The sequence below is a fragment of the Macaca nemestrina genome, chromosome 11 (assembly GCF_043159975.1).
Source record: "Macaca nemestrina isolate mMacNem1 chromosome 11, mMacNem.hap1, whole genome shotgun sequence".
Classification (NCBI taxonomy): domain Eukaryota; kingdom Metazoa; phylum Chordata; class Mammalia; order Primates; family Cercopithecidae; genus Macaca; species Macaca nemestrina.
The window spans coordinates 98,270,493-98,558,850 of record NC_092135.1 but is presented as its reverse complement, the minus strand read 5'-3'; the positions used below and the strand labels follow the sequence as shown (position 1 = coordinate 98,558,850).

General features: G+C 40.4%; 4 protein-coding genes and 3 long non-coding RNA genes across 12 annotated transcripts in view; 3 read left to right on the top strand and 4 right to left on the bottom strand.

The window, feature by feature from the left end:
• LOC105468286 (aldehyde oxidase 4-like) overlaps nucleotides 1-27,450 on the bottom strand; it is a 76,574-nt gene extending 49,124 nt beyond the window's left edge. The window contains exons 1-11 of the mRNA XM_071073156.1: nucleotides 27,287-27,450; nucleotides 24,788-24,845; nucleotides 21,025-21,121; nucleotides 18,235-18,343; nucleotides 14,498-14,624; nucleotides 11,985-12,046; nucleotides 8,014-8,097; nucleotides 7,341-7,421; nucleotides 4,623-4,767; nucleotides 4,274-4,366; nucleotides 1,316-1,467 (exon numbers count right to left, since the gene is read on the bottom strand). Coding sequence (XP_070929257.1) covers nucleotides 1,316-1,467; nucleotides 4,274-4,366; nucleotides 4,623-4,767; nucleotides 7,341-7,421; nucleotides 8,014-8,097; nucleotides 11,985-12,046; nucleotides 14,498-14,624; nucleotides 18,235-18,343; nucleotides 21,025-21,121; nucleotides 24,788-24,845; nucleotides 27,287-27,343 — 1,065 coding nt within the window. The 5' untranslated portion in view covers nucleotides 27,344-27,450. The remainder of the gene's footprint in view (nucleotides 1-1,315; nucleotides 1,468-4,273; nucleotides 4,367-4,622; nucleotides 4,768-7,340; nucleotides 7,422-8,013; nucleotides 8,098-11,984; nucleotides 12,047-14,497; nucleotides 14,625-18,234; nucleotides 18,344-21,024; nucleotides 21,122-24,787; nucleotides 24,846-27,286) is intronic.
• A 4,588-nt stretch (nucleotides 27,451-32,038) lies between these two features.
• LOC105468121 (uncharacterized) lies at nucleotides 32,039-42,285 on the bottom strand. Its single transcript, XM_071073154.1, has 3 exons — nucleotides 41,022-42,285; nucleotides 34,498-34,583; nucleotides 32,039-33,389 (listed from the first exon to the last, which is right to left on the bottom strand). The coding sequence occupies exon 1, from the start codon at nucleotides 42,283-42,285 to the stop codon at nucleotides 41,623-41,625; it is 663 nt and encodes a 220-aa protein (XP_070929255.1). The 3' UTR covers nucleotides 32,039-33,389; nucleotides 34,498-34,583; nucleotides 41,022-41,622.
• A 90-nt stretch (nucleotides 42,286-42,375) lies between these two features.
• On the top strand, nucleotides 42,376-44,419 carry LOC139357185 (uncharacterized). Its single transcript, XR_011609971.1, has 3 exons — nucleotides 42,376-42,513; nucleotides 42,797-42,870; nucleotides 44,186-44,419. It is a non-coding gene; the product is annotated as an uncharacterized lncRNA (long non-coding RNA).
• Nucleotides 44,420-49,021: 4,602 nt separating this feature from the next.
• LOC105468123 (uncharacterized) lies at nucleotides 49,022-109,588 on the top strand. Of its 3 annotated transcripts, XR_011609973.1 has the most exons (6): nucleotides 62,875-63,011; nucleotides 89,436-89,641; nucleotides 98,309-98,395; nucleotides 104,731-104,859; nucleotides 105,586-105,699; nucleotides 106,611-109,588. It is a non-coding gene; the product is annotated as an uncharacterized lncRNA (long non-coding RNA). The 3 variants fall into 3 exon arrangements; XR_011609972.1 differs by lacking the exon at nucleotides 62,875-63,011 and adding an exon at nucleotides 49,022-49,218 and having other exon boundaries at nucleotides 105,586-109,588; XR_979299.2 differs by having other exon boundaries at nucleotides 105,586-109,588.
• Nucleotides 81,963-88,736, top strand: LOC139357186 (uncharacterized). The gene is made up of 3 exons (XR_011609974.1): nucleotides 81,963-82,083; nucleotides 82,859-83,038; nucleotides 88,527-88,736. It is a non-coding gene; the product is annotated as an uncharacterized lncRNA (long non-coding RNA).
• A 33,069-nt stretch (nucleotides 109,589-142,657) lies between the features above and the next one.
• LOC105468125 (aldehyde oxidase 1) lies at nucleotides 142,658-230,574 on the bottom strand. Its single transcript, XM_011718136.2, has 35 exons — nucleotides 230,434-230,574; nucleotides 223,334-223,391; nucleotides 221,178-221,274; nucleotides 217,329-217,437; nucleotides 215,068-215,194; nucleotides 212,467-212,528; nucleotides 211,458-211,547; nucleotides 210,721-210,801; nucleotides 210,007-210,151; nucleotides 209,226-209,318; nucleotides 205,712-205,863; nucleotides 205,420-205,513; nucleotides 203,336-203,445; nucleotides 202,082-202,266; nucleotides 201,103-201,265; nucleotides 199,013-199,105; nucleotides 194,202-194,371; nucleotides 193,776-193,902; nucleotides 191,028-191,150; nucleotides 187,583-187,679; nucleotides 179,964-180,088; nucleotides 177,864-177,997; nucleotides 176,621-176,708; nucleotides 173,783-173,869; nucleotides 171,875-172,066; nucleotides 163,422-163,649; nucleotides 157,360-157,455; nucleotides 155,067-155,195; nucleotides 154,306-154,380; nucleotides 152,718-152,770; nucleotides 151,420-151,534; nucleotides 147,388-147,453; nucleotides 145,351-145,539; nucleotides 144,410-144,577; nucleotides 142,658-143,523 (listed from the first exon to the last, which is right to left on the bottom strand). The coding sequence occupies exons 1-35, from the start codon at nucleotides 230,476-230,478 to the stop codon at nucleotides 143,473-143,475; spliced, it is 4,017 nt and encodes a 1,338-aa protein (XP_011716438.2). The 5' UTR covers nucleotides 230,479-230,574; the 3' UTR covers nucleotides 142,658-143,472.
• A 2,182-nt stretch (nucleotides 230,575-232,756) lies between these two features.
• LOC105468126 (shugoshin 2) lies at nucleotides 232,757-287,361 on the bottom strand. 4 transcript variants are annotated; one of them, XM_011718139.2, is made up of 9 exons: nucleotides 285,433-287,361; nucleotides 282,365-282,499; nucleotides 280,337-280,512; nucleotides 279,365-279,442; nucleotides 272,804-272,889; nucleotides 246,717-246,946; nucleotides 242,674-245,580; nucleotides 241,123-241,273; nucleotides 232,757-233,092 (listed from the first exon to the last, which is right to left on the bottom strand). In XM_011718139.2, exons 2-9 carry the CDS (start codon nucleotides 282,495-282,497, stop codon nucleotides 233,077-233,079), a joined length of 3,777 nt encoding a protein of 1,258 aa, XP_011716441.2. In that variant the 5' UTR covers nucleotides 282,498-282,499; nucleotides 285,433-287,361; the 3' UTR covers nucleotides 232,757-233,076. The 4 variants fall into 4 exon arrangements, with proteins under 4 accessions (XP_011716441.2, XP_011716440.2, XP_011716442.2 ...); XM_011718138.2 differs by having other exon boundaries at nucleotides 285,920-287,360; XM_011718140.3 differs by lacking the exon at nucleotides 285,433-287,361 and adding an exon at nucleotides 284,961-285,394.
• Nucleotides 287,362-288,358: the final 997 nt, after the last annotated feature.

Here is a 288,358-nt window from a genome sequence, read left to right as displayed (position 1 = left end):
TATGTGAAATGAGGAATGATTCAAACTAATCATTTTAAAGTCTTAAGTAATAAGAAAGCTCCATAAAGCTAAACAACTGGGGGATATCCAAGAATGGACATGTGGGATACACATGTTTAGAAATTCACCTTGGTGCAAAGGCCTAAGAGGAGAACCAGCCATACAAGAGTATTTTGGAAATGCAGGCTTGTGTTTACTACACCTTGGGTAAGACATGTTTCATGGAATTTTAGAGCTGGACATAGAGATAGTCTATTTGGTTGAATCTTAGAGATAGTCTATTTGGTTAAATAGAGACCTTAGAGATTGTCTATTTGGACCTTAGAGATGGTCTGTTTGGTTGAATCTTAATTTTTGGTGTGACTTTTTTTATCCTAAATTTTGGTGTGATGTTTTTTGTCTATAGTTTTTACTTTTATTTAAAAATTTTAGATTGACAATAATTATATATATTTATGGGGTGCAATGTGCCATTATGATTTATGTATACATAGCGGAACGATTAGATCAAGCTAATTAAAGTATCTATCACCTCGTGTATTCATCATTTCTTTTTTTTTTTTTTTTTTTTGAGACGGAGTCTCGCTGTGTCTCCCAGGCTGGAGTGCAGTGGCGTGATCTCCGCTCACTGCAAGCTCCGCCTCCCGGGTTCACGCCATTCTCCCGCCTCAGCCTCCCAAGTAGCTGAGACTACAGGCGCCCGCCACCACGCCCGGCTAGTTTTTTGTATTTTTAGTAGAGACGGGGTTTCATCATGTTAGCCAGGATAGTCTCGATCTCCTGACCTCGTGATCCACCCGCCTCGGCCTCCCAAAGTGCTGGGATTACAGGCTTGAGCCATCGGGCCCGGCCTATTCATCATTTCTTTGTGGTGAGAATATTTAAAATCTACTCTTGTAGCAATTTTGAAATATACATTATTACTAATTATAATCATCATGTTGGGCAACAGATCACTAAAGCTTATTTCTCCTGTCTAAATGAAATTCTGTGCCCCTTGACTGACATCTCCCCTTACACTGGGCCTTAATTTTTCAAATGAAGAAACAGCAGCTTACAGAGGTCAAGTGGCTTCTCCAGAATCTTGTGGCTCTAGCACCATAATTTTGCTGTACCATGTGTTACGCACTTTGCACACACACATACACACTCAACGTGATGTCTTCATCTTGGGCATATGCATGCTCATACTCATATTGTACAGACTTGTTCAACATTGACTTGACATTCCTCTTCAGAGGAATGTTTGTTAAACTGAACAGAACTGTATGACTGTCTATAACCGTGACTTATCTCATAGAACAACAGAACATACGGCCATATTCCTAATCTGGGCTCCTGCAAGTGTCCTCAGATGCTTCAGCAGAGCTCGATAGGTCTTAGTCTTCTCCTTCGGTTGCTCCGAAACGATAAAATGTAAGGCATCATTCAACTGGGCTAGGCTGTATCCCGCACCGATTGTCACCCCTGAAAACACGGTAGTGAGATGTCAGCTTAAAGGAACTGTAACCAGAAGGGGTTGCATGTAAATGGTCTTTTAAATATATCTCCTCTTTTCCTATTTACTTAGAATGACAAGACCCAAAGATAATTAAAGATATTTCTAGCAGCTTGCTTTATTCCCAAGTATTTAGTACCAAATCCTTTTCCCCAGTCATGTATACAGTCATGTATGCCATACATTTTAGCACATATCAACCACAGTTATCTGAAATTTATTACTTTCTTTATTTCCAATTTAGTTTTCCTGAATAAATTGATCCAATATGAAAATTCCTGCCATGGTCCTACAAGATGTTTTAAAGGTCATCAAGCCTAAGTGAATTGATCCAATATGAAAATTCCTTCCATGGTCCTACAAGATGTTTTAAAGGTCATCAAGCCTAAGTGGGAGCTGACCTGCACAATGTGTGTGGCCCATCAGCCCGTCTTCCCCAGCCATCTCTTCCTATTGCTCTCTTATGAAAAAGATGACAATAATAGATACCTTCCTGTGCCTTGGGTCAGAGTTTTGTTTGTGGGTATGCTTACAGAGTATGATTTGAGTAGTGATGTCATCTACTCCATGTATTCTCAATGGGGGCAGTACTGTTGCCAGGCTGGAGTGCAGTGGGACGATCACAATTCACTGCAACCTTCAACTACCAGGCTTAAGCAATCCTCCTGGCATAGCTGGGAGTATAGATGCAAGCCAGGCTTGGCTAATTTTTACATTTTTTTGTAAAGACGGGATCTCACTATGTTTCCCAGTCTGGTCTAAAACTCATGCGCACAAGTAATCCACCTATCTCAGTCTCCCAAAGTGTTGGGATTATAGGCATAAGCCACCGTGCCCAGCCCAAAATCTCACTCTTCTTATATATAAAGCACCTATTTGCATTCAACACCCTTGACATAACTAACTCCGTCTTAGAAGAAGGCTCCATTTTGTATTTCATAAAGCACTTTGCCAACAAGGATAAGATGTTTTGTTTAGTGAACAAATAAAAAAATAAAGACTACGTCCAACCAGATAAGGACACAAACAAGCACACTCTTCCACTATCCGTTCTTGCCAGAACACTCTGTGACTATAAAAGATTTGGCTTTCAGTAGCTTGAAATGGCAGTTGTAACTGATATCAGCTTGCAGTCACTCACTGTAAAAACTCAGCGTCTGCCCTGAAGGCACCTCAGACTCTTTCCTGCAAGACCAACGGGCTGCCTAGCCCAGAGAATGACTCCTTTTGTTTTCTTCCCTTCCCCTGCACTGGTTCATTAGCCCTTTCTTCTATCTTTTTCCTCTTGATGCTAAATGTTACTTCACTGTGGAATGTTTAACTTACAACATCTACATATAGACTAAGTATTATTTTGTATGGTTTGCAATATTGACTGTCTTGGGGAGTGGCTTGAGCCTGTGTGCCCACAGCTCTGACTACTGAGTGAACGGGAGGTACTAAGGAGAACTGCCTCCTTGGGAACTCCGTGTAGCCAGTGGCTTTCATGATTGAAATAGCACCAACAAAAGCCTGACTCTGTGGAAAGACACAAATATGCATGGACCTGGCTACCTGTAACCTAAGGACATGTACATAAACAGATACACAGTTTACCTGTGGTATTAAAATTTCAGGGAGGGATGATTCGGGAAACAAAGCCTATGGCTCCTTACAGGGGTGACAATGAAGAAAAGGTTGAGAAACGCTGATCTAGTTGTACAGGCTCCACCTCCCCTGTCCTTCTAAAAATAATGAAACCTAAAATGACTAACTAAATACATTTATTTAAAACAACTTTTAAAATAACTAAAAATAACTAAATACCATCCCCCCCCCCGCCATCCTCCCAACCCTCTCCCATACCTGGCTGGCCTCCCCTTGCTCTGTCTCTTCCTATGAGTCTGTTAATACAGACTTTCTAATGGGTAAAAAAATGAACAAGCGGACTGACTGCAGCTTGGCAGGTCAGAGGGGATAGCAAGACATTATCCACTTGATTTCCATTTTCTTATTGAGAGAGTCCTATTTTATTGGAGTTTTAGCTCCTATAGCCTGTTCTCCATTTAAAGGTTTAGTGTGGGTAGCAGATGGTGGGATATGTTTTTCAGACAGCCTTATTCAGTGCATGGTGTGGAAGGAGTGAGGGGACCTAGGATTTAGTCCTGACTTGGCCATATGTTAGCTGTGTGATGCTGGGGGAAGCTACCTAAGCCCTTTGATTCTGTATCTTTGGTAGGATAATGGAAATTCCAAGGCTACTTGCTTTGTCCATGTCCCAGGTTTATCATGAGGATCAAGACATAAGAGATATGAAACCACTTGGTAAGCTGTGAAAAGAGTATAAAAATAAATAAGGCTGTTGTTCACAGTTATATTTCAAATCTTGTGGCCCAGACTTTTTGTGTGTGAGTGTGTGAGTGAGTGTGTGTAGGTGTGGGAATAGCTTTGACAAACTTGTGAATGAGGGAGTAATGTGTGGCAAGAACCTTTGCTACTGGCTAGCAAATGTCTTCAATTTTCTATTTGTTCAACCCCTCCACACCTGGCCGAGCTATGTGGCGTCTTCCCACCACTGTGGCTCCTATGACATATAGTACTCAGTGATGCAGCTGAATGGGTCAGTTTGGAAAAGATCATAGAGGACACAGAGTAGGTGCTCAATAAATAGCTTTGACTGAATAAATGAGGTCAGATATTCTATGAATTGCTCAAATTTGCCCAATGCATGTAATCCATTACCAACAGCCCACCAACACCAAAGATTACATCTTATTTGAAAAAGAAGGTGCTTACCATCATCTGTGGTGTTCACAAAATGTAGTTCTGGAAGCCCAAGTGGAGATATAAAAACTGGATGGAATTCATTTTTGAATTTAATGCTGGGTCCTGAAGGGAAAAGTATTTAAAGTAATTAGAAATGCTTGAAAAGGAAGACAATGGATGCCAATAGAGGTCGTTTACTGATAAGCCAGAGGGCAAATTGTGACTTAAATGATTCATTTGCAAAAGAAGATCCAAAGCGTTATAAAGGACCATAAATATCATTAATAAAAATGAATTGCATTTATGAACAGTTTAAAAAGAAACACAAATATTTGAGCTACTTAGTCTAGACTGAAGAACATGGGTTACAACCACCTACCCAATTCTGTGTTTCCCATGACAAGCGGGGCTTTGGGGAAATTGGCTTTCAGCTCCAGAAGGTCGTTCAGGGTTGCAGGGGTGATCCATGTGGTTCTCTCCCCTTGGAAGGTTAGCCTTCTCTTGTTTGGATCTTCTGCCATTCTCTGTAGAGAAGCAAAGCCAATTTGTTTTCAAGTAAGGCTCTTGAACAACAAGCTGTGAGTGTATCTGCTGCTCTGGGCATCCAAGCAGGCTGCTGGTCATTTTAGCTTTCTGAAGAATCCCAGCTTCTAGGGATCAGGAAAGGGTGGTCTGTTTGAAATTACCCAGATTAATAAGATCTGTGTGGGTACCACTGAATAAGCATCATGACAGGTGTCTATTGATGACTGGATATAGAATAAACTCTGTCTGTGAAGTGAGCATGTAAAGAGGAAGCAGCATGGTACCGTGAAAGTGGCTTAGTCATGAGTTAAATCACAGGCTTCTGGTTCTAGTTCTACTCTAACAGTGACTCAGAGTGGACTCATCTTTGGGGATTAAGGGGATTAGGTGTTTTTTTTTTGTTTTTTTTTTGTTTTTGTAGGACAAAACTGCTTATAGGCAAAATTAACCTTAAAAAATCCTTTAATCTTTCACCAGGAATAGTGCAAATGGAATGTGTATATATGTGTGTGTTGTGTGTGTGTATACCTATATACATGTATACACACATATATACAAGTATACATATGTACACATATATACATATATGCATGTATAAGTATATACATATGTGTATACATATGTACACATACATATTTAGATATGAAGGTACTTCATAAAGTTTGTGGAGAAATGGAATTAAAAAATAAAAATAATAAACTTTATTTCTCAACATAATCTCCATCACAAGACACTTTTGTAAGTGATGATACCAACCATTTAGTCCATCTCTCAAGAACTGAGGTTCTTGGAAATAATCATGCTAATGCAATCTGTTTATATTATTAATTGAAGAAAAATGGGTGCCTCTTACAGATTTTTTTTTTAAAGATTAGGAAACATAAAGAAATCAGAAGGAGCCAAATCAACACTGTAAGAGGGATATCTAATGACTTTCTTTCAAAACTCTCCCCACAATGTCCTTGTCTGATGAGAGGAATGAGCAGGAGCATTGCTGTGGTGTAGAAGGGCTCTCCGGGGAAGCTTTCCTGGGCATTTTCCTGCTAAAGCTTGACAAAAATCTTGTAGGAGGATGCAAAACACCCTCCTAATAAGCAGATGTTAGCATTCTTTGGCCCTCCAGAAAGTCAACAAGCAAAATGCCTTGTGCATCCCAAAAAACTGTTGCCAGGACCTTTGCTCTTGACTGGTCCCCTTGTGCTTTGACTGGGCCACTTACACCTCTTGATAGCCATTGCTTTGATCAGGTTTTGTCTTTGGGATCATACTGGTAAAGCCACATTTCATTTCCTGTTACAATTCTTTGAGGAACTGCTTCAGGATCTTGATCCCACTGGTTTAAAATTTCCATTGAAAGTTCTGCTCTTGTCTGCAGCTGATCTGGGCTTAGTGGTTTTGGTACCCATTGAGTGGAAAGTTTGCTCAACTTTAATTTTTCTGGATTGTGTAAACTGGGCTATCTATGGTGTTGGCCATGTGAGATGTCTATGGTGCTGGCTATTGTTTGTGCTGTTAATTACCAGTCCTCTTCAATTAGGGCATGGACAAGATGAATTTTTTTTTTGAAAATTGATGTGGGTAGTGTGCTGCTACAGCTTCAACATCATCTCATCCTTTCTTAAAACAAGTTACCCATTTGTAATCTGTTGATTTATATGAGGGTATTGTCCTCATAAACTTTATGTAAAGCATTGATGACTTCACCATTTTCCACCTAAGCTTCACCCTAAATTTGATGTTTGGTCTTGCTTCAATTTTAGCAGAATTCATGTTACTTGGGCTCTTTTTAAACAGATATGATATTCTTTTTAGTGCCTCAGACTAGATCCTATTCAGCTGTGTTATAACAAGTTAGTATGAGTTTACTTTGGTGAAAAAAATGTTGAAATCCATGTACAGTTTTTTCATAATGTGAATTTTTCATGAACTTGTTGAAGACCCCTCATATATACATATGTATACATCTATATCTGTATCTATAATTTAAAAATACCAGACTTACACCTGGGGTGTCCAAGTTCTCACACTATGCATGGTATATGGGGATTGAAACCTTCTGAGAAGCTAGTAGAATCCCATCTCTCATCTCATACTCTCTCCAAGGCATAGTCATGGAATGGAATGGTGGGCATACCACAGTACTTACATTATTTTCTCTCCCTCTCTTTCCACTGAGTGGAAACCACAGAGGTTAATTGTATGAATAGTGTGATGCCATTATTCTAAGTATCATTTGATTTTTACTTCACCAACCTTCCAAAGTGCCTGTAAGATATCTTACAGTGTCACTGTGTGACCTTGAGAAAGTCACCTACCCTTTAACCTCAGGATCTTCAGCAGAGGGGGTTGAACCAAAGCATCTCTGAGGTCCTGGCAGCGCCATTCTTCTAAGCGGCCAGCTTTAAATTATTTATAGGAGAACTGAACAAGTTTCTAAAAATAGGTTATTGCTCCATTGTCGCGTTGGACACACTTCCAAATTTCAATGTCTAAAACTGGGTAATTCTATAGTGTAATACAAAAAGGCATATACAACACCATGTTATGAGACAACAAAAGTAAAGTATCTTACTATGAGTTCAGGAGGGAAGATAGGCTCCTGGGATGGATCCAAGGGCTGGAATTCGTCTTCATCGTACAGTTTGGTGCACATCTCAACAAACAAAACAAAATACAAATGGAACTTTAGAGTTACTGAGAGGTACAGGAACTGTGAGACTTCAGAGTGAGGGCCTCTACCTCTGACACCCCCAACACAAAATGGAGGAGCCAGAACCATAGGTCGTTCCTGAATGAAATTTTTTCACCCTCAGAGGACCGTGGGTTGGTTTCCCCTGAAGATTAACTGGATTCTGATTTTCCTCCTCTGGTGCCAGGAATTGGCAAAGGTTTTAAACTCCTGTGCTGGGTCTCAGATATTGGTGGATTTCATCTGCCACAAGCATGAAAGTGCACCATTGCTTAGACCCTTAGTGCTTGTTGATTTGGGGTGTGTGTGGGGAAGTGACTGGCAAACTCAGATGAAGCCACAAAAAGTTGTACTGAAGGAAAACAGCCTTCTGTGGTGACTAGTCTTACGGGAGTCATGGGTTGGCCAATTTCGGGAGCTCTTTAAGATATTTATGCCTTGTATTCACTTAGTTTGTACTTTATTCACTGAAAAGAATAGAAGCCTTGAATGAATTTGGATTTATGTGGGTATTTCTCAGTCAATCCCAAGGGAGGTGGAAAAACCAGATACTTACTTTTTCCCATCTATTCACCAAAGACCCATCTTCTTGATCCATGCAACATTTTCCTGATCCTTTCAGTTCACAAACAGTTGATTCCTTAGGAGGTAAAGCAGTTTAAATAAAATTCATTGGTTGATTCTTTGAACACCTACTTGAGTACCTGATGGAGAAAGTAACAAGCTATACTGTCACTTAACAATTAGAAAAAATTATAGGGAATGTGCCACCAAGCTCATGATAGAGTCTTGTAAATGGTGTCACTCAAGTCTCAGGGGAAGACAAAAGGGGTTTGAGGTGGGTGGGTGGGGTCAGCCAGCTAAGGCTTCCTACTAGAAGTGAGATATATGGAATAGAGCTGTAATATGGTAACTGAAAAACCCAAACGCTGAGTGCAGTGGCGTGTGCCTATAATTCCAGCAACCCAGGAGGCTGAGACAGGAGGATTACTTGAGCGTGGGAGTTTGAGGCTCTGGTGAGCTATGATCACGCCAGTCAATAGCCCCTGTACTCCACCCTGGGTGACATAGCAAGGCCCCATCTCTAAAAAAAAACCTCCCAAAACCAATCTACCCCCAAAACCCAAAGAGATTGCTCTTCTTTATCTTACTGGTGATAAAGCATGTATCTTTAATAGAGTCCCAGGAAGAAAAACTGCCTTTAAGACTTTCTATCCACACTTATAAATAACTGAAAACCTGAGTTCATTTGGGTATTAGAGTCATTCTGAATTATTTGGATGATTCAAGTCCCAAACCATTTAACCTTAATTTTCAAGACAGTCATGCAGACCCATAGTAGTATTTTCAGCCTGAATTCATTTGCCAGTTACAACTATCAGATTGTTTATTTATTTATTGAGACAAGGTCTGAGTCTGTTGCCCAGGCTGGAGTGCAGTGGCATGATCTCAGCTCACTGCAGCTTCGACCTCATGGGCTCAAGCAATCCTCCCACCTCAGCCTCCGGAGCAGCTGGGATTACAGGTGCGCACCACCATGCCTGGCTAATTTTTGTATTTTTTGTAGAGACAGGATTAAACCATCTTGGCCAGGCTGGTCTCAAACTCGCAGGCTCAGTGATCTGCCAGCCTTGGCCTCTCAAAGTGATGGGATTACAGGTGTGAGCCACCGCGCCCAGCCAGACTAATTATTCTTGTTTGCCCTGTTCAATATGCAAACAAGTTGTCTAATGATCTGTGATGATTTGGAGACACCGTGCTTCTTACATGGCATCAGGGAGACCTGGGTTCTAGCTCCTGCTTTAACACATACAAGCTGGGTTGAGCTTGTTAAATTAGGATAGTAAGACCCATCCTAATCAGGTTTGTTAGATTTAAATATGAGAAAAGTTTGACACAGTGTGTGACACATAAGAACTGCTGCAAAAGCAGCAGCTGACATCTTTAGTTGAAAAATAATTTTTTCTTTCTTTTTGTTTTTTTTAGATAGAGTCTCGCTCTGTCGTGCCAGGCTGGAGTGCAGTGGCACGATCTTGGCTCACTGTAACTTCTGTCTCCTGGGTTAAAGTGATTCTCCTGTCTCAGCCTCCTGAGTAGCTGGGACTAGAGGTGTGCCTCACCATGGCTGGCTAATTTTTGCATTTTTTGGTAGAGACGGGGTTTTACCATGTTGACCAGGCTGGTCTCAAATTCCTGGCCTCAAGTGATTCACCCACCTCAGCCTCCCAAAGTGCTGGGATTACAGGCGTAAGCCACCATGCCCAGCCTGAAAGGTAATTTTCTACAAAGTTAAGAAGGGATTTGGATTTTGTGACAATGCTGTGCAAATCATATGAAGAAGTTGCTATTTTTTGTAGGTCAAAATGGTGAAATATTGGCTATTCATATGTTTTAAAATAAATAGTATCTTGCCCAGGATTTAAAATAAACTAGCCTGTAGTTTGTAAAATTTCTTGAAATTCTTCTTTGCTGGCATAAAAAGTACATTTTTTTTTTCAAAGACTTCATAGTACTTGGAATGGCCTGGTGCACCTAGAATTGTTTTTGTTTAACAAAAATTATATCAAATTAATTTCCTAACTGAAACCTTCTCAAAAGTATGTCTTGGTTAAGTGCAGTGGCTCACGCCTGTAATCTCAGCACTTTGCAATGTTGAGGTGGGTGGATGGCTTGAGCCCAGGAGTTCAGGATCAGCCTGGGAAACAGAGAGAGAGACCCAGTCTCAAAAAAAAAAAAAAAAAAAAAAGAAAGAAAGAAAGTATGACTCTGTCTCCTTTTACATGAATTTTTTTTTTTTCCCACCTTCTTTTGTCCTATTTTGTTCCTCAATCTCTGAACTTTGCAGGTGACTTGGATTCCTTTCTCGCTGCACTCTTCACTGTCTGGTGGTTATGATTCTTGGCAATTCCTTTCTGGGAAGTTATCTTTCTGTCCCTACATATGCCACACTGGTCTGGGTTGTCACTCCTCATGCGTGGGGTACTGCACTAGTCCATGCCCTCACTTCCCAGCACATCTCCCTAGGCTTATCCTTCCTGTTAGCAGGTGCCAAGAATTCTCCTCCTGAAATACTGTTGTCATTGTGTTACTCCTGGTTTGCAAACAGACAGTGACTACATGTTGTTTATCAGCTTTAAGGCTACATTTATTTTCCTTTCTGTTTTTTTTTTTTTGAGATGGGTCTCACTCTGTCGTCCAGGCTGGAGTGCAGTCGTGCCATCTTGGCTCACTGCAACCTCCACTTCCTAGGTTCAAGAGATTCTCCCACCTCAGTCTCCTGAGTAGCTGGGACTACAGGTGGGCACCACCACACCCAGCTAATTTTTGTATTTTTTGGTGGAGGCGGGATTTCACCATGTTGGCCAGGCTGGTCTCGAACTGATGTAAAGTGATCCGCTTGCCTCAGCCTCCCAAAGTGCTGAGATTACAGGCAGGAGCCACCACGCCCAGCCAAGGCTAAAGTTCTTAGCTTCAAGCAGTATCTTCTTTCTCTCCAATGCTTCCGTTGCATCTTTCTCTCTCTTTCTCTTTCCCTTCCTCTCTCTCTCTCTCTCTCTCTCTCTCTCTCTCTCTCTCTTTCTTTCTCTTTCTGACAGAGTTATACTCCTTTGCCCAGGCTGGAGTGAAGTGGCACGATCTCAGCTCACTGCAACCTCTGCCCTCAGGGTTCAAGCAATTCTCCTGCCTCAGCCTCCCGAGTAACTGGGATTACAGGCATGCGCCACCACACCCAGCTAATTGTGCTTTTAGTAGAGAAGGGGTTTTACCATGTTGGCCAGGCTGGTCTTGAACTCCTGACCTCAGGTAATCCACCCACCTTGGCCTCCCAACATGCTAGAATTATAGGTGTGAGCCACGGTGCCCGGACAGTTGCATCAATTTCTTATCGGAACCTTGGTTAGCTTTCTTTTTCCTACTTTCATACATTTTATTAGTTGGAATTTTCTACGGACCTTTCGTCAGCCATTCATTTCTATTACTTCCTTTAGGACCTAGCTCAAATTCTCCAATAAGTCCCCTCTATCTCTCTTCTTCTCATTCATTAATTCTATTTCATCAATTCTATTTAATCCAGGTTCCTGTGTGTATGTCTCCCTCAATGAATCTTAGGCTCCTAAAGAAGGTAAAGTTGACTCTCTCTCTCTTCTTCTCATTCATTAATTCTATTTAATCCAGGTTCCTTTGAAATTTATGTATATAATATATAGGATACATTGAACTTTTAAAATCTTGCTTTGAAATTACACTTTTATTGTTTCTGTTTCATTTTCTTCAATCGAGTATTCATTTCTTGAAGTCATGGGCAATATACTATACTTCTTAGGAAAGCGCCAAATTTGGGGCTATAAACAAGATAGATGCTAAGAGTTGATTAAAGAAAATACCAACAATGGGCATTTAAGCAATTTCAGTGATTAGAAAGTTCAATGTTGGGCTATTTCAGAAATTATTGAATGAAATAGATTATTTTATACAAAGGTTCATTAATATATTAAGGCAATAGAATGAAATTTTTTTAAAACTTACCACACAGAAAGTTTTTCCACTTTCTACAATTGGTCGGTATCCAGTGCAGTGGCACAAATTACCTGATTAAGAAGGAATCACGTTTCAATGAATAACAGAGGAATATATTGCATATCTGTCCTTAATATTTTCAGAAAAATAACTATGCTAGTAATTAGATTCTTTTTTATTCCCTAAACCCAGCCAGTTGGTTCTTTGGAACAAATGTTTCCCCTGGAGATATTCTTCAAAAATAGACCTTGTGATTACATTTTCTTTCTTAAATACCACAAAGCTTTTTTTCCTTCTTGTCTTATTTCCAGCGCAGTGGCATACCTGCCACCCTATAACATCACATACTTACCACCCTATAACTCGTATACTTGCCACCCTCATAACATCTCATGTGTGGCACTTAGTCAAGCCTTTCTCATGGAGTCTTTTCTCTGTCAAGTGCTTTCTTTCTTTTTTCTTTTCACTCTTGTTGCCCAAGCTGGAGTGCAATGGCGCAATCTTGGCTCACTGCAACCTCTGCCTCCCGGGTTCAAGTGATTCTCCTGCCTCAGCCTCCCGGGTAGCTGAGATTACAGGCATGTGCTACCACGTCTGGCTAATTTTTTGTATTTTTAGTAGAAACGAGGTTTCACCATGTTAGCCAGGATGGTCTCGAATGCCTGACCTCAGGTGATCCACCCGCCTCAGCACCCCAAAGTGTTGGGATTATAGGTGTGAGCCACTGCGCCCAGCTCAAGTCCTTTCTTAGGGGAAGAGGGACTGGAAACATTCTTCAAGACGTCCATTCCCCTTCTCCATGGGGTCTGCTCTAAACCCCAGGCCAGAGCTGTACCATTTACTGTCTGGATCTTTCTGTAGACCTAGCATCCCCTATGCTTGAGGAGTAGGGTCATTTATGTGTGTATGTCTCTCTCAATGAATCTTAAGCTCCTAAAGAAGGTAAAGTTGACTTAGATGTCTTTGAACCTCTCTAGAACAGCACAGTTGGTGTTCAGTAAGTACCTGGTATTGTTTTAACCGGTCAACAATTCCAACATATGGTGGAAAGGGTGAGGGAAATCACTGTCTTTAAAAAAAAAGTCTTCATATTTTGCAGCCAGTAAGAATGATATAAATGAAGAAGTTTTAATAACATTGGAAAATACTTATACTATTAAATTGTACATATAATTTAAAAATGTATATATAATGGTCACAAGTGTTTAAAATAAGCAACAAAACCGATATATAAAAAAGACTGAAAACACAGACGTATTTGACAGTGGTTGTGTCTTGGTGGCAGAATTAGGAGTGAGTTTTTCCTTGTTTTTTAATTTTTTGGACATTTTGAGTAATATGAGTATATTATTTTTATACCAAAAAGTAAATATAAAATTACGTTCAATTACAGATTAAACATTTTAGAAACAATGTGAGGACTGGGCATGTTTAAACATCTATAAGTAAAGTGTTGTAGAACCTGATGCAGTGAGTCATATGAAACCTGAGTAACAGGTATACTCCTTTCTTTTCATTATAATGAGAATAATTTAGGAAGAAACTGCATATACAAGAATGCCTGCAGACACCATAATCTGTTTCTTCATTTTGCTAAGAAGAAAAAATACAGAAGGCCGTGAACTTAGAATTCTTCATTAGAGTAGAAGGATGGAGCTACAATGCCTAGAAGATAACTACATGACATGAACTAGAAGTATTTAAGAGGCAGTGAATACCTTCTTGCTGATAAACTGTAAGCAAACATTAAAGGCTGGTGTGAGCCAGCACTAGGGTGCTTTGTTTAGTTTTAGTTTTTAGCCACATAGTCAGTGTCCAGTCTATAAGCCCTACTAAAGGCCCACTAAAGGAAAGCTAATTACACACATTACAGGAATTCTTCTGATTCTGAGAAAAAAAAATTCAAAAATTCTCTTCTATTCCCTTAGTCTTGAAAAGACAAGATTAAATGAAACAATGATTTGAACCAGTTAATCATTTGAGAAGTTATGTGCTTATATTAATTACAGGTCTTTGAACTTTATTTTACATTATTGTTTTTCTTAAAATATGAACATGAAGATTATCAGTGAATCTAACATTTATAACTCTAGCATTGCACCATTGCACTTCAGCCTGGGCAACAAGAGCAAAACTCTGTCTCAAACAAACAAACAAACAAACAGAAAAACAGTAACATTCTATTCTTCCACACTATCCAAATTTCCATATTTGGAAAATATTGTGTTAAAAGTATTAGAAACAGCCCATTTCAATGCCTTTGCGGAGTTACAAAGGGCTTTACTAGAGGAAAAAGTTTTGTGAGGAAACCAGTATCACCCCAATTTCTGGCATCACTGTTGCTAAGGCAAAGTAGAAAAGACTCGCGTCAAGACAGTTCCTACAGAGGCCTACCTGTTGGCCAGGTGCCTGGAACCCCAAAGCTGTGCTGCAACTTCTCTCCATGGCCTGGGACACCTTTCTTTAGTTACTTGGGCACTTTCTAACCTGGGCTCTGCCTGCAGAGGTTCAAGAACGCTCACCTCCCAGAGCTTTGGTGATCTGCTCAGGGGCTGGCTCCGGGTGATTCCTCAGCAGTGTGTAGATGGACATCACCATCCCTGGGCTGCAGAATCCACACTGCGTGCCATGACACTTGGCAAGTCTTTCCTGGGAGACAATGTACATCATTCATGCTTTAGACCTCTTGCTTCTCTACCTTGAACAACAATAAGCAGTGGAGCTTATATATTTAGCTTTCCAGAAACAACTTCAGGGTAAAAGATGAAAGGTGTATCCTGGAAGAAAAATACTTTTATTTCTTGGAACCATATGCATATTATTTTTGTCCTCAAGAACAGCCTAGTGGCAGGTATTAATTAAGTCACTTTACTCTTTGGATCCTCGTTTCTTTATCTGTGAAGTAGGAAGTATAATTTAGGGGAAGAAGTAAAACGCTCTGAAGCCATGTTCATGTGAGTTTTAGTCCTTACTTCAACTCATTCATTGTGTGACCTTGAGTGATTTACTTGACTTTTCTTCATTTTTAAAATTAGGATAATAATGGTATCTACTTTATAGGATGGTTATAGGAATAAATGAATGAAGGTGTACAAATCATTTAATGTAGTCTCTGGCAAGTCATTTTTATACCTTTCTCCATGTATATGATAGAAGTTGTTATTAATTAAATACCACAATCAATATGAATGCTTTGAGAATGGTGAAGTGCTATTTAGCAGCATGCTAGTCACATAATTTATGCACACATAACTTTATACACTCAAATATAATGACAGAACATACAAAACAACGAAAAAGGAGAGTGAGAAATGGCAATGTACTTTGTCTACTCTATACAGAGACCCTATGCCACGAAGATACAGATGTGAGCCACGGCTCTGGGGGTCCCTCTGTGTCAGTCCTATGCCTCTCAGCGTGCTCAGCTGGCCGGCTTGAGTGTGATTCAAATGTTTTCAAATACACATTTTCCAAACAGCATGGCTCCTAAAATGAAAGCCAAAGACTTCACCTGTGGCTCAAAGGAAAGGACAGCCATTGTTCAAATGTGAGAGGAAAGTATGGCTGTGTTGGACTTATTGCTAGATGGCAAGTTTCTTGACAAGAATCTTGACAAGATTCAGATGTGGCATGTTAATGTGCTGTAAATATGCTGGGGAATATTTAACAGCTGGCTCTTCTGAAGGAAAAAGAAGTCCTGATTTGTATTTTCTGTCAATTTTTGTAGTACAAATATTTCCACTATGGCTGATATTATTTTATAAATTATTTAATTGTAAGTTTATATAGTTTAATTGTTAATAATGGTTGTGTTCCAAGACTGGCTTGCAAAATTCCTGAAAATTTATCATTGGTTTTCATGAGCCAGTACGAGCAAAATTTATTACTGGTTTTTATGAGCCAGTACAAGCTTGCTGCAGGGTACTACTTAACAAATCTATCATCTATACTATCGAGATTTGAGAGAAAGAAATCTGACTAGTACAGCATAAAGTGCTTATATGACTGTTAAGGGGATGAGTCAAGTGTGGGATAAGATCTTAACGAGAAAGAAAGTCATTAAGTTTATGGCTGAAAGACACCTATTATTATGACTATTCATTTATTCTGATAACCATCCTCTAAAGTAGATACCATTATTACCCTAATTTTGAAGATGAAGAAAAGTCAAGAAAATCACCCAAGGTCACACAATTAATTAGTTACAGTAAGGACCAAAACTCACATGAACATGGCTTCAGAATATTTTACTTGTTCCTCTAAATTACACTTTCTAGTTCACAGATAAAGAAAACAGGATTTAGAGAGTAAAATGACTTAATTAATACCTTCTGTTAAGAAAGGAGAACGCTCATACACTGTTGGTGGGAATCTCAGTACAACCAGTGCGGAGAACTGTTTGGAGGTTCCTCAAACAACTAAAAATAGAGCTACCATATGATCCAGCAATCCCACTGCTAGGGATATACCCAAAAGAAAGGAAATCAGTATATCAAAGAGATATCTTCACTCCTATGTTCACTGCAGCACTATTTACAATAGCTAAGGTATGGAATCAATCTATTAATAAGTGTCCACCAACACATAAATGGTGTTAAATTGAACTAAATATGGCCTGAGAAATGTCCATACTTCCATATTTGAGTTCTTGTGGAGGAACAGTAACCTAACTTAGCAATAGACAAGACTGAAAACCTAACTTAGAAGTATGCTACTGCAACAGTAGCTGAGTCCCAGCCAATCTCAGCCACGCTTCAACCACTCATACACTGCTGACTGTTCAAACTGTGTTCAAAAAGCCAACCTGTAACCAACCCAGCTGAATCCAGCTGTTTCTGTAGCTCACTTCCATTGCTGCACATCACTTTCCTTTTTTTGTCTATAAATTTGCTCTGACCACAAGGCATCCCTAGAGTCTCTCTAAATCTGCTGTGACTCTGGAGGCTGCCCAATTTGCGAATCATTTTTTTTCCTTGTTCAGTTAAACTCTGGTAAATTTAATTTGTCTGAAGTTTTCTTTTAACACTGGAAAAAGAAAATGCTGTACATATACACAATGGAATATCATTCAGCTGTAAAAAGTAATGAGATCCTGTCATTTGCAAAAACGTGGATGGAACAGGAGGATGTTTTGTTAAGTGAAATAAGCCAGGCACAGAAAGATAAATATCACATGCTTTTGCTCATATGTGGGAGCTAAAAAAAAAATTGGACTCATGGAGATAAAGAGTAAAACGATGGTTACCAGAAGCTGGGAAGGGTAGTGGAGAGGGGGATATAAAGAAGGAGTCCAAAGTACAGTTAGATAGAAGGAATAAGGTCTAGTGTTTGGTAGCACAATAGGGTGACTACAGTTAACAATATTTTATTGTGTATTTCAAAAGAACAAAGAGAGTATGATTAGAATGTTCCTAACACAAATACATGATAAATGTTTGAGGTGATGGACACCATTTACTCTGATTTGATCATTACATATTGTACATGCTTGTATGAAAATATCACATATACCCCATAAACATGTACAACTTTTATGTATCCATAATAATTTTTTAAAAAAGAATTCTAATTTTAAAAATACCTTCTACTGTTAACAAGTGCCCATCAAAGGTAAGACATTGTCATCGTAGAAAGCTCTTGAAAGGAGAGCTTTGTGTTCTAACCACAGTCTTCCAAGAGAAGGAATCTCATGGGAAAATATGGCTGTTTATAATTAATTTTTCTATACATTGCCTTTAAAACTCAACCTTTGCAGAAGTTCCTATTCTAGTATATAGCAATTGCATTACCATTTCTTTTAAAAGTTTTCGAAGTTTTAGTAAACGCTTCGTTATTTTAGTTGTGTTTCATTGTAACATATTGTATGTTTACTTGTCAGACATCTGGAGAGCACTTGGGGAGTATTTGTACACATAACTGGCTTCTCCATCAGAATTTAGTAATTTTGAAATGGAGTGGACAACTAGTTTTTTTCCATAAACTTCTGATTTGTTGTCTCATTTTCTTCTCTTGTCAAACTGGATTGTTCTTTTTTCACTTTAGGGCAAGGATAGGGCTGAGAAAGTCTTGGGTTTAAGATATATTAAAATCAATGAAAGGATCTTGACAAGATCTCTGAAAAGATCTGTAGCTATGGAGCACTGAGTCTTACAAAATGAGAATTTAAAAGCATAAGGGAGTTCAAAGGTGGTGACCTAAATGGAGTACATTAGACTACGTGGGATGCCATCAGTTGGTCCAGACTGCATTCTGCTCTTACCTGCACAGGGTGAATCCTGGTTTTGATGCTTCCCACACCTTCCACGGTGGTGACTGCAGCTCCATACAGAGAACAGATGGGTACCAGGCACGCCGTTGCTGGATAATGACTGTGATGGGATTAGGTAAAGAGAACACATTGGAATCATGGGGAGTGGGTAACAGCTCGGGAGTTATTTCAGTCCAGGAGAGTCAGGAGACTGTATTTCCCTGAGAATAAGAGCAGGCTAGATAGAAAACCATAAATTTGTGGATGTGCCCAAGAAAAAACTTAGGTGTGACTGGTGCAGAATGGCAGAAAGAAATGGAAGAAAAGAATAATGAAGACCTTGTGTAGGACCTTCAAGACACCCTCATTCTCCATTTTTTTTTTCTCATTCCAGGGAAAGGAAGCCTTTTATTCACCATAAAAATAATCTACTGACTTAGTAAACCACAGTGGGGTAGCTTAGCCCTGTTGTTCTTAACCATGGAAAGCTCTAAAAACTGTAGATATTCTGATTGTACCCTAGTCCAATTAAACAGAACTTCTGGTGAGGGATCAATTAATCACTGTTTAAAGCTCTTCAGATGATTCCAACTGAGGAATGGCCAAGTATGAAAGTCACTGTTTTGTGCCTTGCCTTGACCATCTCTCCCATCCTGGCGCCTGTGTTAATGGCATGGCAGATTGGCTAGTACCAGATTCCCATCTCCCTGCTTAGGAATGGAGTCCAGGCTTCATTAGTTAAATTTAGCGTCTTCATTCCCACTCAGGCTAAGTCCCAGCCTCTTTTCAGGTATGGGAAATTGCCCCTTTCCCAGGGAATGTTTCCTTTCTTTCCCTACCCAGGCTGGGAGCATGAATGCTACTCTTCTGAAGAAAAGATAGAGTGTTGATCGTGGTTTCCCCAGCCCTTCCAATCAACAAAGCTGTTTGGAAGCCACCCAGCCAACTAGCTAGGGACCCTGGAAGAGTGCTTAGTGCACAGAACGAGGGTGGGCCCCAGGTACCTCATGCAACAGATACATCTTTGTTTTTCATGTCCTCTGCTTCCCTCCCTGTTAAGATCTGTTTCCTTTTGATCTCGCCTCCCTCTGCCTTTTCTCTCAATGACTCTTCCCATGCTCATTGCTCTCCTCAGTCTTGCCCTTATACCTCATGCAGGGAATAGAGGCATGAGCTCCCTCCACCCCTAGCCTGTGGCCACTCATATCTGCAATCAGTCTCACCTCCACAAGGCCCAGAGTGTACAGAACCCTTCCTCTTCCCTTTCCCCCGATCTCTGGATCCCATCTACTCTTGGCGCCACATAGATTTGCCCCATCATCAATGGTCCTCCTACCCTCTTCCTGTCTAGGCTTCTCATTTCCCCAAATTCCCTGCCTTTAGAAATAAATTCAAATGTTTTCTATGCTAAAAAAAAATCCAAAACCTGTGTGCCCTCCAACATTGGCCCAAATTTCTTTCCTTTCTTGGTCATTTCTTCAAGAGCTGTCTACGGCTTCCTTGCCTTCCAGTCACATCTATACCAACTGTACCTTCCCTTCCAGCTCCACCATTCAGTTGTCATTGCTCTGGGAGCAATCCAATGTCCCGGGACCACTCCTAGTGTTTCATACTAGTGACCATCTCTGTCTTTTTGGAGCTTTCTCCTCTTAATGTTCCTCCTTCAACTCTGGCTACTTCTTATTGGTCTCCTTTGTGAGGCCTTCTTTCTTTGCCCATTTTTCTTTTTGTTGTTCTATAGTATCCTACTCTTATATGCTCTCCCACAGTTCCTGTTACCTTCCAGGTGGCCTGGGCTGAAAACCTGTCTTTGCCATTACCTGGCCTGTGAAACCTTGAGCAAGTTATTTAACTCTCTTTGTCTTAGTTTCCTCTTTTTTTTTTTTTTTAGTGTGAGTGATCATAACACCCGTCTCAAAGTTGTTTTGAGGTCTAAATATGATAACATATGTGAGCTTCTTTGAAAAGTGCCTGGTACACCATAAGCATTCAATACATATTGAAGTTATAAATAACTTCCAATAAGTCATAGCTCCAGATGAGATCTCTTCTCTAAGTAACAGACCTGTCTATCTTGGTGCCTGTTGGACAATCCCTTGTAGGTGTCCCATAATTACTCTACAGCTAAACTTACCGCTTTCCCCTCCCTGCTCCTCCTCTTCCAAATTCCCTAATTTGTGAATGGCACCATCTAGGCACCTAAGGCAAAAACTTGGGACTCATGCTAGACAACTCCTTCATCACCACATTCAATCAGTGAGCAAAACTACATTTTTAGGTCAAGGAGATGCTGACTCAATCATGCAGCATGATTTAAGGTCTCATTCAGCCTTTCCAGGCAAGCAACTCTTCTTAGTATATGTTGCATACCTGAATCTTCCACCAGGACTACAACTGGCTTGGGTTGAGGTTAAGATTTAATCTTCATCTTGGAAACTGCTGACCATGAAGAGAGAATACAGGATCAAGATGTTCCTGGTAATTTCTTTGTGTTAAGATATTCTTGCCTAATCTTACCCTGAAATCTCCCTACTCAGAAGCAAATTAAATGTTTTTACAGCAATAAAGAGCAGAGCCTGATAGACAGGCACACAAGGTAGATACATTCTGATGGGAAGAACGTCTGTGGAAAGATCTGGAGTTTGGGAAGTTATAGGGAGAGCAGGCCTAGAGGCAGCATAAGTGCATTAGCCACCTGGAGAGAGGAGGGGCGCAAGGCACATTGACAAGAAAAGTGGCAGTTCCACACCCTTCCCAGGCATGCCCAGAGCAGGCAGGGGCCGATGCCAACCCAAAGGATACTGGATCGCCTTGGTCGTGGAGTTGTATCTTGACACCATTACTGTACAGGCACCGCAGCCTCCTCCTCCACAGGAATATTTAGTGCCTGTAAGACGAACTCAAAGGAAGGGAGTCAAGGAAAAGGGGGGGCCCAGACTGCTTTGATTTCTACATTTTCCTCCTTGCATACTTACAACAAGCAACATGTTTTCTTGAGTCTTGTACCAAGTTGGCCACAGTTTCTTGCTTAGAGAGATTGTTCAGTTTTTCCTTATGAATGAGCTCACTGATGAAAGGTAAGAAGAAATCCTTGCAGGCCTCCTCTGCCTTGTCTGAAAACCTCGGGTCCAGATGCATTTCTGAATTTAAAATCGTTCAGATTTTAGAAAGGTAATAATATAGCACTCCCAGCTGGTCTAGGGCAGCACCTTGTAATCAAACATATTGATGTCTCCTCAGTGAAACATGTGCACAGTCACATTAAGTAGGATACGGGAAAACTACATAGAGCCTCATGCCAGTTAGGTTGAGGTTTGCATCCAAATGAGTTGTGAAAAAACCTGCTGAATTCTGAGTTGTGGACAATGGATTCTGAACCCATGTAACATTATTGCTGTAGAGGTGGTGGGATGTGGTTTGTGTGCAGAACTTAGAAAAATTTCCCCTGTGAGGCTTAACTTTTCCTAGTACTGCAATGTAATGCTATTATATTTTTATGGGACTAGACATTATTAATTTAATAACCATGGCTCCTGAACCAGTTATGTCAACAATCACTATGTATCTTTTTTCCTGTAAGGTGTTTGCATACAAAGGGAGAACAAATACTATATGTAAATCCCCTGCTTTAGGTTCTATAAACATATACTGGAATTCGCTTGAAACCTTCTCTGGGTGAAGTTTAAAAAGCATTTTATGGGTGGAGGTTATCATTGGCTTGGGTAGAGGTTAAGATTCACTTTCATCTTGGAAATGGCTGCCCATGAAGAGGTAATACAGGGTCAGGATACTCCTGGTAGCTGCAGCAAGGAGTTGAGAAATTTTCTGCAAGGGCTGCACATCCCTGTCCTCTGTTCTTTTGTCCCCAACTTGAGCCAGCGATGTCACCTCTGGGCTCTGGACTGCTCTGGCAAGTCCTGCTTTTTACCTGCAGTTAGGAGGTTAAAAGTAATGTGGGTCATACCTCAGTTAAAGGGCCTACTGACTAGGGTGTGGAACGCAAAGAAATTCTTTATTTCTCCTTTTGGTGTCCCGAAATTTCCAATCAAAGAACCCCGGTGCTATCTGGCTCAAAGATGGAGGTCACTTCTCCCTTGATCAGACCTTCAAACAGCTTTGTGAAGCTGTGTTCTCCCCTGGACCCAAAACAGCTAGTTTGATGCCCCCTCCCTCCACCCTCAATAGAAGTGCATGACTCAGTGACTTCTATCTTCTGTTGACTCATCCTAGGTAAGCTTGCTAGACAATGTATAGGATGCTCAATGACATTTTAATTTCAGATAAACAATGAATAATATTTAAGGATAAGCATTTCCCCTGCATTCAAATTCAAATCTAACTGGGTGTACTGTATGTTTACATGCTGACTCTGGCAACTCTCCTTAGGTCAAAGACAACCCATACATCAGAAATTTGTTTGTTTGTTTTGTTTTGTTTTTGTTTTTGTTTTTGAGATGGAGTCCCACTCTGTTGCCCAGGCTGGAGTGTAGTGGCACAATCTCGGCTCACTGCAACCTCTGCCTCCAGGGTTCAAGAGATTCTCCAGCCTCAGCCTCCTTAGTAGCTGGGACTATAGCCATGCGCCACCACACCTGGCTAAGTTTTTGTATTTTTAGTAGAGACGGGGTTTGGCCATGTTGGTCAGGCTGGTCTCGAACTCCTGGCCTCAACTGATCTACCCGTCTTGGCCTCCCAAAGAGCAGGGTTTATAAGTGTGAACCACTGTGCCTGGCCAGGAATGTGTTTCTTGATCCTTCATGTAGGAGAACTTTCTTAGTGCCCCCAAGATTCACAGCCCCACAGTATATGTAGAAGTTGTCCTGAGACTAAACGGGGCAGCCAACGCGTGCAGCAGAACCTGGATTTACAATGGAATCTGGTCATTCATCACTGAGTTCTTTATCCACCAATATTCATTCCTCATATACTAGCCATTCATCCAAACCACCCACTAGAGAAACAAGTTAAAAATAATATCCCTGACCCCAGCCCGGAACTATTGACTCTAATCAAAAGTTGGAGGCTGGAAGTGCCAGGTGAGTCTTGTTTGCCCAGAACTACTTATTTATATTAGGCACCAGAAAGAAAGGTAGATAGGGGGTACGGGAAAGATGGGGAAATGGGAGGCTGAGGGTTGGTTTTGCCTGAAGCTGGTTCTGGCCACGTTTACTCGGGAGTCTGTGAAATTTCAGCTCGCTCCCAATATAGATGAATGTCTTCATTTTACAATGTCTAGAGAAAGCATGGTGAAGAATGTAGTGGATTTAGGAATGATATGAAAGGGGAGTGGCAGAGCTGGCTGACTATTGAGCTGTTGAGGCTGGGTATATGGGAAACAGGAGGAGCAGGGAGTGGGGATTCAGCCTGTCTGGAATGTGAGTGGATTGGGACATTAGGAGGCTGTCCCTTACAGAGTAGTAAAATGATAGGGTAGGAAATGGGACTACAAGGAGTTAAGTCGTGAGAGATGAAGTCTGGAAAGAAAATGAAGCATCAGGTACAAACCATTTCTTAAATAAGTTTGGCAAGGAAAGAATAGAGAGCAATGAAATAGTGTTTTTAGATGTTTATGTTGGGAGACAAAAGGATAGAGAGAGGGGATAATACTCTCTTGTTCACCACTGGATCCCTAGAGCCTAACACAGAGCATGGCACTTTGTAGGTGCTCAATAAGTATGTATTACTAACTTATTATTTTGAAATAACTTTAGTCTCACAGGGAGTTGCAAAAATAGTACCAGCTGTCCTATATACCCATCCTCCGGCTTCCCCCAGCTGATAAAATCCCACAGAGCTACAGCACAACATCAAAACCAGGAAATTGACACTGGTACAATCCTGATAACTAGATTATAGAACTTATTCAAATTTCACCTCTCATATAGCACTCACGTGTGTATGTGTTGTGTGTAGTTCTGCATGATGTTGTCTCATAGACAGATTCGTATAACCACAACCACTCCCTCCTACTCCTTTATAGTTGTACCCAAACTCCAGAATTCTTCAGGAAGAAGCATTCACCAAAGTTCTGTTGCAGGTCTTGGAAGAATGGGGAGTGAAGACCAGTGGTGGAGAGCTGGGAGTATATTAGCTACACTTTGGAATTTTGAAATATATTTATAAAAGTTTGTTTCCTCTGATGAGGTTTATGAAATGAGATGGGACCAGTCAGTGAAACGTCTTTGTGGGACGCTATTGTCAGTGACATGCACCCCTGAACATTTGGCTGGACAAAAGCTTGGCTAGACATTTTTTATATTAACACCTCTGAATAGGAAGCTGTCATCAGGGTGACCTCGGGGCTCAAAGGCCATAAAGCTCTTTCCAAAGTGAGGACACTCATGGTTCACTGGATGATTTTTTGGGGTTTTGTCCAAGTAAAAAATACAACAAATAACAAATGAATCTATCACATTTAGATGCATTCTCTGCACTCCAGCTAGACTGTACAAATGGAACACGAGGCTGTTTATTTAGACCAAACACAGGCAACTTCCTAGATAAGTCTCAGCATGTTCCCTCTTACTGCCCAGTCCAGACAGACTACAGTAAAATAAAAGGATACGTCTTTTCCTCACATAGAACAGTAGATTTACTTCAGGATCAGCATTCCTCTCTATCACCTACATTGTGAAATGAGATCAGAGAGTTTATGAGGATAATATCAACAAGTTCGGGCAATTCGGTCCATTGTTTCGGAGTCATGTTTTTGATAGGATGCTCAATGACATTTTAATTTCAGATAAACAATGAATAATATTTAAGTATAAGCATTTCCCCTGCATTCAAATTCAAATCTAACTAGGTGTACTGTATGTTTATATGCTGACTCTGGCAACTCTACTTAGGTCAAAGATAACCCATACATCAGAAATTTGTTTGTTTGTTTGTTTTTGTTTTGTTTTTGTTTTAGAGACGGAGTCCCACTCTGTCACCCAGGCTGGAGTGTAGTGGCACTTTACGATAGGTGGTGACTTTACAGGAAAAAAATAACAACAACAACAAAAAACCTTTTGTTAACACGTGGAAGTAGAATTTTGAAGAAATAGTGGAATATTATTCCAATGTCTCTGAATTTTCTAATATATATGACAATTATAAATTCCAGATTGGTTTTCCTCCGTGGCTTTGAGTCCATTTGTATCTGGACCCAAATGGGAACAGATGCACAGAGACACTGAGTTTCTAAAAGGACTCAGATAACTCATGGCCACAGAAAGTCATCAAAAAGGAGAGCCGGAGATTTCTAAAATACAGGGTTTTGCTTCCCTGCCTCTGCCACTAATTGAGCATGTCCCAGGGAGCCATTCCTGTTTCCCCAGTGAGGTGGGAGTGCCAGTGCAGGGGATATGAACTGCGGCTCTGCCCCTCACATCTTGCTCCAGGCTACTCTGGCCAATGGATTACAGTGGGCACATCTGCCCTCCTTGGCCCTGGAGGAATGCAGGCAGTTCTCGTGTTGGGTATAAGCACAAGAACTTAGGGAAGCGATTACAGAAACTTGCCTGGAAGGGTAGCAACACTGAACCCAGAGAAAGAGGACATCATTCTTTTTATTTTTACCATCTCAGAAAAAGGCAACAAACCACATTATTTCTTCATACATTGCCTCCTATTTCCAAGTTTCCTTTCAAGTCCTCAGAAGATTTACTCAGTCAGAGATGAGCTCAGCAACCTTCTGCTCTAAATCTTGTGTGTGTAAGGGACTAAGTACAGTGGCACCGCAGACGCAAATCAAAGCTTTATAGTTGTATTTTCTCTAACACCACAATTGTGTGGCAGTGGAAATTATTTCAAGGTTGGAACAAGACAGAGGGTAGGGGTTGAAGATAAGCATGCCGGGTCTACTATGCCTTCATCTTGCCCCCACCACACTGGGGGAGCATGGCCTGATGACACTATGCTGTGTATAAAGACATCCGTTTATCCGATACAATGTTCCAGGTATGGAATTACTGCAAATTGTCACTCAGCAATTATTTTTCTGATGTTCCAGTTGGCTTCAGGTCACTCAGGATCACTAACCTCATGCTTTCTTTGTTCTATCCTTTCTCTTTCATTTTTTCGTTTATTAGTTCATAGGCTTCCTAAACACGACTGTTTTTTGCTATTTGACAGGCAAAATTCCCAATGGTACAATCTTGGCTCACTGCAACCTCCGCCTCCTGGGTTCAAGTGATTCTCCTGCCTCAGCCTCGAGAGTAGCTGGGATTGCCAGCTAATTTTGTTTGTTTTTTTTTTGTATTTTTAGTAGAGACAGGGTTTCACCATATTGGCCAGGCTGGTCTCAAACTCCTGACCTCAAGTGATCCGACTTCCTCGGCCTCCCAAACTGCTGGAACTACAGGCGTGAGCCACCATGCCCGGCCCATTACAACAAATTACTTTCTAAAATAACTTTCTACTTTTATTATTTCTCTAGTTTTCTTCTAATTGTCTCAAACAATTAGATATGCATCCTGACTTTAAAGCACCTCAAACTTTTCATTTACTCATTATAGCACCGAGTTGAGAACATCTGGCACAAGCTAAGCATTCACATTGCCACCTCTCTTATTGGTGGGGAAATTACTGACTTTTGGTATTGCCCAGGCCAGGGGTGCACTGACCTCTAGATGAATCAATCAGCCTGTGGGAATGTATTAAGGCAAAACAAAATCATCTGAGAGTTCTTTGCCATTATCATTCTCAATGTCATATATACCTTCTATGAAAACAGGGCTGGTGAACTCAGGTAGAGCTAATATCCAAATGAAGAGGGGATAACAGTTTTTCACAACTGTGCCCTGAGGCTCAGCTGTCAGATATCACTCCCACTATAACAAGTAAAAGAGTTCTTTTTGGATTCAAAAGAAAAATTAAAAGCAAACACAAGCCCCCACACTTTAATAATTTTGCACCGAAACTTAAACTAACAACCTATGTTCAAATTCATACCACTATATATAACTGGAAAATAACAGAAGAGAAAGATTAAAGAAATAAGAAGTGGCATCACAGTGAAAAAAGCTTGACTTTCAACCCCGATACATGAAAATTTATAATAATCATGTCAAAAACTTACCTTCCTTCCGTTCACGAAAAAAATCAGCTCATCAGAATGGGGAAGGGAAGGCATCATGCCACACACACACACACACACACAGCCTTCACTGGGATAGAGTGTGTTTGTTTTCTGTTCTTTTAAAGAGCAGATATGTTAGAGTAATTACTTGGATGCCTGTCGGCCCCAAGGAAGCCCAAACTGACAGTGGCAGCCTGATGTGGGTGGTTTATAGCTGCACTGCCAGACCAGGAATACCAACCAGGGCTCCCCCCGCCCAGCCCACAAACATTTTCAGCAGCTCTGGGCAGCACCGTGTCTTTCTCTTTCATGAACGAGTCAAACCAGCATCTTCACGTGTTTCCTTTGGAGTCTAGGACCGGTTTCCCCAGGAGAATGTCTACAAAGCCAAAGACTAGTAAATAAAAGTAACTTTTTTAAAATTAAAAAAATAGTTGTCGGAGACAGGGTAAGGTGATGCAAGGTGACTTGAGAGACTGGTTTAATTTTAGGTAGTCAGTATGGGCATGCACTCGGGCTGAGTCCTAAAGGACAAGCTCACCAAGAGAAGGCATGGGATAAGAGCAGCAAGTACAGTGGCCCCCAGGAGGAAAGGAGCTTGGTGTGTCAGAAAGGAGGTCAGCACAGCTGAGTGTGGGGAGTTGGGGAAGGTGTGTTGACAGAAAGTCAGAGACGTTTTGGTGGCCAGGACAAGGGTCTTGGAGGGATCTAGTGGGAAGGGAAGCTATCAGAGAGTTTTGAGCTAGGATGCAACATGATGCTATTTACAGTAGAGCATTCCATTGTACAGAGAATGTACTATTGCTGGTAGGAGGGCAGTTGCAGGTTAGATCTGAAGCCATTTTTGTGTACCCTGGGCTAGAGGTAATGGTGGCTTGGACTAGGGTATAGGATGGTGGCATCAGAGATGGAGAAAAGGTGAAAGTCGTGGCATAAATTTTGGAGGTAGATCCAACTGGACCGGTTGATAGATTAGATGGGAGGGGTAAAGGAAAGAGACGACTCAAGGATGAATCCTAGATTTGTTGATTGAACAACAGGGTGAAAGTTGGTGCCTTTTGCTGGGATGAGAAGACTGGGTGAATTGAAAGTTCTCTCTTGGACCTTTTTGACTTCCAAGTGCACGTGTCAGTCAGACATAGGAATCAGGAGGTCAGGGGAGGGGTCCACACTGGAGATGCCAATTTGAGGGTCACCAGCTTGTAGAAGATGTAAGCAAACACTCCATGGGAATTGTAAAGTACTAGAAAAGAGTCATGTTCCTGTTGTGTCAGGACAATTTGAACTATGAGCTGATGTGCTTTCCTCATGCAATTTATTTTCTTGCTTTTCATGTATCAGTGAGGACTCCCTGCCTTCAGAGTCGAGCTCTTATCACAGGAATGCAAAAACAAACAAACACACAAACAAAAACCCCCCAAAAAACAAAAATCAACAACAACAACAAACCCCCAGAAACAAAAACAACAAAAACAAATAAACTAGGTAACGTTCAGGTGGAGTATTTCAAAACAGTCCTTTGAAACTCTTGGCAGAGATGCCAGGAACAAAGATAGGTAATAGAGCAGACAGGGATGCCTAAGGTGAGTGTCAGTCCCAATGCTATTGTTCTTCTAAGCTGCTACAAGAACTTTGAGTTTCCTCTCAGTTGAGGAGGACTGAGTTTCTGCTGCCAGGTGGATCGGGCTTGAGATACAATCTAAATGTATACGTGTGTGTGCACATGCATGTGTGAGTGTGTGTAACTGTGGGTAATAGCTAACCTTTATTCAGTACTTAAGTATATGCCAGGCAAAACGTCTCCCTGCATTAGTTTATTTAATCTTCATCACAATCTTTGAGATAGGAATACAATCCCTACTTTACAAATGAGGGATCAGAGGCACCCAGTGATTTAGTCACATGTTTTGCACACCTGAGTCTGTGCCCTATGAAAGTCCTATTTGTCCTCAACCACCTGGTGAGATATCGAATAATTCTGTTTTCCTGGAATGCTGGAATAGTCTACCCTAAGAGAGTAATAGTTTCCACTGCGTGTGAAATTATTGCAGCTTTTAAATGTTAGGGCAATTTATCCATCAAGTTTTCAAAAATTGTAGAGCCTGACCCTAGATAACCTTCATCACTAGCTGTGTTGGCTTCATTTTGCCACTGATGGGACATGCTTCACAGGAAGACCCAGCACGACCCTCCAGAGATGTGTTGACAGTTCTGAGTCCAGGCTATTTTGACATCTTTTTCAAGCAGATGGAGCTACAGTGTCTCCCTGGTGAACAGAAATATGCATGTATGGAACACCAACTGCTCTGGAGCCCTGCAGCTCTTTGTTCAAGCTTGTAATGATACAGTGATGACCTGTCACTCTTAGCCTGTGAGAATCAGCAACTATACCTTCAAGTTAGATATTTCTTGAGCTCCTGCATTATCAGCAGGCTTGGATCTGTTTCCCCAAAGGTGTAAAACTACAGACTTCTCATTGTCTGAGTGGGGAAGCCTCATCCTCCCTGGAAACGCAGGTCGTGTTGGGAGATTCATGCCCTTGCAGGGCTGGAGACCTGATCCTAAGGCCATGCTGTTGAGTCTAAAAGCACCAGCTGTTTAAATACGCACTTACCACTTGTCCCTGCATGACAAATAGAACATCCTCCAGATTTGAATAAGGTTCCTTGAGACATATCGTCTAAAATGTACTGCCTTCCTCAAATATTTCCATGCCTTTTCCATGCCTTTGTATTACAGATTGCATACTTTGCAGTCTGTACTTAATTCTGGTGTTTCTCAATTCTGGTTCATCTGCAAGAAAGGAACCCTCTGTTCTGCCACTAAGTGCCTGGAGAATTCTGTACCCCAGGAACTGAAAGAAACTTCCATGTGGAGGGCTGGATGACATTACCCTTTGATCTCCTTTCATTCAGGAATGGGGTCTCCCTGCAGCAGTTCTCCATGATGTGTCAGACTGAGAAACAGCACCAGCCCCTCTAGCACTGCACCCACTCGCCTGTGTTCACTGCCTCTCCTAGCAGCTTCCTGACAAACTGGTCTCAGCAAAGGGCCTTTCTAGAAGTACATTCTGTGTTGGCATTGTAACAAAATGACTTATTTTTTAAAGGGCTTTTAGCTTTTGCAGTTGTGACAGGGCAGAAACTGACAAGAGGTGTTCTCAGCCTTCCCTCTTCCCCTCTCCCTCAGAGAAAGTATGTTTTCCTCTCTAGACTGCTCTCTGTGTCTTGTTGAGAGCAAGCTGGGGAATGGGTAGAGAGGAAACAAAAGGAAGACAGACATTCTGGGGAAGACAGTCAGAGAAGCGATACTGGGGTCAGAATTTGGAGGGTTTTGGAGAAAGCCATTGTGGGCTTGAGGGAAGTAGGAGGAAACATCCTTTTCTAGAAGTATTGTGACAAGTTATACATTAGATTTCAATTAAGGTTCAAGAGATACAAAGGTTGTGTTAAAACATACTAAATATGGCCTAAGAAGGACTCCTTACTTCTATATTTGAATCCTTGTGGGTGAACTGTAATCTAGCTTACCAGTCAGACAAAATTGAAATCCTAAACAGTATGCACCTGTAACAATGGCTGAGTGCTGGCCAATCCCAGTGGCCATACTTCAACCACTCACAGACTGCTGAATGTTCAAAACGCATTCAAATAAGGCAAACGCTGAGCTGTAACCAATCCCACTGTTTCTGTATCAAACTTCCAATTCCTGTATGTCACTTTACCTTTTTTGTCTATAAATTTGTTCTGACCACGAGGCACCCGTGGAGTCTCTGTGAATCTGCTGTGATTCTGTGGGCTGCCCAATTTGCCCCCAGTCATTCGTTGCTCAATTAAACTCCTTTAAATTTAATTTGGCTTAAGTGTTTATCAGTTGGAAAACATTCACATTATTTTAGGTTACCAGACTGATTCTCTTAGTGCAGCTTGGTACACGGATCTGTGGGAACACGAATCTGTTGGTACATGCATCTGGTCACCTACGGCCAGAACATTTATTGGGATGCTAGTGTACTCAGAGGGACAACCAGCTATGTTTCCATGGGTAGAGACCTTCTAAGAGTAATGGCATGTTTAAATCCCCCTCTCCTCCCTGGGGACTCACCTGCCTGGGATTCCTGGAGTCTGCCCTCTGCAGGGCTGACATATCAACTTTCAGGGCCCACAAATTTAGATTTTCTCCTAAAATCAGAAGAAAACAATGAATATAAACTAGCCTGGGTGAGATATATATATAATGTATATCATATATATGGTTATACATATTTTATATATATATATATATAAAACCAATGCAGTAGTAACATTTGTGTGTTTTAGCAGACCTACTTAGTATCCATAATATTGTGTTTATAGAGGAAGGGGCCCACAAAGTCAAAAGCGCTGAGGACCCAAGAAGGTCGCAACTCTACCTCTGTCTTGTCCTTTGATTGGGCCAGATCCTGCACTGCCTCCGAGGGCAACAGGGCTGACTACAGTCAGGGAAAGCTGAACTCAGCAGTGAAATATTTGAAGCATTGTTTGCCAGCAGAAGTCAAAGTCGTCAATATTACTTTCAATAACATTGCTGCAGTGATTTGCTGTCTCCCTAATTCCTCTATCTATTGCTCCACTGTCCTGAATTCAGGGGGCCCCTCAGCCTCCAGCATCACATTCTCAGCTACTTATTTCAGTGGGTCAAACCCACTCATTCTTTTCACAAACTTCATAATGGCTAAATCGCATTCTTGATAGTTTTTGATTAAACAAAATGTAATCCAAAAAATGTTTTATTGCTTGAGGAACTTTACTTCAGTGATCTCGTCTGTGGTTTTGGTGCCATTTTGTAGAATGGGGAAGTCCCCCTCACCAAGACAGACATGACCTTTTCAGGATCTAGTATTAGCAAAGGGGTCTCTGTATTTGGTTGTGTTCGCCATGACCGTGACTCTGATGGCCAGGCTGAAAGCCTCCCTGATAGACTTCTCTTTTCCTTTCTAGACCCACAGACTCGTTTTCCACACTGCAATTGGGATGATCCATTAAAAATATAAATTGGAATATGTCGCTTGTGTGCCTAAATCCCTTCCATGACTTAGCCTGTGTTTGGGAAAAAATGAAGATGCTAACATTGCCCACACAATCCTTGGGGGTCCAGCTCTTCCCTTATATCCCATAGTGTCCCCACCACCCCAGCTCTCCATCTCACTGAGGATGCTCCAAGTATAGGCCTCTCCCAGTCTCTGGACCACACCCCACAGTTCCCATCCCCAAGCCTCAGCATGCTGTTCCAGGTATTGTCTACTGCAGCTCTTCTCCTGGTGAATACCCCCTGATCCTTCAGGGCATGGCATTACTGTTGCTCTCTCAAAGAAGTTGTCTCTGACTCCTAAATCCAAAAGTCCTCTGACATTATCCTTACTGACCCCTTCTTTTTCTTCTACACACTTATCAAATCTTGCAATGACATTTGTGTGATTACTTGTATAATGTCAGTCTTTCCTATTGGATCGTAAACTCCATGAGGGCAGGGTCCGTCCAAGTCTGGGTCACTGTTTCTTCAATGTCAAGCACCAGACTGATTTCACTATGACTTTATAAAGAACACGAGGATTTTTTAAAAAGAATAACTAAAGCCATACTGTAATGGAGCCTTTATAACTAAAGATTTTGGAGTGTTTTGCCCTCAATTTCTTGTTCTTCCTCATTAAAGAACTAATACGTTTTAAACCTCAGCATTGTGGCTGAGAGAACAGTCTGCATTCTTCCTGGACTCCCTCTTCTGGGTGGTCCACATTGTTCAGAGTCCCTGTTGAGCCCCATACTTTATTTCAGGGCTCTTAATGCTCATCGCAGACAGGTCTGTGCTGCAGTTTATGCACTTGCTGAAGAAAAAGTCTCCATGTAGGAAATCCCCATCAACTAATTTCTATGAAAGTCTTGGCTTCTCTCCAATTTGCTTTGCAAATTTTTGAACAGCTGCTTTACTTTCTGATGCAAATGACTGAGAGATGCTGCAGCTCTTTCCAACTTGAGCACCTCTATCTGTGTTCTCTCGGGTAGCTGCATTCTCTCTGTGGGGCCAGCACTGTCTGTGACTGGGCATTGGTGAGGACGCCTCCATTCTGGAATAACAAGAAGAAGAGTTACATTGAGTGCTTACTTTGTACCAGGCACTCTTCTAAACCATGGGTTCATTTACTCTCCAAAAACAAAACAAAACAAAACAAAAACTAACAAGGCAGGTACTATTACAACCCCCACTTAGAGGTCAAAAAACAAAACAAAACAAAACCGACGCATGGGGAGTATAAGAAACTTGCCCAAGATCATACTCTAGCCATAGAGTCAGGATTCAAACTCAGGCAGCCTGGCTCTAGTGACCTAGCTGCTAAGTACTATGTGCCAGGACCACTCTGGAGACTTGTGAATGCCATGACATTTCTGGGCAGCTTAATTAATTAAACGCCCCATTGAAAAAAAGGGCTAATGAGTGGCTCAGGATATGCATCTCCTCCCCTACTCTCCTGGCAAGTGTGGTATTGCAGGTAGATGGTGGGTTTATGGAATTTTCTTCTGGTTCAGAAGTAACTGCTACCTTGGCTATTTACTCTTTCTCAGGTGGGAGTAGCTGCTTTCTGCTCAGCAACAAGGGAACTGGCATACATGTATGGGCTGTAAATAAGTGAGATGTTTGGAAGTTGACTCTTTGTATTTATCATATGACATAGCAGTGTTCATAATAGGAAGTCAGAAATGAATGTTGAATGAAGAAAATAGTATGAGTGGAACAGTTCCTGGGCTCCTGGCACATTTCAATGTTAAAATCCATTCCTCCTATTTAATAGAAAATAGCAAAATAATTAAATTCACCCAATAAATGAAAAGGAAAAAGATGTTATTAGGTCTAACACTTGGGCCATTAGAGTAGAATCAAGAGTAGATCTAGAAAGACATTTCTTGGCCCTCGCAACCAAGGAGCTGCTGGTTTTCCCTGAGGATTCTCTTTCATTTCTTTCAATATCCTTGTGTCCCTCCCTCCCCACATCTTTCTGGACTCCTAACACTGCCTCATATCATGTGTCCTACTCAACAATCCGACCCTGCTGTCGAGCCCATACTGACCAACCCAGTCCTTTGCTCTGTCCAGCCCCTTGGGTCCTTTCACTTCTTCTCATTCATGCCTTGTTTTCACTATTTTCTTAACTCTTTAATGCTCTGTCTCATGCTTACATTTTTTCCCACTTTGTTCCAGGTTTCTCAAATTTTCTCCTTGTTTTCCCCTTTAAACAATCATTTGTGATCACAGTGGAATCCAACTGGAAAATAATGACAAAAAGACAAAAACATGTAAGCATAGGTAAGTTTTAAAATAAAATTCTAAACACTTAGGCTCAAAGAAGGAATAAAAACAGAAAATATAGATTATAGAAAAATAACGATGACAAGATTGCACATCAAAATCTATGAAATACAACTAAAGCCATATACATGGGAAAATTTTATAGCTTTAGATGTTTTTATTAAATTAGAATGATTGAAAAGAACTAAACTTTCAATTTAAAAAGGTAGAAAAAGGCCCAGCAAGGTGGCTCATGCCTGTAATCCCAGCACTTTGGGAGGCAGAGGTGAGAAAACTGCTTGAGGCCAGGAGTTCGAGACTAGCCTGGGCGATATAGTGAGACCCCCCCCCATTGCTACAAAAAAGGTAGAAAAAGAAAACTCAATCAAGAGAAATGAGGAATAGGTATATAAGAAAGATAAAAGTAGAAAAATATTTAGAAAATGGGAAAAGAATAGAATTGATAAATATGACTAACATTTTTTCTTGGAAAGTTTAATAATATCAATATCTAACAAATCTAAAATGAGAAAATTCAAATAAACAAAATTGGGAATAGGTACTAGGATATAACCATTATGTTTTACTTGATGCTTATACATTTGCATTGCTTATACTACCAAAAATTTGTAATAGGATGAAAGTACTTCAACGGAAAAAAATTGGAGATATAGATACCACGGAAAGCAATTTAGTCATTAAAAATAATGATTTCCATGCACAAGATGTGAAGGGCTCAGGATTACACACTCTTAGGGGGATTCCTAGGTGTTCTCTCCCTGGTCTTCCTGTGTTCAGGCCCCTCCTGTTGGCCCATCTTCGGTGGATTTTCTTACAGTCCTCTCTGATGGTGTCATTGGTCTCCTTGACAGCGGGAATAGTTCTTTCATTATTAGACCCAGCAAATCTGCTACTTGAATCTCTTAACCACTTGGCACTCGGTTTAATAATGTTTGTTTCTGTGTGGTGTATATATATGTGCATGTTCATGAACTACAAGACATAGTTTCTGCCCTCAAGAAATTGACAACTGCATACAATGATCCAATAAAAGTTACAAAGCAACATTAAATACACAGGGGCAAACTTTCAGGGCTGCTACGAGACTCAGGGAAGTGGAGGACATGAAAATGTTTTGTAAACTGGAAGCTGGCATGCAAATATTGGTTATTATTGTGTTGGTATTTTCATTGCTGTAGTTCCAATAAAAACTCCCGAAACTGTCTAGAATATAAATTGCTTCCCTAATTTCCTACTCCTGTTTAGCCTGCCACCTTTCACGTCATTCATTTGAACCCCACACAAGCTGCTCCTGAACTAAAAATGGTGAATGCAAACGGAGGAAAGCCTCAAAAGAAAAAGGCGAGAGGGAATGAGTGGGAATTCAAAAATGTATTAAGTCAAGTGGCCTTATGGTGATGCCATGTACAAAATCAGCTTGTTGAAAATCAGGGCCACTAAAAAGTTTGCATATATAAAAATTGGACAAAAGGAAGCCTGTTGTTCAACTTTTGAATATTTATGTTACAATATGCTGGACTGGGCCGGGCGCGGTGGCTCACCCCTGTAATCCCAGCACTTTGGGAGACTGAGACTGAGGTGGGCGGATCATGAAGTCAGGAGATCAAGACCATCCTGGCTAACATGGTGAAACCCCGCCTCACTAAAAAATACAAAAAATTAGCCGGGTGTGGTGTCGGGCACCTGTAGTCCCAGCTACTCGGGAGGCTGAGGCAGGAGAATGGCGTGAACCCGGCAGGCGGAGCTTGCAGTGAGCAGAGATCGTGCCACTGCACTCCAGCCTGGGCAACAGAGCGAAACTCCGTCTCAAAAAAAAAAAAAAAAAAAAAAGAATATGCTGGACTGAACAATTTTGAAAATAATTCGAATGCGAAAAGTATTGACCATTTATGCCTTTTGAACATAACCGGTAGGTATACTGACTGCAGACATTTGGCCATTCTCATCTTAACACAATATAGATGGTCTCCAGTTTATGATGGTTCGATTTTTTGACTTTATGATGATGCCTTCAGCTGTGTACAATAGCAATGAGTATCCATAAAACCATCCTGTTTTTCTCTTTGAGTATGGCAGTCAAAAAATTACAAAATATTCAATACTTTTTTATAAAAGATACTTTGTGTTAAATGGTTTTGCCCAGCTATAGGCTAATGCAAATGTTCTGAGCGTGTTTAAGGTAGGCTAGGCTAAGCAATGATGTTTGGTAGGTTACATATATTAAATGCATTTTCGACTTACGATATTTCCAATTTAAATAGGTTTATTGGGACATAAGCCCATGGTAAATTCAGGAGCATCTGTAGATCTATTTTGGGTAATCAAATACAACCAATCTGGCTGGGCGTGGTGGCTCACGCCTGTAATCCCAGCACTTTGGGAGGCCGAGGTGGGTGGATCACTTGAGGCCAGGAGTTCAAGACCAGCCTGCCTAATATGGTGAAACCCCATCTCTACTAAAAATATAAAAATTAGCCAAGCGTTATGGCACATGACTGTAGTCCCAGCTACTCGGGAGGCTGAGGCAGGGGAATAGTTTGAACTCAGGAGGTGGAGGTTGCAGTGAGCCGAGATGGTGCCACTGCACTCCAGCCTGGGTGACACAGCGAGACCCTGTCTCAAAAACAAACAATCTTCACTTTTGAGTATAAACATAGGGAAGAAAAAAAATCAATGAATAGAATTCGTCTAAACATTGCTTTGTTGGTGTTATGGTGGCAAATATTTCCATCGTTTTATGGAATTATTTCCACAATTTCCTTAAATTCTTCTTCTATAAATCATCTTAGGAGGTGACTTTACTTTATTCAACATTTCATGGAGTGAATAACAATTCCTTGATAGCTGAGAGCCTTAGAAAGTCCAGTGAATTGCCTACAGACCTGTGCATTAAAAAAAGTGAATATTCATTTCATAGTAACTGTGGATTATCACTTGTTATACCTCAGTATTTAATACAGACAAATGATGAAAACTCAGTAAGAATAATTTTTAGGCATAGCATCTTAAATAAAAAATTTCACAATTTCTTGAGTAAACAACCACAAAATCCTTTCTGTTCACTCATTGTTTCTCATAATAGAAACATTATGGTCTAGGCTTTCATTTTCTTGATAAAAATAGCATAGAAGTACTGCACACAATTGAGAAATGCTATATTGATTATACTGAATTAAACACTATATTTTTGTTGAAGCTCTAGAAACATAATTGCTTATGTATACTTGAAGGTATAAGATATTTTGTGAATATGAAATAACATTTAAGAATTGTCCCTAATTTTCTAAACATTTTAGTTACGAATGTTTGTACTAGTGACCGACTGTCTTTAAATCCATTAGAAAATCAACTTCTGTTCATGAACTTTGTACAGTAGGCAACAGGGATGGACCATGGCTTAGAGCATTTAGAGTCCATTAGTGGAATCTAAAAGGAAAATTCAGAAAAAGACAAGGAATATGGTTTAAAAACAAAAACATTTCAAATAACTCACTATAATTAATTAGCAGCAAAGTAGTTTTTTAAAAAATTTATTCATTCCTCCAAAATTATTTAACTTGTATAAGCTTTTCTCTCTTTCCAAACAGATGTTCATTATTTACTGGATAAATAAAAAAGAATTCCTAATTCTTTGAATATTGGAGACTAAATGTACACAATACTTACTTTAGCCAATAAACCAAGCAGAGTTTTTGTTTTTGCTTTTTTCAATATGGCAGAAAGCATAGGGAATCAACAGGTTCAAATCATGCAAAATACACTTAAAGTTTTTTTTATGTTTAATTTTCTATTTTAAATCCTTTGACATTGGTACTATTTTCTATAAGGTCCTATCCTAGCATACAATCAGTTCAAAAGCTAAAATTGTTGAGTTTGAGTGAGAAGTAAAGTTTTATCAAAATTGAAAGAAATACATTATGAAGGGTAGAGAAAGCACTCCAGGTTCATCACATTTATGCTTAATGATTATTTGAAAATTTGTACAGCCTGTTTAAAAAACGGTACGTAGAACAAAGGCATAGTTTTTATAAAATCTAGTGATTTTTCTTCCCATGTGAGCTTGTTTGAATGCTTAAAATTCAGTTTTATTTTTGTGGGTTTTTGTTGTCAAGAAAAGCTAAAATAAAGTAAAAATAGCATAATGTTATCTCAAATTTTAAAAAGCGGTCATTTTAGTTTCAAAAAATAAAAAAAGCATGTAATCTTTAAAAAATAAGCACCCACTGGAGAGATATGGAAACTGAAGTAGAGTTCAGTATATAATAACAGAAAAAAGTTAAACACACCAAATAAAATAGAATTTAAATTTAGACTATCAATTTTTTCCTTTAACAATTTTTCATGTAAATTAGAGGAAATTTAAAGATTGATAAGTGAAATACACTAATATTCAGTAGTGTCAAAATTTACCTAAGAAGTAAATTTGGATGTAATACACAGAATTTCCCAAATTATTTCAGTACTTGTCTGTTCATGATAAACCAAAGCACAAGATGATAAGTGGTACAATCTCGGCTCACTGCAGCCTCAACCTCCTGGGCTCAATCAATCCTCCCACCTCAGCCTCCAAAGTAGCTGGGACTACAGGCACATACCACCGCACCCGGCTAATTTTGTTCTTTTTTTTTTGTGGAGACAGGGTTTCACCATGTTGCCCAGGCTGCTCTCCAACTCTTGAGTGTTGGGATTCACTCAGGATGGTGGCGGAAATATTAAAGGAAAATATTAGGGAAAGTTATAGGGAATAGTTACAAATCTTTTGGAATGCCAAAAGGTTACATAGCTTGTAATAATTGAAGGCAGTGTTCTTACCTTACAGCATTAGGTCATAGGGTAAATACTAGGGACAACAGAGGCTTCCCCATTAAGTCTGTTTACCCGACCTCCATTAACTAACCTTTGAGTCAGATGGCCCTCTGGGGGGAGGTCCACCAGGGAAATTGCTCCCTAATAGTATTTACTTTAGACTGCCGTAACTGAGCTTTAATCTTTCCTAGAACTACTCTCTTAACCATGTTAATTATCCACAAGTGTGTCTACTTAAAGTTTCTGTTGTTAATTCTATACTAAATAAATGCCTGGAGTGCAAGCTGCTCAGGGCTGGCCCGCAGTGACAAACCTCTGATGGTGTGCAGGCAGTTGGACACTCAGCTGGACTGGCAAAGCAGAATATCTGTGTGTCAGTGTACGTTTTATTCAACTGTCGTTTGGGTCAGGGTCTGCAGGCAGACCCCTGCAGCTAATGCCCTCTTGTGAGGAGCAATACCTCGCTTGAGCTCAAGTGATCCGCCCTCCTTGGCCTCCCAAAGTGCTGGGATTACAGGCGTGAACCACTGTGTCACGCCACAAGATGTTTTTATAGCATAATTAGTTAAAAAGATTTTCTTGGCTTTAAATAATTTCTTTGTATATGCAAAAAGGCATAATAAAGAATAATCATTCACAGAGGACCATTCCTTTATTAGTCATTTTGGCTTAGTACAGGAGGGTCATTAAATTTAAAGCAGTGTAAAAGCTGTCGGAATCCAAATGGAGTCACTAATGTTAGGAAATCCCTGACAAATAGAGCCAAAGAGAGTCACTAATGTTAAGAAATCCCTGACAAATAGAGACAAAGAGGGCCACGAAAAGAGGGTCCTCATGCTTATATGACTAATAACAAAAACTATCACAAAAGACTTTACCAAAACCACAAGCTTGCACAAAGGCCATTGAAACCTTGCACAAAAACAAAAAATCAAACAAAAAAAAAACCCCAAAAAACTTCTACAAGGATATTTGCCCAACAACTGCCTGTCCAATCTTGGACTGGTGTCACCTGTTATTGATCTTTGTAGCCAAGTATACTTCAAAACAATTATATAATCCTTCTCACATTTTCCTTTAAGAACTCATCTTCCTTTACCTCCCTGAATATGCACATAGTTTACCACAGCGTGCATATTCCCATTGTAATGCTATATTTCCAAACCAATATCTTTTCTTTTAGAGAGCCTTTCTCTGTGACTTAGGTTGGCAGCCAGCATAACAAGTTTATAAAGTTTCAGCTTGAGAAATCCTCAGTTTTCTGCATTTTGTAAGTAACAATCATTGGCAGTCTTCTTTTCTAGTGATATACATGTAGAAAGTTATAGCAGCCATACAAAGATCAGAATTTTGCTGAGTTCAACACCGCTTGTCCTTAATAGGAAGGATTTCAAGAGGAAGGATTTGATCCAGTTTTCCAAGGTAATTTTCTGCTGCAATTGAAAGAGGGTTAGTGTAATCTGACTATTGCTTCTTCAAGGTGGTAAGCATATAAATCTGCCAAATAGCTCATTCAGTGTCTTGTGCTGGAAAAATAATTCTACCAATGTGTCAAATTGACTCCACCAGTCCATACCAGTGTACTCACCATCCTGGGTCGCCTTTCTGCACCTCAGGCTATTCATTCCAAGTTCTTCTTACCGATTTCCTCGCTCCAGCCCCACGCCTTGTTCTCTGCAGAGCGTAGCAAACCAATGCTCTGAAAAGGAGGACAGCCCTTCTGCAATAGTGAAATACTTTGTCCAGTACTCTCAGTGAGGCCAGACCACTGGTTATATAATCCTCAAACGAACACTGGCACGTATTTGTTCTTGCGCAGTTTCCAAGAAGGCAACACCCTATCTTTCCTACACTTGGAAAGCCAGGTGTCCACTTCAGTTAAACTCTTTTACCGGCATAGAGCAGGCACTGGATGAGGAAATTGCTTTCCTGAAAGCAGAGTATACATCCGTTTGTACTTGCGTTATGTTAAAACACAGATGAATTGGATAATGAGATTACTGTGACTTTTTTTTTTTTAAGTTTGACATGCGGGTGAAAGAAACATCAAGTTATTTGAAGCCATTTAGAGTACTTCTCCTTACAGTATGGATTACTCAAAACTTTCCATCTGTTTCCTACTCAGAGGCTTTTCAAGAAATTATGCATCACCTGGAATAAACAATCAGAACGGCCTACGCATATTCTTCTTAAATTCTCCTCTTTGCCTCGCCCTCTCGCTCCCCGTCACTCATGCCACCACTCATGCTTTGCGTCATCAAGACGTCTGCTGTGCTCTTTACAAGGATTTCCTGCAGGAGAAGTGGAGTTGCTGCTGCTGGGCCTTGCTTCGTAGCCCTGGTCCCCTGCGTCCCCGGGGACTGAGAAGTGGCGGCGCTGGGGGAGGGGGGCCGAGGAGGGGGGTCAATGTGGCGGCCGCGCCCAACCGCCGCGGCCCCCGGGGCGCACGTTGGCGCAACAGGGCCTCCACGTGCCGGGCTGCGCAGACCTGCCCAGGAGCCCCGCCCGGCCCGGCGGTCTCTCCCGGGCTCTGTCTGGTGGGGGCGGCGTGGCGGGCGGCCCGGCTCTCTGACTTGATCTGAAAACGCGAAGCATTTGCGTCCCGCGTGGAAGCGGGGGGTGTCCGTTGAGCCGAGCCTAACGTCCAGGGCAAACCGTAATCCTGCGTGGGTCTCGAGGCGCTTCGCGTCCAACGCTTTTGCAGCCTCGGATTTCTTGGCGGGATGTGGACGCTGGGAACGGGGAGAACCTGGGTCAAAATGGCCAGGAGCTTTGGACCGGTTCAGGGTCAGCTGCGGTTCAACAGGTTCCTGAGCGGTGGCCTCCCAGGCAGGCGGTTTGAGTCTGCGCATTTTTTCCTAAATATCACCAAGATGTCCATTATTCCTTTCTTGTGCCGTTCGTTCCCTTCCTCCCGTTAAAGAAAGGCCTCCGCCTCCCATCCCGGACATACTGCCTGCGCTCCCTCCGTTTGAGGACCAGCCTGGGCGACGTGCACAGTGACCCGCCCATCTGCATGTTTAGGACGGTGCCATCCATGCCACTGCCCAGCGGCAGACAAGAGTCCATGATTCTTGCGGGTGTGGTAACCAGAAGGGGAGGGCCGGGAGCCAGGGGAGGGGATTCCAGTCTCTACCCAGACCCTAAGAACTTCTAGATTCGGGAGACACATTAACAGAGGCTTCCTGGAATTCGGGGTGACTTCTTCCATGTCAGAGTTAGGATGGTGCGGGTTTCAGGCCAGTGGAGGAGAGTTTGTTTTCAGTAGGTGTGTACAGGGAGGCAGAGGTGGGGCATAAAGTGGGGGAATTTTTAGGGTCTTTAAAATCTGGCTGTCTAAGGGTAACCCACTTCCCCTTGCAGGGGTTTGGCTCTGTCTGAAGGTGTGCGCATGTTCGGAGTGTGCAAGGAGCCTCAGGACCCCATCCTGTTTCAAGGTGTTTAGTGCTTCCTGACTCCTACTCCTCTCTCTGAGATCTGCCTTCTCGGTTGATGTTCCCCGTGGAGGCCACCCTGGCCCAGTCCTTCCTCTTCTGTTTTTTTCGCCTCCTTTTTGCATTTTTCTCCTCACCTTCTGCATTTGCTTTTCTTCGTTCTTTGCAGTTTCACCCTCCAGTGAGTTTGATCCAATCTCATGACTCTAATTACTAATTTGCATTCATGACTCATAAATCTGTCTGCACCAGACCTCTTGCCAACCTGCACTAACTGCCTGTTGGATACATCCCTTGGCTGGCTGCCAGGCTACAATCTAAACTCCAGGTCACCATATTCCCTTTGAACCAGCTCCTCCTCGTGTGGTGCCTGCTTCTGTTAAGGGCACCCCTATCCTCCCACTCTCCTGAGCACAACCTTAGACTGATCTTTGATCCCTTCCCTGGCCACCCCATCCAGCTGGGGGTGGGGGGGAATCCTGTCCCTTGAATCTTTCTGTTACTACCAGTATGTCCTCCCTCAAGCCTTTGTCACCTCTTGATTATTAAAGTAGCTTCCCAACTATTCTCTGTCATGCTGATTCATGTTACACAGTCTTCAAGATCAATCTTTCTGATTATATTGTTTCCTTGATCAAATTACAACTAAACACCTGTGCAGTTGATGGGGTAAAACCTGTCTTTAACTTATGTAAAGTTAAACTGATGTTTCACTTATGTAAAGAAGGCTTTCACTTATGTTTGAGACTGTCTGATACGCTTTGGCTCTGTCCCCACACAAATCTCATCTTGTAGTTCCCATAATCCCCACCTGTCCTGGGAGGGACCCAGTGGGAGGTAATAGAATCATGGGAGCGGTTACCCTCATGCTGTTTTTTTGATAGTGAGGTCTCACGAGACCTGTTGGTTTTATAAGGGGCTTCCCCTGCCCACTGCATCCACCCCTGCCATCCTGCTTCACTTCACACTTCTTGCTGTGTGAAGAAGGACATGTTTGCTTCCTGTAGGCCATGATTGTAAGTTTCCTGAGGCTTCCCCAGTCATGCTGAACTGTGAGGCAATTAAACCTCTTTATAAATTACCCAGTCTTGGATATGTCTTTATTAGCAGCATAAGAACAGACTAATACACCATCTATAATCTGATCCAGGCTGGTTTTCTAATTGTATCTCCAGATTTTCCCCTTCACAGCCTACCCTCCAGCCAAATCAAATTGTCTATATTCTGAGACATACCTGATTCCTTCCTGACCCCCAAACCTTTGCTTCTGTGTTTTCCTCCACCTGGAGTTTCTTTTTCTTTATGTCCACTTGTCTAGATCCTACCCATCAGCTGGATGTCATCTCCTCATCACCATCCATGGGAGTGAGTGCATTTGGGCTGTGCCTGGTACAATACTTCCTACTTGCATTGCTTTCATTATAAGGCCATACATAATTAAACTAAGTTATAAGCTCTGTGAGGTAGGATCCCTAATTTATTTTTACCATTCCTTAAGTGCTTGGCCACAACTTTTTAGATGTTCTATTAAAATGTGTTGAATAAACGTATAAATGATTATGCATCTCAGTCTGCTCTCTGTTACCTCTTTTGTCTTTGTTATTGAAAAGGAGTGAGTCTAAGAGTTTCAACCACAAAAAAGCTACCATCATACAATTAACAATTTGTTGCCATATATCTTATGTACCTTAGTACAGAACTGCACTAAATCTTTTCAAATGCATTAAAAATGTGTTAATATTTAATCACATGAGGCCGGCACAGGTCTTGTGGCTAAGGGAAGTTACAGCTGACATTAAGTTGGAATAATGGAGTACTGTTTGTAATATCCTTGCCAGACCCCATCGGAAGTCTTTCTTCGCTCATTTCTCCACGATGGTGTTGCAGGCTAAGAAAAACAGAAAACAAGCATGATGCTGGGAACACCAAGGACTGGCTGGGGAATAATAACAATAGTCATTATAATAATCATTGTTAACATTTAGCTGTTAGTATGTGCTGGCACTGTGGTAAACACTTACAGAGCTAAGCTCATTAAATACAAAGACACGACTAGGTAGATCTTTTTGCTTTTTTACAGTTGTGGAAGCTGAGGTACAGGTAGGTGAAAATCTTGCCTAAGGTCATACGTACAACTATTAAGAGGCAGAGCTGGGATTTGAAGCCCGCATCTCATTTCAAAGCCACCACATCACTCCAGCCTTTTCAACTGATCAGGATTTTCTGAGTGCAGAAGCTCGGTGACAGATGCAGAAAAAATATAACATGATGCCTTCTTTAGAGAAACTTGCCACCCAGCTGGGGCAGAGTCAGGGAACCCTTTGGATGAATAAATAGCTTTCAGTTCTTTGTGCTGCCTCAGCATGCGGTCCCCAGCATTGGGTGGTTTGTGCAGTTATCACCTCTTTCAACAGCTGGCTCTCCACTAGACTTTGGACTCCTTGGGCAGGGACTTGAGCCATTTACTGCAGTTCTTCCTTTGCTGAGCACAATGCTTTGCACATAGAAGGTGCATAGAATGTACTTGTTGAACTGAACCAAAGTGACAAGCGGAGTTTTCCAGAAGCCAAATATAATAGCAGAGCAGAAGTGGGATTGTCTGTTGTGCTGGGGACATTGGGGGGCTCAGGAATGAGGGGTAACGGAGGAATGAATGAGGTTTAGAGCCTTTTCCTTTGCTGTTCTTCCCTTCTCTTCCTCTTTGTTTCCTTCCCTTCTCTTCCCTTCTTTCTCTTCTCTTCTTTCCTATCCACTCCCCTCTTTCTTTCTTGGTATTCACTTTTACATGCTGCACCTTGTGAAGGTGTTTTAATCAAATGATTGATTTCCTTTCCTGGTTCCCCACAGCCACTAAATCTCTTCCACCTGACGGTGCCTCTGCCTTTTCCCTCATGTCACAATGCAAAAGGGATTGTCCACAGCAGCGCTGTCCAACAGAACTACCATGCAAGCCACAGGTGGAAGTCAAGTATAAAACGTAAATTTTTCCAGTAGCTATGTAAAAATTGTAAAACGTAAAATTAATTTTAGTGATTTATACTTAACCCAGTATATCCAAAATATCATTTCAACATCTTATTGATATAAAATTATTACTGAGGTGTTTTTGAATTCTTTGGTACCATGTCTTCAAAATGCAGTGTGTGCTTTTCACTTGCAGCATATCTCAATCTGGACTAGGCTTATTTAGAGGGCTCCCGAGCCCCACATGGCTCCTGGCCATGACTTGGTCAGCACATGGCTGGAGCCACAGCAGGGCTTCCTAACCTCGTCCAGGTCATGCCACTCTTGGGAAGTGATGGTACGGTATAGCACACCTGGGGCAAATGGAGATGTCTGATTGGCTGAAGGTTGCTGTGCAGCTCAAAGAATCAGTAGTTGGACTACCGGCAACCTTTTCAGGGCCCAGATGGGAAGGACCATTTCTTAATCCTTTAAAATCCATATTCCCCTTTGATAAGCAGAAAAATCCTATAACTTTCTGTTTGAAAATTCAAAGTAATTTTATTTTCTAAATGAAAGCCTTATACTGGTTGGGATCGTGAAATGACTTTTAAATTGACATATGTCCCCTGCCCCCATATGCATTGAGAATTACTGAGGAGGGGAGCAGAGAATTCATAGTCAGGGTGGAGGGACCTCATACCAGGTCCATAAACCAATCCACACAGGTCATTCACATGTGCTCCTGTGTGATTGGGCTGTTTATTGGCAAAGTTGGGACCAGGCCCCTCTCCCTGCCAACTGCGCCCACAACTTCAGTTATGGCGAAGAACACAGAAGACCCTGGAAACATTCCTGACTCTCCTAGACCCTGGGGGTGTAGGAGAAAAATCAAAAGAGCATTTTTTTCACAGTTTTTAAAAAAAAATTTATTTTTTAAATTTTTTATTTCCATAAGTTATTGGGGAACAGGTGGTGTTTGGTTAAATGAGTAAGTTCTTTAAGTGGTGATTTGTAAGATTTTGTTGCACCCATCACCCAAGCAGTATACACTGCACTCAATTTGTAGTCTTTTATCCCTCACCCCCTTCCCACCCTTTCGCCCTAAGTCCCCAGAGTCCTTTGTGTCATTCTTATGCCTTTGCATCATCATAGCTTAGCTCTCACAAGTGAGAGTATATGATGTTTGGTTTTCCATTCCTGAGTTACCTCACTTAAAATGATAGTCTCTGATCTCATCCAGGTTGTTGCAAATGCCATTAATTCATTTCTTTTTATGGCTGAGTAGTATTCCATCATGTACATATATATATATATATATATACTATGGTTTCTTTTCTTTTTTTTTAGACAGAGTCTTGCTCTTGTCACCCAGGTTGAAGGCAGTGGTGTGATCTCAGCTCACTGCAACCTCTGTCTCCTGGGTTCAAGCAATTCCCCTGCCTCAGCATCCTGAGTAGCTGGGATTACAGCACCCGCCACCATGCCTGGCTAATTTTGGTACTTTTGGTAGAGACAGGGTCTTGCCATGTTGTTCAGTCTAGTCTTGAACTCCTGACCTCAGGTGATCTGCCCGCCTTGGCCTCCCAAAATGCTGGGATTACAGGCACGAGCTACCACGCCTCGCCATACCACAGTTTCTTTATCCACTCATTAATTGATGGGCATTTGGGTTGATTCCACGTTTTTGCAATTGTGAATTGTGCTGCTATAAACATGCATGTGCAAGTATCTTTTTCAAATAACTACTTCTTTTCCTCTGGGTAGATACCCAGTAGTGAAATTGCTGGATCAAATGTTAGTTCTACTTTTAGTTCTTTAAGGTATCTCCACATGCTGTTTTCCATAGTGGTTGTACTAGTTTACCTTCCCACCAGCAGTGCAGAAGTGTTCCCTTTTCACTGTACCCATGCCAAAATACACTGTTTTTTATTTTTATTTTTTGATTATGGCCATTCTTGCAGGAGAAAGGTGGCATTGCATTGTGGTTTTGATTTGCATTTTCCTGATCATTAGTGATATTGAGCATTTTTTTTCATGTGTTTGTTGGCCATTTGTATATCTTCTTTTGAGAACTGTCTATTCATGTCCTTAACGCACTTTTCAATGGGATTTTTTTTTTTTCTAATTTGTTTGAGTTCTTTGTAGATTCTGGACATTAGTCCTTTGTCAGATGTATAGATTGTGAAGATTTTCTTCCACTCTGCTGACTGTTCCCTTTGAGTGCAAAATCTCTTCAGTTTAATTAAGTCTCAGCTATTTATCTTTGTTTTTATTGCATTTTCTTTTGGGTTTTTGGTCATGAAATCCTTGCCTAAGCCAATGTCTTGAAGGGTTTTTTTTTTTAAATGTTATCTTCTAGAATTTTTATAGTTTCAGATCTTAGATTTAAGTCCTTGATCCATATTGAGTTGATTTTTGTATAAGGTGAGAGATGAGGATCCAGTTTCATTCTCCTACATGTGGCTAGCCAATTATCCCAGCACCATTTGTCGAATAGGGTGTCCTTTCCCCACTGTATGTTTTTGTTTGCTTTGTCGAAGATCAGTTGGCTATAAGTATTTGGGTTTATTTCTGGGTTCTTCATTTCATTCTGCTGATCTGCATGCCTATTTTTATGCCAGTACCACGCTGTTTTTGTAACTATAGCCTTATAGTATTGTTTGAAATCAGGTAAGGTGATGTCTTTGGATTTTTTTTTTCTTAGTGCTGCTTTGGCTATGTGGGCTCTTTTTTTGGTTCCATATGAATTTTAGGATTGTCTTTTTCTAGTTCTGTGAAGAATGATGGTGGAATTTTGATAGGAATTGCATTGAATTGGTAGATTGCTTTTGACAGTATAGTCATTTTCACAGTATTGATTCTACTCATCCATGAGCGTGGGATGTGTTTCCATTTGTTTGTGTCATCTATGATTTCTTTCAGCAGTGTTTTGTAATTTTCCTTGTAGAGGTCTTTCACTTCTTAGTTTAGGTATATTTTTAATTATTTTATTTCTTTGTAGCTATTGTAAAAGGGTTTGAGTTCTTGATTTGATTTTCAGCTTGGTCGCTATTGGTGTTTAGAGGAGCTACTGATTTGTGTACATTAATTTTGTATCCAGAAACTTTACCAAATTATTTTATCAGTTCTAGGAACTTTCTCGAGGAGTCCTTGGGGTTTTCTAGGTAAACAATCATATCATCAGCAAACAGTGACAGTTTGACTTCCTCTTTACCAGTTTGGACCCTTTATTTCTTTCTCTTGTCTGATTGTTCTGGCGAGGCCTTCCAGTACGACACTGAAGAGAAGTGGTGAGAGTGGGCATCCTTGTCTTGTTCCAGTTCTCAGAGGGAATGCTTTCAACTTTTCCGCATTCAGTATTATGTTTGCCATGGGTTTGTCAGAGATGGCTTCTATTACATTGAGGTATGTCCCTTATATGCTAATTTTGCTAAGAGTTTTAAACATAAATCGTTGCTGGATTTTGTCGACTCTTTTTCTGCATCTATTGAGATAATCATGTGATTTTTGTTTTTAATTCTGTTTATGCAGTGTATCACATTTATTGACTTGCTTATGTTAAACTGTCCCTGCATCTCTGATATGAAACCCACTTGATCATGGTGGATTGTGTTTTTGATATGTTTTTGGATTCAGTTAGCTAGTGTTTTACTAAGGATTTTAGCATCTATGTTTATCAGAGATATTGGTCTGTAGTTTTCATTTTTGGTCATGTCCTTTCCTAGTTTTGGTATTAGGGTGATTCGGGCTTCATAGAATGATTTAGGGAGGATTCTGTCTCTATCTTGTGAAATAGTATCAGTAGGATTGGTGCCAATTCTTCTTTGAATGTCTGGTAGAATTCGGCTGTGAATCTATCTGGTCCTGGAATTTTTTTGGTTGGTAATTTTTAAAATTACCATTTCAATCTTGCTGCTTGTTATTGATCCATTCGGCGTAGCTAATTCTTCCTGGTTTAAGCTAGGAGGGTTGTATCTTTCCATGAATTTATCCATCTCCTCTAAGTTTTCTAGTTTTTGCGCATAAAGTTATTCACAGTAGCCTTGAATGATCTTTTATGTTTCTGGGGTGTCAGTTTTAATATCTCCTGTTTTGTTTCTAATTGAGCTTATTTGAATTTTTTCTCTTCATTTCTTGGTTAATCTTGCTAATGGTCTATCAGTTTTATATATCTTTTCATTCAAAGAACAAGCTTTTTATTTCATTCATCTTTTGTATTTTTTTTTGTTTCAGTTTATTTACTTCTGCTCTGATCTTGGCTATTTCCTTTCTTCTGCTGGGTTTGGGTTTGGTTTGTTCTTGTTTCTCCAGTTCCTTGTGGTGTGACCTTAGATAGTCTGTGCTCTTTCAGACTTTTTGATGCAGGTGTTTAGGGTTATGAACTGTCCTCTTAGCAGAGCCTTTGCTGTATCCCAGAGGTTTTGATAGGGTTGTGTTACTATTGTCCTTCAGTTGGAAGAATTTTTAAATTTCCATTTGATTTCTTTTTTGACCCAATAATCTTTCAGGAGCAGGTTATTAATTTCCATGTATTTGCATGGTTTTGTAGATTCCTTTTGGAGTTGATTTCCAGTTTTGTTCCACTGTGGTCTGAGAGAGTGCTTGATATAATTTCAATTTTCTTAAATTTATTGAGGTTCATTTTGTGGCCTAACATATGGTCTATCTTGGAGAAAGTTCCATGTGCTGAAGAACAGAATATATAGTCTATGGTTATTGGGTAGAATGTTCTGTAAATATCTGTTAAATCCATTTGTTCCAAGGTATAGTTTAAATCCATTGTTTCTTTGTTGACTTTCTGTCTTGATGACCTGTCTAGTGCTGTCAGTGGAGTATTGAAGTCCCCCACTGTTACTGTGTTGCTGTCTATCTCATTTCTTAAGTCTATTAGTAATCGTTTTATAATTTGGGAGCTCCAGTGTTAGGTGAGTATATATTTATGATTGTGATATTTTCCTGTTGGACAAGGCCTTTTACCATTATATAATGGCCCTCTTTGTCTTTCTTTAACTGCTGTTGCTTTGAAGTTTGTTTTGTCTGATATAAGAATAGCTACCCCTGCTCACTTCTGGTGTCCATTTGCATGACATGTCTTTTCCACCCCTTTACCTTAAGTCTATGTGAGTCCTTATGTGTTAGGCGAGTTTCTTGAAGGCAGCAGATGGTCAGTGAATTCTGCGCTTCTGTATCTTTTAAGTAGAGCATTTAGGCCATTTACATTCAATGTTATTATTAAGATGTGAGGTACCATTCCATTCATTGTGCTATTTGTTGCCTGTTATCTTATTTTTTTTTTAAATTGTATTTTGTTTTATAGGTCCTGTGAGATTTATGCTTTAAAGAGATTCTGTTTTGATGTGTTTCCAGGATTTGTTTCAAGATTTAGAGCTCCTTTTAGCAGTTCTTATAGTGCTGGCTTGGTAATGGTGAATTCTCTCAGCATTTGTTTGTCTGAAAAAGACTGTATCTTTCCTTCATTTATGATGTTTAGCTTCACTGGGTACAAATTTATTGGCTGATAATTGTTTTGTTTGAGGAGGCTGAAGATAAGTCCCCAATCTCTTCTAACTTGTAGGGTTTCTGCTGAGAAATCTGCTGTTAATCTGAGAGTTTTTCCTTTATAGCTTACCTGGTGCTTTTGCCTCACAGCTCTTAAGATTCTTTCCTTCATCTTAACTTTAGATAACCTGGTGACTATGTGCCTAGGTGATGATCTTTCTGTGATTAATTTCCCAGGTGCTCTTTGAGCTTCTTGTATTTGGATGTCTAGGTCTCTAGCAAGGCTGCCAAAGTTTTCCTTGATTATGCCCCCAAATATGCTTTCCAAACTTTCTAATCTTCTTCGGGAACACCGATTATTCTTAGGTTTGGTCGTATAACATAATCCCTGACTTCTTGGAGACTTTGCTCATATTTTCATATTCTTTTTTCTTTGTCTTTGCTGGATTGGGTTTGTAGCAGGATGAGCCGCAGACAAAACCCCACAGACACCGAGATAGTGAAGGAAGTGGCTTTAATCAGCTGGAAGCATCAGCAGACTAGCGTCTTAAAATCTGAGCTTGTCGAGTGCACAATTTCTGTCCCTTTTAAGGGCTCACAACGCTGAAAGTTTTGCATGAAAGGGTCGTGATTGATTGAACAATCTAGGGGGTTCTCTGACAGGGGCTGCAAGCACCTGTAATCAGAGTGGAACAGAACAGAACGAGAAGTTTCACAATGTCTTCCCATACAATGTCTGGAATCTATGGGTAACATTGGTTGCTAGGTCATGGGTTGAATTTTAACTATCGGGCTAAGGTCAGGCAGGCCCAGGCCTGGTTTTTGGGTCTGGTGCCTGGCGTCAGGCTGCCTGCCTTTGGTTTTGTTTCCTTGTTTCTTCTTAAAACAGGTACTGAGTATAAAACAACATACGACAATATGGAGGTCTCCTTCTCTCCTCTCTCAGGTTAAGTTGAAAACCTTGTCTTCGAGTTCTGTGGTTCTTTCTTCTGCTTGTTCAATTCTATTGCTGAGAATTTCCAGAGCATTTTGCATTTCTGTAAGTGCATCCATTGTTTCCTGAAGTTTTTACTGTTTTTAATTTATGCTATTTATTTCATTGAAAATTTCTCCTCTCATTTCTTGTATCATTTTTTTGACTTCCTTATATTGGGCTTCACCTTTCTCTGGTGCCTCCCTGATTAGCTTAGTAACTAACCATCTGAGTTCTTTTTTCAGGTAAATCAGGGATTTTTTCTTGGTTTGGATCCATTGCTGGTGAGCTAGTCTAATTTTTGGGGGGTGTTAAAGAACCTTGTTTTGTCATATTACCAGATTTGGTTTTCTGGTTCATTCTTATTTGTGTAGGCTCTGTCAGAGGGAAGGTCTAGGGCTGAAGGCTGTTGTTCAGATTCTTTTGTCCCATGGGATGTTTCCTTGATGTAGTACTCTCCTCCTTTTCCTAGGGATGTGGCTTCCTGAGAGCCAAGCTGTAGTGATTGTTATCTCTCTTCTGAATCTAGCCACCCAGCAAGACTACCAGGCTCCAGGCTGGTACTGAGGGTTGTCTGCACAGAGTCCTGTGATGTGAACCGTCTGTGAGTCTCTCAGCCATAGATACCAGCACCTGCTTTGGTGAAAGTGGCAGGGGGGTTAAATGGACTCTGTGAGGGCCCTTAGCTGTGGTTGTTTAATGCACTATTTTTGTGCTGGTTGGCCTCCTGCTGGGAGGTGACGCTTTCAAGAGAGCATAAGCTATGGTAGTATGGGGAGGAACAGGTGGTGGGGGGGGCCCTAGAACTCCTAAGAGTATATGCCCTTTGTCTTCTGCTACCAGGGTGGGTAGGGAAGGACCATCAGGTGGGGGCAGGGCTAGGCGTGTCTAAGCTTGGATACTCCTTGGGTGGGTCTTGCTGTAGGTACTGTGAGGGATGGAGGTATGGTTCCCAGGTCAATGGAGTTTTGTTCCCAGGAGGATTATGGCTACCTCTACCGTGTTGTGCAGGCTGTTAGGGAAGTAGGGGAAAGCCAGTAGTCACAGCCTCAACCAGCTCCCACGCAACCCGAAGGGCCAGTCTCACTCCCACTGTGCCCCATTAATGGCGCCGAGTCTGTTTCCTGGCACTGGGTGAGCAGGGCTGAGAACTTGCCCCAGGCTACCCGCCTCCCAGCTGTGAAAGCAACTAGGGCTTTCATGCCTCCACCACCTGTGGAGCCTGCACACCCTGTTCACACCCTCCCCCAAGCTCTGGCCAGGAGACTTCTGGATTGGTTCAAATTGTGACTAAGTTCAGCTGGAGGTTTTCTTCTCCTTTGGCCTTTCCCCAGTGCCTCTGGCAGCCCTCCTCAAGGACCCCTGTGAGGCAAGGCAGAAATGGCTTGCTAGGGGACCCAGCAAGCCCACAGGCCTTTTCCTGCTGCTTCCTCTACCCCTGTATTTCATTTGGCTCTCTAAATTGACTCAGCTCCAGGTAAAGTCAGAATCTTCTCCCATGATCTAGATCGTCAGGTTCCCCAGTGATGGTGTGTGTTTCGGGATGGACACTCCCCCTTTTCCACTTCCACAGTTTGGGCCCTCACAGTATTTGGGGTGTCTCCTGGGTCCCGCAGGAGCAATTTGCTTTCTTCAGAGGGTCTGTGGGTTCTCTCAGCTTTCCTGATTTATTCCTGCAGTCGTTCTGGAGTGAAAGTTACAATGTGAGCCTCCACCCACTGCTCTGTCCATCTGAGTGGGAGCTGCAATCTAGTGCTGCCTCCCATCCACCATGATCTTCAAGATTCCAAAACAGAATTTTTAATAAGCATACTCAAGGACACCCAGCCTGTGGGGAGTTGGGGAGGTAGTGGGCACGATGACCCCTTGCCTGAGCTGATTTAGAAAAGCATCTGAAGCTGTTCCCTCCCTTTCATCCCAGGAGCATCCGGCTGGTAGGCCTTGGAGAAAGCCAGAGTAGGACCTCTATCTTGTTCACTGTTGAATCCTTGGGCCTTGCCCAGCACCAGATTTATGCAGGGGCTCAGCAAATATTTGTTGACTAAATCCACCATTGGTAGAACAAACATGTTAGTCCTGGCTGACAGCTTCTCACCTCTTCCGAATCATGTCTACCTGGGGTCATTCTTTTTTGAAGATGATGGCCTTTTCAAATGTCCCTCATGACCAGTTCTAGGGCAGCTCTGAGCTCTGCTGCAGAGCTTGGTTTCTATCTGTGTAGGGAACTGCCTCATCCTGTCCTGGAAGAGGGTAGGCCCAGACAGCAATTCAGAAGCTGGCAAACTTGCCAAACAGTGAGAGATTGGCTGAGGCCTGGCATGCACATGGCCAAGGGGACTGTGTGGGTGGGGTGGTGAAGCCAGCTGGAGTTTCAGGTATTAACCACAGCACGAATTGGGCTTTGAAAGGATTAGTAGAGTTTAGAAACGTCTTTATTTTTGGCTGATGCTCCTAGTTGGGCCCGTGCCCAAGGGTTTACCCAAGGGTTTATCCTCTGTATTCGGAATTTAAAAAATAACAGGCTTTAAAAAGCTTTGCTCAAATTATAAACAGAGTGCTAAACTGAGTCAAAGCTTCTACAAGGTACACATGCCCCTTCCAGCCAATTCTGATGTATCCTCTTAGTAGGGCTGCCTGCCATCAGGGGTCTCTGGGTTAGATGTCCCTGGGGCAAAGTTCAAGCATCCCAGAACCTGGGCCCTGCACAGCTGTGTCAGGGGAATGCTCGTTCATCCCATCTCCTATGGAAGGCACTATCTCACCTACCATCTGCCACTGTTCCACTTGGGTGTGCAGTCTGACTCCTGCACAAGGGCTGGAGGCAGTGGGATGACATCCAGCCCACATTCTGCTCACCAGACCCTAACTATGAGGGGCACATCCACCTGCAGGAAGGGACCCTTTCTCTAATGTGTCCAGAGACATGGGCTACAGCAGCCTTGCGGTGGTGACTAAAACCTACATGACCCTGCCCTGCTGGAGTTTAGGTTCAACTAGGAGAGATACAATGAGGAAATACACAGACACACAGAGATGTGCTTAGAAGTGGGAGAGGGCAATCGAGGAAAAATATCAGGTGCTACCAGGGGAACAACTGTGGGCACCTACATAAGCTGAGGGGTCATAGCTGGCTTCCTGAAGATGTGACCTTTATGCTGGTATCCAAGCGTGAGAAGGTCCCAGTCAGGTGAGGATGTGGGGGAAATCCCGGGCAGACAGGCAGGGCATGATGGTTAACTTTGTGTGTCAACATGGCTGGGTTATGGTACCCAGTTGTTTGGTTCAACACTAGTCTAGATATTGCTGTAAAGGTATTTTGTAGATGTGACTAACATTGAAAATCACTTGACTTTAAGAAAAGATTACTCTTGGTAGTGTGGGTGAGCCTCATCCAATCAGTTGAAGGCCCAAGCCCAAACTGAGGTTTCCCAAAGAAGAAGGAATTATTCTGCTTCAAGGCTGCAACATAGGAGCCCTGCCTGAGTTTTCAGCCTGCTAGCCTGCCGTACAGATTTTGACTTGTCAGTCATCACAATTGCATAAGCCAATTCCTTCAAATAAATCTCTTTATGTGCATATATATGCAAATGTATATGTGTAATATATGCATATGTATTATAGATGCATGGATGATATGCATACAGACATATGAGTGCATATATCCTATTGGTTCTGTTTCTCTGGAGGACCCTGACTGAACCAAGGGGCATGTGGAAAGGCCTTAAAGTAAGGAATAGCTGGGCCCATGTAAGATGCTGAAGAAGGCCATGTGGCCTGAATGCAGTAATTGTGGCACAAGGAGCCTCAGGAAAGGTCAGCAGGGTCATGCAAGGCTTTGGAAGCCACGTTAAGAACTATATGTTTTATAGCCATGTTAAGAACTATGTTTTATCATCAGCTCAAGAGAAGCCATCAAAGGGTTTTTATTGTTGATTTATACAACTTTCTCCCGACTCATATGCTCTTATTAGCAGTAGCTAACTGCTGCCTTAACTCACATAAGACACCTAAGACATCCCTTAAGCAATACCTAATGCTGGCGATTAGCAGGCAGTTGGGGAATTTATTGGACCCAGGGAGGCTTCAGGTGACATCAGCAGGTGGCTTACTAGTCCATCTAGACTGCTCAGTTGGGTCCCACAGCAGTGACCAAGAGACAGCCCTGTCCTCACCAGAAGCCAGCTCTTCTCTGCCGCTGGAGCTACACAGGTTCACACCCTACTCCCCTGCAATTCCCTGCTCCCCCACTTCCTGGCAGGCTTGAGTGCTGGAGGCACGTGATAGACATCCTATGACTGTGATTGTCTTTCACCTGATTTCCAGATGGTACCACCTATATCTTTCCCACACTACTGAATCCTGTCAATAACCCTGGAGAATGAGGTCCTTGCACTCCAAACTGTCCTCCCAGAGTCAGGTGGCTACCTGTGGTAGGAGTGGGCTCAGGGAGAGGTCTGCAGGGCCCAACCTGTCGCTCTTGTCCTTATACCTCAGCTGCGTGCAGATGAGAGCACGCAGGTGCCAGCCCACTGGGCAGGGATTCAAGGCCTGGAGAAACGGCACTAAGGGCAGAGACATATGGTCAACCAGGCCTTTGCAAGGTGGCATTCATTATAGCTTGAGGTAAAGTCAGTTTCTTCACCCAGTCAATTCCTGACTGTATCAGAGCTCTAGATTGGATTGGCCCCTAGAAGACTCCTCAAACTCCCCAGAGACTGCTGTGGAAACCAGACCCACCGCATTAATGTACAGGGAGAAACCAGACTGCAGCCAGTGCTGTGCACTCTTCCTGCAGGCACATCTACAGGAAAGTCAAACTGTGACCAAAAGGCCCTTTGGTGGGCTTAAAATTGGGCAGAAATATACAAGTGATATTTTACGTTAGCCATAGAGAAGCTTGATGAACAGTGCTACCACCTTGGCCAAAATTGGAGTGTGTCTGTCATGTTTGAGGCTGAATGTTCATGTAACAGGTACTTGATGTAAATATTGAATGAATGAATAAGTGAATGAGTAAACACCTGTCTAGAGTGAGTCTGCTTATTAGTGATAACAAGAGCATAAGCGACATTAGCAGCTAACACGGTCAGTTGGTCACGTGCAGGTACATGGGTTGCATCCCTCAATCTTCACAATTCTATGAGGCAGGCACTGCCATTGTCCCCATTTTAGGTGAGGAAACTGGGACTCAGAGTGGTTAGGTACCTGCCCAAAGCCCCACAACTAGTAAGTGGTAGAACTGGGATCGGAACTCATTCAGTGACACTCCTGAACCTTAAGCCCTGCACTATTGTGACTGTGTGTCACTTTCTCCTGCAGGATGATTGTGTTTGCTGATACATCTGATTTTTCCTGGTATCCAGGTTACAGGATGGTTTCTCCAGTCTCATTTTCTGCCACTCTGCATTGAGCAATATTACAGGTGTTTACCTGTCCCTATTACTTAGCGCTTCCATATTATTAAATCTTTAGAAGGTTTTTCTCCTTTCCCCTGGATGGCATATACCAATGATACAATTCATGTTTTTGTTTTGAGTGCTGGGCTAGGGGAGAAGCACCGAAGGCAGGTAACGAGGCCCAGTCTATCTGCACGTAAGGATGAAGAGTTCAGAGGTGCTGAGAACTCCCAGAAAGAAGAACAAATGCTTCCCAGGATGAAGGGCAATGGCTGCATGACAAATGGACAATCCCAGCTCTCCAATGAGGTCTCAGACAGTGGTGTATGTCGTGCTGGGTCAAGAGGCTTCCTGTAACCTATATATGTCTTGGTTGAAAAATGAACACATTAAAAAAGCAAGCCATTGGCCAGGTGTGGTGGCTCATGCCTGTAATCCCAGCACTTTGGGAGGCTGAGGTCGGGGGGATCGCTTGAGTCTGGGAGTTCGAGACCAGCCTGGCCAACATGGTGAAAATCCGTCTCTATGAAAAATAAAAAAATTAACTGGGCTTGGTGGCACACCCCTGTGGTCCTAGCTACTCAGGAAGCTGAGGTGGGAGGATTGCTTGAACCTGGGAGGCGGAGATTGCAGTGAGTTGTAATTGTGCCAATGTACTCCAACCTGGGTGACAGAGTGAGAATCTGTTTCAAAAAAAAAGAAAAAGAAAAAAAAAGGCAGGCCATTAAGAGAGAAGGTGACACTCTCCCAAGTTACTATCAGCCAGATATATTATCCCAGGATTTCAAAAAGCCACAACGATTGGAAAGGAGAGTGTACTACAATGAATACCCTTATTTCTAGGATCTGGAGTAGGTGCCTAGCTGTAACCTTTGTAAACCCTCTGGAGGAGACAGAGTGCAAGCACTGTGGGTCACCTTCACAGGCCTAAGTAGTATCTGCAGTGGCCCAATCTTGTCACCTGTTTGTAGAATTTCATAGATATTATCTAGTTATTTTGATGCTATAAAAATATATTTTGGAAAAATATACCATGTTCTATTGATTTTTATTTTGATGAAATTTGTTTAAAAGAAGAAAAAACTGAAGCGACAGCACAAGCCCCCAATTTTTGAGTAGCCTGTCCTTTCATGAAACTATTTAAATGAAAAGGCTTATTTTGAACTCGCTCTGGAGTGAATTTAAGTTTGCAAGTTTTGTTAGGACTGAAAAGGAGGACATATATCACTCTATGTTGTTGGGGTGGAGGCTGGGGTAGAATTGGAGGAAGAAGTAATAACTGGGGTTACATTTGACCTGGATATAGGGAATGGGTACTTCAGAGCAGTATTTCTCCAACTTTTTTCAACCATATTCCCCTGTGAGATGTACATATTACATTTTTACCAGTCCACTCATGTGTATATGCAGACAGACAGATGCTTAAGAAATAAATACTTTCCCTTACTATGTGTAAAATATTTTGGTATTTTGTGTGTCATTATATCCTATTTGACTTAATTAAAAATGGTGTTTGTTGGCCGGGCACGGTGGCTCACGCCTGTAATCCCAGCACTTTGGGAAGCTGAGGAGGGTGGATTGACTGAGGTCAGGAGTTCAAGACCAGCCTGGCCAACATGGTGAAACCCTGTCTCTACTAAAAATACAAAAATTAGCTGGGCATGGTGGTGCATGCCTGTAATCCCAGCTACTTGGGAGGCTGAGGCAGGAGAATCGCTTGAACCCAGGAGGTAGAGGTTGCAGTGAGCTGAGATTGTGCCATTGTACTCAAACCGGGGTGACACGAGTGAAACTCCATCTCAAAAACAAACAAACAAACAAACAAACAAAAAAAGGTGTTTGCTACCATCAGAGTGAACAGGCAACCTACAGAATGGGAGAAAATTTTTGCAATCTACCTATCTGACAAAGGGCTAATATCTAGAATCTACAAATAACTTAAACAAATTTACAAGAAAAAATCAAACAACCCCATCAAAAAGTGGGCAAAGGATATGAACAGACACTTATCAAAAGAAGACATTTATGCAGCCAACAGATATATGAAAAAATGCTCATCATCACTGGCCATCAGAGAAATGCAAATCAAAACCACAATGAGATACCATCTCACACCAGTTAAAATGGTGGTCATTAAAAAGTCAGGAAATCACAGGTGCTGGAGAGGATGTGGAGAAATAGGAAAGCTTTTACACTGTTGGTGGGACTGTAAACTAGTTCAACCATTGTGGAAGACAGTGTGGCAATTTCTCAAGGATCTAGAACTAGAAATACCATTTGACCCAGCCATCCCATTACTGGGTATATACCCAAAGGATTATAAATCATGTTGCTATAAAGACACATGCACACACGTATGTTTATTGCGGCACTATTCACAATAGCAAAGACTTGGAACCAACCCAAATGTCCATCAATGATAGGCTGGATTAAGAATATATGGCACATATACACCATGGAATACTATGCAGCCATAACAAAGGATGAGTTCATGTCCTTTGTAGCGACATGGATGGAGCTGGAAATCATCCTTCTCAGCAAACTATTGCAAGGACAGAAAACCAAACACCACATGTTCTCACTCATAGGTGGGAACTGAACAATGAGAACACTTGGACACAGAGTGGGGAACATCACACACCAGGGCCTGTCGTGGGGTTGGGGGAGCAGGGAGGGATAGCATTAGGAGATATACCTAATGTAAATGATGAGTTAATGGGTAGAGCACACCAAGATGGCACATGTATACATATGTAACAAACCTGCACGTTGTGCACATGTACCCTAGAACTGAAAGTATAATAATAAAAACAATAAAAAGAAAGGTGTTTGTAACATAGTAAATTAACTTTACGACCCTTAACAGGCAGTGAACCACAGGTTGAAAAACTCTACTCAGGAGTTTAACCTGAGAAATTTTACCCAAGGGACAGGAGAAAGGTACAGAGAAGAATGATCCCTGTCTTTCTTTAAGATGTACAGTGTAGTGAATGTTACACTTTTTTGTAGGGAAATATAGGGGCTGATGGAGTGGGTCTGGGAGTCAGCCATAGATTTGATTTGACTACAGAAAAAAAAATCAGTTCAACCTATCCAATATTTATTAGGTGTACCCTATGTTTAGGCACTGTTTTAGGGCTGAGGATACAGGGTGAGTGGCATAAGCCTTGTCCTCAAAATGCTTACAGTTATTTACTAGTGGATAAGAGTATCTAGGGAATGCCTATAGAATAAAACCCAAGAGGTCCAGAATGGAGTCCGAGAATACCAAAATTTAAAGGATCAAAGAGAGTCCATTGTATCCAGTAGCCCAGAGGGCACTGGGGACTTTGGGGAGAGTGATTTTATTGGTGAGGTGAGAACAAAGCATAGCAGAATTGAGATATAAACCAGTTTAAGTGAAATGCTATCTAGAGGCAGTAATTTTTGAAACTGACTGTTGAAATTGACCATTCCCTTAGACCTTATTAATATTTCCCATTTCAACATCTCATCTCTGTGTGTGGGTCACTGTGTTGCAACATCATGAATGATGACCAGTTCTTTAGGGCAACAGGGTGTTATTATTGAATGGTATTGTTATTGAAAGGTCATCGTTAAGTCCAACCTTCTGGTGCCAACATATTGGAACCATAATTGAGATTGAGATAAGGATGTCCATCTGACCATGCCAATCATTAAAACTTAAAAAAGATTAAAAATCAAATGGAAGATTAAGTTCTCCAGGGACTATAAGCCTCTAAACTCCACTCGTATTAAAATGGATCTCAAGTCTCAGTCTTCTTGTGTGACATTTAGGTGATGGTATAAAACTCTCAGCTGCCTTTGACAGGGAAAACAAACACTACAAAAGTGCCTGGGAAATGGGAATATAGTTGGCCTTAGACAAGAGGAAGTGGTGTGGGGGTCCTGGAAAGTCAGATGAGGTGACAAACCAAATCATTCCCCCACAGAAAGGATAGATCATATTAGAGAACAGGCAAAATGCATGTATAGTGACATCTCTGAGTTTGGCTTGAGAGGGGATCCAGGGCTGCGCATTGGAAGGGCTGAGGAAGGGGCAGGGGGTTCCCTTGCTCAAACTCAGTTATTTCAACAGCCTCCTCTGAGCTTTAGGGAGGTCAGCTGTGTTTCACAGCTGGGAAAGATTATGTAACTAGAGCATGCAGGCAGCTGTGAAGAGCAAGGGTGCAGCATGGGCTCCAGGTCTCCCTGGCCCTGAGCTGGACTCCATGCAGCCTGGGAAGACACAGGCATTCATGTCCTTTCCTGAAACGGGGTCTTGTGCAGAAATGTGGAGGTTGTGCACCATGTGGAGGTTGGGGTAGAATCGGAGGAAGAAGTGAAAGAGACAGGACCAGCTTTCCGCTTCAGTATCCTGAGCTTGGCTGGCAGGGCTGTCCTGGCCGTGCTCCCTCCAGGTGTCCGTTTCACTTTTTGGCACATTGGGGCAACCATCTCACTGACTTCACAAGGGAAGGTCCTTGGGAACAGCTACAGTGTTATGAGTGGAGCTTAGCCTGCTTCTTGGTTGAGGGGTAGAGTGGGAGAGGTGGTGGTGTAGAAAGTTCCTCCCTGTTAACAGTGGGGGCAGGTTTTACAGGGTGCAGCCTCTCTCTGTTTGAGGGGTAGAAGATGCTCCTGCCATGAGGCCTTCTCCTCGCTGCTGAATAAGGTTCAGAGGCTGAATAAGGTTAAAGGAATTCATAGAACATCATCTGCTAGTTCACCTGTCCTTCCAGAGAGGATAAGCAGCCCCCACTGGCTTGCTGTGTACACATTCCGCGAGCTCCAGAGTGCATCAGGATATAACTGACTATGAGACAAGTTCTTGGAGTCTCATTTTGAGAGTTTTAGCAGTTTAGGTGAGCTACTGTACCATGTGATCCAAGAGGAGGGCAGGATCCTTTGGGCTCTGAAGTTTTTGTGGAGGTATTATATAACCATGGGCAGAGCTAAGCCAACTCCAGAAAGCTGTGGTAAATCATGGCCAAAGGTTCAGAAAGAGGGGATAGGTGCTTAACAAGCTAAGGGAAATTCACCGTCCCCTTTATCCCCACTCCCCTTCAAAAGGAAGGAGTGTTGTTACCAAAATAGGTCAAAGAGTAAAGATAGTCGATTGGTTACTGATTTCACTGAGAGGACATTTCAATGAGGAGAGCTTGCATCATGACAAGCAGAGGGAGCCAAACTCACACTGAGATGTTCTCTTGTCTTCATCTTGAGTGATTTTTCTGTCCACAGGATGGAGGTTTGAGAAGGCTGAGGCTGCTCTGAACAGGAGGTGGGAGAGAGGAGAGGCAGGGCCAGATCTCCTGTCTTGGGAGGAGGTTGGTGCTCTCTTTCTCTTTAGTTCCTCTTTGTCCTCCTCTGACTTTTCTTCCCACTTAGCTAAGGAAAGAGGGCTTGGGGCATTGCCCACAAGGGTGCTGTGCTCATCCTGGAAGGCGGGGGTAGGGATTAAACTCTAGCTTTTGTGGAGAAACTCTTCTTCTTGCCCCCAGCGTATGCAAAGGGGTCTCCATGTGGATGCCAACATAGCTCCCAACCTTCCACATGAGAGCTTGGTGCTGAAACTTCAAGGGAAAAGTGAGCTGATTTGTAGGTCAATGCCTGACACTTTGAGGGCAGGAAGTCAGGGAGCTTAGGGGAGTTTAGGATACCATGTCATGGCTATCTAGAATTATTTGTCCACCTTTTAATTGTGAGACAAAGAGTTCTTGAGAATTGTAAATGGAAAAGTTCTCTCTCTGTGTGTATAAGTTAAAATTTTTCTAGAAAAGAACCTTGTTCTTGAGTAAAGAGACTGCCAAAAAAGAAAAGAAAAGAAAAGAAAAAAATGGATAATATTCACTTAAAACCAATGTCCGTATTGTTTATTAATTCAAGGACTCGGTAGTTTGTTCCACTGGGAAGACTTTGGGAAGTTCTAAATGTGTGTATGTGTGTCTGTATCATTTTTGGAATTGACTTTGAATGTGTAAAGGGAGTATTTTTTGTTTTTGACATTTTTCTTTTTAGACAGATACTGATTAGGTGAAGGAGTTGCTTGGTTTCTAGACATGTCAAGACCCTGGACCCCGTTTCAGGAAAGGACATGAATGCCTGTGTCTTCCCAGGCTGCATGGAGTCCAGGTCAGGGCCAGGGAGACCTGGAGCCCATGCTGCACCCTTGCTCTTCACAGCTGCCTGCCTGCTCTAGTTACATAATCTTTCCCAGTTGTGAAACACAGCTGACCTCCCTAAAGCTCAGAGGAGGCTGTTGAAATAACTGAGTTTGAGCAATTTTGAGGGATGCGTCATAAGAGGTTTTTGATAGCATTCAAGGAGAAAAGGGGACTTGTGCTATGAGATCATGCGTGGGAATGTTAAGAAGTCTTTGATAAGCATCTAGGGCTACTTTCTACCTCAACAGCATTTCAGAGGCACATCTGCCTTCGTTAATGTTTTCCCCTATTTCTAGGATTAGGCACAGTTAGCCTTTGCTCTCCTAGTATTTCCTCATCTATTAAGCTGAGCCTTATAAAATTACCATCTTTATAGGTAAAAAATGATTGAATACAGCTGGGCGCAGTGGCTCATGCTTGTAATCCAGCACTTTGGGAGGCCAAGGCGGGTGGATCACTTGAGATCAGGAGTTCGAGACCAGCCTGACCAACATGGTGAAAACCCATCTTTACTAAAAATGTAAAAATTAGCCAGGCATGGTGGTGGGCGCCTGTAATCCCAGCTACTTGGGAGGCTGAGACAGGAGAATCACTTGAACCTGGGAGGCAGAGGTTGCAGTGCGCCAAGGTAGCGCCACTGCACTCCAGCCTGGGCAACAAGTTAAACTCTATCTCAAAAAAAAAAAAAAAAGGTCGACTATGTCAGCGATTTTATATATCTCAATCTAATATTAAATAAGGACATCTAATGATAAAGCATGACCTCCTTGTCTTGGAATGCTTTGATGAACACAAGATTTTATTTAATTTTGGTACTGTGTTCTAGTGGACACAAGAATTTATTGAATTTTGGTACTGTGTTCTAGCAGACACATGAATTTATTTAATTTTGGTACTGTGTTCTAGTGGACACATGAATTTATTTCATTTTGGTACTGTGTTCTAGTGGACACATGAATTTATTTCATTTTGGTGCTTGGTAATACCAATTTGGTAATTTTGGTATTTGTCTGAAACACTTGAGGAAGAACTCATCTGATATCCTTAGGACCAAGGGGTTGAGTAAAGCTGGAATCCATCTGGAAACCGTTCAGGTCTTATGGGTGGGCTGTTGTTAGCCATAAGAGAGCAAATGAGACACAGACTGCTTTGGAAGGGCCTCTATGCTGGCCTCTGCTGATTCTGGCTCCTCTTGGTCATCTATTGTCATGGGAAGAACAAGGAGATGGAACTGTGAGGGGCTGGGAAATGAATCTGATTTCTCTTTTTGTATTATTTAAGCCTTGGCTCAAATGCAGCCCTCTGAGCCAAGCTTGAGAAGTGCATGGCTGAGTCCTCTGGTATGGGCAAGCATCACAAAGACAACAAAACCCCCCAAGATTCTGCAAAGGGTATCAATAGAGCTTCTGTATTTTATCAGAAAACCCCCAGGGCTTCTGGACGCCGAAATGGGTGCTAGAAATACCTCTGAGGACTAACAATAGCAGAAGGCATCTGTGGGACACCCTTTTCATGTCCTGGCATAATCTGAATACAGTTTGCCCTTCTGTGTTCTCTCTCATGTTTTTCATCTCTATATCTCTCTGGATTTATTCTTAGTGAATCACTCAATATGACATTTTTGTCCTGATATAGAGTTTGGTTCATTCATTCATCTATCCATTCATTTATTCATTCATTAAACAAACATACTGACCATCAGTGCTTACCTTGGAGGAGTGGATTGCTGCTGAATTTTGTGATGGTGTCAGCAGAAACACATGGAACTCCTCCGGGATCTCAGTAATTTAAGGAATTTTGTACCGCTTTGGATAACAGGTGTATAGGACCCCTTCGGGGGAATATTCCAGTTCCTCTAGTGTTAGTACTTCTACGACCTTGTGTAAATGCCCCTTCAATCGGAGACATAGAAAGAAATGAATCTCACTTTTCCATGCTGTGTCAAGAATTTCCAAGTATAAAAGATGTTGCTCTTTAAATGACTGATTCCTCCTAAAGTCCAGGTCTCTCTAGCTTTTCATATTCTACTTGCAGATGACTTTCTTATATTCCTGGGTAGATTTCAGAAAAAATGCCTGGACCTGCTTATAAAAACAAGTAATGTTTAACTTTCAATGGTCCAATAAATCAGTTGCATGGTAGTGATTTTAGGAACAGATGACCAATTTTCCTGTGGCCCAATGTCTGGAACAAGGTTTATTCATCCCAAAGTCATCTGACCCATGGAAGGACAACTCTTCAGTCCCTTTTCCAGTTATCAGGGTGTCTTAGAAAGTCTGAGGATGATGGCTAAAATATTGGGTTTGTTCTCTCTCAAGGAACAAGGGCTTGGATTTGTTCTCTCTCAAGGAAGGATTTCCCAGCCAAATTCTTTAGCAGTGGGCTCATATCCCAACATCACTCCCCTTTTTTCCCTCATTCCAAAGGCTAAATTCTGACATTATCTGATTGTATTTTTAATTCAATCGCTGTTTAAAAAGAATTTATCCCTACAAAAAAGAGATTCAAGAAGATTTAATATAAAAACTGTGAATGCTATGCTGAAATAAACTTTCAAACATTTTTTTTGTTAGTATTTGTGATGTGCTAAAACATTTGGGTTACATTAAAAATGCTAACAAATGCAATTGTGTGATCTCCACTGTGGAGTTAAGAGGCCCAAGTTTTCAACCTTGGCCCATTCTCTCTCTCTGTCTCTCTCTCTCTCTCTCTCACCCACCCTCTCTCTCAATCTCTCTCCTCCCCTCTCTGTGTGTCATCATCCTGGATTCTCATGGTTTGAGCTATCACTTCTCAGTGGATCACTCTGAAATGTACATCTTCAGCTCTGGTCCTGAACTTTGGACTTGGATATCCAGCTTTCTTCTTGACACTTCCCCCTGGATCTCCCATGAGCACCTTGAAGTCAACAGAGCCAAGCTGAACTCACACTTCTCTCTTTAAAGTGTGTACCTCTTTACTTGAATTTTCAGTCCCTGGGACTACCACAACTTTGAAAATCCATGATGGAAATTTGGAATCTATTCTTTCTTTATTTTTTTGTACTACCTCTCTCCACCAACCCTGGCCAATTGCTGATTTTACCTCTTAAGCATTTCTGAACATCTGTTTCTTCTTCCTCCCTCTTCCCACTGTCCCAGTTTATGCCTTTCACATCTCTTGCCTATCTGTAATGAGTTCCTAAGTGATCCTCGGTCATCAGTCAGTGGTTTCCATTACCTGTCAGTGGCACACATACCTGGAAAATTCATTGAAAACACAGATTCCTGGGCCCCACTTGATTCTGTGTCTGTCATAGCTTACATCTCTGCAATCCATAAATGTTTGTTGGATGAACAAATGGAATTCAAGAATTTTCCTTCCACATTATGGTGCATAAAGAAGAAGAAAGACAAGGAAATAATTTTAGCTGATAGAACAAACTATTTAATATCACTTAGAAAACAGAAGACAGAGTTGCTTCTATCAACCTGTATCTAGAACAGGTAAAGTATTATGTGACACTCAGATTCATAAAACATTCAGATTCTAACTCCTGATACAGTAGAATAAGGTGTACATATACCTGTCCTGTGTCCATAACAGGATTTATACTGAGAGAAGCATCCGTGATGATGTTCTGTAGTGAATTAAAAATAAGCTGAAAGCTACATTGCATACTCCATTTTATAAGCAATAAGGATATCTTCTTTTACTGGCATTTAAATGATGATTAGAAAATACCATTAAAGGCCAGGTGCCGTGGCTTATCCCTGTAATCCCAGCACTTTGGGAGGCTGTGGTGGGTGGATCACTTGAGATCAGGAGTTCAAGACCAGCCTGGCCAACATGGTGAAACCCCGTCTCTACTAAAAATACAAAAATTAGCCAGAGGTGACGATGCATGCCTATAATCCCAGCTACTCGGGAGGCTGAGGCAGGAGAATCACTTGAACCCGGGAGGCAGAGGTAGCAGTGAACCAAGATCACACCATTGCACTCTAGCCTGGCCAACAAGAGTGAAACTCTGTCAAAAATAAATAAATAAATAAAGAAAAGAAAAGAAAAGAAAATACCATTAAAAAGTTCTACTCCTTGTAGAATCTTTAAAAATACCAAATATTGTCAGTTACAATATGTTTCTTAAAATAAATAAAAAATTAGAGGTTTTTGACTAAGTAATTATTACAGAATTCTTGATATGGAATCTACCAGAATTTTTTAAGCTTATAAATATTGAATACTAGTTCATCTCCCCATAATGTTTAAGTTGCAAATTTTTACCTTAATCAGCCTTAATATTGTACAGCCATTTAAAATAACACTTGTGAAGATGAAGTATGATAGCAGCATATCAAGTGAAAAAAAGCAGGTCATAAAATTATATTCATAGATGAGAATGTATGTGTAAAGCTATGTAGAAAAATACTGGAGTAAATATACCACAATTCTCAATATGGGCATTTTAAAGTAATAACATGGAAGAGTTTTAGAAGACCTAACTTTTATAATGAAAACATGTGGCAGGGTTGTCTTTATCTTCAGGATTAATGAATAGGCACCATTTATTGAGTATTTACTTTGTGTAAGACACATTGCTAACACTATATGTAGTATCTCATTGAATCCACATAAACACCCATGTAAGATAAGTTTTAATAATTTTTTTCCCATTAGAGCTTTGCTTTTTATATCCCATTGTTTCCTTCCAGTTTATTTGTTGTTTTTTTTTTCCATGAAAATTTGTGGTTGAGAAGCTCTTTCATTCCCGTTGGAAAAGTCCATTCTCACACTGCTAATAAAGACATATCCAAGACTGGGTAATTTATAGAGGAAAAAGGTTTAATTGACTCACAGTTTAGCATGGCTGGGGAGGCCTGAGGAAACTTACAATTATGGCAGAAGGGGAGCAAGTATGTCCTTCTTCATGTGGCGGCAGCAAGGAGAAGTGCAGAGTGAAGCGGGGGTGGGAAAAGCCCCTTACAAAACCATCAGATCTTGTGAAAACTCACTCATTATCATGAGAACAGCATGGAGGTAACCACCCCTGGATTCAATTACCTCTCACTGGGTCCTCCCACGACATGTGGGGATTATGAGAACTACAACTCAAGATGAGATTTGGGTGGGGACACAGCCAAACCATGTCAAAAGATTATGGAAATCTAAGTTGACAGTTATTTTATCTTAGCCTTTCGAATACATTACTCCATTGTTTTCTGGCATCTGGATTGTTAAAATGGTCTAGTGTCATTCTTTTGTTAGTAATCTGTCTTTTGACACTGGTGGCTTTTTAATATTTTGTCTTTTATCTGTCACCTTAACGTGTCCACATGTTGATTTATTTTTATATATCCTCCTCAGCACTTGTTATAGACTTTAAATTTTGTATTTCTTTCAGTTCTAGAAAATTCTCAGCCAGTATCTTTCTGCTATTCCCTGTATTTTCTACTTCTGAAACTCCCATTAGACATGCCAGGGCATTTTGGTTTGTCCTTCATGTCTCCAATTTCTATTTCATATTTTTAATCTTTTTATCTCTCTGGGCTGTATTCTCAGTGAACTCTTGCACATAATTTTTAAATTCACAAATTCTGTTTTTGGCTAGGTGTTGTCTTAAGTTATTTTAAGTTTAATGACAATGTTTTTCATTATCAGGGTATTTGGCTCTTTTCACATGTACATATTCTTGATTCATAGTCACCAACTTTTTCATAGTCTCCCATTTTAAAAAATAGGTACATTTCTTTGAGGATCTTACACATATTTATCTTAAAATCATTTCAGTTTGCTCTATTCATCCCTTGATAATAAATTATCTTATTTATTGTATTTCACAGCATTAGGCTTTTTAATTTTTTTGCATGCTTTTAAAATTTCAGTCTACAAGCTTATCCTGAGGAGAGTTTCTTTTATTTTTTCTCCTCTATCCCTTATCGGTTTTATGGTTGCTCTCATCTGGTTTCTTGGTTTAGAATCAGACCCTCTGTCAGCAGCTCTGGCCTCTTTTCCCATGGGGAGATTGCTTTTGGTTGGACCATTTCCTGGTTTCCTGACAACCATTGTAGCTTTCCTCAGAGTCAGGAATGAACAGCGATGGTTTGGCTCTGTGTCCCCACCCAAATCTCGTGCTGAATTGTAATCCCCACATGTTGAAGGATGGTCCTGGTGGGAGGTGATTGGGTCATGGGGGCAGACTTCTTCCTTGCTGTTTTTGTGATAGTGAGGGAGTTCTCCTGAGATCTAGTTGTTTAAAAGTGTGTGGCACTTCCCTCTTTGCTTTCTCTCTTCTGCCACCATGTGAAGATATGCTTGCTTCCTCTGCCTTCAGCCGTGATTGTAAGTTTTCTGAGGCCTCCCCAGCCATGCTTCCTGTACAGCCTGCAGAACTGTGAGCTAATTAAACCTCTTTTCTTTATGAATTACGCAGTCTCAGGTCGTTCTGTATAGCAGTGTGAGCCTGGACTAATACAAACAGGAAAGCTCAGCCTCAGTCCCTGTTTCTCACAGAGAATAAAGCTCTGTTCTCCATTGTGATGAGTGTGGATTTCAGTCCCTGTTTCCCTGGAAGAGTTGAATTCTTGGTTGCTTTTGCCTGTTTCCCATCCTGGAGTCTGGTGCACCTAAAGCTTCAGTCCCCAATATCTATGAACTCCCACCCTACAGTTGAGGAAATGAAGGCTCAGGGGGCATATGTTATTATCCTAAGGTTGCCCAGCTAAGGCATGGCTGATTGACACATGTAGGCCTGTCTAATGCATGCAAAGTGCACATTTCTAACTGCTCAGGTGTGGCAGGCTCTCACCAAGAGTACCTCAGGAGCAGGGGCCATGTCATGCTGGACTTCACAGCCTGGGAGAAGGTGTCACCAGTACTCGGTATACGGATGCTGCAGTGATTTGAACTATAAGGAATTTGGGTCAAGTTCCAGTTTCCATTAAGACATTGTCTTGCCAGTAGGCTTCATTTGCTCAGGTCCAGACTTATGTGCCCCTGTTTTGAGGCACAGCTGTCATGTGTTTTCCAGGGGCTTTTCAAATAACTAAGTCTGTTGCCAGAAGATATTAGAATAAAAGATGTGTGGCTTTCTCTCTGGCTATGACAGAATAATAAGAACAGTTCATCACACATGGACTAGAGTGTGGTAACTTATCTTTATTGTGCCTTAGTATATGTGGATGAACCAAATGCTGATTTGTCATTTGAAGGGGCTTATTTAAAAACCTGGAACTACTGTGGCATAGTGAACAGAGTATGGAATTTAGAGTCTGTTTTTGAGTCTTTGCTACACCATTTATTAACTGTAATTTGATTGGGGAATTTAACCTCTCTGAGCCTCAGTCTTCTCATCTGTAAAATGGGCATATCAATATTAATACCTAGCTCATGGAGTTGTTATGGAGATTAATGAGGTAATATACTGGAAAAGGTTTTACTAATTGCAAAGGGGTATACAAATGCTAGTGGTACGCAAAAGCAAATCTGTGGTATACAACTATGACAATAGCATGATATTGACAGCACTACAAATTAAGCTAAAATTTTACTAATTCAACAACCGTTTACTGAGCACCTATTATGTGTCAGGCACTGGGCCAGGCTCTGGAAAAATAAAACTGAGTGAAATGCAATTCCAATTACCCAAGGCAGAAATGAGCATTGCTCTTTCCTTTTTACTTCCTCACCATTCCCTCAGCAAGTGCCATCAATCCATCAATTTTCCATCTGAAGTAAGTTTGGAATCTGTCCCCTCCTTTCCATCCCTACTAGTACTCCCTAAGTTCAGGTCCTCATCCTCTCTGGCTTAGATTATTGCAACACCCTCCCAAAGGGTCTCCCCACTTCCTAGTTCTGCATTAGTCCTGCCTTTTCCTCAAATCAATCCCCTATGCAGCCACTAGACTGAACTATCTAAATTCCAGACTCAACCATGACTTCCTTCTGTTGAAAACCCTCCATTGGATCCTCACCCCTAAAAGACAGATATCAAATGTGTCAGTGGGTGGGAACATGGCCTCTGTGGTCCCTGACTAACTCCTGGCTTCATTTCCCAGAATCCTTTGCTTTGTGCTTTCTACAAGGTGGCCCCATGTTCCCCAGACACAGCGAGTAGGTGTTGCTATTTCTCTGTATAATAACTCCCCATCTGCCACCTCGCCTGCCTTTTTCTATGAGCATGACTCATCTTCTAGATCTCTACTCCAGAAGCTTTCCCCAACCACCTTTCTGCCTCTTCCCCCTGCTCAGGTTGCATTAGGAAAAATGCCTAATAGTAGCATTATTGACTCAAATGGTATGCACAATGTGAAGTGTAATACATATTTCGAGAAAAGTTAAACCACTGAACTAAATTATGGCTAACACTGTAACATACTACTCATTTTTCTACATGCTTGCTGACACCAAAATGACTATTTATTATTTGCCTATGTGATAGGCAAAAAAAAAAAAAAACAACCAAAAAAAAAAAAAAAAAACCAAAACTATGCCTCAGCATTTTTACTAAAAATTTACCATACCAGGGATATGGTATTTGCCACTTACCTTGTGAGTGCCTGTCATATCATCAATTTCAACTTTAGAACAGGCGGCTCTAAAACCACAATGAGGGTAGATGTCACCTTCTCCCTTCTCTCAGTCTATGTGAACTTTAGAGCCCCTGATAAGACAGAATAGACTGTGGTTAGATTGTAGGACTGGAAATGGAGCTTCAGCTAAGAATATGGAAATCAGGTAAGTTAAATTGGCTTCAAAGAGTTAAAATATGCCACAAACGTAGAATGTTATGCTCCTCAATGTTTCACCAAGTACTTAGAGCAGGGGGACATGAGCCCACCATGAGGAGAATAATCTGCTTCATTTCACCAAAGGAAGATATACTTTTAACTTTAAAAAGCCTAAAAATTTTAAAAACTCTACTCCACAATATATCTTTGTTTTCAAAAATATTGAGCAGCATTTTAAGTGACTATGGTTGAGAAAAGAAAGAAAACCCAAAATACTTTTCTTTTTTAAACCATCTTGTTGGTTGGTGGGCTAGTTGCTGTGGCAATGAGGATATATTTTGCTGGAAGTGAGGCTAAAATGAATTCAAATGACACAGTTTATGAGACCAAGCACACAGATGGTGGCCATTCCTCCTCTTTGACTTATTGCTGAGACATTTTGAAAGCCCAGACTCACATATACTTGTGATACAACAGCATTGTCTTATAAGCTATGTTGGGTAGTCACGGAGTTGATAGGTCCAGATCCTGCTGAAGAGCTGTAATATTTCAATATATCCAGGAGGATTTTGTTGGAAAGTTCCAATAAAATATTTTTCAGCTAAGGAGAAAAAAAACCTTCAGTGAAGGACTTTTATTCATGATGTGGTTCTTTATTTCAACAATAACACAGACATAGAGGTCCTATGATCAACTCTCTCCACTGAACTTTGAAGTATCATTTCCTTTGTAGTAGTCTTTCCATCTGAGATCAAAGCATTTACAACTGTGCCTTGCAAGAAAAAACCCTGCTAAAGAAGCCCTCTTTTAAAAAGCAGTGATTAATAATTACAACATAACATAATAATGCGTAACGTAAAATTACTACTTTATTATAACGTGTATAACAAAATTACTACTTTATATAACACAAACTTACTATTTTATATATAATAATATATAACATAAAATTACTACTTTAAGCATTTTATATGTAACATAAAATTACACTTTAAGCATTTTTAAGTGTAGCACTTTGTGCCATTAAGTGTATTTACTCTGTCGTGCAACCATCACCACCATCCATCTCCAGAACTTTTTCATCTTCCCCAGCTGAAATGCTGTCCCCATTAAACACTAACTTCTCATTCCCCTCTCCTAGCTCCTATCAACCACTATTCTACTTTCTGTCTCTATAAATTTGGTGCCTCAGATAAGTGGAATCACCCAATATGTATCCTTTTGCGACTGGCTTTAATAAGCCTGCTTTTGAAAGCCACTCTTCGAAATGTGAAATCATTCACTTTATCTGGGTTTTGTATCTTTGTGTGTCTGTTCCAATGTGCCAATGTGCACGGTTGCGTTCTCTGTCTCTCTCTCTCTCTCTCATTTCTCTCCACCCCCACTTCCTCCTCCGTGAAAAAAAAGATTAAAAATTCAATCTTGAGTCTGAAACACATTTTTTTTGGGCAAACAAACATTAATGTAGTCAAAAAAGTCTCAGTTCTTTTTCCATTTTATAACAAATGGGCAGATATCCAAACCATTGTTTTTACAGCATGGAGAAACATTGTGTCATTTAGCACAGGGAAAAGGAAACTCTCTGGGGCTAGGTATCTCTTGGTGAACCGTGCAGCCTCAGCTGGTGCATTTGTGAGGTGGAGTGTCTTAATGAAGGCCACTGCTCAGGCAGTTCTGTGTCTGGTGCTTGGCTCCAGCCATGCATGTGAACTGCACATATTTAATATATCAACACCATGTTCAACACAAAGCTCACAAGTCATGAAACGTGACATTCTCTTTACCACTCTCAAGCCCTTTGCCCATTAGAACATATTCACAGACATCATCATCACATAGTAGTTAGTGGCCAGATCTGTCAAATTTGTGCTTTTAATTAGTTGCAGTACAAACAATCAGGTTAACTGCTGTTTTGAGCTGCTCTTCAAGGATATCTTTTGGTACCTCTACTGATGTTATGAAAAGGTATCATTTGATGCTGTCATTTGATAAGATCAGCTCTCTTTTTAATCTCTTGTCCTATTTGGGGGCACATTTTTACAATAGTAAATCACCCCAATTTTCCCTTTTATGTGATTTTTCACCTTCTTACATGATTTTGAAATTAATCCTTACCTTTGAGTAACTTTCTTTATTTTGCTACTCCTGGTCAAAGTTTTCATTAGTTGCAAAAATCTCAGCAAGTTTTGTTCCTCAAAATTATATAACTTGATCCGTCTGGACAAAGTTGCTGGTATTAAATAACTGATGCTGGCATTGGGGAAATGACTGCCATTTCCAACATGGTCATCTAAATGAATGAGACTTTCTTCTTTTTCCTATAAACTCTCCATTCTTCTCTTTATTCCACAAATACTCCAACTCCTTGTCTTCCTACACTGCCATTCACCCTATGATGTTAGTATTTTACACATGCACACATGTATATATATTCTATGATGTTAGCATTTTACACATGCACACATGTAAATATATTCTATGATGTTAGTATTTTACACATGCACACATGTATATATATTCTATGATGTTAGTGTTATCATGGATAATACAGGTTATAATATTTTCTGAGTATGACAACTCCTCTTTTACCATTTGTCTTGTAGTGAAATTGGTTTTGACATATATGTGTTAAAAATTGCACAGTATTTTTCAGAAGTATCTGTCAGAAAGTGACTATGTTAACACATTAAGCAGAAGACGAGTTTGTGAAGTCTTGTGAGCTTGGGAGAAAAACAGAAAGAGAGGTAAATGCTGGCAGTGGGCTGGGAACCCCTGCCAAATTTGGGTATTTCCCAGCTCGGCTGACAGTAAGACGGATATGTGAGTTTGGCTTGCATAACTGCACTAAGGAGTCAGTTTATTGATGTTCCCTTTTGAATTCTATGTTTGTTAGGGAAACTTCGGGTTCTGGTCTGGTTTCCTGTGTAGAACTGCCTGCAGGGGAATGTGACCACCATGTAGACTCTGAACATTCTGTTCCCTCTACAGTTGTTATGATTCTGCAACTAAGGAGAACGAAGAAGTGGGGAGGGCTCTGGTGATATTTTGGCTTCACATCTAAGTTGACTTTCAGAGAGAAAGCAAAATGGGCCACAGGTCAACAGTAGAGTGAATTCCAGAAATAGAATGCTGTGAGGACTTTAAAAAGCAAAGATCAGGAGGCAGTCTCCTACTGATGGTATCTCAGGATGCTTTCTAGGGGCCTTTTAGAAACGTTTAAGTTTGGAGAAATACAGCAAAATAAAATAGGTCCAAAGAAGAATCATCAAAATGATTACATGATGGGAACCCTGTTCTTAGAAAAAAGAGCAAAAATTTATGACCAGATTTGACCAGTGGGAGCCCCTTCCGTCCACCTCGGTGGCCTTTTGACATGTCCCCATTATTCTGTGAATACTTCCTTGAGTTCTGGCGCAATTAAATATTTCAGGTTCAGTTTTTACTTTCCCTGCCCTAGTCCTGGAATCAGCTGTTAGGATTGGAGCATAAAATTAATTGTATTAAGTAAATAACAATAGCAACAAATTATCAACCACTGAATAAAACAGGAAACCATAAGCCCACACTTTTGTAAAAAATAAACAGAGGCCAGCGCGATGGCTCACTCCTGTAATCCCAGCACTTTGGGAGACCGAGGCGGGCGGATCACGAGGTCATGAGATTGAGACCATCCTGGTCAACATGGTGAAACCCTGTCTCTGCTAAAAATACAAAAATTAGCTGGGTGTGGTGGCGGGCACCTGTACAGTCCCAGCTACTCAGGAGGCTGAGGCAGGAGAATTGCTTGAATCTGGGAGGTGGAAGTTGCAGTGAACTGAGATTGCACCACTGCACTCCAGTCTGAGCAACAGAGCAAGACTCTGTCTCAAGTAATAATAATAATAATAAAACTAAATAAATAAACAGAAAGTTTAATGAGGAACAATATATTGACGTAGTTTCAAAGTATCTCCCCACAGAATATTTATTAACTACAGAAGGAGAAAAACCACCTCACTGTGGAGAGTCTTGGTAGATGCCATCTTAACCAAGTGTGACACGTCGAAGTCATGTGTTGCCTGGCAGGATGCCATGAGGGGAACACAGAGTCACTTTTGTAATATTCTGACAAAGACGCATAACCTTGATCTAACCACAACAAAACAATAGACAAACTCAAAATGGGAGACATTGGACAAGATAAGTGGCCAAAATCTTCCAAAGTGTCAAAGTCATGGATGTCAAAGAGAGAGAGGGAAGACCTGATCCCTGCTCCAGGACACCTCAGAGACAGGACAACTCAATGAAAAGTGAGATTCTGTATTGAATATCTTGCTATAAAATACTTGATTGGGACAATTGGCGAATCTTGAACGGAGTCTGATAATGACATAGTAGTTGTGTACCAGTGTTAATTTCTGGATTCTGATGGGTATATTGTATAGTGTGTAGGACTAAACTCTTAAGTGTTCAGGGCTGATGGGGCATTAGGTCAGCAATTTACTCTCAAACGATTCAGGGGAAATAAAATTCTTTGTAGTGTACATGCAACTTTTCTGTAAACTTGTTTCAAAAGCTAAAAACGAGTTAAAATCAATTCTGGTGAAGAGAAGATTGAGAACTGGCTAAATAATGTTCTTCAGGTATGACAAGCGTTGTTATAAGGAAGATCTTTTTCATCTGCTGGGAAACTTAAGAGATTCATGTGAGACATATGTATTTAATTCAATTTCACTTATTTCCTAAACAAGCTTTACATGAGTCGATTTATAGAAAGCATTCACATTAGATACAAATACAATAGTCAAATCATTAAAATAAGTGTAAAAGATGAGAGTCAAGAAATGAGATGAAATGAATAATAAGAGAGTAGGAGTTTATATATGATAAAAACTGGCCAGGTACGGTGGCTCATGCCTGTAATCCTAACATTTTGGGAGGCCGAGGCGGGCAGATTACCTGAGCTCAGAAGTTTGAGACCAACCTGGGCAACACGGTGAAACCCTGTCTCTACTAAAATACAAAAGAAATTAGACGGGGGTGGCAGCATGCACCTGTAGTCCCAGCTACTCGGGAGGCTGAGGCAGGAGAATTGTTTGAACCTGGGAGCCAGAGGTTGCAGTGAGACAAGATCATGCCACTGCACTCCAGCCTGGGTGACAGAGCAAGACTCTGTCTCTACAAACAACAACAGCAACAGCAAAACATAACTAAATGAAGCATAAAATTTAACTTTGAGTTTCCTGGTTGCCAAGGCAAAGATATAAAAAGTTACCAAGTGCTTATTTTACAATAAGCCCTGGTTGGGTCCCAAGACTAGCCACCAAGCCTCTGTTGCATCTGAGTCTCTTTCTCCCTCACTGTCCATCCCTCGTCATCTGCCATAGCCTCTCAAGCTCACAGTTCTTTGTCTCTGTTGCTGGCGGCCTGGCTTTTTCTGCCAGCTGCTTGTCTCTGGTGGCATTCTATACTTATGTGCCAGGATAGCTTTCCATTTTTGCCTATTGCTGTGAGGAAATTTCACTTTTCTCAGTAAAAATAAAGTTCAGAACCTCAGGGTTGGCATTGGGTGGTCCTTATGGCCTTGGCTTTCACCCAAGACTCACTTCCTTTGGGGTCTATGTCTGATCCTACCATTGACACATTGGCCTAATGGGGCACTGTTTCTCTCTTTTTTTCTTATACTAGATGCAGGACTCTTGGGTTGATTCTCCATAGACCAACTGATCAGAGTTAGAATGTTCATATAAGACTTGGATAAATGAAAGGAGGAAACAAAAGAACAAGAGAAAGAGACAATTTCATTGATCTTTACAACTCAACTTACTTCTCTTCAATTGTTGAACCAATACATGGGTTCTTCCTGGTTTCTGGTCTACCTCCTCATGATGGTGACTATTATTTATACCCACTGGCCAGGGGTGCCTGTAACTACCATGGTTGACCTGTGAGACCAACAGAAGCTGAGCTCCCTCAGTTCTAGTTTCCTAAATTCACGTCTTTCGTCTGGGTTACTGACACTGGGCATGACCTCCCCATTCAAGAAGATCCAACCTACCTTCAGATGTGAGCTTTGTATTTATAGATGACACCAGGATACCAGACAACCCTCCCAATAAGCCTAGGAGATGTGCCCATGTATGCTCAATATGGTAAAAGCATGGTTAGTTTCTTATTGCTTCCAGCGAGATCTTCCTGTTGCTTGTTTGGACAAATTCTCATGTCTGATGGGGTACCTTGCTCAACTTCCCATGCTATTTTTATGGGGTTGTTTTGGTCATCACAGCTTTTATAACCAATCTCCCATTAGACAAGAGAAGAGAGTCACAAGAGGCAGGATATAAGGCAAGATTTCTGGAGAGCAGGAAATATTAGAAAGCCCAAAGTGCTGCATCCTATTAGACACTAAGACTGAAAGGTGTAAGCACTAAATCCATACTGGGAAGCACTAAAAGCTTTGCAAAAATCCCTCTATCTTTATCTGTCCTCACTATTCACAGGATCATTTAATATCAAACCTATAAAACTGTGGCAGGTTTATGTGTACTAAGGCATCGCAGGAAGGAAATTATGGGACTCATCTCAAAATTATCTACCTTCCTGTACTGATAATATAGCATTTCTCTTTCTAATGAAAACCTTTCAATAAAAAAGAAATAAAATAAATAATAATAGACTTAATATTAAAAATATAAACAACTGAGCACATATTTTCAAAGTTCCTTTTCCATTCTAAAAGGGAATAATTATAGGACAGTATTAGATACCTCTTACCTAAAATATCCAGTGGCAGAGAGACTAATGTTTGAGCAAACGCTTCATTAACCTGCAAAAAAGAATATGATGAAAGGAAAAATACACAACTGGACAAAAACAAAACATGGGAAAATAATGGCTTTCTAGATGTCATAATTTTCCTTATTGTTGGGAATGTTATTTTACTGAGTGAACAAGCAGAGTGCCCAAGTGGGTTCTCTGCGCAGAATGATTGCTAAGGATGCCCAGGATGATTGCTAAGTCACTGCTTTGGTGGATCTATTTAAAGAGCAAGGGAAGAAGTGATGAAGGTAAACACCTGTGGTGGAAGTTTAAATTCAGGGTCCCCAAACAAAGTCTAGCCGAGGATCTCCATCCTCCTGTCTCCATATATGGGGAACCAGTCTAGATGGAGCGTCAGCTTGGTTGGAATATGTATGTATTTTTAAGTTTCAGAGAAACTAAGAGATAAAGGAGGTAAGTTCAGCAATCTCTCAAGTTACTGCCACCACATCCCATCCATCGCCGCTCCCTGAGGGCTTCCCACAAAACTTCAAAATCACCTGGAGACTTTCTAACAGCACTAATTAAATATTCAGGGCCTTGCAGAACTTCTGCTGCCTCAATTTTTAAAAATCTGGGTCACGTTTTAAAATGAAGTCTTTATTCTGAAAGAAGAACAAGAACTACCACCCAAAGACTATCCAGTTTTCCCTATAAATGTTTGAAATGCAGGTGTGAAAAATAGCAAGCATTTGTAGCTTTAGCTGAAGCTGTTTTTCAAAATGTAATCCAATATAACAGCTTTCCCTGCAAGAACTTCCTTTAAATGTATTGCTTTTTTTCCCCGCAAATTTCCAAAGTTGAACTTTAGATGATGTAGGCTCTATCTTCCTTAGCAAATAACCAGACACACACTAAGTGGTATTTAAATATGAATGGCTTTAACACTGTTACTGAGCTATTTCTCCAGATGTGAGTACATATCCAGATGAACCAGAGATTTCTGTTTCATTAGATCTGGTTGTAAGGTGAATGATTGATTTATATCTGTCCCTTATGAACTCAGCTTACTAATCTTTAATTGCTGGACCAACGTAAGAATGACTTTCTTCCTTGCTCCTGATCACCTCCTTATGATGGAGATACTATCATTTTATATCCACAGTCAGGAGTGCTACTTAAAGCGTGGTTCAGCAGTGCAGGTATTACATGGGAGGTTGACAGAAATGCAGACTCTGAGGCCCCACTCAGACCTACAGAATAAGAATCTGCATTTTAACTGATGTCCAGGTGATCCGCCTGCTCACTGATGACTGGGGAGGGATGCCCCAGGTGGGACAGGACAGGAGGAGGAAGTGGCAGGGATGCAGCATACGTGGGAACAGGTGCTTCCACTCACTGATCCCACAGGAGCTCTGCAGGCTTCAGCCACACCTGGTGCTCACCCACTTCTCCCAGGTGCCACTAGCACTCCATCTGAAGATAGGTTCGAAGCATTCCACGAGAGTCTGGCAGGTATTCTGCAGGTGGAAATGGACGGAAGAGTGGCAGAGAATCAAACAGGGAAACCTTTCAAACTCGACTGTGTTTCTCACCCTGTAGCAATCACCATCCTCCCTGCGTCCTGCAGATACCTTCCATTTGGCTTGTCTCCACCTCTGGACAAGCGGCTGACTCTGGTGTTCCCTGTGGAACCAGTGCCAAGCCAGGGCTTTTTCACCCAGGAGGTAAAAGTGGAGGCTAGAGGGAAGACAGATAGAATGCAAGATCCATTTGCCTAGTTCAACCAAAATGGCTCTGTTTTTATTTGTTTTACGTGCTGAGGTTCCATTTAGGATTTGCTGCATACTTACCAAGGCTATGAAAACCCCTGTCCAGGCAGTGAACACAAGAACGCAGGCACAGAGAAAGGCAGCGTGGTGTGTAGAGAAAGGTGAGTTTTAGAGCCAGACATCCCTGTGATTGAATAGCTCTGCTTCTTCTCAGTATGTGGATCACTTATACTCTCCATGCCGTGGGGATCTTGTCCATGACCTGGAGATACCAGAACCAGGTGACCACACAGCCTGCTTTGCCCAGGACAATCCCTGTTTACACTGGTTGTCTTTGTGTTAATGTCAGTGGCTCCCTTTGCTCTCTAAAGTATTTTTGTTTGAATTATATGGGCATTAATACCTACTTTGAAGGGTTGTTTTAAATGCATTCATGTGTGGCATAATGATGTTTTAGTCAACAGTGGACCACATATATGACAGTGGTCCCACAAGATTATAATGGAACTGAAAATTTCTATTGCCTAGTGACATCATAGCTGTCATAGTGTTGTGGCGTAATTACTTTATTTTTAAATTTAACTTTATTTTTTTGAGACAGGGTTTGGCTCTGTTGCCCAGGCTAGAGGTCAGCAGCATGATATCGGCTCACTGAAACCTCCATCTCCTGGGCTCAGGTGATCCTCCTACCTCAACCTCCCAAGTAGCTGGAACTACAGGTGTATGCCACCATGCCCGGCTAATTTTCATATTTTCTTTTGTAGACACAGGGTTTCCCCACGTTGCTGAGGCTGGTCTTGAACTCCTGGACTCAAGTGATCAGCCTGCGTCAGCCTCCCAGAGTGCTGGGATTACAGGTGTAAGCCACCACACCTGACCTAATTATTTTTGAAAATAAATGTAGTGTAGCCTAAGTGTGCAGTGTTTATAAAGTCTACACTAGTGTGCCAGGTCTTCACATCCACTCACTACTTACTGACCCAGCCAGAGCAACTTTTAGTCCTACAAGCTCCATTCATGGTAAGTGTCTTATACAGGTGTAAATTTTTTTATCTTTCATACCAGATTTTTACTGCACCTTTTCCATGTTTGGATATATCTGGGTACACAAATACTTACCATTATGTTACCATTGCCTACAGCATTCAGTGTAGTAATATGCTGTGCCGGTTTGGAGCCTAGGAACAATAGGCTAGACCATATAGCCTAAGTGTGTAGTAGGCCATATCATCTAGGTTTATGAAAATATACTACTCTGTGATGTCCCCACAATGGCAAAATTGCCTAAAGATGTGTTTTTCAGATCATATCCCTGTCGTTAAGTGAGGCATGACTGTACAGCACTCAGTATTGTCTTCATTACTTTACCCCAGGGGCAGGTACTCATTAAAGCTTTGTGAGAGACTTGCTTGGAACCTGGGTCACTGAGTGACCAGCATTGAGTGAGTTACTCTTGGCACTGGTCTTCAAGTTCAGCTGACCAAACCAGGGATGTCTGCACCTGTCCCCTCTCAAAATGGGATGCCGCACTTGCCCTTCTCCAGATACCAGGATCTTTGGCTCAGTAAGGCTTCTGCCCTCTGTCCTTCCAAGAGGGCAGCCTGGGGAGATCCCTGTTCTCAAATAAGGAGGTCTGCATTCTAGAGGGGGGACCCCGACCCTATCATGGGTGCCCTTTTCATAGAGTAAGCATGAGAAAGTGGACTTGACAGAGGAATGAACAAGTTGTCTGGCACCAGGAAGTCTGGATTTGGGGTGCAATTAGAACTTACATATATGTGTAATTAATACACAGGAGTTGTCCGGGAATGCTGCCCCTCCTCACTGAACTTTGGAGCCCATGAAAAGTTACAGCTGCTCCAAGTCAAGGGTGAGGAGCCACTCGTTCCCTGGGAAGCTGAGTTTTGGTGAAGCCCCTCCCACTCGAGAAGGCAGGTGAAGCCCTCTTCCCAAGTTCCAGTTGGCTTATTACCAGGTAATTCAGAATGAGCTCCTAGGGACGCTGTGGAGAAGTCTAGTCATTGCATCACAAAGCCCAAAGGTGGTACAGTGCAGTCTGGGAATATTTTATGAAGTCCAATTCTGGCTGATGGCGAAACCGAAACAACCTCTTTCACCTGTGTCATTTTGGTGTTAATACCTTGTCCCAGTTCAGCTCTGCCATGACCAACTAATACAGACTCACCTGTGTAGATATGAACTAGAGCAGCAGCCTGGAAATAAAATTAGAAATCTGTTCTTTCTGCCATCTGTATGTGAATTTTTGACAGTAAGGCAGTCACAAATGAAGTAGCAAAAGCCACAAAATAAAGCTACAGTTTCACTGGTACAGGACCAGTGGTTTCATCCAAAGGTGTGTGCCACCTGAGAAGAGCAAAGGTGCTGTTCCATGAAATCTGTGAAACAAAGAAAAGCCTAGACGAGTCCCTTACTGTTGAAATGTGGTCGTCAGCGGTTGCAGGGGCCTCTCGCCATTTTCAGCGGCATTAACTGGTTAGACTTTGAACGCCCACTGGTATTGTCCTCCTTTCTGAGTCTCTCATGGTGTAAGGTTGAAGTCAATAAGGAGAGTGCCTCACTCTGCGGTTCCAACTCTGCAAAGCAATAGCAAATTGGCCTAAATTGTTAACAACTAGTAGAATTTAGAGCTTGTTTTTGTTGGAGCAGACCCTCTTTGCCCTTAGTTGTCATTCGGGGAGGAACACTCTGTCCTCGTGAATTCTTTCTCCTTGTTCCTCTGAACTATTATTCTCAATTGCTTCTGGGGAGTAAAAAACTTGCAAAGAATTATAGAATAAAATACAGCAAGATATAAAAAACCAAAATCTCATTTGTCCATAATCTCATTGCTCTCACACACTGGGTTACTATAAGAAAAGTTGAATAGTGCTAATATAAGTCCCCAGTCTGTTACCTGCAATTCTGAATTTGAAAAGCCCTGAGCACCTATTTGGTGGAGAAACTTATACTGATCTCATCCAGTGAGAGATTCATAGTCTTTAAAAGCTCTTACTGGGTGTAAGTAATCATACTTACTTCACTGCAGAAGTATTACCATGCTTGAATGTGGCGTGTTGCCCCAGACTCTGCTGAGGACTTTAAGAAATAGTGTAGAGATCGTACGATCTTTTAAAATCAGAAAAATTTAGAATTCCAAAATGTATCTGGCCTCAAAGATTTCATAGAGGGAAAAATGAACATGGTGTATACTTCAAAAAAGTCAAACATTTTAGAAAGGTACGGGATGGAGAATGAAAGCACCCCTGCCCACTTGTCTGCCCTGTCCCATCCTAAAAGTAACTGGTCATCAATTCCTTGTGATTATTTATGAATATGGCATAATTTTGTGATAGAATTTTTTAAAAAAGTATAAGAGTAAAAACACCATTCTGCTGTTTTTTTTTAACTTATTAATGAATCTTGGGTATTTTTTTCTATATCAACATATATAGATCCATCTCATTTGCTTTAATATCTGCACAATATTCCATCATATATGTAATATAACTTACTTAAGAAGTTTCTAAATAAGGAACACTCTGTGCATTTCCCCCCACTCTTCTAAGAATAGCTTCCAAAAATGAACACCTTTGCATATATGTCTTGGCAAAAAATTTCTTGAAAATGACCATCAGATAAATTTCTAGCAGTGATAGTGTGTATAAATATTTTTTGGGGGTGTGGGCTGACTAAATGTTCTAAAATTAGGTTTTGGTGATGGTTGCACAACTCTATGAATGGTACACTTTAAATGGGTGAATTTTATGGTATGTGGATAGATTATATCTCAAAGTTGTTTCAAAATTCTTAGCAGTGAAAGTGGTAGGTCTGAGGGTATGTGTATTAGGATGTTTGTGGTCATTTTTATCATTAGAAAGGTGCACGTTCAGCCGTGTCCTCACCAGCAGTCCTGCCTGCCTTCTTGCTGGGCCTTCTATGTCATAGTGGTTCTTGTGTGCCTATAGGAATCCCCTTGAGCCTATGAGCTGGAGCTGCTCTCCTGGACGTGTCTTGCCTCGAACAGATAGTATTTTGGGTCTGCACTGCTCCTGTTGGCCCAGCCATGAGTATTTGGTGGATGTGACCCAGAGCGAGGGTCTTCCCTTAGCATGTTTTGTAGATCAAGGGATGCAGGGTATAATTCTACTAATGGGATGAAGCTGGTGCACTCTGTGTGTGGGCACATCTCTTATCCACAGTTACTGCCCTTGGACATGAGGGTATATGGCCCTGCCTGCAGCAACTAACTGCTCCAGGACTGAAATGATTCCATCTGTGCTCATGTCACTTCTTTGGATAACATTTAGTTTCTTAATTAGGTACTGTACCACACTTCCTTTTTATCTCCCACATTGTCTAACACACTTCATAACTTAAAAATACTTTCACGTGTATTATTGTATTAATCTTTATAATTCTGTGATATTTATACCATTCCCATTTTGCAGATGAAGAGACTGGGACGAGAACTAGATACTTGTCAGGTCACACAGCCATTAAATGTACAGAAATAGGGTGCAAACTCAGATCTTCCAGTAATAAATCCCATTTGCAGCCCCACTGCCTCAATGATGTCATCAGTCACATAGTAGGTGTCTGGTGACAGTGCACTGAGTTGACTGGCCTCTGGGTTTTATCTTTCTTGATTCATAGAGGACGACTGAGGTGACTTGAGAGGGAATATGTTAAGTGGACTTTCCAGGGAGGCAAAGAGATTTTGCACACCAGTCTTACCCTCTGCCTCATTACTGCTTCCTCAAAACTATTGCTTTTTCATGGAGCTTAATACTTGGTTTCAATGTACTTACTTACTTATTCACTAGGTGAGGAAGAAAGGTAGTAAGTTGGAAATGAGAGGAACATTCTCACACAAAGACGTTACATTATTTTATACCAAACCTTTGTATAAGTGTGTGAATGTGAACTATGATTACAGGTACGTCAGGAAAGAAACGGAGGGACGTATACCACACTGTTAATACTGGCTACCTGGTGGCTGGAAGTGGGGAGAAGCAGGGAGGAGGAGGCAGCATTCTCTTTCCTCACCAAAGCAAAACAGAACAAGAAAGAAAACTCTCAAAAAATGTGTCCACAACTAAACACAGCACGTGCAAAATGATCCCAATTGCTCAAAATCGTATAGACATATGCGAGGTATAGAAAAGGATGTTGACAAAATATGAATAGTAGTTATCTCTGCATGGTGGGCTTCCAGGTGATTTTAATTTTTTTCCTTGAACTTTTTGTATTGTTTACAATTTCTTTGCAAAAACAGTGAGCATATATTATATGTATAATCACAAAACAATAAAGCTATTTTCATTGAGGAAAAATGTTGGCCACTAAAAGTATATTTAAACAATTTTCTTTGAAAGGAGGTATGCTGAGCAGCCATCTATGTGCTCAGTCATAAATAAGGCTTGACGTCCCCTTGTCCAAGCCTGGGTCCTATGGGACTCCCAGAGTGTCGAAAGTTCCTACACTGGAAAAACATGGAGATTTAGGCACCACCTCTAGAACTCCTTCATTAAAATACAGATTTTACCAGGTGGGTACAATTTATGAGTGTGTGATCTCAGATTCTCTTCCTTCAAGAGCAGAGCAGAGAATGTCTCGAGCAAGGAGAAGCCTCGTCAGGACTCTACCCTTTGAGAAAGGTAGATGAAAATGTTCTGGGAGCCAGGCGTGATGAAAGGGCGGATTAGAGTTGGGCAACTTTGGGTGTGTTAAAAATTATACGTATATATTAATCTGAAGAAAAAAAGAAAGCTAAACTAGTCATTGTCTTCCCTGAGCTTAACTGTTGCTTTCAATCACAATTCTGGGTGTGGTTAAGTAAATATTTGAAAGAAATCTCTGTTTAAAAAGTAATGATTATGTTTCCAAGTTAACCAGTGGGAAAACGCTAACAGAGCAGTGGAGGTGCTGAAGTAGACGCATGACCCAGTTTGACTCAGACGCATGATCCAGTTTGGGGCTATTTAAGGCATTAGAGCTGCTCCCTGTCCTGTAGGAAGGTGGTTGCTAGAAGCATGAGAAGTGCCTAGTAGACACATCTCTTAGGCAAGGAGCCCATGGATGTTCAGTGTAGGAATATTTAGATATTTTTACCTTTTTGTTCCAATAATCTTTTCATACAATTCTACAAAACTCAATTCTTGTAAAAAAAAAAATTCTAAAATCCCACCAACATTACCTTTTTGGGGATCTATCTCTGATTTCAATGGCACTAATTTAAAAAGATTGATTTTTAGTGTCTGGCTGTTTCTCCAATACCAAGTGATTTTTTTTTTTTTTGAGTGGGGAGAAATCTACAGACAACAACAATAAATCATGAGCAGAAATGTTGATGTCTTCTCTGTAATTCCACTGTGGTTTTGTAGGAAGGACCAAGCAATCTGAGCTTATTTTTCTAGAAGTTGTAGAGCATTTTCAAGGAAATTACAGAGAAAGACCCAATACCTCCCAAAATTGTTTCACCTTCTCATTCATGTAACAATGCATTCACCCATCCATCATCCATCCATTCATCCACCCATCCATCCATCCATCATTCCATCCCCATCCATCTATCCATCATTCCATCCGAACATTTATGTTAGGAGGAATAAAGAGAGGAATAAAGAAACGGCTAAGACATGGGTATAGTTTACAGCCTGCAGTGAGAAACCCTAAAGGGAAATCAACAATTTCAACATAGTGCAACTGTAGTGAGTTAAGAATCAGGAGGGCCAGGCGCGGTGGCTCACGCCTCTAATCCCAGCACTTTGGGAGGCCGAGACGGGCGGATCACGAGGTCAGGAGATCGAGAACACCCTGGCTAACACGGTGAAACCCCGTCTCCACTAAAAATACAAAAATTAGCCGGGCGCAGTGGCGGGCGCCTGTAGTCCCAGCTACATGGGAGGCTGAGGCAGGAGAATGGCGTGAGCCCGGGAGGCGGAGCTTGCAGTGAGTGGAGAAGATCGCGCCACTGCGCTCCAGCCTGGACGACAGAGAGAGACTCCGTCTCAAAAAAAAAAAAAAAAAAAAGGATCAGGAGTGGATGGTGCAATGTCGGTATTGGAGGTCAGGGAAGCCTTCCAGAAGTAATGCTTAAGGATCACACAGAAACATGACAAGAAATGTTAAATGGGATTGTGACTTAAGGCAGTCCTCAAAATGATCTGTACGTTAGAACTGTGGTGTTTTAAATATCAGTTTTCCTTGTAGACTTCTTTGTTATCAGTAATTCTTCATCAACCAATAGCACCATAGCTGCTAGAGCAAAAGAAATGAAATTGCTAAACCAGCAGCAAAACCTATGGAATTACTCAGTTATTTTCTAAAAATTAGTATCAATAGATCTAGGTAAATTTTTTTCAGCCTTACAAGCATTTCTGAAAATTACCTGATGATAAAACATCTTTGGATATCCAACTGAGAATTTCATGGTGATAATGACAATTCCTCTTTCCTTCCAGAAACTCCACTGGTTAAATTTTCTACAGCTTTTTTTCCTGCTGTAGTATGAAGATTTTTTCATACATTTCTCCAGCATCTTATCAGATTCTTTGGATCAAATTCTTGCTTGTGAATTGTCTTATCAACCAATTTGCACATGTTTATCTCTAACCTGGTGGATGAAAGTGCCAAACTGCACAACAAGGTCCACAGTGAGTCCATAGTAGAGACTAGCTGTAGAATATTATAGAATCAGCAGGAAAGAACACTTTGAGAATAAATTAAGCACTTAAGAGACAATGCAACTTTTAGAATTGAAATACTGTTCTTTTATTTATTTAAAGGCCTTTTTAATGATGATCAGTTCCTATTACCTTCTCTGGTGGTGAGGTGGCATTTGGCTGCCACAGCTTCATCCAGGTCTCTGTTACGTATGCTCCATGGGGAAAACCAAACCTTTGGAAGGTTGTATTGGAAGGCAAATTGGTCTTTGGCCTTGCAGGCTCGGCCTCAGACATGCAGGAAGGAGAAATGCCAGCCCTTCTAAGATGTGTTTCTGTATTCAATTCTCAGCACCACCACAGAGGGGAATCTCATACCTACTTAGGTGACCATCTAATTTTAAATTATATGGATTTTATTTTTATATATAAGTATATAATATTTATACTTATATATAAGTAAATATATATACATTTAATTTAAAATGCATATAATTTAAAATTAAGTATATATATAATTTATAGATTAAGTAGATACATCTTTATATAAATGGATGAATAAAATATTTTTCTACAATTTAAACCAATTAATATTCAGTATTTGGTTGAAATGGAAACAACTTAATTTTGCTTTTTAAAAAAGTTACTCGACACCCTCAAAATGTTATTGGTATTATGAACACTCAGACCTTTTTTCTTTTTCTTTAGGTTGGAGACATCAGTTTCTATAATATTTCCTGGGATCTTTTCCACTTTTCTCTTGCATATTTAAACCATGCAAGCCCAAGCAAAGCCCAAAACTTCTGATCATGACTCAACCAAAATATTTCAGTGTTGGTGGCACAGAGTGACTCTCCCGAATCACTGAGTCTGACTCCAGGTAGAAAAAAGAGTGGAAAGAACAGCTCTGCCAGGTGGGTGCAGCCCTTCCCAACTTTTTGTGTAGTTAAGACAAATAGCTGTTTGCTGGCCCTCAGGATAGCATCTCCTCCTCCGAAGCATTATAGTGCATATTTGTTATTAAATTAGACTACATCTGTTTTGAGAATTTTTGAGAATACATCTTATAAAACCATGTGTGGGCAGGTCATAAAAATTCCATCTGTAAATGGAGTGGGCTGTGGATTTCTATCCTAGGGATCATTAGAAAGCAAAGAGAACAGGTGGAGTGTCCCTCTGATGAGATGAGTGGGTAGAGAAAAGACGAGTTCTGAAGCTTCTAGAATAGAAAGAAACTTTGTGGGGAAAGCCAAATGGGCCAGTGATGTCTTCATACTTATTATCAAGGGATTAGACTGTGGGTAAAGGGGCCGTGGGAGGACTCTGTGATTTTGGACATGAGACAGCTGGGCCTGGATAAAGGCCTAGGGTGCGGCCCAGGCTCTGGGCAGGAGAGGCGATTCTGGGAGTGTGTAGGGAAGAGGTTCCCAGGGCATAAGCAGAGGAGAGACTTGCCTGGGACAGGCCCAAACCTTGGCCCTCCTTCCAGATGCCAACTGTGTCCTTCCCTGACCCCCACAGGCCTTGCCTAGGGTGAAGGTGTTGGGAAGGAAGAGAGAAAGGGATGATTGAGACCTGCTCTATGGATGTTTTCTGGGGACAATGGGAGGTATTCATCGAGGGGATGCTCTGTAACTAGCGTGTGGCAAATGGAAAGTGAGCCTCGGGGACCTTCTGCCACCAAGTGCCTCAAAGCTGAGAGGCAGCAGCTCCCTGGCTACCTCCCAGACAGAGGGGGTGGAGATTAGAAGTTATGTGAGTCATCCTGGCTCACAACTCATATGCCATGCAAAGTGAGCATACGTTGGTGGACACAACCTTCTAAAGCTATACTCTAAGAATCCAAGCTCACACTTAATTTATGGCCACAAATAACTGGAACCCCAGAAGTTTTTGTGAGTGGAGTGCCATTTCAGAATCATCTAATATGTAGCCTCCATGGATGTGATATTCAATGTCTGCTGCCTTGATTTTCCCATTGTTTATAAAGCCAATCTGTGAGTGGTAAACGGCACACTTCTGTGAGTGCCTGAGGTTCAAGTACAACATCCAGGGCACTGGAAGAGTGCGAGGGGGAGTCCTTTCCACTCCTTGTAAGCGTGTGGCTGGGAAGCCAGACTGCTGGAGTTCAAACCTTGGCTCTCCCATTTCCTAGCTGGGCGACTCTAGGAAGCCCACTCCACACATAGTGACATGTGTTGGTATTCCTCTGTGTAACAAGGGGGACAAAACTATAACCTAACTCACAGGTTCATGGAGGTCCAGTGGAGGGCTTGTTAAAACCCAAATTGCTGAGCTCCACCTCAGCATCTCTGACTCAGTAGGTCTGTGCCTGAGAATGTGCAATTCTAACAAATTCCCGGGTGATGCTGCTGTTGCTGGTGGTCCAGGAACCACGTCTGAGAACTGCCGACCTAGCCCAGAGGACTGCTGTCAGCCTCCAAAGAGGATTAACAGAAAGCCACAGGTTGTAAGCAATGAAATAGCCCCATTCATGCTAACTACATGTTACTGCTGTAGTGGTTGCTGTTATGGTTATTAGTGTGGAAAACATGATTCATTAGAAGTTTACTCTTCCTAATTAATGGGTTTTCTCACTGCTGAGGGTTCCCTGACTACCACGGTGCACAGGTCCCCATCTTCTGGACTCAGGGCATCATGTGCCTGGACCCCTCTTTGTGTGAATCATGAGCTACCTGTTCAGGATAAACTTGTTGTTTAACTTCCTCCACATGCACATGCTGTCTCTCCAGCAGGACAGGTGCCATGTGATAGATCTGTGTCTCCCGTAACTCTTAGTATAACGCTTTGTACATTAGGGGCTCAATCAATCCCAGTCTTTGGAGTTGGAAGGAATCTAGAGGCCAGCTGCTCCAAACTCTTCCAGTGCAGGGGTTCATTTTGGAGCTTATACCTGGGTCTCAACTCCTAGAAATTCAGCTTCAGGAGGTCTGAGTGAGGCTCAGGAGTCTGCATTTTAACCAAGCATCTCCGAGGCCCTGATGCAGGTGTTCTCTGGCCACTGCTACAGAAATTCCATCTTACTCAGTGCTTTTCAAACTGTCCCTTGTGATTCACTAGTAAGGTGTGAAAATTTAGTTAGGACCAGCATATTTAGAAGAATAAATAGAAAAGAAGGGAGGAGGAAAGGAGGGGAGAGGAAAGCAGTGCAGAAGAAGTGTCAGTGTATGACATGTAGCCAAATAAGTGTTGTCCTGTGTAATTTCGTTCCTCTCTCTCTCTCTCTCTCTCTCTCTCTCTCTGTGTGTGTGTGTGTGTGTGTGTGTTCATGCACATGTGCTGGGTCCCATCATAAGGTGCATTTTATGGGCCACGGTAAAACAATTTGAAAGCTGCCTAGAGCACATCTTCCTGTTGGCAGGAACAGCATCTGGAAGCCAGGCGTTCCAGTGTCGGCCAGCTCTCACACAATGTGGAATCCCACCTTCCTATTGTATCCTCTTTTCTAGCTGTACCTCCCATCAGAGCAGTGAATGGCTCTACTCCCTCTTTCCACAGCTTTTCAGAAATTTGAGGAGGGGCAGCATTCTGGGCAGGAGTGGGGGTCTGGGCTGCCTAATGAAGCATCAGAAAGGTGAAGATGGGGTTGCTGCCAGGGCTCGGTGTCGGGGAGCTCTGGTGTGGCAGCAGGAGCTGTCAAGGGGTGAGGGGAGGGAGTGAAATCCAACATTGAGAGCACCAGCCTAGACGCGCAGGGAGGGGACAGGAGTGAGATGGGAGGGATGGGGGATTCCATCCTGAGTTGACCAGTCACTGTGACTTGCACGTTTTAGGCATGCACGTATGCAGTCCTTCCTCCCTGTCAGCTGAGACTGGCCCACACTGCACATGAGCTCTTTTCTTCTTCAGACCAAGCACACTGAGTTTTAATAACATGGTTCTCAATCCCCTCACTGCTCTGGCTGGCTCAATTGATACTCTCTCATAGATTCTGTTGAAGGTCCCAGCACAGATGTTTTATCTGTCGAATGAAAGACCACTCCAAGGAAAGCAGACTTATTTGACCCTCTTCCTGCCGGACCCTCTGACTCTTTTACAGTGTGTTTGTTGTTGCACACTTCATTTCAGCATGTATTTTTTGAGCACCTTTTATGTGCAAGGTCTAGGAAAACAGAAATGCAAAGAAAGGAACCTTTCCACATAAGAAATCAGTCATCTGGCAGAGCAGAATGAGATGTTCAAGGCTAGAAGGCTGCACCAGGTACCCAGGAGGCAGAGGTGGATAGCACCTGGCACTCGAGAAGTACTCTGTGATTATGGTGCTGACTGAACAAACTCAATTCTATAAGGAGCCAGGGCTCTGTTGGGGAGGTCTCCTAGAGAAGATGATGTCTGAGCAGGGATTTGATTCCAATCAAACAGTGGAGTGAGAAATTGTCCATGCTTGTGAGTTATAGTTGATAAAGCTCTGCTTGAGAACAAAAGGTCTCTTATGAACTGAACCCCCTGGGGTTTAGTGCTGGAGCTTTGCGATCCTTATGTTAGGTTCTAAGCAGTGTGTTCTGCTGCCTTCTAGATTCCAGGTTATATTCCACAGCACTGAAGCTGCCAGAAGAATCTCCTTCAGTGAAGAGGGAGCTTTCTATAGCTAGATTGAGACTATACAGGAAGAATCAAGTTTAAACAAGCATCACTACAAATCCTTAACACGTCTGTATTCTGGATGCCCCCAGAAACGGGGAGATCTTCAAATGCTGTGGCCTCTGCCCACACTTCTGTCTTGCTTCCAGCCTTTCTTTCACCCTCTACGTAAATGTTCCCATATTTTTTATGGGCAGTGACTTGACAGTCACAAAGTGCACCACCAAAACTTGATTAAAAAGTACAGCAATCACATGTGGATGAGCACAGGGCTCTGCAAATGTTTGAAACTGCAAGTTAGCGAATCACTGAATTTGTGCTTCATGTAGCGACTTTCCTATTTGCTTACCTTATGTGTCCCAGGTAGTGGGTGCCATCCTCCAGTTATCAACATGTTGTCCCCATGTTCTAGAATAAAATAGATTGGGCAGCCAGATCTGGGGAGAAAAAAAACCAGGATCACAACTTTAAGTGATTTGAGATATCAAGTTTGGGTTTGTGGGATGTTTCAGCGACAACTGTGATCCCTTGACTACACAAGTAAGAGACAAAGAGTAGAACAGCCCAGGAAAGAGCAGGAAGCCATGAATTTCTTGCTTTTTCATAATAAACAAGGCAGCTAGGAAGCAATCTGTATGTTTAAGGAACTCCTTTGCTGTCGTTCTGTTTTAGAAGTCATGATAGAGCATTATTTGTGGCTATTTTTGTGCCTCTCAGTTTCTGAGTGGTCATCCACAGCTATTCGTTGGATTTTCTCTGAGTAATTTGGGAATTTAAAAACCTTCTGGAGTTTGTCATTTCTGTGATTCCTTCATTATTACCTTTAGTGGCCAGATTTTTCATCTATACAAATGGCAAGAAGATCCTCAGAAGGTAACACAGATCACACATAAAAAGCAAAAGCTTCATTCACCAAAAAATACATTTCTTGTCATTTCCCCCAATTTCCAGAAAAAAAAGTATATTTATTTATCTATTGGGGGGTACAGACTAGAGAAAATTCTCTAAATGCCTGCAAAGCCCTAGTTGGAGAAATAAATTGGTATCGCTTAAAATTTATTAAAGATAGATTGCATTACAAAATGTAATTAAGATGGTCACACTGAGGTCCTCATTATCCTCTGCTCAGCAGTCCCTAGAGTGCCACAGAAGGTCACCCAAGACTCCTCCCTCTTAGATATTAGCATTAGCACCTTATATAAATGAGTTGGCAGAAAATAAAGTCAGAGGGAGCTATGCACCATCCAGAGGGAAAAAATAAAAGTGATCCCGAGTTGGACAGGCAGGATCAGAAGTCCACGTGACCTGAAGATGAGAGGAGGGGCTTGAGTGGAAGCAGGTGGGCCAGAGGGAAGCCGTGGTGATATACAGCCTGCAGCTGCAGGGTAGCAGGAATTTTAAGGGAAGGCAACTCCTATTCTTTATATGATATCTATCTTTCTGCTCTTTCCTGTCTTGATGTCAAAGAATCATAATTTGGCCAAGTTTCCACACGCCATTATTATTAAACACATGATAGATAATTGAGTAATTATATGCAATTAAAAATCTCCTACCCTTTACTCTGTTTCCTGCCCAAATCAGTGTGTTCTCAAGTCCAAGAAGCAAATTATTATTGACTTGAGCAAGGACTCCATCATCAGATAAGGATAAATAATGAGATCTTCTTATCTATGGGTGAACCTGTTTCTGTAATGAAACTGCCTGGGGGCAGGGTTGACTTTATAGAACATATAGAAACTTGTTCCTCAACAGTGGCACCCAAACAGTTGTCCATCTTTTCATCTATTTATTAGCGATATTAAATCCCAAGCCACAATTCAGCACCCGCTGAGTTGAAAGAGTCCTCACTAAAATCCATAGGGAACTCAGCTATGAAGAATAAATGGGTGTATGTGAGGGGAGAAGTGAGGGAAAGAGTGGAGAATAAAAATCTTAAAAAAAAATTCTTTTTACCTAACTATGAAGGAAAAACTTCAGAAATCTATGAATAACCAAAGGTATTGAGAAATAGAGTTTGTTTGCACTCAAGAAGCTGGAGGCAGTGCAGAAAAGAATCAGGGCAATTGGAAAGATTTGGTGAACCATTTAGTAATCAGCCCATAAATACAAATTTTAAGTTGACCTGGTATCAAAAAACTATATATGAGCAGCCCTTGAATTCACACCTTGTGAGATGTCTGGGAATTATCAGGTTTGAAACCGCCTTTGCAAAAATATGACTGAGACAGTGAAAGAGATCTAACCTAACTGGCTCCATCTTGCTTCTAAACTTTCAGCTGTCCTTGTTCCTTCCTGGGCATAGGCTGAACTAACTTTGGGAGGCACTCAGTTTATAGTTTAAAACAAAGATGATAACAGCAATTACCCAAAACAAACCTCCTTCTTGCCTGGGGAGTAGACTGCCTTTGTAGGACTAACAAATTAGCCAAAACATTAGAAATTATGGTTTAGGAGTCATGCAGCTGGAGGCTACAAGATTTTGACCATCCCTAAACTGCTCCTAAGATCAGTGCTTGAGATAGTTTGCAGACCCTGCGCTTGACGAATCAGCTGGCCCCACCCAGATTGATAAATTGGCTCATCTGATCTTGTGGCTCCCACCAAGGAACTGACTCAGCAAGAGGAGAGCTTCAATTTCTCATGATTGCATCTCTGACCCAACCAATCAGCACTCTCAACTCACTGTCCTTCCCCCACCCACCAAATTATCCTTAAAAACTCTGATGCCTGAATGCTTGAGGAGACTGATTCAAGTAATAGTAACACTCTGGTCTTCCACACAGCCAGCTCTGTGTGAATTATTCTTTCTCGATTGCAATTCCCCTGTCTTGATAAATTGGCTCTGTGTAGGCAGGGGCAAGGTGAACCCATTGGGCAGTTACAGGTGCAATTCTCTAGGTGATAGAAGTGAGAATTTAATAAAAACGTCAACTGAAAGAATCACTAAAGATTCTATCCTCAGGCTTTCTCTCTACCTCTGTCTCTCTTTCCCCACCCACGTCCTTCTGCCATGTGTTTGGTGGCTATAATTTTCATTATAGCCACTACTAAAAGTGGCTACTTTAAAAGCAACTACTAAAAGTGTTGTGCAATTCAAGATTTCCAACACTGGTCACCTCTATCCCTCACCCTGAAAACCACAAGACAGCACAGATTTCAAACATGATGTCCTAGTGCCTCCATGGTACAGCTGCATTTCTCAGACCACCTCTGACCTGGCACAGTTCAGAAAATGTGATCACCCTGTAGAGGAGCCCCACATATGCATATTTAACTTACCTGTGAACTTCAGCCTTCAGTGACATTGGGACTCCTCTATCTCCTTTAATACTCACAATCTATTATGGAGGCTTAATATTAGGTTAGTCTGAACTGAAAGCAGACTTTAGAATTCTCCACCCATCCTCCATTCTTACCTGGGAATTTGATGGGTATGTTACAGGAGAATGATTTCGATACCTAGACCTGCATAGAAACTTAACCATTGTTGTTTATTTTAGTCAAGTTGCTCTCAAGCTTTAGTGTGCTTATATTCTGTACTTTATGAACAATTTAAGGAATGTTTCAAGGTTATTTTTAGAATTTCATTTTCGAAATTAGATAACACATTCAAATAGTTTAAAAATGGAACAGAATCAGAATATAATCAGTGGAGTCTTGCCCACACCCATTTCCCTCTGTCTAGTTTCCACTCATTCTCTCCAAAGGTGACTAACACTATCACTTCTTGTGTGTTCTCCCAGAGTTTCTCTATGCAAATACAAGTAAATATGGACCTTATTATTACCCTCTTCACTTTGTACACATTTTTTGCATTTTGCGTTTCACTTGTCAGTATAACTTGGTGGTGTTTCTATAGTTGTGTTTAGAAGATGTCCTCATTCTCATTCTTTTTTATTTTTTTTAGACAGGGTTTCACTGTCACCTAGGCTGGAGTGCAGTGGCACAATCTCGTCTCATTGCAAACTCTGCCTCCTGGGTTCAAGTGATTCTCATGCCTCAGCTTCCCAAGTAACTGGGATGACAGGCATTCCCCACTATGCACGGCTAATTTTTGTATTTTTAGTAGAGGCAACGTTTTGCCATATTAGCCAGGCTGGTTTCAAACTACTAACTTCATGTGGTCTGCCTGCCTTGCCCTCCCAAAATGCTGGGATTACAGATGTGAGCCACCATGCCCAACCCTCATTCTGTTTATATATATATATATTGTTTTTCTGAGATGGAGTCTTGCTCTGTTGCCCAGGCTGGAGTGCAGTGGCACAATTTCTGCTCACTGCAAGCTCCGCCTCCCGGGTTCACACCATTCTCCTGCCTCTGCCTCCTGAGCAGCTGGGACTACTGGCACCCACCACCATGCCTGGCTAATTTTTTGTATTTTTAGTAGAGATGGGGTTTCACCATGCTAGCCAGGATGGTCTTGATCTCCTGACCTCATGATCTGCCCGCCTTGGCCTCCCAAAATGCTGGATTACAGGCATGAGCCACTGTGCCCAGCCCTCTGTTTATATATTTTATAATACATAAAGCTATATTCTATGTAGCTGTATTTATATGTTATATATAAATTTATATATATGTATTTATATGTTAAATATACAGCTACATAGAATTCCATTGTATAGATGAATGGATACCTGAGTTGTTTCCAGTAGTTTAGTATTGCAAACAATGCTGCAAAGAATAACTTTGGAAACACATTATTTCACAGATAGACGAGCCAAGCTACAGGATAAATTCACAGACTGGGGTTGCTGGTTAAAGGCTACATACAGTTGGAATTTTGATAGACACTGCTAAATTTCTCTTCATACAGGTTGTTCCAGTTTATAATCCTATCAGTGAGACAAGAGATTGCCTGTTTTCTTGCAGCTTGGCAACTGAATATATTGTCAAACTTTCATATTTTTGCCAACCTGATAGATTAAAAATGGCATTTCATTGTAACTTTTAACTTAAATTTCTTCTATTTTCAGTAAGACCAAGCATCTCTTCTGTGTTCATCTGTTCTTACGCTGTTAATGAAGACATACCCAAGACTGAGTGATTTATAAAGGAAAGAGGTATAATTGACTCATAGTTCAGCATGGCTGGGAAGGTTTCAGGAAATTTACAATCATGGCAGAAGGGGAAGCAAACACGTCCTTCTTCACATGGCAGAAGGAGGAGAAGTGCAGAGGAAAGCAGGGAGAGAGCCCATTATAAAACTGTCAGATTTCATTAGAATTCACTCGCTATCATGAGAGCATGAGAGCAGCATGGAGATAACCACCCCCATGATTCAACTACCTCCCACCAGGTCCCTTCCACAACACATGAGGATTATGGGAACTACAATCCAAGATGAGATTTGGGTGGGGACACAGCCAAACCATATCATCTTCCTATATATAAGGGCTATTTATATTTTTTCCCACAAACTGCCTGCTTGCATTCTTCGCTAATTTTTCTTTTGGCTTTTTTGTCTTGATTTCTAGAAAATCCTTATATACTTAGTAAATTAGGCTGATGGCTGTGGTGTGCCTTGCAAATATTTTTCCCAGTTGATGCTTGTGTTTTGGCTGCTTACTATATTTTTTTCTTTATGCAGAAGTGTACTATTTTATATAATTTAACTTATTAACTTTTTCTCTTAAGGAATTTTGAGTTTGACTCATAGAAATACTATTGAGTTCTCCCATGTTTTGATCCTATGCTTTTTGGATTTTACTTCTGACCTTTTAATTTTTAATCCTCTGTATCTGGTTTATCTTGGTATAGTGGGGTAGTATGTTAAGGTCGAGTTTGACCATTCTTTATGTTTGTTTAGAACCTGACCTCATGTGAGATTCAATTTCACTGTATTTATTTCTGGACAAATTTTTAGTTTCTCTCCTTAAGTGACAGAAGGGCATCCATCCTGCCAATGTAATGCAAGTAATTCCTATCACCATTCTTCCTCTAGGTAATAATGCTATTTCTCTCTTTAGTGGCTCCATCAGGAATGTGCAAAAAGAATCATGGCACCTAGGAAGCTCGCAAAAAGTGCAGAAAAGCCCAGGGAAAGAGCACATGCTCCATATTTGTTGGAGAGTGAGCAGTTTTTTCCATGTTGGGTGAGAAGACTTGAGGGCCATGAAGGACCAGGGACCTTGGAACCTGGGACAGGAGCTAAGGGAAATACATTTCAAACTTGCAAATGTCAAAATCCATCTAAGAGGCCAGGGTTTGAACTTCCTAAGATTTGAACGTCAAGTTTGGAATTTAGGACTTTCCTGTTGGGAAAACCAGAAGCATTTCAGGTGTATTTAGGGTCAGTGAGCACAATTAGGGATCTGTTGTGAGCTAAGAGGACACATTTCCAGCTAGAAGTATCTGGTGGTAAGAGGAAGGCAGACTGAAACTTATAAGAGAAAATGTACCATCTCCACAGCAGCTGGGAAATGCAACAAGATAAAGAGTTTCATAGGTACCATGGTAGCACATGTTTTGGAAGTTTCTGGAAAGACCCACTGCCAAATGACCAAAAGACTGAGAAGATCTTGACATTACCTGAATGTTCACAATTATAGGCTCCATGTCTTTGTATACAATCTTCACCGCTTTTGTGGCCTGTTTGGCATGAGCATGTTTATCAGCAGCCACAAATCACCTGCAGAAAACACAGACCAATTAACATGCCAGAAGGGAACAAAAATGTGCACCAGTGAAGCCCTTGTCAACCCAGTTGGGACATGCTCTGGAATTATGTGTGTGTGGTTGACCTATAGCCTAGAGCATGGGGCTGGTTTTGAATGTGGCTCTGCCACTGCAGGCTATGTTGCCTCAGGCAATTGATTAAAACTATATAAGCCTCGATGTCTTCATCATAAAATTGAGATAACTGTGCCAACTTAACGGGATTCTTAAGTTCCCTTAAGTTTGTTCTGAAATAAGGCTTATTGCAAATAAATAGTCTAAGGTTGTTAGAAGGACTGCATATGGTCATGTGTATAAAGGGGCCTGGAAAACAGTTCCAGGGAAGAGCAGCTACCATTATTATTAATATGATATGAGAATTTTAGGTGCTATTATCATAATACCTTACCCTGTGCATATAGTCTTTTTCTTTTTTAAAAAACTTTTATTTTAAGTTTGAGGGTACATGTGAAGTTTTGTTACATAGGTAAACATGTGTCATGGGAGTTTGTCATGTAGATTATTTCATCACTCAGATATTAAACCTACTACCCAATAGTTATCTTTTCTGCTCCTCTCCCTCCTCCCACCGACAACCCTCAAGTAGACTCCAGTGTCTGTTCTTTCCTTCTTTGTGTTCATAAGCTCTTATCATTTAGCTCCCACTTATAAGTGAGAACATGCAGTATTTGGTTTTCTGTTCCTGTGTTAGTTTGCTAAGGATAATGGCCTCCAGCTCCAGCTGCGTTCTCACAAAAGACATGATTTCATTCTTTTTAAGGCTTGCTTAGTATTCCATGGTGTATATGCACTGCATTTTATTTATCTAATCTGTCATTGATGGGCATTTGGGTTGATTTCATGTCTTTGCTATTGTGGATAGTACTGCAGTGAACATTCATATGCGTGTGTCTTTATATCCCTCTGGGTATATGCCCAGCAATGGGATTGCTGGGTCAAATGGTAGTTCTGCTTTTAGCTCTTTAAGGAATCGCCATACTGCTTTCCACAATGGTTGAACTAATTTACACTCCCACCAAGAGTATGTAAGTGTTCCCTTTTCTCTGCAACCTTGCTAGCATCTAGCATGTGTTATATTTTTTGCTTTTTAGTAGTAGCCATTCTGACTGGTATGAGATGGTATCTCATTGTGGTTTTAATTTGTATTTCTCTAATCATCAGTGATATTGAGCTTTTTTTCATATGCTTGTTGGCCACATGTATGTCTTCTTTTGAAAAGTGTCTGTGTATGTCATTTGCCCATTTTTTAAAATGAGATTGTTTATTTTTCTCTTGTAAATTTGTTTAAGTTCCTTACGGATGCTTGATATTAGACCTTCGTCAGATGCATAGTTTGCAAATATTTTCTCCCATTTTTGTGGGTTGTGTCTTTACTCTGTTGATAGTTCCTTTTGCTGTGCAGAAGTTCTTAAGTTTAATTAGATCCCACTTGTCAATTTTTGCCTTTGTTGTGATTGCTTTTGGTGTCTTTGTCATGAACTCTTTGCCTGTTCCTATGTCCGGGGTGGTATTGCCTAGGATGTCTTCCAGGGTTTTTATAGTTTTGGGTTTTATATTTAAGTCTTTAATCCATCTTGAGTTGATTTTTGTATATGGTGTGAGGAAGGGGTCAAGTTTTAATCTTCTGTATATGACTAGCCAGTTATCCCAGCACCATTTATTGAAGGGAGTCTTGTCCCCATTGCTTGTTTTTGTCAGTTTTTGTTGAAGATCAGATGATCATAGACTTATGGCCTATTTCTGGGTTCTCTTTTCTGTTCCATTGGTCTATGTGCCTGTTGTTGTACCAGTACCATGCTGTTTTGGTTACTGTAGCCCTGTAATACAGTTTGAAGTTGGGTAATATGATGCCTCCAGCTTTGTTCTTTTGGCTTAGGATTGCCTTGGCTATTCAGGCTCTTTTTTGGTTCTATATGAATTTTAAAATAGTTTTTTTTTCTAGTTCTGTGAAGAATGTCATTGGTAGTTTGATAGGAATAGCATTGAATCTGTAAATTGCTTTGGTCAGTATAGCCATTTTAATGATATTGATTCTTCCTATCCATGAGAATGAGATGTTTTTCCATTTGTTTGTGTCTTCTCTAATTTCTTTTTGTAATTCTCATTGTAAAGATCTTTCACCTCCCTGGTTAGCTGTTTGGCATTTTGTTCTTTTTGTGGCAATCGTAAATGGGATTGCCTTTCTGGCTCTTGGTTTGGCTGTTTTTGGTGTATAGGAATGCTGGTGATTTTTGTACATTGATTTTGTATCCTGAAACTTTGCTGAAGGTGTTTATCAACTGAAGGAGCTTTTGGGCCCTGACTATGAGGTTTTCTAGATATACAATTACGTCATCTGCAAACAGAGATAGTTTGACTTCTTCTCTTCCTATTTGGATGTGTTTTATTTCTTTCCCTTGCCTGATTGCTCTGGCTAGGGCTTCCAATACTATGTTGAATAGAAGTGGTGACAGAGGGCATCCTTGTCTTGTGCCAGTTTTCAAGGGGGAATGCTTCCAGCTTTTGCCCATTTAGTATAATGTTGGCTGTGGGTTTGTCATTGATGGCTCCTATTATTTTGAGGTATATTCCTTCAATACCTAGTTTACTGAGAGTTTTTAGCATGAAGCGGTGTTGAATTTTATCAAAAGTCTTTTCTGAGTCTGTTGAGATAATCATGTGATTTTTGTCTTTAGTTATGTTTCTGTGATGAATTACATTTATTGATTTGCATATGTTGAACCTACCTTGCATCCTGGGGATGAACCCTACTTGATCATGGTGGATTAGCTTTTTGGTGTGCTGCTGGATTCAGTTTGCAAGTATTTTGTTTGTTTGCACATATTTTGCAAGGATTTTTGCATCAATGTTCATCAAGGATATTGGCCTTTCTTTTTTTTGTTATGTCTCCATCAGGTTTTGGTATTAAGATAATGCTGATCTCATAGAATGAGTTGGGGAGGAGTCCCTCCCCTTCAACTTTTTGGAATAGTTTCTGTAAGAATGATACCAGCTCTTCTTTGTACATATGGTAGAACTAAGCTGTGAATCTATCAGGTCTTGGGCTTTTTCTGGTTTATAGGCTATTTATTATTGATTCAATTTTGGAGCTCATTATTGGTCTGTTCAGGGAATCCGTTTCTTCCTGGTTCAGTCTTGGAAGGGTGTATGTGTTCTGGAATGTATCCATCTCTTCTGGATTTTCCAGTTCATGTGCATAGAGGTGTTCATAGTAGTTTCTGATGGTTGTTTTTATTTCTGTGGGGTCAGTGGTAATATTCCCTCCATCTTTTCTAATTGTGTTTATTTGAATCTTTTCTCCTTTTTTCTTTATTAGTCTAGCTAGTGGCCTATCTTATTAATTGTTTCAAAAAGCCAACTCCTGGATTTGTTGATCTTTTGAATTTTTTTCTGTGTCTTGATTTCCTTCAGTTCAGCTCTGATTTTGGTGATTTTTTGTCTTCTGCTAGCTTTGGGCTTTTTCTGATTTGTTCTTGCTTCTCTAATTCTTTATTTATTTATTTATTTTGATGGAGTCTTGCTCTGTCACCCAGGTTGGAGTGCAGTAGCGCAATTTCGGCTCACTACAAGCTCTGCCTCCTGGGTTCACACCATTCTCCTGCCTCAGTCTCCCAAGTAGCTGGGACTACAGGTGCCCGCCACCATGCCCAGCTAATTTTTTGTATTTTTAGTAGAGATGGGGTTTCACCATTGTTAGCCAGGATGGTCTTGATCTCCTGACCTCGTGATCCACCCACCTTGGCCTCCCAAAGTGTTGGGATTACAGGCATGAGCCACCTTGCCCAGCCCTCTAATTCTTTCAGTTGTGATGTTAGGTTGTTAATTTGAGATCTTTCTAACTTTTTGATGTGGATATTTAGTGCTATTAATCTCCCTCTTAACACTGCCTGAGCTGTGTCTCAGAGATTTCTGGTATGCTGTAGGTTTGTTCTCACTATTTTCAAACAACTTTTTGATTTCTGCTTTAATTTCATTATTTACCCAAGAGTCATTCAGGAGCATATTGTTGAATTTCCATGTAATTGAACAGTTTTGAGTGATTTTCATAGTCTTGATTCTTACTTTTATTGTGCTGTGGTCCAAAAGTGTTTTTGGTTGATTTTGACTTTTTAACATTTGTTGAGGATTGTTTTATATACAATTATGTGATTGATTTTAGAGTATGTGCCATGTGGCAATGAGAAGAATGTATAATCTGTTGTTTTGGAGTGGAGAATTCTGATACGTCTATCAGATCCATTTGGTCCAATGTTGAGTTCGGCCCCTGAATACCTTTGTTAATTTTCTGCCTCAGTGATCTGTCTAATACTGTCAGTGGAGTGTTGAAGTCTCCCACTATTATTGTGTGGGAGTCTATGTCTCTTTGCAGGTCTCCAAGAACTTGCTTTATGAATATGTGTGCTCCTGTGTTAGGTCCATATATACTTAGGACAGTTAGGTCTTCTTGTTGAATTGAACCATTTACCATTATGTAATTCCCTTCTTTATCCTTTTTAATCTTTATTTGTTTGAAATCTGTTTTGTCTGAACTTAGTATTGCAATTCATGCTTTTTTTTCTGTTTTCCATTTGCTTGGTAGATTTTCCTTCATCCCTTTATTTTGAGCCTGAGTATCATTACGTGTGAGATGGGGCTCTTGAAGATAACATACCATTGGGTTTTGCTTGTTTATTCAACTCTTGTGCATATAGTCTTTCTTCTTCACTGCTATTGTCACCAGGAACACCCTGAACTGTTATGGCATCAACTACACCAGGCAATGCCAGGGCCTCAGAGGCATCAGTGGAATGGGGAAGAGAAGAAACCCTACAAAGATGGCAAGTGTTGCACAGGATAATGTGGCCCTCTTGTAAGTGAATACACAAACCCCAAGAACCCTGAATATTTCACCTGAGTGCCACAGGAGTGCATGAAACCATGCTAACACTGTGGAAAGTAGAGAACTTTGGTTTTACTGGATGCAGGTCAAAAAGAGGGGATCCTTGGGAGGGCATTTTTTTAGTCTCCACTTCCAGGGAAGGTGTACCCTTGGGTTGTTTAATAAACTAAAGCTCAAATGTGGCACTCTTAGGAGCTCAGGCTCCTCTGAAGATTAACACTCAGAAAAAAAGGTAGAGAGAGAATCATAGCTCTTTGGGATGTCACGAGCTGAGGAAGTTGTTCTTATCCCTTTACACTCTGAGATAATAGTGCTCAGCTCCTCAGATACCAGTTCCCTCTCCTGACAGGGGTTTATTTACTCTTTTATCCACTCCCCAGCCTGCAGTTGCCTTTCTGCTTTTTATTTTCTTTTATCAAGATATATGTTGAGATTGCTTTTTTGTGAAATATTTCTATGTATTGAGTTGGATTAATTGCTAATAGATAATTAATCCCTTGAGTGTCTGCTTTATTATTATTATTGTTATTATTTTGAGATGGGGTCTCATTCTGTTGCCCACGTTGGACTGCAGTGGCATGATCTTGGCTCACTGTAGCCTTGACCACTCAGACTTAAGTGATCCTTCCACCTCAGCCTCCCACAGATGCAAGTCGCCACACATATCTAATTTTTATATTTTTGTATTTTTTGTAGAGACAGGGTTTCACCATGTTTCCCAGACTGGTCTCAAACCCGCTGGGCTCAAGTGATCTGCCCACCTTGGCCTCCCAAAGCGCTTGGATTATAGTGAGCCACTGTGCCTGCCTGGTAGGTATTACTGACCCTCAATTCTGTCCATATTTACTTATTGATTTTAGCATGTGGCCTGGTGCTGGAAGAGCTCTTCTGCTAGGGCAGGCATGTCATCACAGAATACAGCCTCCCTCATGGCATGTTTAATATCCATCTGATGCATGATGGGGCATCCCACTGGGGTCTTGGGAAGGAAGGGGGCTTCTGGGAATCTACACACTATTTTTAGAAAACAAATTCAAACACAAGCAAATCAATCAAGCAGGAGTGTTTATAAGTCAGAGGCATCCACTAAGAAATGGGTGTGCCTTTCCCTACTCGACATGGGGCAGGCCTTTCCAAACCAGTCTGTGTTCAGCCTCAACTGGAATATTCTTCCTTGTGGTTGATGTACCTGAAGCTAAAGAGGGTAGGTGTGATGAAGATGAGACAGAGCAGAGACTGGAGCATGAATGAAGATGGATTTCATGGCAAGTAGCATATGGGGAACTCTGCTTTTCTGAGAAAACCTGAATGTTTTATGAAACAGATCTTACTGCTTGAGATAAAAATTTCCCCTATTGGCAAGTGGAAGTCCATGTGCTGTGATTAACACCATCATAAAATTTAGGGGGCTTGTGTAACCAGCCCATGTGAGGTCTCCCTTCAGGCAGGAAGACAGTGCTGGCCAAGTGTCAGATGGGAAACTGGGAGATATGAGTTATAGCCCTAGTTCTGCCATAAGTAACTTGGGGCAGGAGGTTTTGTTTGTTTGTTTTAAGCACTTTGGGCTTCAGTTTCTGAACCTACAAAATGAAGGTACAAGATTAAATTCGTGCTTTTCAACACTTTGAACTTGTAAACTAAGGTAAGAGAGTTTTCTACTGATCTGGGACTCTATGACTTTGGAGGTCTGGTGAGGATAATCTTTCTCTCCCTCCATTCAGGCAAATGGCGTAACACATGATGAAGCTCTTTAAGGGATGTCAGTTCTTATATTCTGTGATGTCATGTAGCCACAGTCACAGTGCATACTCCTGTCCCTTGAAGATGTCTCCCAGTGATCCTGGGGATGAACACCAGGCAGCTTTCCAAATAACAGGTTTTTTTCTGCCATCTTGTAAACTTCTTGGACCAACAACTAACCCAGCTACAGCAGATCAGTGGGAGAATCACGTCATCTAGTTTGGAAAATACATTTTGACACCGCTCTGTCCTCCCTGTCATGATAAGTCCTGGATGTACAGCGGCAGGTTAACCTGGGGTCCCTAGGGTCACATGAATATGGCTATATGTCATGCACGCGACTGTAAGTCCTCCTTGCAGCCACTGTGGTCAGCTGCAAAGTCCCTTCCCTCACATTTCCCTCAGGCTTCTTGCTTACCTTTTGTTATATTTTTGCCATTCAGGTCTATCTTTAGTTTTCCCTTTTATGACATTTTATCGGCATAAAAACAGAGTTATCAATAGAAAATAAACATCTGAAAAAGGTCTTACTTTACTAATTAAAGTAATATAATGAAAATAATGAGAGATAATTTTTCTCTAATTTAGAGAAATTTGTCGAAGATGAGAGGATATGATAACCATATGTTGGTAAGGCTGTGATGAAAGGGCTGCATTCATACCCAGTTGCTAAGAGTGTGGATTGAAACCATCTTCCGAAAGGCCACAGTTTTAAGAACCTAAAAAATAGACAGAAATTCCACTTCTAGGAATGTGTTCTGAGGAAACCATTGGAAATGTGTGCAGATTTATGTTCTAGAGTATTTACAAAATATTATTTGTCCCTGCAAATGGGGATTGGTTAAATAAGTTATAGCACATCCATTTGAATAAAAAACAAACACATATCCATTAAACATCCTGTTTTGAAAAATCTTTAGTGTCATGGGAAAATGTTTGTGGTATACTATTATGTGAAAAAAAGAAGAATGTAGGATTATATATATAAATGCGATCTTTATAAAAATGTGTTTTATGTATTCATATATTTATATATACCCTAATAACTCTTGGAATTACAAGGAAGCTTATTAAAATTATAATAGCATGTTAAGAAATATTATCTAAAACTTGGAAAAAAAGACAAGAGTCATTGAATGGCCTTTCAATGCATTTTGGAACACAGTCTAGCAAGTCCGTTCCATGGTTATCTCATTCTCTAAGGGAATGTTCCTTTGTTGAACTTATTTACTATCGACTGGCGCCTAGGCTCTCTGAAGCTACATAAGAACATGTAGATTTTTTTCCAGTAAAGAATCAAATTATTTCTGTCCTGTAGGAAAGGCAACCTCAAAGGTTACAGTTTTATTACCTGTAAGATATTAACCAGTTTTTTACCTAAACTAGCAACCTTCTTCATTGTGCTGGCATGCCTGTATGCTCAGTCTCTCAAATTCACTTTCATTTGGTTTTATCATTTTGCTGATTCCCTCATTGTCGAGTTAAATAAATCTTTGACATTTGCATACTTAAGATTTGTATGAGAATCAAGTTTGTAATACAGTATTTAAAAAATGCTTTGGCAATGGCCATATACAGCTGGTGGGTTTACAGGAGATTTTGATTTTCTTTTTATATTCTTCTGTATTTGTCGAATGTCCATTAAAGGGCATGTTTTACTTTTATAAAAAGAAAGCGCAAAAATGTCTGTGTGTATATATACATCCTTTCTGTATTGATTTCTCGGATTGTACTTTCCTTAACTCTATACCCAGTAAAGGGCCTACTTCCCAAGGATGCATAAAGACACATTTGCCTTTGACTGGGCAGACCCGGAATCCAGAGGACATGGAGAGAAAGGTGCTGCTATGCTCCCTGAACACTGATCTGGATAAGCATTGCTGGGTCAGTGCAGAGGCGTCCCCAGTCAGCTAAGCTGGCCTAAAGCTGAGGACCTCTTAGTGGGAGCTGAGGACACGTGCCTGAAGAGGCAACCCCTTGACTGATGGAAATTGGAGTCTGAGTTCCATGTTGGGACTGGGAAGCACAGCAAGGTCTGAAATGGGATACCCCGGGGAGGGCAGAGAGGACCAAAGGAGGAAAGGGGTCTACAGTGTGGGAAAGAGCCTGGACTCAACAGCCGGGGGAGGGGGCCTGCTCTGGCCCCAGTGGCCCCTTGTAGGCAGAAAGGGCAGCTGGCTGGACCTCCTCTGTGTTATTCACTCTGATTTTATCTTTTATCTTCCCCTCCTAGCCTCACCTCCTTTCTAACCCCAAAGCCATGCTGCTAATATGGCTAAGGTTGCTGGGCATTTGCTTGGAAATGCGAATGAGAGTTTCTGGTAGTTTCCTAGTTTCCTTGCTCTCCTTTGTCAAGTTTATTGACCGGAAAGGACTCTCAGTTAAAAAAAAAAAAAATCCAGATTTTGAGCACTAGCTATTTAATGCCTCCTTCCTGAGGAGCTGGAACTGCTCAGCTCTGTGACAACCTGGAAGAGAGGCGCCATCACAGACCTGGCTCTGACGGGTGGTACAGCAAGAAGCCTTGCTTGCATGTGGGATGTGCCCATTCTGGGCTGGAGAGAGGGCCCAGAGACACTACCTCACCACCATCACCTGATTACTCATTGTCACCAATGAGATGACAAGAACTGATCATGCATTTCCCTTTTGCTACCCTCTGATACCTCAGAGACCACAGCAGAGAAAAAGCTGCTTTTGTAAAACTGGAACATGAACTACGCGGAGGCCCAGAGGAGGTCTCTGCTGCCGTCTGTTGCTGGCTTCTTGGTAACCCTAACCATTTTTAAGAATACAGTATTTGGTTTCAGTAACTTTATTATATGAAAAGTATGCTTGGAGGAAAAAATGTGTCAGATTTAATCAGTGTTGGGTATTATCAACATTTTGAATTGTTGCCAATCTAATAGGGAAAAATGGTATCTCATTGCTGTTTTAATTTTTATTTTAAAAAATCTAAGTGAGGCTCAAAATAGTTTAATGTTTTATTTTTCCAGTTTTCTGCCAGTGGGTACACCTTGTTTTTTTTTTTTTTTTTTTTTTTTAAATCTTTTTCTTATTGATTTGGAAAACTTTTTGCTGTAAATGTGTTTCTTTTTATACTAATGTTTTTCTCTGTTATATAGTTGAATTTATCAGTCTTTTCTTTATGACTTCTGGCTTTCATGATCCTTAGGCTATGGATTTTTTTAATACATGCATATATTTAGTATAGTTTTTAATATTTAAAACTTTAATCAATCTGGAATTTATTTTTATTGTAAACTGGGAATTAGAAGTACAGTTTTATGTTCCTTTGTTTTTAAAATGGCTTGCAAGTTGTACCAATATTCTTTCTTAAATACTCCATTTTATGGCTTACTTGAAGTGCATTTTTGCTTCTAATGAGACCTCATTTTCTGGCCTATTTCAGGACTTTACATTGTTCTGTTGGTCTGTTTCTCTCCTCCTGAATCAGTACCTATAATGCATAACTACTAGACATATATTAATATAATAGAATACATTTCAATATTATGTTGGGCTAGTTCCCCCTCATTACTATTCTTATTTTTCAGAAGTATACATTTTTTATCTTTCTAGATAAACTTTAAAATCAAGTTTTCAAAAGACGCTGTTGATGTTTTGATTGGGAATGTGTTACATTTAATTTATAAATTAAGAGAAAATTGATGTTGTTATATTTTGTGTACTTGTAGCTAAGGCTTATGTCTTTCCCTTTTTAAATTTGTCTTTTTTTTTTTTTTTAAGTTCACCAATAGATTTTAAAAGTTCTCTTCATGTAGGCCTTGCACATATTTTTGTTGATTTTATTCCTAGAGAGTTATTTTTTGGTGGTTACTATAAATGTTATTGTTATTCCATTGTATTTTCTGATTATTGCTTGAACATAGCATTTCCACAGCTGATTCTTTCCTAAAAGCTGACACTATGACAGCAATTGGAAATTAAAAAGCAAAGCCATGGCAAAAGACAGTCACAGCTCCACTTGGCTGTTCTGTTCTTCCAGAAAACGTAGTGACCTCATATGATTACATCCCCTGAGGTGGGGTCAAAGGAAAGTCTATTAGGACACTTAAGAGTTTCTTGGAGATGTCAGAATATCCACTGGGTTCTGAAGTAAAGATGCTGTCATTATTTTAATATAAATGATCAATTGTGAAGCTATAGCTGATTGGTATAAAAGCACTTTTAAAATCTACATTACCGCATAGTCTTCAGACTTTTACTTTTATTGCGTGAGGAAGTCTGTATGAAATAGAGGAGCTCCGTGGTCTTCATCCAACAAGGGACTTCAGAAAAATAACATGGGCTGGGCGCGGTATCTCACGCCTGTAATCCCAGCACTTTGGGAGGCCGAGGTGGGTGGATCACCTCAGGTCAGGAGTTCGCCACCAGCCTGACCAACATGAAGAAACTCCGTCTCTACTAAAAATACAAAATTAGCCGAGAGTGATGGCGCATGACTGTAATCCCAGCTACTCGGGAGGCTGAGGCAAGAGAATCGCTTGAACCCAGAAGGCGGAGGTTGTGGTGAGCCGAGATGGTACCATTGCGCTCCAGCCTGGGCAACAAGAGGGAAACTCCATGCAAAAACAAAACAAGAAAGAAAGAGAGAAAGAGAGAGAGAGAAAGAAAGAGAGAGAAAGAAGGAGAGAAAGAAAGAAAGAAAGAAAGAAAAAGAAAGAAAGAAAGAAAGAAAGAAAGAAAGAAAGAAAGAAAGAAAGAAAGAAAGAAAGAAAACATTAAAACAGAACTGTAGTAAGATCAACCCATGGTGCTCCTTTGAGCGTCCCAGGCTGAGAGAGGCTGGAAGCACTAGGAACAAACGCTCTTCCCCTGGGCAGCCTGAAGATAAACACATCTTTACCCTCCTCTTTAACTGCTGCAAAGCATCTGAGTAGAATCTGAAGAGGAAACGTCATGAGAGCTCTTCAATGTTCCACCATCTGTCCAGAGGTGACTCCAGAAGGGTGGTTTTATCTAGAACAGCCTGCAAGCTTCACTTCACATTCCTTCATCCTAACATCTAGTTTTAAAAAAAATCAACCAATTTAGTACAGTCAGGGATAAACAGGTGTGTAATATTTATCAGAAAATTAATTTTAAAAGTATAAACAAAGTTGATAAAATCTATCTTCTCACATAGGAACATTATAGCACACAATTGGGCCTGTGTGCACACTGTTTTATTTAAAATCTTGCTTTTAATAAATACACTTACTCTAAAATGCTATGATTCTATAGAGAAGAGACACAGGCCCCACCCTTTGATAACTATGTCAATTATCATAGTTGACTATTCAAGGGGTTATTATTTTATGCTTATTATTATTTTATGGTTATTATTTTTTTAATAGAAATGATTCATTATGAAGATATAGTTGATTGGTATAAAAGCATTTTAAAAATCTACATTGCTGCATAGTCTTCAGACTTTTATTTTCATTGCCGTAGGGAAGTTTATATGAATTAGAGGAGCTCCATGGTTTTCATCCTGAAAGGGACTTCAGAAAAATAGCATGAAAACAAAACTGTGGTAGGGCCAAAACATGGTGCTCCTTTATTTGGTTTGAGGTGTAAGTTAATAAATCACCTTCCGATAAGCTGCTGACAGAATTTATTTGCACCGACTGTAGTAGGGCCACCTCCTCCATATAGACACTGAAGTCCACAATGGTGTTTGTGCCATCTTTGAAAAGGACTCTTACCTCAGCATTCATAACCACAAGGGCATTTTGCTGATGTGGGGCCTGTTGGAAAGCTAAAGCAAAATCCCGCTGGAATACAACAAGAACGACTTTTTTTTTTTTTTTTTTTTTTTTTTTTGAGACAGAGTCTCGCTCTGTTGCCCACGCTGGAGGCTAGAGTGCAGCGGCATGATCTCGGCTCGCTGCAACCTCCGCCTCCCAGGTTCAAGGGAATTCTCCTGCCTCAGCTTCCTGAGTAGCTGGGACTACAGGCATGCACCACCACGCTCAGCTAATTTTTTGTATTTTTAGTAGAGATGGGGTTTCACCATGTTGGCCAGGCTGGTCTTGAACTCCTGACCTCAGGTGATCCGCCCGCCTTGGCCTCCCAAAATGCTGGGATTACAGGCATGAGACACCGCGCCCGGCCGACTTTTTGTTTTAATAAATTTCAAACCTACAGAAGAGTCTCAAGGATAATACAATAAGTAATAATACCTATATGCCCTTCACCTAGATTCACTGATCACCAATGGTTAACATTCTGCCACATACACTCACTCTTGCTCTAGCTAACCCTGGCTACCCCTGTCACATGGTTTTAGCTGAATCACCTAAGAATTAATTATTGACATCATAACACTTCATCCTTAAATATTGCCTCTTGTAACTCCTAAAATACAAGGGCTTTCTCCTACATAACCTCACCATCATTGTCAGGATAATGAGACTTATTAATGAGTGTTGAAACAATAGTGTTGTTTAACATACAGTTCATATTCGAATTTTTCCAATTACACAAATACGGCATTCACAACCTCCCCCTTGGGAGCGGTGAAGATGTCATCTTAGCTCTCTTGACTCCTTTACTCTAGGACAGCTCTCCAGCCTTTTCTATTGTTCATGACACTGTCATTTTTGAGAGTCAGACTAGTTGTTTTGCAGCCTGCCCCTCAATTTGGGTTCATCTGATTCTTTTTTCATAAACTGATTTAGGTTAAACCTGGAAGGTGGCAAGAATGCTCCACGGGTGATAGGGGACAGGACGTGCTGCTTCGTTTACTTAAACTTCCCCTCCGTCCCCACTCCTGGCTGCAGACACCCTCCTGGAAACTCATGAACGTGTCATAGGCACCATTCTCACAACATCATCTGCCTTCTCATTTGGCAAATGTTTCTGAAGTCCTAGCATTCCTAAAATTAACCAGCACAGACTCTGCATATTGGGTTCTGTGGATCAAGAGCAAGTTATCAATAGCAAATCTTTGTTTAATTTTATTCTTCTAATTTATTCCACCATGTCTCTAAATTATAACTGGGGCAGGGGGACACCTAGCAATATTTCCGGTTAATAGTGGCAATCGTCATTATTTAGCTGTCCTGGTGCTCATGTACCACTCAGTAGAGTGTCAATCAATATTGAATGAGTGAATGATAGTGGGGGAAGGCGTCAACAAAATGAGTGTGCTGCTCTTCTCTGTTCTGGCAATCGCCATCGGTTTTCATTGATTGGCTGAACTGAACTGGAGCTGAAGAACTGAGATTCAGTAGTAACATCCACATTTGTTCAAGTTTTCCGTTGGCAAGCAGATATTGCCATTAAACAAAGAGCAAGTCAAAGCCATATTTTGCCCATCAATGAATACACGAACTGTTCATATTGGAACAGTATCTTAGTATGATCAGAACTCATTTGGTTCCCTGTACATTTATCTGAAGTTCTTATTAGTTTGAAGGAAACATTAATCTTGGGCAGTAAAGCCAAAATAAAAGATTTTATAGACCTGGCACAGTGGCTTATGCCTGTAATCCCAGCACTTTGGGAGGCCGAGGTGGGTGGATAATGAGGTTAGGAGATCAAGACCATCCTGGCTAGCACGGTGAAACCCCGTCTCTACTAAAAATACAAAAAATTAGCCGGGCGTGGTGGCAGGTGCCTGTAGTCCCAGCTACTTGGGAGGCTGAGGCAGGAGAATCGCTTGAACATGGGAGGCGGAGCTTGCAGTGAGCCTAGATCACACCACTGCACTCCAGCCTGGGCAACAAAGTGAGACTCTGTCTCAAAAAAAAAAAAAGATTTTATTCTTTATTCTGCTTAACTTCTCTGAGGCTGATGATGGGTTTTGGTCATGGTTCTGCCACCCATTCACTGTGCAACTTTGTTGAAATAATTAAACATATTCGGGCTCCAGTCTCCTCATCTGTACAATAAGGTTATTGGTTTCTTTCAAGTAAATGACTTATCATTCCAGGGATCCTAGGTTTTTAGAGCTTTTGAAGAAGGATAAGAGAACAATGCAATGTTCTGAAATTCTCTAATGAAGCACATTGACATCTAATCTGTTATTGTTTGCACCTAGGCATGTATAAAATATTTGATACAAATTCTACTTTTTATTGTGCTGCATTTAATCCAAGATAAAAATAAAGCAGCAAATGCAAACCCAGATTCTGGTTGTATCCAGATGTATCTGGGAGCCCTGTCTTGGGAAAACAGTCTCCTACTTGTGCTAATGGAGCAGAACTCCTCCAGTTTATGGGGAACATTCTGTCAAGATTACAGTGTGCAACTTACAGGGAAGAATGGTGGGAAGCAGTGGGTAAATGTGGTGACAGTGACAGACAGAGGGGTGTGTTGTGGGGAGAGAGATTGTGAGTGATCTTGAAGAGTTGAAATGTCTGGAGAGTGATGGTGATGAAAACGGATATATTACTCATGAGAATAGTGACACTGGCTGATGAAATACAAATGCCAGCAGTAACATCAATAAATGAAACAACCTTAAAGTCCAGTGATTATTTTAAGCCCAAATCCTAAAATATAGCCACACAAATAAACGTTACTCACTTTGAAATGGCCAGCTTGGGAGAGATTACACATTTGTCTCAATAGTGCTGTTGTGACATTGTGGGAACTCTGGGGGATATTCTCTCAGAGTCTGTAGTCTCGGGGCTGATAAGTCTTTATCCTTTGAAGGTGAGTTTGATTTTTGGTAAGAGGTCAAAGGCATTCAGAAACCACTTTGACCAAGAAGTGTTCTGTTCTGTCTTTTGTTTCACTATGTAGAGTCACTTCCTCAGGCTGGTCCTACTGGAACTTTCCTTTCAAATAAATGTACCTGACAAGGTCTGTATTATTCAATGGGCCCTTGGCACTATGAAGGGTGTCTTGTGAGTCTCATGAATCCCCTTCAGTGATTTTCACTGTAGTTACACATTTCCCCATAGAAGCTACTTATGAAATTGCAAGATAATAAAAAATACATATAGTGGTCCCTGACCTCAGTTCCTGAGCTCCTAAAACCCTTGTAGGTAGGGTCACTAGAAGAATCTTTGGTTTTTAACATTTGGTCTTTGACCTCCAGGCCTGACACAGAGCTCCTAAGACCTTTGTAATTTCCTGAGTGATAGAAACATCTGACACAAAGCTCCTAATTCCTTGGAATTTTCTGGGCGACAGCAGCATGTTCTGTCCTAATGAGGTGGTGGTTGGTGAGCTCCTGGTTAGCCTGAGAATGGGGGCTGGTTGCCAAGGGAATCAACCTTGCAGTTAGAGAGCTGGAACTTTCAGCCCACCCCCTGATGGAGAGAAGAGAGAGGCTGAAAGTTGAGTGGCTCACCAAAGACCAATGATGTAATCCATCATGCCTATGAAATGAAGCTTCCATAAAAACCCAAAAGGTCAAGGTTCAGATGAGCATCTGGATAGCTGAATGCATGGAGGTTCCTGCATGGTGGCATGCCCAGAGAGGGCATGGAAGCCCCGCACCCCTTCCCACATCCCTTCCGCTATACATCTTTTCCATCTGGCTGTTAATCTGTATCCTTTGTAATATCCTTCATAATAAATGGGTAACTGTAGGTAAAGTGTTTCCCTGAGTTCTGTGAGTCACTCTAAAACATTAATCAAACCTCAGGAAGGGATCATGGGAGCCCCCAATTTCTATCCTGTTGGTCAGAAGTTGCAGAGGCCTGGACTTGTGACTGGCATCTGAAAAGGAGGGCAGCCTTGTACGATTGAGCCCTCAACCTGTGGGGCCTGACACTGTCTCCAGGTGGGGAGTGTCAGAATTGAATTAAATTAAGTTGGTGTCCACTGGAGAACTGCTTGGTGTGTGAGGAAAAATCCCACACACATCTGACATCAGAAGTGTTCTGGGTTGAGTGGTGTGTGAGGGTAGAAAAAAGTGTGCTTTTTCCATCAGAGAACCAAAGTATACATTTTTAAAAATGTAAATGATCTCTTTAGAACCTAAGCAAACAAGTCCGAGACAAAAAGGAAGCCATAAAGCTGTTAAAATAAAACTGCCTCTAAAATAAAACTCTATGCTTCATTACATTCTAGTCTTGCTTTATAACATTAATCAATTACAAGTGCTTTGTCTCTTGATAGAGACTAGATAAGAAGAAAGACAGATTGAGATGGTTTCACACGTGCTTCCTGATCACTTAAAGTGTGTCATTTTCATCCACTGTCCTACGATGTCTGTGCTTCCAGTTCTATCCACAGCAAAATGAAAAGTTAACATGGTGTCCAATGATTTAAATGACAAGCTCATATTATTCCACAATTCTGCGTTCAATACATTTATAACACCGACATCAGCACTTCTGAGTAGCTCACCTTTTGAAGCAAGGTTGAGTACGCAATTGCCTACACCCGAAACAGGAATGAGATCAGAAGTTGAAAGTCTGCTAACAATTGACTGCCTAAGGACTAAGATAAAAATTAATCAGCAACCTTAGGGCTTTTATTATGAATGCTGAATTAAACAGAGAATGACATTTCTTTTCAGTCTCAGCAATTAGAATAAAAAGTGCCAGCATAAATGAGAGATTTTCTTGCAAATCTTAAAATGTTTTAGAAGAATCACTAATCCCTTTATTTATTGACAAAACAGAACTGTGAAGACAAATCGTGAAAATCACTTCCATGCCACCCACTTCTAAGTTCTGATTAGGAGAGGACTCCAGTGATTTACGTATGAAGAATTTATTTTGAAACTCCACATGTGTACCTTGCTTGATAATAGGAAATAGTTAAGCAGGGTAACCCCAGGTGCTTGCAGCTGGTGGTGGGTGGGTGGGGTTAGTAGAGTGTATCTGGGAAGAAAGGGGGCAGGGGCTGTTTGGGGTGAGATGTGGAGCGGGAGGCAGGAGTTGAGCCAGAGAGGGCTTGAAAGAGGAGACCAGGCAGCATTCCTGAGACAGTGACATCTGCAGGGTGGGAAGAGTTGATCTCCCAGCCAAGATAACACCACTAAAGCCTACCCATGGCTGCAGTGTAGATTCAAGGAGCACAGAGGTGACAATATAATGAGAGATTCAGATATGAGAGGGGGCAGAGGAGATACGGTTTGTGGGCAACATACCTTGACAACCTTTGGTCTGGGGAAGCTGCCTCCTGGGAAAGGCCATTGTTGGGGATTTCATCGTTGAAGAATTTACTTTGAGCAACAAATTGCAGCTAGAATAACTGAGATGAACCTCGCTGGTTAAAGACCCTCCTATAAAGATAGAACTCTTGTAATCAGGCAGCCTAGAATGTGCATGTCACAGGACCCGGAAGAGGCCAGCAGAAACACCAAGCCACAGTAATCAAAGAGGAGGATGCAGACTGGACCACAGAAACAATCCAATGATTCTTTCATACAGAGGCATTGAGGGTAAGCAAGGATAATGCTGCTGCTGTGTTATTTATAGCTGATAACTATATGTATATTTGTAGTCAGTATTTTACAGCTATATATCATATATCATAGTCGGAATATTATAGAATTACACTGAAAGGTTGAGTTAATTGTGTGGTTCTCATTCATATTTGTTATCAGGTCAATTGTTCTCAATGAACCCATCAGTTATCTCTGTAAGTAACAAGTTAAAGAACCCCTTAGGGAGCTGTTAAAGATAGACATTTCTGGACTGCATAGATCCTTAATAGACAATTGCAGATACGAACCAGGTCATGGGTGGGTGGACCGGAAGGCAGCATCTCCCCTCTGGCTCCCTATTCTTAAAACTTGGGCATGTAAGTAGCTTATCCACAAGGGTCTGAAATTAGGCAATCTAATGTTTCAATCCTGTGAAAAACACCAATGGATATACAGCAGAAAATGGTAGAAATCATGAATGATACAATCTTTCCTCACTAAACTACTCACACCTAGATAATGGCTGCAGAAAGCCTACTGTTCCTGATGTATTGTCCAGCCAGGGTTCTCAGATGCTTCCATAAAGCATGACGTGTCTGTGTGTTCTCTGGGACTTGGGGACCACATCAACCAGGATGTCCCTCACCTAGGCCAGGCGGAGGCCAGCACCCAGGGTCAGCTCTGAAAGTGAGGAACCTTCATTAATATTCTGTAAACCTGGGAAAGAAGAGGGCAGGTTGGAAAGGCCAAAATAGACATATAATGCCACCACTCTCTTTCATAAAGGATTCCTTTTTTAGTTATTAAAGTAACACATCTTCATTGTAGACTACCTTATAAATATGGAAAAGTAAGGAAAAGAGAGTAAACATGATTCAGAATCCCTGAAAAGCAATCAGAACCATTACAGCCACGCTTTGCACTCTGCCCTAAGGGTCAAGAGAGATTTCCCTCATCAGGTGCTGGGTAGCTCCTCCGCCACCATCTCCCCCACTCTCTGCTCCAGCAACAGGCACTGCCTCCAGTCTCCCACACTCTGTGTGTGCTTTCCCACCCTCTTTACCTGGTAACTCCTCCTTCCTTTCATCTCAGCTAAGAGAAGCCTTCCATAACTGTCCAGTAAGTTTGGGTCACCCTGTTACCTGCTCCTCTAACATCACATTCCACTTTCATAGCACTTGTCACAACATTTCATTTGCTTATTTCTTTGATACCTGTCTTCACCATCAGATTATAACCTTCATGAGAGCAAAGTCCAGGCCTTTTTCTTTAAGTCATTGTATCCCCAGTGCCTAGCACCAAGCTTGTTTCCTTATGTAACTTCACCAAGCCCTTCCCATCTTTATGGTTGAGCTTGAATTCCACACCTCTTTCACCGTACCTTCTTTGGTTCTCTTATCTCTATCATTTCCTACTAAATTTGTATCCAGGTCCATGTGATTGGCACTGAATCATTCTCCTGTTGAACCATAATCCTAAGTGACAATATAGGTATATGCTGACCTGCCTGCCTGCTTTTCAGCCTTCCTCAATTCATTAAACAAATCTGAACACCTACTGTGTGTCAGGCATGTTCCAGGGGCTGAAAGCCCAGACATGTTATCTTCTGTCAGGAAGTCAGCATTCTCCTAGGGGAAGACAGTCATAACCAGACAATTGAATACCTAAGTTATAATTTCAGATATGGTAAGTGCTATGAAGAACCAAAGCTGGGTAATAGGGTGGTTGTGAAAACAGGGGCTTGCAAGGGGGCAAGCACCTCCTGGTAACTCATCATGGTGATTACAAAGCATTGCTGTACCAGCAGCTCTTGCTCAGGACCCTTGTTATGAAATTGAAAAGCCTGAACTAATGAATCTCTACCTTGTAAATTACTTTTCTTTACCTTTCCATCCCATTCTGTATTATGAGTTTGAAAAAAAGAAAATATAAATATGTTTTATATTTATAATTGCTTATGTTTACAAGAACATAATGGTTCAATAGGTAATATACACACGTTTTTGGATTCTGTTTCATCAACAAATATGAATTCATTCAGCAGAGGGAGCTCATGCTTTAATTTTGGGAAGTTGGACAGAAAAGGCTCTTGTAAAAAGAACCCGAAGTAGGCTTTGTGGCTCTCATTTTAAGTAACATTTGTTTACAGCACTTCTTGAAACCAAGATCATTTGCTTAAGGATGGTTTGATTTTCATTTGCATAAACAGATGTGACATTTTGGGGCAGGGTTTTCTTTAGTAAGGTTCTGTTTTGCTTACCAAATAGACCAACTTAGACCAGGCATCCCAGCTCAGGAATCTAAGGATTCATATAGAAAGAAGGTAACTGTCCATAAGTTACCTACCTCTCTACAGCTTTTCCTATTACACCATGAACTAAGAATATACACTTATTTGACCTGTTTTAACATGGCTGTGATTTGGCATTGAAAACTTACAAATAGAGGTCTTTGCCCTTTGAAATTACAAAACAGATATTTATTGAGACTTCAAAGGTTGTTCAAAGGATATTTACAACAAGGTAATTTAGGTTCAAAGGCAAAATAAAGACTGAGAGAATGAATCAATTTTTCAGATAAAGATCCAGAACCATGAAGTTGACTCCACAGTGTTGAAACCACAGGTGAAATCAGCAACATAAACTGATGGTGTGTCTGTGTGTGTCTGTGTGTGTGTAAACTACAATTTTCAAGTTATTCAGAGGACTATAAAATGACGGAAAAGGGTGTTTTAGGTCAAAGTTTTTCTAGCATCATGCCTGCTCTTATGCATTTCTACAAGAGAGAAAGCAACATTTAAAAAACTCTTATTTGTTTAATTATCAAAGAGATTCATTTGTAGAAAATACAGGGAAAAGTGTTAAGAGGAGCATAACAAACACAAGTTATTTTACTAGTTCTTGCAACTTTATATATAGCTTTAAAATTAGTGTATGTAGCATTTTAAGTGGGTATTTATTTTTGTCTTTTCCTTTCTTAAAAATCCCAGATTTTCCTCAAAATTTAAAAGTCACTAAAACTGAGCTAATCCAAAAAAAGTCCATTTTGAATGCATTCCATAGATTGTGGAGGAAGAGTTCACTAATGATAAAGAAAAATATTTATGTCTAATATACTTATTGCATCACTCTGTAATTATTCCTTTATATAGCTACATTTCCTACAATACTGTTAGTTCCTAGGGAAGAATTCATGTTTTTTTTTCAGGAGGATTGATTTACTAGCAGGTAGCCCAGTGCCTGGTGCCTGGTAAAAGCCTAATTAACTATAACATTAATAAACAAATGAGTATTTAAAAACAGTTTTATTCCACCTGTAGTTTTCACCAAAAAAATGTTGATGTAAAGAATTGAGTCCTGAATTGTGGGGGAAAATATCAACGCCTCTACTTGTTGGGTAGCTTTGAGTCAATTGTTAAAATTGGTTCTTCTGAGTTAGAGAAGGGAAAACTGAAGGAATACCTGGTGAAGTACCGTGGCCTGTGGAAACGATGCTTGCCTTTTACCAGGGAATGTGGTAACTGTTCTCATCTGCTACTGGAGGGAAGAAAAAGGCTAAGTACACCCTGAATCATGGAGGTCGTTAGAGACAGCTGAAAGACTTCTGGGTGAACAACAAACATTTGTTGAGCCCCAGCTCTGTGTAGAAAATCGAATCTCAACAGAGGATGTACAGTCTTTACCAGGATTTTCTGAATCTAGCAGACATTCTAAAGATCCTATGTGGTTCAGCATTACAATGTCAAATATGCTTTCCTCCAGCCACATGATCTCATGATTTGCTTAGTGTCAAAGTAAGAGGACAAACACAGAGTACACCAGGAGACAGAAGACCCGGGTTCTAACCCTGGCCTGGCCACTAAGTAACTAGGTGAATTTAGGAAAATCCTGGAACCTCTCTAGGCCTAGCTTGCTTTATCTGAAAATTAGGTATTTGACTAGGTGATATAGAAAGTGCTTTTGACTCTCAGAGGCCACTGAAGTATGGGCCGCTGTGGCTCTTCAACCCCACTGAAGTGTGGAGTAAGGCTAAAGATTGTTGCACAGCAGAAATACAGTAAAAGCATAGAACATTAGATTAACTAAAGCCGATGGGGACCTTCCTCTCACAGGCCATTATTTGTTCCTAAGCAAGATTGAGGAGTCTCACAGCTATGGTTGAAAACTGGACTTTTCTCAATTAGCAGAAGCAGTTAATGGGCAGAATTTCTTCAAAGTTCTCCTCTTCTCTATTTCTCTAAAACCAATGGCTGTAATAGCTGACAATAAAATGAAATTAACAAGTATAAAATAAATATTTATGAGGGTATTTTGCAAATAGTTGACTATGCTTAATTGGATAGCCTTTTTCTTTTTTTTTCTTTTCTCTTCTTTTCTTTTTTAATGAGCTTCTGTGCTCCCAGTTTTGATTCAGTACAGGATCATCTATTAAGGTAATATTTTCTAAGTCTAAAATTGTTACTATTCCACAAGGTCTAATTAAATTTGCCACTATTTTTATAGTGCTCAACAAAGAATATGGCATTCAAGGAAAAGCCCTTGACTCCTGATCACTCCTTCACATTTATCACAGGAGTAAATCTGAGAACCACTGATCTAGCTTTACAGAAGAAAAAAACAGTGAGGCCCAAAGAGGGAAAGTGGGCTGGCCAAGGTGACACAAATGGTTAATGTGAACAGGACCATGAACCCAAGGGCACCAGGCTTCTTGGCCAGAGTCCTCTGAAACTGAAATAGTCCCATTCTTCTGGAAGAAGTGTTTAAACAATTTCTGCAAGTTAATAATGAACAAGGGAGCCATTTCTCAAGTACGAATTGAATTGCTTAATTCGTCTGGAATGGGATTTCACCATGTTGCCCAGGCTGGTCTCAAACTCCTGAGCTCAAGTGATCTGTCTGTCTCCGCCTCCCAAAGTGCTGGGATTACAGGTATGCGCCACTGCGCCTGGCTTACCAATAACATTGGTACACAAGCTCCCTCCACTAATAAAGAAGGCCAAAACCCCAAACTTCATCCCCAGTGCCCCTCCATCTACTGCCCTTTTCATTGCTTCTCCCTCATCAAAATTTGCAAAGATTTTGCAAAATTCTTTTTGCATCACTGTCTCCATTTCTTTCCTTCTCTATCTTCAACACACTCCCACTGCTTTTGTGAAGGTTAACAGTGACATCTGCATCACTATTTTCAGTTCTCATCCCACTTGGTCTCTCAACACTTGCTGTATTTGACCAATCTCCTTCTCTTTTCTTGAGACGAAGTCTTACTCTGTTGCCCAGGCTGGAGTGCAGTGGCGCAATCTTGGCTCACTGCAACCTCTGCCTCCCGGGTTCAAGCGATTCTCCTGCCTCAGCCTCCCGAGTAGCTGGGACTATGGGACTACAGGCATGGACCACCACGCTCAGCTAATTTTTAGTATTTTTAGTAGAGACGTGTTGCACCATGTTGGTCAGGCTAGTCTCAAACTCCTGACCTCAGGTGATCCACCCCCCTTGGCCTTCCAAAGTGCTGGGATTACAGGCCTGAGCCACCGTGCACAGACCTGACAAACCTCCTTCTTAAACACACTCTTCAACTGCTTCCGGAATACCCCAGTCTTCTGAATCTTGCACCCCCTTGCCAGCCTCTCACTCTTAGTCCCTTGGGTCTACTTATTCTAATAACCATTCATGAGCCTTTGAAATTCCACCAGCTTAGACCCAGGGTCTCTTCTCAGCTACACCCTCATCAGTACCCCTGGTTTTGATCTCAATGATCAAACGTAAATTTATACAAGCCTGGTGCCCTTGGGTTCATGGTCCTGTTCACATTAACCATTTGTGTCACCTTGGCCAGCTCACTTTCCCTCTTTGGGCCTCACTGTTTTTTTCTTCTGTAAAGCTAGATCAGTGGTTCTCAGATTTACTCCTGTGATAAATGTGAAGGAGTGATCAGAAGTCAAGGGCTTTTCCTTGAATGCCATATTCTTTGTTGAGCATTTATACAAATGTAAATTTATACAGACCTCTCCTCTGAGCTTTCAACTACCTACCTGATATTCCCCTTTGAGTTCTTAAAAGGATCTTAAACTAGTATGTGAAAATCCAGATTCCTGATCTGTCCCCGGAAAGGTGGTTCTGCTCCAGAATCCATAACTCAGCCTCTTACTGTGTAAACGCTAAGTCTAGGAGTCACTCCTGACCCTCCTTCTTGTCACCCTTTCCTGGACCACTGTGGAAACCATATGTTACCCTGCATTCACTTGTGTTCCTCCCAATCTTTTCTCCATACAACAGCCAGACGGATCTTTCACAGTAGTAAATACAATATGACTTTCCCCCATTCAAAGTCCTTTAATGGCTCCCCATTACCTGTGCAAAAAATTCCTGCCCATCCAATCTGTATTAAAGTCCCACCTCCTGGCCTCCACCTCCCTTTCCAGCCTCCTACTACGGGGTGAAGGTGGGTGTCACAGTCAACTCTCTTACATGACATGTCCTTATCATTTGGAATTGCTTGATTTCTTTTTAATTCCCAAATTCTGCAAAGTCACAGACCAATGCACATGATTTTTACTTTGCCTAGAATTCCCTCTCCATGTCCCATTTATTCTCCTTCTCCACATCTTAATAACATCTGTTTATAATTGAAGTTTAGCTCCAGCTTAACTCTTTGCAGAGCCTCCCTGAATGCTCACCCTATCCTACCTCTTGCTCTCCACTGTACTCCCAGAGCCTGGTTCACAAGTCCCATGTATAACCCTCTTCATGTTCTGCTGCTGGTGGTTACTGACAGGTCTGTCTGTCTCCTCATTGACCTGTGAGCTCCTTAGGGGCAACTAGTTTGTTGTTCCTGTATCCCAAGTGGCCAACTCAGTGCCTGGCACTTGAAAGTCTCCTAAACGAAGTTTGTGAAACAAATGTGGAGTGAGTCCAAGGAATGCCTAAGGGAAATATTAAGAGAATAAAAGGGGGCAGTTAAATGCTGTCGAACTGTGCGGAGCTGCTCTGAGAGACAGGAAGGCTGTCACCGCCCTTGCTGGCTCATCACTCGCATCCTGGCTTTTCCTTCTGGCTTCAAAAGGTGCTTGTGTGGCAGAATGGACTGCGCGAAGGTCCTGCCCCGGACCAGAGGGAGAGGAGTTCCATGAGACGAAAGATCAGGGAAAAGGTGCATCCACCTGGGGCCAAGTCTGGGACGAAAAATGCTTTTCATAGTTCTGAGGGTGACAGTTGTACAAAGGCCCCCTTGGGGGCAGAAGGTGGCGAAGGCACAGCTGCAGATGGGCTGATGAGACTGTTTATGCCCTCGCAGTTGGCATAAAAGCAGAAATAAATCAAAAGAAAGAGAACATACCATCAGTTCAGATGGAAATAGCAGGTTCCTGGGTTGGGTCTAGGGGCTGACTTTCTTCTTTTTTTATATGATTTGGTACAAATCTTAAGGGAAAAATAATTAATGTTTCAATTTTTCAGTAAAAACAAAGTCAAAGTTTGATGAGTGTCGTGATTGTTAACAGCCTACTGTTGAGTTTCTCCTGTCTGGTGGGCCTGGACTGGGTACTGGGGACACAGGGTGCTGAGAGACAGCCCAGCCCTGCAATTGCATTCTGGCTGGAGAAGGCCGGGGGTGGGAGGAGCGGAAGGAAACTGGCAGCTGTTAAGTAGCTGTTCTGTACTGGCAGCTGGAGACAGATGAACTGCAAGGAGGAGTGGCAGGAGCTGAGCGTCAAGGAGTGGTGCAGACACAAGCTCCCCGGAGGCCAGGGAGCAAAGGGCTGCAGAGGTCCCTCCTGGGGAGCTTGTTCTTCTTATTCACTTTTCTGTTAGTGTCAGAAGCATCCAGTGTTGCTTCAAGGGGGCCATTCCTGGTATTGCCCTTAGGCCGTGGGTCACTGGGTCCTGTGGCCCCCACTCACCATGCCCATCCCTCAGGAGCAAGGGAGGGAGGAGTGGGAGGAAAGGAAATGGAGCCAGCACAGAATCAGATGGGAAGCTGTTCCCTGGGTGTGGAAAGAAGTCAAGCAGATCCTCTTGGCCACACAGGGGAGGCTAGTAGGAGACTGAGAAAAGGCAGGTCAGACAGGACTGTGGAAAGTCGTCAAAGCAGGCCTCAGATTTGAGACAGAATTCTGGGGTCTGGGAGAGCTACTCTGAATTTCTGAACCAATATTTCTAGAAGATGAATTTGACTGTGGTATGTAGTAGTTCCCAATTCCAGGCCTGCTGACTGGTCGCATCCATCACCTGGGGAGGTTTGTAAAAGTTCAGAGCTTGTCCTGGGCCATACTACAGGTGGTTCCAATTCAGTAAAATGGAAGGGAATCTCAGGCAAAAACATTTTGAAGAAGCTTCCTAAGCAATTCTGGGAAATTTGAGACCTTGCTATGAGTTAGGTTGCATGGGAGGTGTTGGAAGGAAGGCAACCAGATAGAGAATCTATTGCAATAATTGCAGTGTAATTGAAGATGGTCTGGACTCAGGGAGTGCAAGTGCAGAGGACAAGGGACAGAGGAGCCTGCAGACCTTGTTGCAGATCTGCAACAAGGCGGATGAGCCCAGCATCAAGCCTTGGCTCTAGGGGAGAAAAAGCAAAAGGGATGGTACCAATAGCATTGATATGGAAGTCAGGAGGGAGTTGTTTAGTGGAGTAAGGTGAGGGTTACGATGAAGTCGGAACTAGGTATGTAAGGGAAGGGTCAGAAAAGAGTAGAACTAGAAATGGATTCAGGAAACATATGGAGATGTCACCTGGAGTGTCAGGAATGGACGAGTCATTAGGTGAAGAAAGTGCATGAAGATAATTTAGCTAGAAAGGTGACAGGGAGGATGAATGCAGAAAGTGAGTGGGAATGAAAGCAGCTGCATCTCTAGGAAGGGCTGTCTCATAGATGAGGGACAGGTCTACCCAGGGTTAGCCCATATGTGGAAGTGGCAGGACAGCAGATATCAGCTCAAAGTAAAAAATGGCTTTCTAACGAATCTGCCCAGAACCTTCCAAGCCAGCTCTGACTGTCAGCTGCTACAGTTTCAGGAGGTTCACCAACGAGACGTTTACCCGTTCTATTGGGACTTCAGCCTGATTAGTTGATGCATTGCAGGGAGGTGAATTAGGGAAAATAACAGCTGAAGAATGAGTAATGTTTAAGTTAAGTACCTTACTCAATTTTTTGTAATGTTATTTTTTATACCTCTGAGAGATGAGGCCCCCATCCTGGAGTTTGTTCTTATTTATATTTCTATTGGTGTCAGGAGGATCAAATGTTGCTAACAGGAGCCCATTCCCAGTATTGCCCTTTGACCCTAGGTCACTGGGCCACTGCTGTGACCCCCTCTCACCATGCCCATCCCCAAGAAGCAAGGAGACCCCAAGGTCAAGGGACATTCTACCCATAACCTGTACCCCATCTCTGAGCCATAGGCTGTGGGCACTCATGGCCTCAGAATTTCCTTCCCAAAAGGCTTGAAATCTACTTTCACAGCCCATGTGGGCCTCTGCTGCAGTCCCTCCTCCCAGAGAGGACAGATACCCGTCTAGAAGCTCACTCCTAGGCCTGAGCGGTGGCCAAGGGCAGCTGTTTGGGGAATGGATGGAGCTTGGACAGGTGAGCTGGGTGTCCAATCTGTGATGCCAGCAATGTGGGACAGAGCTGGGGTGGGAAGAGAAGAGAATAAGATGTCTTCTCCTTATATTCTTGCTTTGGGCTTGCAAATGCTAGGGGGAGGCCTGACCCTCCTGTAACTCCAGGCAGTGATATTTGATGTCCACTGGGTAAACAGTCTACACCAGTCTTTAAAATTTTTCCCTACCCTTTCAAATATAACTAGGAATCCAGCAAATTTGGATTCTAGAGGGAATTGTATTTCTACTGTAATTACTGTATCATCCATAGGAATTTCTTTTTGTTTAAACATTTTTTTGCATATGATTATAAAATTAATGCATGTTCATGTAAAAAAATCTTGTAGAATTGCTGAAAAATCTACAGAAGGGAATAAAGTTACTTCATAATACAGTTGTATTATGAAGTAGAGATAGCCACTATCATTGTTATGTGTATTTCCATCCACTCTCTGTGATCTCTCTGGATATATGTGCTCATATTATGTTTATACATGTTTTCTGTAAATCTGGTATCAGAGTGCAAAATTTTTAATTTTTTCACTTCAAACCATTTTTATTTTCAAATTCTTTAAATATTGCACAAAAAGATTTGCCTAGGCAGTATAAATTCTAATCATATGGTTATACCATGAAATACTGAAGCAATCCCCTATTGTTGGACATTTAGTTTATCTCTAATTTTTTTGTAATTAGAAGTAACATTGTGACAAATATCTATGTATATAATAAATATTTGACTTACCTTCTATTACTCCCCTAGAGTAGATTCCTGGTGGTGAAATTGCTGGGTCAAAGAATGTATACACAGAAATTTTAAATTCCTCGGACATTTTCTAATGTCTACAGCGTTGTGAGCCATCTCTTGCCAAGATTGGCTCTAAGGGCAATTCTGAATATCAGTTATCAGGAAAAACTGGCATTCAATAAGGAATTACTACGTGCAGTCACTGTACTTGGAACTTTATGCACCTCATTTATGTCTATCGTTTAGCCTTCCCAACAACTTCCTTGAAATATTATCCTAGTTATACCAAGGAGGAAATTAAACTGGAGCTGGAAAGTTTCAGAGCTAGGATTCAAGCTAGGTTCCATCTTGCAAGACTGGTGTCACCATGCTGGTGCCATGTTTGAATAATTATTATATCCTGCAGGCCCTGGATGGGGGTTCCTTTTCTTCCAGGTAAACTTGGGTTTGCAGTGATTTGGGGAAAATGGAAGGAAAGGAATAGAAGGACTGAGAGAAAGATCATTGTTTTTAGAACTCCAAAACCCTCTTTCACCAACACCCCAAGCCCTAATAGTCAGGGCTATAGGTGATAAAAGAGGAGGATTTGCAATTTTGGTGCAATGAAGCTACTAATGTCTAATACTCACTACCAACACCTAGGGGGAGGAGATTCAATACCGGAATCTGGCAATGAAGAAAGTAGGAAGGGAAGAAAGAAAGAAAGAAAGAGAGAGAGAGAGAGAGAGAGAGAGGGACGGAGGGAGGAAGGGAGGGAGGGAAGGAAGAAGGAAAGAAGGAAGGAAGGAAGGAAGGGAGTAAAGGAAGGAAGGAAGGAAGGAAGGAAAGAAGGAAGGAAGGAAGGAAAGAAAACCAACACAGGAGGCAGGAACTACACGATCATAAGACACACACTTTTTTTTTTTTTGAGTCATTGCCAGGTTTATTTACTTATTTGTTTAATTATTTTTTAACTTTTATTTATATATATATATTTTTAACTTTTATTTATATATATATATAAATATAACTTTTATATTTTAACTTTTATTTTAAATTCAGTGTATGTGTGGAGGTTTGTTACGTAGGTAAAGTTGTGTCATGGGGGTTTGTTGTACAAATTATTTCATCACCCAGGTATTGAGCCCAGTACCTATTAGTTATTTCTCCTGATCCTCTCCCTCCACTCTTCAATAGGCCCCATTGTGTGTTATTCCCCTCTATATGTCCATGTGTTTTCATCATTTAGCTTCCACTTATAAGTAAGAACCTGTTGTATTGGTTTTTTGTTCCTGCATTAGTTTGCTAAGGATAATGCCCTCCAGCTCCACCTATGTTCCTGCAAAGGACATGATCTCCTTCTTTTTTATGGCTGCATAGCTTTCCACGGTATAAAAATACACACTTTTATTTATAAGTGGAAATCCAGGAACTTTACAGGAAAGAAGGAGGTAAAGATTATTTGGGTAAGAGCTTAAAGAGAAACAAACAGCCGGAAATTTGGCTAAGACTCTCTTGTGCACACAGTCTGGGCCACAATACTTGCTGAGGGTAATTGTCCAGACACACTCTTCCTTTTCAAACTTTTTTTTTTTTTAAGACAGAGTCTTGCTCTGTCACCCAGGCTGGTGTGCAATTATGTGATCTCAGGTCACTGCAACCTCTGCCTCCCGGGTTCAAGTGATTCTCGTGCCTCAGCCTTCCAAGTAGCTGGGATTACAGGTGTGCACCTCCATGCCTGGCTAATTTTTGTATTTTTTGTATAGACAGAGTTTTGCCATGTTGGCTAGGCTGGTGGTCTTGAATTCCTGACCTCAAGTGATCTGCCTGCCTTGGCCTCCAAAGTGCTGAGATTACAGATGTGAGCCACAGTGCCCAGCCTTCCTTGGCTTTTGATATCTGCCTCAGTTTTTAGCAAAATGCTGAGAATTTTCTTCTTGTTTATTGAACCCAGCTTCCTCTTTGACTCTTGGATCTGTTTGAACACTTAGTTTCAAAGCATCTCCTGCAGCCCTAGTGTGGGACTCCTTCATACTTCCATCTCCATCCTACCTATTGAACCAATCTTTAACTCCCAGTGGGGGTTGGACAACACAGGCCATCAGGTCCATTGAAAGGTATGGGTGGGGCATCTCTGAAGCAAATTACAAAATTGGAACAGAAGGTTACAGCTGAAAAGGATCCTTCAACCACCCTTCTTAAAAAAGAGGGGCTAAAAAATTATTTCATGTCTCCTAAGTCAGGGGAATCAATGAGACGAATGGCTGCCAAGTTAACTGTGAACTCTGTGATGTGAAAGTGACAGAAAGTTGGGGGACAGGGTCTTGGGTTTTGCTCTACAGGTCTGTGGGCTGTGAAAAGCCAATTTCAGAAGGTACAGAGCAGTGATGGGCCCTCTCCCACTGGCCAGAAACTACAAAAAAAAGAATATAGCACAAAAGGCATAAGAAGCACTCAGAAATGAAATTTGGAGGATACAAGGGTAAATGAAGAAGAAATAAGAAGGCTATACTCAGATTGGTCTCTGATTAATAAAAACAAAGAAAGAAGATGAATAAATGATGAAAGCCCTGGGACAAAACTGGAGATGAAGGGAAATGTGTGACACAGAGCAGTGTCAAGAGGCTAAACATCAAACTGAGATAGATTTTCTGGAAAATACTATCAACAACAAAATGCATCAAACAGAGAACGTATACACAGCTCAAGGAAGATGGAATAATGTTAACAGATGTCAGAGGGAAGGCAAAACTCCTTCCTATTTTTGCCTTCATATTTCTCACAAATGAATGCTTGGTGAACCTAAAGTATCAGACAAGCACAGTTAAAAGAGACTTGAAGCCCAAGATATGTGGAGATTTTAAGAGAGCATTCAGCCTCTTTAAATTTATTCAAGGGGTAAGAGTAACAAGATGAATTATGTCCCATGATTGTGAAATAATTTGTAGGTGAGACTGTGAAACCATGGTCAGTAAGCTTTTTGAGATATCATGATAAACCAAAGTGGTGCTAAAACACTGGAGACAGGCAACCATTGATCCTGGTTTTCAAAAAGATGGGTTATAAGGCGAGATTGACTTCATTCTCAAGCAATTTTCTGAATCTATTCTGGAGTGGATTATTGACAACAGGGCCTGGGAATGATGGCTCCTAAGAGGAGATTGGGTACCTCACGAACATTAGTCTCATTCCCTTTTAGGATAAGAATTCTAGACTGAGACTCTGACCAATGTCATAGACACAGTGCATGGGGATTCAAGGGTCATTTGACTCACCTGTGGTCCTCTATGGAAAGGATATAGGAACGTAAATGCATATGACAGAAAGGCTTGTACTTAATTAAACAATAGTTCAGTGTTAAGTGTTGACTTTCTCATAGTTCTCTGCTTGGCTTATTCTGTTCAATATTTTAGTCAATGACATATAAACACAGCAGGCAGTGTTTATCAGATTTGTAAACGGCATAAAAATTTAAAAGTATCTTGACAGGATAGAATGCATATATGAAATTTAATCAGAATAAAAAAGTTTCTGAAAGGACAAAACAGTGGAAATATCATTTTTAAAGTCTTAAGGCATTTTAATTACATGCAAGTTTATGAGTCATAGTGTTTTTTTCTCAATTCCTAAGAGTCTATGATTTCATAAGCATTAAGAACATTTCAGTAACAACTGCAGGAACAACCACAACAAATTTAAAAAAACCCCAAAAGGTCGCTGCTTCTTTTGGCTAGCTCTAAGTCCATAATTAAAAGATTTTAAAGTCCTGATATTTCCAAATACCATTCCAGTAACATTGCAATTGCATCAAAGACATCCCCATAAAGGCTGTTTCAATAAGCACATGCTACCCAAATATATATTACATTCAAATTAGCAGAAGCAACTGATATGGTGCCAAGAATGTAACAGTCATATGGAAAATTGACTTTACTTTCTGGCTGACTGCCTCAGTTTCCCTTCCTGCTAAGTGGGAATGAATAACTCTTGCCCACACTATTCAAGAGGTGTGAATCATAAAGATCAATCAATACATCTTTGTTGAGCCTTTTGGCCTGATCCCTTGGATGAAAATGCTCTATCATGCCTGCTCCTCTTGGAAGCACAATACTCTGCTACAGTTGCAGAGGTTAGTGACTTACCACTCAAGGTTTCCATTAACTGCTCTGTGGAGGGCTCTGGGTGGCTCCTCAGGACAGTGTAGATGGTCTTCACCATTTCCAGGGTACAGAACCCACACTGGGGGCTGTGGGCTTTAGCAATTCTTTCCTAAAAGCAAAGGACACAGGGCTCCAGGTGGAAAGTTTAGGGGTAAGAGGCTCTCAGAAATGAAACAGAGGCCTTTGATTGGTACAACTACAGGTAGGCCCAGAGCCTGTCATGTAGCAGCTGGAAGTGCCATGATTGTTCACATTTCGGATGCCAATGGAGGCTTTCCGGGAAAAAATTCCATTGAGGTAGTTGGGAAAGGAAGTCCTCAATGTCAGCTTAGTGCATCACTTCAAGGGCAGAGTTTGGATTTAAACAAGACCACAGACATAGGGATTACCTACTTTTATTGTGTTCTCTCCTCATTCTGCTCCCACTTGCTCCTCCTCCTGAAAGGAAGTTAAATTGGAGGGACTTATTTCCAAGGCTTCTTCTCCACAAAGAGAGCTCCAGCTTTTCTACTTCACACTTTTTGTGTTGACCTGGGAGGGTAACTGGTGTTTTATTTACGTTAGGGCATTTTTACTAATGTATCTTCAGTATGTGAGTTTAAAAATCTTATAAAAACTTGGCCCTGGCTGGGTGTGGTGACTCACGCCTGTATTTCCAGCACTTTGGGAGGTTGAGGCAGTCGGATCACCTGAGATCAGGAGTTTGAGACCAGCCTGGCTAACATGGCGAAACCCCAACTCTACTAAAAATACAAAAATAAGCTGGGCATGGTGGCACACACCTGTAATCCCAGCTACTCGTGAGGCTGAGGCAGGAGAATTGCTCGAATCTGGGAGATGGAGGTTGCAGTGAGCCAAGATTGCACCACTGCACTCCAGCCGGGGCAACAGAGCAAGATTCTGCCTCAAAACAGAAACAAAAACAAAAACCTTAGCCCTGAGACAAATACACCCTGTTGTGTGCCTCTGATGTAGTGAGGGGATTCCTGGGGGCCAAAGAACCAACAGGCTAGTGACCTTCCTCCCCTGTGACCTTTGACTCAGTGATTTGCCAACGACCTTTATGGAACGCCGATTCCTTGTGATGGGAGAGGGTATTTTTAGAATAAGACATAATCTTTATATCCAAAGGTTTATAACTTGGTTCGGTGTGGGGGTACTCAACATATATTGTTGTTTTTTTCTTCTTATTTTCTTTATTTTCTGGCTCTTCTATCAACATCTATAGTCTTGACTGGACTATTACATAGCAATATGCCAAATTATAACATTCAGGACACAAAATTATTTTTTCTGGCTAGAATTATCAGTGTGACTATTTACACAGACCAAACATAGACTATGCATCCTTGTTTTTCTCATTTTATTTTATTATTTTAATTTTTATTTATTTTTAGAGATGAAGTCTTGCTCTGCCACTCAGGCTGGAGTATGGTCACCTGATCATAGCTCCCTGCAGCCTCAAACTCTTGGGCTTGTGATCCTCCCATCTCAGCCTCCCCTGTAGCTAGGATTACAGGCACACACCACTGTGCCCAGCTGAGTTGTTTATTTTTTTTATAGATGAGGCCTTGCTATGTTGCCCAGGCTGGTCGCAAACTCCTGGGCTCAAGCGATCCTCCCACCTCAGCCTCCCAAAGTGCCAGGATTACAGGTGTGCACCACTGTGCACAATCCTTTTTCTTATTTTATTATAGGAATCATAATAGATGTGAATCATCCCTTTTTTATGTCTTTGTGGCAGGACCCAAAGCATTCCTAGAGGAGAAATTCCTCCCTGAGGCGATGAGATGGTCTGAAGTGACAGGCTGGGGGTCGCTCCCTCATCACCACCTCCTCCACATTTTCATGGAAGTGTAATAAGCCTCAAATAGTAATCAATAAAGCTGCAGAAGGAAAAAGGAAATTAAGAGTGGGTAATATTTCTTCTTGTAAAGGAGACAGAGACCTTCACCTGCCATCTGTGTCCTCTAAAACCTTAAGCGATCACCCAGACAACGAAAGAAGCTACCTAAACCCATCATTATCCTCAAACGTGCTCTTACCCGAACTGGGTGAATCCTGGGTCAGGTGTTTCCTACACCTTCTGTGGTGGTGATGGCAGCCCTACAGAAAAAGGAGGTGGGCACCAGGTAAGCGGTGACAGAGAAGTGACTTCAGAGTTTACACAGTAAAACCAAAAAGGATTGGCACAGTGACAGCAGCAGTGTTAAAAAAGAGAAAGAAAATATGTATTTAGATGATTATAATAGTAATTACTTTGGTATGAATATAATTAATTGAGTGAGTGTTAGAGCTGGGCCATGACAAAAATTATTTTGAATGTACAATAGTATGGTTACCTAAAAATAAAGAGTCTGCTGCTTGGAATTAAGAAAGCCATTTTTCTTTCCGAACTATCCTGTTAAAATTAAAACTCTCAGGAGTTGAAATGGTTTCTATTTGTTCCTATGCCCATTTCAGTTTGTTGGTTGTGATGGCTGGTCAGATAATTAGCTCATTACCCTTCAAACAATCTCTAGTGTGATTTTGTAAAGAGCCTGGAAGGTGTGGGGAAGAAGTTAAATGAGACCATCTGGAAGGCAAGTCATTCAGTAACTTCACCAGAGTGTAAGCTCTGTGAGGGCAGGTAATTATTTGACCAGCCATCACACTGACAAACTGAAGTGATGCATAATAGAAGGAAAATGCTCTATAAGTGCAAGAGAAATTGCTGTATCCAGAGTTTTTTTTTTTTTTAAATTTACTTTGCTTTCTTAAACAAACAAAAAGATATGACATTTTCTTAGAAAAAACAGTAAATTTACTTCAGGGTCTGAATTTCTCTCAATGACCTGCACAGAGGAACTGATTATATAGATTGAGTCAGTTTTCCTGTGGCCCATTATTTCTGAATAGTAAGAATCATTTAGAATAGGTTGGTTGATCTTATTTGCCTGGCTTGATTAAACATCTCTTTAGCAATTATAGAGTTACATGATGCTGTACTGTATTTGGCTTTCTTTTGGCAAGACAAATATTTGGCTTGTTTCAGAGGATAACCAACAAGAATTTGCATTGTAACAACTCTGGCTTGAAGAAAATAATAAAAAGTTATGAAATATTGAGTAGCTATACACTTTTAAAATTCTTGCATTTGCAGTTCAATAAAAGAATGGGGACTTGAACTAAGGGTTTTAATTCTCATTACCACTTGCAAAACATACTCTTTGTTCTTTGATAAAATTTGAAAAGTTAAGTAAGCAAGACCTTGGCAGCAGTAGACAAATAGCATTCTTTTGGCATCCACAGGGAAACATTTGTACAATCCACTAGCACCTCCCTTTAACAGGGAAATTCTAGAAGAGTTGCCATCTCCCTGGGGGAGGAAATATGGAGCAGCAGAAAACAACACAAACTTTGGAAGCAGTCATGTGAAAGCCAGGATCCCTCTAGTGCTTGTTAATTGAGGGGTCTTTGGGAGATTCTTTGGAAGCAGTCATGTGAAAGCCAGGATCCCTCTAGTGCTTGCTAATTGAGGGGTCTTTGGGAGATTCTTTGGGAGCAGTCGAATGAAAGCCAGGGTCCCTCTAGTGCTTGCTGAGGGACCTTGGGGACGTTACATAACTACCCTGAGCCTCCGCTTCTTTTCATAGCCACATGTGGAGTGCGCAACACACAGGGCCAGTATGCTCGGTTTCAACTTTACCTCTTCCTCTTGGCCAATGGTGCTAAAAACAAGGATATTGAGTTGCACATCAAGCACAGTGTCAAGGACAATGAAAAGCAAGGAGCTCCAATTCTAGTTATAGATGATGCCTTAGCTAAATCTCAAGCACTCAGGGCAAAGTGGGCCCAGACATTGTTTGACCCATTCACTTAAATGATTTAAGAATCCCTGCATAAAGGGGAACATGTTAAAATGTCAATGAACTGTGAAGTTTATTCCTGGCTTTCTGGATGACTTCTCTTCCATTCTTGCTAGTCAAAAGTTTTGTAAATATTTGCAAATGATGGGAAGATCTGAGACCCTTAATTTGTGTGTGTTTGTGTGTGGAGGCAATGGTGGTGGTGGTACAAGAGTTTAAGGAGGCAGAGCTGTGGGAAGAAGTGAGGAGGAAGAGAGAGATGCAGAAGATCCTAGCAAAGAGAAGTCGGTGCCTGATGGCTTGGATGAATACAGGTGCAATTACAAAATGTGGTCTGAAGTTAGCAACACAATCAAGCGCTTTGCATCTGGTAATCCTGACACCTTTACATGCATTATAGAGATTCTCTCTGTTTCTTTCTCCATCTCTCTCTCCTTTACTCCTTTTTCCCTCCCTCCCTCCCTCCTTCTCTCCTCCCCTTCCCCTAAGAACTACAGATACAGATTGATATAGGTTTGTCACAGTCACACAGCAAATCAGCAGCTCACACACCAAGTCACCTGAACTTAGGATCTTCTTGGCAAACATTAATAAAATATTGCCTCTATCATGTTTTCTTTCTTTATATGAGTTTACTAATAATGTAGAAAACTTACTTTTCTTCCATTCACACACACACAAGCCAAGTTTATCTGACGCCTTGGAATGCGACTTTATGCCACCATCATTGGCTGAATCTTGTGAAGTTGTATCAAAAGTACCTGTTCCTGTGTCCACCTGACAGGCTTGCCATGTGCTCCCTGGAAGAGGATGAATAGTGGATGAGGCAGCTCCAGGGGCCATTTGTATCTGCTTCCTGAGTGTGTTCCTCCAATCAACTCCTGTCTGTCTATGTTCCCAACCCTCTCCTCTCCCTGCCTTGCTCTGTTACCCCCACTTTCCTCCTCCCTTAAGCCAACCTGGAACTTTAATTGCAATTCAGCCCTTACATAACGTATATTTTTCCTTGCCATGGGGGCAACCCACTGGAATAAGCTTCCTTCTTCCTTCTTCCTCCTTCTTCCTTCTTCCTTCTTCCTCCTTCCTCCTTTCTCCTTTCTTCCTTCTTCCTTCTTCTTCCCTCCTCCTCCCCCTCCTTCTCCTCCTCCTTCTCCTTCTTCTTTGTCTTTCTTCTTCTTCTTTTTTGAGATATAGTCTCACTCTGTCACCCAGGCTGGAATGCAATGGTGTGATCTCAGCTCACTGCAACCTCTGCTTCCGGGGTTCAAGCGATTCTCCTGCCTCAGCCTCCCGAGTAGCTGGGATTACAGGCGCATGCCACCAGGCCTGGTTAATTTTTGTATTTTTAGTAGAGACGGGGTTTCACCATGTTAGCCAGGCTGGTCTCAAACTCCTGGCCTCAAGAGATGTGCCCACCTCAGCCTTCCAAAGTGTCGGGATTACAGGTGTGAGCCACTGCACCTGGCCTTAAACTGTCTTCTTAAAGCAGCAACAAGAAGCTGCTTTAGTCAGTGACATGGAGCTAAATCGTGCTAATGAACTACATTCAGGGGAGTTTCTTGATGATAAATGTACTTTTTTTCATAATTTGTTTTTAAATTACAAATAGAAGGCTTATTTTAAAAAACATAAAAGTATGTAAAGCAAAAAGTGAAAATCTTCTATCCCAGTGTTTACTTTGCAGAGGAAACCATTATCAGATTCCTGTGCATCTGTACAGAATTTTCCCATGCACATATACATAGATATGTACATGCATACATTATTTTTAATAGTTTCTAAAAAGTGAACTCAAACTATTCATGCTATTTTAAAATTTTATTTTGTTCAAGTTATAGGTTGGTGCAAAAGTAATTGCAGTATTTGCTATTACTTCCAATGGCAAAAACCGCAATTACTTTTCACTTAGGCTCTCTGTGCCTCAATTGCTTTCTGTGAAATAGACAAAATAATAGTATCTCCCTTGGGGTTGTTGTGAAGTAAAGTGCTTAAAACAGTGCCTGGCACATAGGAAGGTAAGCTGTCAGTAAATGTTAACTATTTGCATTATTGCCATAAATTATTAAATAGTCGTTTATTGATTTACATTACATTGTTTTTAATTTTTCACTATTACAAATAATGCTGCGATGAAAATCCTTGGACTTCATCTTTGGACATTTGAGCAAGTATTTCTGTTGGACAAATTCCTAGAGTTGGAATTCCTGGGTTAAAGGCTATGCACACTGCTGAATCCAGCTAAATTACCTTCTAAAATGTGTTCCCTAATACAACAAATCATGTACACAGCCTTCTTCAGCTCTGAGCATTATCCCTACTGTCCAGTTTTCCAGTATGTGGGAGAAATGACAGTTCATAGTAGGCATTTCTCTTGTTTGGTGAGGTTATCCATCTTGCTACACATTTAGTGAGTGTTTATATTCATCCTTCTCTCCTTTGATTATTTTCTCCTAGTAGGTTTTTTATTTATCTATCTGAAGAATTTTGTTATATACAATAGGTACTAACCATCCTCTGATATAAATGCCCAACTATCCTCTACCAGTTTGAACCATCCACTGGGGACATAACATCATATAGAATGCTCATTTTCCAGCATCATATAGAATGCTCGTTTTCCAGCATCCTGCATCCTAGAGGAGGGAGCCCATCCTCTAACTAGCATTCCAGCTGTGCCTGCGCGAGGTTGTTTCATTGCTCTGTCAGAAGAGCTGTTCCAAGCAGGATAGCGTCTGACATGACCAGCAGGTTCCACGGTCATGCACTCACTCCCAGGCTGCTGTAAAGCAGATCCCCTTACTTTGCTGTAAATTGGCCCGGTGTGATGTTACATGGGATCTTACGATGATTAATCTAATACTGTGTAAGCCCTTAGACAATGATGATGGCTAAGATCTTGCAGGCAGGAAAGGCAAACCTTTACCCAGAAAACGTTAAACTGAATCATTGCCCCTTCCAGAATGGAAAGGGTTTAGTGTAGTCAGTTTGCTACCAAATGGCCAGTTGGTCTCCTGGAGGGATGGTGTCAAATTGAGGACCAGCTTTGGTCTGTGTTGGGAGCAGATTGGATGTCAGGCATCAGCAGCAGCTACATGGCAAGTGGGAGCCCATGCTGTCAGGCCCGTGCACGGCTTCCGTCCCTGACACCATTGGGTCAGCACTGACTGGGGTGATGGATGACAGAGTTGGCTAATGTCACATGGCCATGTCATTTGGTCCACTTAATTGTTTAGCAACTCTTTTACAGTGGGAGCTTCCTTCTGGGTGCTAACCTGTGATACAAAAATCTTCACACATCATGCCCACTTCCATATGCCCATTCATATGCCATCTTGTCCCCTGTCTTGTAATATCACCCCCCACACCCAGGCCCTTGACCAGCTGGCCAAACCATTTGTTCCACGTATATCCTAACCTTGGGTTGGGCCACTCCTGTTTTCCACATAATGTGGATAATCGGTGTGTTCCCCAAAGCCCTGCCCATTGGGAAAATTTCCCCTTGCCACCTCTAAGAGGGGCTATACTGCCTACACTGTATATCTGGATTGTACCCAGGTATGGAGCTAACCCTCTTGTGAACCCAGCTCTATCTTTTTCCTTCTCCATCAGCTTAAGGACCCCTCCACTCTGCCTAGCAGCTCTAGGTGTAAGTGGAGGGAGAGACGCTGAAGCACGGGCATGGGTCACTGTGTCTGGGGTACCTGCTCCTGCTGCCGGCTTGTTCCTCCCGCTCCTGCTCCTGCTCCTGCTTCTGCTTGGTTCTGGACGTTCTGCTTCCTTCTTACTGTATAGCTTCTGCTTGCCTGATCTTATGACTTGTGTTTTCACAAGATCCTCAAGTGACTTTTGTGCCTGTAACTGCAGAGCAGTACTGGATAGTGGCAGTCAGACCCAAGGAGGTGTAAAAGTGATAGAACCCTCCAGACAGAGGACACAGGCAAAGGCTCCAGAGAGAGAGCTACAATAGGAAACCCAGACCGGAAAAGGGAAGGGATCATGAGCCAACGCTGGAGAGACAGGCTGGGGCTAGATAAGCTAGGGTGCAGGTGCCAGCTTAGGGATTTGGGACATTGTTCTGCTGAGATGAATAGGAAGCAATTGAAGGGTTTTAGGCAAGAATGTAACATAATGATTTTGTGTGTGCATGTGCATGTGTGCGTGCCCATAAAATTCATGTATATATTTGGCTTCAATGTGAGAATGGTTGGAAGGGAAGCAAAATGAATGCAGGGAAATCAGGAGGTGATTATTGCAATAGTCAGGGGAGAAATGAAGGTGGCTTGGAGTAACATAGTGGCTATAGAAATAAAGAGAGGAAGAGGCAGATTCAGGAACTGTCTTTGATGTGAGATTGACAGAATTTTGTGCCTGAATAGATGTGTGCGCAAAAAGAAGAGAGCGCCTCAGATCATTTCCCCATTTCTGGCCTAGCAACCTGTGGACAGCTGTGCAGATGAGATCTGCTTGGGACACATTTGAGGACATTTTGTATAGATGGAATCATGTAATATGCAGCCTTGAAACATCCAAGTGGCAATGAAAAGCAAGAGTTGGGTTTACAGAGCCAGAGCTTAGGCAAGAGAGTTACCCCCGGCCACGGGAGTAAAGGTGGTCACCCACCAGGTAGAGAGTCTGGGAAAGATGGCCCGTGGCTCTCCCGAGAATTCCATCATATACAGAGGTGGGTTGGAGGGGAAGGAGTTGGAGAAGGGACAGAAAGGAGGTGTCTACCCTCGACCTTTGCCCTCCCACGACCTGCGTCAGCACGGCATCCAGGGCAATCCTGTGCAACAGAAGCAAGTCCACTTCACTTTTCTGTTCTGCAGCCACTTAGATTAAAAGCTCAAGTCCTTATAACAGCCCCCAGGTTCTACATGGCTGCCCTGATCCCTGGCTCTGTGCTAGCCACATGGGCCCCACTGCTGTTCCACAAACAGGCCAGGAGCACTTGCTCGCAAGAGACTCTGCTCTAATGCCCTGTCTCCCCAGTAATGCTCTTCCTCCAGATACCTGCTTAGCTCACAGCCTCCATTCTCATTTCCTCAGGTGGGCTTTCTCTGACCTATTCTAACCACAACCTGCTACCTGCTCTATCACTGTCCACTGGCCTTAACCTGCTCCACTTCTACTTCTTCCCTTAGCACTCAAGCATCAACCATACTCCCGTAATTTACTTGTTATTATTTTTAATTTTTTTCTGTCTGCCCTTACCAGAATAGGATCTTCCCAAGGACAGGGATCTCTGTCTATTTTGTTTGCTGATAAATCCCAAGTGCCTAGTACAGTGCCTGTCACAGAGTAAAATGCTCTATAAATACTTGTGGTATAAATGAGAAAATCTGCTCTTAAAGGGAGAGATCCACGTGACTTCTCTCTGCTGTTAATGGAAATGGAGTTTTTCCTTGACTGTGCCTTGCTATTTAGCCTCCCTTTGAGGCTTCCATGTTTTTGGAAAGCCATTGATTGGGATAGGCTTCTTGATTCTCACAACTTCTCAATCTTTCCCACATTTTCTGTTTCTCTCCACAGATACTTTTTTAAAAATTGAGGTATAATTCACATACCATAAAACTCTCACCTTTATCAAATGTACAATTCAGTGGTTTTTAGTATATTCACATGTTGTAAAATTATCACCACTCATTCTAGAACATTTTTCTCACCCCAAGAAGGAACCCCATGCCCATTAGCAGTCTGTGGTCCTAGAAGCCTCTGGCGGCCATTAATCTACTTTGTGTCTTTGTGAATTTGCCTGTTCTGGACATTTTGTGTAGATGGAATCACATAATATGCGGCCTTTTGTGCCTGGCTTCTTTCATTTAGACAATGTTTTCAAAGTTTATCCATGTAGCCACATGTAATAGTGCTTTATTTCTTTATATGGCCAAATAAAACTCTCTTGTGTGGATATACCACATTTTATTAGTTGATGGAAATCTGAGTTTTTTCCACTTCTGGGACACTATGAATAATGCTATGAACAGTTATGTATACATTTTTTGTGTGAATATATATTTTAAATTCTCTTGGGTATATACCTAAGATTATGGTAATTCTATGTTTAACTTCTATGTTAACTATGTTTAACTCCTTGAGGAAATGCTGAACTGTTTTCCACAGTATCTACACCATTCTACACTGCCCCCTGCAATGGGTAAGTGTTCCCATTTTTCCCTATCCTAGCCAATACTTACTGCTGTCCATCATTTTGATTACAACCATCCCAGTGCATATAAAATGGTGGCTCATTGTGGTTTTGATTTGCATTTCCTTAATGACTAATGAATTTGAGCATATTTTTATATGTTTACTAGCCATTTATATATCTTTTTTGGAGAGATGTCTACTCAAATCCTTTGCCCATTAAAAAATTTTATTGATACATAATATTTATGCATGTGATATTTTGTTACATACATAGAATGTTAAATGATCAAGTAAGAGTAGTTAGGGTAAAAACTAAAAATAGAACTACCATACCATCCAGCAATTCTTTTGCTTATTTTTAAATTACTTGCCTTTTATTGAGTTGTAAGAGCTCTTCATATCTCTGGTTATAAGACCTTTATCAAATATATGATTCACAAATATTTTATGCTATTCTGTGGGTTTCCTTTCAATTTCTTGATAGTAACCTTTAAAGCTTTTCGGTTTTCATGAAAACTTTGGTGAAAGTTTGCTCTTTTTCCTTTGGTCCCACTTAGATACAGTGTCTATATTCATTCTGACAAGAGGAAGGTGACAGCAGAAAGGGACAAATGAAAAAATGACAACTTCACAGTTCATATTAGTAAATGAAATTATTTAGAAAATTGCCTTTCACTGTATGGTATAATTTCTGTTGGTGGATACAAGCCAAGTATGAGTCATATGCAAGTCATCGTCTATTCCATTTAGCTGGATGGATCAAAGAGACAGAGTAGTGGCAAATATCACCCTAGAGGAAACCAATTAGTGTTTATAACATTGCAAATGATTTATAGATTGCTTAAGCATATCTATCAAATCTAAATGGAATACTTTAAATCAGCTCCATAGAAAAGCAACACTGTGGGATGATTTCTGAACTGTGGAAACTGTGTCTTTCAGATCATGTCTTCCAGCACAGAGATAGGACAGATTGCCATCTGGGAAGAGGCACTCCATTTTCTCCAGAAGTTTGCATTTGATTCAGATGGGTACATTCCAAGGAACACAGGACCCAGGCTCATCTCTCGGAATCTAGAATAAAAACAAATTTGGTTGTTCAAACCTGGGAAATGTTTGTGACTTAGGTGAAAAATAGCAGAACATAAAGTAGGTTAAACACCAGCAGAGGGCAACCAGGGCCCTGACAGGTCAGGGAACAGCAGCCTGCGAGGTGCGGAGGAAGCCAGGGGAGGACTGGGGAACTCCTGGGGTTATCATCTCACGCTTGAAGACCACCCAGTGAAAAGTGGGGTGGGTCTCTGTTTCTCCAGAGTAGAAGAAGCAACGTGTGGGGGGCTTAGGGAAAACCATGAAGGATACCACAAAGAGCCAGTGTAAGTGGAGGATGGGGGTCTTTCCCCTCAGTCTAAGTCAGGGTGGTAACTGTGAACAGCATGACTTTCTCCCACAATTAAAAACACTGTCCCTGAAAATATCCAAGGAGGGTAGAGATGTCTGCTCAGCATGGGCGCTGTTGCCAGAGGGGAGAGGTTCCTGCTAGCATACTTTCCTGGTGCCCTTTTGGGGTTGGGGTGGAGGCAGACTGTCAGAGGGGCCTATACTCCTGGCCTGGGTGTCCTAGGTTCAGGGCACAGTTCCTGAACTTCTGTTCCTGACCAAGATGTCCTAGGAAGGGAGCAAAACAGGAGAGGAACATAAAACTAATAGGAATGAACCTTCTTTTGTCCAACACTATAGAGTGGAGCCACGGAGGACCAGGCTGATGAAAAAATGCAACCCGAGGGGTACAAATTCAAGGACCCCTCTGCACGTCTGCTCAAATGCCCCCATGTTTCCCATCACCTTTTCTGGCAAGAAAAGCCACAGCAGTGGGTTCACAAAACCTTACCACAAGAACAGAGGCCAAAAATTCAGAATTTTATGATCACTATTTTTTTTTCTACTATGCAGAACATACCATTTTTGTGAACTTGTCTTCACAGGCCATCCTAATCTTCTCCGGGGTCAGTGGACTATTAAGGCTCAAGGGTCCGTGCAGGCCTCTCTCCCGTCGTGCTGCACTCACTGCATCATGGATAGCGAAAAACACGGAACACCCCAGGAACACCCCCGACTCTCCCAGACCCTTGAAGGGAAGCATGCCAGCTAGATTATACCTCTCTCTCACTCTGCATATATGTGCATATTTAGGCATATGTGCATATATAAAAATATTACATACTACATATGTAAATTTTTTGTTTGTTTGTTTTTTGAGACAGAGTCTGGCTCTGTTGCCCAAGCATGACACTGGAGTGCAGTGACGCGATCTCGGCTCACTGCAACCTCTGCCTCCCAGGTTTGAGCCATTCTCCTTCCTCAGTCTCTGAGTAGCTGGGATTATAGACATGCACCACCACACCTGGCTATTTTTTTGTATTTTTAGCAGAGATGGGGTTTCACCAGGTTGGCCAGGCTGGTCTCGAACTCTTGAACTCGGGTGATCTGCCCGCCTTGGTCTCCCAAAGTGCTGGGATTACAGGCATGAGCCACTGCACCTGGCCTATGTAATGTTTTTGTTTCAAAAAGTAATTTAATCTTTTGATCCAGTATTCCCATTCTTAGAATTCTAGCCTAATGAAATGACTTACATACAGAAGATGATTATTAGGCATGAAGATGATTATTGCAAGGTAAAAAATTAGATAGAACCTGATGGCAATAGTTGATGTTAAGTTCTAAGATTTGGAATACTAAAAATTTTTATCATGATGTTAGATTAGAATTAAAATGTTTAATAAGAATTTTTCTTCTGCAATCCTGGTAAAAATCCCAAACAGTCAAGAGACGAATGTAGCCCTCCTGTCACCCAACAGGTATCATATAAACATGCATATTTACCCGTAAAGCGCCACTTACCTTAGACGAATAAAGAGTATTTGAGTTTTCAGAGGGAGGCAACAAAGAAATGTGAAACTCTGTGGGTGTGTCACAGATGGCAGGGATTTTATATTGGTCTGGACCACGAGTGTGCAGAACGCCCTGGGGAGAATAATTCAGTTCTTCTATTGTATAAAGTCCCATGCCTTGAATAAATGCACCTTCAATCTGAGGCAAGAACAAAAAAAGAATTTCCACATATGAGAAAACACAGTCAACAGTAAGTAGCATTTCAACTTCACGTTGTTTGTTTGAATTTTAAAATTGTAGTTTAAGAGCGTTTTCAGGGTGTCTTGGAGCATGTTGCTGAAAGTTTACCTAAAAGCCATTTTAAACATCTTGTGCAGCATTAAGTTAAAAGAAGTTCAAAGTCAGCTGGGCACGGTGGCTCACACCTGTAATCCCAGCACTTTGGGAAGCTGAGGCGGGCAGATCACCTGCGGCCGGGAGTTTGAGACCAGCCTGACTAACGCAGAGAAACCCCGTCTCTACTAAAAACACAAAACAAATTAGCTGGGTGTGGTGGTTCATGCCTATAATTCCAGCTACTTGGGAGGCTGAGGCAGGAGAATTGCTTGAACCTGGGAGGCGGAGGTTGTGGTGAGCCAAGATCACACCATTGTATTCCAGCCTGGGCAACAAAAGCAAAACTTCGTCTCAAATAATAATAATAATAAATAAAAATAATTAAAAAAAAAAGAAGTTCAAAGTCAAAGGACTTGGGTTCTGATCTTGGTTTGGCCATTGAAATGAGTGCTCGGGAAGAGTCTTCACAGAGCCTGGAGCCTAAGCACCCTCTTTTTTTTGCCCATGAGGCAGACAAACCCCCTTGACTGATGTGTCCAGAGACCCCAGAGTGCTACAGTCCCATTGTCTCATCCCACCTCCTTGCCCACAAGGTGGCTAGCCTCACATCTCTGGACTCTGATTTTAGATCAATCTTCCAAAAACTCCAGTCCATCCCCACTAAGTGAAGTCTTGTCTCTAAAAGCCCTCCACCCACCCCTGGCAGTCCCCAGCCCTCTTCTGCTCTCCAACTCCCTCCTCATGGCCCACCCTCCCACACAGGCCTTCCCCATAGTCATCTGCCCTGGCCTGATCAGCAGCCATGAACAGGCATGCTAAATTCCCTGTTTCTGTAGGGTGACTTCCTCCACTGTTCTTTCACCCCAAATGTCGTTTCTCATTCTTTCCTTGACAACTTGGTCCACACCCACTTCCTCCCTAAGCCTCCTTTGACTTCTCCACACCAGAGATTCTTCCCATTCGCCAATAACACAATGTCATGATGGTGGGGGCGGGGAGTGGAGGGGGAGGGGACACTAGATGGTGCCCTAAATCAGAGGTAATGAGCTGAATTGCCTCCAGGTTGGATATACGTAAAGCCAGTATGTGAAGATTCCAGGTGGGTCCTGGAGAGTGTGGGTCTCATTGGAGAGTGTGGGACTCTAGAGGTGCAGCCCACCGACTTTTCGCTCGTGGAAATGCAGATGCAGTGTGGGCAAATTTTCTGTTTTCAGGAGAAACTAGATGTTTATGACTTTCCAATCTTTTCAACTATTTCAAATTTAAATTTGAAAATGTCTGTGGGTAGAATCCAGCACTACAGGCTGCCTATCAATAGCTACTGCTCTAATGACTTGAGACTTGTGATTCCAGCAAACTTCAAACTCCTCGAAGCTGAAGCCCATTGTGTGGCTAAGGCTCAGCACTGGGCACTAACTCTACGTATGTCCCAGAAGTTTGGAGCTCATCGGTCACCTCTAGGCTTGGTCTTGCCTCATTCAAGCTCCCTAGTCACAGATTGTATGTTTCTTCAAAAGCTACGGAAAACACTTTATTTCCTTCCCCCTTTTAAACAGTAAGACATTTGAGCTTTGCAGCTGGTCTGAATAGAGTTGACTAAAGGGGTAGAAAAATAAGATGATGAATAAGCCTGATGGAATGCTCCCCTGCAGACCCCACTGCACTTTTGGCTTTTACAAATAGAAAGTGAGACATATCAGTTACACATACCTGGCCTATGTCAATGGCTGGATTTATACTGCAGCCAACATCCATGACAATGTCTGTTCTGATGTTCTAGTAAGAAAAAAAAAGTTAAAATGTTTATTTTAATGAGGATAACTTAGGGAGAAGAAGCTGAGGAACACTTCCTGCCAGGCTGACTTTGGTATAAAGCCTTTCTTGGAGCCATGTCATTTCAAAAGAAGTAACAAAGATTTTCTTATATGACAAAGTTTGTTCTGTAAAACTTTCAAAATTATACAAATACTCTTAGCCAGCTGAAGCACTGTCTTTTTTTCTTGGAAATAATAGGAGAAAAAAATATTGACTTGATTTTGATTCAAGCTGGATGATGCAACAGATTGAGAAATATATGACACAACAAAAGAAAACATCTATGGCCCTCACGATCCTAGTTGCAAAGCTTAATGGCTAACATGCAACCCAACAGCCAGATACAACTGGCTGAGGAATGTTTACTGAACCACAGAGTTCAGGGTGCATCCACAAAAAAGTCTTTGAATTGTCATCTGAAAATCTCCCATTTTCATTTTTGGAGCAGAGAAGAGAATAAAGTTGACACTACAACTTGCTCCTGATAACCTACAAATGAGGAGAAGCACAGCAGGCCCAGCCAGAGTGTTAGTAACACCACTGCTTTCCAGCAAGTCCATACATTTTTAAAAAAATGTGATGTAATGTTCTCTGCCATGACTAACAGATTGTACTTATAATTACTAATTGAACAAAATAAATGCAAGAGTTTCCTTATTTGATCTAGGACTTTCATCTAACATTTGAAAACTAGATAATGATTGGAATGTTTGACAATAATAAAACTTCAGGAACTCACATCTCTTATTTAAAGACACAGTAAAATGTAAAATCCTCTTTGACATCAGTCAGCAAGACTGGTCTTTCAGGAGATAAGTGGCCTCAGCTGGAGGTGAGAGGAGGAGCTCTAAAGTCTTCAGTGTTAGTGAAGTTTCTGCTTTCAAAGCTGTGGGCTTAGGTTGGTGGGGCTGGCTCATGCCTGTAATCCCAGCACTTTGGGAGGTCAAGTGGGGGCAGATCACTTTAGGACAAGAGTTCGAGACCAGCCTGGCCAACATGGTGAAACACCATCTCTACTAAAAATACAAAAATTAGCCAGGGGTGCTGGCACATGCCTGTAGTCCCAGCTACTCAGGAGGCTGAGGCACGAGAATCACTTGAACTCAGGAGGCAGAGGCTGCAGTGAACTGAGATGGTGCCACTGCATTCCAGCCTGGGCAACAGAGCAAGACTCCACCTCAAAACAGAAAAAAACAACCCACAAAGCTGTAGGCTTAGCACTGTCAGTCGTGTCTTTTGCTAGGGCTGGAGATAGTGGATCTAGCTTGTGGTAGGCTGCCTCAAAGATGGCTCTGGATAACCCTCACCTACTGGTATTCACATCCATATGTAGTCTCCTCCTCTACTCTACCAGGCCAGCCTGTGTGACAAATAGGCTATGGCAGAGGTGACAGTAGTCACTCTGAGTTAGGTTATAAAGCTGGGCTTCTGTCTCAGGTACTCTCTCGCTTGCTCACGCTCTCTTTTTCTCTTGGGCTGGTCTCTCTGGAGGAAGCCAGTTGTCATGTCCTGAGGACACTCAGGCAGCCTACAGACAGCTGTCCACATGACAAAGAATGGAGGCATCTGGCCAACAGCCAGTGAGGAGCCGAGGCCTCCTGTCAACAATGCTATGATGGAGGGAGGTGGAATAGGATTCTCCTGTCCCCACTGAGCCTTGAGATGACTGTTGCACCCCAGCCACAGCTTGACTGAAGCCTCAGGCAGAATCACCCAGACGAGCCACTCCCGGAGGCCTGCCCCTCAGAAGTGGTGTGAGCTAATGAGCATCCACTGTTTTCAGCACTAAGTTTGGGGGTAATTTGCTGTAGAAGAACAGATAACTGATATTTAGATGTAAGTTCAAAGTGAGGAAAACTTTGCTGGAATAAGGGCAATTCTATCAACAGGAGGATGGCTGAGAAACAGGCCTTTGGGAAAGGCCCCTGGTAGAATGTCACATTCTAGCCCTTTGCCTAGCAGTGACACCAACCTGAGCTGAGATTTAGCTTTTATGAAGGCATCTGATGAGACTATATGGCACATCCCCTAAGATCATTCAAATAAGTTATAGGAACTTGCCTTAAAATTTCATACTAGGCTAATTATTACCTTGTTCTTGGATCTTAACAAGGACAAGGCATATATAGGAATATAAGAAAATCCACATGACTAAGTTTTTACCAACTTTTGCTTTGAGGGAGAAGGATTTAGAAATTAGTTATATGGGCAGGGCTCAGTGGATCACACCTATAATCTCAGCACTTTGGGAGGCAAAGGTGGGCGGATCACTTGAAGGCCAGGAGTTTGAGACCAGCCTGGGCAACATGGTCAAACCACGTCTCTACCAAAAATACAAAAAGTAGCTGGGTGTGGTGGCGCAGCCTGTAATCCCAGCTACTTGGGAGGTTGAGGCACGAGAATCATTTAAACCCAGGAGGCAGATATTGCAGTAAGCCAAGATCAAGCCACTGCACTCTAGCCTGGGTGAGAGAGTGAAATTCTGTCTCAAAAACAAACAAACAAACAGAAATCAGTTCTATGCAAGAACCCGCTCCCTAGTAGTGTTGGGCTGCTACTCTAACACAAAACCATACTCAGAGTGACCACTGTTTTGCCCTAGTCCAAGGTTACCCTATAGAGATAATGGCTGAGTTAGAACCAGACAGGTCAGATACTTGAAAAGACAGGTTCAATAAAGGTGACCATAGTTTCAGAGATTAGGTTGACTATAGTTTTAAAAAATACATGCAGCCAGGTACGGTGGCTCATGCCTGTAATCCCAGCACTTTGAGAGGCTGAGGCGGGCAGATCATGAGGTCAGGAGATCCGAGACCACGGGTGAAACCCCGTCTCTACTAAAAATACAAAAAAAAATTAGCCAGGTATGGTGGCGGGCGCCTGTAGTCCCAGCTACTTGGAAGGCTGAGGCAGGAGAATGGCGTGAACCCAGGAGGCAGAGCTTGCAGTGAGCTGAGATCGCGCCACTGCACTTGAGCCTGGGTGACAGAGCAAGACTCTGTCTCAAAAAAAAAAAAAAAAAAAAAAAAACATGCTGGGGACTTACTAAATGAAAACTTAAATCTGATCATAATCCAAGAATGCAGGCATAGAGGATATTTGTAAATATCAAGAACTAGAGCTTGTTTCAAGGTACATTTTGGAAGAGATTATCACTAAACTGGTAGCTTGGTCACATGACAGTTGTTAGGGTATCACAGTCCCATTTAATGGATCAATGATCTTTCATTATTAATGACTGTGACCAGTAAGTGGCTTCTTTTACTCCCAAAGGCTCTGCTACAAGAGGAGAAATTCTATGAGTCTTTAAAGCAAGAGAGAGAGAAAGAGGGAGTATGTGTGTGTGTGCACGTGCACGTGCGTGTGCATATCTCGTCAGAGCATCCCTTGAAAGCATAAGGATGCTCTGAAACTATCTAAAAAGCAAGACCAAGCCGGCTCTGTGGCACAATGGATAGCACATTGGACTTTTAAAAGGCAAGACCTAGCTGAGAAAAAGACATTAAAAAGTGGCCACTACCGGCCCTGGGCTGGCTTGGTGCTTGTTAGCAGATTACAGATGTCTATGAAATCCTTCAAGAATGATATATTTTGGCATTTCTCATAAGAAGTCAGAATTGCTGGTTGTGCCAACAGTTTACGTGAAAGCCCCCTTTAGAGCATGTTTCTTTCTTCAAGTAGTTTTTTTCCTGACTCCATTTAAAAGGGCCAGGGAAATAAAGACAGGTCACCAGTTGTTTTCCATGGCAGCAACCAGACCACCAAGGCAATTGTGGGGATTCTATTTTTTTCTGGTAATCCAGGGGAATCAGCCTTAGGCCAAATGCACAGTGCTGCCACTCACTCAGCTCTCCTCAGATAGATGGCATCTGTGGAATTTAGGTGCATCCTAAGTGCAACTTGAAGACCTTTCCAACTGGTACTGACCTTATGATCCCCCGTCAGGCAGTCTATTTCAACCTCGGAACAGGCAGCTCCATAAACGAAGTATTCGAAGGGATGGCCTTCGCCTTTCTCCCAGTTTATGTCTGACTCATAACCTCTGGAGGAAACAGAATTCTTGAGTGTTGTTAAGTGATCAAGTCCCCTAATTGCAGACCATGATGACTGAACAGACTCATGAGGAGTTATGTAAACCACAGGAATATACCTGTACAATGATATGCCAGCACCAAATGTATGTGATAAATGCGTTGAATAAATAAATATTTAGTTTTTTTCTTTTAAAACTTGCTTTGTCTGATAAAAATATCTAACTACTCCTGACTGGTGCCTCCTTACTCCTGGAGGTTAGTTCTTACTTCATGAATGTCCATCTTACTGCTTTTGGCTAATATTGGATCATCTGATTTGGGGAACTCAACCTTCATTTTACACCAAACGCTATTTCAAAGGTGCGTGCTTCCTGCTTTGTTTATCTTTCTGGCTCCAGAATTTGCCCCTCTGTATGAAGGATCAGGTCCTATGGTTCCCATTCTTTATCTCTACTCCGGTCTCCCACCATCAAGCTCCATGGCCTGCTCTGTTCCTAACTAATCTTTAAGAACATCAAACAAATATTAATGGTAAAATAGAAGCATGAGTCAGCAGCTTCCAGAACTCTCTACCCTCTCTCCTCTGCTGCCCTGCAACCTGGAGATGGCCATTAAAAATGCTTCCAATGCCTGTTCCTGACAGGGAGTCAGTGCCCAGGACTCCCACACCAATGGCAAAGTGATCAAACCAGGTAAGGCTCTACATCACTCTGCTGTCAGACAGCTTTCACTCTCCATTAAAATAATTTAATAAACTGTTTTCCAGATTCAGTGAGTTCCTGTTGTCTCACATCTTAATGTAACATGGTTATGGTCCAATTTCTTTTTTGCCAGTACTGAAGGTGTAAAATGGTACCCCTTTTATGGGTTTAATTTGCATTTCCCCACCTTTGTTTCTTAAGAGGTAGATTGTGTTTTCAACAAAAAGTCAACCACTGCTGAGTATTCCAAGTGCTAACCCCAGGGAGCCTTAAAATACCACCCACTATGATTAGAATCATCAGTTCAGCTGAATTTTGTGTGCCTATTTTCCCTAACAGGAGTCTTTCTGGATACCAGCAATTAAATGTTCTTTATAACCATGGGTAAATAGAAGGTACAAAGTCAACGTTTGCCAAAATTGCAAGGGAACTGAAACTCTTCCTCACGATACCACTGTCATTCTCCATAGCGATTGGAGAGAGTATTTACCTGAAGTATCCAACAGCTGAAAGGCTAATGCTTTCATCAAAAGCAGTCTGTGCCTGTGAAGGAAGAGCATAGCATGCTGCAACAAGGATGCCCAAAGAAAGAATCACTGAATACTTCAATTTTAATTTTACCCTGTCTGCTAAATAAAACTATCAGCAATAGTAACTAGGAAGGACCCAGATTAATCCATTCATTTTGGCATTCTCCATTTCTACAGGCGTTTGTGGTTCACACCTTGTAGCTGTTTGTTCAGCACCTATGATGGTAATAAATGCCTGCTGTGGTATGCTACAGGCTGGACTAAAGTCATCAACATATGTTCCACTTAGGAAGAAATTCACTCGGTTATCTGTAGTAGATTTCCAATTCACATGGGACGTTTTAGAAAACAATGGTTGGTTGGCTGCTTAATTTTAATATCAGGTTCCTGCCAGTCTATAGAGTAAGGGTTCATTTTATAATCCATATTTATGGGAACTATCAATCCTTTCTGGGCACATTTGTTTCAGGTGAGGGGAATAATTTTGCTAAATTGTACCATTTACACCAAAAGGTCTCCTGACTCTGCAGTGCAGAGTTGACTGCTATGCAGAAAAATCAGGGTTAGGTCCAAGTCCCTAAGTCTAAGAAGGAAGGTCAGAAGCGCATCAATCATTAGAGAAGAAAGTGGGCCGCATGGCTGCATTTCATGGTGGTGGAGAACTACTCCCCACGCTGCACCTCTCTCCAGCTTTCTCCAGTCATACTGACTCAGCCTTTCTGGGCTCAGGTAGCATGGGGCAGAGGACAGAAACAAATATACCCGGGAAGTATAGACAGATCCCATAAATATGAGTTATAAAATGAGTCCTTACTCCACGGAATAGCAGAAACCATTTCTAAGTGGGATCCTCAAATGTTATTTCCCCCAGACCTGTATTCATAAGGTTGCGAAAACTGACATTCTAGAATAGCCAGCGTGACACACGCTCCCAGTTTTTATGGATATTTGTTCCACAACATCTGGTAGTTGATAACCTATTACTTCGAAAAGTTTGTTAGTTGACTTTAGAATGTTAGTTGACTTAGAACTTTTCCAACTAGATTGTAAGCAGATCAAAGGAAGCAGTTGAATATTTCCGTTCCATTGAGTACCTATTACTGGATGAACATACACCCACTGGCTTGGTTTCCTATTTCTAAATGAGTGCTTATATGATTTTTACTTTTACAGAATGGTTCTACTATTGTTTTTCTCTTTTAGGAACAGTAGAACCCAAAGAAGAAAAAACAGATGTACAGTTATTATCCAGACAATCCCTAGGTTCCATAGGATGAAACATTAATTAATTCTGGATTAAAATAGGAGTTCTGGCAGAAGAACTATCTTTTTCTCTAACAGAAAATTTTCCCAGATGCAAGAGTTCCTCCACCACATTGTGATAGGATTTCCACATGCTAAGAGCCAAAGGCCTTTTATTTATCATTATGCAATGGTGGTACCTTTGCAAATGCCTTTTCTACAGATTTCAATTAATGCATATTGCTCTTGCTCTCCTCCCACTCCTTTTTCTTCTAAAATAAAATACAGAGAACCACTGATTCTCACCCAGTCTTTCCAAGTTCCTTTAGGATTCTTGCTGATGATGGGTTCGAGGCGTTTTAGAAGAGTTTGACAGGCATCCTAGAGATTATTTTTAAATTAAAATTATGATCCTAATTTCATGCAAACACCAAATTCAAAACAACATAATATGTACCATTCCATAGGCTTATCTAAGAGGGAACATGGAAAAATAAGACACCAACCCTGTATGAAGGTGATATCAAAGGTTTCATACAAGTGTGTGCACACGTGTGTGTGTGTATGTGAATGAACTGGCCTTGTAAGCCATGCTAAAAAGTCAGGACTTAATAAAAAAAAAAAAAACCTCTTGGAAAACCACGAACCATTGCTTTCGGACATGGCATGGCCACATTTATTTTGTGAGAAAATTCACTCCGGCAGCAGAAAGCTAGAGCAAAAGGTGATGAAGTTGTGGTGGAGAGACAGAAGTCCTGCATCGGCCCTGGGGAGAGGTGGGAGTCTGTCACAACATGATACTAACATAATATGGAAACAGAAAGACAAAGACACTTTTGAGTAGACTTGAAAGGACTTGCTGATTAGAAAAATGTCAGGAGTGAGGGAGAAAAAGAGGTGGCATTCCCAGCACAGGAGAACCACTGGGTGCTGTACCACTGACTGAGGCCAAGATGGGGGAAGGAGATAGGAGTTGGATTAACTCTCAGCATCTTTGGAGCTCCACCCACCCACGTATTTGGCCCTGAGGGAGTTAGTGATTTGGACGCCACTGCAGCGACTGTTACCTTTACTGCCAACCCGTTGAGATCTGCCACCACAGAACCTCCAGAGACATTTGCATTAGGGACGGTTTCTGTGCTTGTTCCACGCAGGTGGACATTCGAAATTGGCATTCCTAATTCACGGCTGACCACCTGGATTTTAAGAGAGAGTTTCTTTTAAAACACTGATTAGTCACAGACCTGTACACATGCCTATGTGGTAACACATGTGTGATGCCCTCATACTCATGACAGGGGCAAGGGAGCAGAATCACAAATTCCTCCAGCCACAAAAAGTTTCTTGTTTCTAAAACTCCTATAGCTAGTCTGGACCCCAAATTCTGAACACACTTTCCTTTTCTTTGACTTTCTGGTGATAGTGTCAGAAAGAGGAGGTGAGGCCCCAAGCCAAGGCGGGAAGAAATGCTTCATTCTTGTTTCTATAATCATGCTATTGACACCTTTGAGGCTTCTCCTATGACCACACTCTGCAAAATTCTAGCAGAACCTTATCAATGATAGGAGATATCTATCTCTTATCCACATTTCTGTAGTTGCCCCAGGAAAAGAGTGCTTCTTATGAGAAAGGACAATGACCTTGGAAAAGCAGCCGCATGAACATGTGGGTCACAGGAGATGGCGCCAGTGCCACGTGCGAACACAAGGACTTAACTGGCTGCTTTATTCTTTTTTTTTAGCGCTAGAGAGCAAAATCATATTGCTAACTTTAGTTGATCCCAAACTCGACTCTCTCCTGCTAGCAGCGTGGCTTGAAAGTGCTTGCCCACAGCTTCTACAAGGACTCAGGCACACGGAACCCTTCCATGAGGTCTGGCTCTCAGATCCTCCACACACAGCGCATAGGCTTAGAATATCAAAGTCTCTGGTGATCCAATAAGGAAAACACCCTCCACTGGGGAAAGTCAATTCTCAAGTGACTAAGAGAAAATGTGTATTCAACATCTTTATACTTAGAAAAATGTAAATGAAAGCAATAATGAGATACTTTCATTCACTTATCAAATTATAGATTTTCAACAATCCATCACATTCACTGTTGGTTAGGGGTATCATGAGAGGGATACTTTCTGGAAAACAATTTGATAATATGTGTCAAACAATTTAAAATAGTCACACCTGTGACCCAGTTATTCTACTCCCAGAAATCTATTTTAAGAAACAATCAATGATTTGATCACAGGTTAATGTACAAAAATCTTCACTGAAGTATTCGAACAACTGGGGATGGTTAAATGAACCATATATTTATCCACATACAGCCATGAAAATTCATGATTGTAAAGATGGCTTAATGACAGGAAAAAGGGTTCACACTATATAAAGTGGGTGGAAAAACAGAATACAAAATTATATAAAAGCATGTTGGTGACTTTTTGTGAAAGAAAAAAAGACAAGATGTAAAGACCCCCAAATAATGAGTATTCTGTGTGGTGAAACTGTGTAGGGTCTTTGTTTTTAAAAATTTTCTGCTGCTTCCAAATGTTTTATAATCTATAATATTACTATTATGATTAACAAAAGAGAAATGGTAGCTTAAAATTAACCTAAAATAAGACAGCCAAAAGCAAACAGATAAAGTTTGGTTGTAAATATCAAAGGTGATTTATATTAGCAATTGTTTGGAGCCCATAATACGTAAAGGGCAAGAAGTAATCCAAATTCATCAGAATTTACACATTATCTTATTGCCCAAGAAAAATTCAAAAAGGACAACTCAACTGTCACTATATCCAAAGGAAAGCAGCAAATAAGTATATAACTTTCTTTAGCAATAAAACAACTCGAGACTCTTCTGCCACATTCTTTTAGGGGTTTGGTTGCAAAATTGGTTTGTTTACCTAGTTTCTGCTAATTGTTTAACAGCATAAACTGTCAAAGCTCAAATCTCCTATCTTTTATTTTTATTTGTTTTTACTTTTTGAGACAGAGTCTTGCTGTGCCACCCAGGCTGGAGTACAGTGGTGCAGTTGGCTCATTGCAGCTTCGACCTCCCAGGCTCAAGCAATCCTCCCACCTCAGCCTCCCAAGTAGGTGGGAAAACAGGCTCATGCCACCATGACCTGCTAATTTAATTTTTTTTTTTTTGGTAGAGATGGAATCTCCCTTTGTTCCCTGGGCTGGTCTCGAACTCCTTCACTTAAGCAATCCTCTTGCCCCAGTCTCCTGAAATGCTCGAGCCACCCCACCCAGCTTCCTATCCTGTATTTTGTAACAGAAAATATTCATTCATAGTTTTTCTCTCATGAGCAGATCTATAAGCACACACCCAACTCAATCTAGTTATTTGCATTCTTACCTGAATCATTTTAGTGTGGACCCCCTGCCCCATTTCAATTCCACCGTGAGTGACCAGCACAGAGCCGTCAAGATAAATGTGAACCAAGGCAGCAGCCTAAGCAGAAAAGATGAAAAGTATTTCTAAGGTCTTTTTGATATTATCACATATCATGTCAATTAAAACATTTTCCTTGGAAATATTTCCCTCCAAGAATCCCCCACCCCCCAGGGTGAAGCAACATTTTAGGTTTCTTTTTGGGGTGGGGGAAATGGGGGCAGGGACTCTGTTTTAAAATGCAAAGTAATATATAGACAGGTAGAGGGAGAGGGTGAATAATTGTGTGCACGCATATTATCATAGTTGTAGTAGGCATGCCACAGAAAAATGAAAACGGAAATTCATTTTGTTATAATCCCATGAAAGATGAGATAGATAGACATTAAAATTTTTTTGCTGCAAAATGACTAAGCTCACCCTAAATCATCTTGGCACCGAACTACAGAGCTTTGGAGTTAGACAAGAACTTGGAAGTAATCTTATCTAACTGTATAGCTCCACACAAGGATCCAGAAGGAAAAAGACTGCTAACAGCATTAAAGGCTCTTATAATCAGAAACATCCAGTCTCTAAGCTAAACATGTTTTATAATTAACAAGAATGTGCCTTCTTGCAGATCTGCCTGTGCTAAACTAGAATATGGGGATATCCCAGAAAATCACAGCAGAAAACAAGGATGGCTTCTTCCCTTTGGGTCTCCAGTGTAAGAGCAACATCAGCAGCATATGGTCCTAGGGCAGGTGTCTCTCAGTGGTTCCACTGTGGTCCAGGAAAGCCTGCAAGGCAACCTTTACAGCTCTTCAGCAGGGATGTGCTGACCGTATGGGTGTGGTCTGGGTCTTAACATCTAAGTTTCGAAGCAGAGTGACATAATAATCTAGGATTTGTAATGTCAAGGTCTTCAGAAAATTCTGGTAACAAGCTAATGTCAACTTAATAAACCAAAAATTTTCCTAAGCCTTAATTGCTCACTTAGATTATTTGTAAGCAGCCCTGGTCACAAGTGAAAGTTGATGGAGCTGCATGTTAATCAACAGATAAACCCAAGAAAAAGACAGCATTTCCAGATCAATTATCTGCCCATCAGAAGGGCCTTCCAAGCTGCCTGGGAACTGTGGACCACACTTGGAGAACCGTCTCTTTATTTTTATCCAAAGGTTCACGTTACCCCTGTGAATGACAACCAGAAAGCTCTATCATTCCAAATAAGGCAAGTTTGATGGTGAAAATGCACTCCATTTATTTGGTCAGCAGTATTGGGCAAATGGGGACATCAGGATACTCTTTCTCTGAGGACAAAGGCACATATATCCACAGTCCAAAGGAGAACCTTAGACTCTTGAAGAAGGCATATCAGCCATGAAAATGACACCCAAGGACCTTGGGAAGATGCAGCAGAGTGTTTTTTTACAGTTTATTAACTCATGACTCCTGGAAACACCATCTTTTGCTCCTGGACATTCATCCTCAAAATAGTAAAGATAAGGAATAGTTTTCCTCTACAGAAAGCCCAGGACTGGCTGCCTGGGGGCCATGCATCAGATGTCAGGTGATGCCAGCTGCAACAAGAGCTCCTGGGCCCCATTCCATGGCACTTCCTTGTGCTTTGCCAGAATATGAGCCCCCTGAAAGGAAGGATCACGTCCTAAGGAATCTCTCGGAATGCAACATAGGAACACACATGCGGTAGGTGGTCAGTAAATGTTTGGTAAGTAAATTTGCAGTAGCATAGCCATACAATCTGTTTCTTAATCTTATAGACTCCATATTTGGCCTCCTTGGCTCTGCAAAGTGTGCATGTAATTCGTAGTTGCACTTGGCCCATGTGATTGAACTACAATTATAGTGGATTGTACTTTTCCTACATTGTGTGACCCTGCTGGTGATAGCATTCAGCCTGTATGTCCAAGACAGCATGTCTATCAGAGATCACCCAGTAATTTGTTCCATGTGGTGCTGCAGTCTCCTTGGGCCATTTAAAATGTCAGATTTGGTTTAGTTAAATGGCACCACTGTACAGCTCATTGTTAGTGCCACAAAATATAATTCTGCAAAGCTTCATCTATAAAATAGGCACAACTGGAAAGCTGGAGCAGATGGTTCTCCAATATAAGTAGAGGACCTAGTCAGGGAAATTTAAACCTTCAAACAACTACTACTGGTATCGATGAGAAGTTAGCTTCAAACCCACAGATTCCCCAAATGTTTCAGCCATTCAGACATTTGAGTTCCTACTCTGTGCCAAGTGCCATAGTAAGGCATTGGACACAGAGGTTGGTTAGGTCCTGTCTGTGCCATTCAGTGTTCACAGTGCAGGAAGTAAGTACACTGATATTGCAGGTTCAGCTCCAAACCATAGCAATACAGCAAATCACACAATTTTTGTTGTTTCCCAGTGCGTATAAGTGATGTTTATGCTACACTGTACTCTATTAAGTGTACAATAGCATTATGTCTAAAAAGATTGTACATACTTTAGTTTTAAAATGCTTTGTTAAAAAATGCTAACAGGCCAGGCACGGTGGCTCATGCCTGTAATCCCAGCACTTTGAGAGGCTGAGGCAGGCAGATCATGAGGTCAGGAGATCAAGACCATCCTGGCTAACATGATGAAACCCTGTCTCTACTAAAAATACAAAAAACTAGCCGGGCGTGGTGGCAGGTGCCTGTAGTCCCAGCTACTCGGGAGGCTGAGGCTGGAGAATGGCATGAACCCGGGAGGCAGAGCTTGCAGTGAGCCGAGATCGCGTCACTGCATGCCAGCCTGGGAGACAGAGTGAGACTCCATTTCAAAAAATAAATAAATAAATAAATAAATAAATAAATAAATAAATAAATAAAAATAAAATAAAATAAAATAAAATAAGATGCTAACAATCATCTGAGCCTTCAGAGAGTCAGAATCTTTTTGCTGGTGGAGGGTCTTGTCTCAATGTTGATGGCTGCTGACTAACCAGGGTGGTGGTTGCTGAAGATTGAGGTAGTTGTAACAATTTCTCTTCTTTTCCTTTCTCTTTTCTTTTCTTTTCTTTTTTGGAGATAGGGGCTCACTCTGTCACCCAGACTGGAGTGCAGTGCCTTCCTTAATAAGCTTAATCATTTCTAGCTTTTGATTTCAAGTGAGACTTGTGACTCTTTTTTTCACTTGAATACTTAGAGGCCATTGCAGGGTTATTAAATGACCTAATTTCAATATCATTGTGTCTCAGGGAATAGGGAGGCCTGAGGAGAGGGAGAGAAATGGGGGAAGGGCCAGTTGGTGGAGCAGTCAGAACACACAAAACATTTATTAAGTTTGCTGTCTTATGTGGATGTGGTTCATGGTGCTCCAAAACAATTACAATAGTAAAATCAAAGATAACTGATCACAGATCACCATAATTATGAAAAAGGTTGAAAAACTGTAAGAATTACCAAAACATGACAGAGAGACAAACATTGAGCACATACTGTTGGAAAAATGGCACCAATGGTTGCCACAAACTTTCAATTTGTAAAAAATGCAGCATCTAGGAAGTGCAATAAAGCAGAGTGCAATAAAACAAGGTATGCCTGCATAACACAGGTGGGGCACATTTGACCCCCTCAGTTGCTGGGCAGGGACGGCCTCTGCTCAGGGAGGCACTGTGGGACGATGAAGGCGGTGCTGAAGTTGAATCTGCCATTTACTGGCTGGATGTCCTCGGGCAAGAGAGAGAATCCCTATGGGCTTCAGTTTCCGCTTCTATGAAATAGAGATTCATACCTACCTAATAGAGATGAGACAGGGAATAATCAAGTGGAGATTACAAATTCCCCAGCCCAGGTCCTTCCATGGAGAAAACACTCAAATATCATGTCTAGTTTCCTCCTCTATTTATTTTGTTTTAGAATAGAGTCTTTTAGCATGTGCCTTCCAAGGAGTTTGGTCTCAAATTCCTTGATTCAGCCCTAAGTAAATATTTTCAGCACAGAAGCTGGTCAGTTTCCCAGTTGGCCTTCAAGGATGAAGTTGTACTGTTGGCTGTTGTTGCCTAGTTTGTCCTCAGCTGAGCTGAATCCCACTTCAGTTCCTACCAAAAGGTGTTTTGGGGAGACCACGTGGTGCAACTAGAAAGCCCAGCTTTCAGAGCCACTCAGACCTGAGTTCTAGCCCCAGCCCTACCTCTACCAGCTGCAGGACCTTGAGCCAGTTATTTAAACCCTCTAAGCCAAGATTTTTTTTTTTAATCCCTAAAATGAGGATACAAATCTTCTAGGTTGTCCCAAGGTTAAATGAAATACCTAAAAGTACTTATAACATTATAGCACTCAATAATTATCACTATGATTTTTTTTTTCTTTCTTGGAGAGATGGGGCCTCACTATGCTCAGGCTGGTTTCAAACTTCTGGCCTTAAGCAGTCCTCCTGTCTCGGCCTCCCAAAGTGTTGGGATTACAAGCGTGAGCCACTGCACCTGGCCATATTTTTTAAATCTACTTTTTGAGAAAATTCTGATGAGGAAAATGGGGAAGACCTGGTCTATGGTAGAGGCCAGATGTAAAGTAATGGCAGCCATCAAATAGAGGCAGTGTGCCATGTTTACCCATGGCCAAACATGAGAGGATTTCCAGAGGCTCTGTGAACAATGGGGACTGTTTTCCCTGATGATCCTGACAGGTCTGCTCAAGGACAAATGGCCCCGACTGACCTCATTGGTAGCTGCCAGCTCATCAGTTTACCCAAAAATTCTATACCAAGACTCAATGCTCATAAACCCTTTTCTCAATGGTAGTTTTTTCTCTCTTCTTTTGTAATAACCTCATTTTTGCTTTTATTTCTCAACCACAGTATCTTGACTGTCTCCAACATCTGAGTAAATTGCATGCAGACGACTACATGACTCTGTGTTATTTTTGCCATCACAAACAGGCAAGGAATGAGAAGGCTTAATAAGATCATCATTTGTTGTAATACTTCTCTGACCTACCACCTGCCTACGATCAAAGCTGCATGCAAATGTTCTAAGGCTCACACCAAAGCTCAACTAGGACAGTTAGGTAAATGGATGGATATGGGATGGGGAAAGGACTTTCCTACCCACTTTTCCTGGCCTCTTCTGATCCCTTAACACACAACATCCACACTAACGCCCTTCTCAAAGCTCCCCTCCCCTGCCATTTATTCCTATTTTGTGATCACTCAACACAGCTGCATGCCTTCTTTGTGGCTCCAACCAAGGAGTGAATTCTGCAAAGAGGAGTGACAATTGTGAGGGTCCTGCCAGTTTACCTATATATATATGTATGGATGTGTGTATGTAAGAAAATAGATAATAGGGGTTCCCCACTGCCATACCATGAGCTAGAATGCTGCAGTCCTTCACCAGCCGTTAGGGGTTTTATTCATTCTTGAGAAAGAATGAAGTCAAGAATGAAGAGATAGAAACATCAAGTGGGATTCAGCAACCAAGCAAGGGGATTTCTTTAATCAATGAAAGAAATTAAACTTCAAGAGCAGATTCCCAGTCCTCCCTTTCACAGTTTTAAAAGCTACAAGGGGAATAAACTTCAAAAATTCTATTTAAAAAGTGATTTATTTTTCCAAATTTAATTTATTCCAACCCACCCACAAGGAGTGGACCACCCAAAACCTTGCAGCTCCTCATTCCTATTTCATGGTCCAGCGACACAGAATTGTGGACACTGGAAGAGGAGTCTTGGAGGTCATCAGTCCCACCCTCCTGCTTTCCACATGAGCAGTCTGAGCCCAGAACAAATGGACTCAGCTGCCATTTGACAACTCCTGTTGCCAGGGCCAGGAGTAAACCTCAGTCTCCCAATTTCCAGCAAGAATGTTTTTCACCAACCATGGGCATGTGAGCAGAGGAGCTCTGGTCTCCCCTGGAGTAAAGCTAGCTTAATTACTTTGACTTTGGTGGCTTTTGTGAAATTTAACAACTGGGCATTGCAACCATATGGCTAATACGACTAAAGGAGAAACACCTCTTGCTTTGTCAGAGCTGCTTCCGGGCATCATCCTCATGTGTGTTTGAAGAACTGACCTGACCAGCAGCGCGTGAGCCAAGGCCAACAGGATACTTCAGGGGGACCATGGCCAGTCCTTTCTTCTTCCAGTAATTCTCCGCGTTGAATTTTTCCACAGCCGCTTTCCTCAAGGAGTAGGAAGACACGGCCATACATTCTCTCCAACACTGGATCAGGTTCTTGGCATTGATCTCTTGTTTGTAGGGTGTTTGATCAATTTCCTTGTACATGTTTATCATTCGCACCTATGAAAGAAAAGGAGATTAAAGCAGGGAGGGGAAACCCATCAGACATAGGCTCATCCATTCACCATCCTCCTGGTCAAATTCTGCTCATCCTATAAGGTCCAAGCCGAGTTCTATTTAGTCCTTGTGGAAGCCTTTCCTAATGCACAACATTGTCCTCTTCCTCTACTCAGAGCTTCTATCAAACATGCTAGCATTTACTTATGTGCTTTCTATGCTACTCTTGTACAACTTTAAAGGATGGAACCCTTCCCTTATGTTGCAATATAACTCGACCACAGTCCGTGTACACTGTAGACTCTTAATTCTAGTTGCATTTGGAATATCTGCTGAAAGATCATCTAGGCCACATAATTTGGATTACTCCCATGCTATGTTGAAAGATAAGACTACTCACCTCCAAAACAGGCAAACATGAAAGTTTGTTTAAATATGACCAATATCTAGGATGAAGAACAAATTAAAAGATTCTATCCTAGGATGTCTGAAGCACTGAGTAGAATTCTTCCTGTATTCCCAGAATTGGCGATTAAGACCCTCAGCTAATAATAAAAGGTGCCAAGTATGTCACATTCTCAGCTGAGAAAACTCTTAGCACTTGTGGCCAACCCCTTCCCTAAGCTGACAGAGCCATCACAGACACACTCTCCCCACCCTCCTAAGCAAATTCTCAGATCATTGTAAGAGAAAGACTGGAAATTAATGAGCTGTCCCACTTGGGGAAAAGTGGTGTTTTTAAGAGGTTGTTTCCTGCTCTAACTTCCCTGGGGATGAAGGGAGGTCTTCCTGTAATTCTCCTCCATAGTGCTACCAAATGTGGCAGGAAACAGTCTAGTGGGATGGCCAGGAAGGGAGGAGCAAGGCCTCCCACACATTCGAGAGAAGCAAAGAAGGTGGCTACTATTGGGTGAAAGATGGTAGATGAATTGGGACATGGGGCCTTCTAAAGACTGCTGCTGGGGCATGGGCAGAGAGGTCACCAGTGGAATGCTGTGCCAGCCACCCCCTGACAGTCCAAGGACTGCCAATTTTTGGAAGAGCTGGTAGAAATGGAGCCATAGACAATGTATTTGAAAAGTGACTACATCTGACCAAAGAGAGGACTGTGAGCTTGCTGGGAGAAGTCACAGAGGGAGAAACTGGCTGTTTTCCCTGGTCCTTCTCCTCTTCCTCCTCGCATCAGCATCACAGCAGAAGGCACAGGGGAGGAGAAGGGGCTGACAGAGAGCTCACCCCATCTCCCCACACTAATTCCACTCCAGGATCTGGGAAGAGGAGCCAGGCAGGTGAAAGTCCTTGTCGATAAACGAAGTTGGGGCTGAGACTGAAAGAATCGAAAGGAGAACCTGGATCATCATGGCAGACAGGAGGCAGGACTAGATTGCAGTTCTGGACAGAGCAGCTTGTGGAAGTTCGCCTTATGAATTTTAGCTCCAGATCAACTGCAAGAACAAAGCAGTAATCCCGAGAGGACCCACAAACCCTCTGAAGGAAGTGGACTACTTCTGCAGGACATGGGAGATACCCCAAATACTGTGAGTGCCCTAGCTGTGGAAGAGGGAAAGGGAGATTCTCCTCTCCCGAACATACACCTCCACTGGAGAAGCTGAAGGTCTGTTTGCAGGAGAAGATTCTGACTTTACCTGGAGCTGAGCCAATTTAGAGAGCTGAGCAAAATGCAGATAGAGGAAGCAGCAGAAAGGCCCTAGGAGCTTGCTGTGTCCCCTAGCAGGCCATTCCTGCCTAACAACACAGGGATCCATCAGGGGGTGGGGGTGACCAGAGGAGCAAGGGTTGAAACTCCACAGGGAGAAAGAAATCTCTAGCTGAACTTTCTAACGATTTGAATGAGGCAAGAAGCCTCCTGGCCAGAGCTCGGTGGGAGGGCACCAATATGGTGTGCAGACTCCACAGGCCAGGGAAGAACCAAGCCCTTTTCTCTCGCAGCTGGGAGGGATGTAGCCCAGGGCAAGTTTTCAAGCCCATCACACCCTCTGCCTGGAAACACACTCAGGGCTGCTGGGGGGTGCACGGTGGGAGTGAGACCAACCCTTCAGTTTGTATGGGAGCTGGGAGAGGCCTGTAACTGCTGGCTTTCCCTCACTTCCCTAACAACCTGCATGACTCAGCAGAGGCAGCCATAATTCTCCTAGGTACACAACTCCAGTGACCTGGGAATCTCTCCCCTAACCCACACAGCAGCCACGGCAAGATCCACCCAAGGAGAGTGTGAGCTCAGATATGCCTAGCACCGCCCCCACCTGATGGTCCTTCCCTATCCACCCTGGTAGTGGAAAACAAAGGCCATTTAATCTTGGGAGTTCTACGGCCCCACCTACCACCAGACCCTCTCCACATTACTACAGCTGATGCTTTCTGGAAAGTGCCACCTCTTAGCAGGAGGCCAACCAGTACAAAAATAGAGCATAAACCACCAAAGCTAAGGACCCTCATGGAGTCCACTGCACCCTCCATCACCTCCACCCGAACAGGCACTGGTATCCATGGCAGAGAGACCCACAGATGGTTCACATCACAGGACTCTGTGCAGACAACTCTCAGTACCAGCCTGGACCTGGGTAGACTCGCTGGGTGGCTAGACCCAGAAGAAAGACAAAAATCACTGCAGTTCAGCTCACAGCCACATCCATAGGGAAAGAGGGAGAGTACTACATCAAGGCAACATTCCATGGGACAAAAGAATCTGAACAACAGCCTTCAGCCCTAAACTTTCCCTCTGACAGAGTCTACTCAAATGAGATGGAACCAGAAAACCAACCCTGGTAACATGACAAAACAAGGCTCTTCAACATCTCCAAAAAATCACACTAGTTCACCAGCAATGGATCCAAACCAAGAAGAAATCTCTGATTTACCTGAAAAAGAATTCAGGAGGTTAGTTACTAAACTAACCAGGGAGGAACAAGAGAAAGGCAAAGCCCAATACAAAGAAATCAAAAAAATGATACAAGAAGTGAGGGAGAAATATTCAAGGAAATAAATAGCTTAAAGAAAAAACAAAAATTCAGGAAACTTTGGACACACGTTTAGAAATGCAAAATGCTCTGGAAAGTCTCAGTAATAGAACTGAACAAGTAGAAGAAAGAAATTCAGAGCTCAAAGACAAGGTCTTTGAATTAACCCAGTCCAACAAAGACAAAGAGAAAAGAATAGAAAAATATGAACAAAGTCTCCAAGAAGTCTGGGATTATGTTAAACAACCAAACTTAAGAATAATCAGTGTTGCTAGGAAAGTAGATAATTCTAAAAGCTTGGAAGACATATTCGGGGGGATAATCAAGGAAAACTTCCCCAGCCTTGCTAGAGACCTAGACATCCAAATACAAGAAGCACAAAGAACACCTCAAAATTCATCTCAAAAATATCTTCGCCTAGGCACATTGTCATCAGGTTATCCAAAGTTAAGACAAAGGAAAGAATCTTAAGAGCTGTGAGGCAAAAGCACCAGGTAACCTCTAAAGGAAAAACTATCAGATTAACAGCAGATTTCTCAGCAGAAACCCTACAAACTAGAACGGATTGGGGCCCTATCTTCAGCCTCCTCAAACAAAACAATTATCAGCCAAGAATTCTGTATCCAGTGGAACTAAGCATCATATATGAAGGAAAGATACAGTTGCTTTCAGACAAACAAATGCTGAGAGAATTCACCATTACCAAGTCACCACTGCAAGAACTGCTAAAAGGAGCTCTAAATCTTGAAACAAATCCTGGAAATACATCAAAACAGAACTTCTTTAAAGCATAAATCACACAGAACCTATAAAACAGAAGTACATGTTAAAAAGCAAAAACAAACAAACAAACAAAAGTACACAGGCAACAAAAAGCATGATGAATGCAACAGTACCTCTCATTTCAATACTAACATTGACTATAAATGGCTTAAATTCTCCACTTAAAAGATACAGAACCGCAGAATAGATAAGAACTCACTAACCATCTAGTACCTTCAGAAGATTCACCTAACACATAAGGACTCATATGAACTTAAAGTAAAGGGGTGGAAAAAGGCAATTCATACAAATGGACACCAAAAGCGAGCAGGAGTAACTATTCTTATATCAGACAAAACAAATTTTAAAGCAAGAGTTAAAAGAGACAAATAGGGACATTATATAATGGTAAAAGGCCTTGTCCAACAGGAAAATATCACAATCTTAAACATATACACACCTAACATTGGAGCTCCCAAATTTATAAAACAATTACTAATAGACCTAAGAAATGAGATAGACAGCAATACAATAATAGTGCGGAACTGCAATACTCCACTGACAGGACTAGACAGGTCATCAAGACAGAAAGTCAACAAAGAAACAATGTATTTAAACTATACCTTGGAACAAATGGACTAAACAGATATATACAGAACATTTCATCTAACAACTGCAGAATATACATTCTGTTCAACAGCACATGGAACTTTCTCCAAGATAGACCATATGATAGGCCATAAAACAAGCTCAATACATTTAAGAAAACTGAAATTATATCAAGCACTCTCTCAGACCACAGTGGAATAAAACTGGAAATGAGCTCCAAAAGGAATCTTCAAAACCATGCAAATACATGTAAATTAAATAACCTGCTCCTGAATGAGCATTGGGCCAAAAACGAAATCAAATGGAAATTAAAATATTCTTTGAACTAAATGACAATAGTGACACAACCTATCAAAACCTCTGAGATACAGCAAAGGCGGTGCTAAGAGGAAAGTTCATAGCCCTAAATGCCTATGTCAAAAAGACTGAAAGAGCACAAACTGACATGCTAAGGTCACACCTCAAGGAACTAGAGAAACAAGAACAAACTAAATCCAAACCCAGCAGAAGAAAGGAAATTACCGAGATCAGAGCAGAACTAAATGAAACTGGAAAAAAAAAATACAAAAGATTAATGAAACAAAAATCTGGTTCTTTGAAAAGATAAATAAAATTGATAGACCATTAACAAGATTAACTAAGAAGACTGAAAATCCAAATAACCTCACTAAGAAACAAAAACAGGAGATATTACAACTGATAACACTGAAATACAAGAGATGATTCACAGCTACTATGAGCACTTTTACACACATAAACTAGCAAACCTAGAAGAGATGGATAAATTCCTGGAAATATACACCCGCTAGTTTTAATCAGGAAGAATTAGATACCCTTAACAGACCAATAACAAGAGCGAGATTGAAATGGTAATTTAAAAATTACCAACAACAAAAAGTCCAGGACCAGACGGATTCACAGCAGAATTCCACCAGACATTTGAAGAAGAATTGGTACCAATCCTTTTGACACTATTTCACAAGATAGAGAAAGAAGGAACCTTAACTAAATTCATTTTATGAAGCCAGCATCACCCTAATAACAAAACCAGGAAAGGACATAACCAAAAAAGAAAACTACAGACCAATACCCTTGATGAACATTGATGTTAAAATCCTTAACAAAATACTAGCTAACCGAATCCAACAACATATCAAAAAGATAACCCACCATGATCAAGAGGGATTCATACCAGGGATCCAGGGATGCAGGGATGGTTTAACACACGCAAGTCAATAAATCTGATACACTACACAAACATAATTAAAAACAAATATCACATGATCATCTCAATGCAGAAAAAGCATTTAACAAAATCCAGCATCTCTTTATGATTAAAACTCTCAGCAAAATCAGCATAAAAAGGACATGCCTTAATGTAATAAAAGCCATCTATGACAAGCACACAGCCAACATAATACTGAATGGGGAAAAGTTGAAGGCATTCCCTCTGAGAACGGAAACAAGACAAGGATGCCCACTCTAACCACTCGTCTTCGACATAGTACTGGAAGTCCTAATCTGAACAATCAGACAAGAGAAAGAAATAAAGGGCATCCAAATCGGCAAAGAGGAAGTCAAACTGTCACTGTTTGCTGACGATATGATCGTTTACCTTGAAAACCCTAAGGACTCCTCTACAAGGCTCCTAGAACTGATAAAAGAATTCAGCAAAGTTTCTGGATACAAGATTAATGTACACAAATCAGAAGTTCTTCTGTATACCAATGGTGAGCAAGCAGAGAATCAAATCAAGAACACAACCCCTTTTACAATAGTTGCAAATAATAATAATAAAATACTTAGGAATATACCTAATCAAGGAGTTGAGAGACCTCTACAAGGAAAACTACAAAACACTGCTGAAAGAAATCACAGACGACACAAACAAACGGAAACACATCCCATGCTCATGGATGGGTAGAATCAATATTGTGAAAATGACCATATTGAAAAGCAATCTACAAATTCAAAGCAATTCCCATCAAAATACCATCATCATTCTTCACAGAATTAGAAAAAACAATTCTAAAGTTCATATGAAACCAAAAAAAAGCCTGCATAGCTAAAGTAAGACTAAGCAAAGTGAACAAATCTGGAGGCATCACACTACCTGATTTCAAACTATACTAGAAGGCCATAGTCACCGAAACAGTGTAGTACTGGTATAAAAATAGGCACACAGAGCAGTGGAACAGAATAGAGAACCCAGAAATAAACCCAAATACTTCCACCCAACTGATCTTTGACAAAGCAAACAAAATAATAACGTGGGGAAAGGGCACCCTTTTCAACAAATGGTGCTGGGATAATTGGCTAGCCATGTGTAGTGAGAATGAAACTGGATCCTCATCTGTGACCTTATACAAAAATTAACTCAAGATAGATTAAGGACTTAAACCTAAGACCTGAAACTATTAAAATTCTAGAAGAGAACATTGGAAAAACCCTTTTAGACATTGGCTTAGGCAAGGATTTCATGACCAAGAACCCAAAAGCAAATGCAATAAAAACACAGATAAATAGCTGGGAGCTAAATAAACTAAAGAGCTTTCTGCATGGCAAAAGGAACACTCACAGAGTGGGAGAAAATCTTCACAACCTGCATATCTGACAAAGGACTAATATCCAGAACCTACAACAAACTCAAACAAATCAGTAAGAAAGAAACAAACAATCCCATCAAAAAGTGAGCTAAGGACATCGTCACCAATAATCAGGGCAATGCAAACCGAAACCACAATGTGATACCACCTTACTCTTCCAAGAATGTCCATAATCAAAAAATCAAAAAACTGTACATGTTGGCTTCAATGCAGTAACAGGGAACACTTCTGCACTGCTGGTGGGAAGGTAAACTAGTACCGCCACTATGGAAAACAGTGTGGAGATTCCTTAAAGAACTAAAAGTAGAACCACCATTTGATCCAGCAATCCCACTACTGGGTATCCACCCAGAGGAAAAGTCGTCATTATTTGAAAAAGATACTTGCACGTGCATGTTTATAGCAACACGATTCACAATAACAAAATCATGGAATCAACCCAAATGCCCACCAATCAATGAGTGGATAAAGAAACTGTGGTGTGTATGTATAAGTATATATATGTGTGTATGATGGAATACTACACAGCCATAAAAAAGGAATGAATTAACAGCATTTGCAGTGACCTGAATGAGACTAGAGACTATTATTCTAAGCAAGTAATTCAGGAATGGAAAACCAAACATCATATGTTCTCTCTGATATGTGGGAGCTAAGCTCTGGGGACACAAAGACAATGGACTTTGGGGACTTGGGGGGAAGAGTGGGAGGGGAGCGAGGGATAAAAGACTACAAATATGGTGCAGTGTACACTGCTCGGGTGATGGGTGCACCAAAATCTCACAATTCACCACTAAAGAACTTACTCATGTAACCAAATACCACCTGTACCCCAATAACTTACGGAAATAAATAAAAATAAAAGCCAATCTATTAATGTTACAAAGGAAAAAAAAGAACAAAAAGGAGATCAGTTTAGCAACTGAAATGACCAACTTTTTCACAGCTGGCTGAGATGTTTGGGAAGCGGGGAACAACAGCCGTGATGGAATTGTGGGTAGCAGTTATACCCCCAGCCAATGGAAGCTTCTCACCAGCCAGGGGAGAATGCAGTGCTCACTCCTCAGGATCTTCTGCTTCGGGATTTTGGAGCAGGCGTCTGAGTAAGGGGGTGAGGATTGCTGGACTTTGGAGTCTGGGTTCTGCCTTAACCAGTTAGCTGAGGGACCTGGCACAAATCATTTACCCCTCTGGGTCTCAAATTCCTCAACCTGAATGGCCCCCATTCTCCGACATTCCACATGTTTTGTCTGTGAAGCTAATTTAGCATTACCTTCTCCGGGGATAGTCCACATTTGGCTGCAACTTCCATGATACAAGATTCGGTGATCAGCCCTGCCTGAGGAAAGCCAAACCCACGAAAAGCCGTGTTGGATGGAAGGTTGGTTCTGCATGCCCAACCCCGGCAGCGGAGGTTGGGAAACTTGTAAGCATTGTCCATTTTCAGAAGTCCCATTTCTATCACCTGGAGAAATCCAGAGTTGATGTGATTAAGACCTTCTGAACCTGTTTCACCATCCTACGACCTCATACCAAAACCAGGCTGGGAATGGCAGCCCTCTTTACATCTCATCAAACATGTTAAAATATTCCCATCCCCCAATTAAACACATTTTTGCTATAAAATAATTTTTAAGTATTTGAATAATGTTTCCTTTGAGAGCATTATTATTTTTGTATTTTGGAGTTAATGCATTTTTTTTTTTTTTTGAGATGGAGTCTCACTCTGTTGCCCAGGCTGGAGTGCAGTGGCGTGATTTCCATTCACTGCAAGCTCCACCTCCCGGGTTCACACCATTTTTCTGCCTCAGCCTCCCGAGTAGCTGGGATTACAGGCACCCACCACTATGCCCAGGTAATTTTTTGTATTTTAGTAGAGACAGGGTTTCACCATGTTAGCCAGGATGGTCTCAATCTCCTGACCCCGTGATCCACCTGCCTCAGCCTCCCAAAGTGCTGGGATTACAGGCGTGAGCCACCACGCCTGACCTTAATGCATTTTTTAAGATTTCAAACATACAAAGGCCTTTGATATGTTCACAGGCCCCAAGCACTGGGTTTATATAATGTAATGATTATAATATCCTAGAAGACAGAGAAAACAGAAAAAAATGTTTTGGCATTGGGTCTAATGTGTTGGTTCTTAATCGTGAGCAATGTTTTCCCTGCTCCGGGGGACATTTCGCAATGCCTGGAGACATTTTTCATTGTTAACATTTTGGTTGAAACTCTTTTTTGTTTTGAGATGGAGTTTCATTTTTGTTACCCAGGATGGAGTGCAATGGCGCAATCTGGGCTCACTGCAACCTCTGCCTCCGGGGTTCAAGTGATTCTCCTGCCTCAGCCTCCCAAATAGCTGGGATTACAGGTGTGTGCCACCATACCCAGCTAATTTTGTATTTTTAGTAGAAACAGGATTTCACCACGTGGTCAGGCTGGTCTCGAACTCCTGGCCTCAAGTGATCCACCCACCTCAGCCTCCCATAGTGCTGGGGTTACAGGCGTGAGCCACCGTGCCCGGCTTGGTCGAAACATTTTTATTTGGGGTTGGGGTGGACATAGTGGCTCACACCTGTAATCTCAGCACGATGGGAGGATTGTTTGAGCCTAGTAGTTTGAGATCAGCTCTGGCAACATAGTGAGATCCCATCTCTATAAAATAATAATTAAAAAAAATTAGCTAGGCATGGCGGCATGTACCTGCAGTCCCAGCTACCTGGGAGGCTGAGGTAGGAGGATCGCTTGAGCCACTGTACTACAGCCTGGGCAACAGAGGGAGTCTCTGTCTCAAAAAGTAAAAAGTAAAAAATAAAAAGACTAGAAGGTGGTAATGCCACTGACACCTACTAAGTAGAGGCCAAAGATGGTACAATGAGCAGGATAGTCCCCACCATAAAGAGCTACACACTCCAAAATGTCAGTAGGGCCAAAGCTGAGAAAGCTTGGTCTCATGTGTGAATCTGGGAAAACAGTTCTAAGTTTGGGAAGCCGGGGGTGAACACAGATACAACTCAGCCAGCATCTCTGGGCTGACACCAGGAAGTAACACATGGCTATCCCTGCAAGAATGGTCATTATGCCTTTATAATCAAATATTACTTAACTATTGGACATTTTCTAAGTTAAATCATTTTATGTAACACTCTTTCAGGAATGTGAACTTGTTCCTTAAAACACTTACCAATAATGATTCATCCAAAGAGTTGCCTGCATTGCTATAATGCTCCATGTCCAGGGCCAAGATTCTGCCATCATTCATGAATCCAGCCTGGGGAAGAGAACCAACATCGAATGCTGGAACAGTGGCCAAGTCTCTCTAAATTTTGTCATTTGCGAACCCTCCACACATAGGGGAAAAGCGTCATGACATTGGATTTGGCAGTGATTTCTTGGATAATATATAACTAGCTCTGTGATCTTAGGCAAGCTATGTAACCACACAGGCGATTTGTGAAATGGAAGTAAATAAGGCAACACATAGAAAATTATAGGCAAGTGCCTGAAACATAGCAAGTACTCTAAATATAATTAATATTACTACCATAAATAGTATTCATATCACCTTTCCTCACACTACTCTCCATCAGAAAACACTATTTTCTCATAGTTTTAGTCACCATTATGGCAACGGCTTCTGTCACTATAATCCAGTCCTTTCAACAAAGTCCCATGGGGGTGAAGGACATTTCTGCTTCAGGGTCCTGTTGTCACTTCTTCCCCCAGCATTTACACAAACAAGTTCTTCATTGTCCTTCCAGATCGGCTTCTCCTTCCAACTTGTCGCTTTCTTCTAAAACCCTCCAAGTCATGTTTATGGTTTTATTCTTCATTGCATTTTGCCAAGATTTTCACTAATCCTGTTTTATTTTACACTATAATGGCTCTTGGACCCATCTCTTCTACATCTTACTATCATATTCAGACCCCCCAACTGCTTCATGTCTGAATGCATCAGCTGCCTCCCGCTGGTCTACCAGCTTCCATCCTCTCTCCTCCCCAGACCATCCTCTTAGCCTCCCCAAAGAACCCATGTTTAATTACGGCACTGAGCCAGTCAAGGATTCACTCAGTCTCACTCTTTCTTTTAAGATCAAGTTTAAACTTCCCACTCTGGGACTGTAGGCCCCTCTCAGTCAGGCATCACCTAAGCCCATCAATCCTATTTTTCACTACCCTCCAGGAAGTGCTTTGTGTTCTAATTCCCCCTCTCCCCTTACTCCTGCCTCTATCAAACATGCCATGTTTATTACACCTCTGTAGTTTTGCTCTTATTATTCCCACACCTGGCATGCCTTCTTTCTGTCTATCTATTCTGGGTTTTTTTTGTAACAGAGTCTCACTCTGTCACCCAGGCTGGAGTGCAGTGGCGCTATCTTGGCTCGCTGCAACCTCTGCCTCCCAGGTTCAAGCGATTCTCCTGCCTCAGCCTCCCAAGTCTCTGGGATTACAGGTGCCTGCTGCCACACCTGGCTAATTTTTCATATTTTTAGTAGAGACAGGGTTTCACTGTGTTGCCCATGCTGGTCTCAAACTCCTGAGCTCAGGCAATCCACCCACCTCAGCCTCCCAAAGTGCTAGGATTACAGGCCTGAGCCACCGTGCCTGGCCTCCATTCTTGAAGACCTATATTTTACCTTCTCTAAGAAGGTGCCTATATATACTCCAACTCATATTCCTGTCTCCATCTTTTAACCTGAGATTGTTATGTTTTTGTAATGACTTCACATATGTCTTATTTTTAAAAATCTCCTTCAGGATAAAGTTTACTGTAACAAATATTTCTGAGCTAGATCAAATTCAAAATACAGTTTAGAGTGTGATGTGAAATGGAAACATTCATTATCTCCTAAAAAACCTGTATGTAGTTATGCAGTTTTGTGATGGAGACAATGCTATGCATTTAACAAATCCTATTGTCTTTCATCCTGGGTGCACAGGAAGATGACATTTCCCAGCCTCCCTTACAGTTAGGTGACAGAGGTCTCGCCAATGACATCTGGACACAACTGAGGTCCGGTGCCTAAAACCTAAAGCACCAACCACATGGCACTCCATGCTCTCTCTCTCTTCCCTGTCTGCTGCCCTCAGCAAAAGATCTCCTGGAAGAATCAGAGTTTGCAGGGCAGTGATACCCAATAAAACTTTCTGTGATGATGGTAATGTTCTGCGTCTGCACTGTCCAATATGGCAGACACTAACCACATGTGGCTACTGAGCACTTGGAATATAGCTAATACAACTATGGAGCTAAATTTCTAATTGTATTTAATTTGGATAATTTAGATTTAAATAGTCATATGCCCCTAGGGACCACTATATTGGATGATGCAGTCCAAGGGCACAGTGGCACCAATAAATGGAAACAGCTCCAGTCCTCAATGATTTTACAAAGCAGAATCCTCCCCCTTTCCCCTCAATGATTATACTGAGCTGTTACTTGAGCAAGAAATGACATCATGAAAGCTTAAGAGCTTTTAAGTTGTTTGTTAGAGCAGTTAGCCCACTCTGACAAGTACAATTTTTCTTATAAAGCAAAAGAATCACTATTTTCTGCTACAAATTTTTTTCTATGAATTTCTGGAACCCCATTTTACAAAAATATCCTTGATACATTGAAGAATGAGGAACCCATTTATAAATAATTGTTTTTATTACAAATACTGTTATGAGAATTATTCTACTTTTACCTTTTTAATATGTGGGAATAAGTATGGTAATCATATCTACTTCAATGACGTACACACTCATGTTTCCTAGTTATTCGCTCTGTACAGCCAATACCAGCTAGCACCAAGTGTTTTATTTCTGAAACTGACATCTTTGAGCTAAGCAGAAAAGCCTCCATTGAACCAGCTAGTAATTAAAAGTCAGTGCAACAAATAGAAAGTTAAATAGATGCTCTGTTTGTTGATTTGCTCATTGTTACTCCCCACTAGAGAGCAGCCAAAGGCTGCCCTGTGCACTGATAGGATGTTATATCTACAACATAAATCATTCCTCCACACCTTCTTGTACTCACTTTGTACTTTCCAAGGTAAGGATGGCGGCCTCCAGTTATTAACATGTCTTCTCCTCGTTCCAGAACACAGCGAACTGCACGGCCATGTCTAAAACAGAAAAAAAGCAAGTGAAGTAAACTCTCTTACCTAGTAGGCATTCTCTGGGGTTTATATAACTCCTAGCAAGAGCCTGAGGGAAGCCTACGGGCACCACAGAACAACACAACTACTTCCCACGCCTAGCCTCTGCTGACCTAAGACGTACACAGTGGGCTTTCCTCCTGTGAGGTCAGGGAGTAATGCCAGGCATTTGCAACTTGTGGGACGGAGGCTCTCGGGTGCCAGGGGCTCCAGGGCATTGCGTTGGGAGCATTTCCCATTGCAGTAACAACCTTTATTATAGGCAAATGGTTCCAAGGTCTTATTTTAGACTCACCAGAAATGGAAGAATGCAGGTGCTGTCTAACTACCCAGCGCTCCCTGATGGGAGAGATTTGGAATCAAGGTCTTTTTGCTTCCTGAGATGGAGGAACTGACCCATATTACTCAGCAAACAAATTAAGCCTTCTAGGTGTGCCTGCTCCAGAGACAATTTTCCATGAGAATTTTTTGAGATCCTCAAAGGAAAATGGCTATATAAATGAATGTAAGCATAACAAAAGCAAAGTCTCTATTTAAATCAAGAAAATATACATATACACACATATACATATATGCACATATATACACAAATGTATATGCATGTACATACACATATGCGTGTATGTATATGTACATATATGTATATATGTGTGTGTATATGGGACCCCATTTTACAAAAATATCTTTGATATATTGAAGAATGTCCATATATACACACAAACATACATATATGTTTATGTGTATGTATATAAACATATATGTGTATATGTATACATAGGTACATGGTTCAAAAACTCATATATATGACCTCTACATACATAGCTCAGTCCAGCAGGTGCTGAGGACAAGTAACTCCCACCCATTCAGGACCTGTTTCTGCCCACTTTCTAGGTATTATAATATTTTTTCTGTGGCTTTTATTATTTTCAGTAATTGATTCTTATTTTGGTTTCTATAGGACAGTATAAGACAAGTAAGTGTAATAAGCTGGCAGCTTGATTGTGTGTTTGTATAGTATATGTGATATTAAATAATCTTGGCCCAGGTTCTTCCTCACTGATTCTGACAGTGAGAACTTTCAGCGTGACTTCATTTTATTTTTAGCAGATTTTCTCCACTTACTTGTTTGCGGCAAATGCAGTGACGGCTGCAATGACTCCGGTTTTGAACGCCTTCCCTCCAAATGCTCCACCAACACGCTTTACATGGCACATGACCTTGTTAGCTGGGAGCTTCAAGGTGGAGGCAACAATGTCCTGTGAACAATAATAGTTCTGATTAATCTGATCCATCTTCAGCAAGGACTTAACTGTGACTATTATTGTCACATCTATGATCTTAACAAACAAAACTGTCCCCTGAAATGGGAGTGTGGCAGCCACTAGATGTTTTGATTCTTTAATGTTGCACATGACACCCACACCGTGTGGTTATGCTAAATAATGGGATAATGTTCAACAACCCTGGCACACAGCCCCACCTGATCTCAGCAATACTTGGCTATGATGATATTGCCAAAACTAATTAGTAGTGTTTTCATTGCCAGTGACATATTTTTGTGCTCATACTTTTTTGTATTTTCCCCATGAACCACATCTAAAGTATTCTATTCACACTAATCCCTAGGCATACGTTTCCTGAAGCCGTGGGATTTTGCAGTCTTCTAAGCCTCACTCAACATGGGTCTTTTCCCCGCATTCTACTGTCTCTGCTGGAAAATAAGCACTTCTCAGCCAGGTGTGGTGGCTCATGCCTGTAATCCCAGCACTTTGGGAGTCCAAGGTAGGCGGATCACCTGAGGTCAGGAGTTTGAGCCCAGCCCGGCTAACATGATGAAATCTCATCTCTTCTAAAAATACAAAAAGTAGCCAGGCATGGTGGTGCATGCCTATAATCCCAGCTACTCAGGAGGCTGAGGCAGGAGAATTGCCTGAACCTGAAAGGCAGAGATTGCAGTGAGCTAAGATTGCACCCTGCACTCCAGCCTGGGTGACCAAGCGAGACTCTGTCTCAAAAAAAAAGCACTTCTCACTTCTTGTTTGGATTGCTGCTAAAGTTGACTAGTTGGTCTTTCCTGGATGCAGATCTCACTCTTTTCTGCCATCCTAATGATTAGGGATCATTTAGTCTTAATAATTGATTCTTACAGATGTGAAGCCTGAGACGGATGAGGTTACGGACCCAACATCCCACAGGGAGTGAAGAGTAAAGCAGGCCTGAAGTGGAGTTCCTCTGACCCTCCTTAGGATCCTGCCTTTTACGAGGCCTCATTCTCCAGTCTTACATTCCTACTCTTCTGCTAAGAGCACTGGCTCCTTATGACCAGAATCAAGACCCCTCTGCCTCATTTCCCTTACTCTCAACCTGATGCTTAAACCTAGCCTCCCTTAAGGCACCCCTCCATTCCAGCTGGGGTGGTCATTGTGCTATTCCTCCTTCCTTCCATGCATATGCTGCCTGGGGTACAGGAAACAGGCAACAAATGCTTGCAGAAGAGTTGAGAAAATAAATGAATGGATGTCATTTGATCTTGCTGTGGAATTGCCTGGAAGTGACCTCTCTTGTCCTACCATCTAGACAAACCTCACTCTCACTCTGAATCCAAACTTAAGACTTCTTTGTGGGACTTCCTGGATGATTCTAGCCCTCAGCAAGCTCTCCTTTTTCCTAATTTCTCCACGCATGTAAATTTTGCCTTTGCTGATTTAGCACCTGGTTGCATCCTTTTCAATATTGTTTCCTGTTTCATGTGAGTTAGGCACCATAGACTTTGGAGAGCAGGTCTTGCTCTTTCTTCTCCTGTGTTCTTAACAGTGGTTCCAAGAGCTGAGCAAGAGATCTGCTGATTCCATAACTGGTTTTAAAGCTACAATCCACAAACAAAAGGCTCCCACTTTAATAACACTCTTTTAAAAGCATTGAACTCATATGACTATTAATACCCAAATCAATATGGCTATTAGTACTCAATATTTCTTCAGTCCCTGAAGAAATAACATTTTTTGTTTTGTTTTGTTTGTTTTGTGTTAGAGACAGGGTCTCACTGTCTCCCGGGCTGGAGTGCAGTGGGTGATCATAGGTCACTGAAGCCTTGAGCTCCTGGGTTCAAGCGATCTCCCCACCTCAACCACCCAAATATACTTTCATCTCTAATTGCTCTTGATATATTTCACTGGCCGGAAATCATTTAGCCATGTCCTCTCCACAATGGCCCCATGTTACCTGTATATATTTAGGAAACTGTGTAGACACGTAGACATCCATTTCTTGATCCTCTCCCTTGGGAACAACAAGCATGCTTTGGGTTTCCATATAAAAATGTTCTTGACCTCCCATATGTATTTCACCTGTTACAGGAAAATACATGAAAGTCAAGGAAGCAGTCAGAAGAAACAGGTAGTGTCCCCCAGGTGTCATCCCATTATGCAGAAATTCCACTGACAGTGCTTCTGCTGGGGGAGCAGGCTGCACAGTGAAGTGTAACAAACAATGTTTAGCTTTCAGTCTCCTTGCAGATTTGAAGTAAAGTTCTGTAGGAGAATCTTTTGTGTCTGCCAATATCTAGGTCACAGAGTCCTAGAGAAAGGTGTATGACTTTCTAGGACCAAAAGCAGAGGGGTCTTGATTCAGTAGGTCATAAGGAGCCAGCGCTATTAGCAGAGGAGTAGGAATGTGAGAATGTGGAGGCTTCCAGCTCTAGGACAAGTGGGAGTAGATATACTGCTCTCTGTACCTCCTGTTAAGTACAGATAACAACCCTGAGCATTATTTATAAAACAAACATAAGAAGACTCTGAAAGGTGGAGAGAAGGCAGACCAGCTAGGGACTTCAGGACCCAAGGAAAGACACAGCAGTGAGTTCAGTGAGTTTTGTTGTGTTGTTTGCCTCAGACATCCCAGACTTAGTTCCGCAGAAGCCAGCAATCAAAAAACACCAACAGGCAAAGACACACACACACACACAAAATCTTCAAGAAAAGCCACTCTCCCTAACCAAAGGACCAGAAAAGGGGAAGACTAGAAAGCAAAAAACTTAGACAATAAGCACTCTACTCCAGGCAAACATCATAGAAAAAAACTGCAGACCTACCCCTACTGTAAAGATTGAGTAGGATATCTATAGTTCCACCTCTGTCAGGCTGCAATGAGGTGTCCCAGCCTCTCTGTTGGGGTGCTGTCAGTGGACGCCACATGGAGAACCCAGACTTACAACCCCTACCTAGCAGTAACAAGGCATCACCCCGTTCTTCCCCATCAGCAAAAGGTTAAAGTAGTCCAGTGAAACAGAATATTATAATAAAATAGAAGATTCAAATAAGATCTAAAGTTTCATTACATAATATCTAAAATGTCTAGGATACAATCAAATATCATTCATACCAGGAACCAAGAAAATCCCAACTTCAATGAGAAAAGACAATCAACAGATGCCAACACTGAGATGACACAAATGTTGGAATTATCTGACAAGGACTTTAAAGCAGCTGTAATAAAAATGCTTTAATAAACAATTACACAAACACTTGAAACAAATGAAAAAATAGAAACCTCAGCAAATAAATAGTATAAAAAGAAAAAACAAATATAAATTTTAGAATTAAGAAATACAGCAAAAATTTCAAAAGTTCAAGGGAGGGCTCAGCAACAGAATAGGGAGAACAGAGGAAATGATTAATGTACAAGAATACAGAACAATAGAAATTGGCCAATCTGAAAAGCAGAAAAAAATAGACTGGAAGAAAATGAACAACACCTCAGGAACCCATTGGCTATAACAAAAGAGCTAACATTTGTGCCATTGAAGTCTCAAGTATTTGAAAAATAATGGCTAAAAATTTCCCTAAATTCACAAAAGACACAAATCTACAGATTCAAGAAGCTGAGTGATCCCAAATAGAATAAATTCAAAGAAATACACTCCAAGACACATCATAGTCAAACTTCAGAAAACTAAGGACAAAAGCACCATCTTGAAAACTATGAGAAAGAAACACTACTTCACCTATAAGAGAAAAGCACTTTCGTGGTGAAACCCTGTCTCTACTAAAAATACAAAAATCAGCCAGGCATGGTGGTGGGTGCCTGTAATCCCAGCTACTCAGGAGGCTGAGACAGGAGAGTAGTTTGAACCCGGGAGGCAGAGGTTGCAGTGAGCTGATATCGTGCCACTGTACTACAGCCTGGGCGACAGAGTGAGACTCCATCTCAAAAAAAAAAAAAAAAAAAAAAAAGAAGAAGAAGAAAAGCACTTTTAAAGACAGCAGATTTCTCTTCAGGAACCATGGAGGCCAGAAGAGGTGATAAAAATTTTTCTAGGCCGGGCGCGGTGGCTCAAGCCTGTAATCCCAGCACTTTGGGAGGCCGAGACGGGCGGATCACGAGGTCAGGAGATTGAGACCATCCTGGCTAACACGGTGAAACCCCGTCTCTACTAAAAAATACAAAAGACTAGCCGGGCGAGGTGGCGGACGCCTGTAGTCCCAGCTACTCAGGAGGCTGAGGCAGGAGAATGGCGTAAACCCGGGAGGCGGAGCTTGCAGTGAGGTGAGATCCGGCCACTGCACTCCAGCCTGGGCGACAGAGTGAGACTCCGTCTTAAAAAAAAAAAAAAAAAAAAATTTCTAGTGTGAAAATACCTGTCAACTCAGAGTTCTATATCCAGCAAAAGTATCTTTCAACAATGAAAGGGAAATCAAGACATTTTCAGATGAAGGAAAACTAAGAATTTGATTTAAACGGATTTACCCTGAAATAATGGCTAAGGGAAGTTTTTAAAACAGACAGAAAAGGATTTTTTTTTTTTTAAATGAAGAAATGTTAAAATATCAGGAAGGAAGAAAGAACAACAGAAAGAATAAAAATACCAGTAAACACAATAGACTTCTTTTCTCCTCTTGGGTTTCCTAAATTGTATTTGAAGCAAAATTATAACATTACTTCATGTGATTATAAATGTATGTAGAATAAATAAATAGAATTATCAATTATATTATAAAAAGGAGAGGGATGTAAAGGGAGGTAAAACTTCTACACTTCAACTTGTAAAATGTTGAAACCAGACTCTGATATTTCATATATGTAAATATTTTATATGTATATAAATTTTATTATATATATGCATGTGTATATGTGTGTGTAAACTATCTAGAGCTACCACTAAAAAAATTGTACAAGGAGATATACTAAAAAATACTATAGATTAATCAAAATGAAATTCTAAGCAAATACTCAGGCAACCCATAGGAAGGTGGGGAAAAGAATAAAAAGCAGAGGGAGCAAACAGAATACAATTATTACTGGCCATCATGTTAATGGAAGGCAGAACTTTTAAAAATTAAAAATTTACTCAGTAATAGTGATTTGCAAATTGTTTGAGGATTCCCAATGAAATGTTTTAAATTGTAATCTGGACTTCCTATCTTATCAAAAATCTGAGTTTAAAAAAGAGTGCAGAAAAATGAATAGATTCTACTTCACTTATAAAATATAATCATTAAAATTTCACAAGTTCAGATCTTCACTTCAATTTAAGCTTTTACCAAATTGTCTAAAGACCCATGTCATTGTCACTAGGCTCAAATTCAAGCTTGCAGTATTATTGATTCTGCCTATCCACTCAGAATTTATTTTGTTAGGTATTCACTTTATTTAAAATATACAGAGCTAAAAAAATTAGACAGAGCTGTACTTGTTTAAATCTGTAAAGCAGGCAAAGTTTTAGAAACCTGTTATATTTTCCTGCCTACCCCGACAGGCCCCACCATGGTGCCCTCTCTTCACCTTAGGGTATTGCTCTCAACTCTCTAGGTTGGAAACCAATTTGATCAACTAATCCCTGAGATAAAATGTTATCCCAGTATGGGTTTAGGAGTGATTCCTCCAGGCATATTTACATTTTAATAAGAGGCCCTTAAAGTCCCAAATTTACTAAGATGTGAATGTATCTATTTGTACCATGCCCAGCGGAGCAGGTTGTGGGGGAAAGTTGTCTCAGGTTCAGGGCTCCCTGGGTCTCTTGCAAATCCTTCTATACAGATTGTCCTCTGTGCTCTTCAGTATAAAGCACATCCCAGTTAACAGAATTTTAATGAGATAAATAAGAAGCAGGATAATGTAGAGGAAAGAATACTAACTTTGGAATTGGGAAAACTCTTAGATTTGATCCTGGTCAATCAGGTAGCCTCTCTAGCCTCAGCTGGCTCATTTGAAAATGGTAATCTTTAGCATCCTCCAGTGCTATGACACCGGGATTAGATAGAGCTGAAATATATCTTCGCAGCAGATAAGTGCAAACAATAATAGTGCTCCCTCCAAGAACACATTCTAAGACCTGATGTAATGCTCCATTTATTTTATCTTTTAAATATTTTTTTTTCTTGGAACACCTATGTTCTTTCTTTTTTTCCCTCAACGTTTAAGTTCTGGGGTACATGTGCAGGATGTGCAGGTTTGCTTCATAGGTAAACGTGTGCCACGATGGTTTACTGCACAGATGAACGCATCATTTAGGTATTAAACCTAGCATCCACTAACTATTCTTCCTGATGCTCTCCCTCCCCTTACCCCCACTCCTACAGACCCTAGTGTGGGACACTTATTTTCTTAGAAGACAGATAAAGTGTTGCTATAATTAATTATAATTACCTCTCATTGAAATAAGTAATCAGAAACTCATAATCCAAATGACGATAGCAGACAAAGGAAAAACTAGATTCAAATTAGTGAGTCAAAAGGATAAAAACTGGTTTTCTTTTGCCTTCCCTCGTCTTTCCCTTCCCTTGTCTTTCCTTTTCTTTCTCCTTTCCTCCTTCCCTCCCTCTCTCTCTCTTTCTATCTTTTTTTTTTCTTTGACAGTCTCACTCTGTCTCTAGGCTGGAGTGTAGTGGCGTGATCTCATCTCACTGCAATCTCCGCCTCCAGGGTTCAAGCCATTCTGGTGCCTCAGCCTTCCTAGTAGCTGGGATTACAGGTGTTTGCCACCACACCTGGCTAATTTTTGTATTTTTATTGGAGACAGGGTTTTGCCATATTGCCAGGCTGGTCTCAAACTCCTGGCCTCAAGCAATCTGCCTGCTTCAGTCTCACAAAATTCTGGAATTACAGGCATGAGCCACCACTCTCGGCTTCCTTTTTTTTTTTTTTTTTTTTTTTTTTTTTTTTTAAATAGGAGTCTTGCTACATTGACTGGGCTGGTCTCAAACTCCTGGCCTCAAGCAATCTGCTTGCTTCAGCCTCACAAAGTGTTGGGATTACAGGCGTGAGCCACCACACCCGGCTTCCTTTTTCTTTTTCTTTCTTTCAGACCTCACATGTTCTGCCTTGGCCTCCCAAAGTTCTGGGATTATAGGAGTGAGCCACTGCACCTGGCATTTATACTGAAAAGTAGTATAAACATCCTTTTTAATATTCCCATATTATTTTTATACTTATCAATGGGGTATGCAACAATAACAAAAATTAAAGAGGCAGACTAAATCAATCACCTAATTGAATTAGATAATTAAAGAAGATGTCAAGGAAAAATACAACAATAGAATTCTTGCACAAATACTCATTATGTCAAAAAACAAACATGAGACAAGGAACCCCCCTAAATATTGATATTTCTGACATGCTCATGCCAGGAACCCTCCATGATAGAAATGTACCCTCCTTTTCTCTTCATTCCCATAAATCAAACTTACCTTTCCAGTGTTTTCCACATTTTGCTAGCCCTAAGAATTACCTGGAAAACTTGTTAAGACTGATTCTGGGGCTGTTTTGGATCCTCTACAATTCTAAAAAAGGACACAGGAATCTCCAGGTCTCATAAATATCCTCAGTGATTTCTACAAGGAGAAAATCTTGGAAACACTGGGTTTGATAAATGAACACCTGCCAACGCATCTCACTAATAGACAATCTCTTCAGGAGAACAAAATCATGTGAATCTAATAATCATTGCTCACAATTATTGATTTGTTACTATATGCCAAGAACACGTGATTATCTCTTACAATCTTTATAATTCATGTTTGAAATTGTTTTTACTTTATCCACATAATATTAAAACAGGGAGACTGAGCCCTGAGAAGTACCCTACCAGGTCACACAGCTAATAAGACACAATGCCAAGGAAAACTGGTAGGTGACAGTTCTAGGTATCTTTCCTACAGCTTCCAGGTGACATTTCCAGTCAGCCCCAAACACGCTTCAAGTTTAACACATCCATAGAGTTGAGACATGATGGGCTTGGGGCTCAAGAAGCTGGGCTGACTGGTGACATATTACACAGCTCTGGCTGTGCACTCAGGATGGGATGTGTCTTAGGACTCTTCCTATTTTTGTGATCAAGGTTGGAGAGAAAAATTAAGAAGATGGGAGTTGTGTTTGTTTGTTTGAGATGGAGTCTCCTGTCACCCAGGCTAGAGTACAGTGGTGCAATCTCGGCTCACTGCAACCTCTGCCTCCAGGGTTCAAGCAATTCTTGGGCCTCAGCTCCCTGAGTAGCTGCGATTACAGGCACCCACCACCACACCCAGAATTTTTGTATTTTTAGTAGAGAGGGGTTTTCGCCATTTTGGCCAGGCTGGTCTCGAATTCCTGGCCTCAAGTGATCCACTCACCTTGGCCTTCCAAAGTGCTGGGATTATAGGCGTGAGTCACTGTGACTAGCCCAGAAGATGGGAGTTTTTAACATGCACTAGAGGCCAATGTCCTGGAAATTCACTTAAAGACAGACAATGCAAGGTGATTTCTCTGCTCTGAGATGTGACACAGACTGCCCATAACCATCCAGTAGCATGTCTGTGTAAATCAGAGATCTTGTGAGGCAGGCATTAGGACAGCTTTCACAGCAGCAATGACAGCAGAATGTGGTGGGGAAAGCATGGGTTATTTAAGACTTATGATGAACCTCTTTTTTTCTGCTATAAAGGACATTATTGAGACAACTGGTGAAATTTCAATAAGGTGTGTAGATTAATAGTATATGTGTTAATATTCTGATTTTGATAACTATGTTTATGTTAGACAACATCCTGTTTTTAGGAAACAAACGCTGAGTATTTAGGAGTAAAGAGACATACATTGTGTTTACAATTTACTCTCAAATGGCTCAGAAGTGTGTGTGTGTATCATTGGGGAATCTGAGTGAAAAATATTTGGGAGTTTCTTTAATGTTTCTGCAACTTTTATGTAAGTTTTAAAATATTTCAAAGCCAAAAGTTAAGGAATTGTACTGGAAAGTTATAATTAACTATTTTCTAAGAGGCAAATTTAATTTTAATTACATACAGACATGCAGGAAAGAAGTCTGGAAGAAAGAAAGGAGAAAGGGAAGGGGAGAGGAAGGGAAGAAAAAGCAGAGAAGCAAGAAAGGAAGAGAGAGAGAATCAATGAGAGAAAGGATGAAGAACAAACATGGACTTTGGAAATCCTAATAAAGCCTATCAATTCAATGGCCGACTCTGTCATTTAGTAGCTGTTGTGTGACCTTGGTCACACTCCATAATTACTCTGAGCCTCCCTTTGCCAGCCTATAAGATTGAGATAATAATACTGTCTTGCAGGGTGGTTGTGAACAGGAAAGGAAACGACATCTGTAACAACTGGAGCCTTGATGAGGGAAGGGGGATTGGGCACAGGGGCAGGGTCTTGCCTCCTGTTTTGCCTCCCCATTGGCTCTTCGCCTACCCCAGAGACAGAGGGAAACGCATTTGTGAATGAGGTGCCTGTTCCACCTGATCCTGAGGAGCAAAACCCTCCTAGGCTACCAGATGATTTCCAGAAGGCAAAGGAATCATTAAACTGACATGCTTAGAAGGCTTCCAGGGTCGCTTACCCTTATATTACTTTTTTACCTTCAAGAATTTGATCAACCACTTTAAATGCTTCATCAACATTTCCATATTCCAGTTTCCTTTCTGGCTCGAAGAAGGAGTTGTGTTGTATAGCTTCCTAGAGAGAAAACAGAAGAGTGAGGCAGCTTGGGCAAGACCTAGGGCGGCAGGCACACCCCACTGCACATCCTCTGAGCAGAGGCTGTTTCTCCCTTCACCTTGTGGTCCCGTGCACTTTCACCATGACCCTGGTGAGCCAAGCTAAGAATCCAACTGCAGAGAGACTCCCCAGTGAGGAAATGTAAATGTGCCCACTGAGTCCGAAGAAATAATATGCACAGAAAAAAACTGGCATCTAAGTGATCCCAGAATGAAACTAGTATTTTCCAGGCAGATTATTGTCTTCACATCACAAGCCATTTCAGGTAGCCAAGGCTATATAGCATAGGGCTTCAGAGCCAAGGCTCTGGACCCAGACAGCATTGCACACATTTTTCCCATTTACCAGCTTTGACTGTGGGCCTGTCACTTCACCTCTCTTATCATCATCTGTAAAATGGAAGTAACAGGTGTGCATATAGCTCCAATAGGATCGTGGTTGGTGAAGATAAAATGAAATAAGACATGTGAAGAGCTTATATGGCATATAGTAAGCACTCAACAATTGCTAGTTGAAGAGACTCTAGTGATTGGGATCATGGTGGCTCTGCCTGCCAGCCCCACATTCCTTCTTTGTGGGGATGAGCATTTCATTTGCACGGGGCAGTAGAGCACCTGGGACCTCTAGCTCTGAAGTAAGATTTCAGACAAGCCCTGTCTGGGTGCTGGGTGTACAAATCCATTTATACACTGGCTTCTATTGGCTCTCCCTGGGTGCCCAGTAAAGGGGTACAGTGGTACACATAACCAGAGATGTAGTTACAGTAACATAGGTTGGTTTTTAGCTATCCCTGAGAATTTATCTTGCAGTAATCCATGTGTCCACTGGCAAATGTGGTGTGCCAGCTCCTGCTGGCATTATCCACTGTGGGTTATTGTCCATCCATGAAATTCCGCTCTGTTGGTAGTTCGGGATTCTCTTATCTCTGTTTCCTTTTGGCCACCAGTAGGTGTCTAGACAACACCCCTTAGAGGGATATGCTATTGTGATTCTGCCATTTCCCCCATTCAAACACTAGGTTGGTTTGTTTATAGCACCAGTGGGGCCCAGCTTCTTTGACAGAGTGTTTGTTGATTGCTTTTGTTACTGACTAGCTGTGTAACCTTGGGTAACCCTGTTTTTTAGTTTCCCCATCAGAATGGGGATTAAAATAGTTTTTACCTCATAGGATTTTTGTGAGCATTTAGTAAGTTAATGTGTGAAACTGACCTAGAACCATGTCAACCACGTAGTGAGCTCTGTATAGGTCCTGGCTATGATCATGTTATTGTTGATGATTATTATTCATGACAGATGCCGGTAGGGAACACATTTTTTTCCATTATGGTCATCATCCTTACCCCTTGATTCAAGAGTTTTGATCATTTCCCCATTCAATCTACTAAAAACTTGAAAAGCATGAGCCAGATTAAACCTTTGTGATAGTGACAGAGATAAATTTGGTTCTGTTCTTTTTTGACTGATAACACACTTCCTATTGGAATCAGTTCATGTGCTTTTCTTATTAATCCAAGATTAAAGAGACTCCAGGCTGAAAAAAAAGCTAGGTTTTATAAATCCTATTTTTAAAAGCTTAATCTTTTTCAACTTTACTGGCTGGTTGCTCTTTGAGTAACTTTGAGCCAATTTTCTGAATTTTCTTAGTCAGGAAAGTGATAAAAGAACTGTAATGAAGAGGGAGAGGGGCATATTTCCCTCCTCTAAACTTTGATTAAACTCACTCTGATCCAGTTGATGAAACTTTGAGAGCTTAATCTCTGAACACAATGTGAGGCAACTCTTTTCCACAAAGCCAAAACTTGAATCTGATGCTGGGATTCTCTGGCAGACAATCACGAGTCTACTGGTTGAAGTGATGAGGGCGTGGGGAGTGGCATCTATTATATTTGCTTATAGGGGCTTTTATTTGACTGGAAGGTAGGGGGAGTGAAGAGTAGATATTTAGCCCCTGATATTGGGCAAAGATTTATACACAAAACATTGATGAAGTATTATGTAAATAATTTCTAATAAGTAATTCTAACTCTCCAGCAAAACTTTGGGGGATGGAATATAGGAAGCAAGAGCAGCAGGCAACACGTAAATGAAAAGGGCCTGAGAAGGGAACAGAGTGTTTGAATTTGAAACTGGCCAGGAAAATTTAGGAGGCCTAATCACACTTCGACTCCAATTAAACTTCTACATTTTTGTCTTTTTGACATGATTTTATTTTTATTTGAAAATGTAAGAAAAATTCCCAGAGACAAACTCCATGTTCCTAAGCATCAAGCAGCATGGCAGGAAACTCCCCAACACCCAGTTCTCCTGGAGACACTCATCGGCCCAGGTCGCTTCCTCAATTCTGCCTCAGGCCATGCTGGTCACCCAGAGAACAACGTGTTCATTGTGCTGTGAAGCTAATATTGTGTCCCAGAGCACATGCAGCCTGTATGGACTGAGTCTCATCTATTTACACTGCCTCCCCAGTGTTCATTCTTTCATCATTCAGGAAATTATAAGAACCAATGGAATGCACGCAGAACACCCTATCATTTCATGGAGACGAGTCTTATAGCCTTTATACATTTTCAACTCCTCTCTCAACATCACAAGAGAAAATGCAATTCTCCAGTTTGTTTAAGTTGCCAAAATACCTGTAGGCATCATACAATTTATCTCTTGAAAAATCTAAAAATCGTGTCTCTGACACTCACTTCATGGAACATCCTGTTGGTCCTCACTGTGTGCCTGGGTGAAGGTGGGTACAAAGTCACAGAGTGGATCCACTTTCCTGGACATCACTGGTTCCCATCCAGCATCCTCTCCCCTTCCCCTTTCCCAACAGGGCTCAGATTTGTTTCAGTTTCCTACACTCCCCTATGTAGCCCACTTACTTCAGAGAAATCTGGCCCCAACTCCGACCCCTAGAAGTAACCAACAGCTCCTCCATTCCCCTGCCAGTCATTAATTCAGAGATGGATATGTCACCTAAATGGCTTAAAGAGGCTGGATCTCAGGATTTGTGCTTGGAATGCTGGGGCAGTAGGGTTCCTCTTACTCCTCGAACGTGAACGAGGAAGTCCAGGTTGTCCTGGTGGCCATCTGTGTGACCACAGGAATCGAGCCTCTATCGTGGGCAGCAGAGAGGAGCAACAGAAATAAGCCGTGTCCTTGGGGAAATTGTTAATACTGAGACTGTTTAGAGGTTAACAAAGTCCCTGTATTTTGGAGGCCACTTTAAGCCACATTTTTCTGTTACAGTAGCCAAAAGCATTTTAACCGATACTTGTTCTGGCTCCCAACTGGCACCACCATGGAACTCATTACCTTGATTGTTAGGATCAGTGGCTCCAAATCTTGATAGACAATCTTCACTTGCTTAGCAGCTCGCTTTGCCTGAACCTCAGAATCAGCAAGCACGGCACAGACAAGCTGACCCACACAGAACACCTACGACACAGAAAGACCTTTGTTGTCAAGGAGGGCAGGCATCAGGTCCTCTCTTTTATTTATTTTCTTCCTCCCTCCTAGTACTAGATCACATGAGGGTTAGGGCTAGATGTGACCCCTCCACATCTGTCCATGACTGTTACCACAGCTGGCCTCCTGACCCCAGGCACTGGGGGAAGTTTAGATCCTTGTGCTGTATCAGAGGAGCAGGAGTCATGCTGTCTCGAGGACAGGAGGCTCAGGCTCCAGGCCAAGCCTATGAGGCTGTGTGAAGGCCAGTCTGTCCCATGGCTTGACGTGTGGCTGTCACACGACAATCAGAGCTGTTCTGAGAGATGCAACCTCTGCCTTTATGGACAGGGAGACCAGGAAGTCACAGCTCATCTCAACCAGAGAGAAAAAGGGGGTGACCTGGGAAGGGGAGTCCCCTGTGATAACAGAAGCCTGCTGGTGAGCACATCTCTCCTCACAAACTGTCTTTTCATGAAAAGGCATCCTAGCCAAGATGCAACCAAGCAGACAGCATCCCCTTCCTGGGGATTATTCACCTGCAGGTGGGGTAGCTGGACTCAGGAGTTCACACAAGGACCAGAGCAGAAATTTAGACAGGGAAAAGAAACCTTAAGCCTTGAGAAAGGTAAAATCAGTCTGGACTGGAAGAAGTCACCATGACTACTGAGTTCTCTCTCCTACCTTATGCTGTGATTCACAATTTCAACGTAATCACCCATTTTAAAAATCGACTTTAAACTACTGTGTCTTTTCCACAAGGAACATAAAGTAGTTTTGTCATCAGAAACAAAAGGTATTGAAAACATTAAATCTAGCATGAACACACAAAAAAAGTGTGTTCTTTGGAGGGGGGCAGTGAAGGAGAGAAAAATGAAACAAGAATGGCAACATGTTGATAACTGTTGAGGCTGGTTGATGGATCTATGGGGTTCATTGTACAGTACTTTCCCATTTTTGTGTATGCTTACAATTTCTACAATGAAAAGATTTTTAAAAGCCATTAAGTGCCATAAATGAATGTTTTAAAAAGCATTACACCAACAAAGGCAATCATTCACAATGGCACTCCAAAGTCTCCTGATTTGGCTTCTGTGACCTGGCACATAGATGTGGCCCCTGAGATGCTTATAATCTTCATAAGCACATCTCAGAGAGCAGATACTATCATGCAGCCAAGATCAGTTTCACTTGTTTAGTAAACATTTATGCAAAGGCCTTAAATTCTCACCATCTCTGCCAGTGCTACACAGCCCTGCTTTGGGGGAGTTTCAACCTTGAGTTCAAACTCTCAGTCATCAAGCTTTCATTTCTACAGACAATATCTTCCAGGGAATATCTTCCAGGGAGAGCCAGAGGAAGGGACTGTTTCAAATTATGAAGCCCTTTTGGGTAAACACTGAACTGAGCAGTCTGAGTTATGCAGAAAACCTGCTGACTGCTGTCCTTGCTGTAGCCAAAGTTTTAATCATTTGTAATTTTCACAAGGCAACAATGTTATCACTATACCTCCACTCATTCACCCTGCAATGTGTGAAGCAGTGTGTGGAATACACAGATGAATCAGACATGGGTCCTCACTCAAGGAATTTATACTAGATAGAGGAAATATAAAAGCCATCAAAATAAACAAGCTTAACACAAGGTAGAAAGTACATTAAAGGTCACTTCATTTTCTCCTCTAGACTTTAAGCTCCATGAGAGTAGAGATCATACATATCTGGTTCAACTATGGTGACCAGACATCATAGATGCTCACTTTTAAAAAGCCCATTTAGGCCCAGTGTGGTGGCTCATGCCTGTAAACCCAGCACTTTGGGAGGCCGAGGCAGGCAGATCACCTGAGGTATGGAGTTCGAGACCAGCCTGGCCAACATGGCAAAGACCCTCTCTACTAAAAATACAAAAATTAGCCGGGCATGGTGGTGCGTGCCTGTAATCCCAGCTACTCAGGAAGCTAAGGCAGGAGAATTGCTTGAACCCGGGAGGTGGATGTTGCAGTGAACCGAGATCATGCCACTGCACTCCAGCCTGGGTGACAAAGAGAAACTCCATTTAAAATAAAATAAAATAAAATAAAAAATAAAAAGCCCATTTAACACACGAAAATATGAATGAATCAGAATAAGTTGAGAGAGAGAGAGATTAAGACAGAGAGAGAGATTGAGAGAGAAAGAGAGAGAGAACAAACACTACTTCTGGATTGAAGAATGAGAAAAAAGGCTTCATGGTATAGATATCACTTGAACTTGTAGTTGAACTTTGACCATGCTGAGACTGGGACAATAATAAGGAGTTCTCAGGAAAGGGATTTCCATATAAAAGTTATCATTAATCCATCTTCATTTATCCATTTATACCATTAGCAGCAGGCCATCTCACTATTAGAAAATGTAAAATACCAAATAATCTTTTACATAACTAGTTAATGTCTTCACTTACATGGAAAATGAATATATTTGAATTCATTCAATATTAGAATATGCCTTTATAATAAGCATTCTAAGAATACTGGAGTCTTTCATGGTGTGCCAAATTAGATGATATCGTTAAGAAAATATGAAGCACCATTAACTGAGAAAGTTATTTTTCAAATAGAAAGCAAAAATGCAGTACCTTATCTGTCGCCAGAAATTCCTCAGCTTCGGTGAAAAAGCAGAAGGAGTTGACGTCACTAAGATGTTCTGCTGTTATGACGTCCACCACACCGGGCATGCTGAGAGCTTCTGACAGATCAATAGACCTAGGTGATATACACAGCAGAGCTCTGAGAGTGGCCATAGAGGCTGACAACATGGTTAATTGGAGAATAAGATATGAGAGAGGTAAGAACTGTCCAACAGTCTCTGCCAGACAATTGAGAAAAAATTCTTGGGACAATGAAGTTGTAGTAAATCCTACATTTCGATCCCATTTCACCTCTGGTCTGCATTGGATATCACCAACAAATAGCCTATTTCTTCACACCATTACTTTTCACTAATGTGGCTTAGATGAAAAGACAATCATTTACGCCCATTGGGTAAGAACTTTATCACTTACACAATCTTAGCATGAGCTCTTGAACTAGTCACAAAGGTCAAGAAAAGTTCCTGGTCCACCGGAGGCATGTCATCACAGTAGATGGCCTCCCCTGTGGCGTGCTTCACACCAGACAGATGCATGATGGGGTGGCCAATTGGGTCTTCAGGATGCTGCTTTGGGCCCATATGCTGGTTAACAAATAACCAAAATATACTTTTACATTTCTATAGAGAAAGTAGGAATTATTATTATGCACATCTCCCATAAGAAGGTAGCTATATAATTTACACTCAAACCAGAATACTATTGGGTATGAAAAATCACTATTGGGCTGGGCACAGTGGCTCATGCCTATAATCCCAGCACTTTGGGAGGCTAAGGTGGGCAGATCACTTGAGGTCAGGAGTTCGAGACAAGCCTGGCCAACATGGTGAAACCCCATCTCTACTAAAAATACAAAAAAAAAAAAAAAAAAAGTAGCCAGGTATGGTGGCGCATGCCTGTAATCCCAGCTACTCGGGAGGCTGAGGCTGCAGAATGGCTGGAACCTGGGAGGTGGAGGTTGCAGTGAGCCAAGATCACAGCACTGCACTCTGGCCTGGGAGAGAGAGTGAGACTCCATAAAAAAAAGAAAAAAGTCATTATTAATAACACCAAGACAATAAACCTACTACAGTAATTCAATAAGCCAACTGGTATGTCGATCCCTGATGTTGTTCTTATTTTTCACCTTTTAGAAAGTAGACCCCAAACATCTCTAATGGAAATTCCATTTGCGTAAGTAAACAAATTTAAATCTTTCTTCTTGATAATATAAAATTATGTCCTCTTGCTAATGCGTATGTATCTCTTTAAATTTTATTATCAAAATGACCTTACTGTTTTTATATAAGCATGACACATATAATATTTTACAGAAGAGTATGGTGATATCGTGACTATGTTTATAGAAAATACTGAGGTTATTACTTCAACCAGAGTAGCCTTCTTTTTTTCTATTTTGAGTGAGGCAATGTAAGAAACAATTGGCAAAACTCTTAACTTAGACAATTCTAGTAGAGAATGAAGCCAAAGGGACCTGCAGTTGGAGTAATGATTCACTAATGTGGCTCTTTCTTAAAGCCCCCTGGAGCAGAATGCCTTGCTGGTGGCTCTGTAAATACCTTAAATGTGTTTCATTAACCAAAGCAGAGATTAGTCAGCACAATGTCTGCCCTGGTATTTCAAATATGGGAGTTTCTGGCTTTCCCACTTGGGTGTGTATTGTGAAAAGAATTGAAGGTATGAAGAAAGAAGGAGAACGAGTGAAGAGACATAAGGCCAGGGTGAAGGCTGTGGCTGAGGAGGGGCCTGCTAAGCCCTGGCGGGTACCCCAGTCTGTAACTCACTGTGTCCACATTGCACTTGGTAGTGGGACTGAGGCCAGACTCCCAGAGGCTTTCTCTGGAAGACCTGGGGGTGAGGGGCATGCAGTCATGTTGGCCAGGTTGCAGTCAGGGAAAAGCTATGGATGCCTCCCCTTCCCATCCTGCAATTCACAGGATCACCCTAAGCACTTGATCTTCCTTTGAGATGAGCCTTACAATGCACTGATGAGCCTAAGCACTGGATCTTCCTTTGAGATGAGCCTACACATCACATGGCAAGAGGGAAGAGAAAACAAGTCGCCAACACATACTGGTTAAAAATCTTTACTGGGAGAAAAAAGAAGAAACAGGCCTATTTCCAACATAGTGTCCTTTAAGGCATCTGAGCGGGGAGAAAAGCTAAATTCTTTTGTATTTGATTACCACAATGTGCAGTTTGAGAAAGCCTATTCAGTACATATGAACAATAAGTTAGATACTTGAATCCATCTAAAATGGTATTTCATTTCACTCTTCACTGCAGGTTTTCCTGTTTCAAAGTCCACCCTGGTCCAATAAAAGTGCTCCAAGCCTCTTGCTCTATGGAACTGAAGAGAAGCTGTCTGGATTCCCCTGATTAACACATTTCCTTTTCATGTAGATGTTTTGCTTTCCTTTCTGAACATTTGGATTTAATTCATCTAATCCCACAAATGGAGGAGAGCTCTGGTTATAATGAGAGCTTTACTTAAGACAGCTGTGAAATGTACAGTTCTCCAGTGCCCTTTACAGATCCAGGAACTCAAGAAGAGTGCTCCCTACTCACTACCCAACTATTTAAGGGCCTCAAAAAATAAACCTCTGGGTAGAGATAGAGATCAGAGATTCTCCAGGCAGGTGGCAGGGCTGGAATATCAGGAGAGAACAGCAGAGTGGCATGTGTTATTTCAGAACATGTTCAACATTGATTTGAAAAGAAAAAAATATTGCTTTCATAAGCAATGAAATATTGTCATTTCATAATGACAAGAAGTAAAATGTCAACCAAATTGTGGCTGACAACTATGCACAGAAAGTAGTGTAATTTCTGTAATTAACTAGGTATAAGACATGTGTGTAGGATGCACTTATTCCTATTTTATATAAAATTTACCATCTTGCTGCAAAATAAACACTGTTGATAAGCATTTATTGTTCTAATTTCATATTTCTTTTACTTAAATGTAAACTTCAATTTTGTAGTTAGTATAATACAGGGCACAAAAAACGGAGTATTGACTAAGTTTTTGTTTTTTCATTTTCGGTTATTGTTGAGTCATGCTGACTTTATAAGCTAGAAAGCAGGAGACTATCGAGAAAAATAATTTAGGTAGGCCTTGCTCCAGGGCTCCATTAAATAAACGTAGATATTAGGCCACGAATGCAGGGGACTAAGGAAAACTAGAGAAAAGTTTACTTATTGGGGTTCAGGCATGAGCACAGATTGGAGGCAGTCCCAACACTCCAGCCCTTTGACGTAGCTCACACTGCCCTGTCCTCATGGCAAAGGACTCCCCTCAGTTCTCCTCTTCCTCCTCTGCTTCGAGGAGCTGAGATAGTGACGAAAAGGAAAAACTAACAATGAGGTTCTACCAGGTGTGGTTTTTCATATGTTGCAGATGGTAGGAATTGACTTCCTCTGCAAAAAATCCCCCAAAGTGCTGAGCTGTGATGCTGCTTGGGCTTTCAACCTGAACCACATTTGAGTGAAAAAAATCACCCACATCTTCTTTTTAAAACCCTAAGAACTTTTTGCATCCTGAAAAGCAAACTTCCAGATACTTCACAAGCTCAGACATTAAGGAAAGACATTCATAGCTATCTGTAATGGGTCTGGGAGTTAACTGACATAACACGTTTCACTGTAACCAACGGAACACTTCATCACATTGAAAAAAAGTCTTTTGAACCCATGTTGTGTGAGGCTGGCCAAAAAACTGAGGAAAAATTCCAAAAATGTCTTTGTCCTATAGTCAAAGATATCATTTTTTTTCTTTCTTTCTTTCTTTTTTTTTTTTTGCAGTCAGTCATGATAAATCTACTGGTAAAAGAGGCTGTCCTCCATTACCTGCTTCCGCTTAGTATTTGGCTAAAGATACTATGGGAGGAAGAATGTTGCCACCTCAGACTGGTGATCTTTTGAAGCTGTGTCAAAATGCTTTCAAAACAAATGAACTGATTTAGGGGGAAAATGCTATTCGTGAGTGCTGACGTTGCTCTAGCAATGCGGATATTTGTATGTGCGTGTGAAAAACCACAGGCAAAACAAAAGCAAAACTCACCTATCTGGCAGACACTTTGTATCTAAAACTTTGTTTTGCAATCAATGATAAACTCTCATTCAAGATCATGCACTATGTGAAAAATTTCCTTTTTCTTTGGATGATTTCGATATCTATGAATTTGCTGTTGTTTCTTTCTGAAATTTATTCCATTGTTTAAGAAATATTAGGGCATTTATAAGCCGAAGGGTTCAACTATCATATTTGAAAAGAACACCAGGGGAGATGGCAGCTGTTTTTAACTTTCAAAATGATCATTTTCAATGGAGTTTGGTGCATTTTAACTTTTAAACATTGAACCGAAAACCTCAAGGAATACACACCAGCTTCAATGTTCATTATGACATATTATAAGCTTTTACAACTAAATCCAACATTAGATTCAATGAACAAATGCTTTAAAAAGCCTTTTCATGTTCTTGACTTATTAAAACTCTCAAGGTCAAGTTTCCGGATAATAATTTCAAGGAAAAACACACCACATTGTATCCACTTTACCAAGAGGGTGACTTCAGGCAATATTTTTATGAGGTGGCAGAAAATTCCATTTGAGAGTTAGGAATTCTGTTTTCTAATAGTCACCCTTCATTAGGAGAGCTTACGAAAAGCTCTTAGTACTTATGTTTGATTCAATTCTAAAATGTAACTCACAGAAAAATCACTAGGAGAATAGGGACTAAGGGAGTGAAATATCTTCACATTCACGCTAAACAAATCAGCAGTTCTTCTTAGAAGCATTATTGCATTTTCATCAACCTCCAGGGGCTGTGTCTTTTCCTCTGAAAATGAAAGCAAAGCAGCCCGTGGCCCTGCCGAAGAGCCTGGCTTTATTGGACTCTGATGCCTGCAGTGCCCAGAGCAGGAAACACGTGACAAGGTGGCCAGCTCATGTGTGTCTGTGGTACAAGGCCACAGTGCAAAGCACGTGACCTTTAAGACCCAAATCAACATTCTTCTTTAATATTACCACTGCTAGATTTGTCTTTAATCACAATTCTTCATTGATTTTGGAATTTTAATTACCCCTAAAGGAGGCTATGAGTTTACCAGAAGTGGAGCTTGGACTTACAGAGCTTGAGTTTCATGGAGAGACAATGGGAATGTCCAGGTCAAAGCACTATAGCCCAGACTGTGAATTTTGAAAAACAAAAATACCACTCACCTGGTACTTTAATGTACTGCAGTGATGTTTGGAATGAAGATCTTCTAAAGCACTTTCATACTTGTCTGCAAGGCTAGGATAGTGAATTGGGTCCTGAAAAGTAGAACCATTGCAGATATTTTAAATGGTTTGAATGCGCCAGAATGATTTTGGAAGGGAGGCTAGCATGAGTCTTAGCAAGCATCTCTATTCTGAAGTCTCACATGTATTAAGCACTCGCCCTATTCAGAACCCCAGAAATACAAGCAGCTCCCTGACTCAAGGACATACACTCTAAAAGGTGCATACATACTTCTTTATATTATGAATAGCCAGATGAATACGGTAGGTAACTGGCTTCCACCAGCTGTATGTTTCTTGTGATTCTCTCATATACTCTCCTAAATGATATGAAGACTTACAAACTGATCCAAAAGTAAGATAGAAGCTAAGCAAATAAAATGGAAAGGAAGAAAATACTTAAGCCAGGAAAACATCAAAGTACACCATTGCAAATAAGCGTAAAGCTGTCCCATGTTGCCTTCCAGCTGTGTAGAAAGGGGGACACAGGCTGCATCCCTGCTGCTGCCCCACAGCGGAAAGGATTCTGGTCCCCAGCAAGAATATTCCTCAGGACTGAGGGAAGTGAGCCATTTGGTTCTTTACACAAGACTGTGGACATTGTACAGCCTAGAGCTGCATGGGGGGAAAGGCTTTCAACAATACACCTGGGGGTTATTTTTCTAATTTACATAATTTTAATAGAAAATAAAACCAGCTAGGTGCCATGGCTCATGCCTGTAATTCCAGCATTTTGGGAGGCCAAGGCAGGAGGATTGCTTGAGTCCAGAAGTTCAAGACCAGCTTGGGCAACATAGTAAGACCCTGTCTTTACAAAAAAATAAAGAAACTAGCTGGGCATGGTGGTGCATGCTTATGGTCTCAGCTACTTGGGAGGCTGAGGTGGGAGGACTGCTTGAGTCCAGGAAGTTGAGGCTGCACTGCGCTATATCATACCACTGTATTCCAATGTGGGTGACAGAGTGAGACCCTGTCTCAAAAAAAATTAAATAAAATCAACAGAAGCTATTATTTTTAAAGAGAGGAGGGGTATAAGACTATAAGGCAAAAGTTTTAAATTATATCACTTGAGTCACCCAGAAATTACATTAGTTTGCTACTAATTGGAGGAGTCTATAATTGGTTACCTGGTGACAATATGTCACTTATCTATGATTTCAAGTTTTCATTCTTAAAAATGTGATACTACCCTTCTGGTTCCTAGTTGCTGCCACCTACAATGAGAAGATACCCTAAAAAGCAAGGATAAGAGAGGACTGTGTCTCCTATTTAAAGTGACCATACTAACTACTATACCACAGGAAGACTATTCTTGGCTTCTAGTCTATTTTGGTCAGCTGGTTATAGCTGGGATTTGTGAGGCCAATGAGGCTCAAGTCTCCTTTGGGTCTAATGGATTTATTCAGAGATTGTTTTTTTAGTTGTGCCCTCCACAGTCAACAATCTTGTAGCCTTCATTGTTTGCCCTAAGAGAGATCAGGCAAAAGAATGCATAGACTGTCACTGCTATTATTATGACTAATACTATGGATTTCCTCTGAAGCACTAGGGACCATGTGAAGTCATTTTCCCACAATGACACATTTCACAATCATCTTGTGCAGTGGCTGCCATCGTCACCTGACAGGCTAGGGAAATGAAACTGAATCTGGAAAAGAACACTAAACACAGAAGTCAACCTCAATGTGAAGGTAATATCTCAAGAGGAAGAAATGCCCTATGGAGGGAAAACATATTCAAATCATTAGCAAGTTTTCTGAACATAATCTAGGAAAACTACCGGTCAGAAACAAAATCATTGAGTGGTGCTAAACACAAGCTTGCCCAACTCTTGGCTCTACTTGCAATTCTTCCCTAAACTCATCTCCACCCACAGACAGGCTGAGGGATGCTCAGCAAGTGCATGTGTTTCTAAAGTGGATTGTCTGTTTTATTCTACAGCTATTTGGTAGGGAGTCATTGCCTCTACTTTGGATGTCATCATAGCTCCCAGTACCGAGGAAGTTAATGTGTAACCAGTGACTGCTTACCATCTTTTTCAAAATCTGTGACACTTCCAGGTAGAACTTGAAGAGGAGGCTGATGATGAGAGTCCTCTTGAACTCCACCTTTCCACCTGGCGCCGAGCCCGAAAGGGAGACTTCCTCCAGAACAAGCCTGCAAGCTGTATCCAGCATTTCTTCATTCCAGTGCCTGGAAAGTCCAAAGAGAAAACTCCTAGCCTGACAGGGTTTATTACCCCATATCTTCACCTAATGGGTAAGACAAATAGCCACAGTTTAATACAGGAAATAAGAGTACAAGCTCTAGATCAGGCAGCCCGAGTTCAAATTGGCCCACCACTCTCAAGGTGTCTAGCCTGGGTCTCATCATGTCCTCACCTGTAAAAGGGGAACATTAGTAGAACCCAACTCACACAATGATCCAGAGAAATAAATGACAACTCATATAAAATCCATAGTCCAGGAGTAACTGACCCTCATATCACTAGGACATTTATTGCATGCCAAGTTCTGCTTTTAGCACCCTATATGTATTCACTCACTTAATCCTCTCAACTACCCTATGAGGTAGGTATGATCACCCATCTTTGACAGATGGAGAACCAAGCAAATGCCTTCAACAATTTATTATAGAACAAACTCACATAATTGGTTTTTCATCATGGCAAATTATTCTCCCAAAATAAAGAATACAAATTGGCACTGTTGGGAAAGGGCTTTTCTCTCTCTCTCTCTCTCTCTCTCTCTCTCTCTCACACACACACACACACACACACACACACACACACACACGCATACACACAGAGTATATAATTCCCACTTCAGAATTCACTAAAATCAAGACATATGGAAACAATAACAAAATCTTATTGGAATTCCCAGCCATTAAATAGAAAGGCATGGAACACTTTTCTTCTTGTAATCACATCTCACCACAAAAAGGGCTCCTTTAATACTTGGAGTCTAAGGACAAGTATTAGAGGAGCCCTTACCTCTAATGCCTTACCTTCCAATGAGTTTCTGGCAGGAATTCTTGGCACAGATGGTGGCTGGACCAACGCCTCCATATGAGATGGATAACTCTCTAATAATGCCATGCCCTTCTCCAAAAAAGACTCTCATTCCTGAATTGACTATCGCTAGTGCATTCTCCTGTCGCTGGGCTTGTCGGAAGGCTGACACAAATTCCAACTGAAAGAAACAGTTAAGTGGCACATGTAGAAACACTGAGCACCACCTACGCACCAGGCAGTCTGTATGTGTTGAGTGTCACCTACGCACCAGGCAGTCTGTGTATGTTGCCGTCGCCTGTGCGCTGGACAGTATGTGTGTGTTGAGTGTCACATTGATATCAGATGTGTAGCCCCCAGCATCTCCAAAAAATCAGTCTCTGCTGTTGAGGCCACCCGGTGTGTAGTTTTTGTTATGGTAGCCCTAGCAAATAATACATCCTCTGAGGCAGGCTTGAGTATTCCCATTTTATAGATGAGGAATCCAAGGCACAGAAGGATTCAGTAATTAGTTCAGGTCTTGAAACCAGGATTCAAACCTGATTCTATCTCATGCAAAGACTCATGTGTTTTCCACTAAGTTCTATTGCAAATGTATTTTTAGGCTTTTTTCAAACCCCAAGATATAGGTAGAGGCATACTCTTCATGTCATATTTAGGGAGAAAGGCTTATGGGACAAAAACCTGTCAGAAAGTTACTTTAGAGCTTGGGGTAGGGGGAGAAAGAGCGAGAAAGGCAGAGATGAGTCTGGGAGTGGTGGCTCACACCTGTAATCCCAGCATTTTGGGAGGCTGAGACGGATGGATCACCTGAGGTCAGGAGTTCGAGACCAGCCTGGCCAACATGGCGAAACCCCGTCTCTACTAAAAATACAAAAATTAGCTGGGCATGGTGGTGTGCACCTGTAATCCCAGCTACTCAGGAGGCTGACGCAGGAGAATCACTTGAACCTGGGAGGCAGAGGTTGCAGTGAGCCAAGATCATGCTGCTGCACTCCAGCCTGGGCAACAGAGCAAGACTCCATCTAAAAAAAAATCTCCTAATTCGAGGAATGATAGGGGCATGCGTAACACAATGAAAAGGCAACTATTCACAAGTGTTAAAATAATGACCTCATACCACTTCCTGAAGTTGAGCCTTTATCTCTCCCATAAACACTTAACCCTTTTTCTTATTTCACCATATGCTGGAATAAACAAACCATAGCATCACAGGTGGAACTGGGAAATTGATGGTGGGATGTTCTCACCTTCCTTGAGTAGGGGATGTTCACTGAGACCAAGATTTCTTGAGGCTTAAGATCTGCATTAGGGCACTTGCTGAGGAACTGCTCGTTTAAAGGAATCTGTCGTTTTCCTTCTGTGGAAAGAAATGACACTTTCCCTGGAATCTGTTTGGTCTATTAAATAAACTTCCAAAACTTGGGAAGTAATTCCACCAAATACCTGAGGAAACTGGGTGTTCAGGGAAACATGTGCTCTTCCTATGCTTAGCAGGTCTTTTACCCTATAATGCATCTTGCAATGCTTCTTCTAGTCTAGGCCCCATCTCTTTTTGTTTTCCTTGCTTTCTCATCGATAAAAACATCGACTGGGCATGGTGGTTCACACCTGTAATCCTAGCATTTTGGGAGGCCGAGGCAGGTGGATCATTTGAGGTCAGGAGTTTGAGACCAGCCTGGCCAACATGGTGAAACCCCTTCTCTATTAAAAATACAAACAAATTAGCTGGGCGTGGTTGTGCACTCCTGTAGTCCCAGCTACTCAGGAAGCTGAAGCAGGAAAATCACTTGAACCCGGGAGGGAGAGGTTGCAGTGGGCTGAGGTCATGCCACTGTACTCCAGCCTGGATGACAAAGTGAGACTCTGTCTAAAAAAAATGTTTTGAAATAAAAAATAAATTTAAAAAATAGATAAAAAGATCTCACAGAGTAGCCCAGAGTTTCAGGTAGAATAGAACCTTAGCAGTCCTCTTCCTGACAACACAATTCACTTAAAGCTTTACAAGTAGGGAGTAAATATTCATATCTCTTTTGATATTCTGATCAAGTCAGTCAACAAATATTTATTGTTTATAACCAGGAACCCCACTAGGTACAGTCATTAATAAGAAATTATCTTTAATAAATTTGTATACTAGTGAGGTGTTATCTTACTTTTTTATATCTCGTTCCAACACCTGAAGAATTTTAGTTCTTTAATCAATATATTAGGAAGAGTTTAAAACTATAACAAAATAATGAAAGCTAAGAAGCTTTTGATGTCTATATTCACATCACAAAACCTGTTTCTCATAGTATGACTTTTTAAGGGGATGTTACTTAAATTGAAAACCCTGAATGTAAATCTTCCTCTTTAAGATAGTTTTGCGACCAAGCACAGTGGCTCATGCCTGTAATCCCAATACTTTGGGAGGCAGAGGTGGGTGGATCACCTAAGGTCAGTCGAGACCAGCCTAGCCAACACAGTGAAACCAAGTCTCTATTAAAAACACAAAAATTAGCTGGGCATGGTAGTGCGTGCCTGCAGTCCCAGCTACTCAGGAGGCTGAGGCAGGAGAATTGCTTGAACCCAGGAGGTAGAGGTTGCAGTGAGCCAAGATCGTGCCACTGCACTTCAGACTGGGTGACAGAGCGAGACTCCATTTCAAAAAAAAAAAAAAAGAAAAAAAAAAAAAGAAAAAAAAAGATAGCTTTGTGGTTTAAATGATATGAAGAGTAAGTATTTAACAATGCAGATGATAGAAAACCAGTCCATATTTTTTAATGAAACAAAAACCCCACAAATTTATAGAGGACCAATTAGAACTTCCTAATAATTTTCAAGCAAGTTGGAAGAAGCAATAAATTAGATGTTGTGGACTTAGTTTCAAGAACAAAAATCAAGTAAATAAATATAGAATGAGGTCCAATCATTGTTCACCTGAAAAAGACCTATATGTTTCCATCAATGATAAATTAAGTATGAGCTCAAAGCACAATATGGGTGCCGCAACACTCCTGTGCCACCTGGAGAATGTCTTCAACAGAGGGACCCAATAGTTCTCAATAGCATGTAGTTCTCAGCAATAGTCAGATTACACCCGGACATTAACCAACACAAACATGTCCAGTGTAGGGTGACCAGTATGAGAAAAAAGCCCCAGAAAGACACAAGGGAAGAAAGCCTATGCTATTAAGACAAGACTCACAACATTTCCAGTATCCAGAAAAGCAGAGAAAATTATTGATATTATAGGGAAAAGTCATTTTCAAGACTGGACTTCCTGCCTCCCCAGAGAGAAAAAGGGGTAGAGAAACAGCTTAATAATCTCCAAGTCGGGGCTGTCACTTACCTTTTGATAGCAAGTTGAGGGTACAGTTACCCACAGCCAGGATGGGATTCAGATCTGAATCTGGATGCCTGCTAATGATGTGTCCCCCTAAAGACTTTTTAAAATAATGAGTTAGTTTCATTTCAGTTATATAATCATAAAAACGCAAGTGCTAAAATAAGGATTAAGTACGGCTTTGGATAACTAATTTTTTTTTTTTTTTGGTCTGTTCCAAAAGAATGAAAACGTCATGATTCATCAGGGAGAGTCACCAAGGGATGCCTACCAGAGTTTACTGTCATCAGATACATACAGCCATGTTCCTGATCTGGGACCCAGCCAGAGTTCCCAAATGCTTCAGGAGAGCATGGTATGTCTGTGTCTTCTCCTCTGGAAGCTTCTGGACTACGTCAGCCAAAATGTCCTTCACCTGGGCTAGGCTGAGACCAGCACCAAGGGTGAGTCCTGAAATGAAGTCATTTGTAAATAACACAGTGTGATCACTGCTGACCTGAACATGTCTATTAGACAAAAAGCTACAGACATAGAATCTTTATACTGGATACATGCTGCCCTGCTTATTGGTGATGGTGGTGATGGATAGTGATAATGTTGAAGGTAATGGTGGTAATGCAAGTAGTGGTGAGGCGGTGGTGGTAGGGATAGCAGTAAGGGGGTGGTGTGGTGATGGTGATGAAGGTGGGGGTAATGGTAGAGGTGGTTCTAGTGATGTAAGTGGTGGTGATGGAGGTAATGAAGGCTGAATTCTTTGAACACTCACTCTATCAAGTATTATGTTGAATGCTTTAGATAATCTCCTTAAATCTGAACATACCTATGAGATATTAATAGCCCCATTTCACAGATGAAGAAACTGAGAGTTAAGTAACTTGCCTAAGATCTGACAGCTAATATATGCCATTGTCAAGAGTTAGATTTCAGAGGCTGTACTCCAAATCCACATTTCTATTGTTTCTCATCATTGCCATTAAATCAATTTCCTCCACAGGAATAGAAAAACCAGTCTGTAAGCTGTTTAATACATAAACTTGCTACTGTGGTTTTAAAGAGCAAAGACTGTGTTATATCCAGTTTTATCTTCTGTCCAGCACTTAGCACTGTATCCTTCATTGAATAGTTTTCATATTTCTCTGATATTGCAGACAGAAGTTTTTCGGTAAAAATTGAACTATTCAGACAACTAGTATTTAGATTAACTTTAGAGAATTATTCTCTGAGTCTTCCTCCAGAATGTTATCATTCTTTTTTTTTTTTTTAAATGCTTTCTGTCCCCATTTTCTTTTTATTTTATTTTACTTTAAGTTCTGGGATACATGTGCAGAATGTGCAGGTTTATTACATAGGTATACATGTGCTATGGTGGTTTGCTGCACCTATCAACCTGTCGTCTAGGTTTTAAGCCTTGCATACATTAGGTATTTGTCCTAATGCTCTCCCTTCCCTTGCCCCCCACCCACTAACAGGCCCCAGTATGTGTTGTTCCCCTCCCTGTGTCCATGTGTTCTCATTGTTCAACTTCCACTTATAAGTAAGAACATGTGGTATTTGGTTTTCTGTTCCTGTGTTGGTTTGCTGAGAATGATGGCTTCCAGCTTCATCCATGTCCCTGCAAAGGACATGATCTCATTCTTTTTTATGGCTGCATAGTATTCCATGGTGTGTATCTGCCACATTTTCTTTATCCAGTCTATCATTGATGTGCATTTGGGTTGGTTCCAAGTCTTTGCTATTGTAAATAGTGCTGCAATAAACATAAGTGTGCATGTGTCTTTATAGTGGAATGATTTATAATCCCTTGGGTATATACTCAGTAATGGGATTGCTGGGTCAAATGTTATTTCTGATTCTAGATCCTTGAGGAATTGCCACACTGTTTTCCACAATGGTTGAACTAACTTATACCCCCACCAACAGTGTAAAAGCATTACTATTTCTCCATAGCCTTGCCAGCATTTATTGTTTCCTGACTTTTTAATAATCACCATTCTGACTGGCATGAGATGGTATCTCACTGTGGTTTTGATTTGCATTTCTCTAATGATCAGTGATGATGAACAGCACATCAAAAAGCTTATCCACCATGATCATGTTGGCTTCATCCCAGGGATGCAAAGCTGGTTCAATATATGCAAATTGATAAATGTAATCCCTCACATAAACAGAACCAGTGATGAAAATCACATGATTATCTCAATAGATGCAGAAAAGGCCTTTGATAAAATTCAACATCTCCTCATGTTAAAAACTTTCAATAAACTAGGTATTGATGGACCATATCTCAAAATAATAAGAGCTATTTGTGACAAACCTATAGCCAATATCATACTGAATGGGCAAAAGCTGGAAGGATTCCCTTTGAAAACTGGCACAAGATAAGGATGCCCTCTCTCACCACTCCTATTCAACACAGTATTGGAAGTTATGATCAGTGCAATCAGGTAACAGAAAGAAATAAAGATATTCAAATAGGAAGAGATGGAGTCAAATTGTCTCTGTTTGCAGATGACATGATTATATATTTAGAAAACCCCATCGTCTCAGCCCAAAAACTCCTTAAGCTGATATGCAAATTCAGCAAAGTCTCAGGATACAAAATCAACGTGCAAAAATCACAAGCATTCCTATACACCAACAATAGACAAGCAGAGAGCCAAATCATGAATGAACTCCCATTCACAATTGCTACAAAGAGAATAAAATACCTGGGAATACAATTTACAAGGAAGAACTATCAACCACTGCTTAAAGAAATCAGAGAGGACACAAACAAATGGAGAAACATTCCATGCTCATGGATAGGAAGAATCAATACCATGAATACTACCCAAAGTATAGACTCAATGCTATCTTCCCAAGTTACCACTGACTTTCTTCACAGAATTAGGGAAAAACTACTTTAAATTTCATATGGAACAAAAAAGAGCCTGTATAGCCAAGACAATCCTACGCAAAAAGAACAAAGCTGGATGCATCACATGATCTGACTTCAAACTACACTACAAGACTACAGTAACCAAAACAGCATGGTACTGGTACCAAAACAAATATATAGACCAATGGAACAGAACAAAGACCTTAGAAATAAGGTCTTTGAAATAAAAAGGCCTTATTTTTTATATAAAGAAATAAAACCACACATCTACAACCATCTGATCTTTTACAAACCCTTCAAAAACAAGCACTGGGGAAAGAATTCCCTATTTAATAAATGGTGCTGGGAAAACTGGCTAGCCATATGCAGAAAACTGAAACTGGACCCCTTCCTTACACCTTATACAAAAATCAACTCAAGATGATTAACGATTTAAATGTAAAACCCAAAACCATAAATACCCTAAAAGAAAACCTAGGCAATACCATTCAGGACATAGGCATGGGCAAAGAATTCATGACTAAAACACTAAAAGCAATTGCAACAAAAGCCAAAATTGACAAATGGGATCTAATTAAACTAAAGAGTTTATGCATAGCAAAAGAAACTAGGATCAGAGTGAATAGGCAACCTACAGAATGCGAGAAAAATTTTGCAATCTACCCATTGACAAAGGACTGATATCCAGAATCTGCAAGGAACTTAAATAAATTCATAAGGAAAAAACAAACAACCCCATCAAAAAGTGGGCAAAGGATATGAACAGACATTCCTAAAAAGAAGACATCTATGTGGCCAACAAATATATCATTCTTATAAGAAGAGAATCTCTATGTGTATTATAATTAGGAATCATTCTTTTTCTGTTTGCTGGGCAAGGTAAATAAATTGATTAATGCATCTTAACTAAGAAAACAGGGACTTAAGAACTCACCATTATGTGTATGGTTTACAACACTCAGTTCTTCAATTCTATCAGGAGAAATTATAACTGGGTGAAAGACGCCTTTAAATTTCACTTGAGGCCCTAAAGGATAAAAAAAATCATAATAAGACTAGAATAAAGGAATTAACTGCCTTTTAAATTTGAAATTATTATTAAACTAATATCTTTAAACATATAAAAATTACGTATTTTTTAATTCATCTGTTTATTGCCAAATCACATACAGAGAGAATGGCTGGATAGATTTTCATCAAACTTGGAATACTCTGGAATTGTCAACCTTGAAACTTGGGCCATATTGCATACTCAAAATTATTTCTGGGAATTTCTAGGGGCTGCTCCTCAAGCTAAGCATACACTGGATGCAACAGGAAGACCCTGTAGCGGTTGTTTAAGTAAAACATATTATACTTATTGAGACACTGTGAGAGAGGAAACAAAGAGCAATTTCAAATTCGAGGCCCAGATTAGTCCCCAAATGGAAAGACAGGACAGCTGTCACTGGAGCTGCTGCTGCTGGTTTGCTACGGAGCAAGCCCCTTGGGTGCAACTCTTCACACTGCTCCAATAAGAGGCAAGATGAATCTACTTAATAATAGTTAGAAAGTCTCTTGAGCAATGCTCAGGAAGTCTAGCCCAAATGATTAAAAATGCTATTTCAGACTGCTTTTCCTGAGAACACATGTATATGGAGTTACCGGCCCATTCTGGCCCCATCCCAAGTCCTTTTCCTCAATTTCCCTATAAGAAATCCTGGGGTTCTACATACCCACAGAGGTGTTTCCCATGATGACAGGGGCCTGGGGATACTTGAATTTAAATTCCAGCAGTTCCTTCAGGGTCACGGGGGAAAACCACATCATTCTCTCACTGCCAAACACCCTGGTCCTTTGCGGCTGTTTCTCAGCCATTATCTATTGAAAAAGCAACAGGGATTCAAGGTACCCAGTGGTGCCATCTCCACCTGTTTCCACTCAACCATTAGCATTGTAGAAACAGAAGGAGAAAATACATATCTTCTAAAAAATAAAGTACCAAGTGACCTAAAAGTAGAGCTTTACAAGGAATTAGAATTCAGAATAAAAGTACAATGGTTCTTTACTCCTGGGAACTGCTTCGTCTGTCTCCCTTTGGTGCTCTTATGCCTCAAAGAACATCATTTTAATGTTTGCAAAGATAGTAACATGCTGAATCTTGTTAAATCATTCTATGGAGGAATAAACTTCAGCAAAAGTGAAAGTAGGAAACATGTCTACACCTATTGCGATTTCACGATTTCATAGATGCTATCTGCTGCCTCTTACAGTCAACTCAGCTGTCCCCCATGGTGACCCCAGCCCCATTCCTCCTCCTCTTCCTCAGTCCATACTCTTTAGACCTTACTTATTTGCTAATCAGCTTTTGAGAGAACCCATAAACAAATATCCTTCCTGATATTTCACCATGAATTCTTCTAGGATGAGCTCAACATTGCTTTACCTACCATTAGCTCAGGAGGAAATATCAGTTCCTGGGTTGGATCCAATGGCAGAAACTCCTCTTCTGCGAAGAGTTTTGGACTTGTCTGAAAAAGAGAACGTATCAGAAATTACCGTTATCGAGCAACTTTAAAATCCTTTGTGGAATAAGGTCAAAAGATATAGACACATGGTCAGATACAGCAAACCAACAAAAAAGTCCACTAGTCAGCCACAATCCCTGAGCTCCAGACCAAAGGCTCTAACACAAACCCGGTCATCGGTAACTCAGTGCTGATGCCAACGGGCCTCTGGAGGCCTCAACTCCCTGCACGTTCTCTTTGGAGTCTGGGGACAGTAGAAGAGGCGGCAGCAGCAGCGGACAGCTGGAACAAGAATGGCTCCCTGAACCTCTCCTGAATCTACTTGCTCTACTTGTTCTTTCATTTTCATGACATCTCCACTTTACTTCTGACCCTTGAAAAATAACTTGAGAAAATGCTTTTAAAAACTAAGAGACACTAAGGAACCAACATGTTTTCCCTCCTGTAGATAACTGTATTTAAATGGGAATAATATCTGGAATGAGGACAAAGTTGCTATGATATAATTTTTTTTATAGTGATGGAGTGAGAATGGGAGAGGGCAAATGTTGACATACCACAAATTAGTCAACTTGGGTAGCCATTTATTCTTCCTAAGAGTATGTTGGCTCCTGTTCATGTCCTGAGAAAGCCTTACAAAAGCTTTACATTTCACTGACCTTACTTCCTTCCTCGAATTCTGGCAATCCATTGATTCCTTGATCCAAACAGCAAACCCCATTTTCTTTACTTTGACAGCAGCCCGAAGTCTAGTGGACAAAAACCAAATCACTAGGAATTTATTATTACTTCTACTAAGTAGTAAATAAAGCAGGTGACTACCAGTTGAAACGTAATGCCGAATCAATATCGTTAGATGCCATGAAAGAGAGCCATTTGTACTTAAACATATTCAAACCGACTTTAATGAAAAACCCCAGCTTATAGGAAATTTTGAATAGCAGTGATTACTAAATAAGTTAAAAGACATAAAGATCTTATAACTAAGTGTGGCACATAGCATTAAATAGCAAATTTAGCAATATAAATTAGTTAATATTATTAGTATTTTAAATATTAATAATAAATATTAATAGGTATTGTTATTGTCATCACTGTTCTTATCTATGATATACTGAATTCATTGTTTAGCTTCCAAAGGGCAATCTTATATCCTTCATTTCAACTTTGTTTGTTCATTTATTCATTCAACAAATATTGAGTAGCTACTCAATGACTATGGTGACTGGACCCGGAGACATACAGCCTCTACTGTGAAGCAGCCCACAGTCTGGTGAAGAGATGGGATAGCAAATGATCAGTTGCACCACATTGTGACCAAAGCTGTGACGGGACATGCGTATACCCATCGTATGTTCGCAGAGGGCTATAGGAACACCAGGCCAGGGTACCTGACCCAGGCAAAGAGGTCAGGAAAGACCTCCTGGAAGCAATGACACACAGCCAGTGTGTCAAAATGCTCGGGTGTTCATTATGTGACCACCAAGGCAAGCTCAATGAATGAGGGTAAGTGCCCTGCTCAAGATCAAATAACAAATAGCGGCTAGAAACCTGGAGATAAGAAGTAGCCGTGTATTAGCACGATGCTGCCCCTCTAATCACTGACAATCCCTACCATTTCGTTTCACAGGGGAAAGCATACTCAAACATGTGGTCCTTTCCACTTACTTCACAGAAAGTCTTGCATGCATCAATTATGGGCCTGTATCCAGTGCAACGGCACAGGTTACCTGAAGGAGAAAAACACAGCTCTGTTAGCCAAGTGACCCAGATAGAGGCACAGTCTACCAGGAGTGTGATGGAAATAAGGACCCTATTACAGAGGAAAGCTCTGTTTGCCATTTTACGCCACCTAATCTACAAAGTCAGATCTTTTCAACAGCGACTTGGGATATTTCGTTAAGAATCTTGAGGCAGATTTTAAAAGTTCAGGTATTTGTACTTTCTCCTGTAAAGTTGTTATGCCTTCTGCTTGTGACAGGTGCTCAAACAACACAGTAATTTCAAGCCAAAAACTTGCTCTACAGTCACATTCAAGAGCTAAGCCTTATTTTTAAAACTATTTATTTATTTATTTATTTATTTATTTATTTATTTATTTTTTGAGACAGGGTTTCATTCTTTCACCCAGGCTGCAGGTGTAGTGGTGCAGTCTCAGCTCGCTGCAGCTTCCACCTCTTGGGTTCAAGCAATTCTCTTGCCTCAGCCTCCTGAGTAGCTGTGACTACAGGTGTGCACCACCAGGTCAGGCTAATTTTTGTATTGATAGTAGAGATGGGGTTTCACCATTTTGGCCAGGCTGGTCTCAAAATTCCTGACCTCAGGTGATCCACCCACCTCGGCCTCCCAAAATGTTGGGGTTACAGGCATGAGCCACTGTGCTTGGCCAGCCTAATATTTTTTTTTAAAGTAGAATCCATTTTATTGAGCTGTTATTGACATACAAAAAGTTGTACAACTTGGTAAATTTGGAGATAAGTCTTACACCCATGAAACAATCACCAAAGTCAATGTTATAAACATATCTATCACCTCTAAGTTCCCTCCCACCATTTATTTATTCATTTATTTTGTGATTACTATAACATCTGACCTTTTAGCAAATGTTTGAGTATACAGTACAGTGTTAACTATAAGCATTATGCTGTACAGTATCTCTAGGACTTACTCATTTTGCATAACTGAAACGTTTTACCTTTGACTAATACATCTTTATTTTCCCATTCCCCAGGCCCTGGTAACCACCATTCTATTCTCTGCTTCTATGAGTTTGACTACTTTAGATTCCTCATATAAGTGGGATCATGCAGTATTTATTCTTCTGTGCCTGGCTTATTTCACTCAGCAGAATGTCCTCCAGGTTCATTCATGTTGTTGCAAATGGCAAGCTATACTTCTTTTTCTAAGGAAAAAAACCCCTCATTTTTAACACTTACTGTGACAAAAGAGAAAAAAAAAAAAGCACTCTAAGCTTCAGCCGATAGAAAGATCAAAGTTATTATATGGCAGCAAAGGTAGTTATTGAACTGTGAAAGCAGTTGGGCACATTATTTATTTATAATAAATCATTAGGCCAGCGTTTCTCTCACAGTGTGGTCCAGTGTTCCTCCTCCACCCCTAAACCTTAAGTCTTATTTTAAAAACAATATTACTGAGTCAAACTGTCTAGGGGTGGGTCCCAGGATTCTTCATTACCCACAAATTCTCATGTATGATCTAAGAACCCTGAAATCTGAGAACCCCTTATCACTTTTTTACATCATAAACAGCCATGAAATCAAATTCATGACAAGATCTACAGGAAATCAGGCAGAAGACAGTTTATGAGCCATGTCTCTCCTTTCTACGTGCATTTGTTTTGGTTTTCACCGGAAAATGTTTGCAGAGTAAGTGTACATATGAGCTTTAGGCTCATTTTCTCTAGCAGAGAAAGGAGGTCTTCAGGAGGCCTGAGACAAAGACAAACGCAGCCATGGAGAACTTCACCAGAAATAGGACTTGAGAGGGCATCACTTAAAAAACTTGTTCAGAATCTTGTTGATGAGGATATCCCTCCGCCACATACACACTGAGCTCTTGAACTTGACAAAAACGCTCTAGGGTGGATAGAGACAGTTCTTTGCAATAAGCATCGAGATCTCAGTCTCTGACTTTATGCTGTATCCATCAGCAGCCCTCTGATGCTGAATATGGTCCTGAAAGCACCCACTTACCCAGTAGGGAGAGTGGTGACGGAGCAGCACATGGAGATAACAGGACTATTCCCAAGGGCTGATGAATAACTGGCTTTTTAATGATTATAAAAACAAAAGGGACTTCAGAAATACATCAGCCAAATGCAATGTGTGGGTCTGGTTTGAATCCTGATTTGAACAAACCAGCTCTTCCACTTATTGGGGATGTAACTTTGAACAAATCACTCTCCCCAAACCTCAGTTTCTCCATTTATGAAATAGAGATAACAATAGTATCTGTCTTATAAATTTTTTGTGAGGATCAAATGAGATAATCTTCAAATAGTATTTAATGCAGTGTGTGGCACATGAAAGGTATCCAATATTAGCTGTTGTTATCATTATCATCATCGTGAAAAAATAAAAGCCTGCAGGGAGGCTGAGGCATGAGAATCGCTTGAATCTGGGAGGCAGAGGTTGCAGTGGAGCCAAGATCGTGCCACTGCACTCCAGCCTGGGCAACAGAGTGAGACTCTGTCTCTAAGTAAATAAATAAATAAATATTAAAAAATAAAAGCATGCTCATATAACCTACCACCAAGGGCATCAGTTAACTGATCCAGAGTGGGCTCTGGGTGGTTCCTGAGCAGCGTGTAGATGGACATCACCATCCCGGGTGTGCAGAAGCCACACTGGGTTCCGTGACACTTGGCGATCCTCTCCTGGAAGCACAGGAAGGGTTAGAAATGCAGAATCTTGGGCCCCATCCCAGGCCTAGTGAATTGGAGCCTGCATTCTAGCAAGATCCCCAGGTGATTTGTCTGTGTGTTAAGATTGCAGTAGAGTCCCCTGAGAGCCCTTCTCATCCCAGGCACCTCCCTTCCGAGGGCTGGGTTGTAGTGAGGTTGGGCCTCATCTGCTTTTGAGCTTCACTTAAGGCAGTGGTTGCCACTTTTGAGAATCACCAGGAGAGTGTTAAGATTTCAAGCCCCACACAGCACCACAAACCAACTGACAGAGTCTCTGGGAATGGGGCACAGGCATACATCTTTTAAAGATTCCCAGATGGTTGATTTCAATGTGCAGTTGTGGTTGTGAATTACTGAGATGAAGGAAATCCTTCAGAGAAATAAACCAAATTACACTCAAGTTGAGAAGTGAAAAAAATGAAAAATAAAATAAAATGCTTTTATTACCTTTCCCTCCCTCTAGCATTTTTGCTTTGGAGTCTAACTTCTAAGGTTCAAGTCGATTTTGGAAGCTGTCTTCTGGCAACATTGGAACAATGGGAGTCCCACGTCAACAACGAAATGAAAGGGTATTGTATGCCTGTGTATGACCAGGTCTCACATGGGCATCCAGGCAGAATTTTCCTCCTCTAGTTAATGATATTTCATCATGATCCAGGCAAAATTCTCTCCCTCTAGGTAATGATCTTTCAAATAAATAGAACCCAAGATTCCTTCAAATCTAGAAAATTTGAACTTGGGTCATTTTCTATGTTGCTCCTATCTTTTCCTTCTTCTATCTTTCCTCATATATGATCTTCATTAACTTTGATAAAAACAAGTAAAAATGGCTTTTTTTTGTTTTGTTTTTTGTTTTTTTTGAGACAGAGTCTCACTCTGTGGCCATGCTGGAGTGCAGTGGCACGATCTTGGCTCACTACAACCTCCACCTCCCGGGTTCAAGTGATTCTGTTTCAGCCTCCTGAGTAGCTGGGACTACAGGTACACACCACCACGCCCAGTTAATTTTTGTAGTTTTGGTAGAGACAAGGTTTCACCATGTTGGCCAGGATGGTCTCGATCTCTTGACCTCATGATCCGCCCACCTCAGCCTCCCAAAGTGCTGGGATTATAGGTATGAGCCACTGCGCCCAGCCTAGAAATGGCATTCTTATGGACAATATATACATAAAGAGTCAGGTGTCTGAAGATGCTTTTTTACTTGAGGCTAAAACTCTAACAAGGTGCTTCTTTAGGAGAAAAGCCAAAATACGTATTGGCAACTCCTATCATCTGTCTTCCAAACAAGCTCTAAGTATAATAAAGCTTTTTGGTAGCTGAGATTTTCACTCAGCCTTAAGATGATGTTATTTTCCACTTTATTTAAAAAAAAAAACACACAATAAAATTATATCCCTCAATGCACATGGCTCTTCTTCCTCTTTCTTCCTTCATTCTTTCTTTCCTTCCATCCCTTCCTTTCTTCCTTCCCTCCCTCGTCTCTCCTGCTCTCTCCTTCTCTTTCTTACGACAGGGTCTCACTCAGTCACCCAGGCTGAAGTACAGGGTGCAGTCATGGTTTACTGCTGCCTCAACCTCCCAGGCTCAAGTGATTCTCTCATCTCAGCACCCCTGAGTAGCTAGGACTACAGGTGCTCACCACCACACCAGGCTAATTTTTGTACTTTTGTAGAGACATGTTTCTCCATGTTGCCTAAGCTGGTCTCAAACTCCTGGGCTCAAGCAATCCACCTGCCTTCGCCTCCCAAAGTGTTGGGATTACAGGTGCGAGCCACTGTACCCGGCTTTTGTTTCTTTATGAGTTTAGAAGATGTCAAATAGACAGGTCCCATCTAATTAGAACACAGAAAACAAACCCACAAATGTCAGGGCATTCTTAGAGAAGAAAAAGTGTTCTAGTCTTCCAAAAGCATCTTTCCAAGAAGTTAGTTAAAGACACTCACATATCCCAATACGCCAGGCTTCACTCTTGTTCCCAGCTAGGTTGTATCTGTTAGAGTGGCCAAGGCAGCAGGCCCCAGGCTGCTCCACTCTCTTAATCTCAGGGACTCAATGTCATGAGGTTTCTAAAGCACAGAAACCCTATAAAGAAGAGGCACATCCTCACCTGAACAGGATGAATTCTGGTGTGGGTGCTTCCTATGCCTTCTACTGTGGTGACGGCAGTACCATACAGAGAACAGATGGGAATCAGACAGGCATTGGCTGGGTGATGCCTTCAGAATGCAAAAGAAAAGCACAAATTACAAATTATGTCACATCCAGTGGGAAAGGGGCCAGGCATTCATTGAGCTTCTCCACTGTGGCAGGTTTTTGTATAATGTCCCCAGGTTTTACACATACATTTCCTCCTTAGCTTAGGCCCATTTTACAGAAGTGGAATCTGAGGATCAGAGTGATTTACTCAGGGTCACAGCCAGAGTGTCAGAGGCAGGATTAAAATTAGGCCTCCTAATTATAATTCCAGAATGGTGTCTACTTATCAAAAACTGTCACAACTTTGATGGTTTTTGCTCGAATGAGGGGTTGACATTCTCTAGTCACAGGTAACCACCCACCTATGGCAGGCCAGGTCTCCATTAGCAACCAGAGAAGCCAGCCTTCACCAACACCTAACTGTCATGCTGATGAATGCATAAGTTAAACATTAAAGAACTGGAGAAACTGGTGCCTTAGTACAAAGGCCAGAATGTAAAAACAAGGCCATTAAGAGCCTACCTGGGCTTCCTCAGAACTTAGAGTTCTATTAAAATAATGGAGACATTCTTATACACTTTGTACACCTTGTACCAGGATCCACTTTAGATGAAGTCATTCTTCCAAGGCTCTGAAGTAATTGTCTAGACCCCAGGCCCTAGTTAAAGATTAGATAGAGTGAAACATTTTGGCTTTCGGCTTGTAGGTACACTGAATGCATATAAGCACTAGGAAAAATCTGGTAACGTTTAGTTGGTCTGGTGAGTTACTTCGACCTTCTCCCTATAACTGGTTGCAGAAACAAACTCTCTTCTTTCCCAGTCTGTCTGCTTCTTGTTTTTAGACCACAAGAACAAGCAGCCAGACCTCATTTGTCTGGGAACACACCCACCTAGAGCTCATTGCATCTTTCAGATAGATGCTAGGCCAGGGGTTGGTTAAGCAATAAAGTAAAAGTGATACCAAGCTTCAGAAGAAGAAACAGAGTGTGGGATCCAGAACTCCTCAATCCGACAGAACCACTGCTAGAAAATGTCCAACTCGCAATGTCTCCTAAATGTTCTCATTCACCAAAGAGAACTGTAAATGGCCAATAAACACATGAAACAAGTATTCGACCTTAAAAATCAAGAGAGACTCATGCAATGAGAAACACAATTTTTGTCAAAGAAAATAATAAATATTTTTAATATTTATAATATCTATTAGTACCAACAGTTTGGGAAGATGAGACTCATACTGTTTGTAAGAATGGAAATTGAGTTCTCCCTGAGAACTGCTGAGAGATATTTCACAGGAAGACATAAAAAAAAAAACTTTAAAATGCACACTCTCTTTTACACTGCAATTCCACCTCTGTGGATATATCATAAGGAAATAATCACAGACATAAACATGAATATATCTATAGGAGTGTTAATTGATGCATTGCTCATGCTAATAAAAACTAAAAGTAATCTAAGTGGACAGTATTTGGGGGGTGGTTTTGGTACGCCCAAAGGATGGAACACACATAGGCATGAATGAATTTATTATTATAAGATATTAGGGAGAAATTAACAAAATATACAGGCTTTTAAACAGTATGTACAGTATGCTTCCATATGTATACACACAAAAGAAAGACTGAAAGGATATTATTCATTTATAAATAAGTGCAAATATTTATTGAGTGCCTCCTATGTGCCAGGCAGAGTTCCACATTGGAACTTTAAAATTCACTGCTAAAATCACTGGAGAACAAGACAGATAAAATCTCTGCCCTTGTAGAGTGTGTGTTCTAGCTGAAAGAAGACAGCACATATGTACATGGACAGTACACACAAAAATACATTAATTGAAATGTCGAGAAGTGCTATGAATACATTAATATAGGCTAACCCCATAGAGAGTTGTGAAGGTGAGGGGGAGCACAGCTATTTAGCAGGTGATTGGGGATGACTGAGAATGCAACATTTTTGTAAAATCTGAATGATTTGAAGGGGCCAGACATGAAAGGCAGTGGAACAAAATACTCAGGCCTTGAGGCAGGAATAAGTGTGGGATGTTTAAGAAAAGGAAGAGGGACGGAAAAAAGTCCAGTGAGGCAGGAACACAGTGAATGCAAGGGAAGTGGTGTTACTCATGGTTAGAGAGACGGGCAGAGGCCAGGTAGGTAATGGTAAAGGCTTGATAGCAAAGGTACAGAGTTTGAATACCGATTCAAAGGCAAGCAAGCTTTCAGTTTAGAGGTAGAAAGTTGTAAGAGACTGCCACTCTCATTCTAAAAACCAAAGTAAACCATATGAGGAACATAATCACATATTTTCAAAGCTCATCAGATGCTGAGTAGACAAAGAAACTTTATGAGCAAAACTTAATAAATAAATAAACTAAACTCCGTTGTGACAATCTCTTCATAAGAGAGAAGATACAGTTGTTCTCATCCCTGAGATACAATTATTTTCTTCCTGAAATTGAAGGAGGAAAAGGAACCTGCCTTAAACAGGAATAAGGAGAAACCAGACCAACTTCCAACAAACTTTGAATGGTTGCATGTGGGCTGATAGCAACAGATTGAAATATAAAGCTGGGCTGCATTATCTCCAATCTCTTCCCCACCAGAGATCACTGAGTTCCAGGGGTAGTTCCCCAAAAATAGGCAGGGAAGCAGAGCTAAAAGAAACTTTCCAAGCATACTGGTCCTTAAACAAAGAAGGCTGGGGGAGAGAGAGGAGAACTGAGAGAAACTCTACGTACTCAGACTTCACAGAGTATAGGGTAGTCGCCACTTCCTAGAGGCTAAAGACAGAGCAGCATGGCTGCAATAGATCTCCCAAAGGAAGGTGAGACAGGTAAGCAAAGAGAAATCCCTCGTGAACTAAAAAGTTGACAACCAGGCTGTAAAGCAGGGAGGAACCTCTCAGAGTTCAGACAGCAGGTAGTTTGGTATGGAACACAGCAGACATCTGAAACCTCACCAGTGCTCAGATCCTTAGCCTTCAAGTGAGATCTGTGAAATGATGTAAAATGGTCTAACATTAGCATAACTGGAGTCCCAGAAGAACAGAGGGAAGAATGTGTGGCACAGAGTAAATATTTGAAGAGATAATGCCTTGAGAAGTTTCCAGAAGACATCAACACACAGAGCCAAGAAACTTGGCAAATGTGAAGAAGGATAAATACCAAACATAAACAGATGTTAAACATAATGGGAAGTCATTGGGGGCTTTTCAGTATGAGAATGACTTGATCTGATGATAATTAAAGCAGGTCACTCTGGCTGATGTATGGAGAAAGCACCAGATGGGAGGAAGGGGGTAAGTTAGGGGCTGGAAGAGTTATACATGAATACGATGATGGCATTATCCTCCCCTGCAATTTCAGCCCTGCCTTTCCTCCCCAGACAGGCAGTTAGGCAGCCATTCAACTTTTGACAGGGGATTTTTTTTTTCTTATAGACAAGGTCTTGCTATGTTGCCCAGGCTGGACTCAAACTCAACAATCCTCTTGACAGCCTCCCAAGTAGCTAGAAATGTGTGCCACTGTGCCTGGCTTTGATGGGGAATTCTTTGACCATATGTTATCCTCACTGATGCTACATTTTTCTCTCAACACATTCATATTCCTGGGACCGTGTCTGTCTTGTTCATCATTGTACCCCCAGTGGCCAGTTCTTTTCACATGGTAGGTACTCAAAATATATTTACCAAATGAGGGAATATAACAAAGTTCAAAATCATAAAAATTTCAACCATATCTGGACTTTGCTGCATGGTACCTTATCCTGTTGGTGATGGGGTTATATCGTGATATCATCACTGTACAAGCACCACAGCCTCCTCCTCCACAGCCATACTTAGTTCCCGTGAGTCGAACTGGAAGAGGTATAGTTAAAGATCATATGTGTTATATAATTCTCTTTCTAGAATAGCCCTGCCACTAGGAGACAGTAACATCACAGACTCTTAAATATTAGTTAAGTTCAATACATATTCATCAAATAATGTGTTTATGTCATAATTACTATTGTAGCAGCTATAATAATCTTGTAAATTCTTGATTTCCTTTTGTGTGCTATATCTTGTATCCTCCTTTTGAAAACAACTGGACCTCAGGTTGCCAAAAATAGGGCCAAACTGAAAAAAGAGTCTATATATGTAAGGGCTTGAGTATTTGAAGGTATAAACACATTGCACATTTATTCTCATCTTTATCTCTGCCTTTGATGACACAAAGCAAAATATTAAATTGTAGATAATTCTTGGAATATTCGTGTCATGTTAGCCATGTTTGTGTATTTCTCTGCCTTTCAGTGGCAAAAACTGCCATCTGTTCCCTAATATCTCTTCTCTCATTATTCCTTGGAAATAGAAACCCCAATTGTTAGCCACATACATATGGCTTCCCAGAGTAAAAAATAGACTTTCCCAGCCTCCTCTGTGACTAGGTGGGGTCATTAACAGTGCTGGCTAATAGGATGTAATTATAAGTATTCTGTATGACTTCCAGGAGAAGAGTGTCCTTAAAAGGAGAGGGGTGCTTCTTTCTTTGCTCACTACTTCTTTCTATTTGCTGGAATTCACATATGAGGGCTGGCTCTCCATTGGTCATCTCTGATGGTGAGGAGAAAGCTATGTGCTGAGGAAGGTGCTGCTTGATTCCTCAAAAACGTTGTGACACTGCTTGACCAGCCCTGATCCACCTATCTGTGGGCTTCCTTTATGTGAGTGTGATAGCCATGCAAACATGCCCCACAGACCTCCCTTCGACATGGAGGGTAACTGACCAAGGGACCCCGTTGCTACACTTTAATACTGATCACTCTAGTTCTCATTAAGACCATGCCTCCCATGAACTGCTCTCCACCAATGATTTAGTGCTCCAGAGAGATATGGAGTCCTTGTCAACCATCTCCAGTGGTTCTGAAGACTGATTGACCAGCAGTCTAGGGCCCTTCTACTCAACCTTATCTCCAGAGTCAGACTTACATGGTGATCAAATGGCTCCCTAAGCCTCTTCTGATTCACTCCCTACTTCCTTTCCCACAGACATTTCTCCTAATAAAATCCTGGCGCATTTAATCTCATTTTTGGTGTCCACATCCTGAAGAACCTGAACTAACACAATGAGAAAGAAAGAAACTCCTACCTTCTATCTTGTTTGCCATGAGGTGGAGTTCTCTGTCACTCACAGTGAACCAAACTTTAAATATTACACATAGGTACTGTGGATAATCAGGAAGTCAGGTTAATTGTTTTTTTATGTCTAAAGCTCTTGAAGGACTTTCATGAACATGTTTCAGAAACATATTCATGGGTCTGAAAAACAATTATTGATGCTTTGGAGTTGTGTACTCTTTTCGTAACTTTACTCTCTCCAGGGGGAAGAAATGTACACACTCCCATTGAAACATAATTTTGCATATAATTATAGTGTCCTTCACCTTCTGGTAACTCACTGGAGTTCATGCATACCAAGCTAAAAATCCATTCCTTAGATGGTTTTATTTGGCAAGTTTTTCTAGGATAACATTTTCAGGTTTAGTTCTTCCATTTTTTCTTTTACTTTCATTTCAGGTGACTTCTGTGCTCTCTTTTCCTAATGGGCATAATAATTTGTCTTTAAGGACAGAGTATAAATATTGAGACTCTTAATTCTAAAGGACGCTTACTTAGGTCCTTTTAACATCTATTAAGTTTCCATTACTAGTTTCTCCATTTTATACAGAGACTGGAAAAAAATTGGTTCTTCTGACAGCCACATTTGTGCCTTGCCTATAAAACTATAGGACTTTCTCAAATATGAGCATAAAACCATGAGAGTAGGGAATATATCTCAGTGTCTCTAATGTATATTTGAAATATCATTTAATGAGGAAATTGGAGTTATACAAATACGCACACACATACACACTCAAAGTAAAGAAAAGGATACGCTTCTTCCTCAGATAAGGCAACAGCATTGTTTCAGGATCAACATTTTTTTCTATCACCTATACCAAAGGGAAAATAAGAGTTAGGCATACAAAGTTGAGAGCTAATATGAAATTCACATCAGTAGGATCACACTAATTTGAGGGAAATGCAAATTAATTAGCCCTTCTACTCATATTTTCAAGTAGATTTCAGTCTTATGGAACACCTGTGATATGCAAACCACCTCTCTTAGGTGTAATTTTGAGCCCCACCACAATTGTGCTGCTGTCCTTGGTCCTGAGTTATTGCTCTTCTCTAAGGCAATTGTTTCCGCTAACAGGAACACTACCTCCTGTCCAGTTTTTCTCTAGAAAGTTTAAAGCAGGTGAGAGTAAAGACATTAGTAGAACAGTTCAGACTGGAGAGGGAGTAGATGAAATAAGAAAAGAAAGGAGGGAGGGGAATTGCTGGAATATAATAGCCTCTAGGACATTGATAGAGTTAATTTTTTAAAAGATTTGTTTGTTTATCTTGTTCAAATGATTGTGGTTTCCAGTAAAAGATAACCAGCCATGGCCCCAATCAAATAAACAAAGGGGAAGATAAACCGTGTATGCTAAGTGATGAAAGACTATGCAGCAAGGACACACTTAGGCAAGTTCATGGGAGCAGCCTGGCAGCATAACAGCAGAACAGCATGCTGTCTTTTCCCAAGGATGACATCAAAATGTCATGATTGGTTATGTTTTCCAAAGTGATCATGTTTTCTCTTTTTTCACTAAAAATTTGACATTTCTTCTAGATTCACAGAACACATAGAGGCATGACTTGCTTTGCCATTTCAGAAGCTGAATTCATCTTTCACCATATTATAGTAATTTTGCCTCCTGGGAAGTAGTAGATGAGAAGTGGACATATGCTTATTCTAGGGCTGCTGCCTTACCCTCAAGTTTAAAAGGTTATACACCAGGCCAGGTGTGGCATATGCCAATTACCAAGGTCAGATCTGTGCCCTAGAAGAGTCTGTAATATAGAAAGATTGGTGTGTGTGTGTGTCTGTTTGTGTGTGCGTATGTGATAAGAAAAAATATGGGGGACTTCTCAGGTATCTTCAATTTAATTGGCTCTCAAATGGAACTCTTTATTTTATTTTCCAAACTTACTCCTTCCCTTCTTTTCCTTAAACTGCTTTATGGCCTCAGTATCTGCTAGGTCATCTAAGCTAAAAAACCTGAGCTATTTTCAACTTTTTTTTTCCAGTCCACCACAATCAGTGTCACCGAGTTCTTCCACTTGGGCTTCCAACGATACTCTAAACTCCTTTCTCTTCTACTGTCACTACCCATGAGCCCATATCATCTATTGTCCAAATGATTATAAGACCTGCCTGACGGGTCTCCCTGCCTCCACTCTTGGTACCCACAATATTGTCCTCTGCACCACGACCAGAGTGACTGCTGTGAAACCCAAGCCTGATCATCTCATGTATATGCCTAATTTAACGTGGCTCCTGGCTGCCAAACTGCCATTCCGGGAATTCCTGAATCACGGAGACGCTTGTTAAAATGAAACCCCTATGGAATCAGGATTTCTGGTAGGGGGAACCAGAAAGTGTGCTTTTTAAATGAGTAGACTGAGTGGATCTTAGGTGAATTAATAGCCAACCATTTCCAGAATACAAGAAGAAATCCAAACTCAGGCCACACGGATGAACTGGCTAGTCCAGGGGGTGCATTGGACTTTCACCTTCACTGCATGTGCATGCAAGCTTCCCTCTGTCCTGAAAATCTGTCCTCTCTTCTTGGGAGAATTTGGTGTGTCATCCGTTCACCACCCTGCTCAAGTGTTCTCTATGGAGAGTGCTGCCACCTAAAATACCCTTCCCCATCTCTAAGTAACCATCCTCCTCTTTGTTCCCATGGCTGATGTCTTCACCTCTTCTTTTATGACACTTTTTACACTGTATCTTAATTATTTGTGTGTGTACAAGACTATCTCGATCCTGAGAGAGGCCATCTTCTGCTATTCTTCTTTATGCCAAACACTGAGCTTGGTGGTGGGGATATATTACAGGATGTAATAAGTGTTAATTAATGAAATGAATGACTGGAACATGCAATGTATGATTTGGTATGAGATACCAAGAAGTAATGAATAATTTCTCACAGACTTGGGCATCTGAACAGACGGAAAATAAAGAAAAACACAGAAGTTATTGGTGGCAGAAACTGTAGGTTGTCTATCCTGGCATGCATTCTCCTGTCCTTCCTTCCTGCTACTTTGGAATAGGAATGAAATGGCTAGAACCCCAGCAGTTATCTTAGACCATGAGGCAACACGTTCATGGCAGGAGACAAAAAAGAGAGAAGAAACCTGGGTCTCAGATAACACCATAAAGCTTCTGCCCCAACCTCACAATGTCTGTTCCTAGATATGATGGTAAACCACAGAAGCCCCGTTTTAATGAATAGACATGGTCTGGGTAGCCTAGTTAGTAAAGAATAGCACTTTAGGCTTGCGGAATATTTCTACATTTGAGGAAGGAATTCATGGAAGAAGGTGGTCATGCTTGTTTGGGTATGTGTTCCAGGAAATGTTCAAGGGATCAGAATCTGGCTCAAAGTCCCGCCAGTTTGAAATGTGTTGTTGTTGTTGTTTTGATATAGTGAGTGTTGTATTTGGAGGAAGTAGGGGCAGGGATCTAGCATGCATCTTGTCCTGGCAGCTCTGGGAATGAAACAGGGAGGTTAGGACTCAGATGGAGGCTAGGAGGTGTAGAGGGGATGGGTAACAGTTATTCTGGTTGACTCTGGATTTGAGAGATGTTGCCAGTTCTCCCGTCAGGGTCATTGCATGTACTCATCTCAGCATAGCCTTGAATCTGAGGGTGGAATCTGCCCCACTGTATCACTGCCAGCCCTTTTGGGAGAGTCCAAGTTCATGCCGTACTTGGTTAAGAAATCACTTTTCTCTGTGTAGTGCCAGTGACTAGTGCCTGAGGAGGCCCTGCCAGATCCAAGACAGAGTCAGAAAGAGAAAGGAAGAGAGAGATAAAAGGGGAGAGAGTAGAAAATAAGGAAGGGGTAGAGGTACATGTGAAGGGCCAAGGCTGAGAAGGAGAAGAGGAGGAAAGAAAGGGGTGTATGCTGTGAGACACAGTTAGTAGAGAAGAACAATAATCCATAGCAGCCTCAGAGGAGAGAAAGAAGCCTCAGGGAACAGCCATGAGGACATACCTTCCTGAGCTTTAGGTTGCTTTTGAAATTCATTTTGCTTGTTACTTCTTTCTGCCTAAGCTGCCTCCACCTTCTCCACTTTTCTCCGAATCATCGCAGCCATTCCAGAAGCCCAGAAATTTCCTCTCTCACCCTTGTAAACCAAGAACCTTAGAGAATGCTAGCCAATAAACTGCTTTTTCCAGATTCCTACACCAATATCAAAAGTCTATGCTCATTGTGCAAATAATGCAGGATGACTGCTTCTTAGCATCCTTGACACCTCTAAGCAGGTTCTGGCTCTACTCATGAAACAGATTATTTTCTACTCCAGATAGTAACAATTGTTTCCACATATCAAGTGTTTACTGTGTACATGTACCCTGCTAACCACTCTCCATGCAACTTAATCAGCCCCAATTTCAAAGGAAAAGGCTCTGTTATTAGCTAGATTTTGCAAAGGAGAAAACAGAAGCTCAGCGACATTAAGTACCTTGCCTGAGGCCCCAGATCCGCCACATCCAAGTCTCAGAGCAGATAGCACAGGATTCAAACCCAATCCCCGACTAGTTCCAAGGCCCATACCTTTGATTTCCACACCTCATTGCCTCATGAAATGACATGCTTCATTTCCTGAGTTGAGATTGGAATGTGGCATCTATGGTAGAATTTATTCATGGGTTCTTCCCCCCTTAAACTCCATGTTAAATGGGTCATCTGTTCTTCTGGGGGGCTTGGTAGGGTGAATAAGATTTCAGAAAATTCTCTGCAACTAGGTCCCTGGCCAACGTGCACTGTTCTTGCCTCCAGATGTCATACCTTCTGCCTGAGGACAACTTTTGTTGACCTGAGAAAATTTAGCAAAAAGCAGAATAGAAGCCAATCATGTCACTTATTGTCTCCTAAGTGGCTTCACTTCTAAGCTTCTTTTTCAAAGGTGAGTTTTTAATTCCAGAGATTGCGTTTGTCTTCAAAAGCCCTCTTCTAGGGTGGGTTTTCTCTCCACACTCTTCTCAACAATCTCTTACTCTCTGGAACCACAAAGTTTGTGCTAGGCTGGGCACAGTGGCTCAAGCCTGTAATCCTAGCACTTTGGGAGGCTGAGTCAGGGAGATCACCTGAGGTCAGGAGTTTGAGACCAGCCAGGCCAACATGGTGAAACCCGATCTCTACTAAAAATACAAAAATTAGAGTGGTTGTGGGTGCTTTTAGTTCCATAAAAAGTGGACTGCTTTTAGTAGTCCCAGCTACTCAGGAGGCTGAGGCACGAGAATTGCTTGAACCTGGGAGGCAGAGGTTGCAGTGAGCTGAGATTACGCCACTGCACTCCAGCCTGGGCAACAGAGTGAGACTCCATCTCAAAAAAAAAAAAAAAAAGCTTATTCTAGTTCTTTCCATGTAAGTAATCAGGCTTGTTTATTAGTACTGAAGCACACACCTAACAGAATTTAGAAGGGAGGAGAAGGAAAGGGAAAGATTAACACAATTTATTCTAATGGGTAATTATAAAAACAGAATCAATATCTCCAGATTATACTTTACAAATAACCACAGGACATTTGGCCCATAGACAAAGTGAGTCCATAGATAAGAACTAGCTTATCTAATTTTAAAAATCAATAGAGCACAAACTATTGTTGGCCGTTATGTTAAAAATCCCAATATTTGTTTGGAAGTGGGGGAAGGAGAAGTGAGGAGATGTTAGACTCAAAACCCCTGTTTCTTCATTTAACCCAAACCCTTACCATCACCTATAAAGCCCTAGTAATCTGGCCCCTGCCCATGTTGCCAGCCCCACCAACCTACCTTCTTATCACACAGAAATCCTTCCACCTCAGGACCTTTGCACCTGCCATTCCCACTCCCTGGATGCTCTTTCCCAGATGTTTGCATGGCTTGCTCCTCACTGCATCCCAGTCACTGCTCAAATGCCACCCTTTCAGACAGGCCAAAACATCCATCCCCTCTGAGTATCCTGCATACTCTCTGTCCCCACGCTGTGCTTTATTTTTTATATTAGCACTTCTCACTTCCTGACATTACACATTTCCACGTATTTATATGCTTGCTATCTCCCCAGCACAATGTAAGTTCCATGCACACAGGGACTTGTTATTTCTGTGCTCTGCTGTATCTCATAAGCCTGGAACACTGCCTGGCATACGGCAGGCCCTTAACAAAGAAGTGAATTGAATGCTCATGATCACTCTTTATGAAGTAAGTGGTATCATCCCCTTTTAACAGAGGAACTGGCCTCTGAGAGGTTAGGTTTTCTCAATCAGAATTAGAATTGGAATTGAAGATTTGTTTGTCTAAACAACAAAACCAGTGTTGTGTTTACTATACCATTCTGTTACACAAAAGAAAGAAAAAAATGATATGTCAATCACCTCACCCCATTGTCATATTTCACCCTCACAGCAGTCCTGTGAAGGGGTCCTAACGACCCCCTTTACAGATCAGGGAAAACAAGCTCATCTTATCCAATGTGGAACCCAGGCAGCAGGGGCAGACCAAGTTTTTGAGGGGCCTAACGTACAATTTGGGTGATCCTCTTTAAGAAACATAATACAAAACCACAAATGAAATTAGGCTCAGGGTCTTAGAACAGGCCTCACAACTAGGGCCTGATGCTTCACCCTGGTTAGCATCCAGGGGAGGCAGCTGGTGCCCATCAGGAAAAGTGTTGCGGCTGCCCTTAGCCAGAAGCGGGGTCACAGGTGGCTCTGAGTGAACCAGCACCAACACGAGCACCAGGGAAAGCAGGTGCCACTGCTCTTGCTTGGTTGTTAGCTCTGTTTTTGTTGTTTTTAAGAGACAGGATCTCACTCTTTTGCCCAGGCTGGAGTGCAGTGGTGTGATCACAGCACACTGTAACCTTGAACTCTTAGACTCAAGCGATCCTCCCCCTTCACCCTCCCCAGTAGCTGGGCTACAGGCACACACCACCACACCTGGTTATATTTTTTGTAGAGACAGGGTTTCGCCATGTTGCCCAGGCTAAACTCGAACTTCTGGGCTCAAGCAATCCTCCTGCCACGGTCTCCCAAAGTGCTGATTACAGGCGTGAGCCACAGCTCTTAAGGGAGCTCCTTAACCTTCCTGCCTCAGTTTCCTCCTTCAGAGTAATGTCGATGAAACTGGAACAATATTAAGAGTGAGCAGAGTTGATGCTCATATTCAGGGGGGTGTTTCAAAGGAGGCCCACGGGGCTTTGCTGCTCCCAGACATCGGACACTGCCTGGAACTGTTCCTCGGGTTGCGCAGAGCGAGCCCAGCTTCTGAGGGGACAGAGCCCGCACCCAGCAGTGGACCCCGTGAGGACCTTGGAGCCCTCAGAGCCTGACTTGGGTTCAACTCTGCCAGGAATTAGCTGTGACTTTGGAAAGTAACGATTTCTTCATCCAAGAAACGACGGGGGTGGCTTGAATGTGTTCGTCTCTACAGTCTTGTCCGGAATCTAAGTTGCTCTCTGCGCTTCCAAACACACCCCGCGAGCTGAGGCTCAGCCTTCTCTGTACTGGGGACGTTCCCGTTATCGGCTGGGATTGAGGGAAGGAAGATTTGGGAGTGCTGACCTTGATGGGCAAGAATACTTTTTATCTTACTGTTTAGGGAGGGCGTGTGTTTGGTAATCAGCTTCTGAGCCTTGGAAGGAAAGGAAAGGGGAATATGAGGAAGCTGGGGGCCCAAAGATCCAGGACAGTCCCTGAAAACGCAGCCTTTATCTGCCTCGGAGGCGGGGTGGGAACGCGAAGGCAAAGCCGCTGTTAAAGGAGAAAGCCAGTGTGTGCCTGAGCGCCTTAAGCGGCGGGCACGAAAGGATGGGACGAACGGCCGGGGCTCCTCTCTGCCACGGCCCGGGCCGCGGGTCTGGGGGCAGGGGCAGCCCGCGGGCGCTCACCTTGCGGCCGTTCACGTAGAAGAGCAGTTCGGACGCCCTGTCCATTGTGGTGTCCGCGCTGGTTCGAGGGCCCAGAGCGGGAGGCGGCGGTTCTGGGAAGTAGCGGGCACCTGGGACCGGGGGGCACCGACCCGCCGTGTGGGGCGGGGCTTGCTGGAGCCTGAAGTCCAACCCACACCCTGACCGAGAAAGCCTTGATTAAGATCCAACGTTCCTGAGCTCATTGCCAGGAAAACTCTTCCCGGGACACCAGCACGTGTGTGGGCGTCACTGGCGCCCTCTATGTGGGCGGAAATCATCCGGCGAAGATGAAGACGACCCCTTCATCTCCTCGCCAGTGGCGCTGAGCGTCTGTGTCACACCCTCTTGCGTCTTAGCAAACATTGTAAGACCTGGGACATTGCTTTTGATGGTCTTATGTTATTGCGTATTTTAGGTGGTGTTCCAGCTGGATTTAAGTCTGGGAACAGTAGTACCTCTCCTCCAACCAGGCCTGCTGTAGTTCTGGACTCTTAAGTGTAAACAATCATATTTATTCCAACTCTGCAGGAGCGGATCTTAGGGAAAACAAAAAGGTTTACAACTTGATCTTCTAGAACTATAAGGTTGGTGCAAAAGTAATTGCGGTTTTTACCATACCTTCCAATGGCAAGAACTGCAATTAATTTTGCGCCAACCTAATAATTACTGGTTTTAAAACGAAGAGCTATCTTGATATAAATTTAAAAATTTTATCACTATTTACAGTTTATCCAGTAACTAACCACCAAGTTTATCTGGTAAATAAGAACAGAGATGTAAAACATCTTGGAAAACTTAAACAAAAAAAAAAAAAAAAAAAAAAACTTGGAAAATACAGCAAAGCATAAAAATAAAGATCACCTAAGTCCACAACTTAGAGCTTACCACCATTCACTTTGGTCTATCCTTACTTTTTGAAACATGTACACCTTTAAAAACTTAAGTGGGATTAAACTAGTTATTTTCCAGGCTTCTTTTCACTTGCCATACCTTAGAACATTTTCCCATGTTATTTCATTTATGTAAACACAAAAATTTTGTTGTGAAATTTTCCAAACTTTGTACATAAAAGTGAAGAGTGCAACTGGCATCTACCTGCCCTTCCTTGAGTTTTAACAAAACATTTTGCCATACTCCATTTTTTGTAGTATTTAAAAGCCAATCCTGGACATATTTTAGCCCTAAATACTTCAAAAACACACATACACATTCTTTTAGTCAGTTGCAATGCCATTTCTCAGTGTCTAAAAAATGTCTTTTACACTTGACTTCTTTGAATCAAACAAGAGCTGTGCAATGTATTTGCATGTGGTCTCATCAGCCTCTTTTGATCGAAAACAGACTTTTTAACACTGTTAACATATTGAAAAAGAAACCAGGTCAGTTGTCCTATTTAAATGAAACATTTTTTGAATGTGGCTCTCCCTGGGTTGTTTTTCTACTCTACTTATTTCCTGTGTACTAAATATTAGATCTAAAGCTTTGATTAAATTCAGGTTCAATTTTTTTGTGGGGAGAGGGCAAGAACACTTCATAGGTGGTACCATACACTTAATATTGCAGCACAGCAGGAAGCATATGGTGTCTGGTTGTTTCATTCATAATGATGCTAACATTGATCAGTGGGTTCTGAGGGCTATTCCTTTGTAATGAATTTCTTCATCAACATTTCACCTAATTGTTTTACATCCATTAGGTTTAATAGGGGGTTGCAATTTTTCTAATTCTAGTCTTTCTTCTTCATTCATCAACTGGGATTCTTTGAATAAAACTATCCATCCTTCACTGGAGCTACTGACTAAACCCCTACTGCAGTCTCTCAAAGTGTGGTACTAGGACAATCCTAGGACAGACTTACCGGAAGCATCTGATTAAGATGCAGATTTCTGGGCCCACCCTTTAGTGGTCAGATACTGTCTTTTAAAAAAGTTTTCCGTCTAGGTGGAATAGAGTTTGAGTAGTTATTTGAATTCAATAAACTGTGTATTGATCTCAGATATAAACGGGATTTTTTACTACTTATTACTGGAAGAGTAAGTGATCTTTAAAACAAAATTATAAAAACCAAATTCAAAAGAGCCTGAAAGGTTAATCTCCTCCTCTAAGTCATCAGATTACATATAATAGAAGTAATACAGAAGCTGACATTCAACATGTATTTCTGAAAATAGAAGAATGAAGGGAGAGAAAACGGGCCAGGCCAGGAGGTGGCTTTTAAACCCTTTTAGATGTCCACATATATTGAATGGATTAAAAACACACAGCAAAACAAGACAGACTAGTATACAAGATAACCAATGCAAAGGTATTTAACACATTTTATTTGGTTAAAACGTTAATAGCTATTGTTTGGTTAAAGGCTACTAGGTAAAAAGAAGCTTAAATAAACAGGAAGATGTTATATGATGACCAAAATGACTTAAAAAGCTTAATGTTACAAAATAGCTATTTTATGCACATATACCTATTAATAAATATTAAGAATGGACAAATCAACACTCTGTGAAAGGCCAAAAAAAAAAACTTTTCATCAAGCACTTCATCTTCTTGATACTAGTTATATTTCTGTTTTGATTCCTTATGCTTTGAAAATTCAGAAAAACCAGAATCCATACATTCACTTCATCTTCTCATCTTGCTGCAAAGTAGAAAAAAAGGAAGATTAATAACAACCCAAAATTAATGCTTTTGCTGTGACTCATGGAGAAGAAAATTGTTTCATCATATCAGTAGAAAAGAAGTTTCCTTAAACCATAAGCTTTGTTAAATATTTGAAATACTCTATTTTTTCTGAAATCTTATAGTTCTCACTATCAGAGTATTTCAAATAATTCATTTCAAATATTTAAGAAAAATTAATCAACATAGATTTTATATATTACATGTTTATTACATAGTTCCTTTTTATTAGAAATTTAGCATATGTTCAAGAACATGTGAAAATATACAATTTAAAAACAAAGTAAGTGCTCATGTTCCTACACCCAAGTTAAGAAACAAAATATTACCACACCTCCAGTGTGCCCCTTTCTGATCACATCCCTCTCCTCCCTGAAAAAGGGACCACTATCCCGAATTGTATTATCACTCCTTCTTTACGGTTTTTGTTTTAAGCACTTGTGTATTGCTCTCCTAAAAAGTATAATGTTTGGTTTTATCTATGTTTAATAGATATCTTTATATCAATGGAATCGTACTGTAGGTGTTTTTCTGTGACTTACTTTTTCCACTCAGCATCTTCATTCATTTTCAAGCCTCTCCTTTATTTAAACATTAAGCATTTTATATTCTGTGTCTGATTTGCTGTTTCTGCTGATACCTTGTTCCTCTGTGTATGTAGTGTTTTTCTTAACTATGAGCTAGCCCTTCATTTTCCTTGGAACTTTGGCTGTGCAAAAAACATGTTGAGGTGTGAGATGGACAACTCCCTACAAAATATTTGCTTCTAATAGACAACAGGGCACTACAGTTCATGCACTAATTATACTCAATCCTCAGCTTCAATTTTTTTGTGCCTTTGAAATATTGTGAATTCCAGCTATAATCTGTAATAAAGGCTGTATTTTGGTTATGAATTCTAAGGAAATATTTTTTTCCTCCTTAATTCAGCACCCAAGTTATTCCCTGGGGCTGAGCAAGCTAGTGGGGAGGTTATTTTTAGTTTGCTCTTCTACTGAGAAAGTAGATCAACTTTGTGGAAGAAGAGCTAATAGACTCTTTATTTTGGATAAACCCTAGGATTTGTCTTCTGTCCCTAGCCCCATAGGGCTGTGAATGAAATGTTTAGGTTCACCTAGTTAGACAAATATCTTCAGGATAAGTTCAGTTCCCCTCTGAGTTCCTGCTCTCATTTGATCTTTGATCTGAGCTTTTCTTAGTTTCCTACTAAAAGAAACATTGGTTAGCTAATAGTCATTAGCTAAGAAATGCGTTCAAGGTACGTTTCTTAGTATTTTACCCAATGATTTTATTTTTTCAGTAAGAGGGTGGATTCATGCACCTAATACATCATATTTCAAGATATAGAGTTTATTTATATTTTACATGCATGTGTGTAAGTGTGGTTTTTAGATGAAATACATAGACATGGTCCCAAATTAAAAAGGTATACAAGATTAGGTGGAAAGGTCTCTTTCACTCCTTTGTACTCCTCTCCAGAGCCAGTGTGATACCACTGCCTTGGGTAATTAGATAGTTTAATTAATCCTGTCAAAAGAAGTACCTGTTCTAAATAAAACACAGCAAAATGCTGTAAGGAAATAATGTTCTATTTTAGTTTAGATGTACAGTGTATGCAGATGATTTGCTATATAGCTTAGCTGGTAAAATTTTAAAAGCAAAAGTCACAACATTCAGTATAAATTCTGAGTGATGACCATCCAGTAGCCACATTTTTTCTTCCTTCTTTTTGGATTGGAAATGGTATGCACTAGGTATATCACAGCTTCTAGTAGCTCCCATGAAAGTAGATCCTAATTAAAGCTGCTTGCTATTATGGAATGATCATCATAGGTACTGAAGATAGGAGTGGTAGGAGTTATCAGGAAGGTCACATAAATATGTTTTTAAAGTCTTTATCTCTTAAAGACTTTAAGTCTTTAGTCCAGAGCACTGAACATGACGAATGAGGGCATTTTTAATATAAAAAAGGCCACAATCCAAAATGAATAGGTAATAATTATGACATTTACATAGCAAAAAGCAGAGGAACCACCTTTCTGAAGCAAAAACTACAGGAGATACATGGAAACACAGGACACAATACATTTTAATATACAACTCTTAGTATAACCTTAGTACAAAACAGATCACTTATTTACAAAAAATAAGTAAAGAGACAGAAGATCTAAGCAACATAATAAATACAGTAAGTCTATGGATATATATCAAACTTTAGATCCTGATTATAGAGAATACACATTTTTCTCAAGCACTCACAGCACACTTATAAATGCTGATCCTATAGTAAGTCACAAAGAAAATACTGGCAATTTCCATAAAGCAGAAATATTACGATAAATAATTTCTGACCAAAATGCAATAAAACTAGATTTACAAATAAAAACAAAAAACCAGAAAGGTTCATCTACCCGGAATTTTTAAAACCTAATAACTCCTGAAGAAAAAGAGAAACTTAAAAACCACATTGAAAACACTATGTATCAGAATCAAGATACATTGAAAGCACTGATCAAAGAAAAATTGATTGCAAAAGACACTTATTTTAAAAATTTGTTTGTGTTCTATTTATTTATTTTTATTTTTAATTTTTTGAGTCAGGATCTTTCTCTGTGCAGTAGCACAATCATGGCTCACTGCAGCCTCAAGCTACCAGGCCCAAACTATCCTCCCACCTCAGCCTCTCTAGTAGCAGCTGGGACTGACTACAAGCACATGCCAACATGCCTGGCTATTAAGTGTTGGGATTACAGGTGTGAGCCACTGTGCCTGGCCATAAAACACTGTTATCTATATAAATGAAAGATAAAAATAATAAATTGAAATAAGAAAACAACAACAATAAAGTAAATCAAAGAAAACACAAAGAAGGAGATAATAAATATGAAGCAGAAATCAGTGAGGTAGAGAACAGAAAAATAGATCCAATTAGTATCAAAGTCCTGATTTTTTGGAAAAGTTAATAAACTACTACCTAATTTGATCAAGAAAAAGAGAAAAAGACCACACACACAAAATGATAAATGATATAGGTAAAATAACTATGGGAAAAAAGATTTAAAATTAATTTACATGTCTAATTCATAAAAGATAATTTGCAGACTTTTATGCAAATAAATGTGAAAACTTAGATGAAATGGATAATTTCCTATGGAAATATAATACAAATAACGAAAAAAATACAAATAACAAAAATTGACCCCATTAGAGCAAAAAAGCTTCAACAGACTAATTTTCACACACACAAAAAATAGTCAACGTTATTAAGGAACTATCCCACACAAAACAATACTAGGTCCAGATGGTTTCAGAGGGGGATGCTAACAAACTTCCAAAAACCAGAGTCCCAATGTTCTAAAATTATATAAGTATATAACATACAAATAATTATAAACATAAATTATAATGTACTATAAATTATAATGAAATAGAAATTATTTCATTAAAAGAACCAAGACGGCGACTTTCTTGATTCCCTTAATATGATACCTAGGCCAGATAAAGACAATTCAAAGATGGATAACTATAGACTCATATCAATTATGAATGTTGATATAAAAATTCTAAACAATATTTTGGCAAACTCAATTCAACATCACATTATGAAAAACATACTCCATGACAAAGTGAGATTTATTCCAGGAAAGCAAGGTGAGTTTGGTACTAGAAAACTCATCAACAGATGCCATGTTAATGCATGTAAGGAAATAAAATGTATGATTATCTTCATAAATGCTGAACAAGCCTTTGACAAAATTCAACAATCATTCATGATAAAAACACTCAATAGGCATCAAGGGGCATTTTCTTAGTAAATTATGTACATATCTTAATCTTAAAGCAAGTATCTTGTTTAATGGAGAGACAAAAATACTTCAACAGAAGTATTTCTACTAAAATCAGGAACAAGGCAAGCATGCCTACTATTCCTGCTACTATTTTAACATTGTACCTGAGTTATTAGCCAATGCTAATAGAAAAACAATAAGAGGCATACAAAGGGGTAATGAGGTAAAACTATCTCTGTTTTCAGATGATATCATACTATACCTGGAGAACTCAAGACAATCAGTGAGATAAGAGAATAACAGAGTTCAGTAAGTAGCAAGATATAAAATGACACAGAATTCAACGGCTTTCATATATATGAACAACACTGGGCATCAGTTACATGTCCATATATAATAGCAAGAAAGAAAACTAAATACTTGTAGACTAGGGGTTTTCAACTCAGGATGATTTTATCTCCCAATTGAAATTTTGCAACATCTGGAGACATAATTTTGGTTGTTATAAATGTGAGGGTGCTACTGACATCTAGTGGATGGAGGTCAGGGATACCACTAAACATCCTACAATACACAGGATAGCCTCCCATAAAAGAGAAATATCTAGCCCCAAATGTCAACAGTGCTAAGGTTATGAAACTCCAAGCCAGACAAGTCAATACCATCCTAAGGTTCATTTGGAACATCAAACATTCAACAACAGTGAGGGAAACAATGAAAAAGAAAAACCATAAGAGGATACTAGCCCTACCAGACATTAAAACATACTATAGATCCTCTACAATAAACAAGGAGACCACTGGCAAAGGTGATGAGATGTCTCACTTCCGAGATGACATTTTGTTACATAAGACTCTATCTTGCTAGAGGACTTGCTCTAGAGATTCTCCATAGCTGGCTTTGAAGTAAGTGGCCATGCTGGAAAGGAGGCTGTGTGGCAAGAAGCTAAGGACAGCCTCTAGTCAACACCAAGAAGATGAGGCCCTCTGTCCAGAACCACAAGGAAACAAATTCTGCCAACAACCTGTGTGAGTTGAAAGCAGATTCTTCCCCAGTACAGCCTCCAGATGAGAACCAGCCTGGACGACACCTTTAGTGCAGCTTTGTCAGACCCTAAGCAGAGCACCCAATTAAGCTGTGTCCAGATTGCTACTTTAAGCCATAGGTTTATGGGAATATTGTTATGGAGTAATAGATAACTAATACAACACAATATAAGCAATGAGCATACTTAGTGCTCAGATTTTGGTTTCTAAGCAAAATTCTCTAATCTTCTCACTATGATGAGCCTGGAACATCCCGTGTGTCAGAAAGTAAGAAAGTGCTCCAAATAGTACGAAGTCATGTCAGAAGGACATGGAAGCCAAACAGAAGAAACTCTTAGTGGTCAAAGTTGGAATAACTTGAGTAACCAGATAAATATTGATGGTATTGGACTTTCGTCTATAGAACAAAAGAGATATATAAATAGAGGGAGAAAAGACAACTCTTCCTTACAGATTGATTCCAATTAATGTAGAAGGAAAGGGAGAAATCAAAAATCATTACTAATAGTACCCATAGTAGTAACTGTTGCAGGCAAGATCCACCAATGGATGCTAAAATTAGTGGGTGAAAGTTTGAGAAATGGAATATATAGACTCAAAGTATCTCCCTTCCATGTTCATTAACAACAGAGGAAAAGATTGTGACTTCACAGTAAAAAACCCAGCAGATACCACCTTAACCAAGGAATCAAGGCTAACATGACAGTAATGAAACATGCTGATATCATGAAGCCTTGAAATGAGGCAAGAAGGACATATAATTTCTGTGAAATATTTGCCAAAAAAGCACAACTGCATTGCAATCATGAGAAAACATCAGACAAACCCAAACCGAGAGATATTCTACAAAATAAACTGACCAGTAGTCTTCAAAGGTGTCCAAGGCAGAAAAAAAGAAAAGACTGAGAAACTGTCATAGGTTAGAGGATGCTTAGGAAAAACAACAACTAAATGCAACGTGGGACTCCAGATAGAATTCTGAAACAGAAAGTGATGTTAGTGAAAGTCTATAGTTTGTTAATGGCATTGTACCAATGCTAATTCTTTGGTTTCGATAATTTTACTGGGCACATAAGACATTAAAATTAAGGAATGCTGGGAGAGGACCATATGGGAAACCTTTGTATTATTTTTACAACTTTACCATTAGTCTAAAATTAGTTCAAAATAAAAAGTTTAACTTACAACTCATTAAAAGGCAAATGACCCAACTGAAGAATGGACAAAGGATCTCAACAGGCATTTCTCCAGGAAGACAGATGGCCGGTAAGCCCATGAAAAGACACTCAACATCATTAGTTATCAGGGGACTGCAAATCAAAACCACCATGCAATATCACTTCAAACCCACTAGGATGGCTAGAACCACAGTCATAGAAAAACAAGTGTTGGTAAGGATAAGGAGAAATTTTTTAAAATCATCATCGTTGGTAAGCATGTAAAATGGTACAGCAGTTTTGGAAACAGCTTGGCACTTCCTCAAACAATTACACAGACTCAGCAATTCCACTTCTAGGGATATAGCCAAGAAAAAAAAAAAACACTTTACACACAAAACCTTGCAAACGAATGTTCATAGTAGCATATTCATAATAGCCAAAAGATGAAAACAACCCAATTGTCCATCAAAGCACAAATGGATGAACAAAATGTGGTATCTATACAATGGAATATTATTCAGTCATAAAAATGAATGAAATACTGATACATGCTACAGTATGAAAGAAACTTTAAAACATGCTGGGTGAAAGAAGCCAGTTGCAAATACCACATATTCTATTATTCCATTCATTTGAAATGTCTAGAACAGGGAAATCTAGAGAGACAAGAAGTTGATTAGTGGTTGCCTAGAATTGGGGGATAGGAAAGAGATAATTAAAGGGTACAGGGTTTCTTTTTAAGTAAAAAAAGTGTTGTAAAATTGACTCTGGTAATGGTTGCACATATCTATGAATATACTAAAAATCAGAATATTGTACACTTTTTTTTTCTTTTTTGAGACAGAGTCTCACTCTGTCACCCAGGTTGGAGTGCTGTGGTATAATCTCAGTTCACTGCAACATCCGCCTCTGGGTTCAAGGTGATTCTCCTGCCTCAGCCTCCCGAGCAGCTGGGACTATAGGCACGCACCACCATGCCTGGCTACTTTTTGCATTTTTAGTAGAGATGGGGGCCAGACTGGTCTTGAACTCCTAGCCTCAAGTGATCCACCTGCCTCAGCCTCCCACAGTGCTGGGATTACAGGTGTGAGCCACCATGTCTGGCCTAAATTGTACAGTTTAAATTGTGTGAACTGTATCTCTCAACAGCTGTTAAAAAAAGAAAAAAAAAAGAAAAGAAAAAAGAAAGAAAGAAAAGAAAGAAATGAAAAGAAAAGAAAAGAAAAAAAAAAGAAAGGCCCCTTGGTCCTTAATTTCACTTTTAATTTTCTTTTACCCTCCCTTATATTACTGCCATCTGCTGGTTATTGTTTTAAAATACCCATGACAATCATTCTTTTTTGTTAGATGTGATCATTGTTGTCTAGTTTTGCTAAGAAATTTAAGTTCTTACTTTTTAGAGAGAGATATATAGAAGTGTTTTCAGAATTAAATGACTCAATATCTGAGACTCTAAAATACAACAAAAAGGATAGATGAAGCAAATATGACAAAGTGTTGATAACTGTTGAACCTGAGGAATGGATAAATTGGAGGAGGGCACTATTCTCTTTGTTGGGGTATGTTTGAAATTTACAAAAATAAAGAGAAAGGACTGTTATTCTTTTGAGAGTAAAGGACACATAAACCACTTTGACTTCTAGGGAACAACGTAGGAAATAAACAAATGGGGTAACAAAAATAGCTTGCAAAAATCACAGGGCACGAATTTTAAAAATTATAATTATCAGGTTACAATTTAAAATATGACAGCAGTAGAACTGGGAACTAACCAAAAGTAAATCAATTTAAATACAGACAACCCTCCAACCCCCCAAAAATAGCCTGCTCAAAGGACATATTTCTTCAAATCTTACCCAAATCATACTGTGGTTGTTACATATCAATAATATACATTTTATTGAATTATCAGAAGTGCTCAAATACTAATTCAGGCAGAAATTTTTTTAAGGATATATTTTATAATGGCATACTAAAATCACTTGAAATACCTACTCTCTGAGGCTTGGCTCTTTAAAATGGAAAGGAGTACACCTTCTTCTTCTGCTTGTCCGTTCTGAAGATAGATCTTCTGACTTATTATCAGATTCAGCAGTGTTATTTGAAACAAAACTGGTATTTGTCAAGTCCTGTAATGGTCTATCGCCTGAAAAGAATATGATTTTTCACAAATATTTTAAAAAGTATATAGAGATACAAATAGATATGAGCTATATAGTGGTTTGCAAATCCCTGCAGCAAATTTTAAATCTTGATTCAATTTTGAGAGGAAAGAGACTAACATTTGAAACAAACTGTCAGAGTAGCTGGCAACTTTTTTATTCTGAAATCACATATGGGTCCCAAAAGTTCATCCTAGTCCAACTCTTTTCATGGAAGCACACAAATTACAGAACATTCATTCAACATATACGCCACTGATCACTCACTCTGTGAAATGCACCATGAGGAGCAGATAAAAAATGTCTCACCAGTCCTCTAACAAATCAATCCTGCAACTCTAGACCTTCGTAATTCTTTTGCTTCGGTGTGCTTTTACCTGGAATTGACTTACCCACCAAAACCTTAGGGATCTACACACATATATTGAAATAATAGGCTCCCAGTAAAAATTTTTAATTGGTATAGGAATGTTTAATATTACAAAATTTCTAACGGCAAAAGAACTTTAGGATTCACTGTTAAGGAAAAAAATGAGATAAGTAATGTTATATATAGTATGACTTCAAATATATATTTAAAATTCCATAGATTTGGGTCTGCATGCACATGGTAAATGGACTAAAGTTCTCCCAGGTGATTATTTTCCCCTGCCTTTTTCTGAGTTTCTACTTTTGATTTTCTGCAATGAGTACTATTTTAATAACTGGGAAAAAATAAAAAGTAAATACTACAGGCAAAAATCTTACTTATCCTTTAGGGCCTAAAATGCTACCTATTTAAGGATGCTTTTGAAGATTCCTCTAGTCAAAATTACGCCCCATTATATCCCTTAGCATAATACATGTGCTTAAAGAATCATTCATTCCATTTCACCATGATGTTTGTTACATGCATGGAATCTGAGGAAAGGGAGTTGGTACTGTTTGTTTTTCAATCCTCTAAAATATCTAGAAGGGTTTGATCACATTAAATATATGTTGTTGAATGGGGAAAGTCTCTCACCCTCAAGAAAAGTGCAACTGTCTTCAGTAAAATAAAAACTAGTACAATTCATTATTATATACATTTAAAACATTCAATTTTCTTCAAATGTATGAAAAAGGAAATTATTTGCCTAAGGTCTTTATTAGGCAAGTTTGTGGTAAAGGCCAAATCCGTTTGTAGTTGTAAATGTCCAAGATACTCTCTCACTGTTATTTCCCGAAGTATGAAACTTTCTTTATTCCTTCATGCTATTTCTATGGATCATGTACTCAGTTATATATTGTTTTTAAATTCCATAAAAATACCACTTAGAAAATACTTCATTGGCTAAGTAAAAAACAAAAACAAAAACAAAAACACTTCTAAAGCTTTATCATTTCATAATGGTTATTAACCTACCTATTCCTGACTTTTGGGTTCTCCGGTTGACTTTAAATTTCATCTCGTTCATTTTCTCATGCTCATCATCACTTACTTGAAAGGCTGGTGAGCACTCCAAGGAAAAATTTTCTTTTATTATCACATTTTTACTAGAAGAAATGCTCAAAGGTACTAAACCTTCACGAACACTGTGAAAGGAAGAATCTTGTATGTTGGGTGAATATATCTCAGACAAAGATTTAAATGCCTTTGTGTAAAAGTCTGGCTTATTTTTGATCATTTTCTCATTCTCCAAATTGTTTTCCTTATCAGCTCGTTCAGATGCAGTAGACTTTCCCTGAATGCTGTCAAGTATTCTTTCCATTACTTCATGGCTCTCTGGAGAAGGATCTATGGAGGTCTTCCTTTTCTTTGACTTAGATGTCATTTTATTTACCTTTTTAACCTGACATTCTCCTTCTTTTATTTCTTCCACAAAAGGGGTATCTCCTTTTTTATTCAAAGTGGTAGTGCTTTGCTTCTGAGTCTTACATAGTTCAACCGGGCTTCCTGGATCAGAATCTGCTTCACTAGTAATATGTTTTAAATCAGATTCTAAGGAGACAGATGTCTGTGAAGATTCTGTTAACTGTGAAGCAAGTTTGTTCTTACCTTTTGTCAAAATGTTCTTTGCCTTGCATGATGATTCTTTCTTACACTTTTTAACTACTTTGTAGGAATCTGAAATTTGATCACAACTTTCCTTTTCATTACTGTTGATTTCCATATAGTGTTCATTGATAATGTCTTGGCATTCAGGTTTTTGTTTATTTACTTTAAAATCAAGATCTTTTGTATAGCTTTCTTGGACATGTACATCTTTATCATTATCCTCATATATCTGGTTCATTTCAGAAATTATTTCTGTGTTCCAATTCACTTTATTCCTGAGCTTCTTATTTATTTTTGATTCATTTTGCTCAGCAGATTTCCTATCAGTAACATACTTTTTCAAATCCAATATACTCTGGGTGTCATAATCACATAAATTTCCATTATCTTTGATGGGAAGATCAACTGTTTGAAATTCATTTGTGACTTGTAGATTTTCAGAAATTGTTTCTTTATCCTTTGGGGTTAGAGAAAAGAAGTTATCTTTTTCTAGGTCATGTACACCTTTGTCATCATTCTCATATATTTGATTGGTTTCAGGAATTATTTCCGACTTTTGAGATACATTTAGTCGAAGCTTCTTACCTATTTTTGAATCATTTTGACAAGCAGGTTGCCTATCATGGATATGTTTCACCCCCAAAACATTTTGAATCTCAGAATCATACAGGTTTCCACTATCTTTGGTAGAAACAGTAGGTGTTTCAAACTCACTTGGGTCTTCTAGGTTTCCAGGGATGATTTCCTTATATTTTTGAGTTAAAAAGAGTGAGTGACTTTTAACTGTGTATTCTATACTTTTGTCATTATCTAAATGATTCACTTCAGAAATTATTTCTGTCTTCCGATTTACTTTCTGCCGAAGCTTCTTATTAACTTTTGATTCATTTTGCTGAACAGGGTACATATTGGTGATCTGCTTTTGTAAACCCAACACATTCTGGGTCCTATAGTCACATCGATTTTCATTATCTCCGGTAGAAAGAGCTGGGATTTGAAGCTCTTTGGAAACTTCTATGTTTTCAGAGATAGGTTCTTTATCCTCTTGGGTTTCAAAAAAAAAATTATCTTTTTTTAGGCCACGCACCACATCTTTATCATTATCCTCATACATGTGGTTCATTCCAGAAATTATTTCTGTCTTCCGGTTTACTTTCTTTCTAAGCTTATTAATGTTTGATTCATTTTGCTCAGAAGGTTGAATATCAGTGACATATGTTTTCGAATCCAATATATTGTGGGTCCCATAATCACATAAATTTCCATTATCTTTGGTGGAAAGACTGACTGTTTGAAATTCATTTGTGACATCTAGGTTTTCATAAATGGTTACTTTATCCTTTTGGTTTGGGAGTAAGTTATCTTTTTCTAATTTGTGAATCACAAATGTCTGTCTAGAAGCTTTACTTTTATTACAAGTTAGGGAATTCTGACCCTTATCAAGTTTACTCTCCTGGTGAAATTTATCTGAACTTTGGGATAAAGAGTATGTTTCCTCTTGCTCATTTGTTATTCTTTTCTTCTTTTTGTTACACTGTATGTTTTCTCTGTCACCTTGTTCAAAGCCAGTTTGAAGGGTCATTTTCTTCAGTTCATTCACCTGAGCCAGCTGTTCATTATTGAAAATAAAACCAGGATCTTCAGCATCCCTTTTGCCATCCAGGACATCAGATCTTTCTGGCCTGTTTTCAATCTTTTCCCCGATATCCACATCTAAACTATTTTTAAACTGTCTCTTTGATCTTTCTCTCTTTTTTTGAGAGCTTGAATCTTTCACTTTTCTGAAAGTTTTCATTCCATGTTCATTTGTTTTTTTATTACTTTTCTTTTTAATGCCTGTTGAAACTGTGACAATTTTGCTGACTTCACTAGCAGTTAAATCCATGTCAGCATCATACACAGTTTTCTGCAATTCAAAGTCATCATTATCCTCAACTTGATTCATGCACTCTGCATTAGGTTCTCTGGCAGACTCAGAAGATAAGCCAGGAAGATTCTGTTTATTTCTTTGCATTTCAGTATTTGTTTCATTAGTATGACCATTTATCTCATCATTGCAATTTAATTCTGGACTTGAAATGTGTTGTTGATCTAAAACTGTTGCACAGGGAGTGTCTGCAGAAAGATTATTTGATTCCCAAGATGACCCACGCTTCTTCCTTTCAGTCACATTACTAGGAGATGGTTTCTCCCATCTGTGGCCAATAGATTGGGCGTTTCTCATCTCACTCGTTAGAGAACTCTTAGAACTTTGGTCTGAGTGGGAATGGCTTTCTATTAAGAAAAGGAAAACAAAACTCAGAAATAAGTAATGAAATAAGTAATAAGTTACTTTAAGTAAATTTATCAAGCTGTTTCACAGATATAATTTCTGACAATGTGTTCTGCTCAGATCCTAATATTACTAAGAATCTATGCTTATAAGAAAGTAAGTTAGAAATGATGAGTACTCCTAAATCACATTTTACATTTGTATCTATAGAAAATATATACTGAGAATTCTGCCTCAGCCCCAACAGTAGAGTGGAGTACAGCCAACAGTAGAGCCATTAGCATACATTTCTAGAGTGGAAGGAGGCCAGCAAATGAACCCAATAATAGTAATAACTCTGAAAAGGATTACTATCAAAGACTATCAACAGGCAGCTAAAATTTATATAAATTATATATACATATATTAATATATGTATGTGTGTATATATACACGTATATACATGTACTGTATACCTTATATGTATACCATATATATGTGTGTATATATGTATATATGTGTGTGTATATTATATGTGTACATACACACACATAAACACACACACACACACACATTTTCAGAAAGGAAAAACAATTCTAAACTCTAAATTCAAAATTGTTATGGTTCCATATCCCAGTCTGAAAATCTATGGCAAATCTGTAAGCACCAGACTACACCACAGATTATCATTTAGGAATACTATGTAAATAAAATGTAAATGCCATCTTTTTTCTTGCTCAACCATTCCCCAGGCTCAAGTTTTTGCTTTACCGCTAATTAATTGGTGATGATCTTAAAAGAGTCTCTATATCTATCTAGACCCCAATTTTCATATCTACGAAAAAAGAGGGTAAAACTAAGTAAATATATGGTATCTTTCAAATCATAAGCTAAGATACCAAGAAAAGCTCATTAGGTCCATTTATTTCTAAACATTTCTTCCAGAGTAACAGTATTAGGCCACTGTGGATCTGATGTTTGTCAGCATATTTACTTTAAAATTAAATCTATCACCAGCAGTTTTAAATGGCAGAAGTTAGCAAATCTGTAACATAAGAGAGCTAACTTATTAACTGTTACACATAATTGCCCTCAGGAAGAATATCTGATGAATGTAACTAATACAAATATTCTAAATGAATTTTTAAAACAATCTCACCTCTGGGAGGTACATCAACTATAGAAGAAATATGTTCTGAATCATCTAAACCATATACATTTTGATTATTTTCTTTAAGAAATAACACTTCCAAATTATCCTGAGTTGATAAAGGTTGTGTTGTTGATCCTGAAGAGGGAATATCAGGTAATGTCTTTGATTTAACATTGTTGTCACACTGCATTTTCTCTTTATCATCATCTTCATCATCATTTGAAGGTAATGGAACCCTAAAGGCAAGTGGAAAGGAAACGAGAAATTATGTATTTTATAAATTTTTTTAATGCATGGACAGTTATTTGTATATTCTATTTAAGATCAAACCACAAATCCACCCTGGTACTTTTTCAAGTTCAATGAAGACACTTAAAGGTAGGAAATGAGTAGTTCCTACTAGAACAGAACTTGGAAGGAAACAGGAATGCTTCTTAACCCCTTAGTCACAGTGGCCCCAAAAGAAGATAATTTATACATTCACTCCTTGTGCTATTAGAAGACTACACTAAGGATATTAAAAAAGTCCAAACTTACTTACAAATAGCCATATATAATATTTATACTTTTCATATAATTAATTCTATGTAATACCCAAAACTCTTCCTTTGGTTTCTAGCAAATATAATTGTTTATAAAATTATGTTTGAAATAAGTTTGCTACGTTTCCAAAAGGAATCCAAGTACACCAAAATCATTATTCCTAGAGTAATTAAATCTATGGGAGGAAAACAGATAGAAAACAGATAGAAAAAAGATAGTAAAGAGTTGTCTTGTATTCCAAGGAAATCACAGATATTTTAAAATAATTTATAATAAGAAAAATAAAATATTTCTGATAAATATTTACGAGAAATTTAAAGGCAACTACCAGTAGAATAGCTGTTGGGAGGAAATGTCTATACCACTGAGGAAACAAGTTAACAAAAATCAACAGAGAGGCTCTGTTTCTGGTAATGGCTAAACAGTTACTATCAGACCAACCCTACCTAACATAATGACTATAAATTCTGGACAAAATATTTTAAAAACCAACTACTAGAAGTCAGTGAATGGACAAAAAGCAAGTAGAGAGCTAGCGAAGGGGGTGCCGACACTTGGAAGAAGAGTGAGTTTCCCATTGTTTTACAGTCTCAGCTGGTGCCACATTCAAAAAAGTTAGAAACCTACAGTCTTATTGGTTCAAGGTTAGAATTCAGGGCAACTATAAGAGCTGTAAAGTGATGAGGGAAAATATCAGATAAGAGAGGTAGAGAGAAGAGCCCCAAATTTTGTGTATAAATGCTCCCCAAATATCTAGCTGACCTCTGAATCCCATATATATGAGGAAGATTCGAAGCAGCCTATCTAAGGATAAAACAACTAAAATGAGACTTCACTTGTTGCTTATTTTGGGTTCAGACAAGGTTACTGCCTAATAAAATTGACACATCAAAACTCTTTGGGAGAGCATAACTGAATCTACATTTTCTATAACAAGGGATACACAATACCCAGGTGCAATCTAATATTATCCAATATATGAAGCAATAGAAAAACATGATTTAAACTCACAGGGAAAAGATAATCAAAAGAGAATGATCCTGATATGCAAATGGCCAGTACGTACATAAAAATATACTTGATATCATTAATTATTAGGGAACTACAAATAAAAACCACAATGAGATACTACTTCATACTCCTAGATGGTTATAATCACAATAATAGCTAATAAGTGTTGGTGAGGAGATGGAGAAATCAGTGTTGAAATACTTTGCTGGCAGGAATGTAAAATGGTACAGAAGTTTGGAAAAACAATTTGGCAGTTTCTCCAAAAGTTAAACACAGAGTTACCAGATGACCCAGCAATTCCACTGCTAGGCATATATTCAAGATAATTGAAAACATATGTCCACACAAAAACTTGCACATGAATGTTTATTGCAGCATTATTCATAATAATGGAATTATTATTCCATTATTATGGAAAGAGTGGAAACAACACAAATGTCCATTGATTGATGAATGGATAAACAAAACATAGTATATCCATACAACAGAATTATTGTCCCTTCATAAAAAGTAATGAAATGCTCATATGTGCTACAACATGAATGAACCTTGAAAACAATATGCTAAGTGAAAAAAGCCAGACACAAAAGGCCACGTATTTTGTTATTCCATTCATATGAAATATCCAAAATGGCCAAATCCATTTAGACAGAAAGTAGATTAGCAGTTGTTAGGGGCTAGGGGAGTGGAAAATGGGAAGTGACTGTTATAGATATGAGATACCCTTTTAGAGACTGAAATATTTTAGAATTGAACAGGGTGAAGATTCAAAGCTTTGTGAATATACTAAAACCACTGCACTGTATACTTTAAAAGGGTGAATTTCATGTGATAAGAAATTTTATGTTATGTGAATTATATATCTCTATGTTTTAAAAAAGTAAATACAAGAAAGGAAATAATTTAAAAACAGACATAAATGAAATATAAAACATAAAATTGAGAAAAATGAAATCAATGAAGCCAAAAACTGAGTTTTTTAAATGAACAATAAAATTGACACACCTGTAGCTAGTTTGATTAAACAAACAAATTTAAAAAATCAGGAAAGAAAGGTTCTCACTACAGATGCTACAAGCATTAAAAGAATAAGAGAGGTTCCAAGATGGCTGAATAGGAACAGCTCCAGTCTACAACTCTCAGCGTGAGTGACGCAGAAGACAGGTGATTTCTGCATTTCCAACAGAGGTACTGGGTTCATCTCACTGGGTCTTGTCAGACAGTGGGTGCAGAGCCAAAGCAGGGCGAGGCATTGCCTCACCCGGGAAGCGCAAGGGGTTGGGGAATTCCCTTTCCTAGCCAAGCGAAGCCTAGACAGACAGCACCTGGAAAATTGGGTCACTCCCACCCTAATAATACTGCGCTTTTCCAATGGTCTTAGCAAATGGCACCCCAGGAGATAATATCCTGCACCTGGCTCAGAGGGTCCCACACCCATGGAGCCTCGCTCATTGCTAGCAGAGCAGTCTGAGATCAAACTGCAAAGCAGCAGCGAGGCTGGGGGAGGGGCACCCACCATTGCTGAGGCTTGAGTAGGTAAACAAAGCGGCTGGGAAGCTCAAACCAGGTGGAGCCCACTGCAGCTCAAGGAGGCCTGCCTGCCTCTGTAGACTCTACCTCTGGGGGCAGGGCATAGCTGAACAAAAGGCAGCAAAAACTTCTGCAGACTTAAATGTCCCTGTCTGACAGCTTTGAAGAGAGTAGTGGTTCTCCCAGCACGGAGTTTGAGATCTGAGAACAGACAGACTGCCTCCTCAAGTGGGTCCCTGACCCCCGAGTAGCCTAACTGGGAGACACCTCCCAGTAGGGGCCAACTGACACCTCATACAGCCGGGTGCCCCTCTGCGATGAAGCTTCCAGAGGAATGATCAGACAGCAACATTTGCCTTTCTGCAATATTTGCTGTTCTGCAGCATCCGCTGGTGATACCCAGGCAAACAGGGTCTGGAGTGGATGTCCAGCAAACTCCAAAAGACCTGCAGCTGAGGGTCCTAAGTGTTAGAAGGAAAACTAACAAACAGAAAGGATATCCACACGAAAACCCCATCTGTATGTCACCATCATCAAAGACCAAAGGTAGATAAAACCACAAAGACGGGGAGAAACCAGAGCAGAAAAGCTGAAAATTCTAAAAATCAGAGCACCTCTTCTCCTCCAGAAAAATACAGCTCCTTGCCAGCAACAGACAAAGCTAGATGGAGAATGACTTTGACAAGTTGAGAGAAGGCTTCAGACGATTGGTAACAACAAATTTCTCCAAGCTAAACGAGGATGTCTGAACCCATTGCAAAAAAGCTAAAAACCTTGAAAAAAGATTAGATGAACGGCTAACTAGAATAAACAGCATAGAGAAGACCTTAAATGACCAGATGGAGCTGAAAATCATGGCACGAGAACTATGAGATGCATGCACAAGCTTCAGCAGCCGATTCGATCAACTGGAAGAAAGGGTATCAGTGATTGAAGATCAAATGAATGAAATGAAGCGAGAAGAAAAGTTTAGAGAAAAAAGAGTAAAAAGAAACAAAGCTTCCAAGAAATATGGGACTATGTGAAAAGACCAAATCTACATCTGATTGGTGTACCTGAAAGTGACAGGGAGAATGGAACCAAGCTGGAAAACACTCTTCAAGATATTATCCAGGAGAACTTCCCCAACCTAGCAAGGCAGGCCAACATTCAAATTCAGGAAATACAGAGAATGACACAAAGATACTCCTCGAGAAGAGCAACTATAAGACACATAATTGTCAGATTCACCAAAGTTGAAATGAAGGAAAAAATGTTAAGGGCAGCCAGAGAGAAAGGTCGGGTTATCCACAAAGGAAAGCACATCAGACTAACAGTGGATCTCTTGACAGAAACTCTACAAGCCAGAAGAGAGTGGGGACCAATATTCAACATTCTTAAAGAAAAGAATTTTCAACCCAGAATTTCACATCCAGCCAAATTAAGCTTCGTAAGTGAAGGAGAAATAAAATCCTTTACAGACAAGTGAATGCTGAGAGATTCTGTCACCACCAGGTCTGCCTTACAAGAACTCCTGAAGGAAGTGCTAAACATGGAGAGGAACAACCAGTACCAGTCACTGCAAAAACATGCCAATGTTGTAAAGACCATTGATGCGAGGAAGAAACTGCATCAACTAACAAGCAAGATAATCAGCTAACATCATAATGACAGGATCAAATTCACATGAAACAATATTAACCTTAAATGTAAATGGGCTAAATGCTCCAATTAAAAGACACAGACTGGAAAACTGGATAAAGAGTCAAGACCCATCAGTGTGCTGTATTTAGGAGACCCATCTCAAGTGCAGAGACACACATAGGCTCAAAATAAAGGGATGGAGAAAGATCTACCAAGCAAATGGAAACAAAAAATAGCAGGGGTTGCATAAAACAGACTTTAAACCAACAAAGATCAGAAGAGACAAAGAAGGCCATTACATAATAGTAAAGGGATCAATTCAACAAGAAGAGCTAACTATCCTAAATATATATGCACCCAATACAGGAGCACCCAGATTCATAAAGCAAGTCCCTAGAGAGCTACAATGAGACTTAGACTCCCACACAATAATAATGGGAGACTTTAACACCCCACTGTCAACATTAGACAGATCCACAAGACAGAAAGTTAACAAGGATATCCAGGAATTGAACTCAGCTCTGCACCAAGCAGACCTAATAGACATCTACAGAACTCTCCACCCCAAATCAACAGAATATACATTCTTCTCAGCACCACATCGCACTTATTCCAAAATTGACCACATAGTTGGAAGTAAAGTACTCCTTAGCAAATGTAAAAGAACCAAATTATAACAAACTGTCTCTCAGACCACAGTGCAATCAAACTAGAACTCAGGATTAAGAAACTCACTCAAAACTGCTCAACTACATGGAAACTGAACAACCTGCTCCTGAATGTTTACTGGGTAACATAATGAAATGAAGGCAGAAATAAAGATGTTCTTTGAAACCAATGAGAACAGAGATACAAAATACCAGAATCTCTGGGACACATTTAAAGCAGTGTGTAGAGGGAAATTTGTAACACTAAATGCCCACAAGAGAAAGCAGGAAAGATCTAAAATTGACACCCTAACATCACAATTAAAAGAACTAGAAAAGCAAGAGCAAACACATTCAAAAGCTAGCAGAAGGCAAGGAATAACTAAGATCAGAGCAGAATTGAAGGAGATAGAGACACAAAAAACCCTTCAAAAAATCCATGAATCCAGGAGCTGGTGTTTTAAAAGATCAACAAAATTGATAAGACTGCTAGCAAGACTAATAAATAAGAAAAGAGAGAAGAATCAAATAGATGCAATAAAAAATGATAAAGGGGATATCACCACTGATCCCACAGAAATACAAATTACCATCAGAGAATACTATAAACACCTCTACGCAAATAAACTAGAAAATCTAGAAGAAATGGACAAATTCCTGGACACATACATCCTCCCAAGATTAAACCAAGAAGAAGCTGAATCCCTGAATACACCAATAACAGGCTCTGAAATTGAGGCAATAATTAATAGCCTACCAACCAAAAAAAGTCCAGGACCAGACGGATTCACAGCCGAATTCTATAAGAGGTACAAAGAGGAGCTGGTACCATTCCTTCTGAAACTATTCCAATCAATAGAAAAAGAGGGAATCCTCCCTAACTCATTTTATGAGGCCAGCAGCAATCTGATACCAAAGCCTGGCAGAGACACAACAAAAAAAGAGAATTTCAGACCAAAAGAAGAAGAAAAGCAATATCCCTGATGAACATCGATGCAAAAATCCTCAATAAAATACTGGCAAACCGAATTCAGCAGCACATCAAAAAGCTTATCCATCATGATCAAGTGGGCTTCATCCCTGGGATGCAAGGCTGGTTCAACATACGCAAATCAATAAACGTAATCCATCATATAAACAGAACCAAAGACAAAAACCACATGATTATCTCAACAGATGCAGAAAAGGCCTTTGACAAAATTCAACAGCCCTTCATGCTAAAAACTCTCAATAAATTAGGTATTGATGGGATGTATCTCAAAATAATAAGAGCTATTTATGACAAACCCACAGCCAATATCATACTGAATAGGCAAAAACTCAAAGCATTCCCTTTGAAAACTGGCGCAAGACAGGGATGCCCTCTCTCACCACTCCTATTCAACATAGTGTTGGAAGTTCTGGCCAGGGCAATCAGGCAGGAGAAAGAAATAAAGGGTATTCTATTAGGAAAAGAGGAAGTCAAATTGTCCCTGTTTGCAGATGACATGATTATATATTTAGAAAACCCCATTGTCTCAACCCAAAATCTCCTTAAGCTGATAAGCAACTTCAGCAAAGTCTCAGGATACAAAATCAATGTGCAAAAATCACAAGCATTCCTATACACCATTAACAAACAGAGAGCCAAATCATGAGTGAACTCCCATTCACAATTGCTTCAAAGACAATAAAATACCTAGGAATCCAACTTACAAGGGATGGGAAGGACCTCTTCAAGGAGAACTACAAACCATTGCTCAACGAAATAAAAGAGGACACAAACAAATGGAAGAACATTTCATGCTCACAGATAGGAAGAAACAATATTGTGAAAATGACCATACTGCCCAAGGTAATTTATAAATTCAATGCCATCCCCATCAAGCTACCAATGACTTTCTTCACAGAACTGGAAAAAACTACTTTAAAGTTCATATGGAACCAAAAAAGAGCTCACATTGCCAAGACAATTCTAAGCCAAAAGAACAAAGCTGGATGCATCACACTATCTGACTTCAAACTATACTACAAGGCTACAGTAACCAAAACAGCATGGTACTGGTACCAAAACAGAGATATAGACCAATGGAACAGAATAGAGCCCTCAGAAATAATACCACACATCTACAACCATCTGATCTTTGACAAACCTGACAAAAACAAGAAATGGGGAAAGGATTCCCTATTTAATAAATGGTGCTAGGAAAACTGGCTAACCATATGTAGAAAGCTGAAACTGGATCCCTTCCTTACACCTTATACAAAAATTAATTCAAGATGGATTAAAGACTTAAATGTTAGACCTAAGACCATAAAAACCCTAAAAGAAAACCTAGGCAATACCAATCAGGACATAGGCATGGACAAGGACTTCATGTTTAAAACACCAAAAGCAATGGCAACAAAAGCCAAAATTGACAAATGGGATCTAATTAAACTAAAGAGCTTATGCACAGCAAAAGAAACTACCATCAGAGTGAACAGGCAACCTACAGAATGGGAGAAAATTTTTGCAATCTACCCATCTGACAAAGGGCTAATATCCAGAATCTACAAAGAACTTAAATAAATTTACAAGAAAAAAATCGAACAACTCCATCAAAAAGTAGGTGAAGTATATGAACAGACACTTCTCAAAAGAAGACATTTATGCAGCCAACAGACACATGAAAAAATGTTCATCATTACTGGCCATGAGAGAAATGCAAATCAAAACCACAATGAGATACCATCTCACACCAGTTAGAATGGCAATCATTAAAAAAGTCAGGAAACAACAGGTGCTGGAGAGGATGTGGAGAAATAGGAACACTTTTACACTGCTGGTGGGACTATAAACTAGTTCAACCATTTCGGAAGACAGTGTGGCGATTCCCCAAGGATCTAGAACTAGAAATACCATTTGACCCAGCCATCCCATTACTGGGTATATACCCAAAGGATTATAAATCATGCTGCTATAAAGACACATGCACACATGTTTATTGTGGCACTACTCACAAGAGTAAAGACTTGGAACCAACCCAAATGTCCACAATGATAGACTGGATTAAGAAAATGTGGCACATGCTGGGCGCGGTGGCTCACGCCTGTTATCCCAGCACTTTGGGAAGCCGAGGCGGGCGGATCACAAGGTCAAGAGATCGAGACCATCCTGGCCAACATGGTGAAACCCCATCTCTCCTAAAAATACAAAAAAAATTAGCTGGCCGTGGTGGCGGGCGCCTGTATTCCCAGCTATTTGGGAAACTGAGGCAGGAGAATTGCTTGAACTAGGGAGACCGAGGTTGCAGTGAGCCAAGATTATGCCACTGCACTCCAGCCCTGGTGACAGAGTGAGACTCTGTCTCAAAAAAAAGAAAAAGAAAAAAGAAAAAAAAAAAAAAGAAGAAAATGTGGCACATATACACCATGGAATACTATGCAGCCATAAAAAAGGACGAGTTCATGTCCTTTGTGGGGACATGGATGAAGCTGGAAACCATCATTCTGAGCAAACTATCACAAGGACAGAAAACCACATACCGCATGTTCTCACTCATAGGTGGGAATTGAACAATGAGAACACTTGGACACAGGGTGGGGAACATCACACGCCGGGGCCTGTCATGGGGTGGGGGTAAGGGGGAGGGATAGCGTTAGGAGATATACCTAATGTAAATGACGAGTTAATGGGTACAGCATACCAACATGGCAGATGTATGCATATGTAACAAACCTGCACATTGTGCACATGTACCCTAGAACTTAAAGTATAAAAAAAAAAAGAAGAAGAAAAGCATAGTATAAACAACTTTATACCAATAAACCTTACTGACTAGATGAGATGGATGATTTTCTTGAAAGACAAACATTTTCTAAACTGACTTGAAAACAAACCAAAAATTTGAAAAGCCCTTATCTATTTTAAACATTAAATTCATAATTAAAAACTCCAGGCCTGAATTACTTCTCTTGCGAATTCTATTAAACATTAATGAAAAACTACCAATTGTACAAATTCTTTCAAAAATTGAGGAAGACAAATGTTTCTCATCTCAGGAGGCCAGCACAACCCTTGTCAAAACCTATCAACGGTTTTTGTAAGAAAATTAAAGACCAATATCCCTTATGTACATAGTACAAAATTTTTAAGAAAACATTAGCAAATCAAACCCAGCAATATATAGAAAGAATAATACATCATAACAAATTGGAATTTCTTTTCAGGAACGCAAAGTTTGCATTAGAAAATCCACTGAAGTCACTGTATTAATAAAACAAAGGAGAAAAATAATGATTCTCTCTAAAAATGCAAAAAAATCATTTGACAAAATTCAATACAAATTCATTATAAATACTCAGAAAACCAGAAAAAAAGGGAACTTCTTCAGCTTGTAAGAAAGGTGCTAACTTTTCAATAGAAAAAGATAGATGCCTGAAGATGATGAAATGACACCTGATGGACCTATATAGCATTTTAAATATAACAGAATTTGAAGTGAGGGTATAGAAAAAGATATATCATGGAAATATTATACCAAACAAAATAGACTTTAAAGCAGGAACCATTGGTAGAAATCAGAAAAACAAATCAGTCCTAAATGTGAGTACCTAATAATAGCTTTAAAATACATACAGCAAAAATTGAGAAAACTAAAAGGAGAAACAGATGAATCCATAATCAAAATGGTAGACTTTAATAAACTTCTCTCAATAACTGAGAGAATAAACAGACAACAGAAGCAGGAAAGATATGGAAGACTATAATTAACAAACTAGACACAGCTGCCATACATAAAATACAGGGTTCAACAATTGCAAAATACACGTTTTTTTCATGTGCACCCCAAGTACTTACCAAATTAGATCAATCTTTGTCCTAATGAAATTCCCAACATACTTCAAAAATCTAAATTCATTTGAATTATGGTCCCTAATTATAGTGGAATTAAGCTAGACATCAACAACAAAAAGTAAACATAAAAATACCCATCAGCTTAGAAATTAAACAATATACTTGTAAGTGATCCATAGGGTCAAATAAAAAATCAGAAAAAAAAATCTTGAACTAAATAATGATATAGATCAAAAACTGTGAATCTAGGAGACTGATGATGCATGCCAGTAGTCCCAGCTACTCAGGAGACTAAAGCAGGAGGATCATTTGAACCCAGGAGATCAAGTCCAGCTTGGGCAACAGCACATAAGAACTCATCACAAAATAAACAAAAATTGTGGAACACAGCTAAAGCAGTGATTATAGGAAAATAACCTGAAATGCTTATTTTTTTAAAAGAGAGGCTGAAAATTGATAATCTATCCTAAGAAGCAACTAATAAGAGTAATAGTAATGAAAAGAAAAGCAAAACAGAAAGAAGGAAAGAAACAATAAGGAGCAGAATCAATTAAATAGAAAACAAATATACTAAAACAACAACATAGCTCCAAATGGGACCTTCACAAAGACGAATAAAATTGACAGACCTCTAGAGCAAGATAATTAAGAAAAACAGTGATGAAACACAAATAACCAGTACTGAGAAAGAAGAGAACCTCACTACATACCCAAAACACATTAAGCACATAACTTGATAATATTATGGACAATTTTATGACAGTAATTTTAGATGAAATGGTCAAATTCTTTAAAACAATTTAACCTAACATAAGAAGAAATAAGAAATCTGAATATTGTTATACCTATTAAAGAAATGAGATGTTAGGTCAGGCATGGTGGCTCATGCCTGTAATCCCAGCACACTGGGAGGCCGAGGCAGGTGGTTCAACACCAGCCTGGCCAACATGGCGAAACCCTGTCTCTACAAAATATACAAAATTTAGCTGGGCATGGGGATGGGCATCTGTAATCCCAGCTACTAGGGAGGCTGAGACAGGAGAACCACTTCAACTCGGAAGGCAGAGGCTGCAGTGAGCCAAGATCGCAGCATTGCACTTTAGCCTGGGTTGCAAGAGTGAAACTCCATCTCAAAAAAAAAAAGAGATGTTACCAAAACCTTTTCCACAAGAAAACTGCAAGCAAGCCCAGATAACTTCTAAACATTAAAAAAAAAAACAACATATCCTACACAAATACTACCATAAAACAGAAAAAGAGGTGCACTTAATTCATTTACAGTGACCAGCATAAATAGAAAAACCTGACAAAATCTATTACAAGAAACAAAAATTAATCATTTTCATCAACATACAATGATGTAAAATGATGCAAAAATCTTTTTTAAAAATTAGCAATTACAATTTTGTGGCATATCAAAAGGATACTTCATCAGGAGCAGTTCATTGTAGAAATGAAATTGTGGTTTAACATTCAAAAATCCTTATAATTCATTATATGAATAAAAATATTAAAAATCCATAACATTAATAGAAAAAAGAAAAAATTAGTATCTACTCAGTGACAGAAAAAGCATTTGATAAAATTCAGTAGCTATTCATGAAAAACTCTCAGCAAACTGAAAGTACAAGGAAATTTTCATAATCTGATTAAGAAAAGCTACAAAAACACAAGAGCAGGCATAATATTTAATAACAGGAATACAATATTTAATAATGGGAATACAATATGAATGCCTGTTCTTACTTCTTTTATTCAATATTTAATAAGCAGCTGGCCAGGCATGGTGGCTCACACCTGTAATCCCAGCACTTTGGGAGGCCAAGGTGGGCAGATCACAAGGTCAAGAGATTGAGACCACCCTGGCCAACATGGTGAAACCCCATCTCTACTAAAAATACAAAAATTAGCCAGGCATGATGGTGTGTGCCCGTAGTCCCAGCTACTTGGGAGGCTGAGGCAGGAGAATCGCTTGAACCCAGGAGGCGGAGGTTGCAGTGAGCTGAGATCACACCATTGCATTCAAGCTTGGTGACAGAATGAGACTCCGTCTCAATAAAAGGAAAAAAAAAAAAAAAAAAAAAAGTAGCCAATGCAACATAAGAAAAAATAAAAGCCAAAACCTGGAAATAAATAAATAAATAAATAAATATAAAAGAAAAGCCTATATACTAGGAGGTTGGGGGGAACAAAACTGCCCTTATTCACAAATAGTAAAATTATATTCACAAACTATTAGAATAGCAAGGTCACTGGAAACAACGTCAATATCCAAAAATTATATTGCTATATACTAACATCAAGAAGAAAATTAAATTTAAAAAGCAGAGCTTCTCTGCCTATGGGGTAGCCATTTCTTATTCCTTTACTTTCCTAATAAACTTGCTTTTACTTTAAGGATTTGCCTTGAATTTTTTCTTGCGTGAGATCCAAGAACCCTCTCTTGGGGTCTGGATCAGGACGCTTTCCAATAACATCTTCCCGGCAAACCATGAAGGGACGATACTGAGGAGACCCCTGACCCAAAGGAAACAGACCGCAGCACCAATTGGCCAACTTTGGGTAAGTGGTGGGGTGCCCAGGTAAAGGATGGGATTGGGTTAGAGGCCCAACTTAGGGGAGTTAGAGTCTCTCCTAAGACAGAGTAGGTTAAAGGCCCTTCTTAATAAAAGGCAAGGATGCTTCACTGAACTTCAGTTTGAGGCCCAACTTATGAGGGTTACAGTCCCTTCTAAGATGTAGGGGATTAGAGGCCCCCCATCAGTAAAGTCCCTCTTGGCTAAGAACAAATTTGGAATTATGGGATGTTAACCACTCTTCTCTTTGGATTAATTTGTCTTCCACCCTTTGCAGATGCCTGTGGGTTACAGGATTAGGCATGTACAGGTTCATGGGACATGGGGAGCTTTTTCCTCCCCTAACGGGGGAAACCTGAGAGCTGATGGGACTTCTGGAAAAGATCCTTCACAACTGACAAGTGGCCACCTGAACTTTTGATTCAGTGTCATTGCAATGAGTGGGTCTTTCTCTGGCTTCCCTGAGCTCTTTGCCTTCCCCACTTTGCCACAGGCAATCTTTCTGTCTCTCTCTCTGTCTCTGTCTCTGTCTCTCTCCCTCTCTCTTGGCCAGGAGTTTTGGAGGTGATGTCACAGTCAGCTCTAAAAATTGTTTTGAGCAGTTAAAAGCCTTTGCAAGCTCAAAATTGGCTGCTGTAGGATCCTTCTGGGAAGGGCAATGGAAACTGCCCAATGCTGTAGCTTACTGGCTAAGGCTTTGTGTTTTCACTATCACAGCCTGGGTCCAATTCACAGCTTAGGGAATGAGTACTTTCTGGTTGATACCTGTGTGATCTTTATCATTTGTTGATTCTCTTCTCCTACATGTATGACTTCTGGCTTCCCTTCTTGAATCTTCCTTTCTCTGAGCTACCTTTGGAGATTCTAGATCTTGTAAAAACTGCTTACCACCTCTTTGAAAATGCCTTGTACATTCATGGTTAAGTCATAACTTTAGGCTTATTGGTTTCACCTGCGAGGTTATCGTTGGTAAAATTCAAAAGCAAGAAATATTGGCTGCTTGGCCTGGCTAAAATCAGGTAGTAAGAGATTTAAAAGGACTTTATAAAAGAGCACTATGACTAAAAGTCAGTAGATAATTTAAAGCAGATATTCGACTAAGCACAGTGGCTCAAGCCTGTAATTCCAGCACTTTGGGAGGCCGAGGTGGGCAGATCACCTGAGGTCAGGAGTTCGAGACCAGCCTGGCCAACGTGGTGAAACCCCATCTCTACTAAAAATACAAAAATTAGCCAGGTTTGGTGGTGGGTGCCTGTAATCCCAGCTACTCAGGAGGCTGAGGCAGGAGAATTGCTTGAACCCAGAAGGTGGAGGTTGCAGTGAGCCACGATTGCACCACTGCACTCCAGCCTGGGTGAAAAGAGTGAGACGGAGTCTCACCTACAGACAATTGTCTTGTTTTAATCCTCTTCAAAAGGTAGTTTATAATCAGCTATAGGACTTTGATAGGTGCTCTTGAATGCAAGTTTCTAGTAACTTTGGAGATTGTGACATTAGAACAGAGGAAAAAACTTTCAGTACTCATGGAAACTCAAAACAAACAAAAAAAGCGGATATACAAGCTCTAATAGCCTAAGACTCCTTGGGGAAAACAGAGGCGGCGCCACAGACCCTGTTTTGGGAAAAACCTGTTTACCTCATGAAACCCCAGGAATTGAAAGTTGATAGATCTCTCTCAAAATCTAAGGCTCTATTCTGTTTTGCATTGTGTTATCTGATGTTTTTGACTTTTGGGGGTATCAGAAATTCTTTGCATTATGAGAGAACATTGGTGTGTAATAATTTGGTAGGAAATATGTTTCTGGGGATAGCTAATGGCAGTATGGCAGGGATACTCGGCTCTTTGCATGTTTGGATCAGAAAAGCATGCTCTTGACCACCTGGAAGGTATGGAATGTCCTCACCTCCCACTACCACTGAGAAATAATACTCCCCTGGGGGATGGGCTAATCACAGAATGGGCTGATTTGTTTTGGGTTGCTTTGTAAAAAATGCACAGTAAAATCATTGTACTGTCTTGTTCTGCAGCATTTCTCATTTTTGGGGATCCAGGATCTGGTATAAAAATGGGACCCTTAATTTGGAGGGATTTATTTTGCCTTCCAGCTATGCCTGCTTATTAGGCCCTAGAAACTGTATGCTTGAAATGGAAACTTAAAAACTAGCAAATGAAAAATCTTACAACTACTGGATCTTCTTTTATCTGTCTGTATATTTATGTGTGTGGTGTGTGTGATATGAAAGGGCTTTAACTGGCTTAAAAATAATAAGCACTTAAACATTTTGTCAGAAAAGTAAAAAGTGTAATGCCTTTTAGTACATGTGACATAACTAATCTTTGGGAAAATATTATAAAAAGTCATGGGAATGTGAATTTTTTTTGCCTCATTTAGAGGGTTAAAGGATTGTTTTGAATTAGATAGGATAAAGCTGAAGGTTCGAGCAAGTTGTGAAGGTTTGTGAAAAATTAATCTTGTAAAAAAGTTCTGTGTGAGAACATATTAGCTAAAGTTAAAGGAGTATTATTCAGTCTTTCCATAAATTGAACATTGGAATAAAAGCATAACAGGTTTTTCTTAGAGCACTGATCTGCTCTTTGAAAAAAAAATTTTTTTTAAAGGGTTGTAAAAGGTTTGAGAATCTTACCTTACGGTCAACCTGATGAAGATTGAATACATTTGTGTATAAGGTTTTATTAAAAATTGAGTTTGACATAAATAATGCACTAATGCAGTGGTGAAATTTGGCTTATTTGGTATGAAAATCTTACAGGAAGCACTGTCGAATATGAAACAGTGTTTGCCTTTCTTTGTGCTTATATAAATGTTACTGGTATGTGTTCCAAAATTATAGAAAATTCCTATAACTTTGATATGGTTTAGTGTATGTTATTAATCATTATAACTATTATGTAAAATTGTTGTATGTCATAGAAGAAACCAAAATTTCCTTGTCAATTATGGCTTTAATAATGGCTGTCTAACTAAGACTTTTTGTCACCTACAGACAATTGTCTTGTTTTAATCCTCTTCAAAAGGTAGTTTATAATCAGCTATAGGACTTTGACAGGTGCTCTTGAATGCAAGTTTCTAGTAACTTTGAAGATTGTGACATTAGAACAGAGGAAAAAACTTTCAGTACTCATGGAGAGTGGAAATGTTCATGAATATTAAATAGGACAGTATTTAACTGCATGGACTAAACTAATGTAAGTCTGAAGCAATCTTTTTTGACTTTTTGCTTGAAACATTGATGATCCTTTCTTTTTTCAGTGTAAACAAAATTTTTCTTTTGAGCTATTTACAGCTTTAAAAAATTGAGTAAATTATACTCCTGTGAACAAAATTTGGAGCATGTTTGTTTCTCTCTACCTGATTTCTTCAGAATTTGAAAACTAGTTGTGAATATTCTTAATTTATGGCAATATAGTTGTTTGTATAAGTACAATAAGAATCTGTTTTCTTGTGCAACAGGACACAATTGGAAAAACTGGTTATTTTACCAAGGCATTGACTGGAATGGTGTGCTTTCCTTTAAGGAATCAAATTTGACTTAGAGAGCCAATAAAGGCCCATTGGGAAAACTGGCCTCATATCTTGTCTACACAATCCCTGCACAGGTTTCTTGACCTGTAAGTAAATAAGGTCATTTTCTGACAGGCCCAGGAGCCCCACGTTATCTTGGGACCTCAAGAAGAGAGGAATTTACTCAAGTTCTAGGTATTGGAAGGTACAAACCCATGGCTGGGCTCAGCTTTAAAAAAGTCTCATCTGAGATTCCTTAAGGAACAGCATTCCATCAAAGCCAATTTAAAAACAACTTATGTTCTTTTTAGACTCTGCTTATTCCTGTGAGCCCATCAGTGGTCTCTGGCTGCTGCTCAAAAGAAAGAAGAGGGACAGGTAATGTAGAAATCTCTATCAGTATTCTAATTCTGGATATGTTTTGGAATCAGTTAGTGACTCCCTATTAGCTTGGTTCCAACAATTGCCCAGTTCATGGAAAGTCTTCTTATTTAGTTTACTTGGGATAATTTTACTTATTTTGCTTTACTGTTGTAGAATATATTGCTGTTGTACTCCTTGTGTAGGAATGCAGGATGGGCTCCCTTAATGTTTTCTGAAATGGAACACTTATTAATCTTCCAGGTATCACCTTTTGTCAGAACTCAAGAGTTATGAATGGTCCTCACCATACTGTTGCCTTCTGACTGAGCTCCTCTATACCCGAATACAAGAGTCCCTAACAGTTAGGCAGGAATATCATCACCCCTATTCAGCCTGAAGTTACAGAAGATGAATTTTCATCCCTCTACAACCCTTAGGATTAAGGGTTCCCTTGTAAAAGGAGGGGAGGGGGCGGATATATCAGAGGTGTTTGAGCTAGAGCAACTCCTTCTTGAACAGGGGATAGCTAAAATAAGGCTGAGACCTACTGGGCTGCACTCCCAGGAGGTTAAGGCATTCTTAGTCAATGGATGAGACAGGAGATCAGCAAAAGGTACAGGTCACAAAGACCTTGCTGATAAAACAGCATGCAGTAAAGAAGCCGGCCAAAACCCACCAAAACCAAGATGGTGACAAAAGTGACCTATGGTCATCCTCACTGCTCATTATATGCTAATTATAATTTATTAGCATGCTAAAAGACACTCCCACCAGCACCATGACAATTTACAAATGCCATGGTAATGTCAGGAAGTTACCTTATATGGTCTAAAAGGGGAGAAAACCTCAGTTCCAGGAATTGCCCACTTCTTTCCTAGAAAACTTATGAATAATCCACCCCTCATTTAGCATATGATCAAGGAATAACTACAAGTAACCTTGGTTGAACAGCCCATGCCACTGCTCTGCTTATGGAGTAGCCTTTCTTTATTCCTTAATTTCACTAGTAAACTTGCTTGCACTTAAAAAACAAACAAAACCCAGTAACATTGAGAATATCATTTAAGAATATAAAATAAAGCTGAGCACTGTGACACACAACTGTAATATGCCATTGTATATATATCTTCCATACTTTATCCACACATCTGTTGATGGGTGCTTAGGTTGATTCCACATGTTGGCTATTGTGAATAGTGCTGCAATAAACATGGGAGTGCAGATAGCTCTTTGATACACTGATTTCCTTTTTTTTTTTTTTTTGGATATATACTCAACAATGGAATTACTATATCATATGGAAGTTATATTTTTAGTTTTTTGAAGAACCTCCATGCTGTTCTGCATAGTGGCTATATTAATTTACATTTCTACCAGTATATGAGGATTCCCCTTTTTGCAAGCAGTGTTTTTGTTTTTGTTTTTGCTACTTTGTTTAAGCTCCCAATATATGCTGGTTATTAATCCTTTCTCAGAGAGACAGTTTGCAAATATTTTCTCACATTATATGGGTTGTCTCTTCACTTTGTTGATTGTTTCCTTTGCTGTGCAGAAGCTTTTTAGCTTGATGTAATAATCTTAATTGTTTATTTTTGCTTTGGTTGCCTGTGCTTTTGAGGTCTTACACAAGACATTTTTGCCCAGATCAAGTCCTGAAGTGTTTCCCCAACGTTTTCTTCTAATAGTTTCATAGTTTTGGGTCTTAGTTCAAATCTTTTATCCATTTTGATTTGATTTTTGTGTATGGTGAGAGATAGGAGTCTAGTTTCATTCTTCTGCATATAGTTATCCAGTTTTCCCGGCACCATTTATTGAAGACACTATTCCAAGTTTCTGCTTTGTTGAAGATGAGTTGGTTTTAAATGAATGCATTTATATCTGGGTTCTGTGTTCCATTGGTATCTATGTCCATTTTTATGCCAGTACCATGCTCTTTTGGTTACTACAGCTTTGTAATAAATTTTGAAGTCATGTAGTGTGATGCCTCCAGCTTTGTTCATTTTGCTCAAGATTGCTTTGGTTACTCAGGGTCTTTTGTGGGTCCATATAAATTTTAGGATTTTCCCCCCTTATTTCTGTGAAGAATGTCATTGGTATTTTGATATGAATTGCATTGAATCTGTAAATTGCTTTGGGTAGTATTTTAACAGTATTAATTCTTCCAATCCACGAGCATGGAATATCTTCCCTTTCTTGGTTTCCTATTTTTTTCATCAGGGTTTTGTCATTTTCTTTCTATAGAACTTCCACTTCTTTTGGTTAGATTGATTCCTAGGTATTTCATATTTTTTGTAGCTATGATAAATGGGATTGCTTTCTTGACTTCTTTTTCTGATCGTTCACATATAAATGCTACTAATTATGTTGATTTTGCATCCTGCAACTTCACTGAATTCCCTTATGTGTCCTAAAAGCTTTTCGGTGGAGTGTTTATAAGATCAGGCCATCTGCAAACAAGGCTAATTTGATTCCTTCCTTTCCAATGTGGATGGCCTTTATTTTGTTTTCTTGCTTAGCTGCTCTGGCCAGTACTTCAAGTATTCCATTGAATAGCAGTGAAAGTGGGCATTCTTGTCTTGTTCCAGTCTTCAAAGTACAATGCTAGATGTGGGTTCGTCATAGATGGTCTTTACTATTTTTAGGAATATTCTTTTTACACCCATTTTGGTGTATCAAAAAGGGATGTTGAGTTTTACCAAAAGCTGTTTGGCATCTATTGAAATAATCATACACTTTTTGTTCTTGTTACTGTTAATGTGATGAATCACATTGATTGATTCGTGTATATGCTGAGCCATCCTTACAACCCTAGCATGAATCCCACTTGATCATGGTGAATGTTCTTTTTAATGTGTTGTTGAATTTGACTTGCTAATACTTTGTTGAGGATTTTTACATCTATGTTCATCAGTGATATTGGTCTGTAGTTTTCTCTTTTCATTGTGTCCTTGTCTGGTTTTGGTATTAGGGTAATGCTGGCCTTGTAGAGTGAGTTTGGAAGTATTCCCTCCTTTTCAAAGCATGTTAGTGGGATTCATCATCACTGTTCTTTAAATTTTTGGTAGAATTCAGCAGTGAATCCATCAAATCCTGGGCTTTTCTTTTTTTGAGACAGGGTGTTGCTCTGTCACCAAAGCTGGAGTGCAGTGGTGTGAACACTGCTCACTGCAGCCTCAACTTCCCAGGCTCAAGCAGTCCTCCCACCTTAGCCTCCTGACTAGCTGGGACCACAGACTTAGCCTGACAGGATTAGCCGCCACACCCAGCTAATTTTTTATTTTGTAGGGACTGGATCTTGTTATATTGCCCAGGCTGGTCTCAAACTCCTAGCCTCAAGCAATCCTCCTGCCTTGGCCTCCCAAAGGGCTGGGATTATAGGTGTGAGCTACTGTGCCCAGCCTGGGCTTTTCTTCAATGGGAGAGTTTTTATTATAGCTTCAATCTCATTACTTGTTATTGGTTTGTTGAGGTTTTCTATTTCTTTATGGTTTAATCTTGGTAGGTTACATGTGTCCAAAAATGTATTCATTTCTTCCACATTTTGTGATTTGTTGGTGTATAATTATTCATAATCATCTCTAATAATTATATTTCTGAGGTCTGAGTTGTTATGTCTCATCTCTTGTTTGATTTTATTTATTATAGTCCTCTCTCTCAGTCTAGCTAAAGGTTTGTCAATGTTGTTTATCTTTTCAAAAAACCAACTTTTCATTTTGTTTATCTTCTATACTTTTTTAGTCTCAATTTTATTTATTTCTGCTCTGATCTTTATTATTTCTTCTGCTAACTTGGGATTTGCTTTGTTCTTGCTTTTCTAATTCCTTGACATGTATTTTTAGGTTGTTTATTGGAAGTGTTTCTCCTTTTTTGACATAGGCATTTATTGCTATAAACTTCCCTTTCAGTATTGCTTTTGCCATACCCCATACACTTTGCTGTTGTATTTCCCTTTTCATTTAGGAAATTTTTAAATTTCCTTCTTACTTTCTTCTTTGACCCACTGGTTGCTTAGGAACATGTTTATTTTCCATTTGTTTGTGTATTTTCCAAAGTTACTCTCATTATTGATTTCCAGTTTTCTTCCATTGTGGTCAGAGAAGATACTGGATATGATTTATATTTTTTCGAACTTGTACAGACCTGCTGTTTGTGCCTAAGATACAGTCTATTCTGAAAAATATTCCATGTGTTGATGAAAAGAATGTGTATTCTGCAGCAGTTGGGTGAAATGTTCTGTAGATGTCAGTTAGAACTACTGTATCTAGTGTGCAGTTTATGCTGTTTCTTTGTTGATTTTCTGTCTGGATGATCTGTCCATTACTGACAGTAGGATGTTAAAGCCCCCTACTATTACTGTATTGCAGTTTCTCTCTCCCTTTACATCCATTAATGTTGGCTTTATATGGAGTTGCAGTGTTGAGTGCATAGATATTTATAATTGTTATATCCTCTGGTTGAATAGACCCCTTAATCATATAGTGACCCTCCTTCACTGCCAGTTTTTACAGTCTTTGTAGTTTATCTTATCTGCTATGAGTACAGCTACTCTTGCTCTTTATTATTTTCTAGTTGCATGGAATATGTTTTTCCAGCCCTTCTCCACTTTCAGTCTATATGTGTCTTTATAGGTGAAGTGGGTTTCTTGTAGGCAGCACATAGGTAGGTCTCATTTATTTATCCATTCAGCTACTCTATGGCTTTTAATTGAAGAACTGAGACAATTTACATAAAAACCCACAAAATAATTCTATAATTTAAAGCCATCCTCCAACATTTTGTCTTTTAGTTGTATCAATTTACATATCTTTATATTATCAACAGGTTGGTATAGTTTTGATACATTTATCTTTTGGGCTTCATACTAGAGTTTGAGTGGATTGCATACCATAAATACGGTTAACAAAGTATTCTGGGTTTGTCTGTGTACTTAATTTTACCAGTGGGTTTTATACCTTAAAAAGTTTCCTTTTGCATGGTAGTGTTTTTTTCTTTCAGATTGAAGAACTCCCTTCCGCATTTCTTGCAAGATGGGTTTTGGTGGTGGTCAGTTTCCTTGGCTTTTGTTTATGCGTGAAAGACTTTAGCTCTCCTTTAAATTTGCATGACAATTTGTTGGACACAATATTCTTGGGTGTCAGTTTTTTGTTGTTTGAGTGCTTTGAAAATGTTGTTCTACTCCCTTCTGGCCAGCATGGTTTCTATGGAGAAGTCTGTTGCTCCATGAATTGGAGCTCCTTTATCTGTTATTTTCTTCTTATCTCTCATTGCTTTTAGGATCTTCTCTTTGTCTTTGACCTTTGAAAGTTTGATTATTATAGGCCTTGGAGTAGTCTTATTTGCATTGAATCTGTTTGGTGTTCTCAGGCCTTCCTTTACCTGGATATGTATATCTTTCTCATGTCTTGAAAAATTTTCTGTTATTATTTCTTTGAATAAGCTTCCTATGCCTTGCTCATGCTCGGCTTTCTCTTAAACACTAATAATTCTTAGATTTGGTCTTTTGGGGTAATTTTTTGTATCTTGTAGGCACCCTTCATTCCTTTCCCTTCTGTTTATTTTTATTCTCTGACTGTGTATTTTCAAATAGCCAGCTCACTGATTCTTTCCTCTGTTTGGTTCATTCTGCTATTAAAAACCTCTAAAGAGTTTTATAGTTCAGCAAATGTATTTCTCAGTTCCAGGATTTCTGTTTGACTTTTTTTATTATTTTAATCTCTTTGCTAAATTTCTCTGATAAATTTCTGAGCTGCTTTTCTGTGTTATCTTGGAGATCACTGAGTTTCCTTAAAACTACTATTTAGAATTCTTGGTCCAAGAACTCACAAATTGCCACTTCATTAGAATCACTAAATTTCTGCCTTTTGTCCTTTTGGGAAGGTCATGGTTCCTTGTTTGCTGTAGTTTCTTGTGTGTATATGTCTATGTCTTTGCCTTGAAGGATTAGTTATTTATTCCAGTTTGCTTTGTCCAGCTTGTTTTGGATTTTATTGAATATATCTGCTTAGCAAATCTTTACTGCTAGTTTGCTGCCTCCTTTTTGGCTCTAGGTGGTGCCTTCAACCTAGGTTCACGTTGGAGCTAGTAAATGGTTTGACCACTGCCTGTCCCAAAACGGGGGAGGTCCCAAAGGGTTTAGGACAGCAGTGTGGGAAGGCTAGCTAGGAGTTCACACCCAGGGGACCTGGGGAATGTACCTCCTACAATCACTCTCATTGGCACTTCCTTTGGCTGAGTTACAGAGCAGAGTTTCTGGGCTGGGGATTGTAGTCCAGCCTTGCTTGTTTGTCTCTGCCTGTCCTCAGGATATTTCTCCTTTCAGGCAGTCACAATACTACCCGTCAGTTAAGGCAAGGACAGTTCTCCTGACAGAGAACTGAAGAAGTGGGGAAGCTGGCTGACCATTTCAATTTTGCTTTTTCCAGTACAGAAACTGTGAGTTGAGGGGAGATTTTCCGCACAGTTGGGGCCTGGCAGAATGGGAGGGAGGGGCATCACACATGTGTAAGTGCAGTTCTCCTACCATCTGCTCAGAGTTTTTCCACCTCTCTTTGGCCTCAGGAAGTATCTCATCTAGCTCAAGCTCTGGGCTGTTGCTGGTGGAAGATCTTGGCACTGTATGTGTTTGTTTGTTTTTGTTGGGGCAAGAGAAGCCAGCTTATTTTACACTGCCATTTTAGAACCAGAACCAATAAAGATTTTCTTTAAAGGACACAAAAGTTAGTAACCAAAAAGGGGGGTGAGGGAGAAGATACACACCTCCCCGCCGCAAACAAAGTTGGATTTCATAAAGAGCTACTTTTCATCTAAAGACACCATTAAGAGAGCAAAGAGGCAAACCACAGAGTAGAAGATACACAAAGAATATGCCAGGCATAGTGGCTCACACCTATAATCCTAGCACTTTGGGAGGTTGAGGTGGGCAGATCACTTGAGCTCAGGAGTTCAAGGCTAGCCTGGGCAACATGGCAAAACCCTGTCTCTACAAAAAGTACAAAAATTAGCCAGGCATGGTGGCATGCACCTGTAGTCCCAGCTACTTGGGGGACTGAGGAGAGAGGATCGCTTGAGCCTGAGAGGTCAAGGCTGTAGTGAGGTGAGATTGCACCACTGCACTCCAGGCTGGGTGACAAAGTGAGACCCTGTCTTACATACAAAAAAATGTACACAAGGAACGCCTTAAAAAATACGACAGATAACCCAACAGAAAGTAAACATATGAAGATACTTAACTTCTTAGTTATCAGGAAAATTAAAAATAAAACCTCAACATGATACCACTACACACCCCTCAAAATGACTAAAATGAAAAAGACAGACAATAACAAGAATTGCTGAGGATATAGAACAACAGGAATCCTCATATATTGTTAGTAATAATGTATATTGGTATAACTCCTTTAGAAAACTACTTAGCAGTTTCTCCTGAAGCCAAAGAAATATAAATATATATCCCAAGTAATTCTACTCCACACTATATACCTAACAGAATATGTGCATACCTTCATCAAAAGGCATATATGTGGCAGTGCTATTTGTAATAGATAAAAATTAGAAAACCAGGTCAGGTGTGGTGGCTCATGCTTGTAATCCCAGCACTTTCAGAGGCCGAGGTGGAAGGATTACTGGAAGTCAGGAGTGAGACCAGCCTGGCCAACATGGTAAAATCCTGTCCCTACTAAAAATACAAAAATTAGCCAAGCAGAGTGGTGAGTGCCCATAATCCCAACTACTTGAGAGGCTAAGGCAGGAGGATCACTTGAACCCAGGAGGTGGAGGTTGCAGCTGAGATTGTGCCACTGCACTCCAGCTTGGGTGATAGAGCAAGACTCTGTCTCAGAAAAACAAACTGGAAAACCAACAAAATGTTCACCATAAGAAAAATGGATACATTGTAGTATAATCATATAATGGAATACTATACAGCAATGAGAACAAATAATTCACAACTACATACAGCAATATGGATGAATCTCACAAACATAATGCTGGGCAAAATAAGAGACAAATATACATACTGTATAATTTCATTATATGAAGTTCAAAACTGTGCAAAATTAATCAATTTATAATTAGAAGTCAGCATAATATTTATCCTTGGGTAAGTGTTGGGTAGTAGGTAATGATCGGAAAGGGACACAAGGAAGTATCTGAGATGTTGGTAATATTCTGTTTCTTGTTCTGGGTATTTGTTACACAACAGTGTTCACTTGGTGAAAATCCACCATGTCTGAATGTGTATAATATAATACCAACAAAAGTTCACTTAAAAACACACAATACAATTTTTTGGAGGATAAGTTGACACTTGATTTGCATATCTATATGAAACAATATGTGCATAATGACAACATACTTTTGAAAAACTACTAAGGATCTAATAAACAACAAAATTTACTATTTTAAAATTATAACAATTAAAATGTACTGGTACAAAATGGTAGTAACACACATAATAGGCAAGTCAATGGAACTAACTATAATGAATAGAAAGTGATACAGTAAATATGAGAGTTTTTTACTACGGCATAGATAGCATTTCAATAAATAAGTACATTTACTTGTGCACTTAAGTAAAAACATTAAATCTATAAGTTATATATAATAGAAAGAACATTTCTAAAAGAGATAAGAGGATTTTGGTCAATGCTATCAATTCATTCAATCATTTCGCCTTTCTGAGCATCACTGACTGACTTGTAAAATGATAGATTTGAAATAGTGTGCTTTCTATAACTTATAATCAAATTAATCAAAAATAAGAATTGTGGACAGGAGGAGAAGAGCAAAGACAAAAGTTAATTTTTTTTGTTTGTTCTGTTTTTGAGATGGAGTCTTGCTCTGTCACCCAGGCTGGAGTGCAGTGGCGCAATCTCGGCTCACTGCAAGCTCTGCCTCCTGAGTTCACGCCATTCTCTGGCCTCAGCCTCCTGAGTAGCTGGGATTACAGGCGCCCGCCACCACACCTGGCTAATTTTTTGTAGTTTTAGTAGAGATGGGGTTTCACTGTGTTAGCCAGGATGGTCTTGATCTCCTGACCTTGTGATCCTCCCACCTCAGCCTCCCAAAGTGCTGGGATTACAGACATGAGCCATCATGCCCGGCCGGCCGACAAAAGTTAATTTTAAAGCTTAGGATAATACACAAGATAATAAAAGTAGAAACAGTCATCAGATTTACCCAGGAAAAATCAATATGAGGCCAGATGTGAACTAGATGAAAAGAAAAAAAAGAACTGTAAAGTGGCAAGACATTACAAATAAACCTGGTTTGAGGATTGAGTATAAGTTTCCTCGAATTCCTAGAGAAACAACTTATAGCAAGACACTACAAACTACCTCATTTCTACCTTAGTAGATAACTACAGGTTGATGATCCTGAACATTGTACAATACAAACACTAATTGTGTTATATAAAATCTATAAACTCTGAACTAGTGTAATTCAAGCCCATATTTACCTTGCAAATGGAAGACGCATCAACATGCACTGTTTACTAATTCGTTTCTTCTTGCTAGCTGACAGTAGAAAGGAACTCTGATGGAACTATTTTTGAAAAGAATAAAGAAAACAGAAAGTTTCTAACCTTACTAAATCATGTTAGTTACCACAGTACCAAATTATACAATGACATTAATAGTAAAAGAACATTTCTTGCATTTGCCTTTAATAGTTTAATGAGAATAATGTGATAAGGTTAAAACACAGTTCATCCTTAATCATGCCAATGAAAGATAATCACTGCCAATATTTTGGTAAATAACCTCAGCATTCCGCCATGTGTAGGAATAAATACATGACTATACCTACACAAATAAAATATCTTTACATACATGCAATATGTTCATGTCTATGTATGTGTTATGTAATATTTTATTGAACTTTATAATACATCTTTTAAATGGCCTTTTAAAATTCAAAATCTGGGTGATTTTAATATATCTTTTATATATTTGCTTATCCACATTTCTAAATTTTCAGATACAAACATGTTTTTAATTATTAATAAAGACCAGAAAATTAGGCAACACACAACCATGTTTCTTATTACAGAGCTAAGCTGTAATAGAAACAAGGGAATGGCGCCAAATTATCAAGCTGATTTTAAAATTCATATGAAAATGCAAAAGACCTAGAATAGCTAAAAAACAAACTTTGAAAAAGAAAAAAGTTAGGAGGGTTACAGTAATTGAGACAGTATAGTATTAGCATAATGATAGACAAACAGATCAATGACATAGAACAGAGAGTCCAGAAATGGATTCACATATATTTGGCCAATTAATTTTTGACAAAAGCACAAAGGTCAAATGGGGAACCTAAACTTCCACACTCACCAGGCTATAAGACGACAACTCTCTTCTAAATCTGGGGTACCATCAAAAAAGGCTTGGGACAGCCCAGTGTTAGAGTACATCCCCGCCCAGCAATATCAGTGGAGGACATATGTGGATCTCCATCCTGTTTCATATTCTTTTTATGAGATGGTCAGTTGGGTGCAGCCATTAAAAGAAGGCAGAGACTCAGGAAAAAAATAAAGTTTATTATACTCACAGGTCCTAGAGACAAGAGGTACAGCAGGCCATGCAGAGCCACACAGAAAAGACACTAGGATGGTCAGGAGGCAGAAGATGGGAACAAGGGGAAGGTTTAGGCCAGAGCCTATTATCGGAGTTTCCACAGGAAAGGCAAGGCAGGGCAGGGTGAATAGTCTAGAATTGGCTAGTTTGAATAATTCTGGCAGGCTCTAAGACATAGGAGAGGTAGGTCCCTGGTTCCCTAGTACCTGACCCAGGGACAATCAAAGCAGAGGACCATTGCCTCCTAAAATATAAGGGCCAGACAGGGGAGGTATGGCTCTGGATTAGTTAGCTTGCATATCAAAAGTGCTATGGTTTGAATGTCTCCTCCAAAACTCATGTTGAAACTGAATTACCATTGTGATGGTATTAAGAGGCAGGACCTTTAAGAGGTAATTATGTCATGAGGGCTCTGCCCTCACAAATGGATTAATGCTGTTATTGCAGGAGTGGGTTAGTTACAGGAGTGTGGTCTCCTTTTCTGTCTTGCATGCTTTCTCGCCCTTCCACCTTCTATCATGGGATGACACATGCCAGCTGTCAGCATCATGCTCTTGGACTTCCCAGCCTCCAGAACTGTGAACCAAATGAATCTCTGTTCTTTATAAATTACCCAGTCTTTTTAGAGAATGAAATCTCAAATGAAAAAAAGAAAATGATAAATTACCCTGTATGTGGTATTCTGTTATAGCAGCAGAAAACAGACTAAAACAAAAGACAAGCTCCTGGCTGGTCCCTTGCTATCTCTAAAAATTGGCTAGCCCTGAGAAGGGCAGTGTCTCCAGCCAATAATATTTTAAAAGATGTAAAAACATCATAATACACAGAAAATAAAATGTATATATGCTATACATCCCCATTCAGTGATAGGAAGGAGTTCCCCTCCCTCTCCTCTATGGTGGGGATAGAAATGGTTTAATAAAGAACTAGGATTTTCATCACTCTTCAGGAGTAACAACCTCCCCCCTTCATTATCCTCCTCATCCTTATATCAGCAGAGGCCATGAAAGTAATGAGGTGCCCTTCCCTGTTCCAGCCACAGTGGTGTCAGCCTGAACTCCCAGCTCCACTCATCAGTTATGCCCACCACAGTGTTGTCAATAGAGGCTGAATGGGAAGTCTAAACTTCAGTACCCACTTGGCAGTAGGCAGCACCTCCCCTTACCGCCAGTGTAGTGTCAAAGGAGGTCTCCTTAAACAGAAGATGGAAATAAGATCCAATGTCTTATAATGCACCTAAAATGTCCCAAGATACAGTTGAAAATCAATCACTCGTCATGCCAAAAATCAGGTAACTCTAAATTTGAATGAGAAAGGACAATAGATACCAACACTGAGATGACACAAATGTTGGAATTATCTGACGAAGATTTTAAAAAAGGTATCATAAAAATGCTTCAACAAGCAATTACTAACATGCTTAAAACAAATGAAAAAATGGAACATCTCAGCAAACAAATAGATGTAAAGAGCCAAATGGAGCTCAGAACTGAAAAATGTAATAACCAAATAAAACAAATTAAATGAGCTCAACAGCAAAACCAAGAAAACAAAAGGGGGAAAAATCTGTGAACTTGGAGATAGAACAATAGAAATTACCCAAACTGAACAAGAGAGAAAAGAGACTGAAAAAAATAACAGAGAGTTAGGGATTTGTGGAATAGCAAAAAAGATAAAACATTCATGTCATCAGAGTCCTAGAAGGAAAGGAGAAAGAGAAAGAGTGCAGGACTGGAAAAGTATTTGGGGACATAATGGTTGAACATTTTTCCAAACTTGATAAAGACATCAACCTACAAAACATAATGGTTGAACATTTTTCCAAACTTGATAAAGACATCAACCTACAAATTCAAGAAGCTGAGTGAACCTCAAAAAGATAAACCCAAGGAAATTCATGGCAAAACACATCAAAGTCAAAATTCTCAAAACTAAAGACAATTTAAAAAATTGAAAGTATTGAGAGAGAAATGGCATCTTACCTACAGTTAATAAAAAAAGCATTGACTCAAAGTTAGAAAAGTAACAATGAACCACAAAAAGGCAAAATAACTTATTAAAAATAAAAGCAAAAAATGTCTGAAACATCAAACATTAAATTAAATTAGAAAGATGGTTCTTTTAAAAAAGAATAAAATAAAATAGAAAAACCACAACAACCTAAGATAGTTGGGGCGGGGGGGGCGGGGGGGAAGACAAATAAAAGCCCAAATACACAAAATTAATCAACTGGGGAAATACAACACAGACAAAATTAAGAATAATGACAGACTACTCTGGTCAACTCTGTGAACATCAATTAAAAAGCTTAGATTAAACAGATAACCTTCTAAGGAAAAATAATTCAATAAAACTAAATACGAAAGAAAGACATTTTCCTAAGGGGACCAATATCCATAGGATAAATAAAGTCAACAAAAAGCTACTATCACTCTCATCAAAAAAGTCCCAGGTCCAGATGGTTTCAAAGAATAATTCTACCAAACCTTTAAAGAAAAACAATTATAATACTGTATCACTTTTCAAGAACACAGAAAAAGTAAGACATCCAAATTCTTTTTATGATCTTAGTATATATATCATTGTTATCAATGCCTAAAGACTGTATGGTCTTATGTTTTTTTCTATGCATAGAAAAAAAACTTCAGAGTCCTCACTTATAACTAACAATAGAAAAATCCTAAAGAAAACTGGCAAAAAAGAATTCAGCAGCGCATTAAATGAAAAATAAATCACTTCTGAAGTTTATTACAGACATGTAAAATTAGGAAAGTTACTAAAATAAATAATCATACTAAGACACCTAAAAAGACCACATCATCATCATGCTAAAAAGATACTTACATTATTTGGCATTATTTTTATTTAGAAAGCTCAATCAAAGAGGGACTACAGGAAACATACGTACCTTACTTATTTATATATAAAACAAGCATCATTCTTACTGGGGAAACACTACCTAATATTTTATGCATGTGTATTGTATCCTACTATGTTCTAGATGTTGTTCTGGTAAAGACATCCCTGCACTCAAAAAGCTTACATTCTGATGGGATGAACAATAAACAAAATTGTCATACAGTGTTAAGTGTTAAGGAGAAAGATGAAAGAAGAAAAGCAGGATATGAAATGTTGATACAAGGGTTGGGAGTGTTTAAATTTATGCAGAGTTGCCAGGGAAGACTTCACTGGGGTCACTTTTGAGTCAACATTTGAAGGACAAGAACTTGTTGCATGCAGACAGAATATGTACAAAAGCACTGCGGTAGCAACTTACCTCTGTTTGAGGGAGTGGGAAGAGAACGGCACTGAAAAGGTTAAGGAGTGGAAGAAACAGGAGTAGTAAATGAGGTGGAAGAAATAACAAGAGTTTCAGTTTTCAGATCATATCAAGCAATAGATAAGACTCTACTGGAGAGTTTCAAGCAGAGACTAACATTTTAACAGGATCATTCTGGCTGTTATAATAAGAAGAGAATACATAGAGAAACAAGAGAAAAAGAAGGCCAAGTTGGGATGCTATTATTAATACAATATGTAAGTGAGAGAAAATGGTGCCTTGGACATGGGTAGTGAAAGAGGGTTGTGAGAACTGGTAGAATTGTAGACTGATTTTGAAGGCAGAACTAAAATGATTTGCCAAAGCATCAGATATAGGGTGTGAGAAAAAGATAGGAAAAGAGAGTTGTGATTATCTTAGATGAAAATCTCATAAGGAACTGGTTTGGTGGCAAATGTGAAATTTCAGATGCCTTTTAGACGTCCAGATGCCAAGTAGGTAATTAGATATAAATCGTCTGGAGGTCAGAGGAGATGGTCAGGCTGGAGTTACAAATTTGAAAGTCATCAGTATACAGTAGTAACTAAAACCGTAAGATAGAATAAAATTATTTAGGAGGAGTGAATGTAGATAGAAAAGAGAAGTCCAAGAACTGAGTCATAAGGCATTCCCAAAACTTAGGAAAACAAAGAGAAACCAGCAAACAGACGGAAAAAGAATAGCCAGAAGGGTAGGAAGAGACTTAGTAGAGTGTAGTATTCTAAAAGTCATGAGAAGTCAATATAAGAACCAAGAATTATCCATGGGTTTTCACAACATAGACATCTATGGTGACTTTCAGGATTTAGTGGATTGGTGGTGAAAACCCAGTTGGAATGGGATCAAGAGAAACTAGAGATAGTGAATAAATCTCTCATAAAGCTTTGCTGTAAAGGCAAGAAGAGAGCTGAGATAGTACCTGGGAAATAGCTGGAATAAGAGGTTTATTTGTTTGTTTGTTTGTTTAAGATGAGAGATGATAACATTTTTACATCCTGATGGGAATAATTCAGAAGGGAGGAAAAAAGTTAATGATGCAAGAGGGAAAGGCACTCTACACTAACACAAGCCAACAGCAAAGGACAACCCAAGTGTCCAACAACAGGAGCCTAGTGAGGTAGATTACAAGTCCACTCTAGATCTATCCAAAGCAGCACCAAAAGAGAATGAGGAATCACTCCACGTAATCATTTGGAGAAATCCCCAAGATATGTCATATAAAAAGTAAGGTGTAGAACATCTGGTATAGCATGCTATCTTTTGTGTAAAGAAGAAAAGTAAGAAAATATTTATTTTGTTTATTTGTTTGTTTTTATATAAAGAAAAAGATGAAAGCAATCACCTGCATGAGGTACAAGGAGAAGAGAGAATTGAGAAGAAAGTAGCTGAAGGCGGACAAAAGCATGTGTGAAACTTTATTCTATGCTTTTCTTATCTCGTTCTGATGTTAGAACAGTATGTCTATATGACCCATCACCTGCCCCACTTAATAATAACTAGAAAGAAAAAGAATTTTAAAGCTTGGTATGCAAAAGTTAGTCTGTTAAATAATAAGTTCGAGAAGGTTGCTACCAAGATTGTATACTATGCCTTCACCTCCAGCTTCTCCATCTACCTGCTGTCCAGTTTTTACTTTTCCTTAATCTAGATGTTGACCTCAGCCCTCTGAATTCTCCAAAAAGAACCACATGAAAAGCATTTGGGAAATTTAGAATTTGTTTTAGAAAACAGTATAAAGTAGGACCACCCTCTATTTTTCTCCCCAGTTTTTCAATTGTGTCCATCTTTAAAACAAACAAACAAAAACCCCAAAGTCTTTCCTCACTTAAAATGCTTCCTTTCTACTAATGTCTTCATGTTTCTTAGTCCGTTTAGGAGCCAGTATGTTCCACTAACCTGTCTAATCCTGTTACTTTTAATAAAAACCTAATTTTCATACGACATTTTCAATAACCAATTATACAAAATGATAATATGCTGTTAGCCAGTTAAAACTGATATTATCATCAGTCCTTTGCACAAAACTTGAAATATGAATCTCCAACCTTGATGTTATTTAAGTAAACTCAGTGATCCTCTGTAATCTAAAGAATGACACTATTTACATATAAATTCTACTTACCTCAGAAAGACTGCTCATTTCAATTGCAGTTATCAAGTTATTGTTCATGAGAGCTTCTATGTCTATAAGCTTCTTATTCTGCACATGTAAAATAAAGACCCCTTTTCATCAGTTAAGACTTGGAATGTTTTATAATATCAAGCGTTTATGAATGCCATCCATGTGAGAAAACTTAAAAAATAATTGATATCACATTGAGCTAAAAATTGAGATCACATTCAGCTAAAATGGCACATTATATAGTACCAAATAGTGTTATATAGTCCAAATAGTCATACATATCATACATATATACATGTACACACACACACACGTTGAATGCTTTGGAACTAACAATTATACGTTTTCCTATAAACATTTTTCTATCTTCTCATAATAATATATCACATGGCAAGAGAACAGTTTGTCAGCCACAGTAATTTAACCCACAAGTAGAGTAGGTCCTTTTTCCATTATAAATAAGTTCTACTTATTTTAGATTTAGATCTATAGTTGTAGCCTAGCTAATCATTAGCTCTCACTGCCCTGTCTGTGAACAGAGTTGAAATTTGGAAGGAAAAGAAACAACTATAATCTTCATTCTGTTTGGCTTGTGGCCAGGTAAATGCTGAGATTAAAAAACAATAACAACATTCTGGGAACTCCTTTCCTTTCAAGAACACTGGAAGAACTATGACCATCTTTTAAAAATGTATTAATGTACCAAGCTTTGCTTATGATTAGCAATCAAATGTTGGTCAAGATATCATACTGGTTTACACAGCACACAAGCACACATTTAGAATGCAGATTTAAAACACATGTTTTATTACCCATTAACAGTTTGTCCTGTAACATAGACTTGCATGGCATACTGACTTTCAATAATTTTTCACAATTGGAGATCTGAAAAATATTTTTAGAGCTTCTATAATAATGCAGCTAAAAGATTTAAGTTATAATTAGAATTCAAAAACAATATAGCTTCCATACCAAGTTATTCAGCTTTAGGCGAAGAAATGTGTTCTCAAAATTCAGTTTCTCTACTTCTTTTTGCAAGAGCATCTTTTCAGTTGTAATTCTTCGAGAATTCTCTTTTTCTCTACTAAGAGCCTGAGCTAATGCCCTGTTGTTGTGCTTTAAAGATATTTTGAAAATAGAAGAATTATCTGTAAAAAGATTTTTAAAATGAGTTAATATTGAACTTACACCTTAATAAATTTTTGTATTCCTTAGAAAAACTACATTAGACAAAATGCATTTCACTTTGTAAGTTTTAACTGAAGATTAGAAAAGAGAATAACAATACAGATGTAGTTTTGAGAAAAATAAACTCACAGTTTAGAGCTGAAGAAATGAAAGCTAGACAGAAGATGATGAATTCAAGAGTTGTGAGGAATGCAGAATATATATAAAAAGTTAGGAATAAGAGGACTGCAGCACAGACACGGCATTCTACATAATTAGATCAGTCACAAAAACTAAATATTGATACTTGCTGCTCGACCTGCTTTCCTGCGTTTGACTAGCAGACAGAATGGAGAAACTGATTCTGCAGCTCTAACTGGAAATGTCCCATAGGAATGAGGATAGCCAATCTGTGAAAATTCTAAAGCCAGTCTCTACAGCTCCAGAACTGAAGAAATTACTTAATACTCCCAAAGTCCATTTTCAGACTTTGAGTGATAGAGGCATACTTACTCTAAGGTTAGACGGATAACTCCCTAAACCCCGTGGGACCTCGTACTGCCATCTAAAAGATCCTACCTCTTATTTCTAGGCATCTACTGCAATCTAAACTTGACTTCTCTTTAAAAGCACTATGTAAATATGATTTAAATCACTCCTGAAATGCTTTTCTGTTGGAAGCAAAGAAATTTCCTTGTGAATTCATTGGTAGAGCTTACCTTAAATACAGTGTGTTCCCTTAGTACATTTAAAACATCATTATATTTTCATAATTTTAACTTACATGTCACCATTCAATAACATATGCCACTGAATAAAAGTCTAGTGTATGTGAAATAAGTTTTATAAAATTTAATAACATTTTGTAAGTACTCAGGGAAAACTTGGGATTCTGCAAAACAGGGTCCAAAACAGTACTTTACCTTTGGCAGAGAGAGTAGTTTTGGATAGCCATCCTTGGCATAGCAAATGGAAATTGACTAGAACCAGCTTAGGATTTCCAGAAGATAAAGAGTAATAACATTTTCCTATTGTACTCCTCAAAGTCAGCATATTCCTTCATAACATGGGGTACGGAATAGTCTTGCCAAAGGGAGGAAGCAAGAGCCAGTGTAAGAAGTGGCCCTAGAAACCTGGGTGGGAGCTGCATCATGATTTACAGGCACCCAGGAGGCTGGGCTGTTTTAGAAGTCACACGTGATTGTCCTTCACAGAGCTGTATCAGCAGATAATGTGACTAAAAGGGTACCTCCCCCGACTCCTGCTAAGATGGTTATCAACATTGAGATAATGTTCAGAAGTAATGAAAATTTATCTTGGAGTTTTCCCACCTCCTTTTTTTTTTTTTTTTTTTGCCCGTCTGATGCCTTAACTCCAGAATTCATGAAATTCCATTTCCAAAGTGCTCAGTGTCTTCTTAAGATTGCCTATATAAAGTCACACACACATATATATAAAAGCACCCAGTGTGAGCCAACCTCCTCTAGGCTACCCATCATCCAGTTGCCACAACATGCCAGAACAACCTGCTACACTTATTACGTCTTTTCCAGAAAAATCATGTTGGTATTTTTTTCTGCGCTGTAGAAACTAGCTGTCTTGGGCCACTGCAGCCTCACTGCTGAAAATTCAGCTGTCACACTTAGGGTAAATCATCAAAACCACCCAACTAACAGGAGTCAAAAGAGATAGGAAGGATCAAATTTAAAAAGTTATCAGTTAACAAAATAGTCATTTTAGTAATTTTCTGTACTTGATAAAATAAGGTAGAAAACAAAACAATTCTGGGGAAAAGTTAAAATGTGAGTGTATTTTAAAACTAATGGCACTTACTTAGAATTTTTGTTTTTATTTTTGAAGCAAGAGAAACATTCAACTTAGCAGTCTTTGAAATTCTTTTGTCTTTCACATGTCTCTTAATTCCTGAGGTAAAAAGTGAGCCAGTTTCCATCACTGGGCACGCCATCACTGAAGTGAAAGAAAAAAAAAATCATAGTATTGATTAATAAAAGAAAAAGGATAACTGATAAATACATTTTAAAAAGTAATAATCATGACTGAATATATTCTGTGCATTAAGTATTTGCTAAACTTTGTATAAAATCTGAAAGTATGAATGTAATCAAAAGTGGCTTAAGGTATAATCCAAAAAGGTAAATGATTATTTTTTTCATTTAAACCTACATTAATCATCTATATACCAGGTGCAGGGGACAGATGACAGGATATGGTCTCTGCTCTCATGGAATGCATGGAATGTGGGTACAGACAGTGCTTTCATACAATGTAAGAAGTGTAACCTTAGAGATATACATAGAGTTTAAAGGAAGTACAGAAGAGATATACCTAATCCAAGGTGGGGAAGGGGGTTGGAGAAATAGGAAATCTTAAATTTGTCTATTAGATTTATGGCCTATTATAGAAACAGGAAGATAAACAAATCATTACATTATAGTATTACAAGAGTAATAGCTACAATACACAATGCAGAGGAGAAGTGATTAACTGTGCCTGGGCAGAGGAAAAGGATCAGAAATAGCTTCACTGAGAAGGAGCGCCTGATGTTGAGTCATGTAAGACCAACCTCCCCATGGCTCCATTTCCTTCCCAAGCCTCCTTACCTCCATCTGCAGAGATCTAAAAAAAAAAAAAAACCCTGTCCCCTGCACCTGCCTAACCCTCAATACTCAGCCTCCCCACCACTACTTGCCTTGAGTCCATAGGACTCAGCTCACTATGGCAATCCAGAACTCAGCTCACTATGTCAATCATGGCAAGAATCCCTCAACTCCTGGGTCACATTCATCCCCCTCACTCGAATCCCCTCAGCTCTACACATTCCTCATCTGGTCCTGTGGTAAGCTGGAAAATGGCCCCCCAAAGTTATTAGATCCCTTTAATTTTAAACTTCATGTGGAAAAACAGCCTTTGCAGATTTGAATAAGTTGAAGATCTTGTAATGGGGAGATTAATCTGGATTATCCAGGCAGGCCTAAATACTATCACAAGAGTCCTTACAAAAGACAGCAGAAACAGGAGTGATGCAGCCACATGCCAAGGACTGCCAGCAGCCATCAGGAACTGACAAAACAAGGAACAGATTCTCCTGAAGAGCCTCCAGAGAGAGTGCAGCTGGGAATACACCTTGAGGGGTGAAAAATTCAGTGATAACTGAATTTAGACTTCTGGCCTCCAAAACTGTGGGGAAATACATTTCTGTTGTTTTAAGCGCCTCATTTATGATAATTTGTTACAGCAGCCAAAGGAAATGAATACAGCCTGCCTATCTTACCCTTGCCAGACTCATGAGGTCCTCTAGAACTCACATTCCATCAACAACCAAACCTCTACAGCCTCAATCTCTTTTCTGAATGTTCTCTTCATCTTCTTGAACCACCCTCTACCCTGAGGACACAGATTCTCCTGCAGTCCTGTCAGGCAGGGGCTGTTTTCCCTCCCACACCCCTTCTAGAGGCTACAACACATTCATGTGTGCAGACCATTCATCTTCCCTCCTCCCTAAAAATTCCCATCCTTGAATATACTGTCATTTTATTCCTTTTTCCCTTTGTATCAGCTCTTCCTTCAAATGACCACAGGGCTTGCTCACTTCCTTCGAGCATTTGCCAAAATGTCACTTTCTTAGTGAGACTTCCCAGTCCAAACTACTTAAAAATTGCACACTTACCCGCATTCTCCCCTTCTGTTTTATTTTTTTCCATTAACTTACCAATGTCTAAGATAAAATTAAATAGTTTATTTAACTTATTATCTGTTTTCTCCTACTAAATTGTAAGTTCAATGAGGACATAAACTTTTGTCAAGTTTGTTTGCTTCTGTACCTTAGTACAGAAATATGCCTGCCACATAGCAGCTGCTGGATAAACATTTGTGGAAGAAGTGACTATGAATGAATGGAAGAACTTTCCAATAGAAAAACTGCCCACTCTTGGAATGGGTCTCCTTTGAAAGTGTTAAGCAGATGTTGAGAGGTGTCAAGCAAATAATGGAAAGATGGTTTCAGAAATTTCTGCAATGGGGAATAAGTTGAACCAGAAACTTTTCAAGATTAAGGCTCAACGGTTCTTTTAAACGTTTTGCCAAAAAGAAACTTTAAAATCAAACATCACTATCTATCTCATAGACAGTAGAACACAGAAACTCCCCTCAAACTGTTGCATCTCACACACCTGAAAGGGATCCTAACATAGAAATCTAGTTCATCTCCAAAAAAATCCAGTCTGGAATATAAAATCTCATTTTACTAATTAGGAAACCACAGCTGGACTGCCCTCCCCAATAAACTGGTTCTGACACAATTCCTTAATTTAATAAATGGCACTGTCAATCGCCTATTCAAATCCTCATGCCAGAAATCTGGGAGTGTTCCTTGACATTGCCCTGTCAGCCCCTACATCAATGACCTTACCAAGGGAAACTTTAGGAGCCAGAACCAGGCATTTGGAGTACTGCTCCAGGGTGATTTACCATGTAGACACTGAGACATTATGATAGTGATTACAATTGTGTTGGAGCTCCAGTTCCAACATTTCATAGCTATGTGATCTCAACACCTCTTCGTCTCAATTTCCAGATTTATAAAACCATAAAAACTCAGGTCATCTCCTTGTAGGGACTAAATGAGCCAATATATGTACAGTGTCTAGTACAGGACCTAGTATACAGTCAGCACTCAATACCAGCACCTATTTATTACAACTCTGTGACACTTGTCCGGCCAGCATCTCGACTATCTCTAAATACGAAATACTCAGTTCCACATTCAATTCTCCTGAATTGGATACCTCATCTAAAAATTTGTCCTATTCTCTACTGAATAGGACAGAACAGGACATCTCTACTGAATAGGGCATTGTCCCTGTTCTCTACTGAAATCCCACCTGTACATCAAGTAGCTCAAGTTCCAAGTTCCAAGTTCTTCCCAGTCTTCCATCACCTCTTCGCCTTCAGCCAGCCTCTCCAAAGGAGAGGGCTCCTTCGAGAACTTTGGCACGCAGTCCCTAACATTCATTTCGCAGACACGTACTGAGCGCTCACAATGCCCTAGAAACTGTTCAAGCGAGTAGAGCAGTCCCGGAGACAGAAATTTGTTCCCTTAAGTAGCTGACCTAACTGGTGGCTCTCCCTGCTCGCCCTGCCGGACGCTCAAATCTCAGAAACAAGAGGCAGCGACTCAAAGCCAAAACAGGACTCCATCAACGAACCCCTCGGAGCCGGAGAGGGGCGCCGTCCCGGATCCCGGAGGACAGAGGGCGGAAGACGAGCCGGAGACCGAGGCGGACAGCGCCTAGAGAACCGGCTCAAGAACGACACCGATCCCGACAGTGAGAGGGCGGTCACGTCAAACGCCGCAGGCCACTAACTTACCTCTCTTTCAGCGTGGGGCACCCCCACCTAGCTCAGGGCGCTCGGCAAGCAACAGCAGCAGCAGCTCAGGTTTAAACGCCACAGCCGTTGGCGGTTGCCCCATCAGCCAATCGAGTCCCGCGAAGATGGCGCAAGGGAGGACGGTTACTAGGAAGTGGAAGGCGGAAAGGGCGGGACCCCGCTGCGAGGGCAGGAGGGGGCGAGCCCAGGCGAGCCGGGGGCGGTCCTGTCTCCGTGACAGGGGTTCTCTTCTGCCCGGTGTTGGTGGCGGTCCGCTGTCTCCTGAAGCGTTGATGGAAAAGAAAACGCTTCTCTGACATTCATTATCAATCACATGTCTGAAAGGCTTGACAGCCACCTCAAGTCTGTTAGAAAGTATATGTTGTTTACTGGGATACTACTCACCCACATCTTACCATTTCTTCTGCATCCTTGCATTTCCAGTTGTGATACCAGCACCTTTAGTTTTCACTTAAAAGCTCTCCCCATGTTTCTTTTAACTTCTGGGGGGAAAAGGAGCAATGATATTTCGTTGCAAACCCCGGATCTCATTAATATTTAGGTCTTGCACTAATGGTTTGTTTTAGCTGAATATACAAGACTGACGTTTTCCATTATACGCAACTACATTTTAAAAATGTATTATTCACCTTATATTCCATGTCAATTCGCTTATTTTTCGCAAATTACTTTCATAATCTTTACAAAGAATTTGGAGAAACTACAAAGAATAAAATTTCCTCTTTGTATACCATTGGACTGAAAATGAAAATAGCTTGTTAAATCAAGGTTCCAATAATTGATTATACATAATGCAGTCAACTTCATACTCTTCTCAATTTTTTGTTCATTCGAAGACATTTGAGAATTACTTTTACTTTAGAGAATCTAGACAAATGATGCAAAACATGCTTTTGAGTTCAGACCTTTTAGTCTAATACATATCATGATCAGTCTCCAAACAGATCTGGTTACATGAATCTTGTGTAAGTAGAAAAGTATTTACTGATTGTCCAGCTGCTAACATTCCAGAAGACAGTAAAATAAAAAATTTCAATAACAGTGGTTAGAAAGTAATATACTGGTTATAGAAATTTGTGCTTACCTAGGAGTTAACTAGCACTGTATCTTGCTTACCCAGCCTGACACATTAAATGCTCAATGTATATGTTTTTTTAAAATGAACCTTGTAGTGACTGTGCCATTTAATGGTTATTAAATCTTGGCCAAACCACTTAATCTCTCTGGGCTTCTGTTTCCTCATTTGTAAAATGGAGTTAATAACAGCATCCCATATATTTTATGATGGTTTCAATCAATGGGCCCTTTTGTTCAAATGCATTGATATCGCTTTCTTCCCAATGGACACATTTTGTAGCTACAGCTTCAAAACCAAAACAAATTGAAAAGGGAGACAGGAAAGTCAGAGGTAGGGGAGATGCTAAAACATTTATCAAGACATGAATACCAAGACCTCTTTAAAAAAAAAAAAAAAAAAAAAAAGCGCTACCTTATCTCAGAGCAGTTGAAAGGATTTAACTGCTTTGTAAATTGTAAAACCTCTTGAAAATGTAAATTAGTATCATATACAACCATAAACCTAAAACGTATAATTAATCAGGTTAAATTTAATGTGATCTCAGTTTGCTTTTAGTTATTTGCCTTTTGCCTCTTGGTATAATGGATAGAGGCAGGAGCCCTGGATGAGAAGTCTGGAGATGCAGTTATTGTAGTTGTGGCTGAGTCATTAGCTGTGTGTTCCTTGTTTCAAGTATTTTATCTGTAAAATAAACCAGTTACATTAAATGAGCTCACAGGCCTGTTGTGATACTCTCCTCTGCACCGGGCACTGATTTTGTTCCTCTCCATCTGTTTTCCTTTATTCTTATACTCATTAGTTGCCTGATTTTCTCTACCTAAGGGTAGATTCCAGTCAATTAAAATTTGATTGTCCTAAGACACAATCACCCACACCAAAAAAGGGATGGGAAGGAAACAGAGAAAGTGTAACTGTCAAAAAACAAAAACCAGAAAAGCCCTCTTTAACATACCAGCATTACTAAAACAAAAATCGTCCAAGAACAGTCCCTGAGCAGGAGCCAAGTAAAGAACACTGCAAATCAATAAACCAATAAAACAAAGTAGAAAGAATGTACTTACATTTTATGAAACCATCTGACCTGATCATCTGTACCAGTCTGGCAGGATGCATTGCACCAAGGAAAACTAACCCAGGCTGATAGAAGCAGAAAAGAATATTGGGTGGGTTAAAGCGTTTCTGGGTGGGATAGAGATACAGGCTTGGAAAATAAGGTGAGCTTAGTAGCAGACGAGCACCTAGCCATGGTCATGCTACCAGAAATAGCCCTTTGAGGATGCAGCTGATCGTGCACAGCCAACAGTGGCACTAGATGCCGCCACTGGGACCACCACTGCTGC

What these genes read in the sequence shown, in the direction of transcription:
- LOC105468121 (XM_071073154.1), bottom strand. Translation starts at nt 42,285, where the DNA reads ATGCGCAGACTCAAACCGCCTGCCTGGGAGGCCACCGCTCAGGAACCT.
- LOC105468125 (XM_011718136.2), bottom strand. Translation starts at nt 230,478, where the DNA reads ATGGACAGGGCGTCCGAACTGCTCTTCTACGTGAACGGCCGCAAG. An exon ending in AGAGCTCATGCTAAGATTGT is followed by an intron (nt 193,903 to 194,201) that starts GTAAGTGATAAA and finishes TATATCACCTAG; the next exon opens with GTCTATTGATCTGTCAGAAG. An exon ending in TCCACACTAAAATGATTCAG is followed by an intron (nt 155,196 to 157,359) that starts GTAAGAATGCAA and finishes CTTAAAATCCAG; the next exon opens with GTGGTCAGCCGTGAATTAGG.
- LOC105468126 (XM_011718139.2), bottom strand. Translation starts at nt 282,497, where the DNA reads ATGGCGTGCCCAGTGATGGAAACTGGCTCACTTTTTACCTCAGGAATT. An exon ending in GCCTAAAGCTGAATAACTTG is followed by an intron (nt 279,443 to 280,336) that starts GTATGGAAGCTA and finishes TTACATGTGCAG; the next exon opens with AATAAGAAGCTTATAGACAT. An exon ending in AGTTGATGTACCTCCCAGAG is followed by an intron (nt 245,581 to 246,716) that starts GTGAGATTGTTT and finishes TTTTCTTAATAG; the next exon opens with AAAGCCATTCCCACTCAGAC.